A 288,358-nucleotide genomic window follows, 5' to 3' on the forward strand; every position below is an offset into this window, starting at 1 on the left:
GACTACTTTTAATGTATGATGGTATTCCTAAGGAATCTTGTAATTTCTCCTCATATTATTGTAGGTGTCAGTGTTTTGGGCTCAGCTGGGTTAATACGCTTAACCATGCATCCCAATCTTCAGGAACATTAACCTGAATTTGCTGGCTTTGTTTTCCCAGAGGTGAACCATCAATTAGATGCATACTAACCAGAATAAGAGAAGGACTGGAGGCATTAGCACTTCCTTGCTAAAATGGGAGCACCTGCTGAGTGCTCAGTGGTAAATGTGAAATGGAGGAAAATGTCAAAATATTTGCTGGGTAGATACTTTGGGTGACTATCCATCCTGGGCTGCCCATTAGGCTTAACTGCAATTAGAGGGTGAGTGGCTATCACTGCCCTTAATTCGCTAAGAAAACATGCATTCTAATTGGCTTCAGGCAAAAGTAGAACTCTCCCCAGAGGGGTTCTAGGTCCACGTGGAAGCTCCCACTGGGATACAGACTGAACAACCTTCAGCCTTGAGACTCATAGCAGGCTGGAGATGGAGCTTTATTAGAAACATCTCCTTTACCCCACTGCTGTGCCTTCAGTACCACAAATAACAGCACATGGAGTCCATTTTTTATAAATCCTGGTTTCAGCTTGTAAAAAATCCAAAGGATATTTTATGGTAATAGCAACATCATGGGCTCTGTCTTCTCAAGCTTTACTGAGGACTTACACAGGCAAAATTCCCATAGACTCAAATAGGTGATTTGCCTTTGAAAACCAAGCAAAGTAATTTCTCAAATAACTAATTAAAATTTTCATATTATCCATAAAAGCATTCTCACTGCATTACTCTAAATAGTTTTAAGGGGTGGTTATGGACTACTGATGCTTTTTTAAGCTATTCACCCTTTATTTCTTGGTTTGAATTACACAAAAGGACTATTTGAAGTTGTGTGATTGCATACCCAAAGCTAAGAGCATCTCTGTTCCTTGTTGAGTGAATCTCTACCCCACTTTCCTGAACAAAATGCCTTAACAAACAATTCTGCACTTAACACTGAGGGAATGGCATACCATTCAGATAATCAAAACACTCTCTGTTCCTCCCAGTTGTTTAACATACAAGACTGTACTGATTCAACTTTCTAGAAATTTGAATTGCTCTCAATTTCAAAGGGGATTTGCATATTTTAATTCCATGAGTACAAACATTCTGTGAAGTCTTTTCTGAGCTCTAGTTTTGAGTTTGAGTCTAGGTCTGTTCTCATAAAAAAATGCTGAGATCTGCCATTGGCTGGGATTTTAGCTGTAGTGATTAGTGATTTAATCGTCCTTTAAATTTAATGATTCGGTTAGTGTGGTATTTAACCCTAGGTTTAGAATTAAACTGCTTCCCCTTCTTCGACAAGATCCAGAACTCTTGTTTTAAATTCTTATCTTGAAGTAGAAGTATCAGAGCATTAATTCTCAGTGCTAGTGGATCCATGGTGGACTCCATGTGTGCATCCAACTCTTTGGGTGGTACAAAGGTGGCACAAAGCACTTGCACCCCTCATCCTGGGTCACTCCTGCCCTAGAAGAACAAGCAGAAAGCATGTCAAAGAGGTCACCATGTCAGCAGGACACCAGCAGCAAAATAAAGAATGAAGAAGGTGGGACAGGCAGGAAGTTGTCAGGGGAACATGTCTTCTGTAAAGTTTAATCCTTGTTCTATGACTGCTCGATATTTAATTTATCATCTCCAAAAGAAGATTTTACACAAAGCCTGCACTCTTCTAAAATGTCAGTCGTTGCAAGTTTAGCAGAGAATTGAAATCTTCCGCTACTTTTCTTAGCAATCATATTAAACTCTTTCTGTTCCTCAGTTTCCACCATAAGCTACTGTCTTTTGTGTTCCTCCCAGTTTCAGTCATGGGAGGATGTGATGGTGGCAAGGAGAAATGACCAGCTGGATTTTTACATTCCTCCCATTCTAGTTAGGTTCTGTGTTTTGACTCTCTCCAAAATTCAGAAGGGATGATTCTGTTAGTGCAATACATCTTTTAACCTAAGCAAATCACCCACAGAATGATGAAAATATTTTGCTCTTCATGTAGGACCTCAGCAGAAATCTTTCTTACTCTCCAGAGGTTCTGGATCACTGAAACTTTAATCTGACAATAGAAATTAAGAGATACTTATGAATCCTGTAGCACTTTTACATCACTATTCAGATCAGAAGGAAGGGAACCAGGAAATACAAGGAAATGGAAGGCAAAGCAAGGTAAGGGAGGGAGATTTTTTCCAACATAAAAAAGTGTCTGACATCAAACTGAACTTGCTGTTAAAGAGCAAATAAAGTCGGGAAGCTAAGAATCAATGATCTGCATATTTCCAGGACTATTGTTGGTCTGTAGCTTTTTATCCTAATTCATGTAAATTTTTTAGAAATCTTTAATCTATGAAGATTAACAGTAGTATAAAAATTAAATTTCAAAAAGCTAGAAAACAATATAAAGAATACTGCAAGAGAGGATGAATTAGATGACCTATAAAGCCCCTGCCAGATCTAGTTTGTTCTGTCTGATTTTTTCATCCGGAATACAAAAAAATGAGTTTAAAAAGCGAAAATTCAGGAAACTAGCCCATGTCTTTTTAGATAGGCCAAGTGCTCTATGAGTTGTCTGTCCAGACACATAAACAATGCTTTGCTGTTGTCCATCCCAAAACTGACCAAGAAGTTGGTATTTTGCAGGGAAAGATGTATGTTGTACCAGCTGAGAGGGAGGGTAAACTTAATTGTTTTCTTACTATTCCTTCTTTTCTTTTTGCTTTAGAGAGAGACTTTGATGCAGCTCAGTACTTGAAATGCTTAAGGTAGTCCAGGCAGAGATGGATGCATGAGGCAAGCAAAGGTGGATGATAAGTGTAATTTATTTCTTGACTACATATGTGGTACATCTTTAGGAGCAGTCTGGCAGAGTCCCAGGTCTATACTATTCATCAGTATATCACACTGTTGCATGAATGTACTTTTGTTTTCATTCTCTTGATGGCAAATTTATGGACTGGACAAATCTGTAAGCAGTATTCCAGCCTTCTGTATAATTTAGAAATAGTGCTATGTCAATTCAAAGCTTTTGCAAAGTTGTAATAAACATACAGCCAAGTAATGTTTTGACTTGTTAAATGCTTGTTTCAAAATGAATAAAGAAACACTGAAGTATGTTCTGCTGTTGCGTAGAAAGCACTGATGAAATTGTCTTGGACACAATTCAGAAAAAAGTGCATCATAGAATCATAGAATAGTTAGAGTTGGAAGGGACCTTAAAGATCATCGAGTTCCAACCCCTCTGCCATGGGCAGGGACACCTCCATTAGACCAGGTTGCTCAAAGCCCCATCCAGTCTGGCCTTGAACACTTCCAGGGATGGGGCATCCACAACTTCCCTGGGCAATCTGTTCCAGTGCTTCACCACCCTCACAGTAAAGAATTTCTTTCTGGTATCTAATCTAAATCTCCCCTCTTCTAATTTAAAACTGTTACCCTTTGTCCTGTCACTACACTTCCTGACAGAGTCCCTCAGCAGCTGATCTTTTATGTTCCAAGCCACTTGCATTCCTTCTTTACAATGCACACACTGCACAGTTTGCCTTTTGTGTAAGATGCACTTACTGTCATAGATGCAACTGGCTACAGAAGTCCCGTGTTGATTCTTTGAGGAGCTGAAGAACCCAACATAAGATGTACAGTAAGCTGTAAAGTGACCAGCATCCTTTGTATGCTGTGGGAAAACACCAGGATTATGCGCATGAACAACACCAGAAATTAGTTTTTCATGGATGGAAAATACTTTCCCAGGGGCAATAGAAACTAAATAAAATAAAACAAAATATAGTAATTTCGGAATCAGAGGGCATAACCAAATCATTTCCTTACATGTATTTTTTGTTCAAACTTTATTTCCGTTTTGAAGGACTGCCAAAATAGTCCAACTTCTCTCTCTGTAAAGTTATGTGCAATTCCCTCTGGAGTGGGTGTGGAAAGGAGAATCAAATGAAGCATGTTATCAGGCAACATAAATAGTTTACAGTGTTTTGAAATCATGGTGCCTTTATCTGACTTGGGGAATTTTGCCAAGTATTGGCATTAAAAGCAGGAGGAATTTAAATAAGATTGACTCCTAGCCTGCCAGAAGATGGTTCTTTATGATTTCACCCCAAACCTGCAGCCACACTATTTTTCTTAAAAACATATTTTGGCTTCCCTCCATCCTAAACTTTTGCTGATCCACTGTACTTGGCACATTAATTTTCTGTGATGATTTTGGCAGCCATTAGACATTGCCTATGCCTAACATGGGGAAAAAAAAGAAAGGAAACATGGATATGCTTGACATAGGGTAATTTTTCCTTTCTATTGCATTACTGATAGCAAGTACCACTTTGTTTACCAACAATAAAGTGTAAGAAAAATTAATAAAAAAGAAATTATGATTTATTTTTTTAAATAAAATCTAATTATCTACATGCTACTGGGTGCTAAGTGGGACCTGCTGTTCTATGCTATAGTACTCACAATACTAGTAGTTTAGTTAAACTTAAAAATTTCTTCTACCATTATGGATGCAACAAAACTTTCATAAGGTCTAAGTAACTTCATTATCTATCTAGGAAGTTCACTGTCCATACTAACAATTGAAGAACTCATTTATCACTCAATACAACAAATCTAGAGTTGTGATAGTTCGAAGCTTCTGCTTAGATCCTATCAGCTATCTGCTGGTCTTCCACACATTTCCATTTCTTCTTCTCTTATCTACTTCTTCCCTTTTGTCCTTGAAAATGGTGGATAAAACTATCACATAAGGTCCAAAGACTAGAGAGAGAAACAGACGTATCTTACTCATTAAAAACTTGGTCTCTATTTTAGAGCATGCCAGAAGACTATGTTGTTCATAAGTCTCACATTTTTCATATGCTGAAAAAAAACACTGAAAAATTTAGATTAAAGAAGGATTAATTAAAAGAAGGATAAATTAAAAGTGTCTCAAAAGGGACATGAAGTTTATTTGTCGTGTCTCAAAATGTAATAAATGAAATTATTAGCTCTTTAACATAATTTTCCATCAAAAGTATGAAACCCTAGCATGGGAGAACTGGGTCTGGGAGCACAGCACATGCTCATCACACTCAGTTTATGAAGAAACAGGGAAATTGATATAAGACACAAAAAGGGAAAGGAGAAATTGTAGAGGCAATTGGAGTATAGCTAAAGTTCAGCAATGGAATATCATCCTTATTTTCTGTGTTCAAATCTGTCTCAACTCTGAAACTACGGATCAGATTCTAATCAGTGTTGCAATCTGCAAACACAGATTTATTCTCAAATATGTCTGAAGTTTCACTGGCATTGGACCACGAACATGAGCCTGAAAGAGCACTTGAGAAAAGTGAGGTTGTTTAGCTCTTAGTCCTCAGGTTTGTCACACAGGAAGAGACCTCTCATGGCAGGCATAGGAATCACCATGCAGCTATAATCTTACACCTAGAAAAAAGGGATTTTGCCCAAGCCAACTACATCAGGAAAGCAGTTCCAAAAAAAATCACAATGTTTTATAATATATCTTTTTTTAACAGTGCAACCAAAATAAACCATAATTAGGTGAAAATCTGGGGGGGGGGGAGGGGAGGGGGGGGGGGAAGGAGAAAATCTGGTGAGAAATATCTAAGGTTTCAGTTGAAATGTAAGAAAATTTATCAAGGCCCCATAGCAAGATTTAACAATTTTGTGTTGCTAACCAACTCCTAATTTCCTTGTCATTGCCAGTGGTTTGTGGCTATAATGCTGCAGATAGCAAATACTAAAAGAGATTTTATGCTGGAGCTGGGCTGGTAATCCCTCCACAGCAGCCAGTCTGAATATGTATAGTATATGGCACCTCTCATGTATCCTGCTGATGATACAAGATGCATAAAAGAAGAGAAGAACAAGCAAGTAAAATGTATACTAAGTTTAAACAAAGCAATTTGTTGTTTGTGGCCTGATTTCAAACTGCTATATTCAGATTGCTTCAATTTAACAAACAAATCACCTTTTAAGCATTATCAGTGTGGGAAAAATATCCTGAAACAAGGTGAAAATTAAAATACAGCACAGCATGCACTATTATTTTTAATATTATTTTGAAACCCATAATTTTCAGCCAGTAGAAGATAGAATACTGTGTATATGTGTGTCTAAAATCAATACTCTTGCCAACAGAAGTTCTGAATAACTAGGAATTGTACAATTTAGCCAACTAAGAGTTTTTCTTAGAGAAACCATAGCTTATAATGCATTTCTCAGCAATGGAAGCCAGAAAGCATGAACAAGATCTCAGAATAGCCAGTATACTCCTACAGGTTAGAGAAATTTTCCTGAAGTGCCAGGTTTGTCCATTTTTTGAGACCTAATATTCTAGAGAAAAACACAGGCTGAGTCATGACTTTGATGTGAAGCCTTTCCCTCTTCCCTAGTATATTACTTCAACCTGGCTTATCAAGTGAATTTCTCGGGCTTTAAGGTACTCCCATTGAAACTATTTTGCTTTCATTAAATATTCATCAACAGCTGGTTTCTGGACAACTCCATGCCACAGAGCAGACAGAGTCAAGAACTTGCTCTCAACCATGTAGTGTTAGACCATGAACCTTAATGATGTCCTACGACTCAGGTGGGTGTTTACTGGCATACTTTACTTGTCTTAGAAATTCTCTTTTTTAAGATGTCTTCAGGCAGAACAAAAACAACGGTTAAAATCTCAGAATATTTCAGTCACTCTTTTCCAGCCAGCCACAGCAAATGTTAACCAGGTTCATTCTATGAGCGTGGAAGCAGCACAAGGAAGACATGCAAAAAAAAGAAAGTGTATTATTCCATCCTGTTGATGATTTTTCATAGGTTTCTGTCATTGAAATTATCCTCAGATAAAGACAATAAGATAATGGCTGACATGCATAACAGTCAGTTTCCTGCTTTTTGCATCTTTTCACTGTTTTAGGAAGCTGTAGGGGTATTTTGAAACTCTCAAAGGAGAGTGGAGGAGGATGTTGCTTTCTTAGTCTTGGTTCTAGTCAGTCCAGATTTGATAGGAGCACCCCTCTTATTTGACAAGAACTGTGTTCTACAGCAGGCCCACCAGGATGTGTAGGCAGAAGAAAGTCCATATCATCATTTCTGGTATACCTATGTATGCATTATCACCTCTGTGCTGGCAAGGCTGGGGAAGTTCTGCAAACATCCAGCAGCAGAAGTACAGGCAACCAAGGTTTACTAGGGCAACAAAATATCTGAGCTAGGCTTCAAGTACCTGAAATTTAGACTTATGGACCTAAAATGAGAAATTGTTGCCTTCGTTCTTTTATGACTATAGTTGTTGTATTACTTACCTTAGAAAATATTACCCTGAATCGGGGATCACGGCCTCCAGACATTACTGCAATATAAATAAAACCCAATTATTTTGGTGTTCAATTATTCTCAAAGAGAATAGCCAAAATGCAGTCATTTTTATTAGTTCTTTGACGCTCGTGGGGTTTTTTGGTGGTTTGGGATTTTTTTTCTCTCTCTTGTGGCTGACAAGCCTCATAAAGGCAGCAAATAGAAAAGTTATGTGACTCTGATAAGCACTTACATGCTCTGACTGTGGATTCAGCAGTGTCTCTCACCAGACTTTCATAACAAAGAGCAAAGAACTAACACTTTAAAAAAAGAGAATAGAAGTGGTGCCTTGCTCTGTGAAAATAAACATTAAACAAAGCTTTTGGGGATATTTTCCATGAAGTTATTGTGTATAATTATCAGCACCCTAAAGAGAGCCAAAATATAAAATCTTGGAAAGGTGCATATATTTCATATTACCAAATGTACTTTGATGTTTCAGTAGGAAATACAATTAACATAACTCAACTTATGAATCATCTTTCAAATTGTTTATACTTATTTCTTCCTACTCTTTTTTTTTCCCTTTAATTATTTATTCAATATTCCCACAGAGAAGTAGATGAGGGGGAAAGAATTATTTATGTAATGGAGACCACATACTGTATAACGAAACATTTCATAAGTAGCACACTCACTCTTGTCCTTCATAAGCGTTCACAAAGAATGGCTTTATCCTTCATAAGGCAGGTTTATCCAAAGTAAACAATGTCCTCCTCGAGGAGTGCATGTTGACATGTTTATGAAAAATGCACACAGTCTGCAAGAGAGACATTGCCCTGGATTACAACTAAAAGCCAATAAAGATAGACATTTTTGAAGACATGGGGAAAATGGTTGCGCTGAGGCTATAATTCACAGTAAGCTTATTAAATGGAAATCTTTATATTTAGGGACAAATGCAACATGTTGCTATTAATCTTCATTTAGAAGAGGGTACTATAATAGTATTATGATAAGTGAACTGTTTGACTTCATTGTAGAATCAGTTGGGAATTTTTCAAAGAAATATTTTTTCATCTCCCTGCTTCTTACTGAGAACTAAATCACATATTTCTACACAGTGCTGCACTGTGTCATGCAGGTGAATCTATAATGTCTCTTCATCTCATTTGTCTGATAATAATCCTTTTTTCCATACTCACTCATTTCCCAGAAGCTATGTCCAGTGTGTTTGGAAGCAAATTCTTATTCAGGAAGCAATTTTTGCTCAGGATAAAGGTTGCTCTGTGATTATAAAGTGTAAGATCTTTGAGAAAAATACTATTTCCAACTGAAAAGCTGTAAGATAAGAATGGATTTTTTAAAATCTAGACCTTTTAACATTAAAAAAATGCACCTTTTAAATGAAAACACTTCACAGAATTGTGTTAATTTTTTAGAAAATGCATATCAAAATCCAGAAAGAAATATAAAAAAAGTTTTGTTATATATTCTACATTGTTATTTCAGAATTATTTTTTTTCTGTTTGAGTGATCTGCATGTTGGACCTTTCCATGCTGTGATGGAACACACAAAACAAATTCAAATAAAACATTTTGACTGAATGAAAACAAAACTTACCTGCTCATAGCCATTTTTTTGCAGAGTATATAGAAGAGCAGAGAGTTTTTTCTTAGTCAGAACAATCTCAAAACATCATTTGCCAGATGGCATTTTCATTCTCCTGCCAGCCTTTGGTAAGGTCCCAAAAATATAATCAAATATTCGCATTCACAAAAAATGATGGAACTTTCTTCCATTTGCATTTCTGCTATACATATCTACTCATAACCATTTGATTATATTTTTTCAAAAATGTAGATTTATTGTAAATTATACAAAGAAACTAGATGAGGCTATACTGGATTTTTCTTTCATGCCTTAAAAACAAGTTCATTAAAATTACTGTGTTTTCATATTCATTTCATAAATGGAGGTAATCACATAAAAGAAATATTAAGAAATGACTGAGTTTTGGTCAACCCTTTGAAAAAAAATTCTATGGTTTCAGCGTTTTGCTTTCCATACTCTTTTCTGAAAGGGCTATCATAGAACCATAGAAGTGTTTAAGTTGGAAGGGACCTTTTAAGATCATGTAGTCCAACCATCAACCTAACTCTGATAAAAAAAAAAAATCACTAAACCACGTCACTAAGCGCTATGTCAACCCGTTTTTTGAATACCTCCAGGGATGGTGCCTCAACCACTTCCCTGGGCAGCCCATTCCCATGCTTAATAACCCTTTCAGCATAAAAATTTTTCCTAATATTCAATCTGAACCTCACCTGGCACAACTTGAGGCCATTTCCTCTTGTCCTATTGCCTGGTGACTTGAGAGAAGAGACCAACCCCCGCCTCTCTACAACCTCCTTTCAGGTAGTTGTAGAGAACGATAAGGTCCCCCCTCAGCCTCCTTTTCTCCAGGCTGAACAACCCCAGCTCCCTCAGCCTCTCCTCATAAGACTTATTCTCCAGAGCCCTCACCAGCTTTGTTGCTCTTCTCTGACCCACTCCAGCACCCTTGTGTCTTTCTTGTAGCGAGAGACCCAAAACTGGACACAATACTCAAGGTTCGGCCTCACCAGTGCTGCATACAGGGGGATGATCACTTCCCTAGTCCTGATACAGGCCAGAATGCCGTTGGCCTTCTTGGCCACCTGGGCACACTGCTGGCTCATGTTCAGCCGACAGTTTACCAACACCCCCAGGTCCTTTTCTGCCAGGCAGCTTTCCAGCCACTCTTCCCCAAGCCTGTAGCACTGCATGGGGTTGTTGTGACCCAAACGCGGGACCTGGCTCTAGGCCTTATTGAACCTCATCCCACTGGCCTCGGCCCATTGATCCTGCCTGTCCAGATCCCTCTGCAAAGCCTTTCTACCCTCAAGTAGGTTGACACTCCCACTTAACTTGGTGTCGCCTGCAAACTTACTGAGGGTGCACTCGGTCCCCTCATTCAGATCATTGATAAAGATGTTAAAGAGGACCAGCCCCAATACCAAGCCCTGGGGGACACCACCAGTAACTGGCTGCCAACTGGATTTTCACCACTTTTCTCCTTTTCACCACTTTTCAAGTTTTGAACAGATAGAATGTGACAGACTTTTTGATCAGAAACCTAGGCAGAAATAAGACATTTAAACATCTCCAGAATACAATGGGACTTCACAAATCTATATTTTATATCTAGTTTTCTGCAGTCACGTGTAGGCAGCGGAAAAGCATTTCTTGTTCCTGATACAATCCTCAGCTGACAGCAGCACTCCATGCTGGGGTAAGAGTCAGTTGTGAAGCCACTGTCCTCACTTACTCCCTAGTTCCCCTGAAATGCCCTTTCTGGACCTGCTGTCTAGTAAACAGTCACAGGGTACTCCAAAATGTGACTGAAATGGAAAATCAGGCATCCTGGGATGTGATTTGTATGCTACACTCTTTACATGTGTTTGTAGCCTAAAGTTCTGGTCAGACAGCTCAGTTCCTTAAAACTAGCATGCAAACGTTTTAGCAGTTTATTATGTCACCAGTTCTCTGTTCCTTAGAATTGATGTTTAGTCTATTATTTAAGTCCTTTATCCATCTTTAAGAAAATCTAGAAGTTTGGAAAAGTCAAGCCTTCTGTTAGATACTATTTTGTTCATATATAGAGCATCTATTTGTTCCTGGAATGATGAATATTCAGAATGCTTATGGTGGGAGATCTCTTGAGACATGTAAGAAATACACTTCATGAGATGAATTGGCATAATTCAAATGAAGAGAAACTAATGTCCTGAGGAGCAACTTTTGGGATGGGATCAGAAGCTAGCTACAGATTGTTTGGAAACAAACTCTTAACTAGGATGTGATTTATGATCAGAGTACAGATTATTATAATTTACCATCAGTGGATCTCGAGTGCAAACAAGGAAAAATATGTAACTTTAAAACTAGAAAATGATGAACACTCAAAGGGATGGATTGAAAGAGATATTTTTTTTTTAACCTAGTCTTTTTGCTGCATACAGCATCAGATTTGTTCCCTGGTGCATCTCACAACAGAAAAAGATTGTACAAAAAGACCTTCACAACAGTTTCTTCTTCTTTGTTTCATACACAACAAAGCTAAGATTTCCAAAAGGAATTAAAAACATGAGAAGCCCATCTGTTAGGCAGAAATCCTTGTGGTGCCTTCCACATGGGAATGAATTTTGCTTGATACAAATAACCATAAAGCTGTTATAATTAGCAGAATCTTTAGTCAGATAAAATAACAAATGAAAAATTTCACTTATTAGATTATATTTTTACTAGCTGCAAATTAGAATATTTTTATGTGACATGGCTAGAAGTCTATTTGACTTCAATAATGCTTCTGATTTTAACTCTTTGCATTGAAAACTAACATCACCAAAACTAACATCACTAACAACACCATCAAAGGTTTATTTCAAAAAGTAAAGACTCCAGTCACTCAGCTTAAGGTGAATTTGTTGAATTTTTTTTTAAATACCTTCTTCAAACCATTGTCTGGAAATGTATGATATAATGATAACTATCCAGCAGATGAACTCTCAAGAAATGACCATTAAGTGTACTGTGATGGATGCACCACTTCACGGCCATCAGTTTTCATATTTTGTTATTTCAAGATGTAAGGTCTTTTATAAGAACCAATTCTCACCCAAGGCAAGTGTGTCTCCTTAACACCCTTGTGTAGTTACATGGGAGAGAAGGACTCAAAATTTAGCCTAAGTACCTAAGTTCTTTTCTTTTTCTAATTGAAAATCTACCAAACCTTCAAAAAAAAAAAAAAGATTGAAGTACTGTGTTATGAAGTGTTGTCATAATGGTTTTCATTTACAGCCAAATGCCCTTTCAAAGTTTGTTTATTACTTTTAAAATCTCCCAAATTGATTGTTTGCTTGTGTGCATACGTAGGAATTTCTGTATATAGTTTGGAGGTGTTTTCTGCTGGGGAAGGTTAAATGTTTCCAACGTTTTCATGAACTACCATCAGATGTCTTCCAGATCACTACTGGTTCCCAGAGCACAGATTGAGGAATACTGCATTAAAGGATACATTTCCTTTTTCCATTGACTGCGGAGGGATTCTAAAGGGATTTGGCACCTCAGGCTAAGGTTAACCTTTGTGAACACCATCTGTAGTTTAATTTTAGACACATATTTTGAGCAAGGGTGTTATGTGATCACGAATGGTTAATGTTCATGGGTAGACAGTCCTTAAGTAAACAGAGCACATACTAAGAAAGAAATGCAGCACAGTGGGCCAGTAAAAGCTGCGATACAATACTTGCACCATTAGTAAGACCTTATTGAGGCCTTTGTGAGCCCACATATAAAAGTGGCAGAGATGATTGACTAAGGCACGGAAATTACCATGATTTCTATATGGGCACAAGAGCACAAGAAGCACCACTTGGTCTGCATTCATGAATCTCTAATATTTAGCTTTTAGGGACTACCTGGGCATCCCCAGACCTTTGGGAGGGGCCAGACCAGGGACCTTGGCTGTGAGCAGGACCACATATTATTGTCGTGCTTCTGATAAAGAACGTGGCATCATAGTCACTATGTCACAGCAGCTGTGTTTGGCATTTGCCACAGATAGGGTATTGTAAGGCCGTAATTATGGCTTTTAGGAGCTTACAATCATTGTCCAGAAAACTTCCGTATACTGTGCCAGTACTAGCTTTCAGCCCAGAAGATTAAGGAACTAAACCAAACACATCTGAATAAATAGAAGCTACTACCCCAAAGCTTCATGCTCCGTTCACAGGATGAACTATGGAAGCTATGAAAGCACAATAACAGAGCTGAAATAGTACTCAGCTCGGTATGAGTGTCACAAGCTGCCAATAACTGTATTTAAGTTCAATATCATTTGAAGAAAGAAGGAAAAAATTGAAATTAAGCCTGGGAAGAAGTAAAATTTATTATTCATAGAGGACTTTTCTCCTTGAAATCGAAGGTTATCCTCCATTTACGCATGGAGTGGCTTTATTGTCTAATCAAAAGGGAACCAAAAAGGATAACCACTTAAAAACACAGCATGATATGAATGAGTGGTCAGTAGCTGGCATGTATACCATATTTAATTTTTCTTTCAATATTTTCCCCTTCCCCCCTCCCCGGGTTTTTATGCTAAGCTCTGAAGTACTGAGACAGTTGCTCTGCTGTTTCAAATTCCCACTTCATCTAGTTAGTAGCCAGAAAGCATGACGTGAACTGCCAATATGAAAATTTCCAATAAAACAATGGTTTTGGACTGTGTTTCCAACTCTATTAGAGCACTAGAGGTTAAATGCATTTTCATGAGTATTTGTGGCAGAGAAGCTTACATTTTCCTAGGCAGAGAAGTCTGCCATGTGCAAAGATTTATAGATCATCTAGGTCACAAAGTATTTAAAAAATTAATACTTCCTATGTTTGCATAAACAAATGATACTAATCCTTCTTAACTGACTATATACATATGTGCATATGTGAGCATGTAACCCACATAGTGCATAATATAATGAATAACATAATGTATAGTACACAAATCAGACTATTTTTATACTAATGGGCTTGACATCTTCAAAGCTATTTACAAGGAAAAGAAAGAGAGAAAGCTTGTATCAGTTATAGGAAAACTCATTGTAAAGACATACCAGGAGGATAGGTACGAAGTGTTGAAGCAGTGTAACTGTGCCAGAGCTGATGAGAGTTCAAGTCCTGAGCTACAAAAATGGGAGAAGGAAGAGACAAGCCCAGATACTTGGCTGAACAAGTGGGCTCCAAGAATCTTAACCAACAACACTGCACTGATGAAGGGTAGAAAGACTGAGTCATCCTCTATAACTTACTAAGGAAATACCATGTTTGCTGTGATAATGGACATTAAAGCAGGTAAAAGAAGAAAAAAAATATGATCTCTTGGACTTTTCAACAAAATACCTGATTGCTGCTGGGCTGCTGTTTTTTCTCATATTGACTCCTGTTTTTAGAAGCTGCACCATCTCTCTCCTGACCAGCTAACATGTCAGAGGCAAGACAGATGGAACAGGTTATCAGTGGCCAATACGGTCAAGCTAACACTATAACATACTCTTTGTAGCTACGTCATCTGACACTACATTTTTGGGTTTCTCTGAAATCTGGACATGTGTGATACCATAGTTTCAAGACACATCATGTGAGAAAAGTCAATAAATAACCAGAAACCAAATCACTATTATTTAAAATATCCCAGACTGTTTAGAGTTTCTAAAAAAAAAAAAAAAAAAAAAAAGAAGAAAAAATTAGAGGTAAATTGTAAAATCTTAGCTAATGGAAATGTTTCTAATTTAAATACCAATGACACATCTGAAGGGCTCCTGGGCCATTAAAAGAATGGAAAGTTTTATTGTGAGATGATGACAAGAAGGAAAGTGCTATCGTTCTGACTCAGGTTAGAGCTGTTAGGGAGCCTGAAATCCTGAAACCAACGGGAAAAGGCAAGTCAGGCTCTAATATTACTTCCATAACTGCTTTTATATGTACCAAAGCCACATGCTGTTCCATTGACATAACATCATACACAAAGGTGTTTCATTAGAGCATAAGAGCTTCCATCTATGAGACACCGTTCTCCTAGTTTTTAACACGTGTGTAATGTTTACTTGCATGAGTAGCCTTACTAGTCTTCTTGATACAATTCATACAGGCCATGATGGGATCCTGAGCAGGGATGTTTTCTCCTGTGGTCCCCTTTAAAGTGTATTTTATGCATACTTTAACAATTCCCATTTCCACAGCCTTTTCTTCCTGCATTTACAGCAAGGGACCAAAGACATGATTGTTTTTGTTAGCTTCAGCTAGGAGAAAAGATTTTATTTGAATGATGGAAAAAAATCAGATTTCTGCCCAACATTTCCTCAGGTAATGTCACTTTGGTTCATATGTGCATGTTTAAACTCTATCAATAAATAGATGAAGAAAAGCAATGATTAAGTATTTGTGAAACATAAAGCAGACATTTAAAGGAGAGTCATTAAAGACAAAGACAATTAGTCAGACTAAAAAAACAAAACACCGAGATATGTATGTCTAGCCTAGATACACACAGTAGCTGCAGTCTGGAAGCATTTATCCTTGGATTACTTTTTATCTATTAATAACATTTGAAAAATGATTCTTACTCCAAGTTATTTTCATAAGGCAAGTATAATGTAAAAAATTCTACAGAGTCTCAAATGTAAATAAGACCTATGGATGCTGCTTGAAGAATTCTCCATATATTACAGCCTCTGGACTAAGTTCCTAAAGAATTTTATACCTTAAAATTAAGGAAAAAATCAAGATTGTCCATTCTGAACAACAGAGAAACTGTATTTATTTTATTTTATTTGCTGTGACTAGCTTTATGTAGGGATGAAGGGCACTTGAAAAGACCAATTAGATGCACAAGGAATACCCTGAAATGATATGCTCTTAAAAACTATGTTATTCATAGCCTGATCCAAAGCCTATTAAAAGCAACTAGAGTCCTCTCACTCGTCTGACTGCATTTTGAATCAGAACCCTAGCCACAAAAAAGTACAAAATCTTGCATAGTTGACTGCTAGTAACTGATTTTCTTTTTAATGAATCGTATGAAACTGCATGATCAGGTCAACAGTGAGAGTATAGTAATGAGAGTCGTGAGGGAGAAAATCCCAGAAGGGTATATAATGCAGCAAGTCACATTCATTAAAAGATCAAAACCAAGGGAGAGTGCATAAATCACGAGGCAGCCCCAGTTTGAGCTCTGGCTGTTAATGCAGGTTTTATTGCAACTCTTTTCTGTGACTTTCAATAAAAAAAGCATCTGCTGAACTATCAGCAGTATTTGATACAATCACTGCCCCCAAGATACAGAGCACCTTCTGAAAGAAATGTGATCACCCTTGAGCAATTTGAACTGTTGAATCTTTTACTACATTTTAAAAGAAAAATATGTTCTATGTAATTCAATCATTTCCCCACTTCTTGCTTTTTTCTTTTTTCTTTTTTTCTCCTTTTAACATTGGAGTTTAAGATGTTATTGCTTCCTAAATCAAAAGCATACATATTGTTCATAAGACAGGACATATAAGAGGAAGCCTGCAGATGCAGAACAGTAGCAATATGAAATACATAGCTTTTGCATTAACATCGAGATTATAGCTTCTTAACTATTGTTGCTGCAAACCTTTTCTTACTGCAATAATGGAAATGAAGTAGAGATGTGTGCCTTTTAACATCTTAGAAGGAGAGAAAGTATTCTGTTAACCCAAGTATGTTTCCCATCTACTTTTCTGTCAGGGTAAGTCTACTCTGCTTTTGTATCTGTAGCCTTCATAGGAAGATACTTTCTTATGCCTTCGTGAGCAACTTGAATAAAGCAGAATAGCATTGCTATGCAAAATGTTTGGTACTTCTTGGTAAACAGACACGGGAAACACTCATCATAAATGAAGTTAACCTCCTAGCCCTACAAGAGAAATAGAAAAGCACTATCAGTCCTCAAGTCTCCCTTCGCCTTTTTGCTTTGTGGTTAGCTGTCAACTTTTCAACAGTATGCCGATTGTGGAACAGGACCATCAGCAGCGTGAATTTGGTGGCAAGCCCAGTGAAATGAAGGGTAAAAATGAGTGTTATCTTCAAGCACCATAAGAGGTATAACATTACTAAATCCTGTGTGGATTATTTGCAAATAGGCCTGTTAAGATAATACAGGATTCTTTCTAAATACACATAACTATCTCTAGCTGTAACCAATAAACATCATCAAAACAGTTTAAGTGAAGTTTCTTTTCTGGAAATTTTGAGCTTTTTGTGTGTGGATTGGTTTGTAGAATTAAAGACAAGCCTAGGATAGGTAAGATAGAAAAGGAAAGGTTGAGGGCCAGCAAAGCTGTTTTGCTCAGTTGTTGGAAGAACCATAGCAGCTAACAACAGCCAGCAGGAAAATAAATGTACAAAACAATTCAGTAGTGAGAGCTACCTCAGATGTAACTGCTTTTCTTCAGTGAGCAGGATGGGTTTAATACAGCTTTTACAAACCAGAAGGCTAGAGTTTACAGCTGTAGTAAATGACACTTTGAAATCATATGTACTGGTGAGACAAACATGAGGTTGTCCAGTACCTCTGCTCTCACTACTACAGCCCAAATTAAACTGTGTTGTTGTTACAGGATGATTTAGTCTCCCTGAGCTGTTAAGTTTCACTGTTTTTCATTTAAAGAACTTGCTGGGAGAAAGACAAGTGGAACGCTGCTCAAGAGAAGTGAACGGTGTGAGCCAAGTGTTGAGCAGAAAGTAGTCGGTGTACACACTGTTTATGAGCTGGGTTGTGAACTCAGGTAGAAAATCATAGCTGTACCCTCTAAGACAAAGACTGAGAGAAAAATGTTGCACAGCTTAAACAACTGGTGTTTGGCTTGAAAGGGGACCTTAGCAGTCGTCTTTTTGCAATTGGAGAGCTGGCTGAAAGAGATGTGGGTAGGGAAAACACCTGATTAGATGACACCCATTTTGTTCATGAAAGTTGACATTTTATTTTGCTTGTTAATAAACAGAAAAAAAAACCCCAAAGATAATTCACTGTGTAATTTCCCTGTCTCCAGATAAAATAAAACATCCATTTGTGTAGTCTTTTAACTTAAAAGAAGGTAAAATAATATAATATGTATTATCTATAATGGTAGCAAAATGAACATCTTACAAACAAATGTTCTAGACTTACTTGCTATAAAGTGATATTAAAAATACTTACTAAGCCAACTCTATACCAGTGTGAAATCACATTTTATTCAGAATGAGAGACATTAAATAAGGCGTAGAAGAAATGTGACAATCTCAAAACAAAGAAAGAATTGGGTGCCTAAATTGTCCAAATTTACCAGTTAATTCAATAAAAGAAAATGCCTCGTCTCACATTTATGTTTCATATTTACATTACAAGTAACTACATACAGAAAAACTGACAAGATTTTTCTGACATCAAAATATTATCAGAAAAGCACTTTTAGTTATGATTTAAAAACCTGGATCATGACATCGCATCTATCTCTGTGTTGTTTTTTCCTGTTACACATGTGTTTAAATTACACATTTAAAACCTACCTCTATTCTAGAAAATGTCTGGAAAAGCCAGAAAATCCTACATACAGTTCCAGAATGCTTGTCAGACAGAAGTCTGATGGAACAAGTTTTAAGGACATTTGAGACCACTTTGAAGTCAGTGGGAGAGCGCTTTTGGCTTTGGTGACATCAAGATTTCATCTTCTATATCTCCATTCATACAGAAAACGTTTTGTTTTGTCTAAAAAACAATTATTGTGCAACTATAGCTGACACTTCTTTCATTTAAGCTATTTGGATGCCAGCATGTAGGTTGACAAACTGCAATAAATGAGGCTCAATAATTGAATAATTACAGTTGAAATTCAACAAACAAGTTAGCTCATGTAATTATCTTGTAAAGCTCCTTTAAAATACAATGATGACAAATAGCTAGAATTGCTGATGTCAGTTTAAAGTAAAAAAAAAAAAAAACATTCAAAATATAGTCTTGTCCAAATGCAAATAACTATGTACAATTTCTAAAGCAAAGGGGATTTGTTTGTGACTACAGTGAAAAAAATTTTGTACAAAATGTAGTAGCTTACATTTGCCTAGGGATTCAGTTGTACTTAAGTTCCAGTTTCATTGTTTAATCAAAAACTTGTTTTATGAGGTGATTATTTTTTCAGCACAATATAAAACCATTACCTGACATTAACAGAAAGTACTAAGAAAAACAGCATTTTAGTCCAAATATCTGAGTAATTATAGTTATTAATTTATGACCAGCTTCCTACCGTAATAAAAAAAGAAAGATACTGCACATGATTAAACTATTAATTATTTTATTTCCTCCCAATTTAGTTGCACTCTCCTGCATCATTCTTGGATACCAGCAAAACTAGATACTTGGAGCTCCCAGAGGTTATAAATGAAGCGCCTTCAGCTTTTTTTTCTCTCGTTGCGTCTAAAATAAAATAAACCTGTTTAACATGATTAAAAATATATAGTTCTGTTACTTCTCATGACATCTGAATTGCTGGAGACATTCTGCTTTCCTCCTCTAATGAGGTGCATTAGTCAAGAGCTAAAGGACCTTTGACCCTAGGATCAAGTGCTTACCCTGCAGGGACAGAGCTCAGTATATGGGATTATGGGTTGACAGGAGACAGCTGGAAGAAATACCTGAGAATTCACACTTAAAGTAATCCCTGAAAATTGAATGTAGGTATGTGGAAATAACAATTATGTTCTCTAGTGAAAAGCCTTATAAAAACTTAACTAGGGTTTTGGGACCCCATCAATAGCTGTACTATTGAATGAAGCAGTCAAGCATGTTTAACACTATACTCGACAGGGACTGAAGTTTTGTGAATGAGCTTAATCTCCAGTTGATTTTATTGCTGACTCCTTTGCTCTGCTAATGATGTCCTGTGTTGTATACTAGTATAATACCAAAGGATTTACTCGTTATCAAATAGTGAAAAACCAACTGGTTTAGTTGTAAAGGTTTTTCAGAGGAAAGTGATGACAGATACTTATAAATGCTTAAGACACAGGGACTGATGGATACGTACAAGTGGCAGAATAAACACATTGCTCAGGTTTTCTGTACAAAAGAGAGATCAACTATTAAAAACAAAATGCTTGGTGTACTGTATATTTAATAATATCATTCTTAAAATTAAAAAAACTAGCTACACTTTTTTTGAGTTGTTTCTCCCTTTTGTTCATCCATTTGTACTTTATGACAAGAAATGTACCTTTTAAAAGCATTTAGATTCCAGCAAGAATTTAGTTTCTTATTGACTGATAGGGTGAAAATATAGCAAAAAAATATTTTCAGCTCAACCTAAGAAATAGCAACGACAAACAAATTTTGAACTCTCTGAGAGTTTTATTAAAATGGGTGTGTTTTCTTCATTGAACTGTACTTGAAATCAAAATAGTAAAATTTTGAGTCTTAAATTTACTTGAGATTTATTTGGGGTCTTTCCATTAAAATATTTTCTGAAATAAAATTTTTATCGATTCTGCCAACCCTGTTCTTGATTTTTTTATAGGAAACTAATTGCATGAAAATATTTCTAAGTTTTAAGTAATTTTTTTTCTCTGGGGCAAGACAGTATTAAGATCTCTAGTCTTTACATAAGTTGAAATAAGATGCTTTTCTCTGCATCTTGAAACTATACTAGAATCTTCCATATCCAATTTTTTTTTTTCATTTCTTGGGCTTGGACAAACCATTGCCATAATATGACATCTTTGTGTGTTTCCAGTGAACTGATCTGAGGCTTTTGACCCTGTTCTGTACTTGAAAATCCTTATACTGTTTCAGATTATGTTAATTACTAAAGGTATCAGGAAGTCAAAACTGTAGCCGGGCCTGACACAAGATGGGAACATTTCTTTGCTGTCACTCTATTAAACTAGAAGGACAGAGGTGGGCAGGAGGCAGCTGTCTTTCTCACTCCTTTTCTTTCTGCGCTAAGGGACTGTCCTGCGCTGGGACAATTTTCCAGTAGTACCGTAGGATCTGCTGATTCCGTAGGATGAAACAACAAATAATTCCACCTGAGAAACTACTATCTAAAGAACTGAGCACAAAATGAGTGTAATATAACTGTTCCTTAAGTAGACTGTATGCCTGTTTACATTAATGGTACATTTATATATAGGTTAATTCAGATTTGAATCAGACTCTTAGGAAAATAAAATTACATTGTTGATATCCAAAAGCCATCAAGGGCCCTGGGAAGGTCCTTCAAGCATTATACAGCCTTAATCTTACCTCCAGTTTCTAGGGGAAGAGGTGGTGCAAAATCAGTTTGGCTGAGTCAAGGCAACCAGAAGTTCCAGCAGAAAATTTGCTTTCTTGTCAACACATTTTGGTCTTTTGTGTTTCATTGCTGTATGGCTGATATGAGCATGAGTTTATCTTGATAGCCTAAGTGTTCAGACATGATCACCATGGACTAGTGCTGTTTCTCATGGAAGAGTACATCGTTTTTCATATATTGTATATACTTTGGAGTTGCCATTTTTTAAATGCAACTGTTTTAAAAACACAATCAGGATTTTGTCTCGAATGACAAATTACAACCTAAAGCTAAGTGAACTTGTTTTGTGATAATCCTTTAAGATCAACAGCTGCCTGGCTGTCTGGCTTACATTGGCTAAAGAAACCTAAATACAAACATATATTGCCCATTATTATAATTGCAGGGAAAGGAAGCAAATCTGTCCTTCTTTCTGGAAAACAAAATACATTTGTGGCAAGGAGCACATTTATTTACAATTGCAGCAATCGCAAGTATAGTAATAAAATAAATCCTGTAAACAGTGCAATTATTCTGTTTATTGTAAACTTGACATTGCATTTGGAATGAGCTCCTGGGAGACTTCCCTTCCACAACTAGCAAGACGGATGTTTCTGCACATAAAACGAAAACTTCTGCCTTTGTGTAATATATGTGTGTTTGGGTGTGTGTGGGTGTATCTAAATTCTTGGTACAGAAACAAATGGGTTAAAGAGACAATGAATTTAAACTAAGTAAAGAAAATGTTCCACAGAAGAAACTCATTGAATAGCTGTACTTATTCTGTAAAATAAGACAATTTCAGGTGATTTTTTTACTAAAAATAAGTATCACAAATATGGCATATTTAAGGCATTGACTGTATCAGTATTGAGGCCACCCGTTTTTTTTAGGTGCACCTATACAAATACTAAAATATAGAAAAATAATCGAAGTCGGAATGATAAAAGGAGGAAAAGCGTGATCTTAGTTACAAATTGTCTTTATTGTCCTCTACATCTGCAAGGCACAGATGGACCAACTACATACAAGAAACAGAGTTCATAAATATTAACATACTGAAAAGAAAATAAAACTGACATTGCTTCCATCCTTCAAGCATTCTCTTCTGTGTATCTTAAAGTCAGTTATCACCTGTGCTGATTAACATGATTGCAAAAATACACTCAATAGCAACTCATCTACTAACTTGTCCTAAACATGTAGCATCTATTTGAGTTACAGCAGCTTTCAGGAGTGCATTCAGAATCTATCACATCCCTAAGCAAATTGTTCCAGTTGCTATTTGTCTTCCGTTAAAAACACTTTTATTTCCAGCTAGTGAAATAAAATGTGTGAATTAGTGATGGCTGCAATTACAAATGTGTTTGGAGCAATGAAATTTTATGGGTGTCAGTTAAGCAAACATGGTATTTGAAATTGTGATACTATCATCAACAGTTACATCTCTTTGCTTGTGCATTACTAGTTGCAAGATTGAGCTCTTTAAGTATAAAAGCTTTAGAACAAGAATTCTACCCTTTCACGTGTGCCAAGAAGAAAAAAAATCCTGATCCCAACTTAACCATTCCATGGAAATCCAAGTAAAAAATACATTCACAAAAGGAATAGGTCATAATGAGAAAGAGACATTGAGCCTTCAGAAATATTTCAGAACTAAAGATACGACTCCCACTAACTTGTACTTTACCTTAGCATTCTATATGTGCTTTAAAATTGTTTCCTCTGCAAATATAAATGGACCCATTTTTCTTTTTTCTTCAGTTTTTCATGATTTCTCTTCTCTTGGTTTCCCTTTTAGGACTCTGATGTAAGTGCAGCTGTGGTTTTTTAAGAGGTGTTTATGCCATTTCTTGCACACAGCTCATCCATCACTCAGATACAGCAAGAATTCAAAATGCAGCCTGAGTGGCAGAGCATTTTGACTTTCATGAAGTGGCTTAACTGGACCTGGAGCATCAGTGTGTCACCAACAACATGTTCCTGGAGTGAATGTGGCGTTTTCTCCCATGTTCCAGAATATGTCAAAGAGCAGAAATACTAATGTTTACGTATGCCATAGTGAAACTGGAGATTCATGCTGGAATAACACCACTTCGTACTCACCACGGGTCTTATAGGGGCTCTGTTTCAGGTGTCATCCTTAGTACAAGAAATTTTCCTTTGCTCCAAATTAACTGTTCCCAATGAAACAGTTTCTGTTTCAATATATTATCTGTTTTTCTGTCATGTACAAGACCATGTCTCTGGTTAAATTCTAAATTCAGATATTTCATAATAAAAACGTATTATTAGTTTCATACTCGCTCCCTTAGACAAAGTTTGACTGTCTCAAGTTAGAGCTACTTCCATCTTCTACTTGCCAGGGCCAACAAAGTCTGTCCAGAGTGATGTTTGTGATTGCTTCACTTTTATCGACTCCTGCTTTGTACTGATCAGAACCTACAGTTTTAGCTTATTTCTGAAATGGCAATTCACAAAAACATCCCCTCACTTTTGTGAACTTTTAAGTGCACATATACAGGTGATACCAAATTCCTACTATCAATGGAAGATGATAGAGCGAAATTCTGTCTACTGAAGTTATTGGATATGAAGATGAACCTGGTAGCAGCCCAAACTGAACACTGCATCTCATACCTGCATGCCTCATACCAGGAAAAAGGCAGAATTTTACCTGTGTTTCCTCCTCTCCCTTTCTAACTTAAATTTCCATCAGTACTGAGAGAAAACTAAACATTAGCTAAATAGTCTTATCAGTTCTGAGAATATAGAATTGAAAAATATTACTTTTCCACATTAATTTGAGCTTATTGCTAATTATAGCATAATTCTAAAAAACAAAATCTTTTATTATTATTGTATATTTATTATCTATAGAAAATCTTAAAATATTTATTATCTAATAACTAGTGGGAAGCTTAACGGGTATATCAGATGCAAGTCAAGGAAGTGTAAGCTCTAAACTGTTTTTCTACAGATGGAATTTCCAGTTAATTCAGGACTGGATGTGTTTTGTTTCACCTCTACTTACAAACGTGATGATTTCATAAGCACTCCATTTAGAAATTAGATTGTCAAGACATCTTGAAGTTTTAGACTTACATACTGGGTCTCAAGCACTCTCTCCAAAAGTGAAATCATGGATCACAATTTTAAATAGAAGAATATTTAAAAAATACAAACAAACACACCAGCACTCGGAGAAGGTAAATGTAAATTAGAGATAAACGCATGCTAGAAGATTGTCTAGACTCTACCAAATGACTTGAGTCTGTTATAGCTTAAGCTAAGAAGCCTGGGCTTCTAAATCTGACTCTAAGGGCTCTGACTCAATTCCAGGATACCAATAAATATGTCTGCTCTCACATAGGAAGTGTCTGAAGAAAATCTTCTACCTATATGACTAATTATAAACAATGACAATATCTATGATATATTCACCTAAATAATTTACAGAAAAAAATAGAGTGTGATTTTATAGTGTGTCATTTACCCTGTTGTGATCTTACTTCAGAATAAATTCAGGATTGTGTTTTGAGAGGAAGAGCCTGCATACAGACAAAGCTGATATGCTTTACATTGCTGGTGTGAACCGTACTTTACAAAGCAACCTTGCAGGTATTTGTAAGGAAAAAAAAATATTGTAGAAAAAAAAAAATTGAGCAATTAAATTTAAATAAATAAACTAAATTTACATCAGAGAAATATTTTTCATTGTGTAGCCATGGTGTTTTCAATCCAATACCAATAGCTAAAAAACTGGATCATCAAACTGTAGATCTTTAAAAGAGAACTGTGTGAGAAGCAGGACTACCATGGCTCTGCACAAGCTGTTAGCTCTGAACTCCAGGACTTCAAATAAGGGTAATTAGTTGTTTCACTGATGAGCAATACATGTGTGGTCATACCTTGAAAAATTATTTCAATGGAGTATCATCTGGGAATGGCAAGTGGCTTGTACATAATCTACGTTAAGTGGTGAAATGCAATCCATGTTCTGTAGATCTTAAGGAAAAGTTAGCAGGATTTGGAAAAAAACAACCAAAAAGGAGAGAGGCAGCATATATTTCATAATGTTCAAAAAAAGTCCACCCATAAAAGAAGAGGCTATTACAAAGCTGATTGAGCTATAAATTTGCAACAAATAACATCAGAATGAATTTCAGGACGTGAGAGCAAATCATCCTAAGTAGGGAAATGCAAAACCTTTTTCATTTGGCCTGTGGAAAACAATGCAAACACATTAGGATAGTAGGGGTGACACAGAACGAGAATAAATATATTAGAATTCGGGGGGAGGTTTTTCTTTGATTTCTTCTAAGTCAGAATTTAACCTTTTCTGTTTCTGTTTCTATTTTATAGTCATTTCTCCCTTAACAAGCACTGAATACTTCAAGGATACTCTATTCCATATTCTTGTATATTCCATATTCATATTCCATATTTCATATTCCATATTCTTGTATTTAAACATTTTTAATTGTTTTTACGGTTGCAGCAGAAGAATAAATCTGTGGACTACTTACTATCTGGCACTAGTCTATGTAAGTACTTCTTTTAAAAGTAAGTAACCCCAGACCAGAACATGCCTACATTTTTCTGAAGTTTACTTACAAATATGCAGTTTTAATTGCTTTTTTTCCCCACTTGCTTCATGCCAATTTCTATACAAAGTTTCAGAATATTTCTAAACTTTAGGTAATTTCTGAACTAGATCCAAACGTTGGCTACCTAGGATTTAAAATGTAACAGAAATGTCTGTGTTTGTCCTATAGTATGGAAATGGTTCAACATCATGATTTAAGTATACATGCCTCTTGAATTTATTACCCAGAGAAAACCTTCATTTAAGCCTACCCAAGACAGCCAGCTTTCAGCCAATGTACCAGCAGGATTTTTTATTTATGTTGTCAATAAATCAATGTTTTCTGCCAACATCTCTGCAACAAGCACTAGTCTATTTTCTGTTGCATATATCTGTTGCATATATATGTATGAAATTACAGGAAGATAATCACTAGAGAACAAAGCACTAGATGCCTTTCCCAGCACTGCTAGCTGGGCATGTCACTTCCAGTGGTAATGGGTCAGAGACAGAGTAGTGGAATTATCTGGGCTTCAGCTAGTTCACATTGATCCAACCAACGTGAACTCTGAAAGTAAAGATTACACTAGCATTTATTTTGATTCCATGCAACTTTGTGGACAATTAGTCTTTGAGGGAATCAGCTTGGGCAATTTTGATTTACTATCTGTCAAAGGTATTTTTCTTCATATGGATTTGATCCTATGGGGCTTTTTTTTTCCCTTTTGGTGTTGCTTTCACATTTTGTTTTTTTTTTTCTTTTTTTAAATAAGATATTTTACAAATATGGAACAAGGCAGAAGACTCTTGTTCCCTTCCCTCTTTTCTACTTACCTTTCTTTATTGAACTTTTTTCTCCTATCCAGACTTTTTCCTTTTTTCTTCTGACCCCACATAATAGTTATTAACTAGATTTTTGCTTTTGAATAAAGTGCTTATTTAAGAAGAAAAAAGTGGGCAAAAATATCTGTGTTCAATGATTTACTGTCCAAGCCACTATCATCTCCCTTATCTCTCTTCACAAAGATTGCTTATTTCACCGAATCGATTTACAAAAGTTGCATTTGGTTCCCTCTGTTCCAGCTGAGTTGTACTTAGCACATAGACTTGAGAAAAAATATTGTTTCCAAGTTATTACTGCTGCTTCTGATCATCTGAGCGCAGCTTGGGGCCTGCCTGCCTATGACATAAATTAAAATAGTCTGAAGATCTGTGTGCAGCTGACAGTAGTAACCTTAAATAACTTCCTCACTGTTGTTGCAAAGGAGACACAGCCTCCTTGATCAGCTTTGTGTTGACTAGAGAGTCACCTTACTTCAAAGGCAAGCCACCAACTTTAAGATTCTAGTAAATCACTGGAGCAGTTGAAAGGAGGTGTATGGAAAGTCATGCTTGCAGTTTCTCTCAAGCTGTACTCTCTATGATTATTGTTACACATGTATGCTACTCAATATATGTATCTGAATCACAGTTTCATGAAGGAAAACCTTACTAGTTTGGTAGTAAGGACTAGACTTGTTGGTCTGGATTCACGATTTATAATATTCTTGCAGCATATGTCATATACTATATGACTAATACTCAACTACAACAACTAGAATATTTTCTGTGTAGCCACATTTATTTTCCTTGAAGCAGACACAGATCCTCTTTCTCCCGCTTTTCGCAGTTAAACTGAGATGTCTGGGAACAGGTATCAGGGAAAAAAAAGCATCAGAAGACCTGAGAGTAGTTTTGGCATAAGGCAATATTTCTTTTTGAGAACAATGTTGTTCCTGACCCAATGCTGGAGCCCTAGCCTCTACTCTGCCATGTGTCTTCTAAATTCAGTTCTTTTAGAATCTTTTTTAACCTTTGTCTAGTTTTATCTAGCTGGGAAACTGAAGAAATATAAACAAAGATAGACTGGATAATCAAATGTATAGTTATAATGCATAATACCAAGTACTTAATCTACATATGAAAGGTTATATTTCACCTGTCCTTAGGCAAGGTGGTAGTTTTTTGAGACCCCCCTCTTTTTCTGCAAGACATTGACAAAAGAAGTGCATATTTTTGTTCATGGGAACTCTGAAAGGTAAGGAATCATAAAATGAATCTAGCAAAGTAATAGTGTCATGTTCATTATTGCAAGAGTCAAAGCACAGGATCAAAGGCTCAGGAAAAAACAAAGTTTGACAAAAAGGGATCAGTTAGGAGTAAGGGTCACAGCCAAACAGGAACAAAAGAATAAAGAGCAGAAGAAAACATCTGCAAGCCTTGCTTGTGGGGAGGGAGAAGGAAGTAGGAAGAGGGAGGAACCTTTCCACATACTTGCCCTCAGAGGTTTGCATACATTTGTGTACTCCACATTGTTTGAACCTGATTTATAAAATAGTTGCATTTCAGAGATAATGAACATCACAGATGACCTCTCTAGAGGGGTTTCCCTTCTCCTTAAGGGATAGGAGGAAGAGAACTTTCTTGCCACAGGAGAACATAATGATTTTTAGGGGCTTTAACCATATAACTCCCATAATTTTTGTGATATATGTTATATATATGCAGACCTGTGTATGTCATTTTTAAAAAATATAGTCTCCTTATTTCCTTCCTTTCTTCTCATCTCAATCTTTATATGTGGCTCCACAAAATAGAGGGGGCAGCACTACAAAAGAAAGATCCAGAGGAGGCAGATTCATGTGCAGTGAGCAGAGCCAGACTTACTCTGACCCCTGACAGAAACTAAGAGTAATGAGACCCAACCTGGGCAACAACCGAGCGCTCAGACAGAGACAGCATAGAATTCACTTTATATTCTTCCCTACTGTCCATAATAATTTTGAGATAGAACCATAGAACAGAATTGTAGAATAGTTTGGGTTGGAAGGAACCTTTAAAGGTCATCTACTCCAACCCTCCTGCAATGAGCAACGACATCTTCAACTAGATCAGGTTCCTCAAAGCCTTGTCCGACTTGACCTTGAATGTTTCCAGGGATGGCACATCTACAGCCTCTCTGGGCATCCTGTGCCAGTGTTTCACATCCTCATTGTAAAAAAAAAATTAAATTCTTCCTTATATCTAGTCTAAACCTACTCTCTTTTAGTTTAAAGGCAGTACGCCTTGTCCTATCACAACAGGCCCTTCTAAAAAGTCTGTCCCCTATCTTTCTTATAAGCCCCCTTTAAGTACTGAAAGGCCACAGCAAGGTCTCCCTGGAGCCTTCTCTTCTCCAGGCTGAACAACCCCAGCTCTTTCAGCCTGTCCTCACAGGACAGGTGCTCCAGCCCTCTGATCATTTTTCTGGCCCTCCTCTGGATCCAGTCCAACAAGTCCATGTCTTTCCTGTGCTGAGAGCTCCAGAGCTGGACACAGTACTGCAGATGGGGTCTCACCAGAGCCAAGCAGAGAGGCAGAATCACCTCCCTTGACCTGCTGGCCACGCTTCTCTTGATGCAGCGCAGGATAAAGTTGGCCTTTTGGGCTCCAAGAGCACATTGCCAGCTCACATCCAGCTTCTCATCCACCCCAAGTCCTTCTCTCTTGGCAGGGCTGCTCTCAAACCCTTCATTCTCTAGCCTGTATTGATACCAGGGGTTGCCCCAATTGAACCTCATGAGGTTTATAGGAACCCACTTCCTGAGCCTGTCCAGGACCCTCTGGATGGCATCCTGTCCCTCAAGCATGCCAACCACACTGCTCAGCTTAGTGTTGTCTGCAAAATTGCTGAGGGTGCACTCAATCCTAGTGTTTACATCATTGAAGATATTGAACAATACTGGTCCCAATATAGATCCTTGAGGGACTCCACTTGTCACCAATCTCCACCTGGACATTGAGCCATTGACCACTATCCTCTGGAGGTGACCATCCAACAAATTCTTCATCCACAGAACAGTCCACCCATCAAATCCAGATCTCTCCATTTAGAAAGAAAGATGTTGTGGGAGACAGTGTCAAAGGCCTTACAGAAGTCCAGATAGATGATATCCAGAGCTCTTCATCAGTCCACTGATGTAGTCACTCCATCATAGAAGGCAACTAGGTTGTTCAGGCAGGACTTGCCCTAAGTGAAGCCAAGGATGGGCTGCAGTAAGCCACTGCAAACCTAGGAAGTCTTTAATTTACACCAGTAGCCATCCTTGCAATGACCTTTCATTCCCATGCCTTAAAGGCAGAAAGATACATGTACCTTTTGTCTAGTGAGCCAGTGGGAAGGCTTTAGTAAAACCGTTAATTTCGCAAAGTATTCACAAAAAATAACTTCAGATGGGCAAGTGCAGCTTTCCTAGGCTTCCTGTACAGCCAATGAGGTGAAAAATATAGGTTAGGAGTTTCCTTTAGTATCTGAGGAGACCATCACTTTCCATTGATATGGAAGTTTCCTGAGCAGAAATATTTATTCTTTTATATCACTGTAGAATATTGTTGCTTCCGTATCTTATCACACTTATTTTCTGCATAAGAGGTTAGCAGCAGTATATTGATACATCTCTATGGACTACCCATCACAGGAGCTGAAAAGCATCACTTAACTCACCTTTTACCCGTTGCACTTGGGAATGCATCAGGAAAACATCCTTTACATGTGTTCTCACACGCAAGCAGTTAGGATATACAGAAAATGTTTAATAGGTAGAAGTAGGGTAGAAAATAGCATTCACAAAAGGGATAGTTCTTAGTACTCCGTCTTGCACGATTGGTATGTTTTTACAGTGCATGTTTTGCTCCTTATAATATTTACTTTGTTATTTTTTTATTCAACGGGTCCTGAGGTAATACTGTACTTCTATTTATGGCTGATGGGATGTTCAAAGTAGTGCAGTCTACTCGTCAAAGACCTGGTTCTGCAATATTCTTATCTTCCTTATCCCTGCAAATTTTTGGAGCAGTTTTATTTCTCAATGTATGAGTGCTTTGCAATGTAAGTACTCATAACTGCTGTCAATGATTTCCAATATACTGCAAACAAAGGTAAAAGAGTAAAACTGTAACATGATCTTTCCAAGATGTGGCATTAAACTCAAAATAAGACCCATTTTCCAGACTCTGACTCAGACTTTTAAAGCCCCTTTTCCATCCAATGCACCATAAATGGAAATTAGACATGGTCATCAAATTGTCCAAAATTCCCCTATCAAATAGGTGGGTATTTTTGCAAACTAGGACTGGTGAACTGTTTTGAGAAACAATGTAAAAACGTTTCACAATGGGAAGGACTGAGAAGTGGAACAAATCTTTCAAGAACAGTGACAGACTTTTAATCACTTGAAATCTTCAGCTTGATGACTGGGCATGTCTTAGCCACACCAAATTTTCTGGGATCCAGAATCAATTTGGTTGTTGTGGCAGGTTAACCTTAGCTAAGGGCCAAACTCCCACACAGCTGCTCAATCACCCCACTCCACCCCACTCCAGCAGGAGAGAGGGAGAAAAAAGCATTAGAAAGCTTGTGGAACAAGATAAAGACAGGGACATCACTTACCAATTACTGTGATGGGCAAAACTGCCTCAACTTGGGGAAAATTAATTTAATTTTTTGCCAGTTAAAATAGATTGGGGTAGTGAGAAACAAAGGCAAATATTAAAATAACTTTCCTTCTTCCTCTCCCAAGCCCAGCTTTGCCCCTTCATTCCCAAATCCTCTACCCATCCTGACAGTGGCACAGGGGGATGGGAAGGTGACGGTCAACACGTAACAGTTCCTCTCTGCCACCCCTTTACTATCACACTTCTACCCTCCTCCAGCATGGACTCTCCCTCCAGGCCTTAGTTCCTTCAGGAAACAACTGTTCCACCATTACATGGGTCCTGCACAGGCTGCAGCAGATACCTGTGATAGTGCCTGGAACACCTTCGCCCCCACACTTCTCCTTCTCCTTCTCTGATCTTTGTGTTCCCTCCACTGTTTCTTTTTGCTAACTCCTCTCTTTGTCCAGCAGTTTTGCCTTTTTCATAAATGTTTTCTCAGAGGCTCCACCAGCTGAACCCATGTCCTGCAATGGGTTCGGCACAGGACAGCCCCTGGCCTCCTCCCACAGAGGCCTCCCCTGCAGCTCCCTGCTGCCAACACCTTGATGTCTACACACAACATGGCTGTCAACAAGGGAAGGAGGTGAAATCCAGTGGCTGGTACTAGAGCTTGAGAATCACCACTATGACATTAAGAATCACCACTATGACATTAAAATTTTGTCTATGTTAATAATATGCACCTAGTGTTCTGATCTAAGTAAATGCCAACTGCTGATCTTTCAACCATCACTTGTAATTGCTTGCACCATATATCTGTAGCTTCTTCAAAATCTAAAAAATAAAAAACATATTTTTGTGGCAATTCAGAAACAAAGATTAGTTACTAAAATTGGATACAAATCCCACTTTAAGGCTTGTAAATGTTGCAGATTCAGGTGGTTTTGACTGATCAACACTTTACTATAAGTATCACCTATCTTGAAAAAGCCACGTATTTTCAATTTTGGCATTTTAATGCCTTTCACAAAACTTTCTGGAGAGAATGTGACATATTGTTTGAAATACATGTAGAGAAATTCAAACATAAACATTTTATGACAGTTAAAATATTTGCCTGTATATTTGGAATATATCAACAACATATTGTGTTATGTCTTTGAATACTGAAATATAAAAACGCAGCCTGGATATCCTTAATCATGGTAACACTGTTTTATAAATATGGTAATAAATATTAAAACCTATGTAATGCACACATGGAAAACATAGACTTTTTGAGGCACACAGGGTCATTTCTGCTTTGCAAATCATAAACCTGAAGAGAGACATCACTTAAAAGAGACAAAAGAGAGAAGAATTTGGGAGCAGAGTCAAGGATTTATGATAGATCCATACAGGAACTGTGGAAGATTTAGGCATCTAGCTGCCATTTTATATGCCTAAATCTAAAGGTTACAGCTTCAACACCCCATCTAAGATGAAGCCTAAACCAAGACGTTTCTGTGTCTTCAACTTTAAAGTATTCCAGGTGTGGAGAACTCTGTTCTGGGCATGTCCTTAAAGGCCACCTTCTCCCTAGGTTTCAGCAACACAAACCATAGCTCACAGCTAAAACTTTGGGGATTTGCAAACTTCTTTGCAGAAGGTGGATTTGAATTTTCAGAGCATGTCAAAACCTTACACTGATGGGATTATCACTGGGCTCTGCTTTTTATGAGATCAGGCTCAGCTCCTTCTACTTGAAAAAAATATAATAATTTTTACCTCAACACTATCCTTGCAAAAAGCCATCAGGTATTTTAGGGAGAGGTGTCCTTCTCTTACCTTCAGTTGAAACCAGAAGCCTAAGGAATCACCATGCAAGGGAAAAAAGAGAGAACATATAAGAATGTAGACTCCCATTTGAGAAAGTTCCCATCTTGTTCCAGCAATATTTGCCAGGTTCTTTCATTAAGTATTCATGGGAACAAAAATTAGAGTCCTATCTTGAAATACTTCCTGTAGCAGAATGCCCTTTGAAAGCCTTGAGCTGAATGATAGCTCTGTCATGTTTCCTAATGATGCTTTCAGTCTTAAAGAAAGGTTCCTCTGCTTCAGATGTTAAAGTCTTGTGCCAGGAGCTGGAAAGCCACTTATAACTTCCTATCATCCAGGCAAAGTAAAACTCACTGGGCAGATTCTCAGGGAAAAAGGAACAAAAAAGGACCAAGTATAGAGAGGATAGTTTCTAATGCTACCTTGAAAAGATTTATTTGTATTATTTATTTAGAAACGTGTGAGGACAGTACAGCTTTATGTATCTGTAGAATAAGGAAGGAGAAATGTGATGGTTTGGATCTTTACTTAAAATTCCCCCAGAAAGGAAAATGATACATTATGGCTATTAAAACTAACAGGAGAACTGTTGTGTTCTGTGACATATGCAAAATCAATCTGTTCTCTATGAACAAGATATTAAAAAACAAATAAGTCAACTAGCAGCATATAGTTCTTCCCTTTCCACTAATGTCTCCATATTCAGAATATGAACTTTTTTCATGTGTTGGTCAGTCAAAGAGAAAGCTGTGTGTAAAGGAACTCCTCATGAGATACTCCTGCAGTGGTGAAGGAACCAATTATTGTTTTCTCATTCCCCCTGAACTTTGCAGAAAGGCAGCTGATAAAGGACTAACCAGATCCAGGGAGACGCCCACTGATTCTCACTCCTCCAGAATTCACAGGGGAAATATATATGACTTGTGATTAATTCATTTCTACCATGATTTTTCCACTACCAATATATTTGCAACCAGAGTATGGTGCTAGTAAAAGCTAGAGGCTGACAGCACTTCTGTAGTAAACACTGAATGGAAGTCTTTGAGAATGAATCATGTATGAAGCAGCATCAGCAAGAGAAAATAATGCACGTGCTTATGTGGAAAAATAAGTTGGGCAGTACAGGGAAACTATACTAAGGCTGCAAGCAGAAAAAGGCACTGGACCAATGAAGAGAAGGATGGAGCTGAGAAAGAAAATGGAATCTGTATGATGTTAAAGAGGACTAGTGCACGAGAAACAGGCAGCTGAATAGATGGAAGATATTCACTGGAAAGCAAACATGGAAGCTTTGTTCAGAATGAGAACTAAAAGGGAGGAAAATGAGAGGAAGTCATAAATCTGGTGACCTACAAGAATTACTTCATGTAGTTGTTTGTGCCAATCATTCTGCATAAAATTATGGACAGTTTCTGCTTTGAGGTGTCACAAGCTGAAAATTCAAGAAAATGAATGACACTAGTTAATTTTTTGTACAAATCCATACTATCCTACAAAAAAAAAAAAGGAAGACAATTTCAAAGAACTCATTTTTGGGTCAGCTAAATCATTGCATGGGAGGACTCTAATACTTTATCAGGGCTAATTAAAAGGAACATATATGTTGCCGTACAACAGCTTTGCAAGAGCTGGTGAAGCAGAGACACTAAGTCAGCTTGCATATTAACAAAAGAAAAGCAGCAATGTGTAAAGACCTGAAGAGTTACAACAAACTTGATTTTGCTTTGACATACTATGGAAATGTAACAGAACTATTTTATATAAAATCAAAGAGCTCTAAACTCAAACTGGAAAGTAGCAGCCACACTTTATGCATATTGGATGCCAAAGAGGAATAGAGGTGGAGAAGTTAAAATAAATAAAATGTCTTCTGTAGCAAGCTATTTCAGTTTAAACAATTCTTGCCTCTGAGAAGGTCCCCTAACTGAATATTGACACGCAGAATAAATGGAAAATAGCACTTTTTATACTAGGCCATGTTTTCAAGCAGAATCAAGAAAGCTGAAGGACAATGGAAATGTGATTACCCCATTAATCCATAGGACCAAATTTAACATTGCAGAATATGATCTCTACAAATATCCTAATGAATTTTCAGGCAGAGCAAAACTGTGAGGGTTGTTTTCAGGATGAATTAGTGCTTTTAAAGAAATTTTGTGACATAGCAGAATACCTTTCACTAAGTATCACTCATCTTGGATGATTCCTGCCTGGTGAAAAAGTGGAGACATGGACAGATTTGGTTTTGTTTCATTTAAGGCAGATAATAAACCATGTTTTCTTCTTAAAAAAAAAGGAAGATACATTTCTTCCCAGGGTAATAAAAATACTCTGTGAACTCTGATCTTCCTCTTAAAGAGTGTAAACAGATGCATACTTATAAAAAATGTGAGTCAAGATAAATAAGTTACACAGTAGTACTCAATCACTTGTCCTTTGTCCTTACACAGTAGTACTCAATCACTTATACAGTTCCTTTTTCTGTAACTTGTACATTTCATTGTAAGTATGCTGGGTCCAGGGCCCAAGGTCCTGACTCTGTTCTTCCTTACACATCTAGAAATCAGAGTGGAGATGTGATTATAAAACTAGGGAAATTAACATCAGAACTGGCTCCCGCATCTCCATATTTGACACAAAAACGCCTAGCACACACTGAGTGAGGTGCATGAATAATGAATAATAGCTACAAGAAGTAGGCAAGTGGCCCTTCCTCTTTTCTCAGCCTAATAGCAGAAGACCTTGAAAACTTGACCTACTGATGAATAAGGCATAAATCTGCTAAGCAGCTATGAATATATGCAATATAGTGCCTTCTGAGGACTTGGGAAATTCTTTTCATTGTTCTGACCTCAAGAGAGTCAGTATTCTTATCTCCTGGCAATGAAACATAGTTGAGACTGTTGTCTTGTTTTTTGAACATTAAAGAGCTTCTATGATGAAGCAGACAAGACTTGGACAGCATAGATTTCTCCTGAGCTAAAATACGCATCCAGCTCTTGACTATTCACATAAGACCCATAAATGATGGAGGCTCCATGCTTTCTGAACGCTTGGGGTAATTTAATGGCTTGAATGACTCCACATATAGTCTATTAAAGCTTCTACATATTAAAAGAGTTCCTTTTCACAGTCATCAACCCTAACTATGATTTCAAAAGCGGTACCAACAAAAACTGCAATAAAGCATTATCACTGTACACGGGCTTATTACTGTAGTCTTCGAGGTAAGTAGTAACTTCACCTCTTTTATTTGGATAGATGCCATAGGAAAAGTGAGTCTAAGAGAACAGTAAATATTTTGGTCCATTCCCTTCTTCAAATGTTCCATAATTCCTTTTTTGGAGACAGAGAGGAGATTATAACACTATCGGGTCTGTTGGCTCAACTAAGGGTGGTACAGATGGGGAGTTATGTCCTTCAAATGGTAGTAAAAGCTTTCTTATCGATGATATGTAGCTTATACATCTAGTGAGTCTTTCCTCCACTTTACCATGCAGGCACCCCCTTGGGCTGGCACATACGTCTACCCTTCCCACACAACAGGACTGTCTTTGAGACACTGAATATCCATATTTTTCTGCCTCTCTTGTGATTATTGGACAGGATAAAAAGATATGGGCCATTGTGTTTTCATACCTATTGAAATACTGCTCACACTTAAAAAGCATATGTGGCACAGGCATGGGAGGAGGACAGTTAAAATTCCTACCTGCATTTTAAGAATCCTATTAAAGAATAGGATTAACTCTTCCTATAAGAAGAGTTATCAGTAGAAATGGGAGTAGCAGCTGGTCTAAACAACTTTGGAGCAAGCCATTGACTCTCCATATTCTTTTTCCAACACTGGACATAAGACAGACACACACTAAACTGCCTTTGTTTTTCTGCTAGTGTTCTGGTAGGGAGATGCCATTCAATTTCATAGTGGACGCTATCTTCCATATGGGTGTTGTTTACACAAACAACAATATAATAATGGCAAATTGATGTATAAACATGGACTTTGATACATATGCTAAACATCAAATGGAGTTTTAATTTGGGTAGTGATCTGCAACTTTTGCCAAGAATGAGATAGCAAGGTGGGTGGACATATTTCTGTACAGCCTCTAGGGAGGGAAGTAACCCTATGCTATCCCAGTGTTTCTAGGTACATCTGCGATATCTCTCAGCACTCTATATTTCAGGAAGTCAGCCTGTTTGTGAAGTTATTGTAAGGTAGCAGTGGGCATAAGTAAAACACTGCTAATATAGTACTTGGCCAAAAGTAGCCTCCCCTGTAGGAGTTTGTTTATAAATTGCTTTGGTCCGCTTGACAAGGTCAAATCCATTCTCTTAATGATGAATCTCATCTGTTCTGGTGCAGAAAGAAATGTTTTCTTTCACTTCTACGTGTGGTAAGAGCTCATTCATCTCTGTATGTTCTAAAGGGAAATCTAACTACATCAGAGAGAGAAGGAGTATTCAGAGGGCAACTGATGGCCAGGAAGATATATTGAATTCACTTTCCTGGGACAGACATTCAAATGGTAACAAGTGATAGAAAACAGCTCTATATTTCAGCATGATGTGTGTTCTCTCTCTTATGATTAAACCCCCTGTGGGCCATCTGCATTTAATGGGTTAGAACTACTTTGTAGCTGCAGTTTTTTCCTTCCATGGCTCTTATTTATTTGAGAGGAGACCAAACTACACTCTTAAAAGTGCAGCATGTAGGAAACACTGCCAAAAGAATGAGAACGAAAAGGCAAATTTATGGGCCAGTGTTGTTTTAAGCATTTAGCAGTATAAATAGGAAGTGTAGATAAATGTGGACATATAAGTGACTCTCTGTTTATCTCAGTTACATTATTTGCCTAAATTCCAGAAGAGAATCAGCCCAATTAGTTTATATAAGGGTTAATGCTCTGCCTCTGGACTACAATTTAGCATATGTGGAGAACTGTTTTCAAACTAAAACTAACACTCCTCCTTAGAACAAGTCTTCCTAAAAAGAAAAAACGTTGCTCGGCTCATTCGTGTATCTCTGATCCTTAGAAACAAAAACATAAAGAAAAAAACAAAACAGACACAAATATGGAAACTACTGTAGTGAATTAGATGTAAAACACTGATTTAATAAAGTTCAGTGTTTTAAAAATAGCAGAATGGACTACCTAACAAAAAAAACATTAAAATAAACTAAGTAATGTTGTTCCAGCACAATTAAATTTAACATAGTAAATCTATTATGTATTTATTAGGGATCATATTCTCCTCCCCAGTGAAGTCACTGGCAAGATTCCCCATAACTTCAACTAGGATTTGATCATTGGGAGATTTTTAAGTAAAGTTAAGGAAATTTCATCCTTCTGCCAACACTGAGTTTTCTGGCTCTAAATATTCAATAAGATCCCAGCCAATGAGTGTATTTTCTTCTTTCCTCATTGTATATATTACTTAAGCATTTGCTAAATAATACTAACTCAGATCTCCCTTCCAGATCTTTTTCTAAAAGGCTCCCAAAATCATTCAGTGTTTTATTTACTCTATCTGTTCAAAGGACATCTGACAGATTTTTCCATATGTAAATATGCATTTAATTATATATTAAAATGTTTATAAACACTAATGAGAAAATCATTCTTAATACACTGGAAGCTGAGTTATTCCCTTAATATCATTTTGAAAGAAAAATGTGATGAACATGTTTTATATTGTCATATTCACAGTTGAAGATCTCAGCTGGTTTTCATTTTTAATGATTAAAACAAAATCATTTGAGTAAATACACCTGAGTAAATACAGTCTTACACAAATTCAGATACTTATGTCTCTCTTTGAGGACACTGTTTAAGAAAGCTTTCATTTTAACTGTACCTTCTCTTTCTCAGAAGGACAAAAATGTTATGAAAGTGTTAACTAGGATCTTATTCCAACTACAATCAGTTTGTTAGTCATAATCAGACTGGATTTCACACACACACACAAAAATATTTTGGTTTTTAACCAGAAAAGACTTTAACCATCTTAGTTGTCCCTCTCCACATCAATATAATTGCTCATTCACAGAGCATTTTTGCAGGCAAGGATCTAGTCTTTTGCAACTACTGGATTATAGCAGAAGACTTTGCCCGACTAAAATGACATTGGGACTGTACTAAACTATGGCTGGTACATGCATATGGATATTCTCACAGGAGTACAAAGCAGGGAGGATCAAGCCTCTTCCAATTATTTTTCATGATTAAAAGATGCAGAAACCATCATTGCCTCAGCTTCTGATTTGGTGAGGAACTATGTAATTGTTATATTGTTATTTAAATAGAGTAAAAATAAATGGCGGAAACAGGCCAATATCTCAAATAATTCTTATGTGAGAGTGTTGTGATATGTTCCTTCATTTGTATGCCATTGTAACAGGTTTAACGAGTTTGTGGTGCAAAGGAGAATGTCCATGCTTCAGGAATATAGTAGACTCACTGGTCTGACCATCACTGTGTTTTAACATTCTGCCCTCCTGCTGGCTTAAAAATGCAGGGAAAGGAAAAATGAAATTCATTATTAGAGATGTTTCTCCCCAAGATTACTCTTTAATTTCCCAATATGTTTTTATTGGCAGTGACAGTCATACACCTACCAGTTGTGCCTCTTCAATACTTACTTTTTGGGTTCTTTATATCCCTCCTTAAATCCATACTGTCCTTGCAAAGAGGTAGAAGAGGTGGCAATAAAATAAAATCTTATATTCACAGGCCCTGGTGAGATTTAGGTGGGGGAATTAAGGCAAGAGAGGGCAGGGAGGGCTGCACTGGGTTTACATTTCCTTCTTACTCTAGCACTGCACCATGACTCTCCTCACAGAAGATTATTCTGTCATTCCCAGTCATCATACCCCCATATTGACTGCACCCTCCTTCTCTCATACCCACACCTCAGATTCAGTGCTTGCCCAGCCTGTTGCTTATTTTACACAATTTAAATCTAAAATATATTATTTCAACTACCACAATTTTTCATTCTGGATGTTTAATTACAATATTTCATATGAGAATTCACCAGTGTATATATATTTCAGCTTCTTCAGGCTACTCAAAAGTGGTATAAAATAAATGGGTACTGAGCTTTGGGTAACTCACAATGTCTTGCTATCATTCTGATGCCATGCAAATCCTAACAGATGACTGTAAAGGGATAAAAAAGGTGTATTCTGGAGATGAGTGGGCCACCTTTTAATTGGTTTTGAAAATGCCGGGAAAAAAAATCAGTGCCTTATCATAGGAAGAACTTCCACTGGAAACATTCTGAAGTTTAGCAGTAAAAGTGTTTTAAATGAGTTTTAACTCTGATCAGGCTGATATAACTCTGATTTCTAAGGATCTCAGATATTTAGAAATTTATCAATAAAGTATTAATTAAACTGTGTCATTTTGAACACACTGTAATACTTTATTCTTTCCAAACAAAATCATTTACTTCTATCATGCTGAAGTATCTTAGTGTTAAATGTATGATATTAGTCATATTTGTTAAATTTTATACTTCAGGGCCTTACCATAAAGTTTAGAGGCAAAATAAAACACCTTTCACATATTGAACTGGAATTTTTCAGCACTTAGTGTAAAATATTATGACAGTAAAGAAGTTAGAAATATAGTTCATTTCAGCTTATTTTCTGCAACAAAAGATGCCTTCATTGATATATTCCTCCGGTATGTAACACTGCTGATTAAACTGTAGGTAGAAACTACAGGTAGAATTCAGTTGTGTCAAACTTTTCTGACCATCTTTATGGTAAAGAGACTGGCTGTTAGGCGCAGTGTTGTCCATCACTTGTGAGTCTGTACAAATCTTAAAGAGGACTTTTAATTTTCTTAGATACATTTACATCTGTTCAGAAATTTGTTTCAAATACAGGCTTAACATTTTCAAATTGCTGATGAATCAATCATAGGAAAAAAAATCTGTCCAGCGCAATGTCATCACAAATTCTTCACAGCAATAATTACAACAATATTTCACTTTCTCTTTTAACAGGATAGGGACTCTTTGCCCAGAAGTTCTATAAATTTACTTCTCAGCATTGCATGATGATCACATATCTCAAACATTAGTTAAAGTACTTGGCAGGAAGGCTATGTAAATCACCTCCTTTTGTTTTTAGTGCATTTGCCACATGTTGAAGAAGCAGCGAAAAGACTAGTTGCTCGTGCTAAGAAATCATTAAGTGGACAAAATCAAAGCACAAGAACACAAGTCCTGTCGAATGTGGCAGTATAGTCCAGCAGAAAATAAAATAATTTACCTTGAATAAAATCTTGCTCAAATTATTTACATATACTGAAATGCCTCTTTTCTAGACTTTTCTTATAAAAAGAGAACCCTACAAAGAGCTCTGTTGGCTCTATTTGCACTATTTGTGGAATAAGGAGCTACTCATCTTGGTTAAAAAATCTGAGTCTGGCCTTAAGCCAACGTGAGCCAGATTCTGCCATCCTTACCAGAGCTGAATAGTACCTTAAGCTGGGCCTGATTATGAACCGATTACTCATGTTGTGCTGAGCAGCTCTTTGCATGAATGGGGCCATTGTGAATAAACATTTATAAGTGATTCACAATTTGGCCAATGTGAGTAGTCTCACTCACATCAATGCATCTACTCATGGAGTAAAGCACTACTAAATAAAAGTGGCAGAATGTGACCCTGTTGTAGTACTTGACATCTAACACGAAGATACTTTTTCATTAGCAAAATGAAACGCTGCAACCAACAGACTATCATTCATTCTTTGAGACGAGGCTGATGCAAGAGCATGACAAGCTTAATGCAGGCCTGCAACTTATCACACCTCAGGTTTAATGAAGGGTTGAATACCTGTTTGCTTAATGCATAAAGTTATGCTAGCAACATGTAACAAATAGTTTCCATAGCTAAAACTGAGGATGAAAATTTAATTAGCATTGTATCATTTTCACTTAATTAAAATCAGCAGGAAGATGACATAGTCTTTTATTTTCCCCTTTGATTTTGGAGGCTTCAAGCATCTAAAAAAGTTGTTATGTTTTGAAAACGGATATTTATTCTCCCCAAGCATTCTGTCGCTGCAATAAATTCCCAGGAATTGTTTAATTTTACTCTTGACATAAATAGTCTTATAAAAATGATCTTTTTTCTGGATTTCACAAGGATAGCAAATTCTGCTATCAAATAAGTGAACTGAAAGAGAGGCAAATAAAAACGTCTCTAAGTTTGCCAGCTAAGCTTTTGTTTCTTTATCCACTAATGACATTCTAATTAAAATTATCTGGAAATCAACTTGCAATGTTATAAAAGCTACACCTTAAGAAATGATTATGTTGTAATGGGAAAAAAAATATTTAAACACATTTTAGAACTGGAAACAGTTTGATCTGCTAAAAAAACCCTTGTATTTCCACCACTTTCATCCTTCTGCATGTAGCAAAGGTTTCTATATAAAACTAGTCTCTTTACCTTTACTAATAAATTATTTTTTGCTTTAAATCAAAATGCTCATTTTACTGCTGTTTAAACAGACCATAAAAAAGGGAAAAGATAAATTCTAGCCAGAATGCTCTTTCCTAGTTCTTCGGGCCAAAGTTGAAGTTAATATTTAGAAGGAGAATAAAATAGGAAACCACAAATTGGAGTATACGTATGTGTTAAACTTGGAGTTTATTACTAGTGGCAAAAAGGATAACCTTCTTTTCAATCAGCTGTGTAAGAATTTGCTATAAAATTCCCATTTTCAACTCATTCCATTAATTTCAAAGTTAAGTTTATTTATTCCACTGAACGATTACAGAATGGATCCATCTCCTATACTTGTTTTCAAATTTAGCCTCCTGAGTGGGAGTAGAGACAATTTAGGGGTTCCCATGAGTTTGTTTTTGCGAGTACTGGCAGTTCTGCAGTTGCTGTGATGAAATGTGCTTCCCTGATCTTCCCTTCTCCCCCCATCCGCCCTCCGTTCCTAACTAATGGCCAGAGAGAAAAGCAAGAAGGAACAGGGTGCCCAGAGAGTTGTATCCTGTTTTAATCACAGCCATGCAAGTCCTTCTTTATTTCAATTAATTTACTTTGCCTTTATGAACCTGAGAGACTGACTGTTGCTTTCAAAGAGGCTGACATTTCACTCATCTGAAGGAGCTTGGAATGTGACAGGGGAAAGGGAGGAGAAGTAAATCAAAGCAGATAGCAATTCTCCAGATGTAAAGTATTTTTCTTCTCCTGTATTTTTTTTTCCACCAGAAACGTCAGAAAGTCTGCTGACATTTTAATTCCTTTGTGATAGGCTGGGAGCTAAGAGCCAAATCCTGCTGCCACTGCAGTCGAAAAGATTTTTTCCTATCGACTTTAAAGGGAGCAAACCAGTCTTAAACTCTGAAAAAAACAGCAACAAACAAACAAAAAAAACACCCAACAAAGTATCAACAAACTATAACTAAAATTAAATGAGATATGTCCTCTTATAACATCCTGAGATCAGTTACAGACTGAAACTGGCAAGTCTTGTTCAACTTTTTTCTTTTCAATTTGATCATAGCATAACAAAAAACGATAAGACTGACTGGTTTGGAAGTAATATTTTGCTGCTGTTGTGGGTTTGTTCTAAATCTGTATTCTGTTGAAAATGTTGCAGTACTATTCCATTCTCTCTTATAATCACCCAAGTTTCAAAATACCCTACCTGCAACCTTGAAGATTTCATTTAAACCTAGTTGACTTAAATAATCTGTGCATGTCTTTGAAAACTCTATTAAACACTGTGATCCTGCTTTTAGTGATATGTTTGGGAAAAAAAAATCTCATTATCTTTAACAAGAATACACTCAGGTCCATAAAATAAAAAAGTAGCTTCTATTCTCAGTACATTAATTGTGCATCGATATAACTCCAATGAGCTCAACGTGCATTAAGCAAAACAACAGAGCTGGCTCAGAGCAGCAGCACAGTGCTGAGAGAGTTAGGTCTACAAATTCCACCTATAACATGAACGATCATATATTTCTTTCTCTGCGTGGTGTGCTTAGAGATTTACTTCATGGTTTTAGTATAATAAATTTATTTTCCTTTACAGAGTTGTTCCCTTATGAAGTATTCATTTGTAAAGCATTTATTTTGTATACAGTACTGCTAAAAACCAATGGAGTAGAAGTATTTTCTTAATAGTTTTATTCTTTTTTGCAGGTCTTATAATCATATTTCATCAATTGGTACAACAAAACATATTTCTATATAAAAACCAAAACAAAGAGGGCTTGTTGAGCTTGATGCATGGTAAATCTATTTGGTTTATTCTTTTTTTATTGTTAAATATTGTATTGCATTTGTTTAAGCAGACATCGTGTATATTGTGATTTCTAGCATTCCACACACAGCAGCTTATTGTTATGTCCTTTAAATATGGGAAATAAAAACGTTTTCAGTTTGCTATTTGGAAAAAAAAAAAAAAAAAGGAAATGAAGAAAGGGTACTGCTGTATTACATGGCCCAGGAAATATTGGCAGCATGCTCTTTGGCTTTCATGCGTAGAACCGCAATGCTGGAGGACCTCCTTTCAAACTCCGGCTTGGTTTCGAAAGCGTGTCCGTTGCTTGCCCCAGAAAGTAAAGAGTCAGTGAAAAAATTATTGAGGGGCACGTGGCTGAACTGATTCTGGTGGTTTGAAAAGCCTGTGTAGCCAGAATCTGTCCGGGGTGAATGGGAATAAGGTGTCATACAGGAGGACGTATCTCGTGGTAGCATGCAGGAAGTAACCACAGAGCCGCTAGCCGCATTCCCTGCCCACAGATTGTTCTGAATCTGGAACATATAAAATGAATAAGATTACATTTAGATAGTTCATCCTGCAATGCTTGGTTTGCTTTACTTAACACATCCATTATTAGTTCTCTTCTAAAATAAGTAATGAGTACTTTACTAGTTCTCTGCAATCACATTGGAAAATACCATGACGACATTACATGAGTCAAAATATTGGATCATTCACTTAAGAGCAAGGGCTGCTGAATCATATTCCTTGCTCTGTCATCTGTTTGCTCTTTGGCTCTATCCTGAGTGTTTACCATTGAACTTCAGGATGCCACCAGCCCTGCCAGTCAGTAAAATTAGTGGAAGTACACAAATGACATCAAAGAAGAGGTGTGAAAAAGTGTACAGTACCATAGCTGTTCTCACCATAAAAGGTTTTCCTCATCAGGATTCTGTCTTAGCGTAATGGTAGGAAAGAGTGTAAAAGGGTGAACAAAACAAACCAGGACTTCTTAAGTGACAAAGCCCAACAAGTATTTGCAAAATTAAATACTGAGAAGGCTTGCATAATTTCTTTAAAACAAATAGATTCATAAAATACAGGCATGGTTGATAATACATCCAAGAGCTTTTCCTAAAGTTGTTTCAAAGATGGTTTTAAGATAAAAATTCTTTTCATGATGGTTTTATATGAAAGTTATACTTGAGGGCATTTCTGTTTCAGCTCTCAGCCTCAACTGGCTGCAGTGTGCGTCCCTGGAAAACGTTGCATGACAGACTAGGAGACAAACTTTGTGGTTACCAGCAATGTCTGCTGAAGATCTGGAGTAACCATGTATTCAAGCTTTGATGTGTAATGCCTTCTATACTTGGCAGTCACTGAAAGCTTCATTCTCAGTCTCAGGGCTTCACTATGTATAGATGCTATTTATGGATAGGTATTTTTCACTTATTTGTTACTAGATGAACAGACAGAAAGATTTTCAAGGCCTAGCACAAGTCAGTTCCTGTCATTATCTCAGACTGCACATTCTTTCATTCCTTCTCTGTGTCTTCCTTGGTCACTTCTCACTTGCACTCACCATTATACAATATACAGCTTTATATTTCTTCTCTACTTTTACTTGTATCTCTTTCTTGAATGCTGATTTCTTAAAAAAAAAAAAAATGTACAAATACCATGATACAAGACATTTGTAGCCCTCATTCACAGTACAGTACTTCTTGGCCAGTAACTATATCCTTTTCTTTTTGTTTTACTTTGCTAAATTTGTCTTCATGCTAAAAATCTGTTATCTGTTCACTGTATCATTGCTCTGATGCACTGGGATTGAGCCCACATGTCTTTGTTCTCTGCTGTTGGAGAAATTGCAATTACTCTTTGGTTAGCACTGTAAAGTGAATTCCCACTTCAAACTTAATTTTGCCTTTACATTCCAAATCCACAGGCAAAGGATTTTTGGCTTTAAGATATGTAGGTTATCTCTCTAGTTGAGTGATTTTTTTTCTGCCAAATTAGAGGTCAGGGGAAGTAATGAATTATGACAGACACACACATACACATACACACAGAATGAAAACATGTTTCTAAGGCTGAGGTTTTTTTTCGCATTGTCCTATCACTTTGCAACAACACATACCCACCAAACCACCACCAAGCTAAAGAGATAAATTATGGTTCACTGAACTCATCTAGCTGAGATCTAGCGCAGATAGCAAGGAGACAGAGTCTATTTTAAAAATTAATGTTTTGAACAGTTGTAATAGCAGGGGCCATCAGGAGCTGACAAACTAATTTGGGCTCCTTGGAAATTCCAGCAGCAAAAAAAGAATGAGTAAATGCTCTATTTTGCTTTCCTGCAGAAGGCTGGGGAAAAGTCACAGTAGCAACACATCTCCCCAAACTCTTGGTCTACCCAACTCCTTTTCACACAGACATGCATACGTGCAGGCATACACACACTTCCACACCCACTCACATGAATGCAGCTTGCCTTTCCACACACACACATGCACAGCTAGTTGGGCACACCTCAGGCATCTGCTCCTGTATATCTTAGGTGGTCTGCTGAGAGGTAATGGAGTGAATAAGGTGGCTGGGGAAGAATATAAAGGATTTTTCCTCCTTCTTGTGGGCCTCCTGAGATCTACAGGAGGAAAGAGACTCTAGTGAGAGTTTCAGAACTTTCCAGTTGCCAACCTTCCCTCCCTTCAGCAGTTTTTAGAATACTCTCAAACATCAGCCCACAGGAGATCCTCTGCAGCTTGACATGATCCTCAACTGCCTTATTACTCTTTAATTAACCCACCTGAGCCAGTTTTGACTTATAGTCAGGCACACTTTTTATAAACTTCAAAGGACAGTTGGTTTATCTGTGGATTAAAGGACATAGCTTATCTGGACCTGTTTGAACCATTGTCTTGCTTACAAAAGTTTGTTGCATTCAACCACACAGAATATTCCCAAAGAAAGCAGTACATCTCTTATGGTTCAGGATTCAGGGATTCCTGAGTGTCCTGTTGCCTGGAAAGTTTCTCAGATCCTAGCACAAACTTACAGAATATTACAAGAAGGAAACAAGGGATTCCGAAAGAGCTAGAAAGTGTGGTAGTTAAGTGAACAGCAACTGAGAAGTCATCCACTAAGACTCATAATGCTTACTGCCTTCTAACACTTAATGAGTTTGAAGCCACATAGCATGTGACTAGAGAACAGAGGAGAGTAGTAAAGAAGATAGTAACTGAAAGCCTATAAGATCCAAAGAATATCTTCACTTTGCTTGAAAGCCCAAGCTGCACACATTGTATCTCAACCATGAACCGGGAAAATTGGAAACACAGTCACCCATACAAAAATCATTGGGCCGGAGGGGGGGGTGTTCAGGAATGCTAGAAACTTCTAATTGTACTTTATTGTATTTCATGGTTACGTATACATTTCCTGCAGCGGCAGTGACAGATTAAGCAACTGTTGGGGTTTTCTTTCCCTTTCTTCCTCCAAAACAAGTCACCTATTCCTATTTCCATGCAGTTCCACTTCAGCTTGTTTTGCTGGCACAACTCTACTGAACGGAAACAGGGAGATGGTAAAGTTAAAAAAGAATCCAGAAAAAAATATATATGCATTTCAAACACATGACACAAACCCCCATTCTTTTTGATGGTATTTCCAAGCCAAATGGTTAGTCTCAGGACCTTCACAACAGGATGGATCTGCACAGGAAGAGACTAGTTCATCTATACAGCTTCTAACACAGGAGCTAATTCTGAAGGAGCTCATCATCCCCAAAGCTAACTTACACACAACGAAGTCTCATTTATCTGGCTTTCTAAGATGGCTTTCTAAGAAACACTATGCTAAATGCTGCAGTCACCCGGGCTGCACAGATATAATTACGGTAAGAATTTTCAAAAAAACTCTGTTTAAATAGGAACATGCACAGTTTGCCTTTAATACAGTTGTGATGAGAAGACTTCAAAAGGTTCAGAAGCTCAGTTTGAAAGTGCCCAATAACCTATGTGGTCTGGAGATATCACAAAATCACTCTTTCCTTCCATATTTCTAGTAGTTTAGTTTGCAGCAAACTAAGTTTAGTACCACCAATTTTCCTGATATTTTTATCTTGGACAAATCTCTTTCAATTTAGCTTCAGTGAGATTACACAGGTGTAAATAAGAACAGAATTCAGCTGCAAATCCTAAAATATACCAATGTCTTGTTAAAGAAATATGTGAACAAGTTAATCATTCCTAAAACTTTCAAGGGGTGCCCTAGGTTTCTTCCTTAGAGGAAGGAATCCAAATTAGGAAACTTAACTTCAGAAATGCCACAAGATGCTAGGAAAGCTTTACACCTTCTTTCATGAGACAGTTATGCTTTTCAAAAGAATGTTTCAGTCTTATCAATTTTCTGTTCATTTTGCTTGGTTGGGTGACTTCACTTTTGATACTAGATTTTCATTTCTCAGTAAGGATTTGCAATATAAATATCTTATAGTGAAATTCAGGTGCAGAAACTATGCCTGTATTAAAAATAAATACAGTAATGTTTTACAATAAGTCAAAATGATCAGACCCTCTTCTGGTATGTTGGAAGGAAAAGGGACATTATGTACATGAATTTAAAGAAAATATTTTTCCTCTTAAACTCTTGTGTGATCCATGAGCTATATAAAAGCCAATTCAGAGACCGTGAATGAGGCTATACATACAGCACATCTCTGGTTTCTGTTAACATCACAAACAACTTGAGCTTTGCTCTTGTGGTTACCACGAAATTACCAGAACCCTTCAATATATTTACCTACTGTATGTTTTATACACACATACATACACACCCTTCCCAGTATTAAAAAAAAAAAAAAAAAAAAAAAGGCAGCAGGATTTCATAGCTGTGACAAGAACACAACTGGAGAGTTATGGCTGTTAACATGGCTATGATATCATTTCCTAAGCATATGACCTTCTGCTTGACACTGCAGAGGAAAATTAGCTGAGGTAATTGGTCATCCCCCTTGGTGTCATTGCTTTTTTTTTCTGTTAAAATTTCAAGCTCCTGGACCTTCATCCTTCTTACACAGTACCTGGAGAAATCATATAAATTCAAAGCTCCAAATTTTCTGAGTGTTGTACTATCACTTCCCCAGTTTTGGTTCTCCCATCACCAAATGTCGTGTCTCACTATTTGAGTCACCTGCCTATCGAGGCTGGAGTTTGTTTCCAACAGACACACATATAAGCACACACAGCTTCTATTTGAGTGGATGTGTGTTTTAGTGCTTCACATGGGAAACAAAATGTTAATCTCTGTTAAGATCTCTAGATATGAAGTAATAAGTTATTATCGTTGTTAGTATATTACATACTATATGTTATGTTATGTTATGTTATGTTATGTTATGTTATGTTATGTTATGTTATGAGTTATGGTTATGTTGGAAGGGACCTTAAAGATCATCAAGTTCTAACCCCCCTTCCAAGGGCAGGGACACCTCCCACTGGACCAGGTTGCTCAAAGCCCCATCCAGTCTGGCCTTGAACACTTCCAGGAATGGGGCATCCACAACTTCTCTGGGCAACCGGTTCCAGTGCCTCACCACCCTCACAGTAAAGAATTTCTTCCTAAGATCTAGTCTAAATCTACCCTCTTTCAGTTTAATACTGTTACCCCTCATCCTATCACTACATTCCCTGGTAAAGAGTTCCTCCCCATCTTTCCCGTAGGTACTGGAATTATGTTATATGTAATTATAATTACTCTAGTAATTAGAAATTACACACTGACTCTGTTTTCAAGACGTTCCTGGGCATTGCAAGGGAGACAACAGTGGTACTAACTGAACAGTTAAGAATTTACCTAATAATAGAAAACATGTGAATGTCGAAGAGACTGATTTGCTAAATTTTTGTCACTCCTCTCTTTGTGTGAAGCAACAATCCTTGCACTGCCAGAAAACATGAAACCTGTGCTTGCACAGGGAGCTGCTTTAGGCAGATTAAATGTAATAGCTGTTAAACTGCTCAGGACTGCTAGTTTACAACTCATGATCCATAGGCTGTTCCGAGTCCATCAGCACAATTAATTTGGTCTGTCACTTGCCACAGTATTTTTTTTTCTGGGGGCCTCTTAAGAACATCCAAAGTATGGGCAGAAATTTCTCTGCACTTCCCGAGTTTGCACAGTCATAGATTCTCAGCATAATTTAAACTGAAGGACCTCTGGGATTATTATTCCAAACCCTTGCTCACAGCTAACTTTGAATTTAGATCACATTATTCAGGCCCTATCCAGTCAAGTTTTGAGTAGCTCCAGCTACAGAGTCTCAATAACTTCTAAGAGCAACTTGTTCCAAGGCATTACCGCTCTCATTGTATTTTTTCCTTTATATCTAAAGAGAATACTTCTTGGTGTAATTTGTGATATTTTACCGAACAAACATGTGGAGATCATCTGTACTGTATTGGGTTCAGGTACATATGAGAGAGCTGCAGCTCACCATTTTCCGATTTGTCCATAAAATGCAAGTTGGCCCTTGGTAGTGAAAGGCTTAATGCTATGTGATAGACCCATTTAGTCCACTTTTAAGCCTTCCAAACAGTGAACAAAATAAAAATCTCTTAATTTGATTCCATGTTTAGCAAGTTTGCTAAGGTGCAAAACAATGCAGGATTTGAAAAATCATCAAGCTTTCATTCTTGTACAGGATGTTTTGTAGATAAACTGTAACTTCTCCCTACTGCAATCTCAGAGCCAGTGGCAATAAGAATTATTTATATTTCACGTCTATGATACAGTTAAAGACAAAATTTCACACTTTGAAAATACTATTAAAACTTTTTTATCTCAGAAAAAATGGATTTGCCTTATAATTAAACCCCATCTTAAGTCACTCACAAGCTTAAAGAAATACGTTTCACAAAAAAAAATAAGAAAGCAACAAACCAAATGCTGAGACTGTGAGGAGGACCACATACAGTGATGGTTTAGAACCAAGAAAGAATAAAAGCGCAGTGCACAAACTACTTTGTGTGGAACAGACACCACCCAAAAAGATTAGAAGTGTTACTCTTGTTGGAAGATCAGCCGCAGCAGTGCGACAGTCAGCACATATGCAGCAAGCAACATACCATGCAGGTGGTGGCCCAGCCTGAGCTGCGTGCTGTCACAGCTAGACAGCATGAGTATATGATAAAACTTCTTTGAAGCTAGCTCAGATATGTCTACCACATCTACTCCTACTTAATCAGTGTATCCATAGCTTTAATGAACTATTGTGATTAAGTGTCATTTATCTGTCTAATACAGTTAAAAGAATTTTTAAGTCATATAACATGTGGTGTCTAATATATGCCATATGAAAAATTTAATTGGAGCATGTAACTTTGATTATTGCTAATGAGAATTACCCATATGTACTAGGGTTAGAGCAGAACAGTAATGATGATCCAAGGACTTAGTACATAACATATGTATACTGATACCACTTCTACACTCTTTGATTGCCAAAACAAATCATGTGATGCCATGCTGTTCAACAGATTTAGTTTGATTTATCAGTCTGGTGGATGGAATGTAAACTTCAGCCTCTTCCTTCTTTTATTTTTGATATTTCAACACGCTCCCTTCTTTCTACACCTTCTATATCACTCCAGTTCCCATACCTTTGAAATGCTTTTGTCTCTTCAGGATTCCCACCTGCACTAAGCTGGGCTTTTCCACAAAAAAAAAAAAAAAAAAATTAAATTCAGTCCTATCCAAGTCTTGCCTTCATTTTCAAGTAAATAAGAGAGGCAAACAATACATTTCACACGTAAGAGAGAAAGTATAATGGTGTAACAGGATAAACCCTTTCCCATGGCAGGGGAGTTGGGACTCGATGATCTTTGAGGTCACTTCCAACTCTAACCATTCTATGAGTCGATGAAAAGACCTTAAAAGAACAATGGCAACAAATGGACTAAACTCAAAGAATAAGCAATAACAAAATATGCAAAGTGTGGAAAGAGACTAGATGGGAGAAGAACGTTGCCCCTTATATCTACTTTTCAAAAATACTATTTAATGTTTAATTACATACTGATGCACTTACATTTATAAAGATGACTTCTTTATAAATTTAACTCCTACAGGGAAAGCTAGAGATCTATGTGATAACAGGGCAGGCTTTTGATCAAATTTCACTCTCGTGTGTAAATAAGGAAGGGATAAAAATGAAAGTTTGTCTAAGGTTTTTGTTCCCTTGCTACTTCTAATGCTTAAATATTAAATCTGACAATTTTAAGCACCCTTTGTCACATTAGCTTTCTCACTAGGCATAGGAAAGCAAAATTAGGCAAGTAAAGGCCAATAAAGTAAGAGAAGAGCAAGGCTAAGCAGCCTTCTTATTTTTCCTCTCCCAACATAATACATAGATCCATCTAAGATAACTATAGGTGTCTGCAGCTGAACCAGGCATCAGAGAGAAAAACACACTTTTAGAGATTACCTTACCTATTTTATACCTTGTATTTTAGGAAGAGAGAACTTAATTCACCAGATTTTCACCAACTTTAAAGGGAACCCATCTCTGGCATAAAAATCCCTGTGATTAAGTTTTCTAAATGCAAGTGTCTAACATCTTATCTGACCACCAGCTGCCTCCTCTGAAGGGTGCATGCTTCTTTTAAGTCCTGTTCATCAGTGCTGTAACAGTGTCTCAGATATCCCAAAACATCTTAAATAGCACTGTATTTAGGTGACCAAATCAAGTAATGCTTGTACATTTACTCAGGTGAGTTGAAGTAAAGGTTGCCGTGAAGTGAATTTGCATAATTTCCTCACTCATGTTAGGATGCTGCCTCTTAGCTTTCATATCATCAGCAGAATATCTCTGGCTAACGAGACTCAAAGTGTATGGGATAAGAGTTTTAACCAGCAATTTGTTTTCTGAGTGCACTTAAAATGACAGACCACAACGTGGTGCATCTGCAAGAGAAACTTGAAGCTTAAATACTGAAACTAAAGAAACTGAAACCTTTTACTAAAACGAATGAAAAGTACTGTATGTAACATTTTCCTAGAAAAAAATCTGATTTTTTAGCATAATGTTGTCAAAAGTTAAATATTTCATCTGAGTGAAAACAACAACTCTGCGGTATTTTTAATGTTAAAGCCTAGGAAAAACATATGAATAACAGATGATTATCCTGGAATATTGTACTAACTGTCCTCCTCTGTAATCCAGGTGTTGCCAATATAATTAGTGGAAGACCTATGCATGCAGAATTTGGACAGTTTAGGAGATACTTAACTTCTTGGCAGCCAGCTGAGCAACTATTTTGCACAATAAATAACACCTGAAGTAAATATACTGTAAAAATAATTAGCATTAGACTGAATTAACAAAGCAAACAATTATGTTCTAGAAAAGAAAAAAAAAAAAACCGCAATTCTAAATTGTTTATTGCTGTTTTGAAGATAAAGATGTGTAATTTAATAGCAAAATGAGGATGAATTATAGAAATGGAGGTTGGACTAGACCTCCAAGAGGTCCCTTCCAACCTCAACCATCCTCTGATTTAGAGCCAACCTTCTATCTGAAATAAATTGAAAAGATCTTTTCCACACAGGAAAACATTTCAGGTTTATATTGTCACACAAGACATAGCAGCAGCATGTTCTTAATTTGTGCCTGATGAAGATATTTGGTGAAGAGACTAAGCAGGGGTCTCCACACCCTCTGTTGACTGCAAAAGGGACTGATGTTTCTGCTGGAATGCAAGTGGGATGTCTGTTTTGGGAACATATCCGTGGTGGGGCTCAAAACAGAAATCTTCAAACTGCAAATTCATATAATTCACACCAGAAATTCACATTTGTTCCTGTTTCTTCTGTCACACAGCAGTAAATATCTCAGCTTGATTTTATCCCTTTTCAACATCATCCTATATTTTTTTGCCAGCAACAGAGTCTGTTTTTCCCATGTTAACAAAGGCTTCATAAACAAGCTGTAGTGAACTGTGTTCCACAATCCCCAAGAAAAACTAGTTATTCAAAAGTATCGCAAAGCCTGTCTAATATTTAGTGATGTCAACATCACAATAAAAGTGCTTGTACACAGGAAAAAAAAGCTGGAAAAAAAAAAGACAGAAAAAAAAAATTAAATTTTTAAAATAAAAATTAAAAAAATAAGGATATGTCATTTCCTTTCTTGCATTAACTGTACTGAAATAATGGAATTGTTCTGAGAAATCAATCTATAACACTAAAACCAAACATGCAGATCACAATTTTAAATATATTTCTTTCTGCTTGAACTGTAGGGTAGATTAAGGAGTTTATAGCAAGTCATGTACTGTATATTTATTTTCCATAAGTGAGGCACTTATAAATGGACATCTAGTTCAAAAGATTTGAATGTAGTGATGTTAGTGGTCATTGTGTTTTTAATGCAGATTTTCATCGCCTCAAAGATTGTCACTGGAAATAGTATATATATGATACACACATGGTTTTAATGAAAATGGGGATTTAAGAATGTGAAACTATGAAGAATTACCACCAGGTTAGCTAGAACGTGAACTTGCATTGACTGCTCTGTGATAATGGCCTGGATACCTATTCATAGTCCAGTATACAGCAAAGTAGCCACCTTCTTCACTGAGGAGCAAGATACGTTGCCTTTATCATGTAGCCAAGCTATGCATGCAAACACTCAACTGAAATAACCAATATAGAACGGACTCACACCTTCATTCAGCTCTTTGTTCCTGTTCATGAAGTACCCTACAGTACAGCACAACACAACTTTCTCATGCAGGTGACCAGACTCCATTAGGTGTTTGTGACGGTCTGTTTACCAGCAGTGTGTTAGCCTGTGGTTGTAGATGAGTACTACACATTTATGTTTATGAATGAGTATACATGTTATATTTCTACATATTTTAGAGCTGCTTTATTTAAGATTATGGAATGAACATTTCCATTTCAACCTCCCGGTTTTGAGAACTTATAAATTAATGATAGAAAGTTTTGCCAGGATGAAACTTAGTTGCATCATCAGCCTAGGAAAGATGTTTTTTAACAGATTTGTTAATAAAAATGTAGTTACTTCACTCATCTTTTTAGCAATCTGAAACTACAGAATAGCTATTTCATTAGGTTTAGATTTTTATGGATGATATAATTCAAAAGTGTTTCTTTTTTAAAAACATTAATTTTAGGACAACTGTTCGAAGTGTTTACCAATGGCTTGCATTATTCCATTTTCTTATGCTAATGAAACTTCTGTCAATTGGGAAAATTTGTGATGAAGATGTGATCAAGATGAAGTTCTACTAAAACTAAAAGATGAGCTCAGAGACACTAAATTTAGTCTAGGGAACTGAGTCAGGGATACAAAGCCCAAAGCTTAAGTACTATTCCTTGTATCATCTGTTGTGATGCTACAGATGAGCCAGAAAAGCCTTCAAAAGATACTTGTACACCTTGAGTGAGGTCTGTGAGTGACCGAGCATCTATGTTTCTGTGAATCTGCCTAGGAGTGCTTAAGGTCTTTTTGCACACCTCCACCTAGGTAGGTCTCAAACACATATTGCATCCTCCCTCTTAAACACAGAGTGTATCGTGCAGTGGCTTCTGATGTAATTTGGGCTAATGCACTATTAGATTCTAAAATAAAAACCAGGAGACTGGTAAATGTCACCAGGAGTGAAATGGTTGTGTGCATGTTCTGAGCTGTTGGAACACAAACCAGCTCTGGCCCAAGCACCAAACTTAGTAACATGCAACCTCCTCAGAGCTAAAGCATTTTAAACTGGGTAGATGACACATGGGCTGAAGGCCTCTGGTTCAAATCTAACCACATCCAGCCAACGTAGAGCACGACCAAAGCAAGCCCACATAGAATATAAAAAATTTCCTGAGTCTGGCAAAGACCATGCTACCTAATGACCTAGAAGAGCACTAGGACACAAGCAGTGGAAGGACTCTACCACAAGGACCCATACAAGATTTTTGCTTTGTATGGTGCTTTCTTTTTTTTTAATTATGTGGTAAAAGTAATGGGAAGCTAGAGACATGAAAAACAATGGCTTCAGAATAAAAGTATTCAATGTACTAAAACAAGCAAGAAGAAAAACAATAGCAGAGAGTGAGGCAAGGCAATAAACCAAAGGACTGGAGAACAGAAACAGAAGATTCTGATCTTATTACTCAGTAATACCTTACTTTATACTAATGGAGAACTGAAAAAGAAAAAAAAAAAAAAACACAATTTGCTACTGTCTGAGAGAGCTCCTGCCTCTCTCTCCCAGCTATATACATTCAATTCAGATTGTATGTGGCCTTAATATTGTTTCATGTTAGTAGAAGACTTGCTGTATTCAATGATCTATTGAGGTCCGTAAAGAAATTGTGCATGTTTAATACATCAGAAGGAAGTTGCCTAGAGATCACATAGTTATGCCACACCTTACCAAAGCACACAAGACCAGAGTTGTTAAGGCAGTTGTACCTATGAATATAAATATCTTAGAAGTGACATTCTGACCTTACTGTATAAAATTACATCATTCCTGTCAATCTGAATGAGTCTACATGTCATTCAGAATTTGTGTATGGACCTAGAAGCGATTCAAATCCCCACAGAATTTTATGTGCAGAAAAGACTTCACTGCACAGCCGTTGTCAGTACATAACTTATGCAGAACTCTGCAGCTGCTAAGACTGTTCTTTAAAAAATACTTGTATTTTAAGAGTTAATTATACATATTGGAAGTCGAAAATGTTGTTCACAGTGGCAGGTCCTGGCAATGTGTCTAAAGAACACTGAAAGCTAAACACAGGAAAGTCTTCATGCACCTTCTGTGCACGTGTGCCTAAGGATGGAAGAGAAGGCAAATGTAGAACCAAAGTACTACGTGGCCTTTACTGTACCTGAGGGTAGCTGTCAGTCCTTGGAAGAACAGATATATCATAAGTGGCAGCAAAATGGCTCTTAGCTTGCTGGATTTGACCATAGCGTTCTCTTTTCCTCCATTTTGCTCTTCGATTCTGGAACCAAACCTATGGTAAATGATGAAACAGTCATCGAGGTGAACCTAATTACATAGTGTGCAAAGAGTCTTAGGAAAAAGCCAAGAGATTTTGGACAGTAGCTTTTAAAATTTCTGTTTATCTAAGAAAGGGATGTTCTCAGCCTGTGGATGAATTTCTTGCAATTTCAATATTCTCAGTGTCAGACCTGCTTAGGTTATTTCTGGCTGATTTAAAAGTATATGCTATTTCCTTTCTAGTGCCACAAAAAAAAAAAAAAAAAAAAAAAAAAAAAAGAAGGCAGAGGAAAGAAAAGATCAGTCCATCAGGCAGTGCCTATTTTGACAGAGTTCTGTTCTATAGAGGAAAATTACCAAGTAACAGCAAGTCAAATTGTAAATAAACTTTCTCTTAATTGCATATGACCAGTGACTTGATATGACTACCTATGATTTGCCTCCTAGAGGTATATGTAATCTTTGTCAAGTACAGTAATGAAAAGGCAGGAAAAGCTGCCACCAGGACAGTAGTCTGTGCTGCAGAAAAAGTTTTTACAAGGAAGGCTAATAGAGCAGGAAGATAATACAGATCAGGAGATCACAGACAGTTTTAAAACTATTGCGACATTTTTTCACATTTGTGTTAGGAAAATCTGTGTTTCTGACAATGGAAAAATAAAGAACAGCACTTTACAATTAGACTGAAATAATTTAGGTCTGAAAAAATGCCTTATCAACTAAAGGCTATTTTTTTTATGCTTCAATAACCTTTGGACTGTTCTGTAATATTTTGAGTGTCGGGTGTTATCTCAAAACCTATTATATGCACATTTCTTGCTGTGACTGATTTCTGTCATTGTCCTGTGGTCTTCAAAAAAAAAAATTCAAACAGTTTAGTTTGGACTGGCTAAGACTTATCCTGGTGAATTAAAGGGATTGCTAAGAAAAGTAATTGTTCGTTTATAAAAGTAATATTATCCAACTAAGTTATTGTTCAGCTATGAGCAAACTCATTCCAATTCTTCTTAAAGAAGTCACACTACTAACAGAACCATTATTTTTTTTATGGAAACAATGCCAATGGTTAGTCTTCCTGCTAAATAGATCGTGAATCTGTTTGGATAGATACATACATTAATACATTTTTTTTTTTAATAAAGACACTGCCTATGAATCCCATTTTGAGGGCTATTTTCAGATCCCTGATGGTGGGATATTTAAAATAACACTGTTTGCTTTAAAATTCAGGTTTTGCCTTGATCTTTGGAGAACTCAACTGTCCTTTGATGCTGCTTCAGAAACCAGAGCATAATTTTGCTCATTTTTATTCCCACAGACTTGTTGCAAATTTAGTATGTGCAATCTTTTAAAATTTACTTGGCAATCAAAACAAGGCCCATGCATGTAAGTGCTAAGTACATATTCTTAGGGACCTTGCTGGTAAATTTTTATTATTTATCATGCCTGAGGCTCAGCAAAAAGAAAAGAAAAGGAAAAAAAATATTCTCCTGTCTCCACAGGAGGCAACAAGAACACGCTAAGGGAATTTAGTAATGAGGTTCTTTCATTGAAAAAAGACCTTGACAATCTCCTTAAAATGGGTGCCAATTACTTCACTGACATGCAGCAGGAAAGAGAACAACTTAGATAAATTAGGTTCAGGTTGGCTCTCTCTGCATGTATGCAGGACAAATATTAAATTGGATCTTGATGAAATGGTGGTGAAGGGAAATGTGGGTAAGGTATCCAGCTGATCACTTTGCTAAACTAAATCAATCAATTTCCTTGAATTTATAGTAACTAAATAAAAAAAAAAAACATACATTTTTTCCCCTTTGACAATCCCCCAAAATGTTTCTGTTTACATCACTTTACTAGAAACTGTCTCTTGGCAGAGATAAAGTAACCATTTGCCTCCACAAAGCAATGTAAAAATCTGCTGCTTGTTATCCTTGCATTGCCAGATGCTTGCCTCTAATGATGTAAGGCCTTTTAAATTGCTTAATCTTGTGATGGAATACTGTTGCTACTCTGGATAAAAATGATCACCATTTCCCTTCATATTTAGTGTGTGAGAAATGCAAAGACTAGCTATCTTTTAAGAAAGGGGAGAACATGCTTAAATAAAATAGAAATAGCTATTCTGTGAAAGTCTGGTGAAGACATATATGTTTTCACATTTATTCTCTTATTTTTAGTATTTTTACCATATGAAGCTTCCAAAACTTAGACAAAAAAGTGGCAAAAAGTCAGTTGACACATTTTAGCCCAATTCTCCCCTTCCTGTTCTGAATATTAATCTGTTCCTGGAGTGGTTCTCGTTATTCCAGAATTATGAAATTGGAAGAACGGTATTTTAACATTATACAAGCTTTTTCTTTAAGTCAAGACTGAAACCTAATGAATGGAAGTCACACTTGGAAAAATGCAACAAATTCAACAGGAGAGCGATTGCACAGAGCCTGAAGAGTTAAAAGCCACTGAACTAAATTCCATCAGCATCACTGATACCGTATCGATGTAACTGAGACATGATTTTGGACTCTATTTTCTGAAGACAACAACGAATATGCTGTCTGGTTGAATAGACATGAGAAAAACACTTCTTTATAAAACTAATTAACTGAGTTCATTTCTGAAAGTGTTCCTGGTTTAATTTCAGTTGTATGCATGTGCACTGACGTCTCTTTCTTTATATGCATGTGTGAGTATGTGTTTAATTACAAGTTGTGAAGTTGTTATCATATTCAAGTCACTAAATTAAAAAAATTAATCCCAGTCTGTAAGAACCAACAGGACTGCTATTCTCTAAATTGAAATTATAGGCATTACCAGGGTGGAGAAGATCTCTAAAAATAGGATAAACTCACAAAATGTAGCTCACACCCTTTTCTAAGGGAAGACGTCTGAACGGGGGAAGGGCTGCATTTCCTGGATATTTAGCTTCTTTTCTCACCATTACACATCCAAAGCCATAAATATTGTTGAGATTACTGCATGAGCACATACTGAATGAATCAACTTTGTAGGCAGTTAAGATCTCAAATACTGCACTACGTGGTCAACAGTACGTTTCATTCCAAAAATTAGAATAACATTATCCATTGGTTATGCAAGTTTAAAAACCAGTAAATGTACTCCCCAATTTTGTGATTTTTAAGCTCATTCTGTACAGTAGAGGTGAAAGAATTATGTCCTTGCTCTAGACAGACACTAACACACACATATATACATATACTCATAAACATCTATGTACGTTCAGTTTCACTGCATACTCTTAGGATCTAAACAAGGAATTTGATTACTTTTTAGATTGTACTTTTCATGCCGTAACACACAGAGAATCCTCTGTGGCCGAGTCAGTGACATTGTCATCAGTCTGAAGTACATACAACATATCTCTTTAAAGGGATCTTTACACGTAACACTTTGTGTGTTCACTGCCTGGAATTCTGACAGTAAAACAGGACTACCAGAGATCAAGACTGCTTTACTACTGATGTTGTTTTCTCATCCTTTAAACAAGTTTCTAGAACAACACCACAAGCCATTTGAAAACATAACAAGTAATTTTAGTACTGCAGCAGAGCAGCTCATATACATAAAGAAATAAAGCAAAATGAGCTATTTATAAAGCTATTTACTTTAGCTTTATGGGCTTTTGTACAATCCCCAAGGGTGTCGTTTACCAGTTCCTACAATGCACAACTTGTCATGGAAATGCTGAAGTTTGGTTCCTACCTGGACTCTGGCCTCAGTGAGCTCTGTTCTCAGAGCTAGCTGTTCTCTTACATAGACATCAGGGTAGTGAGTTTTCTGGAATACTTTCTCCAGTTCCTCCAGCTGCAAACTGGTGAAAGTTGTTCTGTGTCTCCTCTTCTTGCTGCTGGAGACATTGCTGTCACACTTATCACCAAGTTCATCCAGTTCCCCTTTCTCCTGCATCCCTTTCACCGGGGACATCCTGAGATTGTTGCAATTGTCCATGGGCCTGCTCAGCTCTGTGTGAAGAGGCTGTCCTTCCACTTTAGTAATCCCATAGTTCACTGTACACAAGGTGGGGGAGGGAAATAACTGGTTAAATGGGGGGGACTTTAGATTCAAGGCTCCTATAAAACAGTTTCATAAGGAACCAGATTCAATGTGACTGCATATTTCTATAGGAGATCGTGGAAAAAGAATCTGTAATACTAACCACAAACAGAGTAAAAGTACTATATCACACAGAATTTTAACTAAGAATTGTATCTGAAAATATAATCTAAATGTTTTCAGTTTAAGGAGACTGCATAAGAGTACTTGAATACTTTTACTCTGCCACTAAAGTAGTTAATAATCCATGAAATCAGCTTCAACTAGAGCTGCACAGATAAGGAATCTTAGCCCAAAACAGATTTTCGTATAAGATAAGCAGTATAAAGCTATTGACAAACATGCCTTTAAACCTGGAAGCAGATGTAAAAAACCCTATTTCTAAGAAAACACAAAATAACTGTAAACTAAACTAAATAGCTGTGAACTGACAAATCAAGAAGCAAATGAGACCGAAAATTAACTTCACTTTACAAACTCAATAGATTCCATATACCTTCTCTTGGATTTGTAAAGTGGAATTGTTTCCAATTAAGTTTGTTATGGTTACAAAATACAGAGAGTTTCTGCAAAATGTTAACTTAATAAACGAGATCGTTTCATATACTTTGTATAAGGATTGCAGGAACTATTTGTCTTTAGGTAAAATCTGAGTGGTAGAGATAAGAAATATTTTTCTGTAGCTTCTTAATAACAAATGAAAACATTTCCTATTTTTTTCTATTTTTACATATCTCACATCACCAAAAAAAGTCGTGCGATATGTTACAGGATTCGCAAGGACTTTTTTATTTTATTTTATTTTATTTTGTCTCGGAAACAGGCAAAAAAAGTTTAAAACTATATTGAAACTAAAAACTACAAAGCATGTAACATACAATAAGAAACATGCTTTGGGATTTTCTCACATTCTCGGTAACTTCTTTCAGTCCCATCTTATTTTAACCAAACACAATTTTTAGATACTTACCATCAATGCATGCATATATAGGAAATGCCCCAAAGTCCCCGAGGCACACATTAAATGAGCTAATTAAGAAAAAGTTCAATGTATAAATCAATTTTCAGTAGGTTTTTTGTTTTTTTGTGGGTTTTTTTTTTTAAGTTGCACTTGCGGAAATCTATCTTTATTTCTTACAAACTGTTTCATACAAAAAGGACCTTCTCAAAAAAATACTTCAATACCTATATGAAGTCAAAAAAATGTAAAACATTGTTAGTCTCATTATTGCAGCTGATCTTAACCATATTTTCCGATTCTGCTAGGAAAAGATTTTTTTAATTGATTTTCTATACATGATTGTAAAGTCCCGGTCCGATTGGTCCGGGAGGGGTTCGGAATGGATCCGTGGGTGCGATTAAGACACATTTACATGGTGCTGGAATAACGGGGAAAATTTTAAACGTCTCAAATAATCCACATTCTCCTTACCTATCAGCTAGGGAAAAAAAAAAATATATTTAACAGGGTCGTTTGAATTACCTAAGTCTTTTTCGGTCGGTATGAAGAATCACTATTATGCATTATTCAGTAACATGGCAGAAGAAAAACCCCACTGTCCTCGCAGGGCCTTATTTGAAAGCACCGAACGCGACCAAGTGACCTTCCGTTCCCACCCTCTAACGGTACCTGGCCGGCCGAGCCCCGTCCGTCCCCGCTGCGCCGCCGCCACCTACACCCGGGGCTGCGTTTTCCGCGGAGTTCGCAGCGGGCGCGGGGGACTCCGCTCGGCGGCCCCGACCCCCGGCGTCGCGGGGAGTGGGACGGCGCGGCCAGGGGTGACCGGGGGCGGCCGGCGGCGGGGACGGGGCGGTGGCCGAGCCCTCCCGCACCCGCCGCCTCTCCGACACCGCGACCCTTCCCCGTCCCTCGTCTCCCCCGCCGGCTTGTCGGTCCCCCCGGGGCGGGCGGCCCCGGGGCCGGGCGGGCTGTAGCCGCCTGCTCGGCGCGGAGCTTGCCCGTGGTGGCGGCGGGGACAAGCCGAAGGAGCCGGCCCGGGGGCCCGCAGGCAGGGCAGCAACCGGAGGGGCAGCACGGGAGGAAGTAAGAGCAAGCGCTTTGAAGTACGTGATCGCCTTTTCCAGTTGTCGTTAATATTGTTGTTGTTGTTGCTGCTGCTACTACTATTGTTGCTGTTGTTATTATTATTGTTATTATTATTGTTGTTATTGTTGTTATTGTTGTTGTTGTTGTTATTATTATTTACTACTACCTGGCAGCCCCTCGCATGCCAGCACCCAAAGGCTGTGCCACTACCTTTGGTTTCCCCGGGCAGGAGAAGCCCTAGCCTCCCTTGTACATCTCCAAGGAGGGCAAAGCGCAGGGGCGAGAATTACTCTGGGATGGCGACTCACCGTTGTTGTCCTGGCAGGGTGATGTCCTCTCCAGCCTCACATGATGCTCAGCCCTTTGCAGAGGGTTGAAGGCCTGCACGCATTTGCTGCCTGACGTTTTGCTATAAAAGGACTCATTGTCCAAAGTTTCCATAACGTGCTCCAAAGTGCCTCCTGCTCCCATGTAAAAGTCACTGTTCTTGCTCGGCTGGCTCTTCAGGGCAAACTTCTCGCTCAGAAAATCCATAATCATCTAAGGCTGCTTGAGAGCCTCTTCCCTAGACAGAGGCTGGACTGTGAGCAGGGGAGGGAGGGAGAGTGGGTGAGTGGATGGGAGGGAAGGAAGGAGGGAGGGAAAGACGTTCAGAGCTCAGGGAGCTGTTTTGCCTCTGAGCCTTTGATTTGTCTTGTCCTGAAAGGGGGAACCCGAAGTTGCTTTTATATCTTGAAGCTCAGCAGGGCTCCTTATGCAACCTCCCATTTCTAATGAATATGAAAATAAGCAAGCAGTGTAACTCCACCCCAGGTCCCCCAAGACCTAATCCCAACACAGGAGGGAGTTCCAGGCCCATTTTCGACAGACAGATCCGTTTCAGACAGACAGACGCACACAGGCATGCGAGGAGGGTGAGGGGAGTCAGGGAGGGAGAGAGGACACATGAAAAGGACATTTCCCCTCTGCAACCTATTCGCATTTCTCCAGGGATCCTGGAAAGAGAGTAATCCCTCGCTTCCCTCCCTCTCCCCCTCAGCTCCCTGAGAGGCTTAGAGCAAGGTAATTTCAGGGGCACATACCCTCAAGTAAAGGATCTTCTTTAATCAATTTGACTGATACCTCGGTAGCTGCAGCCCTGTTCTCTGAAGCTGTAAAATTAAGAACCGGTGTTCCTTCCTTATGAAACAGCTCAGAAGTTTCGTCCTAGAGTTAAAGAGAGACAGAAATATTACAGGCGGTTGTTTGTGTAGCGGGAATGGAAAATAGAGGAACTTAAAACTAGAAATCTCTCACATCAGAAACCGGCCTAAAAGAGAATTTGGCTGCTATCAAACAGACCTCCAGTCTGCCTCTCTGTGTGTATGTGTGCAAAGCGGTTAAAATGGATCCTTTATTTTAAATCTCCTGAAATATTATCACTACCGACTTGAAAAAAAAAAATACAGTTTCTAAATGAAAGTATTAAAACAGAGTCTTAGGTAATAAAAAGAAAAAGAAATGAGCCATATATGTATGCATTCCTATGGATATTGAAAAAGAAGCTGGTTTTCACCCAAAGTGTGAGCTTTGAAGTGTTGAATTCCTTGGTCCTTTCGCACATAGTCAGGATTTAAAGCACAGGCAAGAGCGAGATAGGGAACTATTTAGAAAAGGCCCACATCACTGAAAAGAGCAGCTCCCTGCTTCCTGGTAAAAGGAATACTCATCGGAGTAAAGTAAAACCGAGTCTGCAATCACTTCAGAACTGTATTTCAGCGTCGTGGGCCCGAGCTTGTCTGTTCTATTAAGGCTATTTTAGAAATTAGTAGAACGGTCCCTTCCCCCATGTGGGGGGAGAAGTAGTGAATGAAGCTTTAATGAGGGGTTGAAGTATAGGTGCGTTAATGGCCAGCCGGGGCTGCTGAGCGTCTTAGAGACCTTTCCTGTGAACCCAGCTAAAGGTGAAGAGCAGGCCAGTTCAGGTCCAGCGTATTTCCCGGCGAGCAACTCCCCTCCTTCTTCATCTGGTCTCTAGTTTGATATTTTCTCGGAGGAAGGGATAGGTACGCGAGGGATGTTCGTTTCAGCTGCAGGCCAGGAGCTGTAGGCATCACCCGACACACGCACAACCTCCCCTTCCCTGCCATCTCGCAGAGCCGGGCGGCGACCTCTGCATCTCCACCTCGTTTTCCAGCTTTACCTGCCCCCGACACCGGCCAGCGGCTGCGGGAGACGCGGAGCCCGGGACGAGGGGACCGACGGACCCCACTACCGTCCCCGCAGGGATGCTCGGCCCCGCCGGAGGGGCGGGAGAGGAGACCTGGGGGACTTGGGGTGGCTTTATGGAGACTAGGGTGCTGCTTCGCCGGCCTGTGGGGCGAGAGAGGTGGAAGCGGTTCCTGTCAGCTCACGGGAGAAGGGGACGGGGCGCGGAGGGCGAGCGGTGCCCGCGGTGCGTGGCCGGGTGGGAGGGGGGTCAGCCCGCTGCCTCACCCGGGCGAGGGGCAGAACCAGGCCCCGGGAGACGCTCCAAGGGTTGTTCCTGTCCCTGGATCCTTCTTGAAGAAACGGCACGTCTCCTCCTTGCACCTTTTGGAGCAACGCCTGCTCCAGACCCAGGGAAACAGATCCTCTTCCTTTCCCCCCCGCATCTCCGTGTGCTGGCGTTTCGGCAGCTTGTTTATAACTATGCCTTAAAAGCACTAAATGCCTTGGGGGAGGGAAAAAAAAAGAGAAGAAGGGGAAAAAAAAGGAGCTCTCGGTGTCTTTTAAATGAAAGACACATGCAACGTTGTTGCAGGCTGCAATCCACTTTTATCCCAATAAATGTCCCTCTTTAAAGGCAGCTAGTGAACTCCAGAGGAGCTGAGGACAAGGAGCATCTCATGCGCCCGTAAAAAAACCAAGGGCTCCCAGCAGCAGCGGGGCTATTTTCTAGAGAGGCTGTAAGAAGCGCGGGTGCCCGCCCGCGGGGATACGCGTGTCCCGCGGACGGCGAAAAATCGCCTCGGCGGCGACGGCCCTCCTTCCCTGCCACCCCGGTAGCCCCGCAGCTCCCTTCCCTCCCGGCGGGACCTGGCCACCCCGGCGGCTGCGGCTAAGCCGCGGGGCAGTGGAAGCCCGCGGGGGACCGGGCTCAGGACAGACTGCGGCGTCCTCTGCGCTCTTCCCACCCCACCCCCCCAACCCCGTCTCTGCCGAGAAAAAAAGACCCCTCCCGTCGCATCTGCACCCCAGGGGGGACTCCACTCGCTTCTCGCCCTGTCTTTGCAAAGCCCTTCCCGGCCAGATTAGCACCGTGATTTATAGATGCGCTTGACAATATCTGAGTACTAGGGACAGAGAGCGACACAAATTATAACCGGATCTTAAAATCCGTCCCTCCTCCCCCGGAAAACAAATAAATAAATAAAAGTCAGAGTGGTTCCACATCATTGTTAGCTCCAGGGGCCAAATTCTGCTCTCATTTACCTCTGTGCAACCCAGCTGACTTCAAAGGGAAGGAGAGATGTAACCTAGGGGAGAATTGGCGCCACGTATGGCATTCGTTCTCCTCAAAAGCTTGAAAACAGAAAGCTGACTTCAGCGGGCGAAAACCATTTAAAAGGGGTTGGACAGATCCCTGGGGAGAAGGCGGCAAAGGAAAAAAAAAATCCTGTGCTGAGGTGAGACAGCTTTGAAAAGCATCTTTCTTCAGGGACTGATTCCCTCCGTCAGGCAGCCCGGTTATTAAGAGCTGCGTGCAGATGTGCCGCTGTGTTTCCAGAGATGGAGTATCTCCTAAACCTTCTGTGAAAGGGTGTTATGTGTGATGGAGAGACGTTTCGTGGCCAGGGGTGGTGTGAAGGAGCTCGCCCCTGCACTGCATAGGAGCTCCTCGGGGGAAGCCTGTCCCCTGAGATAAGCCGGGAGCGCACACCGCGGGAGGTTTCCCCGCCTCGGCACCGGCGGGGCTCTCCTGCGGGGAAGGCGGGTTGTCTCCCCCTCTCCGCCCTCGCATTCCTCCCCTTCCTGAGATCACACGTTACAGACCTGAGCGTAGGAACGAGAATCCCGCATAAATTGCAAGCGTTTCGCTGCCGAAAAGTGAACGGATTTAGGAAAAGAAACGTGCGAGTCCGGTGCCGGACCCGCGCGGTAGGAGACAACTCGCCCTGGACAGGGTGGTCGTTGCTGGGTCCTCAGCTGATGCTGCCGCTGCTGCTCTGGGTGGCAGCTTCCAGCCGAAACGATGCTACTACATGTTTGAGGGATCTCCTGAACGCTTCTCCTCAAATTCTTGCGTTTGTTTATAGCGGGAACGGCATCAATACGGCCGAGGATCTCTTTTCCAAATGCCCAGGAATACCCATCCCCCCCGTCCCTCCTCTCCATTTCTAATATCGATTTTTATCTATGTATGTCGCGACACAGAGCAGACTTTATTTATTTTTTAATCTATTTCACACCACCACTTCTCCTCCCTCCAGAAAAGTTACAACACGAAATTTATTTAGGGACTGAGTGGGAAGAAATCAGCACTACCTGGGACTGGGCTAAACGAATTTTGGGGTATTGTTCTCTTCCTTCCACATACACACACTCCGGTTATCCATGAAAATGGCAGGGGACGCTATGAAGATGAGAGCTGGGTGTCGCCGCGGGGGATTAGCCCCCGCAGTAAGGGGCGACTGGGTGCTGGCAGCAGGACAAGCAGGGGAGCAATGCATTTTCTTGAATGAGATCGAGTACCCCAACAACCGCAGGAAGAAGGAGGGTGCATGAAATATGAAGGGAACTGGCTATCTCGAAAAACAGGTGCTCAAATGGTTCGATATTTCCACAAGCCTTCTGTTTTCCTTGCTGAGGCTTTACCCGGTTGCTCATTTCACGTTCAGACTCAGAGATTTTATTGTATTAGGTCGGTTCAGGAGTTAGGAACCCTCAGAGAAAGGAGACCCCGGTCTCTGTCGCTCGGTCCTGGGAAGGAGCGACTTGACCTGCGGAGGCGAGAGAAGGTGTAAAAAGACACTGCGCGACTCGCTCCCCATCTCCCTCCCAGCGGAATGTGGCAAATTGCAAATTACAGATTCAAAATCTAGCTTGGCTGGGTTATAATTTTTCCAGACATCCTGTTTGTGAGAAGAATCATGTGAAGTATTCTTACTGCCAGCAAAAAAAAAAATGTGCAATACATCTCAATGAACATTGAAAGAAGTTGGGGTTTGGGGGCTGTTACATTTTTTCTTTTTCAATTATTTTTTCTTTTAAAGCATGTTAAGCATCACTATCCTAATGCCTAAAAGTGACGACTGTGCTTCGAATCTCCGTCCAAGCACCGTTTAACGAACTTTTATCTTAAAGGGCAGTTTTTATCCACCTAAGAAAACAAACAAAAATCAGTGCTGGTGTAGGTGTGTAGCCTTCAGATTTTCCGCTCGGAGGGAAGTGTTTAATTGACGTCGTTTGGAATGACTTTACTAAAAACCTGGGATCTACATTTCAGAGATAAGTGGAAGTGTAGGAGCAAATCGACTACCCTTCTACTCCGTAATTTAATGTTAATTCTGCGCCGGCACAGGACGAGACCGTTGAGCCCTGCTCATCTCCTAGAAGTGAGCACAGGGAAAGTGATGTGTCGTTTCTCGTTACGCTGGGCCCGAGCCTGGAGCCTTTCCCAGCCCAGACTTGAGGTTCAGAAGCTCCCAGATTTTGTCCACAAACCAGCCAAAACGTAATGACAGCAATCATTTCACGGTTCCTGCAGTTTGGCGCTTTGACAGCACCTCAGCTGTTTGGGAGGTTTCCTGTGTGACACCTGCACAGATAAAATGAAGATTTCATGTGCCTCAAAGTCATATTCAGGGGGAAGATGAGAAACTGGTGAATGGGAAGGTTCCCTCGTCCCTCTCCGCCCGTTAGGAAAGCGGGATTGCTGTCAGAGCTGGACGAACCTCGACAATTTTCGTCTTGCAACATGTAATGACTCTTCTTAAACCGTCTAACGTTTCTTTCAACACAAAATGGAATGAGATAATATTTAGTGTGTGCATTTAATCTTAGTCCCATAGGAAATCTCAGCAGAGATGCTCTATAAAAGCATTAATCTCTTATCTTGATCTAGTTCAAATTATAATGAATCCTACTTACATATGTGCTATAAAAACAAATCCTACAAGAATTTAATCTATGCTTTATCGGGCTGCTATTGTAGTCCTTTATCAAGTTTAGAAAGGATTTGAAAGTTGGGCCGTGGGACTGAAAGCCCCGTGCAGTTTGGCACTATCGGGAAGAAGAGATCTGCTCCTACAGATGCTTCTCGGATCCCTTTTTTTTTTTTTTTTTGCTCCGCACTTCGTGAAAAAGTAGGATCTGGCTTTCCACTGGGGATCATAGGAAAGACAGGCACAGTTTTTCTCTGCCTTCCTTGAGCCGGAGATGGCGCGGTTCCTGGAGGGGGCGTCTGTCCCACCCGCCTTTAAGGGGGGACAAACCTGCTGGCTGAATTAGCCGAGCCGGGCTTGTGCTCCAGCAACTGGATCCGCTCTTTGAAATCCAAATCCTGCCCCCGGCCGCTCCGCCGTGCTTTCCAATAAATTACAGAGACACACGCAAAGCAAAATGCCAACACCTTTCCTCGTATCAAAGAAATACACGCCTTAGGAGAAAAATCCAAACCCGAAAAAGAAGCTCACTAGTATGTTATGGAGTATGTTAGGGGTGAACACTTGCTTCTCCCCGGGAATTTATGTCCAAGGAGGGGGGGCTCCCCCAAAGGAGCTGATTAAGAAGTTTAGATGTAGAAGTCTAAATAAAGCCGAGGGTTTTTACTAATGACCCCTTCTTGCTTTCCCATGGCGACTGAGCTCTGACTGCAGAGCACCCAGCATCAGCGCACCTCTGCAAACGAGCAAACCGAAAGAAAAGTCCTCCTTTGCAAGTTACGCGGTCTTCCCTGCTGGCAGTTTGATTAATATTGGGACAATTCCGAAAATATACGGGCTACATTACCGGAGCGACCCCGAGGCTCTGAATGTATCGAGGGGCCTGGAGAGTGTGTGGGGGGCTGCCTTGTCATCTCAGATGAATTGATTTCTTCTAAGGCATGAAATATGGCTCGACATTCTGGTTTCTAAGCACGAAGCTAAAGGAAGGTGTGAGACAGAAGGGACAGGGGCTAAGAAATAGAACCCTGTTCAAGTTGGAGGCACTAACAAGCGCGATGCACTGAGCTGCTTTGACAGGGACTGCTGGTTTTCAAGGCTAGCTCGTTTGAAAGAATCGTTGCTTTTTTTTTTTTGCTTTTTTTGCCTTTTTTTTTTTTTTTTTCCAATGCGATGTGTGCTAGATCCGATTTAAAATGTGTAATTCAGCGATGCTGAAAGCCACAGAGCAATTTTATTCCCGTCTTTCAGCGACCGGCTCTGTACAGTCTCAGCCTTATTTTGTCTTCTGCTGAGAGCTGCCTGTATCTTTTGAAACGCTAGTGTCCATTAAGGAGCATCTACCCCCGAGTCTTCAGACTCTGCCCTCTTTACCAGAAACGGCTAGGTGAATACGAAAAAGGACTTAGTGGTTAACCGATATGCTGCTAATATTTCATCCACAGGCCTCCTCCTCCTCCCCTTTTAAAACTTCAGCTCTTGGAAAAACAACATATTTTAAGCTTTCCACACAAATATTGATATTGGCAAATAAAGCCAGCCCCCAGTCTGTGGTTAGAGACAGTCTTCTTTTTGTTTCTACCCTGGGCAATCAAAATTAATCCACTGTATTACAAATTGCTGCGGAGTATTTCACTTTTCCTGACAAAACCCGTACCTGGCATATGTCACGGCGAGAGACCTTTTCCCTAGCCCGTTTGCGTGGTGGCTGTTTCTAGAGGGTATCAGGCAGCAATGGGCGACGGGGAGGGTACATGAGCCAGCAGGAAAGCCACTTACTTGTGTCTGCGTTTGTGCTGGGGCCAGGGCGGGTGTTACCAAGTAATCAGGTAAAGCGAAGGTGGTGCAAGCCGGCAAGAGGTAGCCGCGAAGAGAAAGCAGGTCGCCCCCCGGACCACTTGACACCACAGCCAGAGAGCATCCCTCCAGAGTAGGGACAAGTCTTTTGTCGCACCGCCCTGGTGGAGGCTCTGAGCTTAACCCGGCACACGGCCAAGCCGCACGTTGCGTGAACCCAACAACCTCCCCGGACATTACCTGCAATTAACAGCGCATGGAAACGGCACCGACCCGGAGGGGCTGCGTAAAACGCGGCTCTTTGCTACTGGCTTTTGATTCAGGCGAAAAAGTCGCACAGAAACCGACGGGGCTGAACCCGCCATGAAGAACGAAGCCCTGGCGCGTAAAGTGGGAAACGAAGTGTATGTAACGATTTCACACACACAGGTCCCTCTGTGCTCCGCCGGAGCTGACACCGACCTCAGCGCCACGAAGCGCCCTCGCTCGCCCCGCGGTAGTTTTCACAGGAGCCGCGAATTAAGAATAAACTGCGACGGAAGAGAAAAAGCCACCAGAAATCACCACTTCTTGAGTGCTCGGTAGATTCTCCTTCTCTCCTGTCGCTCGCCGAGCAGTGACTTTTCTTTTTCCCGCAGCACGCCGCCTTTTCTCACATCAAGGGAATCCCCGTTTAAAGGAAAATTGCCGGAGAAATGAATTAAATCGCGCGAATGGCAACATACTCGGCAAATTAGAGTCAAGTTTATGGCTGACTCGTGTTGCCGCAAAGAATAACCTCTCGAACCTCCTACACGTGGTGACGGGGACAGAATACACGCAATTTTGAAGGGACAGCTCTCATCTAGTGACCGGAATGTAGCAGAAAAATAGAGTATATTAATTTATATTTTTTTACGTTCTCATTTTCAGAGCGTGGCTCACAAGCGAAGAAAATTAAGCTGACTTGAAATAAAGGCATTTAGCCTTTATTAGGATGTTAACTAAATAGCTACAGCGATCTCTCCTAAAAAGCTGATTTGTACTTTGGGATATCGGTCGGGCACGTTGGCTGTGGCTCAGCTAATTGGTGGTGCTTATTTGCGTTCAGGCTTGAAGTAATGCCTCGCAAAAAAAAAAAAAAAAAAAAAAAATAAAATTGCTAATCTTTGGTTTCCTTGTCTACGAGTAATTTAACAAATGAATGCGCTAGGAATAAAGAAAACCCGAGCCCCAGCTATTATCAAACTTTTTTTTTTTTATCACGTCTTAACTGTGTGAAATCGGCATTGGTTGTTACCAATATAAAATGCTCTTACCTGCTTACTGTTAAAGAAATATCAATTGCATTTCAGCCAGAAGTAATTTTGCCTCTACCTAGGTATTTGGGCTTCTTTAGTGTTTGATGGAGAAAAAAAAAAAAAAAAAAACCAAACCAAAAACAACCCAAAAAACTAGCTATAGAAATAGCAATCATTAAGAAACTAAGAAAGGGTTGATAACTCTAAATAAATGTCTACCATTCAGGTGAAGACCAGGAGAGGAACAAATGCTAGTCCTTGGCAGCTAGGTATGTGCTAACCCGTTGTGCCAGCACCTATGTCACCAAAATAATGGAGAAAGTCCATCTGCGCTCATGAAGAACAATCCATTTGTCCAACTGCTCTGCAAATAACAGTGTAGTTCATAACGTCATTCATTTCAACTTCCAGTCCTTGTAAGGATGGCCAGCCTGGGGCAGTTAAACACAATATTTCTACTCTTTGAAAACCCTCCGTTAGCCATCATGGAACTTCATTAACATCTCTCCGGTAGGGATTTCAGTCCTAACAAACCCTCAGCACAACTTGGCACCCAGAAAGTGCCTTGATTATGGATCCAAGGACATGTGGTCAGCACTTTCCTGTCCCCCGTCTAACTTGAAAATCAGGGAAGCAGTTCTCCACAAGACCCATCAGCTCCTTTGGACTGACCTATATTGTTACTTGCAGGCCATACTTATGTCTTTTTCTCTATTCTAGGCACAATTTTCTGCTTCTATGTGAGAATAAAGAGGTGCCCCATTCCTACTTAACCACAGCTACATCCATGACCAGTTGGCATCCCACTTTCATATATATATATACCTCACACAGGCTTTAACAAGTGCTGCAATAGTTCACTGTGGGCCAAGATTTCCATTCTCTAAGATGTTATGCAATGATGAAATCAGCAGAGACTGTGATTCATCTGCTTTTCACAGAGTACTAGTCAAAGCTCCTACGCTTTTCACAGCTCCTATAAAAATAAAATTAATTTGTTTTTCAATTATGACTGTAAAAAGAAATAAACAATACAATAAAGTTTGCTGGCTTTTTTTTTTTTTTTTTTTCCTCAGCTAGTACAGCTAAGTACAAACAGCTTGGATCTCAGATGTGATATCAGGCTACTCAATCTTTTATAATATGGTTGAGTTCCTTTCCTGCCTTTTTGGGGCCATGTGGTAATAGCTACTTTTCGTATGTGTTTTTCTCATTAAAGAAAAGCATATTAAGATAGAGCAATGTCCCAGAATATTAGCCTGGCTTCTATTAATGCTAATAGGAGTAATTTTAGTGTGTATCAAGGAAAGACTGTACCTCCATAAATATACATTGCCATTATCATGATGATATGACACTAAAATCAAAAGGATATTAATCCAGTATATTCCTCATAACGCATACAACGGTTGTAGTGGGAAACCAACTGGTAGTTTTGCACCCATGTGTCTGAGGCCAGATTTGGATGCCACTTGTGGCATGTTTTTGAAAAAAGTAAACACTACATACAGCGGACATTACTTTATTGAATGCATGTTTGAATAACGGGAATATGGATATTTAATTATAATGATTTACTAAATCAAAATGTGACACCGCCTCACCCTTCACCAAAGCAATGTCTATGCTATAGATAAATTGGCTCCCTGCTATTTGCAGATCTGTTAAAACAATAAATCTATTTAGCAATAATCTTCTGAGTCAGCATGGTTACTGTTTAAGAGTGTCTTAACACGCAAGTAGGAAAATCTGCCCGTTATTCAGCGAGAAACATTTCCGCACAGTGTTTTGTCATTCAGGTGTGGGTTATCTGACTACTATTAACACCTCATTCTCATTCAGAATATGCATTTTGGGGAGCAGTTTTTCTGTGGCAGCAGGTAATGATGCTCCTAACGCCACCGTTCAAACGACGGAGGATTTAAAGAACTACTGTGCAGACCTTCAGGTAAGTTGCACAGGAAAACACACTGCAGGGATCCGTTCAGCAGAGTTTATAGAAAGCTTTTAAATTCGATTTGGTGAATGACATCCATCAAATGATCAATGCATAAATGCACCTCAGTTGTTTCATTCTAAGTTTTGAATGGTTGCTTTTCTACGTTTCTGAGACTTGACCTTCATACATCCAAAGAAGATTTTTTAAAGAGTTTATTCACACGAATTCCCTCCTCATTCATGTTAAAGGATCTACAGAGAACAGAAAAAACTGCCGAGGAGATGATGCTAGTGAGCTGCAAAGAGGTCTGGAGCACCACAGAGGCAGCAGTGCATCTAGAAGCATGCAGTTTCAGGGATTTGTGGTGTAGGTTTTGCTGGGCTATCACTGTGACTCACAGCCGCTCCAACATCAGAACAGACTGCCAGAGAAACGTACTTTTAAGAATGTGTTTTGTCCTACATGGGAATTACAGTATCGGGGGGTAGAGGTGGAGGGGAGAAAGAAAAAAAAAATTAAAAAAAAAAAAAAAAAGAAAACGAAAAAGAAAAAAGAGCGAAGGAAAAGAAAACCCAAGAAAGACACAAAGAAAGCATGGAACAGCTTTCTGCCCTGCAGAATAAGGCTTGAAAAATTCATGTGATATATCTGTCACCATGTGTAGCATTGATGTTACTGCCCTTACATACTGTAAGATGTGACTGTGAACAGCAGGCATCTGCTCAGATTTAGGGTCGCTTCACCTTATTCCTGAAAGCAATAAAGGTCTTGCAGGTAGCTTGAACCGAAGTTGCACCTTGCACATTTATCCATATTTGACCGGACACACTGTACTTTCAACACTGCAATTCTTAAAAAAAATGTGTTGGATACAACAATAAGACATCATCCTATTACACATCACAATGTTATGTAATGAAAACGGCAACATATTTTGGCATGCTTTATAACTTGATTACTGTTTGGTATACTATTTAACTTATGGATGACAATATCAACTTATGGAATAGCAGACTAAGTATATCATGGACCTAAAAAGGCATGTCAGTGAATATTGTCACTCCAATTTATAATTTAGTAAATGTTATGTTTAAAAGCTACTATTTTCTATTTTCAAAATAAAATGCCTTTGAAAATGTTGCCAAAACAATTTTATTTAGGCTTGGAGGTATTTCCCATTCAGAAACACCTGGACAGCAAAAGAAATTCAGTATGACAACTTTTATACAGCAGATCTTTTTTAGATATAGAGGTAGATATAGATGATACAGATACAGAAAGATTTATGAAATATGAAATACGAATATCTCATCTACATCTGTGGTCACGTGCAGTATATTCTGCATACTCTAGACAAATGGAGTGAGTAAACTGCAGGAAGCATCAAACTGAACTGCTTCATTTAGCATTTTGATCTCCAGTTAACACCCGTAAGAGTGGTGTATCTGTTTACTGGCCACACTGCCACGTATTTTGAACTAACAAAGGTTTTCCTACAAAACCTGTATCCTTCAAGATAGAAAACCTGTATCCTTCAAGATACAATTGAAACCACAGAAGCTCCAGTCTTTGGAGGTGACGTTTAAAAGTCATTATATAGCAGACCTGGAAATTCAGTTTAACACTTACTACATACATTGGGAAACTAACTAGATAACTTAAGCTTCTAATGATATTTTATAACCTGCTGACAACCACAACATTTCTATAGTCAGGTGGAGCAACCTTCACTGGTCATTATTCCTCAGAAAGGTAAATGAAATCTTCTCTGACTTTTGAAAAGTAAAATGATAACAGAAACAGCACGTGGATTCAAATGAGCAAGGTTATTTACTGGAGGTTTTCCATGAGATCAGACATTTTTTAATCTGAAAATGAATGTGAGTATTGACAAAAATGGAGATAACTGCTTTCAACCCATAGTCATACATATATGTTAGCACATAAAGCACCTCACAAAAAATGTGATATGTAGTTTAAGTACATTTTAAAAACAGCCACAACATAAGAATTTATGTTCCTTACTGACTGAAGTTTCAAGCCCCATTACCCTCCCCACCTCTCTTGCAGTCTGTAGGGGGTTGAGGCTTCACAATACTGGACAAAAACAGATGAGGAAATACCAAAGACAGACTTCTCTAGATCCAATTAGTAACTTCTATCCTCAAAGTGGAAAACTTTAAAATAACGTTAGGCTTTGAAATCAAGGAACATTTTCTGTCCTGTGTGTTGATGGACAAAGCATTCACTAGAAGTAATGAGTTAGATACCCACGAATAGTTGAAATAGTGTTTTTTCTCTTTCTCTAGGTCTCTTTGCACCACAAAACTTTTACACATGGGTCTGAAGGAGGCTGGCTTACATGAACAAATAAAGCTGGGTTAGCAGTGTCATGTAGATGTAACGTTACATTACACCAGAACAAAATAAGGACTTAGTAAATTGATTATTTTCTTCAACCCTCTAGGAAAATGTCAGAAGTCCTTGAAAGTATAAAACTATAACAGATTGCTTTGTCATATTATGACCCTAATTCAGGATGAAAACTCTAGAGGACTTCTCATATTACTAAAAAAAGGTAAGTACATCTCCACTATTTGTAGGTTGCTGTGAATTTTTGCTGCTTCAGTAAAATATTCTAAACAGTCCTCTTTAAGAATGGCATTGCTGGCTGTTACAGCTCACAATATAGTTTGCAAGCACGTATTTTATTTGTGAGAAAATAAGAATTCAGTGTTTTGATATGTGACATACATCACATGAGCATGAACCATTATTACATTTGCACATCTCAACCAGTTTTTATAAGCAAGCTTAAACTTGTTCACCGTGTAACAATCCTTATAGAGTTAATCAGTTCTGCATTCTACACCACATGAACATATAAGCAATTGAAAACACAAACTATGATAACTTACTGACAGGTATAAAATACTTTGACCAAAAAAAAAAAACAACTCCAAACCACTGTAACCATGTATAATAAAATAAGTCAAATGTCGTTAACTGAGGCTGTTTATATTGGTAATAAATAAGAATCCAACAATGGATATTCACAGGCTTAAAAAGAAACAGCTTTCCATATGTTCTTCATATTTGATTAAATCAGCTAGTTAAACTATCTCCAATATTCAGTCAATATTTTTAAGCTTTTGTCTTTTTTTGCCTGCTCCCCATCCTCCGCTGAGCTGCACTGGATGGTCTCGAAATGATATCCGTCCTTTATGAGATGGACTCAAATAAGATTTCTCTGGAGTAGATATATTCTTTTCTAAACAATAAACAGACATGTGAAATGAACAAACAAATGAACAAAACTCTCTAAATTTCACAGCATCATATTTTTTTAAGACGGTAATATACATTAATGTCTCATTTGATAGCACACAACTTTTAAAATTATGCATTACTCACTGTTTTAAAAGTAATACAAGTATTTCCACAAGGTAGTACTTTTTAGAAAACAAACTCCTTATCAAAATAGACAGTAAAATCACTACACAAAATTATAATGTATTCAAAAGTATGGCTACCTGTCCATTTTGAACATACGTTAAACACATATAGACATACACAATGCATTTGACACAGAAACTAGTAATGTCACTCATCCTTCAAGTGGACAGAGAACTAGTTCAGAAGACATACCAAATTAGCAAGTTATTGTTTTACCATGGTAGGCCAAATAAAAGAGAGATTTTTTTTGTTTGTTTGTTTGGTTTTTTTTAAGCCCTGGAATACTTAAAGTTTGATGCAGAATGGTGCCACAGAAAGTTTAATCACACAAATACATGAAATAATCACTTTCATTGACATGCACACAGATGCTTGAGTAATTTAGACAATAGTTTCTACAAAATACTTAATTATTTCAATAAAATAATCAGTAGACCTGGTTTTGATCTTTATTTTACACAACCCAACACTTTACAGGTGGAAATATATTTGTTTAGACATCTATAAGGAAGAAAGCATCTGTGGAAGACAACTCAAACTTTCCAAGAGAATGATATGATGTTCACAGTACAGCAGGCTTTTTTATATATATATTTATATTTATATATATATATATATATATATAAAATTACCATGGTATCTTAGCTTATCAAATAAAAATTTTACAAATATCTTTTTGCTACCTATTGAAGATGACTACCTGTATTTAGTATTTTTTATATTTTAACTTTTTAGTACTTTTTAATAGCAAAAGTAAATTTCTCACAATAAATAGTCCCCAAAAATTAAAAAAAAAAGCCTAAATCATATGACTGAATATGTTTATCTGCTAATATACACAACGTAGCTAAAAATTTCAAACAGCAAGCACTTATTTGTTTTCTCATGGATGTTTTTCTGTAGTCTGCTAGATCTAAATGTCAGAAGCTTTTCCCAGCCCACAGTTCGCTATTTTATGAAGTTTTAAGTTATTGCAAATGTATCTTACTAAATAATTCTCTCTTTTTGCAATCAAGAACTTTCAAGCATTTTTAACATGATCTCTTTTTTTTCTTATGGCTCTACAGATGTAGTAATTTTTTTTTTTTTTCTTAAAATATACAACTTACTCTAGATCAACCTGATAAAGGTTTAAAATACTAATGTCTTGTCTTTACAGGATTCCCAGTTTCCTTGCTGCTGGATCCTTTAATTTGACGCCTCAAATGGCAGTAGATATCTCTAGTGCAGAAAGCCTTTTGTTAAAGAGCAAAGAATAAATTTATTTAAGCAAGCAGTAAACTTTCCATTAATTCTTTTGACTGGGAACCATAACATATTCACTGAAGGATGAAACTCTCAAATTAGTAAATTAAGTGGTTAATTAGTGAAACTTCAAAATAAATCTAGCATGGTAATAATTTAAAAAAAAAATTGCATCCCTTCTTTAATTTAGAGAGATGTTTTCTGAAGTTGCAAACATTCTAAACAAAAAAAAGATTTAAGACTGGAATGTGTTCTTTGTTAAAAAAAAGGAAAATAGATATTGCATGTTTAGACTGGAAAAGAAGTATGGGGGCAATTTATGCCTGAGACTGACTTTCTTGTGCACTCATCTTCAAGGTTGCATCAATGCTAACAGTAAACTAGACATACCAGTTATGTATTTCTATATTTTGTCAAAACAAATATTTTTTATTATGTTATTTTTAAAACAGAACAAATACAAATGCCAGAACAAAACCATCAATAATAAATTTGAAAACTGGTTTAGAAGTGGTAATGTAGGAAAAGAGGACGTCAACCACATCCCAATTGACTAATCTGGATTATTTCTGGACTAACAACCTCACTTGTTTATGAACCTGTCTGTACTGCTAAATATTATTTTCATGATGGACTTCAGAAATCTGTAAATGGAGGTTTTCTGGCTTTCCATTAATGAGTGTATGTAATTCATTGGAGGGGATATATTGCCCTTCCAATACTATGAAATATATATTATTATTCCATAAAAATCCCCAAAGATTTGCTGTAATTTGCTACAAGAAATTTGTGAAAAGTCTTAATAAATTACTCATATATCCTTTTATTTTGTCAGAATGACAGCTGTATCTGTCATACCATGAATCATGCTTGTCTAAACTTCAGAGTCAAAAGTTCGCAAATTTAATTTTTTTAATTTTTAATTGTAATCGATTTATGCATTGTTCAGAGGATAGTCAAGTATTTTGTGAATAAAATGTAATAACTTATTAATCTTGAGTGCATATAAGCTGTCTGACAGAACAACGTTTTAGGTGTCTGTGAGAATCACAGCTCAGGATTTGTGGACCCTCAGTAACAGAGCAGGATAACTTTCTCAGCCTGAAGGTATTTTGCAAAATCCCAAATACTCTAAAGGTGTAAACTCTCTGCTCCCTTGATGCAGGTTTAACAACTCAGAAGTTATCCCAAAGTCTGACAGTCACAGCTCTCTTTATCTAGTCTGAAGTGCTGGTTAGATTTCCTAGGGCCTGCTTTAAACTTTACGGTAGTGACCTAGATAGATAAACTGAAGCTTTCTTTCCATCCTTCACACAGTTGTCAGTACTTTCAGCCAAATGCAATAAAACCACTGTAGAGAATGATCAACTAATTTAAAATGAAATATTGACAAGAAAGGTTTGTTGTAAATCACTGCAAATCCCTCCTTTTGTATTTCCCATCTTCCCATCTTTTAAATGGGCATAATTATGCTTGCTCTTCTGATAAAGCACTTTTGATATCTACTAAATAGTACGAAAAGAAGGGTATTATTATGTTACCACCATTGCTGCTCCAGTTATCGGTCTAACTGGAGTGATGAGAAACAGAACTGGCATGGAGATCCAACAGCCCATTCCCTGAAGAAGAATTCTCAAGCACAGCGAAGCTTGCTTACTCCTATTCATATTACACCTAATTCTCAAATTCTCAGACATTATACTTACAGACTGCTAGTGGCTTAAATGTTAAATATGACTGAAAAATTGTGTCATAAAGCAGAGAAACACCTCATTTACAATGAAGGTATTAGTTAAATATGAGAATTATTATTATTGAAGTTCTTTTTCCTGGAGTTTAATGCAAGAACAAACAGAAAGAAAAAAGAAAATATAGGAATGGAATGCATTGCAAACATAGGACTCGCCGGATTTATCATATGTGTGCTCACAAATTACTATGCTTATTTTTAATCCATGTCTTTCGCTATTTCAGTGGAAATCTAGGTATGAATGCTCTTGTGGTGAAGTAAGAGCAGCTTTGCATTTAAGCGTAAAGTAAGCATCTAGGTAGTCTTGCAAGAAGTAAAAATATTACATATAAATTAAAACTAAAACTCAGTTATTTTCTTGTCAATACCCGTGTTTACAAGAGGTTTTCTGATTCTACTTTGTTCAAACAGGCAATTTGTTCCTTCAGAAATATTCAATAGAGACAGCTCCATTAGCAAATGGTTAGAATTTTGTCTAGATCAAGGGGATGAGGGAAGACAAGAGACTCTTGTAAGAGACAACAATGCCACTTTGAATTACGAGACTGAACCTAGAAATGTTTCTTAAAAATACAGCCTTATTGTTTCTAAACAAACAAACAAAAAACCAAACAATATTCATAAACACATTCAAATTAATATGTAACTGAATGCTTATTATATTTTTTTCACTTACATTTGTTGTCTTTACTTATATTTATTGTGCTTTACTTCTACTTGGACATAAATACACTTATACCTGCTCAGGGGAAGTTGTGAGATTTCATTGCTTTAAGAGATTTTTTTATTTTAAGAAAAGGGGAGAAATTAATGAAAAGTGGGATACTTAATTCAATGAACAGAAAAATAAAGCAAACATTCACCAAAAAGCAATGACTGATAGAAAATGAAAACATTTTGCATTTTTAAAATGTTCTACCAAGCATGCACCTCAAGTGCTGCAAGGTCAGATATTTAGGTATTATGAAAGTATTAGAAATCTCTGAGATCCTTTAACTGTTCTTCAGGGTCTACTTTATTTGAAACTCTTACTTTACACCTCAGTAGGTTTTTTGAGAGAGCTTACAGTTTTCTCTTACAGCATAACCAATGATGTGAACAGTTTTTACATCAAGCTTGGATTTGCAACACCTCCATTTTTCCCTAAACTGCAACATGCCTTGTAAATGAATGGTTCACATATTAGCATAAATGAGTGAATAAAATTATTATGATCCTATAACCACTCTATGATTCTATGATTATTATCAGAAATTTTTGGTTGGTAAAATAAAAGGTGACATTTAAAGTCATATTTTGCTATAAAGAGATCTGTAAGGCATACCTTTACTAGTATGTGTACATATACACATAGGTATGCACATGTGTATTTGTGACTTATGAATAATTGTAAACATGATCTTAATACTTTCTATTTGTGTTATGTTCCATGAGTGTATTTGTAGCCGGCCTTACCCAAAGGCAACAACAGAAAGATTCACATTGTTTCAAGCCCATATATAAGTATCTTTACAAATATAAATTAGAACTATTACATTGGTTTTACTCTATAAAGTACTGATGTTTTTGACAACCATAATAATAACAATAATAATTTTTACCATTACTGGTACTAGAATTAAATAGAACCTGGCAAGTGTATTAAGTATAATTTAGCATGATGTACAGTTATTCTAATACCCACTCGTATGGGAACAAAATCTTAGCCAAGAAAAGCAATTTGACTTCTCCTATCCCAAACTAGCCTTTGGAAGACAGGCTGTAACAGTTATTTACTGTACTTTCATTTAATTGTACTATTTGACTATATGAAGCTCCAGTATAGTCTGAGAGATTTTCAGGTGCCTGTATATATCAAATAACCATTTCTTTTGAGTATGTGCTGAAAGCTTGTCTTGGGTTAAGTTAACATGCTTCTATTTCTAAGCAGTCACTTTTCTGTTGTTTAATCTGTTTTCTGCTATTGATTTGTTCTGGTCTTTTTTGGTTAAAGCCTGGGTCTTTTAACAAATGTCAAGGTTTATATATCCTCTGTTTTGATAAGTAATGCAATATGTAAAATGCTTTGAATGAAATTCTTGGTGTCCAAGAAGAAAAGCTTTGTTAAACAGGTTATGATAGAAATTTTATGATGTATAGTAGACGTCATAGGGCATTTATCAATCCACCTAACATTGTGTGTCTGGAGATATAATTTATTTCAAAGTCCTTACCATATTGTATTACTTAAGAGCAAATACAGCATAAGAAGGCATGGAGAAAAACTTCAACATTTTAATGAAAGTGACCAGAACGAATCCTTAGCAGCAAAGCGTTTACATCAATTTGAGCTCTGGAAAAAAGGTAGGTTCACCAGATCTGTGAAAAAGGTAAATGCTACAATCTCAGAAAAGTTACTTTTTAATATTGTTACTTATGGCAATAGTGAAGGGGGATTAAAATATTTTTTTTAGTTGCATTGTTTACATCAAAACAAAAAATATATTTACTGTATGGCAATTTTACTTTTTTTTTTTAATTATTTCACATGTGTATTTGAATAGCATTGAGAAGTGTCAGGAGCATCTTATACAAAATCCCACATGATATGTAAAGATATATCCTCTTTCCATATGGAGATTTGAAGATAAAAAATACTCATGATTAATTAATGTTTTGTAGGCAAATAATTATTTTTTTTTCTGTAAATCTCCTTGATTTCAAGTTGATAGGACTAGAGACTAATCTTAAAATTTTATAGAAACACTGAACTTAAATATCTTTGTTTTCCAAACATTGATGCTGTTCTAACCAGATCACGTTGACAACTACATACTTGAATAATCTGAACTCTAAAATGTGACTCAGTCAAATGACAGAATTCAGGTAAATAAGCATTTACAATAATAATTTCTAAACATTTATTAATTGCCATTCTACACACTTAAAATAAACAACATAATAAACATAATGCTCCAAATAAGTTCCTGTAAAATATAACATTTTCCTAACTACAAATAGGACTTTTAGCATCATTGGTTACTAAATCCCCATATTTATTTTGTTTTTCCACTCCTTATCTATTTCCCCAGTTTTGACTATTTAGGATGAAATTTTACATACTGAGTATCTGCATTTGGCTGAAGTTTTCTGAAAGGTCAGTAACTTCTAAGAAAATATGTGAAATATTTATGCTGCCCTTTGCAGAAGGGACTGGAAATCCACCAAGTAACAGAGCCTTGCTTTTAGGATCTGTCCAAATTTGGATCAAGTGTGTACAAATTGAAGTTTCGACATGATCAGAGGAGACATTATTGATTTTTTTGGCTATATTCCCTAAAATATCAGTCAGCATGGAACTGTGCTTTACCATGATGCTACACGGAGCTAAACAAGACTATTCCTAAAAATAATGTTGAAGATCATGCTAGGTCAGGGAATTTAAGAGCCTGCTTGTTTCATGCTCTGTGTGGCAGATGGAGCCTAGCTACAGGAACCACGGAGAGGATAAGAACCAAAGCTCCCACTTGAAGGAGACTGAGAGAAGAGGCAGTGGTTGGAATTAAAACCTGAGAGACAAATGAGACTGACTTGGAGTTAAGGTGAGAGAAACTAAGGCTAACTTGGCAAACGATACCCTGACATAGCTGGCATAAGGTACTACAGTGACTTGACAAACAGACTGACACTGAGAGCAGAGAGAAAACACGGGGAAGAAGAAGACTGTGAATTGGCAAAGGGGAACTAAGTAAGAAGACAGATTAAGGGGCACTAGATTGGCCCTAACTCTCAGAATTTACCTAATTAAAAGAAATGAAAATACAGGTGATGATAAGAAAGGATACAGAGAATAAGTAGATTTAGAGTCTACACTCAAGATCTGCCTAAGTAGTACAGTAAATCAGGCCAACTTTGGAGGAGATTTAAACTAGGAGATGATGAATCTGAGGAATACTGGCAAGGAATAGCTGGATACAAAAGGGAATAGAGAGAGAGAGTAAAAAGGTAATCAGACAAGGATCTGTGGAAATAAACACAAGACTCAATGGCAACTGTAGAAAGGAAGAGTGGATGGGAGAGGAAGCTTACACTGGAAAAAGAAATTAGAGAAGCAGGAAAAAGAATTGTTCATAGTAAAGGAAAGAATTAGGAAACACAAGTGTGGAAAAGTCAACAATGAAAAAGAGACAAATTAGAAGGAAAAAAATATGGAAAGAAAGATTGTCTTCAGGAAAAAAATATCTATAGACACATCTTTGACATCCAATGCAACAACTCTGTAGTAGCCCAACATTCATTACTGGGTCTTTCTGTTCGAAGCCTCAAGAAATATTTTTGAAGCTACTTGACAAACACCTCACAGCAACAGAAACCTAAATTTGTTATTATTTACTCATATCATATGACAGAAATCCTTGTGGTATGTCTAATGGTTCCAAGGTTCCAAGTGGGCATCTAAGTTACATGTAAGATGATGTCTTAGAATGGATTTTCTTTTTTTTTTTTTTTTTTTCATTTTTTAACATGGCTTCTCTTTAAGAAAAACAAACACCACCACCCACCCACCCACCCCCAAACACCTAAACCCTACTAAAAGAATATCAGGCTGTAAAATCAAGCACTTAAAATTTAGGAAATGACTCTGTGTATCTATTATATATAGTTCTTGAATTATTTTCCTAATTCAAAACACAGATGATGAAATTACATGAAATAACGTATCTTTTTTTCCCTAGCCTGTTAAATTTAATGAAAGCAAGCTCTAAGTGCCTTTAAAAATTTGCATTTAGATAATTTTTTAAAAATGTAACCTTAAAGTGAATTAAACAGCATCTTGTAAATTATCGTTCCGTAGCCTGTTCAAAAAGATTAGGTATGTGCCATTTGAGAGTTAACTAATACATAGAAAAACATATATGCATCTCCATAATCATTTATAACGGTTAGGAAAGCAGCATCTTTCAGCTGTGTTTAACAAATAGAAAAAAGTTCTGATCCTGCAGAATAGTCAAATTTGCATGCATGAGTATTCTGATTATGCAAAATTACACACAAGTACTTTCCTGGTCCAGATTTTCTTCTCAATCACACACACCGCTAGTGAAATTTTTAAAACACTTGGGCATGGAAATCAATGGAATTACATTGATGAGCAAGGCCTACATGTGTGTTTCCTTAAATTTTCTAAAAAATACAAGTTATTAAAATTGCATACTGCAAGAACAGGGAAATACTCAGGTATTATATCTGTGAACAGAAAAAAGAAACAGTCAAAAGTTTTTTGCATTGTGTATTAGATGCATATATCATACTGAAATCTGGCTTACTGAACTTGATTAAACCAGGATTTCACCTCAGAAATTCACTTTTACCTTCATGATTTTCTGTTCATTTTTGAGAGAAGCCTTGTTCTTAAGCAGATAATATTAAGATAAATAGCTCTCTGCACACATAAACAGTGACACCTATGCTGATTTACTTCAATTCCAAACGCAGGATTTATATCTATACCGGAAAGAAATTCATGGTACATACCTGATTTTTCCTAGTTTCATAATTATAAACGTTAATAATTATAAATGAATAATAATGATTTCTATTATATTATATAAAATAGATGGTATATATAATAATTCTATATAATATATACTATAATAAATATAATAATAATTATAAATTTAAAATTTATTGAATTTTTAATAATGTTTCTTGAAGGATTACTGCATTTCTATTGTTACTCAACACAACATCTCCCCAGTTAAAAAAAAAAAAAAATAATTAGTGGATTTAAGAAACTCTGAAAGTGTAAGAGTTAGACCTAAGTTGTCACCAATTATCTTTATTTTGTGAACTAATCATTCCACCATTTGACATATCCCTTGATTTTGTCACCATACTGTAAATAGTTTGTTGTTTGCATGGCTTTACCTGTGTATATCCATCTGTAATGTTACTCTTTTGTTGACATGGCAGCTTCCAAATAGTTTATCCAGATCACAAATGAGGAGGAGGCCCCTTCCTTTTCCTAACAGTTAAACATAATGTTGCTATCATCCTTTCATCAGCAGATACATAACTATTATATAAGGATGGTATATATCATGATGATTATTTCTACAGATAGGAAAATGGGTGACAGATTCAAAATAAGATTCCTAATATCAGCTAAGAGGCTAGTGACAGAACCAGGAAGAAACAGCTAAAACTCTTGAATCTGCAGGCAAATACTTTCTCTCATGTGGATAAAATCTATCCTATCAGCACTATACATTACCATACACAGAAAAGTAGGTTTTAGTATCTAAGTCTGTACATGAACAAGTTCCATTGTGCCACACACTTTCACATATAGGACATCAAGTAAAGTTAAGTATACTGATGAATGTTTAAAATAGAATAAAGAGTATTGAACTGATTTATTAATTTTGAATACAGTGATTTTTCTCACTGATTATTTAAAAGAAAGCATCAAAGAAAAATTTAGGTGTGACACAATATTAAGATTATGAGCTTTATCTACCTGCACCATGAGTTAGCAAGATATGAATGAGCTCTTTTTTGGAAGTCATTAAAGAACTTCAAATTCATATAGATTCCTGCCACTGCTAAACCATCCCTTCTCTCTGCATGTTTTTTTGCCTAGGTACCATTTTATTCTAAGATCTCTAAGGGTTTCCAGACTGAGGCGATTTTACATTCTTTCTTCTGAGGCATATTTTGTATTCTGGTAAGATGTACAGAGGTATCTGGGTGGGAAAAAGTATGTTTAAAAAACATTCAAAACAATATTCGTGCTTTTCTACTAAGTATCAAAGCCTGGTAAATTTTAATTTCTTCATAACTGTAGAACCCTTTCTTATCCATTTTACGCCTTCATTTTCTGAGCACAAAAATATTAATAGTATGGAATCATGTCACTGTCTTTTATTGGACAAAATGCTTGTCCACTAACATTCACATGGTCATATAAACATCATATAACCAGATGTGACTTAAAGAAGAGACAGCTTTATTCCTAAAACTTTGGCAGCAGTTGTGATTTCTAAGGTAAGCTGGGTTCAGCATTTTGCTGACAATAATAAGTAATTTGTACTGTAAACATTCTCTGTAAATTTACATAATTTCTACATATTTCTAAGGAGAAAGCATAAATTTTACCATTATTTTCTAGGAAGTCTACTAAGCAGGTAAATGCTGAGAAATTGAAAGGACTACTAAATATGTACCTCTATATTTGGTCCCATGTTTCTAAGAGGTTTCTTACTCGGTTTCTATAACATGGCAAATTTCTAATTCAGACTGCACAAGCCAAAAAAAAAAAAAAAAAAAAGAGGAAAGAAAGAAAGAAAAAACCACCACCCACCACCAGAAATCCCTCAGTAAAATATGAGTAAAGGCATGAAGAGAGAGCTTAAAAATGAGATGTTTACTGCACACAGGGCGTTTACAAATCCTAAATGAAAGACAGCAGCTATGGAACTACAATGTATAGACAACAGTAATGCTAAGGAGAAAGGAGCAGGAAAGCAGAAATTTTTTTAAGAAACGAAGCTGTACCATACGCTGCTTAAAACAAAGTTGAAGACTTTCTACCGACTCTCATTATCAAAAGAAAGGAAGGCAAAAAAAATGAAGGTGGGCGTTCTGTCAAGAGGAAAACTAAGAATTGAGAGAAAGATGTAAAAAGGAAAGTGAAAAGAAAAGTTACTCTTTGGTTGGTTTTTTTTCCTTTGAGTTTGAAGTCTTTGTGAGAAAGGCATTATTAAACTTCATTAATTTAATTTCACTGACAAACAGAATGGTAAAGTTTGAATTTATCTGGGAAATGAAATTGATAATTGTTTTGTAGTGGAGATAGTATTTGTGGGCCATTTTTTGAACTTAGGGTGACTAAGGAATGACAAAATTCAGGTCCTTTTTTTTTATTACTGGAGAGCAGTATTTTGCTGGTATCAGAGGCTCCCTGAAAGACTGGAATTCAGGGAAGAGAAGAATTAAGAATTCTGGGTAGTATCTTAAACAACAATTCGAAGCACAGCTCCCATTGCATTCATCTTTCAAATTCTGGTACTTTCAAATCTCTGTCAAAAGATTGCAGTTCACAACACAAGAAGTACAATGAAAATAAGGTTTAAGATTTGCAGAGAAAAGAAAACCACAAATTGTGATGATAGGTAGGCAAAGTAAATATATAGGAGACTCATCTAAAGGTCCAGCATTGGTTGGCCAGAACCAGATTAGGACGATAGAATGGAGTTGATGATTGGCATAGCCTAATCACAAACTGGACATTAGTATAAAAAAATTCAACTTGTCTAGATAGTTATAAAAAAATTAATTACTTCCAATTCTTGCAAAAATATTTCTATGCCCATCTTGCATATTGCATCTATTGCCCATCTTGTAGTGCTGACTACACTACCAGTGTCCAGGAAAGGATTAAAAAAACTATATAAACACCAATTCACACCAATATTTATGGAGTTAATAAAAATACCAATGAGTGTGGGACTGATACTTGAATCTTGCATAACTCTGACTGTAAGCCACTAACCATCACGGCTCATGTGTGTGTAAGACAGAGAAATTATACATCAAGGAAAAAGAACTTTTTCTCCTGTCCTTTTTTACAAAAGCAATGTAAGTTTATGTGAAACTGAAAGGTAGAAAATATAATCAGTGAAAGGTCATTCTAACACACTTACTTTTGCAACTTATTGGTACAAGGTACCACGGAGATTAAGATCTGGACAGACAAGAATGGACAAAAAAACCAAAACCAACCCACCCCAAAAAAACACCTCAAAAAATAGAAAACAAAAATTAGTTATCAGGAAGCATAAAGAAATAACTACGATTTCTGGAAGGAATATAAACTAGTATGTTTGAGAACATAACATACTGCCCTTCAATAGAAGCAAGGTTCTAAATTAGATGGGTAACTCATTAGTCTAACTGAACAACTACTACTTTTTCTTTAAGTTATATATATTTTTTACCTCTCTTTTTTTTTTTTTTTTTTTTTTTTTTTAATACTGGTGAATTTAACCCACAGTCAAATTTCCCTTTGAACATATAACATGGAACAACATCAAATATTTTAAGTACACAAACGCTTTCCTTAAACTGAGATATATGATGTTCACAGCATTTCCTTTATTCCTTAATTAATTTGGTTTTGTCAAGAAACAGAATTTAGTTAGTTTAGGCTTAATTTACCCCACCCAGGTTTTTCAGAAAAAAATAGTAAATTTGTGATAAAACCCTTAAAATTCTTCCACCAGGAATTCTAAGAACCTACCCTTGGAAAATAAGATCCACAAAAAGTACATTAAAGTTGGGCAGTTCCTCAAAATATTTCTGAAAATCTTGACTTAGCCTTTCTAAAACCCCTCTGAATTAAAGTATAATAACTTTGAAGCAATGTATGTTTTGTTTCTAGAAAAACATGGTCATGTACAGTCACGTCCCTGCAGTATTTAAAATGCATTTTATTTCAGTATCATACATACTTGAGGTTTTTTTGAGTAAACATACCTAAAAATAATTTATCCTGCATTTTTAGACCTCACTTTTCAGCCCAGAGGATCTCAACAATTAATTGATACAATTAATGAATTACAAATTATATATAAGAAATATATATTATATCCCCAACTAATATCTCTGATATATACTAATATCTTCCAGTTTGCCAAAGACTTCCTACCAATAATTAAGAAGAATTCTGAGCAACAATCAGGATCATGGATGTTGCAAAATGAATTTAATAACATTTTGTTAATTAAAACTTGTCAAATCATTGAGGTTGAATTCTCCTGAAAAAATGACGCAAGAACCTGATTTAACAATTAATTCAAATCGGAGCACCTCTAAGGTCACAGATTTTTTTCTAAGCTCTTCTGTAATACATGTGCAGGCCAACTCAAAGGGAATACACCTCCTAAATCACTAAAATAGTTGCTGTACTTCTTCATTAAATATTTCAGAAAGCAAAACCAAGAGATCGAATACAACAGGATAGTATTTTATAATGAATACATTATAAATAAAGGCAAATTTCTAATGTTTTCAGATTAAGGATACCACAGGGCTAATAATTTATTTTTGATCATTAAAAAGCAGCAGTCTTTGGCAAATAGAACTATATAATAAAGGTATTTATACACTGCATATAAATTGTACAATGATAATAGTGATGTCTGGTTTCATATATAATATGCATTACAATTTAATGTATCATCACTGTTTAATTTCTCAAATCCATGATGAAAAACATTATATAGATGCATGTACAGAAATGTATATAGGAAGATGTAAGACCCGGGCCTTTTTTTCCTTAGTTCCTGGACTACTGAAAGGAGAATGAATATGTATTTGTGCTGTAGTAGGTGTGTATTTTATGAAAATACATATAGATTACCAGGCATGTAAACTGTCTCTCTGTTTCTCACACTTATGATTCTGCCAGTTGACTCTTCTTTCCTGCTCCTTTCCTAGTTTCTTCTTTTTGAAGGTATAATACAATGACACTTTTTTTCTTTACTGTTCCCAAGCTCCTGACATAGGCACGAAGGACTTGCCTATCTTTGTTGAAAGCGCTTGATCCTATTTATTTTTCTGGATTGAGGTATAGTGTAGGTTATAACAGTAGTTATTCATTAATATGAATGCAGTGTATACTATTTAACTCAATTATTCAAGATATGCATACATTCTATTCTGAATATAATGATAATTTTGCCATTGACATCAGTAGCTTACACTTGTCTCACCTAAATTCAGGATTTCATCAGTTAGAAATCTCATCTAATTTAAATGGTGGGGCTTCATCACTAGCCAATGGAGAGAAACAGGAAAACTCAGGACACAATTCATTCTTTTCTAAGATGGCAGCAGAGAGAAAGAATCATATTCTTTCTCCAAGGATGTAATTAACTTAGACTAGGATGATAAATTTTATCTAATCTAATTTTAGGAATGTAAATCCAGTAAGTTAGCATGGACAAATTGTACTCACTGTTATTTTTTGCCTGTGGTGGACTAATAGAACGTAAATAAATCTTTATTGCAAAGCCTTTAAAGAGTATGTCAGAAAAATAGAGATATCAAGTATTTTTACATGTTTCCCTTGAATTTTAATTTGTTTTTCATTGAAAATGAAAAGTCAGCACATATAAAAACATAACAAATAAGCAAATCCAGTAATTACATATAATATATGAAATAACCTGATTCTTATTTTGACATAAAGCATTTCAAGAAACTTTACGACCTAAACAATTTTAGGAGTTTCAATAATTTTGCCAGTCATTTAACACTGTTTTTATTTTCTGTAACATACAGTTTTGGGGTTTGGAGTTTTATTTATTTAGAAAAGAAATCATACACAAATGACAAAATATAGTATGTCATATTATTAGAAAGATGATAACATTTTCTTCAGTTATATTACACAAAGCATGAAACTTAAAATGCTACCATTTTATGACTTTCAAGTATTATTTTTCATTTTTTCTATATATAGATTCTTTTATTTGTGTGATATTAGAGTGGTAAAGATACAAGGCTTTAGAAGGATCCTCTGCCACTGAACTACAGTAAGTTCAGTAGGATGCATATACTACAGCGTAACTGGTAATCAACATGACAGAAATCTGTAGCTTGATAACGAAACGTGTTCTGGCATTCAGTTAACAAAACATGTATTTTACAAACCTCTTTTGGAAAAAAAAAAAAAAGAACATTAGAAAAAACACTCTGTTTTATAATTTAGAGAAAAGAAAATCTTTTAAGAACTCGATCATCATCAGACCTAGCATACGCCACAGGGAACTTCCCCGGGGTTAAAATCACAAGAGGAAAGTCTAGTAATATTAATGACACAATTTTTAACAGAACTGTAGAAAACGTAGGTTTTAGGTAAGAAAGAAACAGAAGGATAAGTAGCATGTGTTATTAGGGATTCCAAGCACGCTCAGTTCCACCTAGCATTTAAAAGTGATCTTTAAAACTGATATTGAAAAAAAACATAACTTACTTGAAGATCTGGCTGAGTGTCTGTGTGGCTGCTTATTTTTTTCTCTGTTCTCAGTCAAAGCACTTCCACTGGCCATGGAAACAAGGTCTAAATCCGTGTCTTCTCTGCTTACAGGGCTTGCCTGGAAGCAGTGGGAGAGAATGTACACAATCATGAAACAAAATATAACATTTTCTGAATGCAGCTCACATTACCCCAAATAAACAAACAGGGACTGTCAAACAACCTTCTTCAAAATGATACCACAAACCTTTATTGTTGCTTAGGCTGAACAAATGCACTATGTCAAAGCATTTTTGTAAATAAGAGCCGATCTTAAAATTGTGGTTTGTGATCTGAGTCAGTGCAACAACAAAAGAAAACATTTTAGTACAGTAATTTTGAAGAAAATCAATCTTGCAGATGGCTGATGAAACCTTAAACAGCTTAAGATCATTTACTGACCAGTCTATACTTTAAGTTATAGTTGAATGTCAGAGATGTCATATTGGATTATTTTCTGCAATATTTATGTTTTATCCAGGACATGTATCAGTTCAATCAGCTAAAGGCCCAGTAAGTAATTTAATCTTTTAGATTTTTGCTAATTACCCATAACCATCAGACAGCATTTTAATTATACTTTAGGTAAGAATATTATCTTAATTATAAACTTCTAACATTCAGCGGTAGTACATTTTGGCTAGAGGCATGTTTCCTGCACATAAATATGGCAAAATAGAAATGAAAATAATATTTCATTTTTGCAATGGGTCCTTGTTTTGGGAACACGTGGACAAAGGTTAAAAATACTGACCTGGAAGATACCACACATTGGAAATGGTCAATTGTTAATTTTGCAGAAATGACATTTACTCAACAAGAACACCCTTCCCTTGAAATGAAAAACTATTCAACCTCAAAAGCAGCCATCTAACAATACTGCTGACTAGATGCCAGTAACAATGACAGGGAAAAAACAGACACTGCAGAAGAGCAATCTACAAAATCCCCAGTGCAGAGCCCATCAGCTGGAAGCATTGAAAATATGGACACGCTTAAATTTTGAAGTCTCTGGACCTTCAGAAGTGGAGACCAGGAGGCAAATAAAATTATTCCTCTATCTGGGCTAAAAAGTCCCAAATGCTTTCAGAAGCTAGGTGTCTAACTGAGTAGTGTCCATTTTTTAAACAAACAACAACAAAAAAAATAACAAAAAGGAAAGACTATGCTAGTGGTAATGTCACCAAAATTTTGCATAATATTGTGGTAGCTAGACCAGTCAATCAGGAATCAAGAGACTGGGTCTCAATTCCCTCCTTGAGTGGCTGAAGCCTGCAGCTCCCTTTTTCTCAGGAAAATGCCATTACTCTAAAGTTGTAGGCTATTCTGGATGAGACGATCTCCAGACTTCCTGTTCAAACCAGCTCACTGTACCAAGAGCAGCATTGCACCAATGCAGACAGGCTTTGTAGTCCAGTCTAACTTAGAGAACTCAGATGAAACGGAGCCCTGTTTCATTTCTTTGTCCTTACCCAGTCACTGTTTAATGTAAAATTCATGAAAAAGTTCATGCATTTTCAAACCAAAAACTCCAAAGCTACAGAGATTTTACGCTCTTCCTTAGTGACTGTGTACCCTTTGTGTCAGCACAGAAAGTTTACCCCTTGTTTTCTGATGCTTGCCTTTTATATGTTTAATGATCATGATTTTAAAGTTTTGCTTTGCACAGGTAGCAGGCTGTATTATCAATATTTTATTTTCTCTTCCATAGCAGCATCAAGAAACTTTGAAAAGAGTTACAGTTTTATCCTGCCAACTCTTTATATTTTTTGCCTTAATATTTACAGTTGCTTTAAGCTTGTGAGAGCTCCATATGCTCAAAATCTTTAAACAGAAAGTCTTTCCTTAGTAGAAATAATGCAATCATTGTGATACTCGGAGAAATTCAGACCAATGGAATTGATCATTATTTCCATCTAACCTGTTTCAACACACAGCAGAAGTTTTCAAATGTTTCAATTCCCAAAGACCCAGAAGGACACAGTATTTTAAACAACTAACCTTTCCACAGAATTATTATCTAATCCCTATCCTCACAGAACCTGAGGCCTTATTATCTTGTAGACAATATTCAGTGTTATATGATAGATTTTAATAGGGGTGTCTGGTGCTCTGATGTAAAATATTTGTTACTTTCTTTCAAATAAAGATAAGTGTTTTCACCCAATTACAGTCAGAGTAATATTTAAGGTTGTATTAATCACTGGACCAAACTTAATTTCAGGTTTGTAAAGAACCTGATTGAAAGTTCTCTGAAGTTAATTCAAACCTTTCCTTTTACATTTATAGCTTAGAGCCAAAGATTTGGAAGAAATTTAAGATACTGGTACACTTTTACACTGAGTGCAGTATTGGACTTCCATCTGTAGTAATCACCATATTTAACTCTTCAGACTTTTTGCCCTTAGTTTTATTACTACAAACCTTTTTTTTTTTTTTTTTTCTTTTTTTCCCCCAGTTAATTGGAAATTAAATTCAATGAGGAGGAATCTTCGCCTTGAATACAGCTCTGCATCTGAGTATTTGTCTGTTCTATGTCAAATTTTCAAGATATTCTGTAACCTTCTGAAGTAAAAAGTGCTTTTAAATTCAAGTTATATCTTAGTGATTTGGAGATACTCATTAACAGTGAAGTGGTTAACCATATAAGTAACTTAAACTATATACAAAGATGAATCAGGAACTCTCTCCTGTTTGTCACTCAGCACAATCATATTAATTTCAAGTGCCCAGTTTAAACTGTAAGTCAGCATCCCTTCCTAAGCACTTACATAGTAGTAGTAAGCAAAATCATCAAAATGATCAAGATTAACATAATAAGGTCTTAGATTTACTGCAGGTTACTACATAGGGTTTATTCCCCAGTGAGAAGGGCTAAGACTTTATTGTTAATATGCAACCATTGAATTACCATTTTGTATCCATGAGAAAGAATTTCTTAAATTCTTGGAATGTGTACAAATATCAGTTAAAAATTATATTAATCCAGTACTTTTGGAATGCAGGCTTATGTAACACATACAAGTTAGGGATCCTATTACACACCAGGAAACTTTATGATCAAGCATATGGCATCTGAATAAACTACTGGAAATTCCCAGGAATGCTTTCCTCTTCTAATTATCTGGTTTTTTTAAATGTATATTTTCCTCTTTCTTTCAGCTTACCAGAACTACTATTTTTTGATAAGGATTGCAGCTAGGTGTTAACTTCATTTTGCCATGATTTCAGAGCTTTTAACTGAGTTACTGTGCAAAAGCATTAGGATTATGTTCACATTTCACATTTCAACCTTTAAATGTTAAGAGAACCCATATAAATTTTAAAACCATAATTCTCCAGCTGTCTATATGTACAAGCCACATCATTATTTCATTGCCTACATAGTAATGCTTTCTGCATTAGAGATACATTTTATTCCTTTTTCTATTTTTTGACCTCCTATTGCATTTTTCTCTGTATTTCATTCATGTGGAACAGCTATGTAATTATGTGGCACGGGCTGTGACAATCCCATAACATTTCCAGTTATGTGGGCACACCACATAATACTGTTGTGGGATTGCAGCAGTATTTTGTGGACACACTGCTTACTGTAAATAAGATACAATCTACCTATGTGCACATATGCTTACCAATAATTACATAATGTGTAATTTAGATAACATTATTAGATTATGATTTGCTCAAATTAGAGCAATTACTGTTTCAGACTTTACCTAACAAATAACTATTAGCACTGCTACAACTAAACCCCATCACAACGGTTGCCTGGTTCATGATTTCAGCCACTAAACCCCACCCCAGAGAAAAATCTTTGACAAAATATGACTTAAAGAAAATAGTAACATCTATGTCTCAAAATAATTTTTTCAACAGTGAATTTTAGAGGAGTTTATGGAAGGGTTTCCAAAGCATGCATATTGCATAATTGGTGAAGCTAAAGAAGACAGACGTTAGAAAGGGCCAAGATTGCTCAGAGTAAAGAATGAGGCATATGACACATCATCTAACTTGGAAATACTTTTTATGCAACATTTTGCATTATGTATATGAATATAAGACACTAATTCTGTAGAGTTTGTAAGTTTTTGCCCTATTTTTTAACCCCCACATAATCATATCAACAAAGTGTGTATGTGTGTGTGTAGATATATAGAGTATAAATTAGCCTGTAGGCATCATAATACTGCTCGCTATCAAAAGAACTTTTGGATTTCTCTGACACTGAGTCTTTTCATTTTTTAAATCTTCAGATTTTTAAATCGCTTATATTCCCCCTCCTGCCAGCCTAAAGAACTACCCATTTCAGAAAATACAATTTTACTTTAAATGCTGCAAAGAAAAGAATGAATAATGGAAAGAGTAGAGGGTATTTTATCATGTAAAACCTATAGAAAAGAAATTGTAGGAATAAGTCTGATTTTATATAATTTTTTTAATAATGGACTATGCTAGACCAACTTACTGTCTTTTAATAAATGACAATGTGGGCATATTAGAATGATTGAGGTATGTGATTTACAGAACTGAAGAACATTTAAGCTTGTCTGATTGACAAGAATACATGTTTTCAGTCAATAATGTAATTAGTGTTGAACCATATTTAATTTTTTTAAAAGGTTGATTTAGAAGCTTTAAAAAACACACAGTAGCATTTGATGTCTTAAAAAACAAAACCAGTATCAAATTACGAAACGAGATCCCTATGTACACGCACGGCTTCTTGTGTTCAAACACCTTCTTCTGATCTCCATCAATGGGTGACTTGATTGCCAAATAGAGACAACATTAAAGAATTATATTCAGTCAAAAAAATCTCCTGGTTCTTTTTACAACAAGTGTGCATTTGAAAACACCATCAAGGCATAGCTAAATTCTGCAAAATCCCACAAGGAAAAAGTTCTTACCACAAGTTGTACTCGTCTACTGTCACGTACCGCAGGATCTAATTCAGGCAAAAAACGACAGCTGGGAAAAATGTAGAATAGAAATTTCAATAAATCTCACTGTACTAGGTTCACTAAAATACCTGAATATCAGAATCTTTTCCTGGAAGCACTCCTGCTTAAGTAGAAATGATGCTATTTAAAATAATTCCATGGTTAAGATGTAACAGAGTAATTAATATTAATTGATAATGTTAAAGTATCAGAGTAATTAATATTAAAATATTTGTACTTAACACTAAACCCAAGACATTATTAACAAATAATATTGTTAGTTCCTATGACAGAACACTAATTTAAAAATATAAATGTCAATAAATGCAACCATGCATGAATTTTTGCGTATACTGACATAAATTATAACCAAATCAGTTGTCACATTACATAGGATTAAAATTGTTTTCAGTTACATAAATGTATCAGCTGTTCTAGTCTACCAGTTATGTTACAACAGAGATCAGTGGGACTTTTGCCACATTCGAAAATGGGATCATAGTCTTAAAAAATATCAGTACAAATACTAGTGCATAGCACACACTCGCAGATGTAACATAACATTTAAAAAAATTCTTTTATAAATTTCCATGTCTTCTTACTTTCAAACATCATTACATGTTCTTTTCCAGTGTTTTCATTCAAATTAAAAGTCATGACAGTTATCTTAAACAAACACTTTCAGAGTGTTTCACTATCATGGAACATGACTGACATAAATATTTGCTAAGGAATATGTGCTACATATACTTCCTACAGTCATTGATACAATTTAGAAATGTGGAATATTTTTCCATACAAAACATAACAATATGCACTCCATTGCATTACAAATTAAATACATTTTTAATGAAAATAAAGTTAAAATGCTTACACTAAATCAATTGCTTTCCTACTGACACCTTGTTTGGTTTTATTAGAGGTGCTTGGCATTGTGTCTACTAATGACTTCACTAAGATATCAATGGTTTATATTGAATTTATTACCAAAATATACTTACTATGTCTTCATGTTAGTTTAGGGAATGAGATTAACCTTCTCTTTACCGATATTGATATTTTACCCGTTTAATAACCAAAATTAAATATAGAAGGAACATGTTTACAACATTTTACTAAAGTATACTATGAAGATGTAAAAAGTTAGGTTTGTGTTTTGAAGACATAATATAAATACATACTACCTAGTTAAAAGTGTTTTTTTTACTTCCTTAATCAAATCTAACAATATAGGTAATGTTACAGTTAATCTAATTACGTAAAACCATATTATATACCAATAGAGTTATAAAGTATATGATGAATAAGCAGTTTTTTCCATACTCTTTACAAAAAACATTGCATTGTTGGCATAAAGGTATGTGGATATTTGCAGATATATCTGCACTGTGTATCATTTCATTATCACTGCAGAAGAAGTATCTGTACAATGACTACTAAACCAATTCTAAAGGGTATCATGCTTCAGACTCGGAAATACGGTGTACTGTCTGCGAGCTACAAAATCATGTTTGTTTTAGAACTATTAACCTAGGTTTCACTTTACAAGAAAAAATTAAAATAAAAAAAGATCTAATTTAAAGGCAATGACCTCACCACTTTATATTTTTGGAACTGGTTGCTTCATAATCCAAAAGCTGTGTATGAAGCCATTGGTATGTAAAGTCTTTTCTCCTTTGGAATTTCTCATCTAAAGTAGTATCCAGCTGAGAAAATCCTTCTTTTTTACCTGGGGAGGAAAAAAGATACTCCTGTCTTTCATTATTATTTTAAAATATCATTTTTTTTAAGCTTCCCCAGATAAACTTTGAGCATATTGCCTTTTACAAAAGAAAAAAAGCAATTACTTTCTTTTCTTGCAAAGAGTCCAACTAACTTGAATTTCTTCAGATATATTTAAGAAATAGTTTTAAATTAATTTTGAATGTTATGATTTATTTTATCTTTTGGGATTAAATATTGACCTTCTGAATAAATTTATTTTTATCAGGAAATAGCATTCTCTTTTATTCTGAAATATATATGGAAATACATATTATACATATATTCCTTGTCATAGCATCTGTGGATGTTGCTTACTGTGCTATCTCTATGCTTAAAAATACACATTCATACGTATTTATAATTCTATTCACCAATCAATGAGGTTAAAAAAAAAATCACTCTCATATGCAAGAGTGAACACATGGCAATCTTATTCCTCTGATCTATCTTTTATTGATATGATTTATTAAGACACTTTAATGGCACTTTCTGATATTGGATTTCAAAGCAATTGTATACATAAATGAAACTATTTTTCACAAATTGATACATACTTTTGGATCACAAAAGACAACCAAGACAGAATAAAATAGCAACATTATGAAAAAAAGCTTTAAAATTCTGGAGAACCTTCAGTTTTTGATACCATTCTGGTGAATACCAGATATATTTTGAAGCATAAGAAAGAGGATGACAGAATTGGAAGAGCCTGCAGAGGAAGTATCATTGTTGCATGGGGACATTAATGGATTAGAATAACTTCTCATTTTCTGTCCTTATTCATCAATTTTATAGGTTTGGATTTTTTTGGCACCTTCGACTCAGGGCTTTTATGAGACATCAGAAACCTTTTTTTTGGGACAAAAGTTTTTTGGTTTTTTTTTTTTTTTCTTTAATGTAATTTCAGATGACGTTGAGTTATCCTCCTTCTTCCTGATTATTTCTTTTTTCCTCTCAAAGATTTTTATTCCTCTTGGTGATATGTGAATTCAGCAGCCACTAGAAGTGGCTTAGTAAATTGTAAGAGCATACCTGTCCTTTTGCACTTGAACCAGCAACGAACATAGGTCATCTCACCTTGTATCAAGTCCATTTGCCCACTATGGCAATATTTAACTACCAACAACTGTAAAGGAGGGGGGATGTCAGAACTGCCACTGAGGTGAATGGTTTCCTCATACTCCTTACTTTAAGCCTTAGTTTCCATTCATGTTTTGAAAACGTAAACTGAAGTTACAGGCTATTCAGCAACTCACCTTTTCAGAGGTTTGCTACATTACCTGTAGTATTTTTTTAACTTATCCTTCTGTAAGAATTATAATTTACTTTGCGTAAACTGCAAAATGTAGTTCCTCACTTGCATTTTACCTGGCTTTGCAGTGAGCTCATTGATTTCACCTTTTAGCTTTAAGAGAACATTGTTACAGTATCATAGCTTCTTATTTCATAGTCTGAAACACAAATGTCTTTTGGTTGTGCTCTCCATTTATCTTGGTATAGAGAACTTCTATTCAGACCAAATCCATTCCTTAGGCTGAACGTGTTCAATTGCCAAATCCATAATTATCCTATTAAAAATAGGCACAGTCCTGGTAAGAATATGAGGTCATATGTGTCTTGCTAGTGACTCTCCAAGTACCACTTAGGCAGAAAAATTTATCCTCAATTGATGTAAAAAACTCTCATTTACCTCCTTAGGAAGACAGAAAATGAAAAACTTGGATGGACAGTCATTGTATTTACCCAAATGAGGTTGTGAGGACTGACTAAAAAGGTCAAGCAGTGAACTGCTTAATCAGTGCCAAATAATAAAATATAGACTCCTAATTACAGAATTCACCACTCTCCTTGATTAAAGTGAGAGATATTTCTTCTTCTATTTCTTCTGCTTCAGGAGTACAGCTTTCTGGCCTTTACATTTTGAAAATTTATAGTTTCCTAGTCTACAACTACAGTGGTACCTTCCTCACATGAAGAAGATGCTAATTTGTAACAGGAGAAAGAAACATTCTGCATGACTTTGTAAGAACCTTCTGCATATACTCTCCAGTGAGGAATAATTGCCCAAAAAATTTACTTTAATTTTTTTTCTTATCTGTATTTACAGAATTAAGTATTACCAGTCCAGTATTACCATCTTTCTCAGGATAATTACTCCTTCCTATTAAAAGGATTGGTATTATTTATGCATTTACTAAAATGTTTTTTACCTTTTCCTCCATTAAAAGGGAAATCAGTGTAGGGTTTTAAAACCAGTAGTAGTTCATGTCTGAGTTGGAGATTTTCAAGACCCGCCTGGATGCAGTCCTGAGTAACATGCTCTGACATGCTCTGGGCAATCCTGCTTCAGCAGGGGAGTTGGACTAGATGATCTCTATGGTCCCTTCCAACTCTAAAAAATTCAGTGAAATTCAGTCTGTGTGTCAGTGATAGTCAAAGGAAAATGCACGTACAATAAGCTATGATAAAACTTAGAAAAATTAATACTTTTAACTTGGCAAGTTATTTTTACAAAATGATTGTTAATAATTTGCCTTAGTTGCAGTTTGAATTTTTGACTGAATTATGTTTGAAACACAACTGGTTTTATTTAATAAAATTTTATTTAATTTATTTTTATTTATTTTGCATGTTAATTATTGAAACATTCTTGAAACAAGAAAGTGACAAAGATAAAAGTGCACACAATAGGGTTTTTTTTTTCTTAAAATTATATATGTTATTAAATGGAGTAATCTTGTTCCATATTAGCATTAATAGTGGCTTTTTTTTTCTCAAAGGGGCAGACACTGTTCAATAATTTCTGTAATAATGCTGCAGAAAACTGTATTCTATTTTCTTATTTGGAACATAACCATATTCTTACTTTTTAATAGTAACATCTCTCTTTTTAATTCTTATGAAAAAATACTATGTTACGAATTAAAACACAGCATTATCACTTTTCAATTCCACTTATGAACATCATGTGTTTGAGGATCTGGTGTATAAGTATCATTAACATGCATTTGCTTGATAGCTTTCTTAAATTAGGGCTCTGGATTTTTTAAAAACCTGGATCTGATTTTGTAGAAGTACTAACACTCACAAATTCCACAGAAGTCCCAAAAAGCTGTAAGCATTCTGCATCTTTGAAATGGATCAGACCTATAATCTTTAATTGTTAAACCCAGACAACTCTTAGAATATCAAAGAAAAAAGGAATACATCAAAGAAGGCACAACTCCGTCAAAAACCAAATTAATCTCAGAGGCATTTAAAGTATCATACCCTCATTAGATTATCACTTCTAAGCTTTCAATCTTTTTTACTTTTTTTTTTTTTTTTTTACATGATACACACGTTAAAAATTTAAGATTGAAATAGTCTTACATTTGGCATTAATACAGTAATGATTTTTAGGTGTTGCAAATTAATCATCCGCACACATATTGTGCACTTAGGCTAGATCCAATGCAGTTTTCAGGGGCATCTACTGCTATTTTCCTACAGAATCTGGGCAACTAAGTAGGGAGAACTTATTCAGAAGAGCCTGAAACGTCCTTGGAACTGAACATTACAGGAAAATAACAAATTTTTTTCTAGGTCCCCAAATCAACATGCAAACCCATAAGAACCTGAACTTTGTGACCCAGAAAAATGTCATCCTCCATCTGTCAGATTTGTTTGCTGGGCATGCTCTGAGACAGCATGACTCAACAGTTTAAAATATAAATGCTACTTATGTACTTTAAATTAGACTCTCTCTGGATGATCCATTAAGTGAGTTAAAGGAGAAGAGCTAAGAATCTGTGAACTACTTCTGGTGAAGTGTCCTAAGTTCTATCTAGAGTCGGTTTTCCTCTCATTTTTTCTTCAAGATTGATGCATCTTATGTGCTTAGCTGTTGTAGTTAGCTTTAAAAAAAGGACTGAAACCTACCCAAAGGGAATAGTTTGGCATGTGGAAGCCTGAGATTCAAATCTCACCAGGCTAAGGAGTACCTGAAACTTATGGTTCCCACTGGCTAAGGAGTACTTCATACCCACGTTCTCCAGTGCTAGGGCAAGTGTTCTTAACAGCAAGCCAGTATACAAAAATAAGGAAGATGGTTACACAATGTCTATGTTCAGGGTGATCTTTCAGATTCTGTGTTTTAGTTTTCAGATTCTATGCCCAGGAAACACTGATCCTGTTTGTTGTAAATTCTAGTCAGCTACTCAATTCTTTCTCAATTTATATGCAAGAGGATGCTGAGTTACCTGATTCAACACAGTGATATTTTTTTTTTTCAAATCTATTTGTTGATGACGGGAAGATAAAACGTCTATCTTTAATATGTCGTATGTTTCTTGAAATAGAGAAATATGTGGAGATGTCTGCACTGTATCCAACCTTTTACAGTTAAATTTTGTGTTTAGAGGGTGATTCAATTCACATCAAAACTTGCTTCATACAGAGTACAATTCAAATAAAGGAAGAGACTAAGAAAACTAAGGCCTACAATGTGAAAGGAGGACTTGGAATTTCTTCAACATTCTAAGTTTTCCTTCCTTAATATAAAAAATCTGTGACCAGAGTTAATTTTCTCAGTATGTATTCTGGAAATGTTGCTCTTAATATAGGAATTAAGTAGCTGAGCTTGGGTATAAAATTAATGCCTATGCTACTAATACATCGAAATTTTTCTTTGTCAGTATTCTGGTATACATTACTTATCAGCAATATATATTATGAGGGTGTGTGCATGTAAGTCTGTGTATGCATGTACAAACTCTATAAAAATATTATTCTGAATGAAAATTAAAATTATATATACCCTGCGAGGATTTTTATAATTTCTCCTGTCTTCTATAAAGTTACACTGTAATACAAATTAATAAATAGTTTTGAAATCCCAAACCTAAAATACAACTTTTTTTCTCCATATGTTAGTCAACAAACAAAATGCCATTATTTCTGTCACAATCTGTAGAATACATTCAGAACAGAAAGCAAGAACAACGTGAGCAATAACATAGCTACCAAGGCAAGAAACTGAAGAATTTGGAAATGGACAGGGAAAATAACAATAATAAAAACCCCATAACAATCCGCCCCACCTCCAGCCCTAAACCATCCAGAATTTTATAGCAGAATGTTAAGAGAAATTAATTTCTTCCACAAAAAGCTTGGCACATTTGTCAGAAGTCTACTTTGTCACAAGTCACTATATACACCTAAGCATTACATAGCAATCACTACACACCCCAAATACTGTTTTTCAAAAAAGAATGGTATTTAGAGTGGTCTTTAGCATGCTCACAGGTATCCAGTGAATACATTTATATTAGCAATATATATAAGACTTCCAGACAGTTGGTAGCATCACAAGGCAGTAACTGATACAGAGCTCTGTTCACTTAAAATTATAGTATCTCCACATCATGCTTGTTTATCTACAATTCAGGTCTGAAATTTTCAGATAATGAAACACATACATTTCTACCTTAAAAACACAGAAACTTGTTTGTGACATAGCTATATTGTACAGATTAGTTAATTTTAGATGTTATTTTTTCATTTGAGTAACTTTTGATTAACTCAACTTCCATCTCTAAGACTTGAATGAATGAAATAAAAATATTGATAGCAGCGTCTGAGTGAATTCACAGCCGACTAAAGGATGATATAGAAGTTTTTCAGAAGAATACCACATCAGGTTATGACATGTAGAATTTCTTGATGCTTAAAAATGCATTACCAATTACATCACAAGGAGTTTTGAATATGGAAGTGTTGATCAACCCACCAGAGCACATCTTCCAAAAAATTATAAAACAATTAGTGAAAGAAAAAAAAAAAAAGTGACCTTTTTTTCTAAAACTTGTGCCCCTTTTGTCTTTTTACTGGGTATTTAATATTTTTTTCAGGCTATAAATAAGGTCTACTATATTACTGTTCCATCTGCAAAACTTCTCTAATCTCTTCATCTGCTATTGTAATCATCTCCTTTTTACCACCTGACTGTTCTTGACCCTCACACTCATTCTTCCTGCACCGAACCCAGGTATTCAACACACTCTCATTTAAAACCATAGTCTTTATTTTGGCTGTCCTTTTTCTCCCTGTTTTCAATCGTATTTTTTGCTGTATTTTGCACTGTGCTCTGTTTCTGGGTCATTAACACCAGTAATAAACCTTCACCAACTTAGTTCATCCTGCTTCAGTGGTTACCACATTTCAGCCTGTGCTTTCTGTGTTATCGCTTTGATGTCTCATTATTAGATTATGTAAAAGCTGAACCCTTTCATTGAGATTCCTAAACCACTGAAACGGTACAAATTTCAGCTTCTGAATTCAAGGAAAACAGCATTTCATACTTGGGCCTTCCCACACATTCTTTTCTGTTTTGCTACTTGTTCCTGCCTCTGCAGAATACACCACCACTACTATTTATAAATAGTAATTAGTATTTATCCCTAGCTTACTGGTTATGCTTAATATGTTCCTTTCCCCACATTGAGGCAAATCCAAGTCTTGCTTAGTCTTTAATGGTGTACTTTTAAGACACTTCATTTAAAGTTATTTATCTCTATTCCCATCACAATAATGTCGATGAAGTTCTCCTAGTATTTCCTGATTACTAAATCTCTTTCACTGCAATCCTCTTAACACAAAAATATATTGCAAACTACTACTCCATATTAAATTGCTTATGTGTTTTACTCTTGTGAACATGGTACATTTTCCTTTGAATTGCTTCATAAATGTCCCAGTTTGAAGTAAAACCAAACCAATTTTCTGTTCTGTAACTTTACATCCTAGCTAGGCCTCCTCTAGCTCTCTGAAATTAACGGCATATTGTGGAGAAAACTGCTCGTTCTCAGAATGATAAGACCAATGTTTGTGCTCCATGCCAAGGAATGGTATGCAGAGAGGCTCTTGCTTATACTTATTGCTATAACAACCAAGGTCAGCCAATTTCGTTATTTGCCCCCTTAGAGGGTCGGAAACGGAAAAACGTAGAGGGGTCACATCGGTGGGGAGGAGTGGACAGGACAGGTGACCCAAACCTGACCAACTGGGGTATTCCATCCCATCTGCCCCATGCACAGTATAAAAGCTGAGGGATCAAAGAGTCAGCCCCTTCCTGCGATGGCCGACGTCCAGAGAGGACTCTGTCTGTTCATCTGCCTTTGATCCCGATCCGTGTGTTCCTGACTCCAGAGCTGGAATCCAGTTCCCATCCGTCACTGAGTCCAGTCTGGGACTTCCCCAGTGCCTGCCGGTGACGTGACTGTCATCCTGGGAGCTTGATACGGTTTTGTATATATTGTATCTATTTCTTTTTTTTTTTTTTTAATTTTGTTTTATTTTAATATTAATTCTTCATTAAGGTAGTTTAGTTCATTCTAAACTTCTGAATCTCCTTATCTCTTTCTCCTCCTCTCTCTCTCTTTTGTGGGGGGGAGAAGGGGGGGAAAGGGCCATCTGTCGGTCTGGTTTTGGTAAATTCGGCCAAAACCATGACAATAAGCTTAACTTTCGTGGCACTGGCTTCAAGGCAGCATTAAACACTGTTCCTTCCAATTTATCCAACTTTCACAACTTTTATGGGCTGTCACCACTTTCTGTACTCCTCCATTTATTTCTCATTGATCTTTTATAATTTCCTTCATAAAAATACAAGTTTCATATCACGATATTTCCCAAGACACACAACACCTTTCTGAGTCTATCTATAAACCTAAAGAAATTTCACCTGAGGTGTGTAAAGGAAGCTGCCACACATGCAACCACTGATTTAATTTTTTGCTAATTTATGACTGTTCTGATCTGCTTCAGGCAGTGAATCCTGGGATAAGAACTTGAAGATCTATCTGGGGAAAGATATAGGGATTGAATAGTGGAGGGCTAATAATAATAATGATGTAATAATAATAATAGTAATGTAAGAATAGGTTGCTTGTGTCAATTCAAAATAAGTCAGAGATAGGAAGAAAAATAAAAGAACAGTAGCACACTGGTTTAATATAGGTCCACGCTCTCTAATAAATTGTATGAGATTTCCTTGTCCACCAAATAAAGAATTATTTCTTTAAAAAAAAAAGCCATAAACCAAAACAATACTCTGCCATTTGAAAAAAGTTGTTAATTTTTTACCATATAAACTATTACAATTAGAATGATGTAGACTACTCCTCAAACACATACATATCAAGGAAATATTCAGCAAAATTGGTTTATTTCTTCAGAATGCTACAGCAGTCATTTAACATTGGAATTAAACATATAGTTATGGTTATTTATTTTAACCTCAATGAATGACAAATACCATGTGAATTTTTCACCAAAGAAAAGCAGAAGAAAATGCGGGAGAATAAACTGCACAAGCATTTGGAAATGTTAAGATTCTAATTTCCTTGAAACCTTCCAGGTTTGGAAATGCAAATATCAAGCTCTAGTGCCTGCGTCTATAATTTTGCATTTATTAAATGCTAGATAGTCACTGACTCCTCTCAGTTGAAATATGCGAGCTGCTCTAGGTATTTTTGTTTGTACTACACAAGTATTGACAGCATCAAAACATCAAACTCTTCAGCCCCATGTTGGACTCTAATACCGTGGCGATAGTATAATAAACAGCATTAATATTAGGATAGCCAGAAATTTTCATATTGGATTAAAGCTGTGGCAAACGTGAAGATCGATTGTATTTCACTCAGGAATAAATGTAAAACAAGTGACAACAGATAGGATGAAGAGTATATATAAAGAAAATTTTAGTATCTCAACATCTACCTACACACACAGACACACACGAACAACACGCATACACACACACGCGGCTTCCTCAGGTTCCCAAAAGTTAAATATACAGAAATTGCATTGCAACTAGAAAGAACAGACTAACATTTATCGGCCCAGCCACCCACGGGCAGACTTGTTTTATGTATATGTTGGGAAATAACATGAAACACTTTCATGTATGAAAAACTAAGTTAGTTCTTCATTATAAACAAAAAAAACCAAAAAAAAAACCAAAAAATCCAAGACCAAATCCCAACTCTGCAAAAAAGGAAAAACTACAGGGATGATATTCTACCCACATGCACAAAAAGAGATGGGCTCCTGATGTAAAGTACTCCTTCCTGCAACCAGTACTCTTCAAGACCTACTCAGGCTTTTACAAGTTCAGAAAGTACATAAAAAAACTTTATAGTACTACACTGTTTTTTCACATTATTCTTTTGTGAGTCTATGAACAGGGTGTTCTGTCGTCTATATACTACCTGCTTCAGCCACCCAGCATGGGAAATTTCATCAATAGCACTGCTGAGAAGTAAATCTGGAGTATAGCCAACAGTTATGCAGAGATCTTTGGACAGTCAAGGCCCTTGAAGAACCAAAGAAAACAAGGAGTAAAAAAAAATATTTTGAAATTATATGTTCAACGTTTCCATGCTTATTTATCCATTAGTAAATGTAAGGAATAAATAATATGGAAGTAGATTGAGCCTATTTTGTTTATTCTTATTGCCTATACTCACAGAATTTCTGTCTCATCCCCTAAATCTGCTTAGTACACACCCTATCTCTAGTTTTTCTTATAATCTTTGGGAATTAATAAACCTCCTAATTATGGACATTCTCTACTGAAAAGAAGAATGGTTTTTATATTGCTCAGGAGAAAATGAAGAGATTCATAACACAAACATTTTTTTTTACAGAATCTTTTGATAGATTTTATTTCTGTGCATTCCAGTTCTTAAGATTAACTGACAGAAACAATCAAGAACTTGAACAGAAGTGTTTAATTGATCAGTAGGGAAACTGTATTTCCAAGCAAGAAAAGATTATCACCTCATACGGAGTCCAAGCCAGAGGAATACCTTTCTCTAAATTCAATAAACCAAGCAAAATGATTTAAGACATCAGATCTTCCAAAGGAATTCTCAAAAAAACAAATACAAAGGAACATTTTGTAAGAGCGCAGGAGGTCTAACTACTATGTTGTCCCGTATCAAGAGGGCAAAAAATAAGAAATACAATAAATTTTATTGAGTGTGACAACCATTAAGGTAGGTTTTGTTTATACTGAAAGACTTAAAAGTACAAGAAAAGGACAAAAAATCCACACCTAACAAAAGATTTGTTCAAAATAACAATTGGAGGTCACTGTGTGACAAGACGACACATATGCCAAGTATTAAAAAAAAATATATAAAATTACTCAGTAACAGCATCAAGTCAGTAAAGCTGACATACTACATTAGTAATTGTCTCATAATTTTTTTGAGCAAGTAATTAAAAATGTAATTTTGTATCACAGCTTGGGAATGTGCATTAAAAAAGTCTTTATTATGTTTACTCTTGAGAATAAACATTGTTTCTAGATAGTTATCTGAATAATATATGAACTTGTTTTTAAAGAACTTATGTTCATCAACACACATGATGTACAGAAGTACCATATGTGATTGGTACTTATCAATGCAGAGTAACACTGAAAGTGAAATAATGAAATTATGCTATTAATGTCATTGCCTAGTTCAGTGATGAATACCTACAAATTGGTTATCTTATTCTATCTATTATGTACACACACCTTTTTCAATTTAGAAGTCTTTTATTTTGTGTGGGTGAAACTTTTTCTGGCTTACTTTCTGATGTTGACTTGCAATACCTGTTGGTATTTGATGAAGGTGGTGTGACAACAATTCACAGCTTTGTCAATGCGGTAATGCAGAACTACTCTACATTGTGTAGACTTTCTGTGTATATTTGACAGACTAAGTGCAAGGCTGCTGTTTGATTTACTTTATAGTAAAAACCAGAGGTACCACTGAAGATCAGGCCTGTCATTATGCCAAACATTGTATAAACAAGGCTTGATTTAATGCTCATTGAATTTAATGGAAAAAAGTCTCAGATAGACATGGTTCTTTTTCTTAAGACTCTACATCTAAAGTGAGTTAATCCCCAAGCGTGTACAAGTCTTATATATTTATATCCAGCTTAAAAATAACCATAAATACTAAACTTATGAGTGACTATAAATAAATATAGACATAAAATACTAATTCTTCTTATTAAGTTATTCTTAATTGGTTGATACATCATGGAAGAAAATAAACAACATGAAATTCCAGTGTCTTATGGCTCTGTTAAAAAAAAGGGAATTCCATTTGTAAAGAAGGAGAGGTAAAAAAAGCAAAACAAAACCACAATTTGCCTTCAAATTGCCCCAGGTTAATTCTTAATTCATATGGCTCAGAGAGCTTTGTATTTTTATAGATTTCTTGATTAATTGGACTGAAAATTTCAGCTTGTAAACACATGAAAAATGCAATAATTGAAACACAATATATAATTTTAGAGAAACCAACACATATCCAAGAGTATTCAGCCCCAGGGGAATCGAACTGACTTAATTATATTGATTTTGGATCAGTTATAGTTACAATAGCACAGGTTTTTTTCTATTCATGCAGAGAGGGTTTGAATGATTTACCTCACTGAATGAAGAAATCAGAGTGGAAAAAGGAATAAATTAGCCCTGATTCCTCCTGTTCTTTTACAGAATTTTTTTTAGACTTTATTTAAATTCTTTTTTTTAATAAGAAAATTAACAGAACAAACCCCCAAGTTCTATTACTGAACATAAATTAATCTTCTTAAAGCTTGGTTGTAAATATTTTATTCTTAGAGTAGGTGTGTTTAAATAATTAGTTTATTTTTTACTAAAGCTAAATTCACTACGAAACTCTCCAACTCACTGACTTACATATATATTTCTACATATATATATATAAAATTTGTTTGAAAAGGATGGAATAAGTTAAATACCATGATGATTCTGAATTGGTGAATTTGCCTCGTGCATTCTGTTTATATTTGCAATAGCTTTAAAGACAGCCATCACCAGTTAACTTAAAAGTACAGTTTGTTTTACTTGTTGCCTAATAACAAGTAAAACAGTTATTCATTCTTAACTTTGCTTGTTTGCAGCCAATTATCTAAGGTCCTGCAAATAGCACAGCAACTTACAGAGCATTAAGGTCTGATCCAAAAAGGAGTGAAATCCCGTAAATTCCAATTAGGTAAGGAACTAACCTAACTCCCACTTGAGATTAAGGAACTTCAATAGCTAATCTTACACTATTTACTTCAGAAGAAGGGAACAGATGATTATATTATGAATTTTACTACCTTATAGTCTAAATTAGGCTATTAAAAATTGTATTAATTTACATGGGAATTTGTATATGATTAAATATGTATGATCAAATATGATTTTTTCAAATATGATTTTATTCATGATATATGAATTAAATATGATAGAGCTGGCCAAACCAAGATTTTACTTACATTGTAACAGTCACTATCACTAAGAAGAATGAACACCATTTCACTGACAAGTTTGAATGTAACAAGAAAATACCCACTATTTGCCTTACATCAGAGAACTTGTTTCATAAGAAAGATCTAGTTTCCTTTTCATACAAGATATAAAAATTTTAACACAAAATAATCTGAGTGGAAAGGCAAACTGAATTCTTTAAGACAGTTGAAGAAATAGAGAAATATTAAATAGTAATATTTACTTTTTTTTTTTTTTTAATTTAACTACAAAAGTGAGCACAAAGCATTATTTTGTTCTGCAAGACTTTTCTGCTTTACCAAAAAGCTAAATACATTGATTAGAAGCAGTATGTTAGAGGTACTGATACAGAGGTTGGAAAAAGATGTCTGCAATGAGAATACAAAAAATGTATGTAAGTAAACACAGAAACTTGTCTGTAACTTGTACCACGGTTCTTGAAACTCTCTTTCAAATCTTTGAACTTCTTCATATTCTGGTTCAGTGAATGCATCAAAGGACACTAAAACTGGAGAAATGTCTGAATAGCATCATCATCCTCAAGGCAGCCAGGTCTCTGAACAGACTCTCCTTCAGGATTCTGGCTAGAAGAGGAGGAAAACAGGAGAAAAGAATGCAATGATGTAGCAAAATAGTCACTAAACCCAAGATAACAATTTTTCAATTATATTCAAAAAGTCTTAATTCTACTCACCTTCTCCTGGATTCCAAACAGATTCTTCAGCTTTCACCTGACTAGTCCTGAATAAATACATCGCACAATGCTCTGGGTGCTCATCAGTACTGTCTCCTTGTGCAGCTGTATTAATTATGTAATGAAGAAAGGGGATTTGCCCCTACTATTTCTATAATGAACAAACGTTGATGGGAAGTCATAGAAATATACAACACACTCATAGGGGAAATAAAACAAATTTCAAAGTAAGGAATTAATGTGATGCATGGATAACTTGCATGCTTAGTAATATAGTGAAATAATAGTAACTATTTGTACAAAGGTATAAAACCCAAAAATCCTGAGCAGCCGTAACTGTTGAAGAAGCAACTTTTAAAATTTATTCTGAGTTATCTCATAAATAAGAAATGTTTGAAATAGCATTTTGAATACAGTGCACACAACTCACATGGTACGATGACAGCCTATGCAGTGTTTTAGCATATGTAGACCAGACTACAAGTAGAGTCTGACAAAACCTAAGAAGGCAGACCTGGCTAAGAGTCAGGAGTCACGCTTATTAAATTGAACTCTCAGGGGTATCATGCAATCAGAGGTCACAATCGAGGCAACAGAAGCAATGTCACGATATCAGAGAAAGGGCCAATTCAGACCTGCTCCCTGACAGGCAGTGAGGTCACGGCTTGCGGCAAATAACTGTATTAAAAGGGAATATTCTCTGCACACTTTTAGAACTGTCATCTGAACAAACAAAGCCAGGTCATTGGTAGGTTAAATCAGAACTTTCTGCCCTAGTAGCACATACCTTCCTTTCTTTTTACATTCACTACTAATTTCTCAATTACAAAATATATATCAGCTACTAAAGCAAATGCTCAGTAAATTTAACTTTGAAATACATGGTAGTGTTTAAATTCCCCCTTTTTAAAAGGTAAATTCTATCTTTAAAAAGAGATATCCCTGATCTCTTCATAAACTGAAACTTACTAGGTTTGCTTCATATTAGAATACAATAAGCATGCAGGAGCTTTAGGGAAATTACTTTCTGCAGTCATTCTCTTAGTAAGCCTGACGCTTAATCTGCATTTAGAAACCATTAAAAAAAATGAAGTTATTAATAATCTGCTTGTTTAATGATGATTGTGAAAGTGAAATGAAGTTCTTCTTTTGTCTGGCTACTTGGATTTCTTTATCTCACTACCTGGACTGGGTTATTTACAAGATTCTACAAAAGTAGCAATTTATGAAATTATAACCATGTTGGAATAGTTAACCTGACAATAAACCTGCAAAGGAAGAACTATTTTAGAATGTCATGTAAATAAAATTTTATTGAAAAATAATATCTCTGTATGCAGACTTTCTTAGGAATATGAGAAAAAAATATATAAAAAAAATATATATATATAAATATGTATAACAGGAAAAGTCAGTATTTCTACCTTTTTTTATACACATAAGGCAGATAAAATATCTGTAGTGCATATATCAAAACAGCATAAACCCACAAATTTCAAACAACTGCTAAATGTTTCTGTATTGTATATGGTAAGAATTGAACTGTAAAGTTACGAAGTTGGAAGCTGTACATTAGAGAAATAGCACAGCAGTTACATAGCTATCACTGCATGATTGTATGTTTTTATTAAAATATTTAAGTTACTTGCAATTCCTTCTGAAATCACCTAAGTTTACCATACATACTATCTTACAGATTACATGAAACTTGTAAAAGGTATAGGACTTTGCTATAAGAGTTAGTATTGAGCAGCATATTTTTTTAACAGCTAGATTTCAATTTTAGAGTCTTGTTTTAATTTTTTGCTTTAAAAATGTTGCACTTTATCAAAATATATTATGTATCTCAACAATAGTGTTACTTATAAAAAAGAAAGACTTAAATATGTGTTTAATATTAAACACACGAAAATGGCCGGTTTTGGATTGCTGTAGATCTCTGACCTCATTAATAGTATTAATTCTCCATAACACCATAGTTCCCATTACAGAATATGAAAAAAAGAATTCTTTTACAAGCAACTTTAATCAACTACATTTTCAAATCAATGAAAAGCTCTGGGGTGAAGGTCTTTCTTTAATTCACCTCTGAAAGTACTTAAAATATGCAGAGGGATTGCTATTAAAATGTATAGCTACAGGAAACATTTATTTAATTGTGATTTAAAATGTATCATGTTGTCCCACTGAAACAAGATCTGCACTTATAAAATATTTCTAAGACTACATTATATTCCCGTTCATAGCTCCATACCAAATGGAAATTATTTTGCAAGGTGAATTTTTGTGCAATGCAACATTCATGATACTTTTATGGACACAGACTATACACTTTCTCTGGCCTATGTTAAAATATCATTTGCATACCAGTATGATTGAAATACTTGCTTTGGAAAATGCTTGGAAGATATCTGAAAATGCACTTTTAAGACCTTTATTAGCAATTGCTTTTTTGAAGTGTAAAAAGAGTATTGGGTAATGTTCAGTAAAAGCAAAATAAATAAACAAACCACCCCAATATTGACTACAGTCCCCAGGCATCCAAACAGATGGCAACAAATTCAACAATTACTTTTAACTAGACGTACTAAATCCAAGTGCTGTAACACTTTACTTTAGAGGAATTTAGCCAAACCTATTCTCCCTTAACCCCTCCAACCAAATCCATTTGGATTTAACTTGTTGCTAAAATTATCTGTCTTTTGCACCCTAAGACCTGGGTCACAACCTTACTTAGGGACAGGAAATAGTTATCAGGTCACTGAATGGTCAAATGAAAAAGGATTTGAAATGCTTTGGTACTCAGGGGTCTATTCATCCAAAATGACTGCCTTATGTAGTATTAAAAGCTGTGAACGTGGAGTCAACTTGTTTAGGTATTCATTGGCTGAGATGCAGATATCTACACTACCTAGCTTTGGGACATAAAATGTCAAGGAAAGGAGAAAAAAAGAGATGTGGAACCTCAGAAGATGCAAATAAAACTATCTGAACTATTGTGTTACCTTATTTAACAATGAGAAAAACTGGTTTTGAACCTCTCATGACATTTCAGGTGAAATCTCATTCCTGCTGAAGTCATCATTGGGTAATTATTAGCAAAAAGTTGTAAGACTTTAATCTTTCTTATGTGCAGTTCCTTCTAGGTTAAAGATTCGTAAACTAGTAGGCTATGAAAGCACAGGTGATAGCCTACACATTGTATAAAATCCAGTTTTGGAAGTTTGTTGGAACAACCAAACACTCTCTCTAGCTCAGAGACCACATTTAAGTTTGATTCACCAATAAACCACCACAAATTACAACAGTCTGCAAAACAGTGGAGACATGAACAAAGAGATAATAAACAGGCAGGAGAAATATGTGATCAGAAACCTTTACCATGTGAATACAGGTACCCTAAAGATTGAAACCATAGTGAGAATTCATAATATTAAGTTGGTATGTACCTATGGCAAATACCTCCTGTTTGGAAACCAGACAAATAGAAAATCTTTTTTTTTTTTTTTCAGTTGAATGTGAAAAGTAAGAATATTACTAAAAACGTCGTATGTCTAGATAATTTATAAATATTCAGACACTGAAGTGCACTGCATAAATGTGCATAAATGCATGTAAATTATGTTTTACATATTTATTTTTAAACATATACCAGAATTTCAGGATTGCTTCGTTCCACAAATACTGGCAAGATCCTACAGTATCATTGATGGACAGGAGGCTAGAAAATTAGGCACAGACTTTATTTTTTAATTTTATTTTATAATAAGAAACTGGGCCACTAGAACTATGTAACTGAAGCTTGAGTGCGTGCACTGTAAGGCCCCTGCAGTCTTTTACAACTTTTCAGCGTACCGCTGTTGTGAACTGGGTTTGCACTCTGCCAGCAGAGCAGCTCTGACCCATGGAGAGCACTCCTTCAGATCAACACTGCCTCAGGCTTTACTGCTTTCTCCAAGAAGTCTTACATTTCAGGCATCAAGTTGAATTTCTTCTGGAGATGATTAACCCAAACCCATGACAGATTTTTTCCAAGATATCCAACTCCTTATGTTTATTTTATCCTGGCTCTTTTTGGATGTACTGGACACAAGTAACCTACTCATTTTACATGTTAAAGGGCTGGTGGAGAGCCATTAATTCCTTAAAATGAGAAAATAGTTTTATGCGAGAGTTCTGTTGTGTGAGCTCAAACTAAATAATAAGAAACAAAGCCATAGAATTCTGATTTTAAAAGATAGATGCCCTTCCACACTACAGGTTTCTGTAATGCATTTTCATCACATTTCAGGACAGATCTCACATTCTCTGGAAATTCATTGTTCTGTCATTTTTGTCAGTTCTGTGTGGTTTAGAAACTGCTTCCCTAGTGTGGCATACAAATTCAAAGCCTGGGAGATATGTAATAATTGCATTTTACTGTAAACATGCCAATTGAGCTAGTAGAATTGGAACAAGATCATATTTAGAATGTGGTTATTGATCCTTTTCAGATCACAGCTCAATAAAAGATGACTTAATTTAGAAATGGATGTTTACAAACAATGTGCTTCCTGGGGGTTGATGCCATTTCTATTTTTCCATTGAAAATAGCTAATTTTTAAAAGACAAAAACAGCTAACACAAATTATTAGCTGTAGTTAGATGTCTTTTTAAATACTCTTAAATAATAAACAATAGAATATTTAAAGCACAGAAAAAGGTAATATTAGTATACCACTCTACCTTCTCTTAACTCTAATGCAGATATTTAAAAGCATCAGTGATTTGAATCAACATAAATTCATTTAATTACCATATATATTTTTTCTTCAATGTATTCATATTTTATCGTATAGAAAAATCTAAGAAATTAAGCTGATCATTATTTAACAATATTTTAATGTGCTGACATAATTAACTCAAAGGTAACCTTAAATTACCACATTCCAAAGTCTCAATTTCACATTTTTAATTAGCACTAGTAATAATAATCTATAAGAATGTTTTGCAATATTTTTCACTTGAGACTACAAGGAGCTTCATAATTGTGGACTATCAGAAAGCTGGAAAGCAGATGACTAAATGGATCCTTAATATTTATCTTCCAATCATATGACATAATCACAAGATCATTTTACCCCTTATTCTTGTTCCAATATGAAAAATAAATGTTATTTCTACTGACAATTTAAAAAGAAATGAATAAATATTTCCACAATTAAAAGCCACCTGAGAAAGCATAATCTGTTCATTATCAAATTTGTATTGGTGAAATCTGTCTTAACATTATACCCATTACGTTTTCTTTAGTCACCAATGAGCATAAAATGACAGGAAATACAGTACTGCCAACTAGAACTAACAGGTTCCCAAAGTACAGTAAACAGATCTTGACAATATAGTCCAATGCATTTTTAATATAGTTAAACTTCCTGGAATTGGTCATTGTGCACATTCCTGGGTGAAGTTAAGTTGTATTGTTTCCACTTCTTTGAAGTGTATGGTATAGATCTGCCACTGATGGATGTGGATATGACTGAAAATTAAAGTATTATATGTGCCAATAAATCGCCTAATCTACATAGTTTATTAGAACATAGTCTATGAAATTCTGAGAAACTAACCAAATCATATAAAAATAATACTTGGATAGTTTTTTTGGACTCTCAGCTGACCTACTGCATTCTTCTAACTTGCTCTACAGATTGGAATCCAAATTCCCATGCCACTGAACTGAAATTATTTGGATAACCCACCAAAATTGTTGAGGTAGATGGATTAAAGAGGACCCCAAAAGATACATGCCGTTCCCAAAGCTTGTAGCAAAACAATGTGCTAGGCTTCGGGGCTCCTTCTTTAGTTTTGAGCTGCTGTACTGGGACAAAGCACCCACACTGTTAGTTGGAAAAGTAGTTGTCCTTCCTCCGTGTAAACGAAAATGCAGTCCCTGTAATTACAGACCCACAGCTGGCAGAGATGCACATTCAGACAGGACTAATTGGCACTTCCCAAGAAAAGAGGAGTCAAGGATAGATTCTTCCTTCAGTCCCTGATGTACTTTATCCAAAAATAGTCAAGACTATTTTACGTTAAATCAATGACTGAAATAGCCTCCAGGCAACAAGAGGAGAAGCAGTCATAAAGTTTTCTAAAAATATGCTTTGCTGCAAAATAGGAAATAATGAAAATTATCTGCGTTCCTTGTAATGTTTCCAAAATTTTGAGATCTTTGAATTGTCACCATTTACAAAATGCAAAAACCCCTCCAAGAACGTTCAATACAACATTAAGCAGGCATATTTTGTTTATCAGCTAACTGGCACTAACTGAAACTCAACAACCGTGCTGAAAGCATAACCCTATCACACCAAAAAAAGCAGTGTAATATACATAATCCCAGGAAATGTCCAGTAAATCATCAGAAGTGAAAGTACATCAAGTCAGGCTTTCATCTGTCTTCAGGTTTTTGATCAGGCTATGGTATCTTAAGAGAAGCAGTAAACACATATTTACACTTGCATATTCTGTGGTTTACTTTATAAACTAATGAAGTTAATGTCACAACATATAATTACAACTCAAAACTATTATATTTTTAAATAATAGTTTTAATGAACCTGTATTATACAGTGACCATGTTAAATTAATTTTAAAGAAACTGAAACAGCATCTAGACAGAAAGCATTAGGATTACAAAATGCATGTTGATACCACAAATTACACCAGAGAGCAAGTGTTCATAATTTACTTTCTTTTCAAAATATACAAGTAAAAAAAGCATAAGTGCTATGCTTATTGAATTCATGTACCTACTTGTACTCATAGTATATGCATATATATTTGTATGCGTATACACACGTATTGTATGTATATGTATTGACACATACACATATATAGACACACAAATATACACTAACATTTAATTACATTCCCATGGTTGGTGCCTTCACATGTTGCTTGTATTTTTAGATGGTAAATTCTTGTCTGACAGAACAACGTTTCCTATGCTGTTGATGAAGCGTGTAATACAAAGGGGTTTGTCTCTGACTAACTTCTGTATGCTTTTGTGATACACACGTGAAATGATGGTGCCCTGTGGGGATTTTTATAACATCAGTGAGTAAAGAATGACGACTCTTCTAAAATTTTATAAAAAATCAGGATGTCACTCAAGTTTTTGAAGGTGTATTTTCCTACAATATGTATGTCAAATTAGAGATATGGGATTAAAGGTTATGCACGACAACTTTGTTGCGTGATGCAAAACTGTCAATATGATGCAGTAACTTACATAAGGAGGCAAACTATGACAGAATACAATCTTTATCTCAGAAACACACAAGCATCAGATATCAAGCTCATACCTCTTCACCATTTATTTTTATACCTCTAATTTTTTATTCCTTTTTGTCTTTGCATTTTTAAACAGAAACTAAAGACACAATGAAGATGAAAGACATCCATCGTACAGTTTAACTAGATTACCTTTTAAATATTCGCTACCATGATGTGTTCCAGTTTGAAAATCTAAAACTGTTCTAATTGTTTCACTTCCGAGGGCATCCCCTTTCAAAAGTAGTGATTCTGTTATTTAACAGATAACACATGTGTACTTGCTGTTGATGCTATGGCTTCTCTCCCCATTTCCCAATTTAAAGAAATAAAGCAGGAATATTTAGAATGTACTTTTTTTGTTTTGTTTTGTTTTAAGATTTATTTAGTGGTTTATGAAGGAGATGGATTGGAGTTTTCTACCAGAGCACTGACTACCACTCTGTGAAAGTAAAAGGGCTTGAATGGAGGAAGTTTATTTCCACCATGCAATGGACTGTGTTCTCTCTTGACTTAAAATACGATGTCCACAAGATTTATGGATACAGAGTGAAAACATTCCACCTTCTTGTTACAGAAAGAACTCCGATCGCAGAACAGACCCAAAGAAATCCATTCCAGGCAAAAGAGGAAGAAATGGTCAAAAGGTGAGAGAGGGGAAATGGGAAACAAGCTTTTCTGTGAGTGAGGGAAGAAATGACTGATAACACAACTCTGTGAAATTATCATGCAGGTGCTTCACTTTGCAGTAAATAACATGCAAGGTGTCACCAAATTCTAAATTTAGAAACTCTTAGTTCTGTCTGATGGTATCTCACATACACATAAATAAATGCGCTGTGCTGCATTCTGGGTTCTAATTCACAACCGAGTGTTTTCTGGCCATATCATCTGAAGTAGCAAAGCCTTAGGTAGAAGAAAAATTTTATATTCTGGTCAATCAGAAGAGTATTGCTTGTCTTCTTGAAGGCTCAGCAGATTGCATGTAAGCACCCAGTAAGATTGCTGAAAAAAAATCTGTTTATTAGCTGGCCAAAGGAGTACAATCGTCCTTGAAATGAAAGGCAAACAAGAGTGCCACGACAGCGCCTGTCTTTTGATAGCTAATCAGCTACGGTGCCTTCCCTCCGTGTATTCAAAAAGTAATTTCAGTAATATTTAGAACGCTTATATTGGCTTTCCAAAATGAAAAGAAACATCTCCAGGCAGGAACAGATAAAGCAGTGGAAGGAAAGTTAAGCTAAACCTACACTGACTTTAGGGTACTGAGGCTGGTATCAAGCTTATCTCTTTGACATAGCTTTGAACATTCACACTACTGCTTGTAGGCTTTGGGCATCCAGTGTTTTGCAGGCAGTTTGCATGTCCTATTTCTTCAGCATATGATGCATTCTGACACATAAGCATATGCCACAGGAACAGACATAAGACATTGGGAATGCCAAGTCAGGCACATCATATACAAGCTCTCTGTATTCTAGGTAAATGCACGCTTGGATCCAAAACAAACACTTTTCCTCTTCAGAATTCACCAAGAACTGTTTCCCACCAAATTTGAGCACCGGCTTATGAATGTGAGGCAAATTTGGACTTTTAATTTAAGCTAAGTTAATTGACTGAATTGCAGTTCAGGTATACTCAGATTGATTGCACACCTGTCTCAGAAGGGTCCTAATTTCTATCTTCACTCAGTGAATTTTAATATAGTATTATTATTTTTAATTTTACTTTGTGGGATTGGGACCAAATCAGATAGCATAAAAAGACAGAGGTGACAACTTTCTGAGCACACTATTGAGTTGCAAAAGGAATCAAAACAGTCTAAAAACAATGCCTCTGGAGATGCTCAGCTTCTTCCAACAAGGTTATTTTAAATAGAGTTGGCCTTATTCTAATTGTACTGAAACTAAGGAGAGTTTTAACATGAATTTCAACAGTAAAAGAGCTACATCAGTATTTAAAGGCTTTTGTAAGCCAATCATATGCTGAAGATTCTTTTCTTGTCTTCTGTTGAATGATCATTTTTTAGAGAATATTTATGAAATTAACTTCCTAAAAACATGTTAACAAACATCAGGAATTAATGGCTAGCTTGATAAAAGGTGACAAGTGAAGAATTTGAGTGATTTTTAATTTATAAATTTTTATTCTAGTGTTTTGTGTTTCATGCCTCTGTGACATGCTTTTATGTTTTTATGATGATTATTTTTGTGATGAAGACTTAATAATAATAATAACAAATAAATAAATTAGGCACCAGTTCACTATGAATTAATCTCTTGGAACCCCCCTGCCTCCCCAATTAATTGAAACTGAAATGTTTCACTGCTGTAACTTGAGATACCTAGAAACAGATAAGAACTTTAAACTCCTGCCGCCTTCTATTTGTGCATATTGTTTTACATTTCAAGGAATCTTTCTTAAAAGACATTAGAAGACATATATGCTTATATGCATAGAGATAAAGTGAAATGCTTGTTCATACCTTCAAAGTAACCAGCATTTATAGGCTGTGTCTTCCTTGGTGGTTTCAAATGGAGATGTTTATTTTCATTGTTTTTGAACAACGCCAGGCGCACAGCTGGGTCTAGACGAAAAGAACAAGTTAAAATCAAAGGTCAGACCTGGCTCATTTATTCCTTCAAGCAGTTTTTCACCTTTTAGCCACTTAATAAATGAAAATACTTTTAAAAGTAGGTTTTATATTCACAAAGGATTACACTTTCTAAAATAAAGCAACATAAATACATGTGCAACTGAGAGCCAAGGTCACTATTTTGCAGGATTTTAACACTGTTGATCTTTTAGTTAGCTCATCTCCAAATTAAAAATAAATTCTAAAGCATATACTTGCAGAAAATATTAAAAAATCTGATTTTAAAGCTTGAAATTAAAGCAGAAATATTAACAGCATATGCCAAGCATTGTTTCTAAAAGGTTTGGTTCAGAATTATTCAGCAGTCTAAATCCAGTCATTTACGCCTAGAAGTTTTACAGGAGGCAGTTTATTTTTTGAGGCTAAACTTGCAGAAAATTAACTAACCTTCTTCCATGTCCCATCCCTATTGAAATAAAAAATACTCCAAAAATCTATAGACTCATCTATATGCCACGGTATGAAAACTTGATTAGTTTCATAACTATTATTTTGAAAACTTGAAAGATGAACACAGAACTGTCTATAAATATTGGTAATATATGTTCCTAGGTGGGAAAGAACGTTTAATTAACTAATGAATTAAAATAAATTACATATATTAAAAAATAATTAATTAAGCTGAACTAATGGAAAACCACACAGCTAAGGAAAGGTGATTTTCATGCATTATTTCTTATGTGGAGGAAGAATTGTTTGCTTGACATAAGAGGAAAGTAGGAATTTAAGGGAAACAGTGGGTTAGAAAGAATGTGAAAATTCTATGCACAGTGCCGAATAAACCAGTCACTTATTAAAAAAAAAAAGGACCGAGAAGAATGTAGAAACAAAAGCAACGATATAATGATGAGCAAAAGTATATAGGGTTTTTCAGGTATGACACTGAGTATAATAAGATAAGTTACAGCAAGACAAAGGAAAAATCAAAGAAATACGTTTTACATGGTTAAAAGAAGAAAATAGCACAAGCAGACAGTCTCTCAGGAACATCTGAGAAACAATGAGGCAGAAAAGGTTTGTCTACAAAGGTGACTACAAACTGTCTGAAAAGAGTAGAAATTAATAAAGAGGGAAAGCAGAAATAGAACTTAGTAAGAAAGAAGATATGGCAAGGAAAGGATCTAAGTTTTCACAAAGAATGCAAGTGCAGCAAAAATGAGTACGTGAGACACTGCCAGAACAGATAGAGCAGGAAAACAGAGAAGATGGAAAGACTCAAATAGAATTCAGACAGAATAAATTTACATTACTAGATACGTCTGATGCTTTATTTTGAGCTTGTTACATGACCTTGTTGATGTTTATTGAGAGAGCCTGTAAGAGCTTAAAGAGCATCTATAATACTGCAGCAAAGTAAGAAGTTTTTTATTTGTTTTCCTTATTTATGGAAATAAAGGATCAGAATGCCCTGTTAAGTCAGTGGGCAATTTCTTACAAAATTTAACAGCAATTTATAAATTTGGTTTTAACTAGACCTCCATATTTGCAGTAGATGCTTCAGTTACTAACTGATGGAACATAAAGGGATCCCAAGAGCTCCACTTTTCCCCAGCGAATGCTTTCTTGACACAAGCAAGATGACACAGACATACTGTATCTTTGCCTTACAAGCCCAGAGAAGATCTCTAATGGGCTGTGGATACTTTAAGAGATAACACATTGACAAAACGGGTCAAAATGTTATGGTATGCTTGGTCAGCTCACACTGCAGCAGCATTTGGTTGACAGAATGTTCTTAATGGTGCAAACCTCTCACAAAGCAGCAAACTTGAGTAACAAAGGAATCATGGAAAATATGGATGGAAGCAATTTAGGCCATGCCGCCTTCTCAAGGCAGTATCAGCATTACCTTATACTTTGTTATCCGTCTCAAATTGTCTAGAAGAAGCTCTCATCTTGTATGATGATTATACCTTCCAGATTAACCCAGAGGATGTCAGATTTAAAGTCATTTTAACCCACTCTTTCTAACTAGAGTATAAATTCAATGAAACAACACAAGAAGCACAATTAAGAATGATTAACTGCATTTGTTTTAAAGGTACATTATTAGAATGATTCTTATAATGGGATCTTTTTTCACAAACAGGATTACCACACTTTTAGATATTTTCAATGTGTATAGATGGACAAAGTAGGCCTATTTTGGCATGCCTCCCAACTCAAAAATAAATTTGTGGCAACCTAGTGTTCTTCAGGGTAGCAAATTTTTGGGGCAATATATCACAGTAAGATTTGTGATAAAAGTATCTTGGAATAGTAATACATTGTATTTTAAAAGTTCTCTCTGAAATTTTAAGTAACAAAAGTTATAAAAAATATTTTAAGTGAAGTATGACAGTAAGTAAAGTATAAAGTTGTATTTTCTACATTTGTGAGATACATAGCCATATGAGTACTATACATAGATAAAAATATGTAGAATAAATTTTTTGTAATTACAATTTTTCCAACATCCAGCGTACAGTGTTGATATGATAGAGGGTTGATAAAAAGACTTCTAACTTCTACTAGCTTTATGCTAGTTACAAAAAGAGCTTCTTTCTTCAATAGAAGGCCAAAGACAAAGTGACAGAATTGATTTGAAAACTCTCAAGACAAAATGTGATCGAGGATTTCCAAACTATTTTTGATTAACTTAAAATAATTCCTGAAATAACACACTTTTTTCCTATGTGAGTCTATTGAAATTGTTCCAAAATGTTTTTTAAATGTCATCTTGCCTTAATCCAGCCTCCCATGCAATTCTATGACAACTCCAAGCAGTCCAAAGTTAAACTATACCAAGGACTTTTGGGTGAAGTCACATGAACTTATAAGTGCCAACCTAGATTTTTCAAACATTTATTTGTGCACAAGGATATCAGCAGTAAAGAAGGTCCATGAACTGGGAAGCGAGGGAAATGATGGAAATTGTTCTTCTAAGAGATTTCTATCAGAAGATTTATCTTTGAGTCTTTGCAAAATAACTTAAGTAATCTACAGGGATTTAACACAGTGCCAGACTACTTGAATTTGTACCTACCTGGATCACCTCAACCATTGCCTACAGCAATTTTATTATTAAAAATGAGTTCTTTTCTTTATCTAGTCCCAAATGTAGGCAATATTACATAGATTACTTTATAATAGTAGTACTTTTCAGTCTCTGAGTGAGCTAGGGAAATGAACTGCATGTATGCTTTGATGACAAGCAATCAAATATCTTAGATTTCACACAGAGAACTGTGAAAGAGTCCAATAGTTCAAAATCATACAAGTATCTTCCTGGATTCTGGCATACTCTTTTAAATGTGTCTTATTAGACGATGATCTGTGCTGGCAATCTAGGAACCAGGGAGGTAATTTAATGCACATTGCTTGGCTGACTCCAAATATAGAAGATAAGTTGGACAAACACAAGAAATGTTATAGAAACAATATGGAAGGAATAGTTACTGCCTGATCTGGCACCACATTTGCTAAACAACTTCTTGATAATATGTGAAACTGAAAAAATTAAATGACTGTCATTCATTTTTGTTTTGCAATATCTGTAGTTAGAAAAACATAAACATATCTGTGCCAACTTTAAAGAGTTGATAAATCAAAGTAGCACAGTGACAGATGCTTATCTATAAGACAATTCAATTTGTAAATTAATTTGGAAGAAAGACCACATTTTGTTCCGTAATTGAACAGCAATTAGAACTCCAACTCATCCATGGTTGGAGTTTCCAGATGATATTGCTACGTGGAATACGCAACAACAACAAAAGTATCTTTCTTTCTGCTACTACGAAAAAATAGATTAGTGGTCATTTATGTAATGTGTAACAAGGAATAATAATATCCCTCAGATTTTTATTCCAACTGTTGTTAATTCAACAAATGAATGTTGTATAGTCAGATATCTGGTTTGGGGTTGTGGGTTTTGAGGGGGGTGGACTGGGTATTTTTTTCTTTTATTTTTCTTTTTTTTTTTTTTAACTAGTATTGCATTGCTGTCTTAATTTCTAAACTAGAAAATATTTGCTTACCTCTCTGAAATATATTTATTATTGTGTTCTGGTTCTACAAGCCAAGGCCTGCTCTGGCTGCTTTCACAAGCTTATGCTGGCAGTCACTGCCAAGAGAGCTTTCCTTTGGAGAGGAAATGGTTAAACAAGAAGTAATACAGCAGTGTAGGAGAGACAAGCTGAAAGCAAGATGAGGCTTCCAGCCATCTTAAAAGAAAAAGAAGTTAGCTTTTAGAGGCTAATATAAAATCCACAGAAGCAAGAAAATTCAAAGTTAAGCAAGAAATTCTGTACTGCTGTGCCAAGACATCTTTAGGAAGCCAGGATTATTATGAGTCATAATTTTTAAGCACAGTGAGGTGCATTAATGTCTGCTGTATTTAGATTTTTAATTAGAATTTCTATAGCATTTTATGCAACCATGATAAACAGGAATATTTCTGACTTTATGCCAGTTCTACTTGGCTGCAAAATTTCTGGTTTCTTGCCCACAATTTTTGTATTATCTTACTGTAGAGTAAAAATAGTTGAAGCAGACACAGTCTACATTTGGTATCGTTAAAATACAGGCCACAACTTTATTTAACTACATAAACAAGCATACATAACTGTAGTGGATTAGGGCAAAACAGGCCTTAAGGCCATTAGTTGGTGGGACTGGTCTACTGCAATATAAGCATTGCCTGAATCACTCCCTATTATAAGGTTATGCTACTTTAAGCTCTTCTTTGTAACATAAACCACAGGATTCAGTGCACTTGCTAGTATTTTCCATATTTTTCTCACTACTGAGAAGGTATGTGGCCAGACACATGAGGTAAGATACTTCTCAGTTACTTCTACATATCTTCACTTTAACTATACCTCATCCAGTCACTCTAGCTTTTGTGTCTGGGCAATGAAGAACTATAAGTGCTTTTACAGTGAGATTCAAGTAGCCTGTTTTTGAATTATATTTTAGGAGGAAATTAATAGCATTTAAGGTGGCTATTTCTTTCCATAAAGGAATGCAGATGACTAGCTCAGATGTGGACTTCTATAATTAACCAAATGAATCCCATCACTGTTTCACTAGGAGAAGACAAATGCTTTAGATGGAAACTGAAAAAGAATAAATGCCCACACATGAGGATGTTAAGAATTGAAGCTGTTCAAGACTGTCCAGTCCAAGTTCCAATCCAGCAGATGTCTTGACTATATTAAAGAGCAATTCCAAAACTGTCTGAATGAAGGCTGATTTAAAACCTTGTATTTGTGAACCTCAGGCCTAAGGCAAAGGAGTTTGATAGCCTATGGAAGCAGAGAGCATACTCTGACAGGCCATTTGTTCCTACAAAACCCATCAGTAGCTTAGCATTACTGGCAACTGATAAGAGCATTACCATGGAAGAGCTCAATAGCACACAAAATATGTTTGGGATGATGCTGAAACCTTAGCATAAAAACTATCAGCTTATTTGTTAACAGCTTATAATTTATTTATATCTAGAACCTTTAGATGTTGTTGTTGCTTTGCTTTTTGTCAGAACTTAAAAGTTTTGCTTTAAATTCAGACATATAGTAGAAAATGGATGTAACATGGAAAACTGCTTTTTTACACCTTATAATTCACACTTTAAGTGGATGCAGGCTACTTATTTTCTAGTGGATAGGAATCTGTACCACTAACAGAATTATTTTATTGTAGTTAGCATACCTTCGACTATTTTAAATCAGAAAGCTAAAAAGGAAACAGTTGTAGTTACAACACTGAGGATCCAGAAATTCAAATGAAAGAACAGAAATAATACTACTAAAAATAAATCCTACAAGATTTCATACACAGCTTCAGTAAGTACAAGACAGATGAAGCTCATTTCAGAGGAGATGAAGGTGACAGAATGTTAATTTCTATGGAACCATTAAAAGACAATGTTGACATAGAATCATAGAACCATAGAATGGTTAGAGTTGGAAGGGACCTTAAAGAATCAAGTTCCAACCTCCCTGCCATGGGCAGGGACACCTCCCACTAGACCAGGTTGCTCAAAGCCCCATCCAGTCTGGCCTTAAACACTTCCAGAGATGGGGCATCCATCTACTTATTCAGATGAATTTCAATCAGCTTTTAAATATTAGACGGGAAAAAGTCTCTTATGGAATTCCTGCTTAGGTAGGGTTAAACTTAAAGCAATGGCCTAAGATTGTGACCTTTCTCTCTCTCTCTCTAGTTATACTGGAATTGTAAGTATTCTAGCATGAGCTGTACCACATAGAGATCCAAGAAAGATACTGGCAGCCTAATGGATCTGGTTACAGTTTCCTGATCTGGAGCTGGCTGGCCTCAGGATAAGGTATATCTATACTCTAATTTAAATGCTGAAAGACACTCTGTTCAACCAGACTCTCAACAACACCCTGACTTGCTCTCACCACTTCAGAGGAAGTAGCTGATGTAAAACACTATTATATACATGGAGATTCTTCTCACATGGGGAATATTCCATCAGGATTATTTTTTAGTGCAACAGCTGACTTTTAGTCTATTTGGTCCTTACTGACCAAGAAGAAATGACTTTGTCAGTATGCTGTATAAGAAAGAATAGTTGGGTTGATAATCTTTATACTGAAAAAGGATTGCATGTCCAAAATTTTCAGTCATATTTTTTGGTTCTGGAAATTATGCTTTCTGCTTATCTGAAAAAAAGACTATGATTTTAATGACTGCCAGAGAACTCTATACCAGAAAATTATATATACAGGTTATTTTTTGCTTGCTGTAGTAGAAAGACAAAAAATTCCTATATGAGGTAGTGTCAAGAAGAGAAAATCTGAACCTATAAAAACAATGTGCAAATGTTTTGTTAATTTTTTCAACACGAGTCATGTACTTGGAGGATATTCCAAGTGATACATTAAAAAGCTCAACACACATATGCCATACTGAATAACCTGAACAAAGGGAATAGAAACATATTTAAAAAAATGTATTAGAAATACAACAAAAATAGGATAGCAAATCTGATATTCTCAATCAGACATTTATGACTGGATCAATTACTACTAACATAAACCAGAAAGCATATGGAGAAAAGATGACATAAACTAGTAAATTCTATTCATTAAAAAATGATACACAGGCCACCAAATGGAACATATGTAAAAAACTCAGCTGCACACCAGATATTTCCTTAAGTGGTTTTTTTTTGGTTTTTTGTTTGTTTGGGTTTTTTTTAGGTAACATAGTAGGGCATCATGGGAAGCTATCAAGACCTAAATAGAATCACTTTAACCACCATAATCCATTTTTTCTCCTTTCCATACCAAAAAAGCACAGTTTGTTGATTACATGCTGCTCTCTCCTTTTTTTCTTTTTTTTTCTACCAAGAGATCTTTTTTGTCATGATATTTAAAGTAGAGAAATTACACAGAAAAGCATTTTTCTTAACTTTATCTGTAGGCTACATTTTTTCCTTTCCAAGAGCAAAATGTCTTTCAGTATTTTCAACACTTAATACAGAAGAGATTTGCAAAGTTATACAAATTAACTGTAGCTTGGGATACAATTTAAAAAAATTAAATGTAAATAAAAGTACACTCTCCAAAGACCATTTAAAGTTAGGTCCTATCGTGAACCAGGTTCTTACACATGTGAAAGTTTCTTATACTAGCAGTATTTTACTAATATATTAATATTTTTCTTAATGTATTGTCATGGTTTATGCACCCCTCTCAAACCAGGACACGTATTCCATTAACATTTGTATTAGCATACTGTACTAACAGTTGATGATTCTAAGAAAGGTTCATTGACATAGGAAGTATCTGTGAAGAACCAGAAGAAAATTACAGAGAAGCTGGATAAGTGTTATCTATTTCTACAGTGAATATTTACTATAAAAATATTATTTCATTTCATATTTATCAAACTGTCATTTTCATAAACAGTTCTTGTACAAGTCAATAATTTTGACCTGAGATTCCCCCAAGAGAAAAATATAAGCACAAAATGCAGAAATATAAACTTCACATCTAGAAAAAGATACATGAACAAAAACAAATTTCTGTTTAACATAGCTGTCAAATATTCAACTTAAAAATCCAGTAGAATGCTTTTTAGAATCTGAATATTTTATCACTGGAAATAATTTATTTCTTTACAGAGATTTAAACTGAGTTATTTTTCCTGAGTCACACAACACCTTTATTCAAATCAATGTTTAATGTTGTGTGTAAGCAAACTTTTTAAAAGAGAAACACTATTTTGAGATTTAAGAATAGAAACATTCCATCAATAGAACCATTTTTAAACTTTTAACTTACCTAATTTTTTATTACTGTATTTTTTGGGCTTCATTTTATGGGCCCTCTTCAGCATTAGCTGTGCAGTAGAAATATCCTTAAAACCCCTAGGGGAAGAGAATACCTTACTAAACATTTCACATATATTATGTTACACCAACTGCATATTATTGTATAACGCACTTTTCAAAAAGAATACAAGTGCATAGAACTCCTTAGGCATCATATGAAACTTTCTGAATTGCGCAGATAGCTGCAATGCTTAACATCACATTATTGTAAATTCTTAAGATGGTTGCACAGACACTTGTAAAGGTAATTACAATAATTTTCACTTTGGTAGAAAACAGAGATTCTTGAAAGGTGGAACTTAAAAAAAGCAAGCAACAACAGCCAACCTATACCTATTCCTGGAAGTTGCTACGTAAGCAAAATAGTTTAACATACCATTCTTCTGAAATTTTCTCTTCTTTTTCAGACATGAATGAAAATGGCTTTTTTTCTTTCCAGTCAGAGAGCTGTGACAGTGTTCCGTTTCTTGATCTGAAAACAAAGTATAAGAGTGATACTGAAAGGTGGGTAAATAAGAAAGGTTCTCAGTGACTATTTTGCAGCCTTTGTTATTCTGCAAATTGTTTGTGCTTTTTAAAGGCACTTTTGAAGCTTGGAAACAATACAAAAAAATCTATTTTAATGCTCCAGGAAGGCTTTATCTTGGAGAGTAATAAAAGTCTGCCATCAATTTGAAATGTTTATGTTTCAATTACTTGAAGCATATTTCTGTCCTTTCTCTCCAAAAGAATGCAGCTGTGTAAGAAATCCCTTTTAATCTTTATCTAGTCTTACAAATCTCTATTTCAACATCTATGTTATGATATACATTAAAAATACAAGTTTTATGATTTACAGACAAACCTAGATAAATAAAAAACTGCATATATATTTTTATATTCTTAATTCCAGTAGTCAATGAAAAATAACCACTGAATTTTATATATTTAGTTTTAACAAGTAAATACATTTTAACTCTAGTAATATTATATTAACCAAAAGTAGCAAAAGCATCAGAAAAGAGTCTCAAGTTCTTCTGATTTCTGTCAAGTCCAAATGAACTAAATATAACAGAGAAAATATATTGTTTAGCTTACCTGCTATGAAAGTGGATATTTTCTGCTGAATATAAATATGGTCTGTTAACACACTGCCAAACATCTTGTGGTGACAATGGCAAACTATTTGAATGTTCACTGGAATTTGAAGGCCTAGAATACTTTTAAGTAAGAGAAAGAAAAAGAATGCAGTTGATGATTCCTGCAAGTTTGAGTTTAAAATGTAAAACTGTACGAGGGTTTGCAGAGTGTGTTAATATAACAGAAAATGTTCTTAATGGTGATATGCCCATTACAGACCTTACCTTCAACTAACCAAATAGGGCAAAAAGGTGACTTTAATAATACTTAACATCCCCAAATATAATGAATTAAACATATATAAGACTCCCTTCTTTTAATTGTAGGAAATAAAACATTAGTAATACTACGCTTACAACAAGAAGAGAAAACCCTACCAAAACAAAAAGCTAAAACTTCAAAGTTTATCAAATAACTAGCAGACATTACAGTTCAATGACCTTTAGCTGTTCTGAAAACATTCAGCTGTTGTCATATAATGCAGATCATAGTATTTTTAAAATAGTGTGTCAACTAGCAATTTTTAATCCATTGCCAAATGTACAGATGAAGCACATCATCTTTTTTTCTGCTACTGTGAAGCAAAGTGTTGAAATAAATCCAAAATAAAGAAAAAACTAAGCAAATGAAAGAAAATCTAAAAGAAAAATTGCATCTGGAGATGAGGAGGAAGTCTGAGACTTCTAAAAGTAATTATGTTTTTCAAGTCAATAGATTGTCTTATTAATCACCCCGGAATAGCATATCCTTAAGGAATGAAAAAAGACTGAAGAGTAAGAAGTTTCTGTGACATGTTACCTTTGGCCAGTGCAGCTGGTTTGAGAGCAGGAGTGTTTTTGAAGGGAAACGGGTGGAATCTAGAGCTAGCCATTCCTTCTCTAACGCAGCCTGCATGAATGGGTAAAGTCAAATAGTGCACTGATATAATCAGTTTAGTTTTGATAACTTTTGCAAAGTCTCTTTCAAATTGTCTTGCATACTGTTTCAAGTGTTTTCAAGTCGTATATCAGAACTGCCACCTGCAGAGCAATTGCACTTAAAACACCTTTGGAGATGCTGTGTTGTACTGTTTTATTTTAAATAAACCAGATTAATAGTATTTGTGGGCTGTGGGTTTTTTCTGGGTTTTTAGGTTTGTTACGTTTTGTTTTTTTAAATAAGATGCACCCTCTCCTTCTCTGATTCTTGTAATATTACCCCAACATTGTTAGTAAACACAAGTTATTTAAAAAGACTGCCAAACTGAAAAAATACAAACCTAAGCTACTTAAAGGCCTAAAGAACATGAACAGCTTTGTTTGCTGTCTTTGACTAATTGAATATTTTATATCCAGATGTAGGTGCCCGATTCTGTCAGACTTGCTTTTGTTGAGTTGAACTGAATTGGTGAATAGTTTTCATTGAAATTTGGGGCTAAAAATGTGAATGTTATATGTACTTATTCCTTCAATTAATCAATTTTATTTTTGATATAATGGAATAATTTGCAAACTAACATAGCAGCTTGGAATGAAGAGGGGTGACAGAATTAGGTGCTAACTGGTGTCTCTAGCACTTCAAGGCAGAATTCAGTTTTCTTGCATAAAAACGAAATTTAGATTTTGTTTCAAACTCAACCTGTATATGACTTATTTTTCTTATACGTCCTTGAGTTGTTTGACCACATGTTCTTTCAATATATTCTGATAAGTGAGAGAAATAAATTACTCCCACACAGTAAGTAAATACCTCTGAAGAATTTGGCTTCACTTACACAGGGCTCAGTCATTCAGGCTGTCCTTATTTCAGCAGCAAAGAGCCTGGGGTTCATTCTTTTGAAAATGTCTCATTTATAAAACTGGACTACCTTTCTCCCATTCATAGAATATTTCAGATTGCACTGATTTCTGACCCTGGGAAATTATTCTAACTCTGGATACCTTACTACGTAGTTTGTGCAAACAGGACTTTGCACAGCCTTTGCACATTGGTGAACAAGAAGGTCTTCTAAGCCCTTTGAAATCTTAGAGACTAAAGGGTCATATTCCAGCTATTTTGAAAAAGTTCCTTCAGGTACTGGTCGCATCATTTGGTGACTCTAAGACCAGTTCTTTTATTTATTAGGTAACTGTGAACCAGTATTCTTTTACCACTCTGACCTAGCTTTTTAAAATCAATTTTAAATAAATTTTGACTTTATTTTCATGTCTTAAAAAGAATGCATTCTTACATCTTTGATTCCCTGTCTGAAATTCCCTAATCTTTGATTACAGTATGCTTTGTTTTTCATTCTTTTATTTAATGAATCCAGATAGATTCTATGCCCTCATTTTTAACAGATAATGTCCCTTTACCACTCTTCCCCTTCTTACCATTTCAATTCATGATAAATATATAACACTACCCTTTTTACCACACCTCCTCTCTCAGGTGGTTGTATATGTTAAGAAATCTATGTAAATAAACTCTATGGCATGTGATACAAGTATGTATCACAAATCGCATAAAAAATGTATCACATTTTTTAACTGTTACATTTACCTACAACCCACTAACCTATCTCTCCTCAGTGATTACTCTTACACTGATAACCACTGAGTGGTTGATTAAAACAATTTTCATTGAAAAAAAAAAAAAAGTCATAGCTAAAATCTATTTCAGAAGCAGATTGTAGTAAATCAAATCCCAAAAGTGATCATTTAAAGATGTGAAATTGGTACAATTCAGACATAGAAGACTGATGAGTTCGTATCTCAGCCGAGAAAAAGCTATGACATATTCACATTTTGCAATTGCCTGGGGTCTGTGGGTGGAATGGTCAAAATGAATAACTACGAAAAAGGCAGGAAATCTGACCAAAAACTGACTGAAATCAGATATTATTCCTCCTTGTCCTCCTTGAATTTACTCTTCAATTGCACTATGCAAATCATATTTCTAGCTTTTCAGATGAGAGTTTTTAACCTATTTTCTAAGTGTGGGCATGCAATCCAGTCACAGGTAAACTCAATGTCTGTAAAAGATGTGTCTTCAACTTTGCTGGTAAATAAAAGTATGTGAAAATGTCAAATTTCTGAAGTATTTTTTCCTCCTCCATTTGCAAAAGAATCAATACAGCTGGGAGAGGGGTAGATTTCCACTTCTTGTGCAATTTAAATGTCAATTGACCTAATGTGTCCAATGACGTGTCCATTAGTTACCTGGGTACTTAAATGTCTTAGTAGTGAATATGATCCAAGGTCTACTGTCAGATTTCAGGTCAAGGCTGCATCCTAGCTATTTGAATTTTTACCTCTCTGATGAAATGGTTTACTCAGAATTCAATAAAATCATGAAAAATGAAAACTAGCACTCCAAAGCTGTAGTCAATTTTTTGGAACATGAATCACTTAAACAGTACACTGATTAAATCCTTTTGCTTAACAGTTGTACCATAACCCAAATAAAGGTATTTGCTCTCAATATTTAGGTTGAAACTTTTCTTACAAATATTTTCTTTGCCCAGTGTTTGCCATTTATTAGTTTAATATTCTCCACAGGGTTTTTATTTCTTTCATAGCCTATAAAATATCTTTCAGTGTTCTTAAGTGTTGAAAAGAAACATCAATGAAAATACAAAAGTGTGATTCAAAGTTATAAATACGCAAGACAAAAAATATATGTTATTTATCATTAAGCACATTTGGCACTCTGAATGCCTAGCATATTATAAAAATATACAACACTGTCATTTGCTTTGGCCAATAAAAATAAACACATAATTGATTTGATTTTCAAATATATGGTCTTCCACTATGTTTATCCCTTGAGATTTTGACAGTACTAAGTTCAGGAAACTTCTGTCCGTATCTTTCCCATAACACAGTCCTAAACTATAATTAACACAAAGTTTATGACAGATTTAACAATACCTAAGGCTAAAAACTAGATCCATTTCTACTGACATTGTCTACTAAGAGAAAAAAAAAAAAAGATGATGAATTACAAAGCAAATAAAATCATAATGTTTGATTGTCTACATAAACAGTTATAGGCATGCTATATTTATGTTTATTTCGAAAGTCAAATTAAGGAATTGATTTCATAAATACTAAGGTATATAATATAGCTTTACACGTGTGTGTAAATCAAATAGAGTTGATTTAACACACATCACTTCATCTGAAGATATATTTTATGCTTCTGTATCTTCCACACTTTATTTCCAGTGTTTGTTTCAAATCAAAGAATGTATTGATTATTTTAAAAAAGTTTCAATTTTCACAAGCATTTTAGTGCAAATGTTATTCATACAATCTAATTCTAGGCATCTTTTATATGTTCTGGATTACCTTCTGGAGCTACATAATCTTTTATAATAACTATACATTTTATTTGGGCTGTCCTGAGTCATATTTAAACCATGAACAAAAAATGGCTCCCAGGACACAGTGTCAAACCTACACTCAGCTTTGAAGCACTTCTACAAGTAACTGCCCAAACTGTGAATAATGCTGTCACATATTGCCTTTCATCTCTCTTAGATCAAGGAGGATCACAAGAGTATAATAAAAACCAAACCAATCCCCAAAACTGTCCTATGGTTAAAAGCAGAGAATGCAAGAAGGCATTAACAACACAGGCTGAAAAGAAAGGCCAGCATTTGATAAGTAACAACTCTCTTCTGGGTCAGATCACACATCTATCTGCATCAGTACTCTGTTTCCAGAAGAGTTCAATAGCAGATGCTTATGGAAAGTTGGACACGTTGAGGACAATCCTTCCCTTTGTATATTCTTTCAGACCTTGGAAATTGGTGGTTTAAGGTCTTTCTGCTAACATCTAGGAAACGAATCCTCACCTTAAAACTGTAATCTAACTTCTTATGACAAATATAGCCATCTAGTCAGTGTGTTGCTGAGGTCATCTCTATGTCAATCCAGAAAAAATGCACACAATTTACATCGCTCAGAGCATATAACTGCTGAAGTGGTGCAGATTAACTCCAAAAGGCCAACATGTTTGCTGTCATGGGAGCTGAAGCTACCCCAGGTTTCCAAACAAGGTGAAAATCAGAATCACAAGATGAATCACAATCTGATAGAACCATGAAACTATTTTTGAAAACTGGGGAGAACTAACTCTTTACACCTCTTTCCCTTCTACTTTCCTTTCCTCATTGACTCATTCGCTGTTTGCAGGACAACAACGGTTTAGCCTGAAAAATTGTTTTATTGATATATATGTAGTGCTTTAATTCATATGGTATCTTAAGATAAAACCAGGAAAATTACCCAACAGAATATAAACAAGCAGAAGACAATTAGTATCCAAAACTCACTCTGAACTCAGTCATGACTGGCTCCTGAACATTACAACAGGAGAACTGTGAGGGGGAAAAAAAGCATCTCTATTAAAAAAAATATTTCCACACGACAATTTCACAAAAATAGTGTGTGGAATTCTTTGCTTTTAAAAAAAGATTCACACTCCGGATCATCTGCCTGGTTTTGTCTAACCCATTTTTCTGGACTTTTGCTCCCCTCAGTGAGGCACGCCGTTAGTGTCATTCTTAGCCAGAATAGCCCCTTTTCAATCAGATTTTACAAAGTATCTACCCTCTCTATATTCAAATTTGGTTTTAATAAGAATAATATATAATAGGAGTAAATAAATAAATAAACTAGAATGAATCTTTCCACTAGTTTTCTCTATAGAATACAAGTTTAAATAAAGTTCTTCAGGGTGATGATGTCCTTGATTTCTACTTTCCTAGTTTTTACTGAGTATATTTGAATAGTGAGTGCAGTTAAAGTCTAGTTCTCGCCAAGAAAATAAAACAAAAGGTTTAAAAAAAGACAAGTGAAAGACATTACCTTAATCCAAGGCAGAACGTTCACGAGCATTCTATGACTATTCCAAATAAGCTGACAAAATTTCTTTTTTGGCAATACATGCCACATGAAGAACCACTTTTCCTAGTGCTAGACATCCTGCAGGTTAAATAATGGCTCAGACTGGGAGGAACGGTCAGGCAGAAGGATCATATGGTGAAGGTTAACGCTGTGGATACTCACAACAGAAAAGGACATACCACAGCCAGCCATACTGTACTGTCTTTCATCTGGCAGAAAGCTGTAACTTTCTCTCTTGGTTCCTGACAAACATATTTCACTCTGTGGGGCATTTCATTCAAATATAATGCTACTCCAGGACAACATCTTTCATTTCTTAAACTAAACATCTCTGCCAAGGTCTCAGTATTCTTGCTAGAAATTTCTTCTCTAAAAGCATAAGTAAGTTTTGACAAACTTCTTAAGAAATCACAAATTTTTAGCTCTTATAGCTGATACAGAAGGACCAGATCACTTTTCTATGCTCATCTATATATTGTTGATAGACTGTGATTGAAAACTTCCTTTGAAATAGAAGATCTGAATATTTTTGTGTATTTAGCCTTTTCTTTCATCCAGTCTCTTTAGGAATCAGATTACTCTATGGGCTAACTTTTCTGAGAAACTCAAGTTCACATGTAAAGCTTCATTCAATGTTAGGAGGTTGAATATCAATTCAGACCTAGACTTTCTAAAAAACTTCCAAAGCTAAGATAGTATCAAATATGAACATCCTTCACTGGATCATCTATTAGTTGCATTATTATACCATTTCCAATGCCACAAAAATTAAGTTCTGCCATTTTAAAACTATATGTAAATGTATTGATTTGAACAATTTTATAAAAAACTGCATACAGATTTCTATTTAATTAGACAGTTTAGTGTATATACATTTTATAGAAAAATTTTATGGAGTTTCAGATCCCTGAACTGGAAGTAGTAGGAAAAATAGTCTTTTTTTCTGGGTTTGTCTTTCATGCTTTTTCACATATTTTATGTGGTGAAGATAAATAGGTTAGCACCCTAATAAAGGTTATTTTAACCTTTGGCAATGCTTCTTTTTCAACCCTGTCTTTATATAAGACAAGAGAATTAGGAAAGAAAGCTGGGCATGGCTTCATTCTTATGACTGCTAAAACCAAACAATGTTTCCAGCCAAAAAAAAAGTAGTGAGCATCATATGGATTCCAAAGAACCATTGCAATGATTAATTGACCCCAAGAGATGTTTATAGATTTACAAAAGCTGGTTAATTATTAGAGTACATTCTTGTAGGAAAATTAGAAGACAAGCTTAGTTGTGTAGTTGTCCGTTTATAAGAAGGACATACTGACAATTACTGGAAAAATCAGAAGGTTCTGTTAAGAAAAACATTCAAGAAAATTTTACTGAGGAATGTCTTCTCCAATTGTCATTTTTCCAAGTTGGTTAGTAAGCTCAGAAAAATAACTGTTCTCTCAAATTCTAATATATATATATATATATATTTAATATATGTACCTATGTAATTTCTCTAAATACATATGACCAAAATTATGGAAATAACTTATTTCAGAATATACAAAAGTAAATGAATAATGAAAATTTCAGGGACCCTAAAAGTTTTCGTTGACAAAAAAGGTGAATGCATAGATACACAATTAACTCTACAAAAGTCTGAATCTTATTGTAGTTCATGTCAGTCATTCATGACCTACATGACCCAAACTTTTCTAGAAATGCATTTTTAACTTAAGCCTGTCAATGTTCAAAGGAAGCTCTGGGTCCTACATCTTTTTTTGAATACAGGAATAAAAAAATACAGATGCGTAGACCTCAGCTTCAGAGGTTAGACATGGTTCAAGTAAGCATCAGAAATGTATGCTTCAAAAATCTACATAAACTTTAGCTGTCCCTAAAAGCCTTTTTCCAGCTTCTTCTACCTCTACAAAACGAAACAAACAAAACTCTCAAGGGGCAATGAATTACAAAATCCAACAAACAAAACCCCTTAAATACTGTACATTCAAATAATACACAATTTCAAAGGAAGATAACCCAAAACGTTCAGTCAAGTTTGGAGAATGATCACTAAAAACACAATAGAAAAGAAAGCTGTACTTCAGCTTGCAGTTTGTCAAAGGAAGGGAAGTCAGGCAGAAGCATAGGGTAACAAAAATAGAATAGTCACAAATTTACAGTCATCTAATCTTTAATATTTTTCAAAGTCCATATCACATGAGAAAATTGATTCAATTTCAAGACAAGTTTTCTTTTTTTTAAAAAAGTCCCTACTTCAGAAATCAGAGAGAAAAAGTATCTGGAAGATAAAGAGCAAAGGACTAAGTTGCAAGCACCGATGAAAACAAATCTCTAATTACACTACAAATGCTTAATTCTAAAGAAGATATGTCTTAATCATCTCTTGACTTCACTTATAATGTACTCCTTTTAAGTCCCTAGCACTAACTCTTCTATTTGAAATAGATTATGCACAAATGAATCTGCAAGTTTAAATTTGTTGATGCACAACTGTAGTCTCAATATTTAAATCTTTTGGGACCTGCACCATGACTCTCTGGTAAATTCAAGAGCTTCAGGAGCTGATTCTTTCGGATGTTTTCCTGTTGTAAACTCAGACTTGTGAAATGATCAATAGCCACTGCTATTTCCATATCGACATAAATTTTTAAAGTATTTTCCATACAAACAAAACTACTAGATTGAGTATCAGGAGATGGTTTCAAAAATATTAAGCATTTAGGATTCCTTAGCCCCCTCCATTCAAGGACAAACTAGACATAAAGTTATATATTTTTTAGCTAAATTAAGATTGTGTTATAGGGTATGGTTTTGTTTTTTTCCCTTTCTCTATTTCCGCTATTAGAAACTCAAGAATTGCATGGTGAAGAAAGTTCATTGGAACCCTAGATCCTTTTCTGCAGTGCTGCTTCCTAGACAGTCAGACCCTAGCCAACAGTGTCACATGGGGTGACTCTAGCCAATATATTTATTGGACTTTGCACTTGCTCTTGTTGAGCATCACGAGACTCAGATCAGCCTGTTTATCTTGCCTGTGCAGGCTGCTCTAAAGAACACCCTCCAGCATACCGATTGCTGCCCCCAATTTGGTATAATTTGCACAATTGCTGACATTGCACTCTGTTCCATCATACAGGTTGTTAATTAAAATATTAATTATTTTGGTCTCCATACCATCCATGATGGGCTCTATTAATTACTATCCACAAGTTGGATTTTGCACCACAGAACAAAAGTATTTGAGCCTGGCAGTCCAGTCAATTTGCCTTACAGTCTACTTGTCCAGCCCATACCGTAACAAATTTTGAGAATAAGTCTGTGGGAGACTGTTGACAGCCTTACTAAAGGCATGCAATATGCACTGCACTCTCCTTATTCATGGTGCCAGTCACCTTGTGACAGAAAGTAATGAAGTAGATCAGCTCAGTAGAGCAGCATGCTGGCTACTCCCAATCACCTTCTTTGGTGGGTTTAGAAATGGCTTCTGAGAGGATTTGCTTCACAATCTTCCCAGGAACTGAGATAAGGTTGATTGGCCTCTACTTTCCTGGATCTTTCTTCTTGCCCTTCTTGAAGATGAGTGTGATGTCTGTCAGCAGTAACTTCCCCCAGTTGTCATGACCTTTCAAAGATGATAGGGAGTGACCTCAAACTGACATCAGGCATCTTTTTCAGCCCCCCTGGATGCATTACATGTGTTCTCTGGGACTTTTATATGTTCAGGTGAGTTAAGCTGTGCTGTGGTTGAATAACATCTGCTATGTTCTAAACTAAAAGGACTTCAAGCTCCAGGCAATGAGACATGTATGGATTTAAGTGTGGAGGACAACAGAAGCTGGCATGTCACTTTCCTCTTTAGTTTCTCCAAAAGTACTGCTGTTTAACTGAATTACAATATTAGCTGCATCAATGGCCTCTTGTCACAGAGAACAGACAAGTCAGTTAGGAAAGCTCCTGAAATTTTTAAATGGGCATTACTAAAAAAATCTTTTTCAATGGAAAGCAATCTATGTGGACATGCTAAATATCATACATTTAACTAGATCCTTTAAACACCATCTATACACAACTATACACATCTATACCCCCTACCACAAGAGGGACATTGAGGTGCTGGAGCGGGTCCAGAGAAGGGCAACGAAGCTGGTGAGGGGTCTGGAGCACAGGTCTTACGAAGAGAGGCTGAGGGAGCTGGGGTTGTTCAGTCTGGGGAAGAGGAGACTGAGGGGAGACCTTATTGTTCTGTACAAGTACCTGAAAGGAGGCTGTAGAGAGACGGGGGTCGGTCTCTTCTCCCAAGTCACAGATGATAGGACAAGGGGTAATGGCTTCAAGTTGCGCCAGGGGAAGTTCAGGTTGGATATTAGGAAACATTTCTTTACTGAAAGGGTTATCAGGCATTGGAATGGGCTGCCCAGGGAGGTGGTGGAGTCACCATCCCTGGAGGTATTTAAGAAATGTGTAGACATGGTTCTTCAGGGCATGCTCTAGTGTCCAAGATTACTGGTTTGTGGTGGGGTGCTGTGTGGGTGGGTGATGGTTTTTGGTTTGGTTGTTGTTGTTGTGTGTTCAGGTGGTGGGTGGTGGTTTTGTTTGTGGTGTTTTGGTGGTTTTTTTTTTTTTTTTTTGTTTTTTTTTTTTTACTGTTGGTTGGACTCGATGATCTCTGAGGTCCCTTCCAACCACTACGATTCTGATTCTGATTCTGATACGTACACTAGAACTTAGGGAAGTTATATTCAATGATTTGGGATCTTTAGCTCAGCTTTCAAGAGACTCCAAATGCAAATGTACTCACTGAGAACTGATGGCTCTGTTATTACTTCCATTTACAATTATGCATTTGGTTTAGAATTATTTTCCTTTCAAGCTACAGTAATGAGTCTAAAACTCCACAGAACTGAGACATTTTTCACTTTTATATATTTTTCCATTGCTTGTTCTGTTTATTCAATTCATTGTATTTAGAGAAATAAGAATAGGAAGCATAATTAATGACATCACTATACTTTGATATGTCATACAAACTAAATATCATTTAGAAAAATACTATACCATTTGGCTAAATACAAGGTCCAAATGATATCTTTAGTGTCATGCATCATTAGTGGGCTTTCCTTTGGAAAGTATTCATTTGAGTCTGGCTATTTAACCAAGAATTAGAGATAAGCCATGAATATAGTTTCTGTTTAAAAATTAAAAGAATTTCAGGTGGCATTAAGAACTGAGATCTCATGGTGTAAGGCCAGAAAGCAATCAGAGCGCATTCTGCATGAGCTGTGAAATCGGAGTGTTAATGACAGCCACAAGTCTTAATAGCTGTGTTTGTGTTTATTTTATCAGATACTGATGCAACAACCTAATTCCAAGGCCAGGATATCTATCGGATAACTAGAAAAACAGATTTCAGCATTTTTAGATAAGCATTATTGGTAAAGGAGGTAGAAAAGAGAATTTATGTATCTGATGATGCCACAGACTGAGAATGGCATGCAATTCATTAACAAAGGGGCTGAAGAAGAAGGATCATATCAAGAGATTGTTGATACACATTCATTGAAAAGATAGATCCTCCAATATGTTACTTAGGAGATAATTTTTTCCCTCCTTTTTAAAAGAGGAGGATGGATCTAATGAAATTTTCATTATACACTTTTTTGCTTTTCTGTAACACTGTATAAGAAGTTTGATATAAAAAAGATCATATTCTTTGCAGTATACAATACTGAAAGGCTGGATTCTGATCTGACATTTATAAGCAATTACAAGAGCTAGACATGCGTAAGAGTGTCAAGATACAAGAAATGTTATGGGGACCTTCTAATCCATAGGATACATTTATTTCCTGGCACTAGCCAGAAAACAGCAATCACTGGCACAAGCCCACAATCAGAAGCTCACAGCCTGAGACAAACCACATCATGAAGGATTATCTGAAAAGAAAACAAAACACAGTGTATGTGTCTAATTTGGACATGTGATAAGAATAGTAAAAGATGGGAGATGTAAAGGATTTGTTGTTTTTAATGGTGTTTACTTCTCAAGAGTTAGCACAAATGAGGTAGTTTTTATTTTTCTCCCCCCCTTTCCTCCTTCGAAAGAGAAAGAGAAAGAGAAAGAGAAAGAGAAAAACTGCTACCTAGTTGCCATGGAAGGCAAGCAAAAAAATAGGAATGGCTATATGTCTGAGTGTGGATATGTAAAAAAAATGTGAAGGAAACTCCTGGTCAATAATTTCAAATGCTGTCAAAAAGACTGGGATTTTAAAATTCTATATAATCAAGCTCAGAAGCAGAACAACACTTTGTCTCAGGGCAACAGATTTATTCCGTTTGATGAAGGAAGCAGTGATGGATTTCTCTTTAGCTTGGCTGCAACTTACAAAGTTACTTTCTTTTTGAAAAATCATGACTAAATAGCCCGAATTTAAACTAAATTAAAAAAAAAAAAAAAAGAAGTTTTGAAAAACACAGTACTTACTTTCTGTGCCATGTAACCATCAATATTGGTACTTTCCTTCTTGAGAATAAGACATAGCTCCATATGCTGAGTCAGTGTAGGAAAACAGTAATTTATTCAATGGCCACTCTTCTAAGTAAAGAATTGTCTTAAAACTAGGATCATATTCGATTGGTTCAGCTTTCTGACACACTGGCCAATTCAGCCATTTTGCATTTGGCTCACATCATACTCTCATCAAGAATACAACAATCCTGATAGTTACATGGTACAGAACCTTCAGAGCTGTGTAAAGCAAATATGTTGTCAGATTTTGTCCACCAGAGGTAAAGTGAGCTCTGCCTTGTAGATCATTTTCTACATGGATGGACTGCTGATGAAAGGTTGCCTTAAGATCAGCCTTCTGGAGCATATAGGCTGGAATTCTCCAAAGTCCACATGAAAGACATGAAAATATCACTAAATACCAGGCTCATACTTTCTGAGACATCTGTTGGCCAGATCTTCCTTCTCATCTGGGATAGCCTGCTTGACATTGCACAATACAACAGACAAAAAACACTACTGCCATCAATTGCCTTTGAATGTCTTCGGCATCATAGGGGAGCTGATCTGAATACAAAAAGATCCTGGTAATTGTTCAGGTGAAATGATTACTATTCATGGTATTGTGAGCAAGATAAAGACCCTTCCTCCAGCTCATTCACATGCAATCCATTTTTCACATGATATGGTGCCAAACTTGTACTAAAAATACTACTGCTCAATATGCATAAATGAGGAAAACATAAGGACTTTGGCAAAGACTAGAGTTTTCCCCATGCTGTTTCCCAACCTCACCTTCCACAGAGCACTGGATACACTGAGTTTATAATGAAGATATTAAACAGTAATTTAATGAAGACTGGTGCCTAATGACTTATTGCATTGTGATATTTGCAAATGGTTTAAATAGGTGATTGCACACTAGCGATTTTGTAGAATGATAGATAATACTGAATAAAATCATGACTGAAATCTACATAATACTGGTAAAAAAAAAAAAAAACAACCAACAAATAATGACTACACCACAAAATAGTGGACTATTCCAAAAACCTTTGGACAAGATTCAGTACATTTGTATTGGTTTGCAATAAGGAAAGGTTTTTCTGCCCTTCTCTCTCATTTCACTCACCCTATCCAACAGTGAAATCTGCAGTACAAAATGGTGTCCAGATATTTTTCTCTTCCTTCACACCCTAGCATATGGGATCTCTTAGCCCAGCAATATGTACTCCTCCCTACACACTTGTTTGAGGCCCAACAGATAGCCACCGGTATCATGTGTCATTATTTGGCTCTGCTTCAGCACTTTGCTATAAAACACTGAGGCCAGAAAGGAGGGAATAGGAAATATAGACTGTTCCAAGCTTCTGCTGCTTGTTTCTGCAGAAGCAGAAAGTCCGTGTGATTTGGTATCACCCAGCTGCAGAGAATGGAACAGCTAAAGACACATGGAACCAGGCAACCTAGTACTGAGGATGGCTAGTGTGGGCTAGGCAGAGCAGAGTGTAGGTCCATTATAGTTCAGCCACACATTTCTCACAATCAAACTCTTCAGCACAGACAAGACATATGCTTGAAAAAAAAAAGAAAAAAAGAAAAAAAGAAAAAAAGAAAAAAGAAAAAAGAGAAAAGAGAAAAAAAGAAAAAAGAAAAAAGAAAAAAGAAAAAAGAAAAAAGAAAAAAGAAAAAAGAAAAAAGAAAAAAGAAAAAAGAAAAAAGAAAAAAGAAAAAAGAAAAAAGAAAAAAGAAAAAAGAAAAAAGAAAAAAGAAAAAAGAAGGAAAAATATGACAAATAATGCAGGGTATAACTCTAGTTGCAGCCATCAGTCTTGAACACAGAAATGCTCACTCACTGAAAAAAGTATATCCTTCATGGGTGTATATATTGCGAATTTATCCCATACACTGCTCTGTAGAAAACATATGTTCTTGTATTTTTCATCACAAGAAGCCAAGGGCTTGAGTAACTTATTTGACATCAGTCCCCAGTTCAGCCTTTGAGCCTGCTGTGCAAATTAAAATGTCATCTCATGATTCTTCTGTCATGATCTGAAACTAAACACTTACTCTGAGAATTGGTCCCTAAACCCATGTTCTATTTCTTTCCTAATAAACTCAATAACAATTTGAAAAAAAAAAAAAAAAGAAGAAAAGTGTGGCAATGTCAGAGGGTGATACAGTGCAAATCTCTCTGAGATGAGCTGGCTTTTTTCCCCTGCCTTCTGCACTCCTTCCTTTTCTCCCTGGCCTTAGGAGCACCTGCCCAAGTGCGATTGCTGACAGACAGATGGAACAGACTGCCTTGCTGACAGACAGATGGAACAAAAATGCCCATGTAGTTTTCGGTTTAGCAATTAAAAATAAATAAATAAATAAAAAATAGATCATGGGATTATTTGGGCCGAACAGAGTGAAACAAGAACAGCTCAATTGAATTACAATATATAAGACTCCAGCCTACTGGCTGAATAATTCAAAACAGGATATTTTCCTTCTTTAATATACGAACAGATACTTCCTTCCTGTGTGAAGAAATAAATCCTTCAACTTTCTGCTTTTTATTATTTTAGAAAGAAGCCAGGGATCAGAGAACATCAACTAATGAGACTGTTCTTTTTTGTATATATATTTCAAATTAAAATGAAAAAAAATCCTAAAATTTAAGCCAGATCTCTATGTTTACACACACACATTTCCTGTCTACCAAATGATTCCTGGGACTCCTGCCTCAAACATTTTGCATGCTCTTACAATAAGACAGTAATTCTGAAAATGCATCTTAAAATAGCTGCTGAAAGAGAGAAGAAAAAAGTAAAATTACTCCAAGTCATCAAGTCATTGGTAATATCATACAAAGCCCAAATATTTTCTAAGGGGAGGGGAGTGACAAAAGAAGGCTGACACACAGATGACTGAAGACTGATCAACTGTAAACTGCACTGCTCCGACTCACAACATATTTGGTTTCATAACTCTCTATGAGCCATACAAACATATGATCCTAAATAGGATCTAATCCTGCCAGTAGCAGAGCTATCTCATCAATTCCCTTTGCAAAATTACAGTGGAATATTGACAAATGGCTCTTGCAAAGATGCAGCAGCTGAATAAGCACATTCAGAGACAAGGGTTGATGAAAAAACCCTCAGTCATATCCTTTTAGGTCTCAAATGGCCACATTGCTATCAGTTTTCTTTGCTTTACCTGAAACCACTACAACAAAACAAAAAAAGAAGCCAACGACTTGTTCAATTAGAGAAAGCAGTGCTCCAGACAAATACATAGGTAAGTAATTAACAGTTGCCTTACTGTGCATACCGAGCCTAAAACTTCCCATGTAGATTGTGTCTTTTAAGGCTATAAAAGATAAAATTGGTTGAAAGATTCTTTTCCTTGCTTACTGAATGACAATATTGATCCCACAGACATTTTTATTTTTTACTTAATTGTCACTAAGTTCAGTTTTGTATGTGATGTTATTCCTCAAATTCCTTTGGAGCCTGGTGTATATTTTCAGTATATTATTGTTCTCAGTCTATCATGAAAATGAATAAAATACATACTCAAATATTGTTGCCATTATAATCTGTTATTAAAATACTAAAAAGCTAAAAATTTTAGAATAAAAGTAGCTGTTTCTTTATTCTCATTTGATTGTCCTTTAATTATAGAAATATATCGGGTTCTATGGTCAGTGTGACGTTAATAGCACAGTAACTACCAGAGCATTTCAAAGAGCAGGAATCAATTAATCCATGACAAATACATTTAAATAACCTACATATAACAAACATTTCTTTATTTCTGGACATCCAACATGTTAATTCTAGCCCTGTAGCCCTTTCATTTTCTTTTCTTTCCAACAGGTACACGATTGCTTAAGAAGAACAATATTTATTTTTTACATGAAGTTTTTATGCTAATGACTGTGCTTACTTCAGAAAAAATGAAATCATCCACATTTATTTCTTCATAGTCATCCTCCACTTCATCACTTTTAACAGCTGCAAGAGCACTGGCCAGTTTCTTTCGCAAAAGAAAACCCTTCCAAAATGCCTAAACAAAAAATTTAAAGCATGTTATACAAAGCCATAGATCAAACCCAAATTCAGATTCTCTACGTTATCCCATTAGGAAGATAAAACATCTTGGGCCTTGGTTTAATAGCTCAATGATCTGTTTTTTGAACTTTATGTGACATTTAAAACTACAAGACAAATTAAATGCCAGCATATGTCTAAAGCTTAGAGTACTCAAGAGGCTCTCCACCACTAAGCAGAAAGGAATCCTGCAACTCCCTCAACTACAAACCTGGGTCAACTAATTAATTATTTGACAATTCCTTCAGGGACTATTATAAACTGAAAGGAAAGGCTACATAAGAAAAAGTTGAGTGTCAACTTTCAAATTACTGAGAATAAAAATACACTTGTACTAAATGTCTTATAGTTTACAAGTAGCAATTCTTGGAGACATCTCACACAATTGACCTAGGTCAGTTACTCTTTCTTAACTGTCTAAGATCTTTATTTTAAAAAAATATTACCAGTAGGCATAATCATATCTAAGAAAAAGGAGAACATTAGCAATTAAGTGCTAGAAAAAGAGGAACAGTGTTAGGAACACGTGCCAAGCTGTAGAATCAGATCCAGGAAAACACTTCAGAGATCAAAATTACATAGATGGAATTAAGAAAACTAAATTCAGGACCTCAGTTTTCCCCCAAAGCAGTGTTTGACATCATTAGAGTTCAAGATGCCCTAAGGATTTAAACACCATGCCAAAAATTTCCACTGTCCTGAATGATGTAGTGTTGTCCACAATTAATGGCTTTGCAACGAAGGCACTAAATAGGAAGGGTAAGTCTCATACTCTGGCTTAATGTTTAGTTTATTGATTTTTAGGAAATTATTGTCTAAGTGCATAAATTATTGAAAATATTACTGGTTTTTCACACAATTCCTGATTATTATAAAAATGATTAAATGTATCAGAAATGCTTTCTTATAATTCAATTGTTGTTATTTTCCTATAGATCTTCATAACCATCCAGATGAAATATCGTGATATTATTGAGTGACCAAATGACAAATATATTTCGTTCAACAAATACAATTCGTTTTTACAAAAGCAAAGGAGAATAACAATCCTAATGGTATATGCAGAAAGATAAACTGTAAGACAGCTGTTAACACAGATCTATGAAAGCACCAGGTCAGCACTCAGTCATGATCAAGAAGAAAAATTGTGTGTTAGTAGTTTTTAAGAAACAAGATGAAAACCATCTTACTGCATAAACTTGTGATATATCTGCCTACGGAATTCAGTTCTAGTCACTTCCTTAAAAAACGGTTATAATAGAACGAGCTAAAGGTTGAGAGGTGGACAAAAAGATAAAAGTACAGAGTAATGTGAAAAGAGACTAAATGGATTAAACTCTTATTTACAAAAGAGTGAATATGAGGATAGATACAAGAGACATCTAAAAATCCATAAAATGCACAGAAGATAAATAGTGAAAGACTTCCTTTTCATAGTAACTTTAGGCATTATCAGGTCTGAAACAAATGAAAGGAAGCACATTTTAATCACTATATAAATTTGTGAAACTCATCACTTTAATATATAGCAGAGGTCAAATATGGATAAGTGGTAAGAAATACAGTTAGTTCAAAAATGGATTAAATAAGTTTATGGAGATCAACTGTCATTATACTATCTACACACTATACTCCAGAAACAGATTTTAGCTCAAGTTCCCAGATAACTGACTGCTGTCATATAATTCTTACTTGTCCTGTTTCTTAGTATGCACATTTACTCAACATTTTGCTACTGCCCATTTGTTGAATAGACACTAATAAATTACTTGGACTTTCAGTCTGAAAATGGAACTTAGGCTCCTAAATCACTTTGGCACTGTTGACACTTTTAAAGAAGACTTACCACATCGAATGTTTTTAAGTTAACTTGAAATCTGAAATCAATATAGGGTCCATTTGCTTAAAAATGCAGAAAAACCCACGAACCTTGTCAGCTTGGCAGGTAAATACTATCTCTGGTTAGCAAACTAAACAGAGCCCAGGCATGGACTTCAATTCTTGTACACATTAATGCATTCTGTTTAACTGTTAGCTCAGTATCTACTATAGGACAGCCTAGGCCATGATCCGTTTCCAATGACAGTATGGATGAGGCAATCGTGGTTTTGGGAGATGGGGAGACAAGGAAAGAGACAGATAGGTAGGAAAGAAGAGATGGAAAGAGTAGTTAGTTTTACAGATGTCAGACATGATGTACCAGTTACTTGGCATCTGTCAGTTTAATAGCATAGAAAGACATATCGTAGTAAGAATACAATATGGACAAAATATGTCTTAAACATAATATTAGAATTAACTCAAGCAAAATTAATTCAGATAAATACTTGGTGAAAAAAAGGAAAATATTTTTATGCTTCTATAAAACTTTTTTGTAAAGAAGGCTCTCTTCTAGAAACATCAAGCTTATGCTGGTTAAATAATACAAAAAATGTTAAATTATGAAAGAATTAATAAAATTGTAAACAAAAGAGAGATGACAAGTACAAAAAACTAGTAAGGTTTTTTTCTTATTAAATTTGCAATATAAGTAAAGACAATACCATAAACCAACCTGGATTCGTGTGGCAGCTTCATGCTTCTGTTTCCAAGCTTCTGTAAACTGATGATTCCCTGTTTTGGCGCAGTAAGTTTTCCTCCTGGCATGGTGCCGCCGCCAAAGGTACTGGATCACTGATGCTGCCGTATGTAGTCTCACAGAGAAATAAATACCTTTAAGAATGACATACCCTCACCAGTACAAATGAATTATCATAGCTGCCAAAATATGAGAGTTTGGAACCACAGGAATATGCATTGAGACAAATTGAAAGCTCTGCCATTAAACTGTTAAGAAATTACAATCCAGATGCGACATATATGTTCAGAAACACTGAAGGACATTCACATCACATAATTTTGGAAATCCAATTACCCAAGAGGACTAATGTCTGGGCTCTGTTCCCTGTATATTCACTGGAGAGGAAGTGTCCTCAAAGGAGAAATTAGCAGCAGAAGTGGTTTAAAAATGACTGAATAAACTATTGGAGGGGTCCACTTATCTCCACTGTTCATATTAAAAAACCACACAAGAGCACTAAATGCTGAAAACTGCTTGAGACAAATATCGCCAATGGCGCAGACAGGAAAAACTGACAAAGTGCAATTTTATCTTTTGCCTACTTTTACCGTTCCGTTTAACACTACTGACTCACTGGTTATATGTGTGCATTCTCTAATTTGATCAATGTTTAACAAGCACTGATTACAGACTATTTAGATTTGTTCAGTGACTGAGCTTTCTAAATACCTGTTCAATTATTTCTCAATTATTCAATTGGGCCACAACAACCCCGTGTATTGCTACAGGCTTGGGGAAGTGTGGCTGGAAAGCTGCCTGGAAGAAAGAGACCTGGGGGTTCTAATTGACAAGCAGCTGAATATGAGCCGGCAGTGTGCCCAGGTGGCCAAGAAAGCCAACGGCATCCTGGCTTGTATTAGAAATAGCGTGACCAGCAGAAGTAGGGAGGTGATTGTGCCCCTGTACTCAGCACTGGTGAGGCCACACCTCGAGTATTGTGTCCAGTTTTGGGCACCTCAATACAAGAGAGATATCGAGGTGCTGGAGCGAGTGCAGAGGAGGGCAACGAAGCTGGTGAAGGGCCTGGAAGACAAATCATATGAAGAGCGGTTGAAGGAGCTGGGACTGTTTAGTATGAGGAAGAGGAGGCTGAGGGGAGACCTCATCACAGAATCACAGAATCACAGAATCACCTAGGTTGGAAGGGACCTTTTAAGATCATCTAGTCCAACCGATGAAAAAAAAACAACAAAAAAAAAAACAAAACACCTCAAAAAAACAAAAAACACACAACACCCACAAACAAACCACACACACCACCACACCACCCAACACTAATCCATATTCCCAAGCACCATGTCAACTCCTCTCTTGAATACCTCCAGGGATGGTGCCTCAACCACCTCCCTGGGCAGCCCATTCCAACGCCTGACAACCCTTTCAGTAAAGAAATATTTCCTAATATCTAACCTGAACTTCCCCTGGCGTAACTTGAAGCCATTGCCTCTTGTCCTATCATCTGTAACTTGGGAGAAGAGACCGACCCCCGCCTCTCTACAGCCTCCTTTCAGGTAGTTGTAGAGAGCGATAAGGTCTCCCCTCAGTCTCCTCTTCCCCAGACTAAACAACCCCAGCTCCCTCAGCCTCTCTTTGTAAGACTTGTGCTCCAGACCCCTCACCAGCTTCGTTGCCCTTCTCTGGACCTGCTCCAGCACCTCAATGTCTTTCCTGTGGTAGGGGGCCCAAAGCTGGACGCAGTACTCGAGGTGGGGTCTCACCAGTGCCGAGTACAGGGGGACGATCACCTCTCGGGTCCTACTCACTACACTGTTCTTGATACAGGCCAGGATGCTGTTGGCCTTTTTGGCCACCTGGGCACACTGCTGGCTCATGTTCAGCCGACAGTCGACCAACACCCCCAGGTCCTTTTCTGCCAGGCAGCTCTCCAGCCATTCTTCCCCAAGCCTGTAGCGCTGCCTGGGGTTGTTGTGACCCAAGTGCAGGACCCGGCACTTGGCCTTATTGAACCTCATTCCGTTGGTCTCAGCCCATCCAGCCAGCCTGTCTAGGTCCCTCTGCAAAGCCTCTCTACCCTCCAGCAGATCAACAGTCTCTACAACTACTTGAAAGGACACTGTAGAGAGGTTGGTGCTGGTCTCTTCGCACAGGTAATTAATGACAGAACAAGAGGGAATGGCTTCAAGCTCCAGCAGGGTAGGTTTAGACTGAACATTAGGAAAGAATTTTTCACAGAAAGAGTGCTCGGGCATTGGAATAGGCTGCCCAGGGAGGTGGTTGAGTCACCATCCCTGGATGTGTTTAAGAGACGTTTAGATGTGGTGTTGGGGGATATGATATAGGGGAGAACTTTGTAGTGTAGGGTAGATGGTTGGGCTCGATGATCCCAAGGGTCTCTTCCAACCTGGATGATTCTATGATTCTATGAATTAATTTATACTGAAAAGTTTAATGGCAGCTCTGCATTATGACTTTACTATCTTGGGATCCTTTTCTCCACAAAATTCTCATTTCAATTGCCAGACACCTAAATTTCCCTTAATCTTTGCATATTTTCTTTCCTTGTGCAGTGCATCTATTTAAAGAGAGTACTTCTCAGCAAAAAAGCACAATCCAGAGGTTGTCAGATTTTTTTTCCCTAAAATGTGTTTTTTAAGCTTATCAACCCCAAAACATTTTTATTTATAAACTTAGCATCTATAAAAGGCAGTAGCTGAATTAAAAAACCAAACAAAACCCCCCACCCTGTTATGACTTGCATTCTGCATTGAAGAGAACTGACCAACAACAGACTTACAGAATTCATTTAAAACATTAACTAAAAACTCTAAATTAACTATTTCAAAAAGAGTTTTCTGAAACATTCAGCTTCCATAATAGACTACTGTACTCTTAGTTCAACTTCCTGATAGGCAATGATGAATTCTATGGTCTTCCTGAATAATAAATTTTATGACATTACTAGTGTCTTAACTACCTACTAAGCACATTTACCATAAGTCTAAACAGCATGAAGAAGCACACCTTCCATGCTTGCTCTTCATAGTGTTCTCAAGACGTGTATTTTTGAAACTGAATTTTTATGAAATCATAAATAAATTTTTGCACCTTTAGGGCAAAAATTTCAGCTTCTATTTTCCCTGATCGTACATCCAGAACCATGCAAAGCAGCAGCAAATGCATTCCAAAGAGGTAATAAACCAGTCTGTTTCATGGGGAAGAATATTTGGGGGCACAGAACAAGCTGAACTGGCCCCTCACCCCCGCATCTACTTTTAAGAAGCAGGTTAAGGCATGTTGGAGGAGTACCAAGGGCAGGGCAGGCTGTTAGCTCTTCAGTCATCACAACAGCAGGAAAGTGGCCTAAGGTCAAGGGAGTAGGATGGTAGATTTAAGCAACTTTTCCCTCTTGCCTTCTAAATGATGCTGACTGTAAACTCTACACAGATGAATATAGAATGTCTAATGAACAGTGTAGCAAAAAAGCCTTACGCTAGTTTGCAGTTTAAAGTGCCACAAAATTCCTGCAAATTCCTGCAAACCATCCAGCATTTTCATCCCTAACATTGTATGTGTCATTGAATCGGTGTCATAAATTTATTGCAAAGAAAGAAGGAAAAAGTAGGAGACCAAGAGAAAGTTTTCAAATTCTCTTACTATACAGTAATTTCAAATGATTTTAAGTACATATGTATCTATATTCTAATATATCAACTGACAGAATAACACAAAGGATTGTTGTTAATATGGAAGTCTAGCGTGCATCACCATAAAATAACTGTGTAATAAGCTTAAAAATACCGCTTTCTTACTATAAGTTCTGTGCCTCTGTTTTAAACAAGAAATCCTCACTCTTATTGCCTATCTGTATACTCTGTTTGAAAGCAATTGACATCTATCTTACCTTTCTGTATCATTCTCAAAATGTTGAAGATCTCTTCCCACATTACTTTCTACTATCACTGATTGTTGCAACGTGAGTTGGGCTGACATGTTATTGTTGCCTTTCCTCTCCTCACTGTAATTAATACAAGATTCAGTGCTCTTCTGCTTCACTCTCTGATCTTCTTTATTTTCCTTTTGATGCACAGGTATGGAGGAGTTAATGAATGTGGCCTGAATATGGTCAGTAGTAATCCATCTTTCGGAAGGATCCAACAAGACCTGTTTATTTTCTGTCGCACCCATGATAAAGAGGTTATTTTCCTGTAGGCAGCCAGTGGATGTTTGCTTTAAATGATTTTGCAGTGCTTCTGGTCCATCTCTGTCAGTAGCATTTAGTTCACCGTACTCATGTACGTATCGATGTTTAATACTAAGTTTCATCAACTGATTAAAATACCAGCATTGTCCCTGTGCAGAATCAATAGAAGAGGCAATTCTGAAAAAAAGCCAAAAATTATTTTACGTGTGTTTCAGACTGTAAGAATCCTTTTTTAAAAAAAAAATTTGTTCCATTATTTTCTAAACTACCTTGTTTTTCAAGTGTCTTTACATGTTTCCATATTCTTATGGTGAATAGCAATTACTCGGATTGAAAGCCAGTTGCACTGTTTATAAATCTTAATTGCATTCTTCTTTTTTTGGCAGTATTTAAAATATATATGTCAGAGTCCTTATTTTACTCTTTTTTTTTTTTTTTTAATATTTCAGTCTGTTTGAAATAGGCACTAGGGCATACATTTCACTATTAATTTTCTGTGTGGTTAGGGGCATATGAAGTCAAAAATTTTGGGGGGGTTGAGTCAATTTTGTCACAAATCCTGTAATAGCCTTAATAATCCAATTTTATCTGGAAACTATGAAAGCTAATATAAAAATAACAGTAATTTTAAAATTTAGATTAGAACTACAACAACAAACCCCAAACAGATTCAAACCAACAAACCACAATGTCTAGAGAGAATTTAGGAAACCAGAAACGTTTAAGTATAGGTATTTTTATCAATATAAGGGCAGCTGCTAGACTGAAGAAACATTAATCTACAAAGTCTGGCTCTCATTAGTACTTTGTGTTACACCATCTAAATGATGAGGACGAGTAAGAGCAAATATAGACTAATTGTTACACATTCAGAAGACTGGCTGTATTTCAACAGTGTTTGTCCATTCTATTATGTAGCACGTACTTTTGGAATCACAAAAACATTTTCCTTTGATAGCATAGATAGATGCAGAGACCTGTAATCTGGAGTTATTTTCAGAGGAGCACAAAGTCAATTCTAGGTCAGCAATCCAAGAGCAAATGTAGAAATAAGTTCAATTCTCTTGGAAGTCTGGAAAAATCAGGTCCTCAGATTATAGTTTGAATAACAGAATTTTCCTTCCTGTTCATCGTTCTTGAAAGGTGAAACTTTTGTAACATTTTATTGTGAAAAGACTCTTTACCTATGCAACTTTTCCTCTAATGAAGTTCAACTAAGAACTTTTTAGATTTTTAAGAACATACAGAATCAGATCTTACAAGAGTAAAAAAAGATTCCAACTCTTCCTCTGCTAGTGCAACTTCAGTGCTATTGGACAAAATATGAATGGCTAATTTGGAAGCCAAATCTATGCAGCCTAATTGCACAACTCACTGTGCGTTAGCTGTATATTCGATTGCCCATTACACAATATTACTCCTACCCCTGTTAATTCCACAAATATGACAATTCCTAAAAATATTTAAACCAATGGATATGTTTGTTCAAGTATCTAACACATTCTAGCTGTCTCCTACTACACAGTAAGAATAGCAATTTCTTCAACATGAAATACCTAAAGCATTAGTTAAATAATTTAGTTAAATACTTTAAATTAGTTAAAGTATTTAAGAAGACAAATTTGGTATAAGATCATTATCAAAGATCTACAAAACATACTATGGTGTTTAGTTTTAGTTTTGTTTGTTTGTTTATTTGAGGATTAAAATATTGCGGAAAAATACCCAGAAGATTTTATATATATTGAGTGAAATAAAATTCTGTATGAAATGTATATCCTGAGTATACTTGTCCATTCTCAAAAAAAAGTAACAAAGCAAAGCAAACCACCAGAACAGAGTAGGATACTTGTGCATCCTCTCCTTTGACAGGTGCAGGGGCATCTCAAGCAGCTGTTTCACCCTTCCAGTGGCTATGAATGTGGCAACTGGAAATGGGAGGGGAGGTTGAAGGCAACTGAAAATTCAGGCAGGGAGTAACTGTGTGGTCACCAGGGATCATGTTTTACATTTTGCACAGAAGCTACTTTCGGGCAGCTTTTCCAAGCAGTGTATGAAAAGTATGGTCTTGTTGCTGTGGGTATGCACCCTGTTTCCCAGCTGACACATTCCCTGGCAATCCACAACTATACTCTGATTTTGTAGGATTTTTAGGCTGCCCTCTGTGTTTCCTCTCTAGGCAGATCAGCCTAAGTTTCAAAAAAATACAAAGGAAGATGTAGTGACATCTCAGAGAACTAAGAAGTGGCTTGGTATCTGTATTTGGGGTTGTCCTGCAAAGGTGAAACTCCAAACCACAGACAACAAATATTAAGGTGGGGCCTGAGTGCTAAGTGGCAGTCAGCTTGGTGGTTCCCTTTGGTGAACAGGGATTTCAGGCAGCTCTGGAGGAAAAAAGAGCCACTCAATAGGCTTGGGGTAGAGATATCCTGTCAATGCACTGAAGCTTTCTCAGTGTCTCAAAAGCACTGCATTCTTGACACCAGAGACATGTTCCTGAAGACCACTTGTTCAAACCACAGAAAGGAAGCTGCTATAATGGAAAATATGCAGGACTGATTTACCACTTTAACAGAAAAAAACCACACATATGAGGAAAGAGAGAAGACAAAGTAAGAAATATGACAGTATTAAGATTTTTCATGCCACAGTATTTCCTTTTCAGTTAACATAATTGGTTCTTTGCCTTTCAGACCTTTTTTGGCATTATAGGTCAAGGGGTCTGGTCACACTAACTCTTCTGGAATTGCTTCTTGGTTAAGGTAAAATCAAGGTTTTAAGCATAAATTGGCATCTGGACAAAGCAAGATATGGGATCATCCTGATGGCGGCACCTTATGCCTGGCCACTTAGTATGTAATGAAATGTAGGTGAATATGGCAGTCTTGCTACAGCAAAACATTTATGGCTTCCAGCATGTTCCCTTATGTTCAATGGCTACCTACAGCTTTATTTTGATCTTAACAAGTGAATGTAATTTATACCATATGCAAATTTTAGCATAGCCACAAAGGATGCCCTTCTTTTGCAGTGGGAGAAAGGGATGACAAGGCAGAAGAGGAAGGATCTTTCATAGCAACAGGCAAATGTGCTAGAATAGTAGCCCTGATAGTACCTAAAGGCCAAGATAGTACTTTCACAGACAAATGCTAAGAGCAGAAAGCTATCTGTAGCTTTCTTACCAAAAAGATATCTCTCAACTTGTGCTAAGATTTTCCAGGGACTTTGAGGAAAGATAAAAGCATTAGAATCAGATTTCAATCTATCTGGAGATTCAAGTCAGGCATTTATTAATGACTCCTACAACTTCAGTTCTAACATCAATCCACCAAGAGTATCCATCATTGTCTTATTGATAAATTTAGACCAAACCATGCTCAGTTTCACCTGTAGTGTTTGGGGAGGGAAGAGTAGCGGTGGGAAGGAGTAAACCTCCACTGACACCACCTAGGAAGTGTAAGGACCCCTGCACAGGACGACATAACAGATACGGGAAAGGACATGTTATTAATCCTTAAAGGCCTTTCAGTGGAGTTTAAATCAGTTTAAATCAAACCAACTTTAAAAAGTTTAAGGTGAAAGTGGAAGCTTGCTTACAGAGCTGACACATTTTGTATAGAATTTCTTTCTGTAGTTGCATCTGCAATAACTGGCAGGTTATTCAGAGAGCATCATTTTGTCAGAATGAGACAGAAAATATTAAATGGAAAGGTCAGCAGAACAAACCTCTCGGATGCAAAACCGAGAGTGGACAAACAAGCCAGTTCTAAGCAGCAATGGCAGTTTTCTCCTGGCCATTGCAGCTAAATCACAAATAATATTCTACCCCTTTGTCTGCTAGTTAAAATTTTGCTTAATGTCATACTTTTCCCTTTGTGGCTCTACTGTGATTTTCATAATTTTGATACATGGAATATTCAAATTGTACATTCCAATTTATGAGCTTTTGTTCATTTATGTTCATTTTGTTCATTTATGAGCTTTTGTTTGTAATAGTAGTGTCTTCGGGGAAACTTCTATAAGCATCATTACTGATGTGCAACTGCAGGTTACAAAAGTCCCTGACAAATACATGAAAGAGGTCACTGTTTACATATTCTCTCCTATGATACCATTTATGAAATTCCTGTCATTTTCACTGTTTTATACACACAGTATTTATAAAGTTCAAGTTCCATGAGCATTTGCATATCTGATGACTGAAAGCAAATTACTGCAGCCAAGATGTCATATTATTTTTTTATATGATTATTCACTACAAGATATCTGAAGATTATATGACAGAAAGCATTTATTAGAATAGAAAAATTTAGCTTTAAAACATGTTTCATTCTTAAGCATGGCAAGAACAGTGAAGTTTCAGGCAGAAACAGCACAGACAATTTAACTGGGCCGCAGTGGTGTGTGAAACATGGATTAGGGAAGCAAGCAGTGATTACTTTTGGCAGCTTACATACTTGAGGTCACACCTACAGGGGCTCATAACTTCCCAAGATGTGAAACAGACAGAAGTTTGCTCCATTGTTGGCCTGTTCTTTAGCAACGTCACATTAATTCAGTCAAAGTATTGCAGCATGTACATATAACAGCTATGCCGTTAAGGGCTATATACAAGCAAATTGCTTAAAGTTCCTTTTATGAACTGCAGTTTTCAATGGTTTTCAAATCATCCATAAATTCTACTTTTAGTCAAAACAAAACATAAAGGGCTTTAACACGCAAGAAACTCATTTTAAGAATAAATTTTATATAAGATGCTTCAACCATGTAAAAGTTATTAATGTAAAAGATTGTGAATGAATTCTCAAAACCTTAAAAAACCCACAACCCTCCCTCCCTGGACCTCCCTTCCTCCCCCAGACGATACATTCAGGAAAGAAGAGACTTCTACGTAATTTCTCTTCCCACTATTGTTCTCCTCAAGCATCTGCAAGCTCTTTCAAATAAAACTCACACAGAATCATAGAAAAATTCTCAAGTGAAGGAACTTCAGGAGGTCTCCAGTCGAACCTCCTGCTTCAAAGCTGAGTTAGCTCTGAGATCAGATCAGGTTGCTCAGAACTTGATGCAGTCAGGTCATGAAAACCTCCAAGAATAGAGACTGCACAACCTCTCTGGGCAACCCGTTGCATTTCATCACTGTCCTAGCAGTGAAAAAAGGTTTTTCCTTATGCCCAGTTGTACTGGGTCTGGCTAGGATGGAGTTAATTCTCATTAGAGCTGCCCGTATGGTGCTGTGCTCTAGATTTGTGACTGAAACTGTATTGATAAAACTCTAATGTTTTGCTGAAATGTGCTTGGACAGAGTCAAGGACTTCTCTGTCCTACTCAGTAAGCAGGCTGGGAGTGGGCAGGAGGCCGGGAGGAACACAGCCGAGACAGCTGACCTGAACTAACCAAAACTATATTCCACGCCATATAACATCACAGTCAGCAATAAAAACTTGGGGGGAGTCTTTCCAAAGTAGCCTTTGCTCAGAGAATGTTTGGGCATCAGTATGCTGATGGGAGGTGGTGAGTGATTGCTTTGCATCACATGGTTGCTTAATTTTTTTATTCTTTCTTTTATTCTTCTTCCCCTCTTTCACTTGTTAAACTGCCTTTATATTGATCCACAGGTTTTTCTTGCTTCTGGTCTTCTGATTTCTCTCTTATCCTGCTGGTGGCAGAATAGTGACCAAGCAGATGGTGGGTGCCTAGTTACTGGCTAGAATCAACTCACCACATCAGTCTGAACCTCTCTTGTTTCAGCTTACGTCCTTGTTGCTCATCTTCCTGTCATGCAGCACTGGAAACTGCCTGGCTCTGTCTTCTTGAGCACGTGCTTGAACCCCCTGACCTTCTTAGGGGCCATGCACCAGACTTTTTACAGTTTATCAATATCTTCTATGTATTGGTGACACAAGATAGGGGGCACAGTATTCTAGATGTGAGCTAATAAAGGGTGAAGAGAGGAAAACAATAACTTCTATCAGTCTTCTGGCTACATTCCTCTAGATACAGCCCAGGATATTCTTAACGTTCTTTGGTACCAGGTCACACTGCTGGCTCACATTCAGTTTCTTATCCACCCAGATCCAAACGTCTTTTTCAGTCAAGACATTTCTCAGCCAGCCCCAGCCTGTATTGTAGCAAGGGCCACTCCTTCCAAGGTAATGAACTTTGTACTTGTCCTTGTTGAATTCACAAGATTCCTGCTGACCTGTCTCCCCAGCTTGACTACGTCCTTCTAAATGATAGCCCTGCCCTCAAGCATGTAAAGTTTCCTCCAAATTGTTTTCATCTGCAAGCACAGTTAGCATGGACTCCATCTCCTGCTCCAGGTCTTTGATAAAGATGTTAGGGCAAGTCAGCCACCAGAAAGTAGCATGAGCCATTAACTATTAATAGTTAATGGATGGTCTGAGCCTGACTACTGAACAAATTTCTTACCTCTCCGCTGTCTATTCATGCAGACCAAGGTTAAATAAACCATTAAATTTTGTGAATACCATCTTTCTCTCCCATTTTTAACCACCTTGCAGAAATGTATGTGAAAGTTAAGTCCTTAGATTCTACTACAGCTCTCTCACAAGTCATATCCTAGTTACAGATTGGCATTTTTTTCTGCAAAGGTTACTGATGAAACTGGTACTAAACCTCAGACATAAGAAAATTTTCTCTACCATAAAGGAGGAGGAATACTTTTTTTTGCCTCTCCTTTTCTTCTTCTAAGAAAAAGAAAGAACGCTATTTCAAAATGGTAAATAGATTAGAAAATATCAGTTTCCCACCTGCAAACCAGAAGCCAAAAAATCACAGAAGTGGACAAGACATATCATGAGGGTTTAATGGAGAAACACATGAGTTCTAGGAGCCATCTAGACGTTACAACCATCATACAAAACTGCACTATGCAATTTCTCCCAGACTACTTTCAGTCTAATTCTTAATATGAATCTCTTTTCAAATAAATCTGTTTTGTGAGCTATGAAGATTTTATTGCAGCTTAGTAACAGCCAATAATACATTAATGTAATAACCTGTTAGGTAGTAACAAGACACCATGGATATACAGGCTTACATGTAAATGGAATACAGCTAGATTCTGAAAAAAATGTGGGTAATTTTCCTGAACCAACAGAGTACCCAAGGAGAAGTTCAGCCTAAAGCACTGACAAATGTCACATGCTTCACTTGCTCTGGGATAATGTTCAGTACCTGGCAGGATCAAGGAAACTAACTCTCCAAACATCAGCACAGAAGTTCGATATTAAAAGGACTGCAAGGATATTGTGAACCTGCTAGGAAATGAAAAGGAAATAGGAAAAAGGAAGAAAACATGCAATATTACGAAGTGCAAAAACATGAAAGTCTGAGCTATTTAGGTATTGAAAAGTGAAAAAAGATAGCAGGTGTAAATGATAAATTACAGATTTCAATGTCTAAGCAGAAGACACTGGATAACTAACCACAGTAATAATGATAAAGTTAGTAAGTATGACAAACTGAAAGACCTGTAAACAGAGCCATCTGATCCACTACTTTAAGAGAAAACAGGTCAAATCTTTTGCGATCATTTAGAATGTGAATAATACAGACATGGAAAACAAATGCAGGAAAAAAAATAGAGCATATTGCACCAGTAGCCAAACTAGGTTTGAACGAGTCAAAGCTGGAAATCACGTTAATACGATGACACCACTTTCAGGACTTAAGCTACTATTCCTGTGTGCCACTGTACTATGTTGTGTCTATGAATTCATACACACACTACTACTAACTGAAGGTTTTGAACTACCTGGTTTCTCAAACTTAAACAAACAAAAGTCAAGGCCCACATATTTTAATATCTGTCTGAAATACTCTTTGCACTGAAGTCAATGATTCTAATCTCTGTCTTAACAAAATACATTTCCAGGCAAAAATACAAGTAAAATTCATAAAACACCAAGAACAACACTAACAATAACAATACATGAAAACATATTTCTGAACGCAAGTTATAATCACATAAATACATACCCCAGTTCAGCAGCTTTTTTTTTCAGTAGAACATTTTCTTCAATTTGAACCTGACAAAGTTCCAGAAAAGTTCTTGATTCTGACCCTTTGATTCTTTCAGTTGTGGGTAAAGTTTGATAGTTTAAGATTTCACCATCAAGAAACTGTAAACGAGGAAGGATCATACACAAGGAAGGCCTTGGAAAAGAAAAAGTCATAACTAGTTTTACAAAAAAATCCTAATGCAGAAACTCCCATTTTATTGATACAATCACATAACAAGACATAACATGATGATAGTTCTCTAAGTATTTGTATATATTTGTCCTTACTTCATATGTTAATTTATTAACTAAAACTTAACTCTTAATAAACCACAGAACTTACCAAGATCTCTTAATACTTTGTATAAAGACCACTGCCTAAACACTGACCACAGGGAGGTCAATGGCAACATACTCAATTCACTAGAGCTAGAATTTTACCTATTTAAACAATAACAGGAAAATTTGACACACTTGTGCATAGGCACCCGTAATACATTTGATTAGTAGGCAACACAGCAAACTAAATCATAGGATTAAGATACAGCACTGATTTTAGTGACACGTTGAAATGTTTAGATTTAAAAATGGCACAAAATACTAACCATTGTCAGTCTTATTCACTTAACCATTTGTATATATCACATAACATGATAATCAGTATGCCTGACAGGGAAAAATAAAAAAATACTATTATCAATACTCTTTCTTTTAGGTTATAGTGAAATACAATCTAGTACTGCAGCCTTGTTTCACATATTTCTTATACCCGACCAAATTGGTTGAAAGTTTCAAAACTGTAAAATAATTTAAATCAATACATCAATATTTTAATTAAGTTAGTTTTAAGTACCACTTAGTAAGTTCTGAAAGAATACCTTAGTAGGCTGTAAGTCCCCTTACAATTAAAAAAGATAATACTGTTGTCAAAATTTTAGAACTCCCTTACTATTCCCTGTGAAGGCAAAAGACTATCACTCAGCTCAGACAATATACACTAAGTTTAAAATCAGAGGAAGTTTCTATGACTGAGTTAGAATATTCCAAAATGTAGGTCAATAGAACAAAATATTGCTTTTTGAAAATATAAAACTTTCCTTCTCTAGAGCCCACTAATGTAAGAATAACACTGTCTGAAATACTTTGGAATAAAACAACGGGTTTAGGTAGACAATCCATGAACACATATAGAGAAATTACCAAAGCTGATGTTGAATAGTGATACATCAAAAAACTGCCATATCAAAAGTTGATTGATGCTGGAAGTATTGTGTCTTAGAGCTATGGGATCTCAACACTAGTTTTTCCAGCTGGGCTTCTCCTGGTGAAGGGCTGAGTCAATATTTCATTTAGTGAAAACTTCCTGGTGAATATTCTGTCACTTAAGAGGCTCTATTAATCATTACAGCATTGAAACACATTCCCCTAGGAGTGCTCAAACTGATCCCAGGGTTTAATTTTTAAAAAGCAATTTCTTACTACTTCACTTTTGTTGGTGTTATCGCTGGCTGGACATGAAAGTACAAAACCGATCGGGAAATTTTACAACTAATTCCTTTGTTGGTATCAAGGGGTTATGTAAAGTTCACTGGAACATATTGCCTGAAGTTACGGTCAATGCTGTATTCAGCAAATCCATATTTTATAGTGTCCCATACTTTAAATCCTTTAGACAAATGAATCTCTTGTCTAATCATAAAAACTCTATTGGGCCAAACAATCTAAAGTGTCAGTTCTTATAGTTAAATTGGAATTCAGAAAGTTTTTCCCCTCTAGGTTACAAGTGAAATAAAAGTTCTATAAAATAATGAGAATTAAAACAATACAAATGGTAATTTAAAATATTGTCACAGTCACAGAATTTTATTCAAAAAATTACCTACAGGAACCATGGGAGTGCAAATAAGTTGGTTTATTAAAAAACAAACAAAATAACTTAGAATGTATTTATACAGCTATCTTTTAAACTACTCAAACATTACCAACTAAAAGCTTCAAATAGGGTTTTTTTCCCCACTGGAATACTAATCAGAAATTTATACAAAAATCTTCTAATGGAAGATATACATGTAAGGGTGGTTTTGTTTTTGTTTTTTTTCCTTAATAAACCCATACTCTAAAACACACATACCCTAAACTTTGTTATTGTTATACAAGGCAATCTAATATAGCAAACATGAACACAATTTATCTAAACACACTCCTGTGTAACATTGCCGTGTAAAGCCTCACCTGTAACTCACTTGAAATTATACAAAGAACAATTTTGGTTATACTTGAAAATCGCTAAGCTTAAAAAAAAAAATCATATTTTTCTAATAAAAAAAAATCTCAGTCACCTGTTTTAATTACATCCAAAATTAAAGTCCAACTGTTGTGTCTCATTTCATTTCCTCAGACATTTTATTATGTCAACACTTTCCTAGGTAAATACTTGATTTCCTTAGCTGAAAGAATTGGTAATGATTTAAATTCTTACTGATTAAATGTTTCTTTGTACATTTAATGGAATTACAGTAAGAGTTCACTAACAGACACTCTACCATTTCAACACATGTATTCTGGAACATCATCTAAAAATTGCGTTTCCAACTTGTCATTCTGCTCTTGAAGGCCTGTAGACTAGAAAGTATTAATTCTAAGGAAGATGAAAGAACACTTCACATTAAATTAACAGCACTACTGTACTTTTGCTGAGCAATTCTCTCAGACTGCTTTAAGTTTTGATGGCATTGACCCATGTAGAGGGTTTCAGACCACAGAATTCTCAAGAAACCATGAGACTACTACCAAAATACAAAAAAACCCACCCAGCCTATCCATGTACAATTTTATTCATATGGTTTACAAATACAATCCTATCCCAACTACTCATTTCAGGGATTACAGTGACTGCATCTCATTTCATGTGACAAGTTCCCTTTCTATCTCATCTAGTTTTTATACATACACATATGATAGTTTCTAGGATAAGCCATTTAATTTTTTTTCCAGATTAGTATTTCCATATTATACATCACTGGAGGGCAAAAAACAGCATTATTTTTACATCTGTGTCTCTTTCATAATCATGAAAGCTATTAATTTTTGGTGTAAGATAAAGAATTCTCAGAACAATAAAAAAACAATAAAAAAAGTCTAAGCTGAATGGTCTAAATCAATCATTCATTCCAACTTTTTCTTCTAAATTTTTTCCTTGAAATATGGTAAGCCAAGGATTCCTTGATACATTTATTATAAATACCACCCTTTCTCTAGCTACATGCAGTGTGAAACTGTTACAGCAGCAAGACTGTTAAGCAGTGAATGGATGAAGTGATGGAAAGGAGTAAATAAGAAAAAAACACACAAAACAGCAAATCTGAAAAAAAAAAAAACCCCACACTAAGAAGTATGTGATACTCAGAAACTGATGCTTCTGAGAAGGGCAATTAAGCAGTGTAAGAACATTAATAATAAAAGAAAAAATAAAGGTTTTAAACTGTACAGATTAAAGAGAAGGAGGAAAAAAGTTGAGCGGATGGTCATGTCTTCGTGCAAAAGTTTTAAGGAAATGTAAAATAGGGTAATAAAGGTCAGACAAAACCTCAGTCAGAAAGTTGAAGCTACCAAAGGTGGTAAACTTGTCAGTAAAGAGGAACAACCAGAATTCATGCTGAAAAAGAAGATACTGTGATCAATGGACAAAGAAGCAGCTCCAAATTAACAGCAAAAAGGAGGCATATATCAACTTTATTATTTCTGCATTTGCCTAAAGAAATTATCATAAAGAAAAATACTCATTAGGATAACAGTTAAACAGCATAGAGACCACTGTTGAGTTTTAGCACAAACTGCCTCTTATCAAGGTTCCAAGTGCTAGGTCAAACATCAAGATTTTTGTTTAAACAAAACTACAAACTGGAATTCTTAGAAAATAAAGATCACATAATGGAATTTTATTTGTTATTTTCTTATAATTCTCTTCCAATTTGTTGCAATGTTTATACCTCTCTTCTACTATTTAACTAACATATGTACACCAAGTTTTTGGCTGATTTTGATTCATGAGCAAGATATATATACACCTAGTTTTTGTCTGATTTTAATTTAGGAAATTAATTTATTTTCTTACCTCCAATTCATTTCTTGGAGAAGAGGATTTCCACTAAGTGACAACTCCCTTAGTTTATGACAGCCACTTAACCATGTAATGATACCTTTAAGGTCTGTAGTGTAGTAGGAAAGAAAATTAAATAAAAGTTTTAATGCAAAACCATGTTATTTCTTATACAACCTTAAATAAAAGTAAAATGTACCCAAATCAAGAAGTACTACAAGCAATTCTACTACCTATACAGTATAGTTATAATCAATAACATTTATGTTTGGAAAATATTTAAATATTTTCTGTATAAATGTCTCATAAATAAATGGGAACAATCAAATTCAAAAAAGTTTACAATTTAATTAAGAAGTTCTTGTTTGGATCAGGTTTTATGTTTTTTAAACAACTCACCTGACAAGCAGTTATTTTTGATATCCAGCTTTTCCAAAGATACAAATGAATTTAAAGGCACAAGCTCAGTTAATCTAAGAACAAAACAGAAGAGGGGTGGGTTTTTTCCAATTAAATAAAAAAGCAGTTCATAAACAGAAAGGCACCAGAACCTTTTAGTTATGACAATTTACTTATTTACATAAGAAAATACTCATTTAGCTATCCAAGGTGCTAGAACTAATTACTGACTTTTTAACTTGAAAGCATTTTGTAGTCTTCTCAGTAGATCAGTTTTTTAATATTTACTCATTAATGTTTTGTTTTATCTCATAAATATTTCATTCAGTTTCTTGTATTTAATGCTGAGGATCTTAAGTCTTTTTGCTCTACTCAATCAGCTTTTCTTTAGGGACAATAACTAGAATGAAACTAACAGAAGGCCCTGATTCTGGAGAAGAAATAAAATCTGCTTTTCCTCTTCCTTCATTTCTCATTGCTCAAACTTGTTGTCAATTTGTTTCTCTTCTCCACTCAGCATATTACTTCCTAGATCCTAAAACTAGCATAATCGTTGTCACAGTTGTATTTCTTAACAGTTCAAGGCTGCACTGTTCTGTAACATATTTTTAGTGCTTCCTCTACAATACTGCTTCTGGAAGACAGTGTCAAATAGGTGCCTATTATACAGACTGTTTTGGAATTGCTCTTCTTGCATATCAGAGCTTTTCTGGTGCAATAAAGCAGCAAAGCAGTAGTTAAAGCCATGACAAAATTCTTATTTGTAGTATTGAATAGTAAATGTAAGGAAACTGAGCTGACATTCATCTATACAAATAATTTTGGACTGTAAGATGTGTATTATCACTACTATTAAAACATTAGCATCCAGTGTTATTCAAGTTTCTTTGTAAGAACAATCAGGAATTGATGCAACTAAGAAAGAATATTGAATGGTTTGGTCAGTTGCCAGGTGATTTCCAAATATTACCTTTCAGATTAAAACGTTTATTTTGTTTTATCTTAAATATGAAAGAAGAAGGAAAAATTAAAATCAAGATGCAAAAAAACCCAGTCTGCAACTAAAATGAGAATGTTTATGTATAAGTACATACTAAATCAAGTATATCTTTTTAAAAAAAAAAATAAAATATATGTTTAGGTACCTTGTTTCATCCCTGTAAGGACAAGGCTTAAGCATAATGAGAGAACATGCCACGGTAACACCAATGGCAACTGGTGTGTGGTCACTTTGTCACTGTTAATTTTCATGGAAAGAAGTATTTTCTAAGGGTTATAGTGCCTTTGAAAGCTATAAATCAAAATTCTTATGGTCAGAAACATGACTCACTCCATGAAACTTACAAATGGTCTGAGCCAAAAATTCTTATTTGTTGCTGATATGTGCGATTATGGTGTGTTTCCAGCTCCTGCATTCCAGCTGAAAGACAGAACTAGATTTAACTCTGATGCAGAAATTCTGGACTAAATGCTGGTTGTAGATTCTTTAATCTTACTGAAAATTTTTTGATATGCAAAACAGAAAAAAAATAATCCTTTCCATGTTCAGTTGACAAGTATTTCTACATGACAACATAACATTTTAATAGTAAATTCAGAGAAACAGCTATAAAACCAATTGAGCATATGTCACGATACTTCCATTTCTTTCTCAGACCATATTGTGAAGTTGTCCTGTTTCTAGTCCTATTTAGTTCTATTACTTCCCTGGCAGTTTTCCATGGAACAATATAAATATGAAGAAGTATTAACTCTAAAAAGTATTGGGCCTTATATGTAGATCTGTACATAGTACTACAAATACTAGCATTTTAGGTTCTCATGACCAGTCAACAGTACGTAAATATATTTAATATTTGTAACAAATATCATCATAGATACTAGTGGCTAACAGTATGGCTGCAAAGACTGAAAATACATGATTCAGATTATAGATTTACATATTCAGAAATATCCAGGAAAATAAACGTTGTACTTTGCACAAGGGATGACAGATAATGCAGTATTTTTTTATTTATAGTGAGTGAGTTCTCTGAATCTTTATCAGAATACGCTGTGGTGAATTAGAAATTGCCTACTGGACTATCCTTGCCTGCCATTGGCATTATGAGAGTTAAAATGTTTCCCCGTCATTCTATAGCTTTCCCTTTACTCACATTCTTTGTTAATTTTTTTCCTAAGAAAATTCAAACCAGAAAGACAAAGGACATTACTGAAAACTTAATACTACTTGACCTTGTCACATTAGCCCTGGGCATAAGAGAGATATAAATTACAAAGAAGACACAAGAGTAAAAGATATTCACAAAAAAGCATGCTATAACTTCCTCTTTCTGCTCCCATTTAAGGCTGTAGCAAGACAGGACACAGATAGCCACAGAAACTCTATGTCAGAAAACAAGCTTTAAGAGACTAGAATAGTTGCAAGTATGCATCAGAGAAAATAAAGATTGCTTTTCTGAACACGAATAGCAATTAGCGCTCAGGATGGTCCAAATCCTGCTGTGCATCTGCTTTTCCTCAGAAAAAATATCATTGATGTTAACAAGTCATTAGCTGGAAGGAGGACAAAATAATTAAAAATTACATTATATTAATCTAGATCTTCAAGTAAAGCCCACATTTCTTCTTCATTCTTTAAAAATAAAAATATTTTAGTTTGCAATATTCACCATATTTAACAGTAATAATCAAATATAATGTAGGAAAATTGTCACTTAGCCACTTGTTTATTGAATACTCGGCTAAGCAGTACTTCAACTGTATTGCTCATGGTGCCAGATACTTAGAGATAAACTTATCAACAGCAAAGAATTACTGAAAGTGATCAAAAAAATCTAGACTGGTAAGGATGGGGTGGGGAAAACCACTGTACATAAGTATAGCTTTTTCATGACTGAGTTCAACATCCAATGACATTTAGATTTATTATAACAACTCTGGAAAAAGTGGTTAAATTCTCAAAACATGATGGCTTGCAGTGACAGAGAGTTCAAGTCTTACATCTGAGAAGTTAGATTAAGAACATAGATACCATATATATTTAAGTAGGGAGAACTAAGAAAGAATTAAGCTGACTTTTTAGCATTTCTATTATAAGACTTTTAGCAATAGCATGCATCTAGTAACAAAAACATGGGAGCAACATGTTCACAAAGAATTTGATTCTGGCCAAACTAGTTTCCCAAAAAACCTGAATTTTTGCAGATGACTGCATTTTTTAAAATATTTTTTTATCTATCACACTTAGATTAACGAAAAACAAGAGGTAGTAAAAACCAAAAAGGAACTTTGCCATATTAACGCTGTATTAAAAAAGAAATTTAAGAGGCATAAATTTGTCTATTTTGAAGTTGCAAAAAAAGTCTACCTGAGCAACAGATTGATTTACTGTCTCACTGTAAAACTTTTAAATGAAAAAGACATTAACGAGTAAACTACATAATTAAGTGGGATTACATGTAAATATAAATACCACATGAACTCTTAACACATATTAAATATGTATTCATTTTAGTCCCAGGGGTAAGGTTTTTCCCCTCTTAGACCTAAATCTTTATCTACAACAGAAGAAAAAAAAGAAAATAAGCCTTTTTTAAACAGTTGTGTTCTCCAGCTGCTATAAAACAGAGCACAGATCTTCATAGTCCCAGTTCTGCAGTAACCAAGTCAAGAGAATATTAATCATTGGCTTTGGTCAATTGCACATTGACCAAGTATATGCTTTGTATGTGAAAGCCACAATAAAACACTTAATAAAAGCAGCAGTGGTGAAATAGCTGCCATTTTTATATTTGAAGGAGTTAATCACTACCTGTTATGTTATAATTCCTTGTTGCTAGGTTTTAGGTTTGAAAAAATTAATTTTTGGAGGGTTTGGTTTTTTTTTTTTAATCTTTGGCAAATTCTGGTATATGGTACAGACAAAGCATCACAGGAATAAAATAAAAAAAAAAAATCTAAAAATTACCATAAGAATTTTCTTTTCACAGTACCTCACTTTTAGAAAGAATACAGATTCACAGCATTACCATTATATGGGCTTCCTGCAATCAGTAAAAAGGAAATGGCACTCAGTGCACACTTGAAAAAAATTCACAAAATAGCACTAGCTGTAGGATGAAAGTAAAGAAACAGCTTTTCTTTCAACAACTTACTCCATTACATTCACCATTTCTATAGAAAATTGAGTTACTTATGCTATAGCACACACATATGGAGCTGCTTATAAGTGTACATAAAGTGAGTGTAACAGAGCAGGCTACTGAAATGACATGAATTTTGAGGCTTTTAATATGCATTTAAGGCTATCTTGTCCTGTTTGTCACAAAGATTTGAGATAAGCTATAGATACATAAAGGAAAGAAAGGGAACTGTTTGGGGAGGAGACGTGTTTATTTTCAGCACATCCAGTGCTGAAAATATGCAAAAATATGTGCTTTCTCCCAGTCCAGCAGAAGAAACTCAGTGGACCAAACACTGCATCATCTCATCTTAGCCACCAGAAAACCAGAATAAGCACTACAATGGACATCAAAATCTGAAAGATCACAGGATAGGCAAGTGACACAAGGTACGTCTACATGGCCAGTCCAGCATAAGCTCGATCCAGAGGCTGCATTCAAACTATGCCTGAGACCATGCTCCTAAGTCTGTTCTTTCCCTAGCAGGCACATGAGGTCTTCAAGGAGTTTTGCAAACTTTTTATTACAGAAGGCATAGCTATGTCTTAATGTTAACAAAAAAACAAAGCAGAGGAGAGGTGGAAACTACAAGAAGATAGAGCCATATTACCGCACAAAAAGCTGAACAGGACAAGGGAAAATAAAAGTGAAGAACACGAATTACATCAATACGTGTGGTTCAGAATCTAACACTTAACAAATAATGCTTTTGTTAATCACAGGCAGGAAGCACTTTCTCCGCACTCCAGAATAATTAATAGAACAAAAAAACCCACAAAACCCCAGCAACTTGAAGATTAGATTCTGTAAATATAGCTAGGTGTTATATTTACATCCAAGAATTTACACGCATACTTCTTCATAAGAGGTGATATGAAACCAATCTGAAAAGTTATATAAAAATATAAGTTGCATATAAGCAAATAACATTAATTTTCCATGAAGGACACTCCTTGTAATAACAGGAATCAGTCTTACAAATCTTTTCTCCCTCGGGCTCCCAGCTACAGTTGACTTTGCTGAACTGAATGTCACATAGGATGGGATTCATCTGTTCAAATGTAGACACCTACATATGAGCTGGTCATTTGGACTCTGCTAATAGTCAATGAAGATGAACAGGCACTTATATTATATGATTAGTCTCAAAGTAAATGTCTAAAAATGTCAGATGAATCACACTCTAAAAGAATCTTCACTAACAGGAAAGTAGAGTGATTAGTTCAGAGTGTATATTCTGAATAGTGTGTGTAAAAGAGTGTATTCGATTTGTTTAGATGAGATCAATCTCATTCAGAGCCAAATGAACAGTATAGAAAAATAATTAATTTATAGCAATTTAAAATTCATTTTACTACTAAAATATTGTAAGTTATAATAATTGTCCCATATTTTTTTGGCAGAATTTAAATTGAGAAAAAGGGGGTGGGAGTGGGGAAATTAAAATTATGATTCCTGAATATCTGATCATTCTAACTCTACAGACGTACACATTAGCTTAGAAAATCAACAGAAATGTAATTACAGAGTACTTGAGTGCATGATCTAGTTTTACGCTGCTTGTCTTGATCCTTCTTTTTAATTTTATACCTTTCAAATTGAACCATAAGAGTGAAAAATTAAAGTGAATGCGCTTGTTTTGGAGGGCATTAATACATGTATGTAAAGTAAAACCCAACATTCTCATTTGTCCTTTTTAACGCTAGTAGTTGCACTTAACATAGCCTTCAAAGTCTGTTTTGAATAAGCTAGCTGTGAAATATGAAGTTTGACAGACATATTCTAGAGACAATTGCTAAAGAAAAGAAAAGAAAAAAACCACCACAGTTTTAATAATGCCACAATGGTAAAAAATTATTTTCATATAACATCTAATAGAAAAAATTACACTTCATAGTTAATGCTGTTTCAAATTTTGTTAGCCAAAGGTAGCCAATGTCATTATTTGTCAACCATATATTTTCAAAGAATATCTGGAAAAGATAGTGATATTTTAACCATAATGAGAATTATACTTTTCAGATAAGTATTATGTTGGTAAATTCCTCTGCATCAGCTTTGTAAGCTGAAGAATGTTTTTTGCTTACCTATTTTGAGACAGCAAAAGAGTCTGCAATAGAGGCAACCAATACAAAGAAAGCATTCTCACAGCAGAAATGCTATTGTCATCCAAATATAGTTCTCTTAGAAGAACATGATTTTCCAGCCTTGGAAGCTAAATAGAAAAGAAATGGTTATTTAAAATTAATATAAATTAGAGAAACAACAATGGAATGCTTACCAGACGCTTTTCATAAATCATTATTAAATAGAAGCAAAAAACACATTTTGGATGTATGTATAATGTCCTTATTATGTATGTACTTGTTGTCACGCATATCAGTTGTCACCTACATATCAGGTGATAAGTATTTTTTAATATTTTAAATTATATTTTAATATTCCTAGTCTGAATAGTTAATACAAATCAAAAAGAAAAAAAAGTCAAGAGTCCAAGAGCCACAGTCTTACTATTTTATTCATGCAGTTATTTGCTGCTTATTGACAATGGTTTTCCTCTCTTGGCTTCATAAGAGAATCATTGTCAGTAAATATAAGTAAGTGTACAGTTAGCAAACTACTTTCCTATTTTAAGTGCTGCATCATGAACTTCAACTTTTGGAAGATCAGCATACATCAAATCAGCCTGAACTATTACTTATATGTAGTGATAATAAAATTTTATTACATTTTAAACAAAGAATCAGCATCATATAATACACACTGAAGATTAAATGCTATAAACAAAGGAGGGAAATATAATTATTGAGGAGCCAATTTTTCAAAGACTCAGGAGCAAGCAAATATTTAACTGCCAGCTGTTTGTATCTTTGAAAAATCTCCCTCTAATGGGGGAAAAAAAAAGCCTACCTAAGAGCATGAAACATCCCACAGTAAGCACAGAGCACATGATCAGCATTCTGAAAAATATGATTATTACCAAAGACGTATGCATAACAGCCTCTGAATTCAAAGCTTTTACCTCCTGGAGGTTATTGCCTTGCAACTTCAGAATTTGAAGTAGGCCACAATTCTCAATGCCTTCAACTTGTGTGAGATGATTAAAAGAACAGTCTAGGTGAATAAGGCTAGGTGCCTCACAAAGACCTTTTGTGCTGATTAATTGATTATGGTCCACAATTAATTGCTGAAGATTTTTCAGTGACTCCAGACCACCTGTAAATTAAAGATTTTAGCTGAATTAAGCCATAACAAAATAAAAACCTATTGGCTTTCAAGTACTAAGAAAACTCTGAACTTTCAATATATTACCTACAGTAGCAATTACTATCAGTCCCGTATAAAGTTTTTTAAAAATTGCTGTATTTTGACTCTATCAAATATACAATGTGTACAGTTCACAAATTTCTGGTCCTGTTAACCAAGCAATAATAACAGTTCATAACCCCTTTAGCACTTTGTTTGGTACAGAACATTCTATTAGTGATAAACTATACTTACTATGCTTTAAGCACTTTGTAACTGCTACGCAGAACCTATAGGCTCTATGAAATGCTAACAACCCTCTTAAAATCACCCCTCAGAATGAAAACAGTACTTATGTTTGAAAGTTAAAAAAAAAAAAAATCAAAAATGAAGTAATGAAAATTAAGTTATCAGCAAATTAAGAAAAAATTGTGCTAAAACTTATGTCAGCACCCCTCTATTATCCAAGTGCACCTTGTTTAAGGAATTGTTATATTTTTAATGAATAAATTTATAAAGAGAATTTAGTGTCTTTAATTATGAAGCTATACCTCTGCAGCCATTACACTCTCATCAAACTTACTCCTGCCAGCTAGTGTAAAGAGCAAGAATGTGTGCGATCTCTACCCCAAAACGATGCAAAGGAAAAAGCTCCTGTTAGCGCCTGCTTCTTTCACACAATTTTTCCCAAATCATCCTCTTACAACAGCAAAAATCACACTCTCTTTCCATGATCTTACACATGCTAGATGTTCTGCAATGACACTGTTTAGTCTGACTTGCTACAGGTCCAAGAAGCTTTCCTGTATCTCTGTAGTAAAACTCCTTTAAAAGGTCAGCCTTTACAAAACATGTCAAATAAGGAATTTCTGAATTTACTTTTCTTTCATGTACTCTTCGCAGGATTGTTTGAGGTAATACTTTGTCTCATCTTTATCTCACCCAAAACTTCCCAAGTTCCCAAAAGGAAGTTGGGCAAGCTTTACAAAGGTGAATGTCTTTGTGATTATCCTCCAAGAATAACATGGATTATGAGACCAGAAACCAGTTTGCACCACAGATTATTAAGAATACGGAAGAGGAGTTTAAAAAGAAAGTTAATTAGAAGAAGATAACAGAAGTAAGAAATTAAATACCAAAATTAGCAGTACATTTAAAAAAACCTAAACAAATATAGGCCTTTGAATCATAGTAATTTAAAAATGGAAAGCACCTACTGGAAATAACACAATTGCCTGATATTAAAGAGATATCATCCTAAATCTAAAACAAATGTCCCATACTGTAACTTCAAAACTGTGCTTTAGGAAATAAATATACAAACCTTTGATTATTGTGAAAGAATTTCAAACATGTCTATGACATACTATCCTGACTGCAAGATCCTCACCTGTATATTTTTTTTTTATGCTTCGCTAAAAATAAAAAAGGAATCAGCACCATCTAGTGGTCTCAAAACAATTTCTTTTCAATGTTAAATTTAACAGCTCCCAGAGTAGTCCTTAAATCTCTACTTTTAAGTTTTCAGCATAGCAGTACTGGAAACTAAAAGCACTGAATTAGTCTGGAGTAGGACAGAGAGGAGAGACAGCACACACACTAAGGCAAGGAGTTGATGCAGGATCTGGAAATTTCCTATTCTGCATGCTGCACAAAGCACTTTTTTTACATCTCCTTCTCATCTGTCTTGTTTAATTAGACCAAATGACATTCGGAACAGACATGCCGAGGCTACATACAATGGGTTCACAATCTATTCTGGAAATTTCATAGTACAAACAGATGGTATTTTAATGTTTCTTCTGCACACATGCACAATTGAAAATAAGCATGAAAGTCTTCTGCACATTTCCAGAAGCTATTCTCTGTTTTACATAAGATGCAACCAACAACAGCCATAGCAGTATAAAGGAAAATGCATTCGGCTGAAAAACATGGTTTCCGCAAGATTTGTGGAGAACCTTTATGTAAGGAGCTCTCAGCAATTTGCAAAGTGTAGCTGGAAATCCTTAGCCCTCTCTTGGACTCTCTCTTAGCTATCAATGCAGTTCTGCAGTAACTTCTGTGTGACAAAGGTGAATTACAAGAGAAGAGTGAAAGCTGACAGTGCACATGGAGATGAAAAAACACACAAAAATACCCCAAAACTGAAAGGTGTCTGATAAAAAAACAACCCTATGTGCTTTCTTAAAAAGAGTAGGTCCGAAGAAGCATTTACCCCTATCCATGGATATGTATTGCTATTAGCACTGCCAGGATTCTAGCCACCATACTATGGCAATATAGACACCCCGACACCCTACAAAAGCGTATTCTATGACTCAAGTCAAAATACTACTTTTCGTGTAAGAAAACTTCAGCAAAGCATTCATCTTCCAAATACAAACATATGCACTGAACTTCAGTGTATTACTGACACAATTACTTAATTTATGATCATGCATTCTTAAGTGGAAAAGCATAATTGAGACACATTTCTCATACTTTTACTGTTATTTTTAAGGTTTTTCTGGTAACTCTATTTTTCCCCCTAATGATGCTATATTTCAATGAGAGGAGAAAAAAAAAGGAAAAAAGAAATCATAGTACACTTGAAGTTGCCTACCATAAGTTATTAAAACAGAAGTATTACAAACATAAATAAGCCTTACTTAGGAAAAAGCCCACAGCCTTTCTTAAAGCTGAATGAACAGGACATCGCAGCGCATTGCAGCTTGCAAAATTGTTAATGGATGTCCTGCAAGATTTACAGATGGAGAGGATACAATAACTTCTTAAAACCCATAAATCCATTTTTGTGTATTCTATGTGACTACTTACAACTAATATGTTATTATATGAAATAAATCCTGTATTATGCATCTGTTTTAACCAGATATCCTCAAAGCAACTCTGGAGAGGAGGAAGACAGATTCCAAGATGATTTTTGTGAACGTTTATTTACCTGCTCAAATTCATTAGAAACTCAGTAAACATAGCAGCACACTGCATAAAACAGAAAGGATTTTACTCGGCCTGTACAAAGATGTCACATTCCACACAGATGCCACATTCCTAAATGTCACCCACTAATACTATGTTGTTCTTGCAGTAGTCTTACAGATATTTTTATCAAATGAGATAAATCTGAATAAGAATCTTATCCAGCATTGTTGGCCACAAGGATATACATGAAACTTCTTTAATTAGTTTATTCTATTTTTTCTCATTAGGGTACTGATATGCTTTTTCAGTAAACACTGATATTCCAGTACCTTTATTCTCAGGAATTATAAACTCTGTTTACAAACACTAACATTCCAAATTTGCACATATTAGCAAAAAACATTGAAAATATCAACATTAAACCCTCTAAATCTACAGATTTTTATTTTAAGCTTCTCCATATCCTGTTTGCTATGCCTTGTTATTTATCACAGAATTGCATTATCCAATTATCCATGTTCATATTGTTTCAATCTCCTTTTTTTTTTTTTTAAGAGTGGAAACCATTTACTTACATAAGTGTCTTATGTGAACATGTTTTATCTATGAGCTTAATAATTGTTTATATTATTTTCCTGCTAGTCATCAAGAAAATAAAGCACGTCCATAAACTTTAAATAAAATTAAAAATCTAAATCAAGACAAATAAAATAAAAATAAAAACGTCCTTATCCATTTCCAGCTCTGCAGTCTTTCCAAGTAACATCTTATAGCTATATAGTTATCCGTATTTTGGGGGCTTTTACAAATTTCACAGTATGTCATACACCAAAACCCAAGTCCCTAGAATATAGGGAAGCTGTTAAATCTAGTTCTGTTCCATCTGCTGTGCTGCCTTCTTGAAAGAAATTTGCTACTTTCAAGCCCTGAGAGCTCCCTTTCAGGTAATGATCTGGCAATTTACTACTACGTTTTCTCAACTGTTAATGTTGCTTTTGATGGACCACTAATGGTCTTCCCTCCACACATCATTCTAAAAACAAAAATTGGTTTCTCCACTTACATACAGCAAAACTCTTGGTTATTTACACTGCATTACACTTTCCTGATCCTTTGCCAGTAGAAAAGGCTCTGGATCCTGATTACATCTATACCAAATCTACGTAAGACAAGGTTTACAATGCAATATTTTTGGCTTGCCAGAAGCTGAGACACAGTATCTACCCCTTAGGCATTTTACAGTCCGAGCAGCAGTACAAGCAGAGAGGCAGCACAGGCAGAGAGGCAAACACTTGTTCACTACATGAACAATTCCTGGCTGGCCAACAGAAAACATCTATCTCCTGGCAGAAAGGTTTCATGTATTGATGTATCTGCTGAGTGGTCTGGGTGTATGTAAATTCTAACTGGTTGACTGCATGCTAAAGGTACACCTGTTGCCTGCCAACTGTTGGACCTAACAAATATAATAATCTGCCTTTGTAAATATAGTAGGGGTTGGCACACCTGCTCTGCCTAAATGCTTTGTGAGATTTTACCTTAGACTCATTCTTTTTTCCAGCTTTGGGTCAATGAGCAGCAGTGAAGAGCCAGAACGGGAGGAAAATAAAGAACAATAGTTTGGAGTCAGAACAGGCAGCATTTTATTCAAAAGAGAGGCCGTGGTCCAGTGTTAGTATGGTTCACAAACTCAGACAGATAATATGATTTACATGTAACTACTTACTGTGCCAGTCAGGAACACACTGGAATTCTCTGCAGCTGCAAGGCTAGGCCTTATATTAATTGCTTCTGTGGATAAACTAAACTCAGGCTAATCACGTATTCCAGCTGAGTTAGTGCAGGTAGTATTAGGGGCCCTTCTAGAAAGATTTTTAGTTCTCTTTGACTAACAATAGTTATATGACTGGGCAGATGGAATACATGGCAGTAGCTAAGCCATAGTACAAATAAATGTGAAGCTGAGTATGCTTTGAAATGCAGGTCTGTTCTGTTTCCACATTCTCCTTGGGCTTAGCAGCTGGCTGGTCCTGGATCCAAGCAAAGTATAATTCTGAATATAAACAGCACAAATATTGTTATACAAATAGGAATGGTTTTTTATTAACTTTCTTACCAATTCGAGTGATTCTATTGTAGGAAAGTTCAAGATTTTGGAGATTTACACAGCCATCTAAGCCACAAACTGATGAAAGATGGTTCTTATTCAGAATCAGAACACAGAGATTTTCTAGATTTTCACAGTCAATTATCTGAATGTTGTTTTCCTGCAATATAGGAAAATGAGACTATTAAATAGCACCCGAAGTGAAATAGCAGAATTAAGTGTAAAAAAAAATGATAGATTGTCATAATTCCTTATTTTTATCCTGAACTTCTAGCTAGGAGTAAGAGCATATCTATTTTTTTTCCATTAGGAAAATAAATTGATGAGTCATAGAAACTGCCTTTTGTGTCCTGCTGAGACTGAGCAAAAATACATCTCAAACTTCATTCTGGCTCTGAAAATGTCCAGAAGTTGAAATAAAAAGTGTAATGAGAAGTTAAGGACAGAGTGATCTCCATTTACGCTTTCCTAGCTTTTCCAATCCTGGGAAAGTGAACTAAAAAACTGCATAGAAACAATCATATTTACTAGAAACTAATGAAGACAGTGATGACTTTGCGGGAATCCTATTTATCAATTGTGAAAATCTGCATTTAGATGTATTTTGGTCAAACATTAACACTGTTCTCAGCTAATGTTCTTCCCCCAAGAGATCTTGCTCTTAAGATCCCTCTACCCAGGCCATTTTAATAATGCTTCCTCAGATTTTTATTTCACTATTTGCTGCCCTTGCTTTTTAAATCTGGTTTTCACCTGCTCAACAGGTGCTCAGACAAACAAAACTTAAATTCCTTGCCTTTGTAACAAACCAATTGAGCCAAGGAATCTAATTCCTGTTCCAGGATTAACATGCTGACTAGATTTAGGTGCTATGTTCAGCTGCAGGCAGAGATGCATACAGATTTCCTTTGGAAGCCGGAACACTGATTCCTGCCCTTGGAGAGCCCTTTCAGTTGCACCAGTAAGCTAAAGCAGAGAACTGACACAGCTTAAATGTTAGCTTTTGTATCAACAAGATGAAGGGCAATATCAAGTAGGAATGAATGTCCAAGGGAAATAGAGGTACTTTAGCTGTGTTAGAAATACCCATGAAACAATCTTGGACTGTTTCAACTGTCAATAAAGTGGCTGTTTCTTCATTAAGGTTGAATGGAAGACAACTGCCACATTAGCTGGCACAGTGAAAGTATAAAGAATTATTATTAACAAAATATATAATTATTAAATTATTAATAAAGCATATGTAAAAGTCTATCTAAGAGTCTTCTCTTTAAATAAATTATCTTGACATATCCCAGTAAGGTGATGCTGTATATTATTTAAAGCATAACATTTTAAAATTAAAAAAACAAACAAACATAAACCACAAAACCAAAACTGCTAAGAGACAATATTTGAGCTAAAAAATTCACATATAAATAACATGTTTAGTAAAACTTGCAGCTTATATATATATTACACCCTAATACTAATACTCTTGTATTTTGAGGTACTTAAAATTAACAAATCCCAGATACTACATTCTGAATAGATAAAAAAGAACAGAAGAGGACACAAGTATTTCAACCTGTCCTATCACAAATCTACTTAACTGTAATTAACTCCTTTAACTATAATTATTATCAGCTCTCTTCTCTGAATTTAATTAAAAAAAAAAAAAAGAAAACCAGAATAAGTCCCGTACTTTGGAAAGAACACCTATTACTGGGTAAGCAGAAACATTCAAGATTTCTACAAATAATAAGGGCATGTTAACTTTCTTGTGAATTGGTATGTTGAAACACGTGAAACAAAACATGAACAGAGTTGTTTCATGTAAATTGTCGAGTTCTGGTACTGCATAACAGAGTAAAACATTTTCTTTAGTTATTAAATTTACAAGACCATGTAAGACACGGTGCAGTAGCAAGTACCTAGACATTATACCTCTAGTGTAACTCACTATACCGTTCCTTGAGTATATATGTGAGTAATTTTAACTAATATTCAAGGTATGTATTGCAAAAGACTCTTCCTTCTGCTTATTCCTGCTTAAGCTGTGCATCTGCTGTGGTGAACAGCATCTGCCGACTCATGAATCAGAGGGACTGAAGTAACAAAGATCTATCACTGTGCCATACTAACACTAATCCTAAACTGATACTATCACACACTTCTTTCAGTATAACTTGATTCATTTGCAGGATGTTGCTTTAGTACAATGCAAATTGCTACATACAATGCAAATCTGCTGGTATAATTCTGTTAACATGTGGGAGTATTTTCTTGATATTCCTGCACTCTTGAGACACTAAAAGTTGAACGTGACACAACCGTGTAAGCACCTTAGCGGCAAAACTGCTAGTTCTCCCTGGGTTACAACGAAGAATTAAATATGTTTGGTACCTCAACATTGATATACTTTAGGTCTTTGCAGCTACTTAGTCCTTCCAGCGCAGATAGTCCACAGCGCCTCAGAGTCAAAACTTGAAGATTTGTACACTCGGATAATGTTGAGAGGCTACAAGCTGGCAAATCTTCAAGTGTAAGTGTTGTGACCTACATGTATTTATTGATAAATAAAGTTAATTGCTTGTATATTGAACATTCATTGCACAACGTCACATTATGGTTATTTTCTTTTTAAAGAGACCAAAACTACTTTCTACTAACTCTTTAGAAAATGCAAGCAGCTAATGTTAATCCTTTCATATAGAAAAGGATGGCAATGGTGCATTTGACCTGTTAAATGGGAGAAGTTATTATGAAAACTATCTTTTTGATTTAAACATCCACCAATGCTTTACTAATGACATTGAATTTGAATGGATGGAAGATTGACACTAAACAAAGCAATTAAAATGTGAATTCCTTCCCATTACACTATCATAAATAAAGAGTGAGTAAATGCACAAGAATAGACGAAAACAGTTCAGACTAAAAGTGTGTGTAGTCTAGTATGTCATCTCAGAGTGGATACCAAGATGAGAGCACAGAGCAAGCATACAATGGTGTTAGTAAGTGATAAGTTAGTAAGTGCTGGGAACCAAGAGATGTTCTTTATGGCAAAACACCATTTACAAGCTGATCGGCAATATCTTGCTTCTGGAAGAGACTAGTCTTCTCAAAACTTTGAAGCAGCTAGATGAGCAGCACCCTCATACGAAGGCAAAACCACGTTAATTTAGCAGAAAATAGGACCTAGGAGCTCCTGTCTTTTACAGACTTAAGATACTATCAGTCATCTGAATCATACTGCTTAATGATAATCTCCTTATCTTCCAAAACATTCTGCTGACACACCAAATTTTAAAAAAATTTAAAAAAAAATAAAATATGTTATGGCTTCCCATTTCATTCTAAATCTTCTGAATAGTTAGTTACCTGCTGCAGAGTACTCCAAGGGCCACTATTAATTATCTTCTGTGTACTTAATGGAGGCATCTTGCTAACTGAACTTTTCCTTGGTCGTTTTTTTACAGTTGCTTGTTTTCTTTGGTGTTCTTCATATATTTTAGACCAAAGTTTACATGTGTTCATCCAGTTTATCCTCTTCTTTTCAATATCAACAGGAAGCATTAGTCTACTGGAACACTCAGCTACATCTTGAATTCTGTCCCAGGACTCTCTGACTTCCTCATTAGCACTTTCCATTAGAAACACAGTTTTCTCCATTGTTTCAGACTGAGAAAATTGATCTTTGACTTCTCTGTTACTAGCATTTGGCTGGATATTTGGTGAACAGCTGCATATGTTGTTTGTCTTATTTTCTACCATGTCATTAGCTCCAAAATTAACAGATTCACCCTTTGATGTGTGACTATTTTGAGCTTTATTAAGATCTCTAGTTTGTGAGTAATTTTCTTCTACATATGTTACTGAATTCATGTATATGTTCTTATTATTTACTTGAGAAGAGTGCTCCTTCTTCTCAGAGCCTAGCATATTTGGTGGTGTCAAATTTCTTTCAGCTGGAATCATCCAATTATTTGTTTCATGCATCGTTTCAGTCTGTTTTTCTTTTTGTTCCTTTACTTGTTTATTTAGTTCCTTCTGCTCTCTCATTACTTTTGTATTTTCTGTCTGCTTATCCTTTTTTATATCTTCTTTGTTGTTTTCTCCACTTTCACTCATCACAGCTTTTGCTCTTTTTTCTCCTAGTTTTCTCTGTTCTTCTCTTATTTGCAGCTGTTTTTCAAGTTTCAGGCTTTCTTTCTTTTTCTCATATTCCTCACGCCTCTTCACCTGTTCCAAATATTCCTGTCTTTGAAGTTGTTCTTGTGTCTTTTTCTCCTCTTCTTTCTTTTGCCTCTTTTCTTCCATTCGCCTATTCCTTTTTTCCTCTTTTTCTTTTATTTCTCTCTCTATTTCTTCTAGTATTTTCTGCTTCTTTTTTATTTCATCCTTCCATTCCTTTAACATGGGAGCATATTTTTTATGGACTAAAAATGATCTAAATCTAGCTTGGATTTTCACAGCTGCTGTATTCTGGTGTTCTGCCAGATGTTGCCTTTCTTTTGCTTTCTGCTCTTCCAATGCCTTTTTTTCCTCTTCCATTTGCAACTGTAGCTTCACGATCAATTCCTAGGCCAAAACAAGTAAGATGGACTTAAATTACTTTTAAAATAGAACATGTGTTGTCACAGATTTATCATTAATAAACACAATCTGATGTATTAACTGTTCCAGAATAACATCTATTCTCAAATATATGCCAGTAACGTCACAGTCATTTGACAAAAGCTCATCGTACAACCTTACCTTACGTTGCATTATTTTGTCTCTCCAAGCTTTCTTTTCTTTCTGTAACTCATCTTCCATCACAGTTTGCTGTTTCTGCACAACAAATTAACTTAGGTGAATATTGTACAAAACATGGAACATCAAAAAAATCCCTCTCTCCAATCTCCCCCATCTTCATGACTATCCAATAATCCACACTTGGAAGTGCCTGAATTAAAATGAGCACCTCAGCTCTGTGAAGATCAAGATAAACTGGACACTCGGGTCAGTAAAGCAGACTTGGTCATGTATTGACAGACACATATCTTCAAAGAGTCAGCATCTCAGTACTGACCAATACAACTGACACCTTCATCTCCAAATTCTGTACTACTATAAGATGAAAACTACACTTATGAAACCAACATTTAAACTACAGGTAGATAATAGCAACATAACAAAAATAAAAACTCAGAAAATATTATATCATCTTTCAAACTGGAATTTTCTTCAAGAAAGTTAAAGACTTTTTTCACTGAAATTGTTTCTCAACAGAAAAATGAAAGTTCAAGTCTATTTTCTCACTATTTGCAAATAAATAGCATTTCCCTTCCTCCTCCAACGTATTCTCAATCAGCAAAAAAAAACACCCCAGAACATTAGCAGACAGTTACTACCTAAAAAATAGAGGATGATCCAGAACCACCTAAGTCCTAGTGGAACCAAGATAAATCAGTATCAGCCAACTTAAATACGCAGCAGTATTTGAAGGAAACAGTATAAATAAACTAGCACTTCCAACTTGGACAAAGTCTCCCAGGTGCCTAAGTACAACTTTTAATTCATGTTCAGATGCATGCTGCTCAGACAATAGGAGACTAAAAGTCTAGATCTTTCTGTAATGGGGGAAATCGGTTTCCACCTTTTGCCTTCACAAAGAGTGGGCTAGCAACAGCACTACCGAAGTGTCAAAATGGGAACATGCCCCACATTTTCTATAGAAAGCTAGCCATTCTACATCCAAAAATTATTTACGACATCAAAGAGCAGAGGAAGCCTAATCAATCTTGTGGCTGTTGAAAAGGGAGCTATCTCAGATGCTGAACTGGCCTTAAGAGATCGAAGGTCTTTTCAATTACTAAGAACTTCCTTAATTTTGGTGACTTGAATTACCTTGCTGGGACTACAATGCTCACCTTTTCAGAAAGGTACAAATTAGTTTACTGAATATGTAGTGTTAATGCATCTCCCAAAACAGAAATATTTAGGCTAAATAATAAAATATTGTGACCCCACAAGTATAACGTGAGAGTTACATTTTTTCACATTCTTATGCTCCTATGTGGACTTACCAAATTTTATCCTTCTGGATGCACTATGCACTATAGCAAAACACAGCTAGACACACTGAGAATGCAACCAGTCAGAATATGGAGTTGTTTTGTTGTGGCAGAACTCAGTAGATTAAGCCTGACTCAGTCTCCCGGATGCAGTCAAGAAAAATGAGCATGGCAACTTTTACCCAGATGAAGTACAGCACCAGCATTTCTATTTCATATTAGATCTTGAATTCAGATAGTCTAGACAGGAGCAGATTGGCTTTGATATCATTAATTACCTTATGAAGGAGCTCTAATTTTATTCTTTCAGCCTCAAATTCCTCCAGACGCTGCACCCTTCTTGCATGTTCCTCTTCATTCTGCTTTTCCTGTGCTTCCCTCTCAGCTTTCCACTTTTCCCTCTTTTCATCTTCAAGATCCTTTTGTCTTTTCTCCCAGTGCTCAAATTCTCGTCTACACTTTTCTTCTACTTCACAATGAGTAAGGCTTATGCTCATTTCAGCATCAGCTACAAATTTGTAATCAACCAAGCAAACCTTTTATTAATTTTTTTTTAATAAACATTGGGGGACACTAAACAGTCTTAAAGTATTGACAAGAAAAGGATTCTGTGCTGATACGGCCAGCAATATATATCGCCAAGGAAATCAGAACTAGAACACAAGTCTTTTCTATCAGAGATGTCTTATTATCATGATGCACGCTTACTGACTCTGCTACAGTCATGGTCATTTTACCAATGTATATTTCAGGATTACACTTTGGCTTCAGGATGAATGTCTTCTGGGGCTATCTGCAGGGGTTTTACAACTGATGTACTCCCTCCCAAAACATGCAAAGGCCATGGTGAAGGGAAACATTCCCAGACAATGTGAGTATAAAAAAAACATAAAAGAAGTTGGAGGCACTAAGCAGATTGTGCTTTGGCCACAATCTGGCTCCATTTGTATTCATAATTATTTAAATAATTTTTGGGTAGCATTTATTTAAACAAATTTCTATCAAGACATTAAAGCCTAGGATAATTTTGTGATCCTGAAATGAGAGAAAAGTACAGGCATTTGCTCATGTTTAATTAATGAAGTATCAAAATCTATTGCATACTGTAATGTGTAATTCTTTACAAAGAATATTATGATACTCATGGAAACAGAAAAGCAGGAAATAGTGATGTGATGCTAAAGATAACTAATGACTAATGCGTTTGCTCACCTGTAACAAAATGGTCATCAGCGACCACTGCATCATTGGTGGACTGAATATTATAACTAGGTGCCGTAGCAATCTGCAAGTCTTCATTTTCAATTTCAAATAGTACCTAATATAATTTAATATTGTCATGAGGAAATAGGAAACAAAATTTAAAAGCAGAACATTATAAAAATCTTCCAGGACAAGGATAAGCCTCTCATCATATGATATGTACAATAATATGAAACCTACTACTGACTGGAATCCTTAGAAATTGAATAATGCAAATGTATCAGTCAAAATATTGTTTTCTAGAGTAATAAATATAGGAATATTTACCAAAACACATAATATTTCTATATGTTTTTGATATATATTTTGCATTTTTACTTGGAAAATGAATGTTTTGCATTTGGGATTTGTTTTATTTCTGTGCAACTAAGCACTATAATTATGCATTAATATTGTTATTCACATAGGGGAAGAACTAGTTATAGAGTACATTTTTTAAGAAGTCTATTTGAAAATAATGTTACAGGCATGAAGAGTGCTGTATTTCTTTCATTGTTCTTTATTGGCAAGAAGTAATCTATTCCTGCTCATTTATCATCTGTTCATCACATGCTTGGGGCATATATTAATAAAGTAATTGTGCCGTTCTAAACAATGGTCTTCCAAGAAGAAAAATTCATGTTTGCAAAAGTGCTCACTAATAAAAGCCAGGCAACAAAATAAAAGTGATTAAATTAAATACAGGTTTATGTTTTTCTAAGAACTTCAGCAAGTTATTCAGCCAAATTCTATGAAAATTAAAAAAAAAAAAAACAGGTTCATAACTCTTGATTTGTCTTTGAAAGTTACAGACATTATTCTGTTTACATTTTCTATAAAAAATGAAGTATACTAGGAGCAAAATTAATAGTAGCACATCCTCCTGATCATCATAAAAAAGAATAAGATTAGAGAAGTTTAAAAGTGTCACCATACTATTGAGGTAATATTCTGTAAATAATTAACAATAAAGGATTACTCAGTTTTGTTTATTTTGTTGATTTTTTGCTCAGCATCTCAACTACTGGTAGAGAATTTATTCCAAATTTTAAAATTTATAGACTTGGTGTATTAGAGATGATGTCCCAGCTCTAAAGAATGGCATACAGAAATTCATTTTAATACCTTATGCGTAGTCTGACAGAAACAAAACTGAACACATCTATGGGTCTCCTTAGGAGGCCAATGAAGCACATGTAAGCTATCTAGATTACTTAATAGAATTTTGTTCACTATCTTGTTTAAATAGAGAATACCCTTTTTTTAAATTGTTCTGGATCTTCATTATATTCAGAAGCCAATTCTGCCAAGTAATCTGAAGTATGGCAAGAAACTACTCCATAAAAGTTACCTAAAGAAGAAATAAATATGTAATTTAGTACACAGAAAGAAAATCCCTTACCAGTACTCAGTTCTGCTCTATACTGGTTAGAAACTGTATTTCTTTAAACTAAAATAAAGCATTTTTTCCTTTAAAACTCTTAACCACTCCCCCACCCTGCCTCAAATTTTACTGAAATACATATGGGAGTCATTTATTAAAGGCAGCAAATATGTGTAACTGGAACACACACAATGATATTGTAAGAATCCAGTGATAGGAAATATGAAAGAAAATTCCACAGCATAAACACAGCAGAACATTTCCTGTGTAGAAAAATACAATAGAACTTGTATCAGATAGGTCAAAAACTGACAAAGAACTACAAAAATAAGTGCCCATTCAAAAAAAAAAAAGAAACCTTCCTCAAATATCCAAATTTATAGACAACATTGAATTTTTGTTCACAAAGAGCGTAACATTAAATGAGTGCGAAACTCAAGATGACATGAAAAACTAGAACGGAACAGACAGTGCCAGCTCTCGGGCATATAAACTATGAGCTTGGCTTCAGTCACACAGCTGACACAGCAATATTGTTCCCAGTTACAAGGTCATTTCATTTAATGCTAGTGTGGATCTCTCTAAAAGACCCTATGGGGTTCAACTGTTACACGGGTTAGTGGTGGTTTTGTCAGGGTTAGGTTGACGGTTGGACTCGATGATCTGAAAGGTCCCTTCCAACCCAGACCATTCCATGATTCCATGATATCTATACTCTTAAGTTCAGCTCCTACTGACTTCATTTTAGTTTCTCATAAAGAGTCTGGCCTAGATCCTGTTTCAGTGAATGATCCTGCAACTTGCTTTGATCTGTGGTTTAGCATTAGATGATTTTTTAGAAAAATTCGATTCATACTCAGATATTAATCCTAGAAGACAGGATTGCATGGTTTTATTCTGAGATTTTCACCATGCATTCAGAAGCTGATGCAATAGTTTTCACTGCTGGCTCTACTTAAAATTTTGCATTGCTTTACTGATGATTGTTAGTCTAACTTCCATTGGCAATATGAGGTGCATAAATATTTTAACTGAGATCCCTGCTTACTTGTAGTTTCTTCATCTTCTAAGTCTTGCAGTATAAGCTTTTCAGCATCTTGATTTCTGCTCTTTATAAAGTTTAAATAGGAGAGAACTGATTCTGGCAAGTCATCTGAAATCTAGAAAAACACAATGTTTGAAATAAATTCTACATTTTCATCTCACAGGCACGACCAGAGGTAAATACTTGATATGCAAGAGTAAAGACTAATTTTTAGCTTCACCTATAAAGCACTGATGGAGATTTAGTAGAAATTGGTACAAAAATCATTCCTAGTTCCTACACTGTTCCCATTGTTTTATCACCCATGGAACAATTAATAATTCTCATTTTTAATTACATTCTAATTAAATTGTGATTGGAACACATTTTAGTAACTTATCTTTCACTATCTTCAGAAACATGTTTCAATTAACGTTTTCTTTATAATTGTGTTGGACCAAAAAATTAAGAGAAAGGTTGAGGCAAACGTTAATGAATACCTATGATTCACAGGATCTTTTTCTTAAAAATGTTCATAGTCTTTAAAAAATAAATTGATTTTAAATTTACTAGAGTTTTAAGTATGTATGGAAATCAGATGCTTCAAGTTTCTTTACTACATAGATACTTTCTATTCAAAAAACTGTTTCAGATGTGTTAATTTAGTTAAACATTGCTGGCATTTAGCATGTAAGTGCATAAATAATTATCACTGATGCCTTTGCTTACCTTTATGTCATATCAAACATATGATTTATGGTCACATATGACCAATATCATCTACCCTAACATCCTATAGAGGAATCCTTTTGCTACAAGTCTGAAAGACTAAAATAACTGAAAAGGACCCAAATAACTGATTGGATTTCAGAACGTCTTTCCCAAAAATAAGAAGTCATGCAAAAAAAGAGGACTTGAAGCACAATTTATATGAAATATCAGGAAGAGTTCAAACCGTCTTATGACGGTCTCTTGTAAGATTTAAATACAGATTTAAGTGAAGAATCTCTCACTTATTCATTCAGATTTAATCTTTCTCATTAGCCTTAATAAAATCTTCCAGCTTCAGAGGATTCTAAAACAAATCATTATCTACAAGTCTGATTTTCTCACTTAAGCAGAATGCTGATATTCATCTTTTCTATTGTCTTGTCACCAGTGGAGGTGACATTTTTCATGAAGCAACACTACTGAGACCACTTTTCAGAAGAAATCCTCAGGTTAGGTACATCAGGAAGAGTTCATCAGATAGACTTTCCAATGCCTGTACTACTTTCAAGCAGAAATAGAAGCTGTGTTAGCTCATTGAATACTTACTGTCTCACTGTCACTCAAAGCTTCGTCTGATACCTCTGTGTCAGGATCATCTGCTTCAAGGGAAGAAACACTGATTCTGCTTAATTCAATTTCTATTTCTTTTTCAATTCCTTCAAAATCTTCTGCCATTCTACTTCCCACAGTGTCTTATCTGCTTTCAAAACTACACAAAGAAAATATAAACTTTCAGTACTGCATGAACCAAAACAAAGAGGCTGCCCATTTACAAAAGTTTATTCAGATGTATTTATTGAATAGTTGGCTTAAAACATGAAAAGGAACATCAGAAGTTTGTTCTGAACATCTCACTCCATACCAGCCAGCAAAAAATAAGAAAAATGTTAGTTTGTGATAAGAGAATCCCCCCTCAGTCTACCCCTCTAAATTTCGCAAGTGTTACCAGATTTGAATATTAGAAAAGTCTGCCTGATCTCTGCTCCTTGTGGGCAGTATCACTGCTATGACCTGAGCCTCAGAAGAGTTTTTTTCCCAGCCCAAATAGCTGCAAATTTAAAAAAAAAAGAAAGCTTCAAACAATAAATATGTACTAACAATTACAAAATAAGAATAAGAATCCAGAAAGCACCCATTGAAGTTGTAATGATACAAAGAAAGCAGTGAGAAATGGCCTATCCCACAGAAGTACAAGACTCTCAGAAGAATCCAGGAGGGGAAAGTATCCCTCACTGTACCCTCTGCAACCTGCAACCCTCTCCCCACACCTAGCCCAAATTAGTGGACACGGGAAGCAGCCTAGACCCGCTCTATGAGAGGCAGCGAGCAGCTCCTCATCCCCTGCTGGCTCCTGGAGCGGGAGTAGAGAAACGTTGAGGGCATCTCAGACGTAAAGGCGCGAAGCAGCTCCACGCTGACAGAAACTACATCTCCCAGAAGGCCTCGCGGCGGAGAGCTTCAGCACTAAGATCCACGTAACCCCCTTTGCATGCTGGGAAATGTAGTCCTGCCCCTCAGGACGCCCATAGCCCTCCGGTCTCCGTGATATACTCCGTGTAGTTACTCACTTCTCCTCCAGCCGAGCTCCTACCGGAGCCCCCGCCTTCCTGGCCGCCTCCGGAGACCGACCGCCCCTCCGTCCTGATATTCCGCAGCCCTTCACAACCTCCGTTCAGGTGCTCCGCGAGGACGACGAGAACCCCACCGGCGCCGCGCTGTTAAACCGGGAGCGTCACCACGGTAACGGGAAACAGCGGCTCGGAAGGCGAGCGGGAGGGTCCAAACTTGGCCAGCGGTCGGCCGTTCCGTGCCAAGGTAGGCAGCGTGGGGTGAAACACCTGGAACCCCGTTTTTTTCTAATTTTATTTTATTTTATTTTATTTTATTTAAGTAATGGACCGGACTTTGGATATTAAGAAAAATTTGTTCACTGAAAGTGTTGTCAAACATTGGTACAGGCTGCTCAGGGAAGTGGTGGAGGCACCATCCCTAGAGATGCTTAAAAGACCAGTACACGTGGTGCTGAGGGGCATGGTTTAGTGGTGGTTTTGGCAGAGTTAGGTTGATGGTTGAACTCGATGATATTAAAGGTCTCTTCCAACCTGGACAATCCTATGATGAGGGGATGGGGGGGAAATAATAAAAGCAGGCCATAGACAAAGTCTATATAGATGGGTTAAAATACCGTGGGTTTTGCTTCCTGTTTGCCAGGAGAACTCCAGGGGCTTGAAAAATGAAAACACACCAGATATCCCTTCGGGCCCTGTCGTGGCGTGGAAAGGCCAGTGGCTCACTGGTGTCCGGTGGCAGAGGCCAGTGGCCAGTCCCAGGGCAGGGGGAGGCTGGGCCTGGAGTGATGAGACAGGACAGGCCTGAGAGACACAGGGGAATTGGCTGCTGGGCAAAGCAGGGAACAGAAAATAATAGTTCAAAAAAACCCAGCAACATTCACATCCAAATTATCTGAGAGCTGGAGAAAATGTCCAGTTGGAGAATTAAAGGTTCCACACAATCCAGTCTAGAAAAGTGATGTGGGGCAAGGAAGGTGCAGGCAATATTATTTTAGTGAGTAACAGTATTTATAGGGAATGCATCTGTCCCTAAAGTCTGATTAGGAGTATGGAGATGCAAAGACAGGAGTAATAGAAAAATAAGAATTGAAAGTTTAAGACAGGTTTTACATAGAAAACGAGCACTTTTGTGCGCAATGGGAAGGATCTGCCAAGGATAGTAGGGTTTTTTTCCCCATCTCCCACCATCTTTAAAATAAACTCAGTATTTTAAACTGAGTCTTTAAAATAAATTGAAACACTTAACGGCAGTTAACATCAGGATACTGGATTCAAGGGCAACCATTTAACATTTTCTCACTGGTGTTAAGATGAGTAAGACACTGAAATCTCAAAACAATGAAAACTCATTCATTTGAAATCCACCCTGTGATGTCTCATACTTTACAGAATCATGTAACCAGTGAACTTTTCAATGTGGTCAGTTTAAGAAAAAAATCTTCAAGCACCAAGTTGAATGTGCGCTTGATACTTGTTTTGTAATGTGAGTTACCCTGTGATCATGGTGACTGAGGACCACGGGCACAGTGTCATGCATTTAGCAAACAACTTTGCCAATAAAATCCCCCATGTTTCTGTAGGCCTGTAACCAGGAAGTTAGGACTGATCAACAGAAGAAAACTTCTCGCTGTAAGGATGTGGTTAAGTTGGACTTCAGGAAGAAATGCATCATTATGAGACTGTGCTCTTTAAGGTAGGATGGAAATATTCAGAGCTGATAAGGATTTTCTTGTGAAGTAACAGTGTAATGTAAAACATACATCATTTCATAAAGATGATATTTCTATTTTTCAGATAATTAAGATAAACTGTATTATTATTATTAAAATTGCTCAAAATAAAGCATTACAACCACATGTTTATTACAACAGAAGTGTTGCAGGTGCCAGCTTTCCAGTGAAATATGTAATCGTTCAGGGTCTTTTACTAGAACAATGCATCACACCAATGTTTAATGCATTCTGATTTTGAAAATTCTGATGAAGTTTAATTACTCTACTTCAGGGAAAGTGCAAAACCAGTTATCTAATACAGTCCATGAGTTTACACGGTGCTTTATAGACCCAAATCCATTGCGGAGCTAGTTTAAAAAGCTTATAGCTTTCTTCATTCTGCAATTCAGCACCTAAAGTTTTATAATCCAGGCAATGAGGATCTTGACAGGGCAGACAGAGCTTGTGTTTGCTGAATCTTTTTTTCTAATCAACAAATTTGATACATATGTAACATATGTTTTGTATGTAAAATAAGTTGTTAACGCATGATATTTTTTGACCGCAGAAGCTTCAACTTTGTCATTTTTTTTCTGTTTTACAAATAACAAAAGACATAGCTTCTTATTGTAATCAGTCTGTAGTAATCCTGACACAAGACAAGAACAATTCTGTTCAAACATGTCTCTTTGTCTTAAAAAATACTTTTTTTAAGAGTATGCCCATGCTGGTTATGTTCACGCATCTGTGCATATTTTTGTGCCTGCCTGCTTTACACATGAGAAGTGTAGGACAACTGCCAACAGCTGCCGTTGCAGTATCCATCTTCTGACGTTGCTCTTGGACTTCTTTCAGCTTGTACCACAAAGCTAGGCAGACCAAAGTGCCAGAGCATGTTTACATAAGAGGCAAGAAAGGTGAAAGGGAACATGAGGTGGGAGACAAATGGATGAGTTTCACTGTGCAAAAATCTTGATAGGCCCGTAAGACGTGAGACCAAATAATGAAAATAATAATAGTGATATATAAAAAATAAGTCTTACATCAGAGAATTTACAGTACTAGAGGTTTTCCCTGCTGAAATATGCTAAACTACACTCAAAATTTGAACGCTCATGTGACTTCACTGTGGTGCTATCAAGATTTGCAAGCGTTTTCAAGGGTGATACAGTTGGTACTCAGGTTCTAATGCACACTTTGTGTGTGTTTCATGGGCCGTTGCTATGGGCAGGCTCTCTGCTTGCCCTTCATTGACTAAGCACCCACTTACTATTGATGACTGATGAAATGCACGTCTTGATTTAGTTTCATATGAAAGGAATTCAACTTTTCACATCCTGTTACATTCTGCAACAAAAAACGGAGGAGAAAAGTAAGTGGGTGTGACTGGGAGTTTCACTTTAAAAGGGTAAAGCATACTCTGGAGTTCAGGACAAGAACTGGTAGCAGTATTTGACAGCTCTCATGGCTCTGCTAGAACTGTGTGCTGGATGACACTGAAATCATTAGGCTGTATCTGCTATTTTCAACAAAAATTGATTCAGTTCATGTAGACGAAGGAGGGCTCATATCTTTACTATGGTTCTCCCTCTTTACTTCAGCTGGTATCCTTAATAATTAGTAAACTAAGTGTATTGAAGAATATAAGGATAAGTGAAAGCCAGGCTATGTAACTTGTGCCATCTCTGCAATATAAATCTTCCTGCATACATGCTGCTTCCAAATGTCTTTAGTAGGTAAGAAAAAAAAAATCTAAAACCAGAAATGCACGTATATAATATAACATTAGAGGTAATTGAGACCAGACACCATCCTGATGCTTCTGCTGTTGCTACTATTTTTTGTTCAATGTATCAAGAGACTGTCTAAAATTATGAAACATTATCTGAAGAATATAAATCCTATTGTAATTGATAGGCTTAGTTATATCTGTTTCATATTGAACTGAATATATGATTATATTTTCAGCTGTGTTTCAAAACTAAAAACAGAAGAATGAAAATACGACATAAAATACTAACACAGAAGTACTTCTTAAGTGTCTTCAATGGCATTTTCTTGGTAAAAAATTTATGTCCTTTTTCTTATTTGGCAGCTTCAAATTAATTTTTTAAAAATGTTTTGAATTAAAACAATAATCCTCTTTGTTTTCCAGGCTCTGGGTCTTATGCTTTTGACATTTGGCCTGTGGCTTTTATTTGACAGAAACAATTTTTTCAGTGTGTTATGTGAGTATAAACAGAATTTTTCTTTTGTTTCAAATGGTTGCAAGATAAATCAACAGAAACAGCTATAGATTTTTTTTTTTCACAAGGTGGCAGTATTGGATTGAAATGCATAGGTTATTCTTTTCTGTTGTGTGTATTTTCCATCATTAGCATGATTATCAAAATAGGGGAATATATATATCAGTATATCTAAAGTTTATATATGAATATAATGTATACAATTTTTTTATTTCTCTTGGTGGACAGCCTATACATGAATCACTGAAATATAAATCAGCTCTACTGATCTTTTCTTTATATAATTTACCAGACTGCATTTGGCCTGCATTTGACAAGATTATAGATCCTTTAGGTGGATATTTGGGTGGAATGAACACAAGTTGGAATTTGGGGGCTCTCCGTATAGATATTCCTTTTTCCCAGAGTGTATATCAAATTGTTTCACAGAGAAGTAAGTTTTGGGTCACATTACAACAGCTGTGCTCTTCAAGAGTTGTCTGCCTTACCTGTGCCAAAGAGCATCAGTTCCCAACTGGTGGGACGGGAACCATCCAATACAGTAATTCTGAGATGGAGATGAAAGTAATGAAAACCCCTGCTACTTTCCGTATCTATGCAAAAATGGCTAAAGTGGAAAGGGGAAAGTGGCCAGTCACAAAGAGGGAGGATAGCATTGAATCTGAGCCCGAATTTAATGAGAAATTTATCTATGTCCACATAGGACTTGTGCATGTGCTACTAATTTCTGGCAAACAGAAAAATTCTTTAAACTTGTAATTGTTTTTTGATTTCATTGTGTGTGGTTCACATTGTTCAACTGTTCTGTTCTGTTCATGTTCTGTTCATGTTCTGTTTACGTCTTACATGTTGTTACCATCCTCTGAATTTACGAAATGATATCTTTTTCTTTCTCTGACTGTAGATAGCATAAGTAATAATAATGCCCTTTTATCATTCTACTATTTCCATCCTTTCACTAATGGCGTTGCACAGGTTTAATTGTTTTTCTGGAATAAGTTTTTTAAGTGGAAGTCTCAAAACAAAAAAATAATAAGGAGAAATGATGGTATGAATGCACTGTGTTACAGTTTCTTCAGGTGAAAACCAGCTAGTGGCATATATTTCTGGTATGTTACTTAGTGTTGGATCTGTTATTACTTTTACATCAGTCGTGGGATTCCTTGGAATTGTTAAGGAAACCAAACGTCTACTAGTCATGGTAAGTGTAAATCAGACTCCAACTTTCTCATAAAATGGAAAGGAGTTTTGTGTGCATGAAAACTGCAATCCTGTCTTGATGTTATGATTTCCACATACAGGGATTAACAAATCTGCTGTTAGAAAGCTATTTTTAGATAAATTCCTGGCTCAAATGAAATCTGAACACAACTGAAGACCCTTCCATTTCACTGCATGAATGTTTTCAATGACAAAACACTTGCGGTTTGATGCAGCAAAGATTTATACACTGTATTTATTAACTTAGAGGTTTTTCAATTAATTTAGTTTTGAAATTTTGCGGAGTAACTATTACTCAGTATGTGCTTACATGCTTAGTATGTGCTGAAGAAATAAGGAAAAGCCTGCCCCAAAATGTTGCAGGTTGAAGGCACCAGTAGCTGCAGTATGGCTACAGTATCAAAACAGCGCGATTAAAAAACTCTTAGCTACGTAGACCTACCTGGATACTCCATACCTATATGCAAGTCCTGCTTTTTAAGAGAAGAACACTTTGGTTTCTGAAAAATTACACTGTAACGATACATTCTTATGATAGCTTTGATTACATTCTTTCCTTTATCTTTTGTTTATTGTCATCTTTTTTGAGCAATCTGTTTTAGACTCTGTGAAGGCTGAAGCAGAGAACTGTTCTACTGATTCATTTGTTAAGCACTGCAAATATCAATAGGCACAGCAGTGAGAGGAACCCAGGTGCTATAACCAGGGATCTTGTTCCTTCTTCCTTCCTGCTACTGCCCTAGGCATGTAGCTTTTGCCTCACAATTTATTAGACAATGAAAGAAAAAGAAGTGTCACATTTCCAACTTCCATGGAAAGACTAGTATCACAATATCTAGACACTGAAGGTGAAATTTGGTCTTCCTGAAAATGAAAAAAAATCACCTTTTTGTTTTGTTTGTGCATCTCATAACTCAAAGGAGACCTTGACTACGTGTGAGGCTTAGGCACCATGATAATTCAAACAGTCAGTGGAACACAGCTGCCTAACAACAGTTTTTGTTTTTATCTTTCAAGAAAGTTATGGCTTTGTCTTTAAGAACAAAACAATGAGTTGTGCTTTGCCTAAAGCCTGCCTCTTAGACTATGATGTCACTTTCTGAGGGTTTCCAGCAAAAAATATTTCTTATTTTTGTTGGAATGACTCTAAATAATAGTCATAAAGGGTTATACATGAGTTTCTGGATTTTTTTATTGCATTACTCACTCATTCGATATTATGTTTATACCTGATTTTGAGTGTTTTTTCAGTATGTGAGTTTTCAGATCCTGGTGTTTGCTACCCAGATGGCAATATTGATACTGATATTCACAACAAAAGAAGAGGTATGTAAATCATGTCAGACTGCTGATAGTTTCAAAATAGTTTCTCGCAATTACAAAAAAAAAAAATATCTAATAGTCAGTTCTCACTGTGTGCTGTATCACCATTTATTTGAACCTGAGTATTCTACGTATTGACAAGGCATAGCAGATGTGGAAAACTTAATTTGAGGAATTCAGCATGGTTCGATAGTTCTAAAGGAAAGTAAATGGAAATATATTTCCAGTTTCTCCTGTGCAACAAAACATACTCTTCTTGTTCAAGAATGTGAAATCAACAGTGTACAGGACAGTTTCATTCATTTCTGAGGGGTAACCTGGAAATTCCTTCTTTCCTGGACATCAGAAGAGGTAGGAGAAAGCATTAAATGCTAACCTGTGTCTGCTACCAGGTGATACCAGTAGTCTGCTATACAATTGGTAGTAGTAGGCATTGGTATCATGGCATGCAAAGTATGCTAATGAATTAGTAATTTAATTGCTTTGAGACTGTATTTTAGGTTCAAGTAGAGATCTAATGTAAGGAATATGTATCTTTGCCTTTAACAACAGGAAGCAACAGTAAATACCAACGTAGCTGTTGTCACCAGTAACTGTACTGCTTTGAAACTTCATTCAGTCATTTATTTTTCTACATATAGCAACTCCAATAGCTTGAGTATTCCTCATAGTATTATGTGGAAGGTAATCTGTACTGAATCCATACTGGCCTGGCCACTTCCATATTCCATAATTCCAAAATCTGTGGTTTGGGAAAACCTCCCATGACACTGATCTCATAAGGTTCATACAGTTCTTCAAATCCTGCTGCTATTCAGGCAGGGTACAGCACAAATAAATTAGTTTTATGCTATCAAAGTGAATCTGTATCATCAAGATTTCTTCATTAAATGTTAATTTATAATTATGGAGCCCTCTCTGGTTTATATGATGATTTTACATATTGAAAGATTTGAACTGTCAAGGAATGATGCATTCTGGAGTCAGTTATTTGGGCTAGGAAAATTGGTTGAAAGATTTCAGTTAATTTTATTTTTTTTATCAACTTGATCTCAACCTTAATTAAGTGTTGCTGAAGTATAATAAATGATGGTAACGTCATCTTTCACTACGCAAGCTTTTGAATTTTGTTTTTAGGATGGCTGTAGCAAGGGGAATGAGTTGGAGAAACCTAATTTTTTTCTTGTTTTGTAATGAAACCTTTCAGTGGACTGGTTCTCCTCTGCATGTATTCCCTACTACACTCTCTATAATCACACTCTTTGCTATCAGCTTGTCTACTTCAATTACTGTTAAAGGTATATTTTAACAGTCTCTGCCAAGATGCCTAATGTAGGGCCAACATGAGCTGCTAACTTCCCTAGCCCAAAGCAATATGTGTCCTAGCCACATTGCATGATGCTCGCACAAGTTTGTATCACATTACAAGTTGAATCAATTTTGGTTTTATGCTTATTATTATATGGTGGTGTACTTATTAGAAATAAATACGAGAGGAAGAATTTTTTATTTCACGACAGATCAGATGCGTCTATACTATGTTCCCTGGCTCTTCTGGCTCCATTTGGGCTAATCACCTTGTGTCTGCCTGTGCTATGTATGTGATTTGGGTCACTTAATTTATCTTTCCCTTTTGCTTTTAACTTTCACGTTAGTGCAATGGCTATGGCATGTCTTAGATCGTATTTGGCAAACTGATTAGAATGCTGCTGCTTGCAAGTAACCCTTGAAGAAACCTGACTATCAATAAAAGATCAAGGATTGTACTATCCATCCACACTCTTACCAATATGCATATACCAAATGCTATAAATATTTATGAACAGGTCCGCAATCAATGGAACAACAGAATTGATGAAGTTATTTCTGAATATGGGAATGAGAGTCTGGCTGAGCAGGAACCTGTTTGGAACATTCTGAATGCTGTGCAGCAAAATGTAAGGAAAAAAATCATCACAAAATATTACCTTAAAAAACACTGCATCAAACAAAAATGTGTATACCAAAAAACAACTTTTTTTTGTAAGGGATTAATTTTTCAAGATCTGCTGCTAGTATCTGATGTGGGTGGGAAGATTGACTTGTCGTCAGCAAGTTTGCCGACGACACCAAGTTCGGTGGCTTGGTTGACACGCTGGAGGGAAGGGATGCCATCCAGAGGGACCTGGACAGGCTTGAGAGATGGGCTCATGCAAATTGCATGAAGTTCAACCAGGCCAATTGCAGGGTCCTGCACCTGGGACATGGCAATCCCAGGCACAAATACAGGTTGGGCGGAGAATGGCTGGAGAGCAGCCCTGAGGAGAAGGACTTGGGGGTGTTGGTGGATGACAAGCTCAACATGAGCCAGCAGTGCACACTGGCAGCCCAGAAAGCCAACCGCATCCTGGGCTGCATCAAGAGAAGTGTGGCCAGCAGGTCACGGGAGGTGATTCTACCCCTCTACTCTGCGCTCGTGAGACCCCACCTGGAGCACTGTGTCCAGCTTTGGAGTCCTCAACACAGGAAGGACATGGACCAGTTGGAACAAGTCCAGCGGAGGGCCACAAAGAAGATCAGAGGGATGGAGCACCTCCCCTATGAAGACTGGATGAGAGAGCTGGGGTTGTTCAGCCTGGAGAAGAGAAGGCTCCGGGGAGACCTCATAGCAGCCTTCCAATATCTGAAGGGAGCCTGCAGGAGAACCGGAGAGGGACTCTTTGTCAGGAGATGTAGTGACAGGACAAGGGGTAATGGTTTCAAATTGGAAGAGGGGAGATTTAGATTAGATATTAGGAGGAAGTTCTTTACCGTGAGAGTGGTGAAGCACTGGAACAGGTTGCCCAGGGAAGTTGTGGATGCCCCATCCCTGGAAGTGTTTAAGGCCAGGCTGGATGGGGCTTTGAGCAACCTGGTCTAGTGGAGGTGTCCCTGCCCATGGCACGGGGGTTGGAACTCGATGATCTTTAAGGTCCCTTCCAACTCTAACCATTCTATGATTCTATGATTCCTTGCTGTTATATGGATTATTATGGATTAGGTTAGTCTTTTGAAGGACTGAGTTGAGAGTTCTGGTCACTGAAGTTTACTGCAGCTGAAAAAAATGATGGGTTTCCTAATATTTTTGACATAAACACTTGGTCTGCTTAGGTCTCAAGACTGACCTGAACCATGGACAAGCAGAGATGCTGTGAGGTCAAAGCAGAGCTCCTACTTTGAGAGCATTTGAATACGTATTGCACTGAGACTCTCTCAGAAATAGTGCTTAAAGCCTCAGATAAGCTTGCAAATCAATACTTTGAGCACACATACTTAATTATTAATTTTTTTTTTTTTGTGGCCTGGCAACATGTAATTTGTTTCCTTTCTCAGAAAAGTCCTTTAAAGCATTTTTATGAGATCAATCATTTTTGAAGTTATTCGCAATGTTTTTGACCAGTGGCCTGATATCCACCTTTCAAATTAATTCTGCATCATGAGCTTTTAATTACAAACACTACAGCTAAGCAGTTTAATATGGTTTAATAAGCTTCTATAGGCCAGCTGAGAGTCCCTTTATATGACTTCTTGCAGAGGTGAGTTATAGTTCTTCACAAATGTTGAAGATAATTTATAATTTTGGATAACTCACAAAGCATATATGTCTAGACTCAAGATTACTCTTGCATTAGTAATGTATATTTAAAATCTGTTCTTTGAAAATCCAGTCTTCTCTCATTGCATTCCTGATTTCTCTAGTGATTAATGGTGACCTCATTATGTCAATGGTGCAGCTAGACTATGTGCTGGTATACTTGAGCTCAGTTTTATTGAACTGTTGTGGGAGCACAGATTTCAGCAAAGTTACCTACCGACCACCCACCCTGGTGGGCATGTTTAGATTGTGGCAGATCTCAAAATCCTATAGGTATTTTACTGCTGATATCTAAATCAGATAAAATGATATTAAATCTGCCAAGGTGAACTATAATCTCTCTTTTGGATGAAATACTGCCATCCCCAAGTCTTTTGTTTCACAATTCCAGCTCTTCACAGTATCATTGGCCTCTGCTATGAAAAAAATAAAAAGATCACAAATCATATTAAAGAATAACTATATATTTTTATATATTCTTGGTGATATTTAACATACCACTTAAAGCTGGTGATTTTTTTAACTGAAGTTACAGAGTTGTTGAAAGTGAGTGTTTTTACAGAGAAAGAACAGTTTTGGCTAAGTCGTCAAAATTTAGAAGCAATATACTTTAATTAACTATTCAAAACATCAAAATGAGGTGCTTGTGTTTAACATCTCCATGCTAAAATATGGCAGACTTTTCATTCCACAAAAGAATTCCAGACATTTCTGAAGTTTCATCCTCATCTTCATGGAAAACTCCTGGAATTTCTTACATGACAAGAATTCCATTCTTCAAGCTGTTTGATTGTTTGGTTTGGTGTTACTGGTATTGAATTAGATTATTAGGAAGAATAGCTGAAAATCCAGTTGAACAGGGCACAGTATTTGCTTTGTGCTTCAAGTTTGAGGTATGTGTTCACAAGAGATCAATTGCTGCTAAAAAACAAGTTAGAATAGGGAGACTTTCTAAAGATCTCTTGCTAAAACAGAAGAATTTTTGCAAATACGACATTAGAAGTGACAAGTTTTTAAAAAATGGTCCTTATTTAAGTTTCTAGATCAGAGTAAAAAACAGAGTGTCTGTGTTTTTATTTTTATTTATTATAATGTTTTATAAAATCTGTCCCTGTTTACTACATTCATTATGAAACAACATTCATTATGTTGTTTCAAATAGCGTCTAGTTTTCTTTCTTCTTTTTGTTGTTCTTCACAGTGAATACACCCTTAATATAGCTTCCTGCTTACACACAATTTCTGCACTGAAATTACTTTGGAAGGGTGATTGCCAAAATGTTTTGCTTTAATCTGGGTTGGTATTTTTTTTCTTTTTTCTATTTACGTGTGTTCTAGAATAATGTGCAGTCTAAAAGAAAGTTCCTTTCAAAAGGTATTTTACAATCATATTATTCTTAAATCTGTACTATTGAGTACATATCATGGGAAATGATACATAAGGGTGAATCATCCCCTGCAGAAACCTCTCTCTACTGAATACAGAGAGAAACTGTCTAGCTAATTTAATCAACTAATAGCTAGCACTAATAATTGGGGTGGAAATTCCTCTGTGTGACAGTCTTTATAGACGTTGGAGTTACCAAGTTACAGGATTTCTATTCTAGATGGAATGTTGTGGAAGATACAGTGTTACACAGTGGGAAAGGAATAAAAACAAGGAAAATAGTACTCAGGTCCCATGTTCGTGCACAACATCCAGTCTGAAGAAATGGTTTTGTGATGTCCCAAAGAATTCAACATACAGTATGGTAAGAAATAAAAAACTTGTCTTCAGGAATGTAACTTTTGCTACTAAATGGACTTTGGAAAAAGTTTACAAAACCTGTTTTCCACCAAGACTTGGCTTACAGATGCCAAAGTATTAATAATATTCATTGCTTTATGTTTCATCACTCTGAAGCCTTGGTTTTTACTCATTAAGTGTCAGTCATGTAGGCAGTTCTAAATTAAGGATAATTCAAGAAACAGGAGTTGTGCCTACCTCAGATCAATATCCCAGGGACGTTTAGTAGTGGTTTAAGAAATAGTAAGCATCTTGACATTCAGAAGCTCATGCTGGGCAAATCAATGATGACAATGGAAAGTGACAGTATATAAAAAGTATACAGTACATTTTCTACTTGTAATTACTATTTGTCACTTACAGAATGTCAGCAATGTCTCCGCCTTTTTGTATTATCTGCTTTCCAGAGCATCTCCATTACTTTACAGGATAAGAGGAATGAGCAAGGCATTGAAATGAGATGTGTTTTCCGAGACTAGTTCATGCTTGTATTTACATGTCTTAATATTAAGGGACCAGTCTGCATGGGACCAATCTGCATAGGACCATCAGATACCATCAGTTGATAATAGAAAACTGGAGCAAAGTGATAAAAACTGTTCTTTTCTATAAACCCTCCAGTGTTAATAGGAATATCCAATGAGAAGAAAAATTCAGCGGGCAAAGGTTGTTTCTTGACAATTCAGGACAGTAAATAATAGAAAGGATGCTGTCAAATGACATCTGGTATTGTCTTCCTTCAGTTCATCAGCTCATCAGTTTGGAATTGTTCCCTGTTTCTACAAAGCCTTGTCATTCTTAAAAGATCACTTCAAAGTATATGTTTTATTATATTTATAGCTATTTTAAGCTATGTAATAATTTATAATTTATTTAAAAAAACAATATAATAAGCATAGGCTATAATCTGGAAAATATGCACATCCATTCTGGGATGCATAATGCATGAGAATCAGTGAGAACTTGAAAATATTCTTTCAAGCATTTACTTGTAATCTCTCGGTTATAGTCACACAAAAGCAAATTCTCTTTTGATTAAGTCACAAGCTCTGGAACATCTCCATACAAAAATATCAGATTTACTTAAGAACAATCTGTTTAGTTCAGATAATTTAAAAAATGTTATAGCTAACTCTCCACAGTACATATAACTGATGTATTTGCTTTCTGGAAAGTAAATATCAGAACCCATCATAACATGCAGAAAATTCTATTCTATATGTCTTAAAAGTATAGTCTCACAAAGATGCAGCATGAATTCAGAAGTTTAAAGGATTTTTCTTGAAATCTGTTCATCTTGTTTAGGGATGTGAAGAATATTTAAATACATGGTTCGAAAACAATGTTTTGATCTTAGCTGCAATTGCTATCAGCCTGCTAATTACACAGGTAAGAGTATTTTTAAGCAAAAAACTACAAAATATTGACATTCTGCTGTGGGTAAAAATCAATGCAGTGTCATTTGGCTTTGGCATGCTCTCAGAAATTTTGTGAAGTGTTCCATCAATTTTAATTAGAAGTAATATCAAGCACTGTTTACCAACAAACTCACATCATATATTCAAGCACCATCACAGATGTTGGTGTCCGAAGTTTGTTGAATAAAATGTTTGACCTGACTTGTGAAAGCAAACAGCATTGCAAGGACAGGAAGCAGTTAGAGAGAATGTAAAATCCGTGGAGCAAAAGACCTCTTTTGTCCTCTATTTGTGCAGAACCTGATCCATGAATATGCTAAATCAAACAATACAAAATCATGAAACCTCTCCCCAACATATATCTATGAGAAAATTTTATTGGGTAAAGAGGAATAAAGCTTTCAACATCAAAACAAAACTATATGAATAATGGCAACAAGAATTGATTGTCCACTCCACAGACAGCCTGAAGGTTGAGTACCATCAAGCAGGCAGAAGGATTTTTGATACTATCTAAAATCACGAAGTTGAAAATTAAATTGGTTCATTTTTACATTCATTTAGAATTCAATGTATGACCTATTTTACCTCTTCCATACGTAGTATCTTCCCATAGATGTGCGTAGTAAAAACATTCCTGCTATGGAATAGATCTGTTCAGTAATAAAAATATTTTTTATTCATATTCACCTAATCCTCACTAGCATATTACATGAGTGTCTCATGAATTTCAATGTACAATCATTGACACCTTGCCAGGTGGGAAAGAGCTGTTATCCCCATTCAAGAGGTAAAGAGCAAGATTCATAGGGCACTGAAACACTTAACACTTAACTGAATTATGTGCCACTTGAAATAGATTTCAAGACACTTCTGTGGATGTGGGCCTAAGTGACTTGCTTAAGGTCACACAGCAAGCCTGTGGCAGAACAGAGTATTTAGCTTGTATCTTCAGGTACATGTCCTCATCATTCTCCTTTATATCCTGCTTAGAAGCCAGGTAAACAGTCAGATTGGCTCAGTCATGATTGAGTATCAACACTTTCTTTGGTGTTTTTAATTCACTCTTTTTCCTTTCTCAGGTATTTTTGGTCACACTAACTGGTCAGCTATTCAGAAACACCAAAAAGAATAATATTTGGCCAAATGAATCATAAACTCTTCTGAGCATTGCTGTGGTACAAGAATCATCAGATCCGTGCCTGTGACAGTCAACAAAATTACTTCCAGTAAAATTTGGATTGAGCTCTACATATTGTAATCACTAGGATATTAACATTTGGGCTTTAATAAGTTTGTTTATTGTTCATGGCTATGAATATGCCAATGTGCTACAAAAGGATGTGTGTTAAAGCCATTTACTAGCTGGTTAATAAAACTTCCTGACAAGCTGAATATTAGTTTCCTGAGTCTTCGGAACAACTTGTTCAGAGTGTTACAAATAGTATTGTATAGTATCCCACACTTTGAAACAGAAGGAACCCTTTGTCAGATTCAGTGAAGAAACATATTTACTAAACCTTGCTGACACTTCTTTAGACTTTTACCTTTCCTTCCAATCCTTCTCTGTTTTGTCCTTGTCTGTTTTGCAATTTTATCTCCAAAATCATTGTCTTATATATATTGGGCTCTTTCCCAAGAAGTGTAGTAGATATCTTTCATTCTTGCTGAATGGATCTTACCATTCATTTAATCAAATGGCTTCAGTGTTATAGGTGGAGTTAGCTTGAAACCCTAAAACATTCTTTATCCTCTGAGCAGTGAGGTGACCTGACATATCTCGAGGAAAACTGAAGAAGCCATAGTATTACAAGTGCAGGGGGTAGCATTATTAATTATTTTTTGCCTAAAACTTCCCATTTCAGTAATCCATCTTCTGATGCTTATAAGTTTAGTAAGTTTTATTTATTTAATCTAAAAAATTTCTATTCAAAGTGCCTGCCATAGGCTGGATTTCTTATTTACAGAGAACTTCAAATACAAGAAATGTGTCAATTCAGAGGTGAATGGCAGGCTTGGAACAAAATCTGAATTCCATTCTCGTATTTTTTGTTCTGCTACCAGCAAAGATCTAAGGAACACAGCAATGAAGTCTCTCATCCCACTCAAAGGTTTATCTGCATTAAGAATGGCAAATACCTGTTACCTTGATGTCTGTGATAGATTAAGAGGTTTTAAGCCTGTTGTTGATGTAATTCAGTCTGAGAATACAATCTGAGGAGGATACTAAATAATAACAATAAATAAATAAACAATAGTTTTTTTCAGTAATCTTCATTTCCCTTACATTTCTTGCCCTTTTTGAAGATGAGCGAGGTGTTTGTTTCTCTGCAGCTACCAGGGATCTCCCCTAAACACCATAACCTTTTGAATACGATAGAAGGTATCTACTCAGTGATAGATATTTTCAACTCTAGCTGAGCACTGGCTTTTCTGCATCCATCCCTGCATGCTTGGGCAGTGACTCTCTCTTTCTCCTGGGTGGCCTGTTGCCATTTCCACCTTCTGTATACTTCCTTTTTCTGTTTGAGACCAGTACCCAGTTATCCTAGTTTTATGTTTGAGACTAGTTGACCATTATCCATACTAGCCTTCTGCCATGCTTGCTCAAATTCCTGTACATCAGCATGGATAGTTCTTGTGCTCTGAGGAGGTCGTCCTTGCAAATTAGCCAGCTCTTTGGGGCCCCTTTGCTCTTCATGGTAGTCTCACATAGATTCTGCCAAGTAGATACCTGAGCAATCAATTGCTCCTGAGCAATACCTGAACAATCCTACTTATTTTAGGATTTCAAAGTCCACAGTTTCATGGTCATTGCAGATAAGAACCTTGATCTTTGCGTTTCCAACGAGTTCCTCCTTGTTTGTGAGGAACAGAACCAACAGATCGTCTTCTCTGACTGGACTGTTGGTCACCTGCATCGACCCAGTATCGTCATCACACCCCAGAAATCTCCTGGGTTGTTTGTGCCAAGCCATATTGCCCTTCTAGCAGATGTCAGGTGGTTCCCCTGAAGTGCAGGGTCCAGCAATCATGATGTTTACTCCTCCATCTGCCTAAAGAAGACTTTGTGGACCTCACCTTCTTGATCAGGCAGTCTCTGGTAGATACTTACAATGGTTTGTCCTCTGATCCTTGCCCATAAACTTTCAACTGGCTTGTCAGCCCTTCGAAGGCAAAACTCTGTGCATTCTTCTTGAGATATCAAGTCAAGTTGGCAGGGGAGTGCTTCCTTCCCTCGAAGAACTATGCTTTCAGAAATACTGAATACTTCAGTCAGTGTGAAGTAGCTTCTGTAGATATACAAATACTTCTATTCAGTCCACATGGGATGGTTCTTCACTAGCCTAGTGCAGTAAATTGCATCCAAATCTAATAAACAGTTATTCATGTTTGACTGGTTTGTTACACTTAAAATAATTACTTAAGCACTTCCCCTCTTTTAGAAGGATATTAAGGATGAGATTACTGGTAAAATGCAGCCATGTAAAAGCTGGACAAGTATCCTAGCGCATCTGGAGAGTAAGGTACTCCTGTAGAGTAATTCATCCTCTTTTCCTAGGTAGGTATTACAGAATGACATCTTCTAGAACTGCCTTTATTTTTCAGGTTTGATTGGGAGCCTAGTTGCACTAGCTTATAGTTTGTACAACTTGAAATGGCTAACACTAGATTAATTAGATCCCACTTTAATATTATATAATCAAGAATTCAGAAGGCCCTAAATAACATCACATATGAAATCTGAATTTGTTCCTAATGTATCTTTATTATAAAATGGTTGTCAATTATGTGCTCACATAATGGCTTTCCACTGTAGGCTAGAATCCAAATTCTGTAAAAATGTACTGTGCTCTGTACCCAAATATTATTTTAGGATGAATAGAAGCAGTTCCTATTGTCCTCAGTGACATTTTTGCATGCCCAAGTGAGAGGAGAACGTGCTCTGGTATGTAAGAAAATGCTCCACAATACCCACCAAGACCTGTCATCAACATTCACAATAAAATGTACATACTGGCTGCTAAAATCTCTGGCGAGCACACAGATAATTAGATAACAGACATATGTGTGTGTGCAAGAAGATTATATATAAAGTCAGTAATACTGCCACACGTGCTGCTGGTGCTTAACATGAATAACTATAACAATTTCACTATTAATAAGATATTTAGTAAAAAAGGCCTAAGAAAGAGGAGAAAATTTATCGCATGGAAAGTTGAAACTTTTTGGTTTTTTTAATGTTTTGAGATAAGAAAATAGAAAAAAGTATTTGTTTGGCTATTTGTGCAATGCTGGTAGGTAGACACTAGAGGACACAAGGAGCTCAAGAATTATACAGGACACAGAAGAATAAACACAAGAATTACAGAATGCCATATCGTACACACCTTATATATACCCCACACTTTATTGTGTGGGTATTCAAACCCACACATATATTTTATGTATTCAAAACATATTGAATAAGTCTGAAGGTGATAGACATGTAGCACTGCACTGTCAGAGAAAGGGATGTCGTCGTGGAGTCCCCTTCTCTGGAGATTTTCAAGACACGCCTTGGTGCAGTCCTGAGTAATGTGCTATAGGAAATCCTGCTTTAGCAGGACTAGATGATCTCTAGAGGTCCCTTCCAACTCTGACAATTCCATGATTCTGTGATTCCGTGAGACAGTGTGCTTCCAAGGGCTGCCATGGGAAACAACCCACGGCAGCTGTTGCTGTGTTAAAGCTCAGTAAGGTAATGAGTCAATCCAGTTCAGCTAATTTAGAAGCTGTATCACCAAAATTAGGAGATGTCTCTAAAGGGATTATTGGTGTGAGAGTGTAGGCTGAAATCATAACTGCATAAATTCCCTATACAAATTAGTACAGAGAGGAAACAGAGACTGCAGTTACACAGTTGCTTTCATGCACTTATCTTTAAAATCCCTTATCTTTAAGGTCCCTTCCAACTCCAACTATTCTATGATTCTATGATTCGTGGCCTAAAAGCACTCTGCTGCTGAAGAGATGGTCTGTCTTCATTTTCTTAGCCTTGCTCCCACCCCTGACAGGACACTGGCCTGGTACCCAAGCAGCTTTGTGGGGAACTGGTCCAAAGCCCTGACTGATCTAAAAAATAATCCTACATTAAAAGTTAGGTGTTTAGGGTTTTTTTGTTTGTTTGTTTTGCTTTGTTTTGGTTTTGGTGTTTATCTTTTCATTTGTTTGTTGGGGTTTTTTGGCCAATACTAGTCCAGTGTGAAATATATGTATATTTCAGGAGTTTGAATTTTAGTTCTGCCCCTCTGTACATGGAGTCTCCTAACCCCTATGCTAAAATAAGGCTCACTCTTGCTTTCTTAGTATCTGCCCCACCATGTTAAGTGCCTGGATGCCCAATGGTTAAGCTTCAGTAAAAGGACACTGAATGCTCTCACTCACAGTGTCTCATGATTTGAGGACCAGGATTCTGTCTTGAAATTTCAAGGTAGGTTCAACCCTTTGAGGAGAATGAGACTGAAAACTCATGTTTCCTACATCTGTAATGGGTGCTCCAATTATTATAACGCTGGATAATATAAGGGGGTGGAATCACTGAAAATTACATCAAACAAATAGTCGTGGTGCTCACTGGCAGTAATGTTTAGGGAATTCTCCAGGGTCTAAAGGTGGCCTTGAATAAATCCAACACTGCTCAGTTTAAACTTGATTTTTCATAGAGCTACAGATAGAGACTAGATGCCAGGTACCAAGGAAGCAAGCACCTTGAAACTGCATAGTGACTGAAGTTCCCAGAAAATTTTGGACAAGGTAGGGAGGCAGAAGTGAACTATATGCCTGCCTACATGGCAGGGAGTCCTGGAAAAAACAGTGGTGTGAATGCCTCATGGCTATTTTGTTTTCATATTCTGAAAGGAATACAAATTATAGTCACTTGGTTTTGCACTATACTGCTCATCTCCTGAGGGAATAGAATCTGCAGTTCCCACAGGACATTTGTAATTTGTGTTTGGTACTTATCCAAAGCTAATTTAATCAATGTCAGTTCTTCTGTGAATGTCAAGTGTATGTTCTAAATGGGAAACTCCTGTAACACTATACATAAAGCTACTCCACTACAACAGTCACGGGGAACAAGTTCAGAGATTTTAGTCTGGGCTTGAACAGATGGGATAATTTCAGGTATGACCACCAAGAATTTGAGGATCCAAACTCAAAAGAACAGGGCAGATCAAAGAGATAATTTGTCTAGGATGAAAAGCTTTCTGTAGTGAAAAATGGAAACCACTTTTTAACGGAAGGATGCTAGCAGTTAGGACGCTATCCTCCATCAACAAACAAAAAAGGAATACCTAGCATGAAAATGTAAAAGAGAAAAGTAAGGTGTGAACCGCTTTTTTATTACAGTGAGTCAGAGTTGCTAGCTCTTTGAATAATCACTAGCCAGGCTCCTGTTCTCCATTCTTATAAAAATATTTAGAATTCCAAAAAGAGTACAGTAAATAATACTCTTTTTACTTTTACAGATGTAGTGACATTAACATATGAGCCCAGTGATCTAATGATATTTCAAAATCAAAGGTGACCTTTATCTCTTTAAAGAACATTCTTAAGCCTCAATTATGCTATATACACATTCAGGCAGTCCTGCACAATGCTTTGATCACAGAACTTATGGAATTTATCCCTTATGACAATAAGGTGATTAGAACAATCTGTATATTTCATATTTTGTAAAACAAAGGTTCCCAGCTAGATTCCTATCATGTATTTTCACTTGGAAATAATACACATTTATATTTTAATTTTCCCCAGTCTGCACAATTTTTAAGTAAGTCATATTTATTTGGTATTGACTTAAATAGTTTTCAAGACACAGGATCAATGTTTTATTCCAGATCAACTGGATAAAGCATTTCAATATCTTTCAAAGACACAAAAATTCTTTTTCCATGCAAATTACTAGAATTTGGGGCTCAGTAAATGATATTATAAAATACTTTTGTCTGTAAATAAAAATAAAATTTCACATGCATTGGCAGTTTCAAAATCTTGAACTACTGGAAAGTAACTATAAAATTAGCTTACAGTAAGCATTCTCTTTTATATAAACACATTTTACACTTTGCTTTTATTTTATTTGAATATTCTTAGAGTGTGCTAATTCTTAGGGTTTGTTAAATATGAGATAATACTTGATTGTTTCGTAAAGTTCTAGATTCTCATGTGAGAACAGTGGCTTTCATCACAAGTTCATTTGTAGTGCTCCTGGCTGAAAAGAGCTTACAATAAAACATACAGGCTTAAAAAAAGGCTGGGAGGGGGAAGTGGAGGGGAGTCACAGACTGAATATTTTTAAAAAGCTTGTAAAAATTAGTAAAATCTCATATTTTGTGGACACTTGGCTTGGCTGGAGTTGGCAATACCCCATCTCCTGGGGTTTTGGTCTAGCTGCAGCTGGTTGAAACTTGTATTACTCTTTGGGTTCCCGTTCCCAGCTGTGTATGAATATTTTGCAGGCACAACCCAACTCATTATTGCAACACTCAACAAGGCACCTACTGTCTATGAACTGTAAGTTCAAATCCAGAGAATGGAAATGAAAGCTGCAACAGAGATCAGTGGTAATGCATGCTCCTTTGTCTTTAAACGCTATATTTTAATTATTACACAGAACGTATAATTCTACCCAAATTCAATTCCATTCTAGTGTGCCCAGAGAGATCACGAAGTGCCGGGGAACTTAAAGGGCCTCTCAGGGTAGGCGAAGGGCATGATGGCTTTGGAGGAACAGACTACTAACATTTATGGTGCCCTTGGGAAGTGCAGGGAGCATGAGTCCATTCCCACCTCTCCCCTTTCTGTTGAATGTAGGATAAAGAGTAAAATAACGTCCCAAATGGCTGGGTGGTGCAACCCTTGTCCTCTCCATTGTATGAAATAAATGCAGCTGGTTTACTGTTTCTTGAGACTGAGTCCTACCTAGATCTCTGCCTGTAGTTCCACACTTTCCCAGCACTGGGGAAGCCACAGGTTTACTACCTGGATATCTCTCCTATTTTAATATATGTTGCAGATGTCAAGCTGAAGTTTTGAAGTCTAGTACAGCACATGATTCTTAGATAGTATATTATTTGTAAACACCATGAATTGACAGTGAGTGTAGGACATTGAACAACATCATTCTAATTTGACTGTGGATGGCAACATCCATATTTTTGAATGGCTACAATGAAACTGCGGCTCTTGAAAGTCTGCAGCACAGCTTAGCAAAGCACTGTTTCATTTAATAGCTATTGTTTCAGAAAAAAAAAAAAAAAGAAAGTTGTTGCAGAATGTAAATGAAGCATTTCCCAGCGGCTCTTGGAATCAGAACCAGAATTCAGTGCTGAATTATTTGATGAACATGACTGTTACAACTTTCATTACCTTGACCTCCAGTATTCCTGGGCTGATACTTCTTCCCATATCACATCCCTCATGCTCTTATTTATAAGTAACTCCATTCATCAATCCTTATCAGAGTCACAGAATCACAGAATATTTTTGGTTGGATGGGACCTTTGAGATCAAGTCCAACCAACAAAAAAAACCCAAACAAACAACAACAACAACAACAACAAAAACCAAAACCAAAAACCAAAACCCAAAAACAAACAAACAAACACACCCAGCAAAAAAAAAAAAAAAAAACAACAAAAAAAACCCCAGATGGAGATCTTAGGTTTTCTTATTTTTTTTCCTCCTTATTTTCTGTCTTATTTTGTATAATGTTTCATATGCTTAGGTGGATTAGACACACTTTTAATATTTCCATGAAACCGTCATGCTTCCTGTGCTAATTCAGGCACAGATACATGTTCACTGAGCAGCTGCAAGGAATGGAATAAAACCTTTTGGTAACATCCCTACATTCACCACAGAAAGTAAAGCAACAATTTAAGAAAGTAAAGTACAATTTAAGTGTCCCTACCCTCAATCTCACTTGCATTTTGCTACTCCTAAGCAAGCCCTAGTTGAACTTTTTCTCATGTTTAGGCATTCTGGCCATTACTTTTCTCTATGATGTCTTAAGTTATTAATCAAGGGTACAGGCTTTCTCCTGTCATGAGTCATCTGTTTTCATTACTATAGTCAGAACCTGAGGATTTTCAAACCTTTCAAACCTTCCTGTTGCAAATCTGATTGAGAGTGGCAACAGATGAAAAAGATATGGAGAAGGAATGACAGATGGACGCTCAGGCAAGGATGTGTCTGCATATCCCTGGATGCACCCTTGCACCCATGTGCACTCACCCAGCCATACCGTTACAGCATGGCTGTGCAATCAGGTCTCATCTTCCTAAGAAATGCTGCTGGACACACTTCCTGAATCTGCTGCCCTACAGCTCTGCATGACACAATCTTCACACTCATTACACTGGGGTATGACTGTATATAAATAGCTTGAAATATTAATAAAATTTTCTTTTACTGGAAAAGAAAGTGTTCTTTCTCATCACCTCTGACAGATAGCTGTGTGCACTGATAATTTTCAAACCCTCAACATAACCCCAATAAATTCAATCATCTGTGGGAGTTCACACCAGCCTAAGCGTCTGATCCATATGTTAGAAAGTAGTTATGTTTTAGAGAAACTAAACCAAAAGTAACAGAGGCAGTCCAATATTTTAAAAGCAAATAGCGGAGTCACTGGTATGCTTTTTCTGAAGTACAGTGTCATGTCACTGCTAAAGATGATAGATTTCTTTGTGATTCTTGCTTTTATGCACTAGCTCAAAACCTCCAGGCACTAATTTTTTATTTTCCTACACAGACTGAATAAGTTTTGCAGAAATAATAAATATACACGAAAAATCTAAGAGTAAACACATTTAGAATATTGGCATGGCTCTGCAAGCATGAAGGTGAAAAGGCCAGTAGAATATTTCTCCATATTTATTTTTAGCCTTTTCAATTTCCTCCCCCTCAAAGACATACTTCTTCTATGTACGTTATGAAAATATATATGTATCTTTCAAATAATGCTTAATTTGTCTTCTTTGCAGGACACATATTTCGTCATGTCCTGCACAGCTGTAAAAGCCAAACAGGAATTCTTCAGGAAGAGAGAGACCAGGTTCTTCTTTACCTCACACTGGTTCACATGAGTCTAACTCCACCATGTTTAGTGGTGTTCCTCAAGATGAATAACACTGCGAGCAAGAACACAGCCTGAATCACAATGCTTTCCCCAGCTTTTTTGGAGAAGAAATGTCTAAAGAAATGAAATTATGTATTCCCTTTGCTGCCTTCATCACAACACATGAATATTTGTTTGTGTGTCAAAATGGGATTAGAACTCCTTCAGACTGTATTTTCTATAAAATATATCATGTAATATACTGAATGGGTTATGTATAGGTAGGTTAAACTGTTGTGAGGATTATTAGAAACATAAATAGAAAGGAGAGGTTTAAACAAAAAAGTTATTTGAAACCACCCTTAGCTGCATCTTGATTTAGAAATAAAGTGTTGAAATCAGTTTTGGAGTGCTGTACTTAGGACAATAGGCAAAGACTCAGAAATTCTTGATTCATTTTTCTTCTCTGCCATTAACATATTGGGTCATTGTAGACAAATCTTTTCATCTCTTATTGTTCCAAATCTCCCTCTGTAAAAAGGAATAAGGACACTTCCTTTTTGTCTTCATTCATCTGACTTATTTGTTTTAAATATTATGCCTTTTGGATATAAGGCCTGCTCTTCAACTCTGTATATTTGTTTAGTGGTCTTTGTTGGGAGCCACTGAGTACTACTGTAATAAATAATAGTTCCACTGTTACTGGTAAGGTTATTTGAATAGGGTTCTCCAATGGTAAAAGTCAAAATTCACATGCTAGGGTCACAATAAACTAATTTATAAAATTCAAGTGAAGCTGCTTAAAATCCAGCTATCAGCAAGCTATGTCTGCTCCTATTAGCAACAATCAGTGCTTCTGCTCTCTATCAGTGAAAAAGGTGTTCAGCTCTTTTGTTGAAGGCAGTTAAATCCAGACAAGGGCCAGACAGTTTCATCCACAGATTTGCTCAAAGCTTATACCATCAATAGTAAATCCAGTTTAAAAAGACACAAGTTTGGATGGCATTTCTGTTTATATTGCCAAGGTATTTTTACCAAATGCAGTTTAGTACTGTATTGTTAGGGGAAGTGTCTGTGGACGTTGTCATTAGTATCTGGCAGAGAAAAGCAAGGAGTCTATATGAAAGTATAGAAGATAAAATTATTCTAAAGTATGTACTGTCAGTGATAGTACAGTGGAGTAAATTTTGAGATTAATTTATGTTTCCTAGTTGGAATCTCTAGTATTTGTAATGGCTTGCTTTTGCTTTGTTATGCAAAATCGCTTTTAAATAATTTCTGAAATAAAGACATTATTGATTGCAGTATCCCCATGCTGACAGAAGATTCTGGTGGACAAGATCATTTTAATGTTAAGCTAACTTACTCATGGAGAGTAAAATCCAGATTGGTTTCTTATTGAATTTAACCCTAAAACAAGCCCCACTCAACAAGACACATTTTCATAGGCCATTATTCAAAAAGAGTTTCTCTACAAGATATCAAATGACAAATAACCACTCAGTCTTGTTACGAGTTCTGACATCCAGTAAGGGCAAGGGAGAGGGAGTTTCAAGATTAAATATGAATCCTTGCCTTTTCATATTTTAAGTCAAACTTCTGACCATATGTTTCATAGAAATTATGAATATTCTTGACAAGTTCACCTCAAAGGCTGGAGAATTGGGCCAGCTAAGCTGTCCAAAACACAAATTTTTAAGATCATCATAACTAATTAGATTTACAGAATTTTTCTAGACACCTCTTGAGTCACGAGTACTCCTCTGGAAGTGTGAACACTTTCTTTTATATATCAGCTAACCCTATTACAATGATTCCATCGATAGTGGCCAGATTTATTTCAAACCAGAAAAGCTTTGGCCCCATCTTTCAAGTTTGCTGGACTTTTTGCTTAGTTCTTAAACAGATATTTTTCTCCACTGCCAGAGAATGTGGCATGTACATGTTCTCATAAAGACCCTCGCATCAACAGTTACTTTTCGGTTTTCCTCCTCTTCTCCTCCTGTTTCATGAAGGAAATGGAAACCTGCAGCTCAGCTCTGCCAGTTTAGAGGCAGAAATCACCAATATTTCTTTTTTGATTCCTACTTATCTGATCCAGTATTAAGGTAAAGCAAGCACTTAAAATGTAACTTAAAATGTAAGAGACATAGGAACTGTAATCTTGTTGAAATTTTACTGTTAGAACCTGCTTATTGCTATAATCTCAGATCTAAGACTTGCATAGCTAATGGAGTGCTATAAGCTTACATACTTTTTGCCTCCCTTACTTGAGGGTGCCAAGTGGCACGTCAGGAAAAATATTTCCCAAATCAAAGGTGTGTTAGTATTCTATTTCCTAGCTCTGTGGTTTCAAGTTCTTTACTGTAATTCATAGCATGACTGTTTTTAAATTTTTTTCTAATTCTAGTACTTAAGAAATAGCTTGTTAATTTTTACACCTAAAACCTTTTTTTCTTTTGACATTTAAATGCACTTGTGTGCTGTTTCATAGAATAAATAAATGTATTTAATCCCCAAACTTTTACTTCATGCAAAACAGAAGAAAACATCTGTGAAATCTGTATAAACAGAGCTTCTAAAGGTGAGAAAAGTCATCAGTCAGCAGCTAACTCAACGGGATAGCTTATTGAGCTGTGGTGGAAGGTCAGCCCAGCTAAGCACTGAATAGTCATCTTTGAAAACCAACCCTGCAGACAAATTGTAAACACACATAATAACAAAAGTTTCCCTGCACTCCTTGATGACTATGAATTGGTGTTCAGAGCGTGTAAATGATTTTTGTAAGGTCACATGCAGACTTGGGCCATGGATACACATTATGCAAGAGCCTGTGCAGCTCGGCAGAGCACAGCTAACAACGTGGCGGCAAGAGCAAGCAGGTTTGAACACGGTGTGAAGAAGCAAAAGAGATTCAGTCCATCGCTACGAAAAGGTTGTTTCCTAACCTACACCTTAATGGCAGTGAAAGGAATTATAACCTAAATCTAATGATTTTGAATTTCTACTTAATCCACTTGGCTGTTATTGTAGGCCAGTATAGTACGAGAGGGAGTATTTGTAACATGAGAGAAATTTGCTTATGACACAAAAATGAGGTACTCGGCTGTTTCATGGCACTAATGAAAAAAGTTTTTATGTGGTTTCTAATGAGTTTTAACCTGTTCAAATAACATCACTTAACAGTTTAACATATCTTGTAATTGTCTTCAATAATTATAAACTAAGCCTTAAGGGCAGCTGACTAACAGCAGCTCCCAACGATTTTCTTACATCAGCAGCTATAGAAACAAATTCAAGCCCCAGGATGAGAAGGTCAACTCCGCTGAAATAAACGAGGCCACATTCAGCCCAGGCTTCATGTTTAACAGAGAAACATCTATATGTTTCCTTTCTAGCTTGAAGTCATTTTCCAACACAGGAAACAGTCTTTCTTCTGCTCTCAGTAATGTAGAGGTATAGAATTCGTGCCTGGCTTTTATTCACATGGCAGACTTGCCACAGTGCTGTTGGATTCTTTGCCATTAAAGAAACCATTAATAATTTTAAGGTTTGCTAGAAATTACTTTGAAAGGAATTTGCACTATACCTGTCCTATGCATTAAAATAAGATTGGATCTCTGCTACATTTTGTTGAACCTTAGTATTTGACTTACCCGTCCTGTGGTGCAGTGAGGGCCTTGGATCCTGACATTTTTAAATGACTGACAGAAAGATCTGTTGACATTAAACAAGATTTTTCTCCCAGAAGCTGCTTAGCTATTAAACCAGCAAGTTTCAGTTACCTCTGGATATCTACTGAAAATTTTCTAATCCTCAGGATCCCTGAAATATGGAATCATAAGTTACATTTCTCCCAGTGAGTCCAAGAAGTTCTAATAAATGCCCAGCTGTTTGTAAAACACATCTGAAATCAGGTATGCATGGACATTACTCTCAATCCTTCTGCCACAGTCCTGGGCTCTGTTCACCATCAGGGGTCAACAACCAACTTCCTTGTCTTTTAGGAGTTAAAGTTTATACTTACCTAAAAACATAAAAGGTAAGGCCATAAATAGCTGAAGGGGCAGTCACAGCCCTTATTTAGTTGGGGGAGAGTTCTGCTTCTGGTTTTGGTAAAGTCACATATTTTAAATGGAGTTGAAACAAGTCAAAATCCAGAAACCAGAAACTATGCTCTCTCATGGAGAAAAATCCTGGGAAGTAAAACTAAAAACCAAATCATAAAAACATCTGCCATCAATTTGTGCTCCTTAAACTACTTTTCTAAATTCCTCCACAAATTTATTTCCAAATGATTTAGGAGTTCAAAACAAATATCAGGTTGATTTCTGAATGTCAAAGAGGGAGCTCATAGATTTAGTAGCCCATTTTATGTTCTTCAAAGAATGAATGACAGCATACATCTTGTATTCTTAGGGCATTTTCTATCCTTTTATAAAGAGTGTTGTGCGAGCCTCTTCATATCTGTACTTGTAGTAGCTTGATGAGGCTTAATTATGATTCAAATAGTTTCAGTTATAAAGAACTAGGACTAGGAAATGCAATTTATTTGTAAAAAAATACAAACCCCAAACCAGTTAAAAACATTTATTACAATATGCCCACTGACAGATGTGTCATGAGACACATTGTTTCACAATGGTTCAGCATATTGTTTAATATTTGACAATGATAACACTTGTAAGTTCAGGAAAAGTCTTGTTTTTTGGACAGATCAGTCAATAACCAGGCTTACAGGATCAGCTGTGTGCCCTCAGGTTAACAAATACATGATAATCCAAATTTTAAACAAATAAAAGAATCTACATTTAACTAAAGTTAATATCAGAAAAAAAGAAACAAGCATAGACACTTTAGAAAACCAAAGCCGTGGGTCTGAAAATCCATTAGAATTTTTCGGCTTTCTTTTGTTTAACTCTGTCTTGTGAGGTGCATCCACCTCCATAACCAAAGCTCAGATCCTTGCTTGTCTCAGCCTGATCAGAATTCACCAGCTGGGTCTTGAGGGACTCAACCCAGCCGGTGTCCTCAGAGCTCACCAACCATGTGGGGCTCCAGCCAAGTTGCAAGTGAGTGCAACTGCACACTCACCCAGCACGTGGAGGACTCGTGGGGGCTTGCAAACTGGGTACGGTGAAGCCAGGATGAGGGAGTGGAGCCCTGCAGAATGGGAGGAGCAGAAGTAGTGGGGTCATGGGTCTGTTTTGTGCCAAATAAGCAACTTTCTCCTTTCTCCACTTTGCCTCTGCCCTTACCATGACAGAATGGCATCCAAAAAAGGAAGGGAAGGAATAATCCCAGACTGAACTCAGAGGTAGGGACACGCAGGCCAAGAGCAACAGAGTTCAAATAGGGGAAGGGAAGGATAAAAAGGATAATCAATCTAATTTTCAGCTGAAAGAGTTTGAATACCTCAATGGCTAATTTTGTATTTCCTCACTATGAGAGAGAGAAGAACAGCAGAAGTTTCCTATGCAACTGAGTACACAGAGGTGGTTAGCACTTCTGGAATAAGATGCAGCACTATGTAGAAGTAAATATGTCCGTTTAACAGCCCAATGAAGAACTATCTCACTCCTGGGAGAGTGTCTCAGTCACTGGATGAGACAGTTGAGCTTTCACTTGTCGCCTGTTTGTGCCCACTGAATCTGGCTTTATTTTCTTTCAGAGCGTTGCTATTCCAAAAGCAGAGGTGAAGTCTGCCCTCTTGCACAGTCTCCTGGAAAACTTAATGAGAGGTGGGCAGGGTCCCAGACACAGCTGAAGGATTGGTAGGTTATAAGACAGCCCTCAGGCAAGTGAGTGTAAGTGCTCTGATCACTGAATTATCACCATCTACAGCTGGGTTTTCAGAGGAAGGAACAATCTCTGTTGCATCTTTGAAAGAAGGACATAGGTAACTACCTTTAGGAAAGGATTCAGGAGCTCTCTCTCCCAAGAGGAAGAACATGCATTCGGGTAGTGTTAAACAAGACAAAAACATAGCCACTCAGCCTCCTGGCTTTGGCCATTTCACTTTCCTACGCGGTGCTTTTGAGACTTAACTGTGAGGGGCTCTGAAATATATCCTGGCACTGGGCCAAGAAGCTGGACCCATATCTGGATCTGGGCTGACTCATTCTTCACTCATGTCAGACAAGCTTGATAATAGCACACATTATAAAAACTAGCCTCGGACACGGTGTCTCTACCACAGAAAGACCACGTAAGTATTGTAAGACACGAAAATAAATTCTCTATAGATGCTGCAATATAATGTTGCAGACTGCTTTTCACATGCAGACTGCAGTTTTAATTTTGCTTCAAGTCATCTTCATGTGCTTGACAATAAAATCTTTTTCACACTTACCACAGAGATAAGAGAAAATTCAGAAAGCCTGAGTAGAGGTCTCACATGTTTAAAGTTAAGCAAATAGGTAAAAGTTTTCTAAGTAAGAAAATAAGCAATTTGCCCATGATGATAACAGGAGGTTGTGGCAGAGCATGGACATTCTGGAGTGAAAACTTGAACCCTAGAAACCAGTAGTAAAGCTTTCTTTGACTTCAGCATACTTCAGTTTTCGTTGCACATCTTTTAATGCCCAATAGTTTGCCTTAATCACATCATCCCTCCCTGCCTGTGTGAGAATGAAGGACGTATTTATGCCCAAGAACTTGGTTTAAAATTTGTTCTTATTTTAAATATATAGAAAAGACTTAACATGTACAAAATTATCCAGGTCAAAAACTAGCTAGCATTAGGTGTTCTTTTTTTCTGTAATCGCAGATCTCTCATCTCTCCAAGCAGTAAATGTTCACAAGACAGTGGTTCTCTTTATGGAAGTGATCATGTTGCCATGATGTAAATTTCCTGTGAGGATGATCTAAAGCTTATAATGACTTCCAATCCCAAGGAAAACCTTACAGCAGAATTAGTGAGAAAGTTATTTGTCCTGGGCTGCAGAACCTGACAATGGACTAAGCAATAAAACAACACCCATGTAGTCCTTATTGGTCATCTATCATATGTATGCATGCATTTTATTTTTTTGACAAATAACATGAAGCCAGAGCTTGTCAGATCTCTTCATACAGTGTTTTTCAAGGGCCTCTCTCCTTTTTTCAGAAATAAATGCAATGATTTAGCCATTCAGTCCCTCCTGACATTGATGGGATTTCTGTATTTTAGCTTCATGTATCACCTGAGTTTCAGGAACAAATTTTAGCTTTGTCCCAAATTTTTATCTGTAGAGTGTGTCTGAGGAAAAGCTATTATTCACTAAGAAAGTGTAGTATATACTTGTGTAGTTTATGAGGCAGGAGATGTTTCTGTAAAGATAAGAAGGCAGTAATGTTTAATAGTTTAAAGCAGAATCTCCTATTAAACTGTTTTCCCTGTCTGTCCTCAGGTTTTAAAGGTAGTTTCCATTTTAGGAAATCTGTACCCACTTGGGATCAGGAAAAGAAGTTCAACCTCATGTCGGCCCTGCAAGGCAACATGTATAATGCTGGGTGCTGGAGGTAATGGTACCAGTGTACTTGCTTCTCCCTTGCTCTGCTGATGCAACTGGTCAGGAAGTGGGTGGGTGGCAAGAGAGGTTAATTTTACCATCTCCAAGCACATGAGAATCATGAGTAAGGCCCGAAAATACCATTTGTCTGACTTGATGCTCACAGGATTTAAAAAAAAAAAAAAGGAAAAGGAAAGAAACAGTTTTAATTTCATTTTGATCTGAGTCTCCAAACTACACACAAGTTACATATTCAAGCTTTTTTCTGTGTGTGTTGGATTAAAGCAGTATACTGTTAGAAAGCAAAGCTTAAATTCTCACCTAATATGTAATTTTGGAGAAAGAACTTAAAAAGTAGCAAATACCATGAAGATTGCAATAAGGCAATGGGAACCAACAACACGGAGAGGAGGGAGCAACAGGCTGCTATCCAAGGTAAAATGTCAAGCAAAGGGGACAATTTGTCACCATTACAGTACGTTACTCACTCTCAGAAAAAGGGAAAAGTGAAAAGCTATGCTCGTCAGTCTCAGAGGAAATTCTGCAAGATCAGGAGAAAAATCTCTGCTTTTGTAACAGTCTCTTTCAGCAGCTAGCTCCCAGATGCTCACCCCTGTCCTCTGCCATGAACTCTTTCTCCCATAGCTGCAGCAGCAGAAAACAGGTCAGACATCATCACCTCCGTGCTGCAGTTACTGAAGCACAGGCAGCTGTCCCATGGTCTGCTGCACCTGCCTGTCCTCATAGCAGACACAGCAGAGAACGGGATGTAGAATCCGGGGCCTGCACACTTCCTGCTCCCCTTCAGAGGCTTTCCCATCCACTTCAGCTGAAGCAGTGAACAGAGAATCAGATCTGCACCTCTAACACAGTAGAGAAGATGAAGATGTATGCCTTATTCTCTGCTACCCTAATTAGTGGAGTAATTACTTTCAGCAGCACAGCTGAACAGATTACATTTTAAATCAGTGAATTCAACTGGGGTAGAATTTGCATGTTCTTTTTGTGATGTGTTCTTCCCCATATTTACAGGAAAAATGTATGAGAAAACATTATTCTTTATCTTGATTTGAAAACTTCTTTAATTGATCACTTACTAGAAAGAAATATAGTGGCAAAAGTTCCTTTTCCTAATAGAAGCTTTCGTAAACTGGCACTATCAGAATGGCTAGGGATTTATTTTAAATTAACCCATTATATCTTCTTTTCTGTCATAAGAACTTTTTTACTGAACAAGGCAAAGTTTTCTTTGAGTGTGTTCAAAATAAAGTAAAAGTCATGTTTACAAAATGACTTATTTGCATACACAAATGTAGAAAAATATTATGTAAATGCAGATATTCTCCTGCAAGGACTGGAGGTGTATTCAACAACATATATTATCAAGTGTTTTGCCATCCCTAGCAGAATTCTGGATCTGACTGTGTTGTGAGTTTGTATGATGAAAACACAGGAAGATGTCGTTCTTAGTCCAAAGGATACATAATGTGATGGTGGGTTGAATATTTAGCTCCAGCCCTTAATGAGAGAGAACATATAATAATTGGCTCTGAAATATTAATGTTTGGATTAAATTGTAATTTTTATCCTTGTCTCTCTTTCCTTCAGGAGGAATTATTGTGCACAAGTATATATGTTTGGTGATGCTTATTTACCCTCTTGACTGAGCTATAGTGGCTGGTGCATTAGATTGGAGAAGAATCAAATTTCTCTTACATCTTGCCTTTACCTGCAAATAGAAGTCTCTGTGTGAGGCGGTCAGTAGTCTTCATGTGGTCAGAACAGGAGAAGGACTCATTAGGGCTGAAAAATAAAATTAGGGATTTCATTCCAGGAAAAATAAATAAAAATGGTAGTTATACCCAGGGGATGGCATAAATGGCTCAAAAAGTCCATTACAGGACTATATTCTATATATTTGCAAATCAACACTACAAAGATGGAAAGCACAGAATATATAAGAAATAAAAAGAAATGTAGAAAAGCAGCAATATTCAAAGCTAGAAATACTGTTCTCAGAAAAGGTTCATATTAGGTTTCTGCAGTAAGCCACTAATAACTTATAAGTGGCTTTGCCTGAGGCGTTTCTGAAACACTTCTATAAAAAGAAAATAGGAAATATTTATCTGAAACTGAAGATTATCTCAAATTAATCCTTAACTTGAAATAAATTCTGACTTAGGAGGGGTTTAGACTTGCAATTTGCATCTGAATTAGAGATTGGTGGAATTTGTGTTATGAATCTAAACCCACAGTTCTAAAAACACTTCAAGTTTTGGAGAGGCCAAATAGATTGTTCTAAAACAATATTACACTTATATTACAATTATCTTCTTAATTTCATGTAATAATGGCTGTAATAATGACTGGAAAAACACCATCTGTTGTCTTACAGAGAAGCTTAAAATTAAAAGAAGAAACATCAGACTTAATAGATATCTTCTCCATTTTTTGTCATAATAATAATATGAATCACAAAGGATTGTGTTACAAAAACACATTATCTCACTGACGAAGAAAGAATAAAATCTTGAACCTGTAGCTGCTTAAAGATTCAGCAAACATAAGGTTCCTAATAAGCAAATAGTGGTGGGACCATGACCTTTTTTGTTTTATCTGTAATGCAGCTAGATAAGTTAGGTACTGCTTTGGACTGAGTGAGTGCCTTCATGTACTATTTCCCAGACTGCTTCATCCTCCCCACAGCTCCAAAGAGGTTTTGTCATTTAACCCCTTCCCAGCCACTACTAATTTGTGCTAATATTGTGGATGGAAACCTCTTCACGCCCGATTTTTTCTCACGCTGTCCCAAGAATATTCCCGGCATAGGTCATGAGTTTCTCTCTTCATTAGAGCACTTCTCTCTTCTTTAGAGCACTTCATGAGCTATCATATTTTGTACCATGATATGTTTTTCCATTGAAGTGTCTTAGCACAGTATTCTAAGACAAGAGGTGCCTCTGGAGAACTAGAGGAATGGAGTGGAGCAATGGGGCAGGGAAAGAAAATTTAACAGTATTTTCTCAGGTATTCATCACTAGTTGTCTTCATCAAATACACAAATCACTAAATGGACTAAGCAGGGTGTCCCCATGTTTTGTCAATATACTGTGATCTCATTATGTTCTGTATATCTGCAGTGTTTTTTATACAAAAGTATTTAATTTTCAGTGAGATTCATGGAATTTCAGTCAATTTTAGCTATTGACCCTCAGTAAAGACATATTTTTATTAATCCTGGGAATTGTGTGAGGGATTACTGAGTCCAGCTCTGGAGCCCTCAACACGAGAAAGACATGGATCTGTTGGAGCAGGTCCAGAGGAGGGATGGACCTCTCCTATGAGGACAGGCTGAGAGAGTTGGGGTTGTTCATCCTGGAGAAGAGAAGGCTCTGGGAAGACTTCACTGCAGCCTTTCAGTGTTTAAAGGGGATCTACAGGAAAGATGGGGACAAACTTTTTAGCAGGGCTTTTTGTGATAGGATAAGGGGTAATGGCTTTAAACTAAAAGAGAGTAGATTCGGACTAGATATAAGGAAGACATTTTTTGCAATGAGGGTAGTGTAACTCTGGAACAGGTTGCCCAGAGAGGTGGTAGATGCCCCATCCCTGGAAGCATTGAAGATCAGGTTGGATGGGGCTCTGAGCAACATGATCTAGCTAAAGATGTCCTTGCTCATTGCAGGGAAGGTTGGACTAGATGACCTTTAAAGGTCCCTTCCAATCCAAACCATTCTATGATTCTATGACTTCAACCCTTAATACTTGCATTGAGGTAATTTAAAATTTTACATAGTTTGCATTTATGTCGTGAGCCACTATGGCTCAGATTATGAACCAGTTAAGACTTCTCAAGTCTTAAACCTGCATGAAATGTAATAGTCACTTTCTATAAAGCAGTCTTTTTGCCAGTCGTCTGGGTTTTTTTCCCAAGTTGTTCATATTCCTCTAATAGGATTATAATTTACAAAACATATCTGAATTTTGAACTACTATGCCCCTTGAAAACGTCTGGGTTCATCAGCATTGTCAGATCTACTTTGTATCAATTACTGAGTAGGATGAGGGGGTTTGACTAGTTAGTTGTGTCATCACTGATACAAACATTCAAACTTGGGGTAAGTGTATGTGTCTATGGGTTACAAGAACACAATATGCTTTTTGGGTTCTTAAGGATGCTGAGTATCTTTAGTCATTACTATTTTTAGTGAGATTTGAGAGTACGGAGGAGTCTTGGAGAAGTTGCTGCTTGTGCTTCAAGGTCAGACCTTTCAGTTTCTAAATTACTAACTTCTTAGTTTAGTTGATCTAATACAGTTATTTAAATTTACACAGTGACTGTCAACAATCTTTACAAGGATCTTCACAGACTTTGTCAAAACTTCATCTCTTTATTCATGGGGATAGATCATTCTTAGAATCATAGAATTCTATGATTCTTAAACATAAGTCTTTACATGGATAACAAATAAATCTGCAACTCTATACATCTTACCTACAAAAATATTATAAAAGAAACATGAACTGCGTAGGCACTAGTTGGTTACCCCAACTGTACCATTTGATTTCATGTTGTCATTCATTGTATTGGCACAACAGTCTTTCTCCAATATTTAGGTTTACTGGAAGTTTATCAATTTAAATTCTTTTAAATGAGGACAAATTTCAATACCTCTTCTGTTCATTGGTAACAGAAAACAAAAGAAGTTTTTTTAAAGAATTTTAAAGAAGAATTTTAAGATTGTGAAATATTTTTAGGAGGTATGTTTTAAAAATAGTAGAAGGATTTTTACAGTGTGTTACATTGTATAAAATTTTTCCTGGTCAAACAAGAGGGTTAAGAGTCATCCTTTGGATACCTTTTCTATAGGATTTTGACCTATATGGCTTTAAAGCAATAAATACACATACACATGTGTATATACACATATTTATACACATAAACAGCTTTTATTTTCTGGACTAGCCATGTTATGTCTATTCTGTCATTCGTGAATCAGCTATAGCATATTTCTAAGAGCAAACAAACGCTAATAAGGCACATACTGTATCAGCATATCTACTGCTATTGAAGGAAGCCATAGATCTTCTTTTGGTGTATATTAAAACTAGATACATTCTTTGTTTCTACTGCTGTATTTGGAGAATTAAATGCAGAAACTTCTGTCTAATCTACATTCAAAATTTATTCCTGACTGTTGGTCTTATGCCAACATGCTTTAAATAACCAAAAAGACCACTAGGCTCTCACTGCACTGAAGACAATTAAACAGGTAAGTATAATGGACCTAGAAATATTTTTTTTCCTTGTATTTTTTTTTCCTTTTCTGAACTGCTTCTTTTTTGCCTAAAAATAAAAAAAACATTGCTGAAAAAACAACTTGACTAGGGAATGCCAGGTGTTTGTTGTATGAAGAGATGTTTCAAATGAGATCCATTTCATAAAGAAAACATAACTACCCCTTTTTCAGGTCCTTGCACAAATGGTCAGAGAAATTCTTCTTTCAGTCTTTTCTGCTCACCATTGTATCAAAAGAAGCACGTTTATAGTTTAATATTTCACTGTACATAGACTTAGAGGAAGAAAACATTGTGCAAGGTGCACCGATAATCCAATAAACAATCCGTTTATCATTAAGTAACTATTCTTCAGGAATTCAGCTTGCCAGTCATCTAGAAAATACCAGTATTGTGATTCCCTGCCCAGCCCCAGCCATGTTAGGGATACAATCCCAGGGTAAGGCAGCTGTGAAGGCCAGTGAACCAGCAGAGTCCAGCCCCTGTTCATCTCACTCTTACAGCATTTTATGTCTACATTTCCCTTGTGCCCTGAAGACCGAATGGGGGATGTTAGTAACCAGCTTTGCCTCTTTTGGAGATTTCACTTTGGTGAGGGAATTCACACCTACAGTGAGTCCCTCACTCCTGATGTCCTTGGGTGACTTTTTGGGAAAAAGAACAACTCTTGGTCCTCCTGACAGCCATGTATGTATACTGTAAATCTCCTAGTATCAAACTCTCACAGAGTACATGGGATAACATGGAGCTACTTTATCTCTGAAAAATTATCTTTAGCTATTTCTATCTTCTTAAATAAGGTCAAGATAATAAAGTTAACCTCTGAACTTCCTATTGATGTAAAGTAATATTGTGACTTATGGAAAACCCAAGTACTGTGAAAAACACGTATTTCTTCCATATTAAATTAACCTCTGACGGTTAAGTGCCAAGTAAGCACTGACCTGAAAGAACTGATATTAAAATAAATAGCTACCAGTATTCCATAAAACCAGGCAGAACCCAGCTGTGACTGTTTCTTGAAGACCTGTGTCAAAGGTGGTATTTGAATTAAGAACAGTTTGACAGTTGCTCAAATGTTTCTCAATTATCCTAAAATGTAATTATCTTACTACAACATAAGTTAGTTGGTAATGAAATTACTATGGATATTTTTTTTTCTTAAGATGACAATAATTCAAGCAATAAGGATAATTTTACAGTTCATTTATACTTCTTAGCCTTGCAATATGTTTCTAAAGCTCTATCTCAGTCAGTGCAGACTATGTTTTCCCTTTCTGTCTCCATACTTCTCTCAAAGATACAGGTGAGAATGAAAGGCATTTTAGGTAGTATTTTTATTTAGCAAAGAAATTTTGAGACTCTACTCCAGAACAACAGGAGCTTCATACACAACTTAATCTATTTTCCAGCAACAATCAGAAGTACTTTGTATTTATCCCACTTGCATAGCACTATTCACACTCTTGGAAATCAGAAGTGTTAAATGGGGTGGACCAGTTCAACATGACTAATATGCTGTGCCTTCCTCTCTGTCCTTGTGAACAAAACAACTGAAAAATAAACACCCAGCTTTGCTCTTATAATTGTACCTTCCCTATGAGTTTTTGCTCACTATGAGTTTTTGCTCACTCATTTCTGTCCATCAGATTCTCCTGTGCCCACTGAATTCTTTGGTGTTGACACAGTCTAAGGGTGCCAGCCAGGAGTAGAAGGTGACAACACTTTTTCAGAGATACAGTTCATGCCACCCCTTTCCTGGTGCCTGCTTGGGAGCAATGGGTGTAACCCCGTTGCAGCCACTGAGGACAATCTCAGTAGCTGGTTCTATGCCAGCATTTAGGGCTACTCTGCTTCCCAGGAAACAGTATAAGGCAAAGGGCCAGATCTAGACTGCAACATTCCATTTCCAAGGAAATTTATCACTCTAAGCATTTAAAATCTTCAAGTTTAACTGCCACTTGTCTAGATGTCTCATTCTAGACAACTACACAACAAAAAACAACATACTATTGTAGGGGTGTGGACATTATCTCCCAGCTAATAATCTCTGTGATACATGTTAAATCCCACAGTTGCTGGTATTCTACTTTCTTCTGTGGGAAAACCTCAACAGTTAGTTGTAGTTTGTGTGAAGAATATTAATCTGATCGGTTATGCTTATTCATTTGAAAACATGGCTAGGGGAGATGACCACCTTTGCGTGATATCAGAGCAATTAGACCACAAAATAATGACTTCTGCTGTGAAGGAGTGGGTGCTTTTTGGGGGGCAGCTTTGCACTGTTCTGGCTGAAACATACAGAAGAATAAAAGACATCATTTATTCCACTTACTGCCTACTGTTTGTGATGCCAGGCAATTCAAATGTTCTGAGGTCACACTTGAGAGGAAGCTCCCTGAATAAATCTTTAGTTCACACCACCAGGGCTTGGCATAGTTCCCTTTTTTAAGCAAGCTAATTATTATCTGAGTTTCTACAGTTAGCTGTAGCTTACTACTATTGCGTTTTAGGAAAATGGTTGTGGAAATGAGTTTCATGAAGCCACTTAATTGCACCTCTGTGCTAAAGTAGTAGAAGCAACCACTGAATAGGTGGTGTCCTTTTGTCCTGCTGAAGTACCATGTTGTAGCCAAGCTCTGTTTTCTTGGAGAATAAATAATGTTATCCATCGCTAAATCACTTAGTAAGCTTTTAGCAGTATTATTTCTCTCCTTTTCCAGACAATCCCAAAAATATTGATTAAAAGACAGTGTTGCTTTAGAATCACAATGAAAATTCTGGTGCTGCATCAGGTTAGAAAATGATAACGCTAGAAGCATTTCTGAGAACATATTATGAAGATGCAATGGCTCAAGGTCAGCTACAGTTCTCAAGGTGAAATAAAACATATTAAAGATTTAAAAAAAAATGGAACAGGGAAACTTCAAAAACACATTCTTTGCCAAATTTTTTACATTCTTCACTTTGGAGGAGTGATTACATCTACTTAGAAAAGGAAGAAATGTTGACTGTTTTATTTTCTGGAGGCATGCAAAGCACTTTGCAAAGGAATATTTCAACATTTTCAAAAGTAAAAATGTGAATTTTCCCAGTCAAAAAGATCATAATTTAGAAGCTGAAGGCAGATGTAGTACAAACTTAAAAAAAATAAAAATAAAACTGTCTAAATAACTGATTACAAACTGATTTTTTTTCCCTTTTGTTTTTTCTTTTCATTTTGAGTATTAGTCCTGGTTTTGTATAGAAACGTATTTACATTCAGAGAATGAGAAGTATGGCACTGAGGTCTCTGCCTGGCTGCTGCCGTAGCTTAGAACACATCTAGGAAAATGTAGAAGTGTATCAGAATGATGTCACAATATAAAATAGTAGGGCTGGCACTGGGAAGTCCAGATGGTCAGTGATCACAAGACAGTGGTAGAACAGCAGGTGATGAGAAGAGTCATAAGAGATACCAACTGAGAGGAAAGCAGAAATTTTCAGCTATTACTCTGCCTACTATTTCAGCACAGCAGTTGCAAAAATGTCAAGGAAAATACTCAAAGCACATCCATAGCCTGGTGGGTATGTCTGGGATAAGTGTTTGAGATTTGTCCTGCAAAAATAGAGCAAAGTGGAGTAGGCAACTGAAAGTGCCTGGGCTGAAGGCATTCTCAGCTGAAATGAGGTTACTGCTTAAGAAAACTGGGGTTCGTCAACAGGAGGTTCAGAAGTGTCAATTTTAATCAGAAATATTCATTTCAAATACAATTTGCAGCTCTTACATGGTGAGAAGTGATTCTCACTAGGTGAACTCTCCAGGTTATCCATAAAGTTAAATAAATCAGCTTCTTATGTAGTACACATTTCTAATCAGACTTAACATCTTTCTGAAGACTCGAGTTTGAGTTCTGGCAACATTTAGGGATGAACTATATTTTACAAAGTTATAATCTGCTTTATAACAGAACATATATTTAATAATGAAAATGATAATAATAAAAAGTGTTTCTTTCTTCTATTTTCACTACAAACAATGAGAGAATAGGATTTCAGTTTCCTCAAGAAAAACATTCACTACAGTCATACCTAATGCGTGAGTGCTTGTGGAGGCATATTCCCTCCTTTTGAATCCATTTGTAGATATCAAATGTGAAAGAGAAACAGAAGCCTCAAAACTATTATGTTCATAGAAATCCCAGTTTTCTGAAAATAAGCAACTTGCACAGAGGAAAGTTCCTTCAAACTCTGCTCTCACTCCTAATTAAAAACCAAAGAATCCAACCCTTATACACAAATATGTAAGAAAACTGGCTCCAGAGTTTCTAAATCAGATAAAATATTAAGCTCTAGTATAAAGCCATCAGAAAATACCTGAGAAAAAATCCAGCAGTGCTGCTCTCCTTGTTCCTCCCTTTCTCTACCACTGCCGTGCAGAGTGCATACAGTATCAAAATCAGAAAGTTAATGCAGGCTAAATGTGGGTGGCATCTCTACTATTTAGGAGTGATGGACTAATGATATCAAAAGACGTGGCTGGACAGCAAAAAAGTACTCTGTAGAATGCTTACATTAAGAAATTGAACTTCCTTAAGCAATGAAGACACCACCCATGTTAGTGTCATCAGCAAACTTGTTGATGGTGCTTCAATCCCATTGTCCAGATCATTTATGAAGATGTTAAACAGTGTAGGGGCGAGTATTGATCCCCGGGGGACCCTGCATGTGACAGGCTGCCAGTCTGAGTAAAAACCATTGATCACCACCCTCTGAGTGCAGCTTCCCAGCCAATTTCCTACCCATCTCACCGACTACCCACCCAGTCTGTATCTTGCCATATTGTCTAGGAGGAGGCTGTGGGAAACTGTCAAATGCTTTGCTAAAGACCAGGTACTTAAAACTGCTTTAACTACTCTTCTCAGCCTGTGAATTCTGCTGCATCTCCAAGAAACTTTAGAGGATTTTAGAGGTCACTGAAATTTTAAGGAAAATAAAATTTTTTTCCATTTTGGCAATTTCTAAAATTACCCCCATTTGGGAATAATTTCCAGAACTAGGAACAAAATCAAGTTTCTCGCTACCTAATCTTGTATATCCTTTTTCGAAATTATTTTTATTTTTTATTATACCATGCTTTACTGTAGCTCTAGTCCCTCCGAACATTTGGCATGGACTACTCCTAAATAGCAACTATTATGATTATAGTCTTCAAATCTACTAGCTTGCAATTCGCCTATATAAATACAAATCACAATTATGTTATATTGCTTGGCCAGGATCCCCTACAGTTTAAAATTCCTAAGCTATGAGAAATAGATTCAGAATGCATGTCAGGGAATGTTCAGGTTCTTTCCTTGTGAATTATTTCATCTGTAGGTTTCCCAGTAAAATAGGTTAAACAATAGATGATTTAACGATATCATTGTGCCTAGCAGTAGACTCTACAAATACCTTTGGTTATTGTTCACTCATTTTAAATGTTATTTTTCAGTGAAACAACTATCTAAAGGTACATAATGACACTTATACTAGGTAAGTCAAAAGTCAAGGTTCAATATAAATTTGGGGGCTGACCAAAACATTGACTATATGAAACTAATTAAGTCCCTGTTCAGACTTTATTTAAGGAAATGATGGTACAGAAACAAGAAGTGTGTGAAGCAAAAAGAAAACTGCCTGTAATGTAAATGCAAGTGTATTTGTCACCATCCTTTTGTTATATTTCTCTTTATGGAATATGTACGTATATGTTCCTATACCTGTATATTTATTCATGTACCTATATACATGTATGCACATGTTGCTGTGCATTGTAATATTGTACCGATTAAATTAATTCAACCTCCCACTGCTAAACTATGTAGAACTTTTATAACTATTGGACTTAATACATTCACACATTTTTTCCCTCCTTTGATGACTTTCCCAATTATGTGATACCATAAAGCAGGGAAATGTTAGCAAAAGTGGTGATGGTATATTTAAATCAAAGCACTCCTTCAGACTCCCTCTTTGCTGCTCTGAAGTCTCTGATCTGCAAACAATCAAGAGAGTAATCTCAATATGAGATATACTAAGATTCACAGAATTAAACTGCTTAAGAGTACTGTGATTGAGTGGACGTGGAGGGAAAAAGCTATAATCATTCAATTTCAAACCGGCATTTCAATTTCACTGTAACCAGCCATTTGAGTGTAACTAGCTGGATGTACAGCATCCAAATTTCTCTTATAAATGATTTCCAGTAATGAATTTCACATCATAAATATTTAGCTTAGATATAAAATAATACTAGGGCTTTTTTTTTTTTTCTAATTACTTACTTTGCACACTTTGAGCATTCAGCCAGGTTCTTTCCATTTCTTGAATCTCTGCATTTAATGAAGAATAACGTCTAATAAAGTAGCTCATTTTTAGGCATTTTTTCTTAGTGGAAACTAAGTTTTCAATGAGGCACTTAGGCTTCCTATGACGGGGAGAATTAGCTGTTTCAGAATGGGATCCAGAAAGGGGAAGGCACTGGGAGAGGACCAGTCTGCACAGCACACTGAGGAACACTACATTTGAAACAGTGGTTTGCAAATGGGGGGCAAGGGCTGCAGGAGGACACTTTATATTCAAAAGGTCCAGGTGAGTACATTCAAACTACGGTAGACACTTCAGTCATTTAAATGGCTGTGGGGCTTAATCTTCTTTAAAAAGAGAGAGAGAAAGACAAAGAGAAACAGAGATGTAGTAGTAACTTGTCTTTTACACCTCTATTAGAAAGTGTCCCCCACTTGGGTTCAAAATTCTCCTTAGTAAGAAAGGTTCAAAGCCATAAAGCTTCATTATATGGCAGCAAGGCCACAGCTTCACTGAACGATTATTATTGTGCATGGTTAGATCCCATTTCGCTGTCCCTTTCCCTGTCAGCACTGAAATTCCTGAGGCATGTGAAAGAGGGTTTTGGTGCTATAAACTGATGGCCAGGACTTGAACAGTGCTGGAGGATTTTCTGGGTCCCTTCTCCAAAGACTGTTTCTGTACTTTAAATCAAATATGACACAGGCTCTCCATGCTCAGGTGGATGCCCAACTGAGAACCTATAAACCCACCTGACCCCCGTTTTAAACCCACAGAGATAAAATGCAGGCAGAGGATGCAAAGAGCACCCCTTCACATGCTTGTTTTACTTCTGTTCCCCCAAATGACCTCCAGCTTCGTTCCTACATGACTCTCCTGGGAGGTAGGTGATGTGGGTTTAGATCCCTCAGGGGAAGGAGAGAACTTGATCCAGATCGCCTGTTTCCTGGTTGAATGCTTGAATCTCTGTGGCCACTACCTTCCCCCATCAGTTGGAAAGAAAGCAGCCGCAACATTTTTGTGAGGTCCTGTCAGCCCGTGTCAGACCCTGGAGGTGCCTGGCAGAGAAATGCCTCATTTCTGGATCTTCATCAGGCTTAGACAGGAGATAAGCATCTCCTGAGGCTGGGGAAGCCCTGGGCATGCACTGAAACAAAATTTTAAGAGTTTAGAGAACTTGAAAATCAAACAGGGAGGAACCAACTGATCTTAACAGCCTTCAGGTTTAGACACCATTGAATATATGAGGGGACTTTTTATTTGTCACCTAAGATCTGCCCAAGTCCTGCTTAGGTCCTCTGCTGCATCTAATGGAAAGATCCTGTTGTGGACTGAACTAGGCTGTTGAGTCCTTGCGCAATGTGATGGTCAGAGGGCACAGGTTTCTATGATTTGCATGTAGTTCTGTTGTTGCAAAAAGAAATTTCTGGAAAAAAAAAACCAACAACATTTCCTCAGAAAATATTTCTAGTTTAAAAGAAAATAATTAAAATATGGCAAATGAATTGTTACTATTAGAAATATGACTCAGATGAATGCAAAAAACTAAAATTGCTCCAATCCAGCGCTTTGGAGAATTGTACTTGAAGTGCCTTATCCAGAAGACACTTTAGTGATTTTTGCTGCTGTTGCTGTTTGGACACAGCCTATAATTAATTATTGTAATATATACTCACAAGAATATACTCATAACAACTGCAAAGGTGTAGGGATTAGGTATTTCTGTCAAATATATACATTTGCAAAAAGAGTAAGTCAAAAAGGCAACATAATATTCTGTTTTATAACTTAATGAGTAAATTTTTGCTGCAAATGTAAGGTTATGTGCAGAAGAGGATTTGAGCTTCTGCAAACTTTTGGCAACTTTAATTTTTTTCTGTTAATTTTTTTCTGTTTAGAAAAATAAAAAGGAAAAAATAATTTATATGAAATGAAATTTTAAAATTATTTTTGAGTTACTCAAACATCTAAAAAGTGTTTTGAATCAGCACTGAAGGGATATACTGTCCAAAATATAACTTAAAAAAATGAAAAAAAATTCATATACGAGGAAAAAAAATTGAAACACTGAAACATGCAACACAGAAAAATTTCCAGCTTGTGGGACTACCTTGAGTGGTTAGACTGCAAATAATATCTCATAAAAATACATTGTGTAACATTTTCTGGTATAACAATATTCCATTTGGAGATTTTTAACTTTCTGTACACATAAGTTCTTCTATATATCTACTGGAATTAAGATGAACAAAAAATGAAATTAATGGGTTGAGTTTGTGGGATATGCGAGGAGCAAGTCATTCTGTCAAGCTGCAGATGTATGTCATGTATATAGTGGGCTAATGCAAATTTCATATCTGGATATATTGACTTGAAGCCTCTGAGCACTATTTCTCAGCTTTGTTCTTTGTTTTATCATTATTTCAATTCCTAGGGATAAAAGGACTCTGAAAAAATGAATATATCTAACCTTTTTCTCTTAAAGTTTATGCATTCTACTTCATTCTTTATTTTCATTACTCAATATACGATAGTTCCTTGGTCAGTCTTTTTTCTTACATTATGATATAGTAGACATCGGAAAAAAAAAAACACCTAAGCCAGTGTTTTTAATGCTAAGATAAGTGCACCTGCTTCATTTGATATAAATAACTCTTGGAAATATATCCTATAAAATCAATTGACACTTCTGCCCACAGGTTTTTTTTTGTACCTGTCCCCTTTTCCACCAGAATCACCAATCTGCATTATCACTGCAATGCACTGGAAACTCCAGCTGTCCGAATCAATATTTCCACCCTTCTGATTTAAATCCGAGCTCTCACTGTTGCTGGGTGGCTGTAACACACCAGAGCCATCACATGCCTCCCTGTTGCTATGGGCAACAGCGCAGTGGATGAGAGCCGGTCCCTCTACACCACATGGCGAGCCCCGACATACTATGGTTTTAGATGGCCTCTCCTTGAATTGCTTAAGCTGATGTTAAGATCACATGATCTTCCAAGAACTGTTCTAGTGCCAGTCAAAAATAAAATTCTATTTTCTTTGTTACTGTAATGGTCTTCCGTAGCAACTGCATTAAATCATGTCTGACTTTTCTTCTAAAAGGAAGGGGTAACCAGCTAATCAAAATTCATTGTCCTATTTTGACTCTATTTATTTATGCTGTTAAGGTATCTCAGATTTAGTTTTATCAGCAAATTATATTTTCGGAGCATTCACTTCAAAATTACAGCCAGCTGAACACCAGTTATTAAGCAATGGTATTATAGGTTGGGAAACACTGGGGTACATCTCCAAGCTATCTTATCCAGAGAATTGCTTCAGGTCACAAGTAGAAATTAATTTCTTGATGTTACTTTCCTGTTAACTGGCTACAGATCCACATTGCCACAGTTTGCATGACTGTCAGAGTTTGCTCAGGGGAGGCTTAGGACTGGAACAGCAAGGGCATTGCAGGTCAAGCATGCTGTGCATTGGCAGGAATACAAGACCCAGTTCTAAAATGAACTTCTGTCACTACCATGAAAATTACAGTGAAAATCATTGGAAAGAATCTGTTTTTCAGATGTAAGTTCTTATTTTCCACACCAAAGCATAAGTGCGTAAGTAAACACCAGCAACCAGATATATCAGCAAATATATTTTTACTGTTTGAGACGGTTAAAATTTTGCTAACAAAATCGTGTTTCCTTTGTTAATGACAGATAACTTGGCATGTTTTATTCAAAATATCTTCATATCTTCAACTTTCAGCAAAACCAGTGCCACTCAGAGAGTTTCCAATAGGTTACTTCTGGTATGGGGGTGCCAGGAGATCCGACTCCCCTTCCCTAGGGCAAAAAGAACTGGGTCTACCCCACACTGGGGATAATGACACGGGTAACTGGGTTTGTGTGGTTTCAATGAGACTCAACATAGATTTGGTGGAAATCTGCAGAACAATGCAGGAACCAAAAATACTTCATCTTTTTTGGGGGGAGAATAGTGAATATTTTTTTAAGTTCTACTTTGATTTCAAGAAATGTAAGCATCATTTGAATGGGAAATCCTGCTTATCAAGAAACAGTGCTTATCAAATCAGCTGAACCACTCATTGCAATTTATCAAACCTAGTAGTCTTCACTAGTAGTCAGCCCCTTACACTCTAGATTATTAACCCCTCTCTTTTCAAAATGCCTGGGTTGAAATGTCAGTATGGAATTGAGTCTGTACGTGGCTAGAGGTAAGAATGGTTATGCCCATGGCAGGAAGACTGGAGGACTCATTATCCACACTGAAATGTTACACTCATCTCATTTTACACATTTTAAAAACGTCTCATCTATTCTTTCTCCAGTTGAACTCCAGGATATATACATACAGGATATGTATACTTATCCAGGGGCAAGAAATGTAGAAAGAGGACTTTTGTTTCTTTGACTTCAAGACAAATTTGGGAAAACGTTAAATAGTTGCAGAGTCTCTGAATTAGGCCATAACCCCAGATCTGGAAAACAAACAAACAAACAAACAAACAAAAAGCACCGATTAAAATCATTGCTCTCTTCAAAACTCAGAAACTCTGTGGGTTAAATTTGCGTCTTTTTAATCATTCCTGCTGCATGTCAGGGCAAATGAAAGCTATTTCTCTCTATTATATTTACAATTCATTCAGCAAGCTTCCACACAATGTAGAAAGAAAATCCACTGTCCGTAATTAACCACCCACAATGAACTTCGCATTATCAGAAGTCCAGCTTTTTTTTAGAGATCTTTCATGTTTCTTATCAAGATGCTCTGTTGATAAGGAAGTGAATTCAATCTTTTCCAAAGCCCTTGGAATGCAGCTTTTATAGCCCAGTTAAAGAAATTACTTAGGCTCCAGGTGAGGCAGGAGACATGGCAGGTTCTAAATTGTATTTGTTTCACTAGGATATTCAATTCTCATTCTACATAACTTTACTTATATTGCCAATATCAATTGTAGGGAAATGAGCAGTAAAAATTGTGTGAGTAAGATGTATGGTGAAAGACAAAATACTATAGGAGCTGAGACTTATCCTCTGACACTGTTGAATGTCCCTCACAGAAACAAATCTCTAGGATTTTTGCTTAGGGAATTTACTTATCTTTTCCTCATGAGGTTTTCTGTAGATCCTGTTATGGTGAAATGTAAGTAGTCATAGATAAATACAGCTAGCATAGCAAATATTAGGAGCTGAACTTTCTGAAGGAACCTGGATTTTGGCTCCCCAAGATTGCAAAAAAGCTGGAATATGCAGTTAGCATTTTAAGGTAGAACTCTTTCAAGCACAATAGAAAACCATAGCAGAGAAGACTTATTAAAGAATTTAGTTATTTGAATATGGTATGGAACTTCCAAGTCTTATGAGCAGTTATGGAAGAAGAATTTGTCTGAGTGACAAGTGTTTTGGGTTTACTATAGCTAACTATACTTCCCTCTTGCCTTGATGGATCATAGGAGAAGGTACAGCCATTCATGTACCTTCTACTGTCTAAATTTGACTGAGAAATACTGGTTAAATGCTCATAACCTACAGCTCATAGCCATGTAGTAAAGATATTTAACTAAGAAACAGGAGTCCCAAGTTTAATGATTTCAAACAAGGACACAAACCTGTATTTCTTACATCTCAGTGTCCTATGATCAATGTCCCTCTCAGAACAAATTATATACATAGCCTGAGAGACTGGGAACTAACTTTATAATCTGAATCAGAAAGAACAGGATTTTAAGCCCTGTCCCCAATAGGCAACACAAGTGTGATAATTGTAAAACTGTTGGTTGTTAAATGAAGGAAAGTATTCTTTTATTCATTATAACACACAACCCCTCCCCAGTCCCCAGAGCCCCCCAAAAATCCCCACTCCGAAGTAGGTCTTATTCCATTCTGGAATCCTGACGTGCTGCAGATCTGGAAATACTATTGCTGGAGGCAAAGTGTTGATATAGTCTTGAAATCACCAGGAAGCTGAGCAATGCAGCTTCTTGAACAGGGAATGGGAAGTGATTAGTAGCTAGATGGATGAATGAGAGCTACAAGGAAAAGGCAGTGACTCACTTAACTGAGGAACTGGCTGTCCCATTCCACCCCGCTGGAGCTCTGCCCTGGTCCCAACTAGAGACAGAGACACAATGGTTTATAGTAGCACAGCTTGGAGATGACAAACATGCAGAAGTGATGAAAATTTTCAAATGAATGTGTTATCTCCTTAATAAAAGTCCATGGGAAAAGTCAATTAAGAATTTTCTGCTCAGATTACGTAACATCCTAATTTTGAGATCTGTGTTGGACACTTACTCTATTCCAGAGTAATGAATTCACCATAGATATAAGAGTTTTGATCTTCAAGGTTGAAGCAATAAATATATATACCATCTTACAGTATAAGGATAAAATAAGACTATAAAAATACTTTTTTTTTTTGGCAAAACCATGTCCAAGAAAATAAACTACTAACAGTGGCAGACTGATAGCACTCAGGGAGACTGAACACAGACAAAACATTAGTCATAATTAAATTTAAACTAACACTCTACCCTATCAGTACTACAAATCATAGAATCATAGAATGGTTAGAGTTGGAAGGGACCTTAAAGATCATCGAGTTCCAACCCCCGTGCCATGGGCAGGGACACCTCCACTAGACCAGGTTGCTCAAAGCCCCATCCAGCCTGGCCTTAAACACTTCCAGGGATGGGGCATCCACAACTTCCCTGGGCAACCTGTTCCAGTGCTTCACCACCCTCACAGTAAAGAACTTCCTCCTAATATCTAATCTAAATCTCCCTTCTTCCAACTAAAACCATTACCCCTTGTCCTGTCACTACATCTCCTGACAAAGAGTCCCTCTCCGGTTCTCCTGCAGGCTCCCTTCAGATATTGGAAGGCTGCTATGAGGTCTCCCCGGAGCCTTCTCTTCTCCAGGCTGAATAACCCCAGCTCTCTCAGCCTGTCTTCATAGGGGAGGTGCTCCATCCCTCTGATCTTCTTCGTGGCCCTCCGCTGGACTCGTTCCAACTGGTCCATGTCCTTCCTGTGTTGAGGACTCCAAAGCTGGACACAGTGCTCCAGGTGGGGTCTCACGAGCGCAGAGTAGAGGGGTAGAATCACCTCCCGTGACCTGCTGGCCACACTTCTCTTGATGCAGCCCAGGATGCGGTTGGCTTTCTGGGCTGCCAGTGTGCACTGCAGTGCGCACTGCCATGTTGAGCTTGTCATCCACCAACACCCCCAAGTCCTTCTCCTCAGGGCCGCTCTCCAGCCATTCTCCGCCCAACCTGTATTTGTGCCTGGGATTGCCATGTCCCAGGTGCAGGACCCTGCACTTGGCCTGGTTGAACTTCATGCAGTTTGCACAAGCCCATCTCTCAAGCCTGCCCAGGTCCCTCTGGATGGCATCCCTTCCCTCCAGCATGTCGACCGCGCCACCGAGCTTAGTGCCGTCGGCAAACTTACTGAGGGTGCCTCTATCCCACTGTCCATGTCTCCGACAAAGATGTTGAACAGCACTGGTCCCAGTACCGACCCCTGAGGAACTCCACTCGTCACTAGCCACCAATTGGACATTGAACCATTGACCACAACCCTTTGAGTGCGGCCATTCAGCCAGTTCCTGATCCACCGAGTGGTCCATCCATCGAACCCATGACTTTCCAATTTTGAGACCAGGATGTCATGCGGGACAGTGTCAAACACTTTGCATAAGTCCAGGTAGATGACGTCTGTTGCTCTGCCCTTGTCCACCAAGCCTGTGGCAGTATTGTAAAAGGCCACCAGATTCGTCAGGCACGATTTGCCCTTGGTGAAGCCATGCTGGCTGTCTCCAATCACCTCCTTATTTTCCATGTGCCTTAGCAGAGATTCCAGGAGGATCTGCTCCATGATCTTGCCAGTCACAGAGGTGAGGCTGACTGGCCTATAGTTCCCTGGGTCTTCTTTTTTTCCTTTTTTGAATATTGGGGTTTTGTTCCCCTTTTTCCAGTCAGTGGGAACTTCGCCAGATTGCCACGATTTCTCAAATATGATGGAAAGTGGCTTAGGAACTTCGCCCGCCAGCTCCCAACAAATATTTCTTGTTTCTTTCCAAGCAACAAAGCTTGTGAGCTGGTAGAACATTGTGTACAAGAAAAAAGAAAAGAAGAGAGAGAGAGAGAAAAGGCTGAGAAAACTATGGTCCTTGATAAAGATAAATATGGTTATGTATGGCATGCCCTGCTACTTGAGATGGTCACTTCATGGAGCAAAAAATTATAGCAGAAAATAGCAATTGATTGCTGAGGTTATAGTCACCTACTGGAATTAATAAAATCTTTTCTTTTGTTCAGCTGTTCATTTCAAGGAAAATTATCTCAAACATCTGCAATAAAATACAAAAGATAATTTACAAAGGTACAGATTTACAAAATGTATTTTCACTCATACTGTTCTTATCAAAATGAGCTCAGTTTTGAAATATCTAGATGTTTTGCTTTTAACTCTAGTGGAACTAAGATTTTACCCTAATTTTCTGCATATTCCTTTCATTTGTTGCTGTTGTATTAATTTTTATTGTCTGCTATATTCTGTTTCATTTTATTGTGAATCTCAGATTATGTATAAGCAAGAGAAAGGTAAATCCTTGAGACTCCTAATTTCAAATTGATGTCAATATATAAATGGACCAGAAGCCAGAAAAGTTTCATCCTGCCCTACAGCCTAAAAAAATCTCTTACGACTGTTGATAGAGACAGATTTAATTATGGCACAGTTTCACAGAAGCCTGAGCATATGAACACAGAGTGGACACGAAGTGTTGTCAAGGTCCATTTGGCAATGTTTCAACTGCCAAGGGCAAGACTGGAGATCAAAGGAAAGAGTCAAAACTCCTAATCTCTGTATGAAAGGCTCATGCAGTCCAGGCTTGCTGGCAGACCCTGATCAGATTATTATTCATTATTACTTTTGCTATTTCTACTTATAGAAGAAAAATGAGGCTTGCCTATGAATGTTTTAACAGGAAAGTCAAAGAGATTCTCAAGAAAATCCTATAGCCAGGGGATGAAATAACATTTTTTCCCTAAATTCTAACTCATTTGAACTTTGAAAGTTTCAATTTTAGAGTAAAACTTAAGTCCCTTGTGAACATAAGATTCCATCATATTTTGCTTGTTTACTCCAAGTCCTGACAGCTCCAATGGAAAAATTCCTTATTATCTCAAGTGGATTCACTTGATAGTTGAGTTTTGGGATAGAAAAACAGGTGTTTCCTTCAATGGCTGCTTTCAGCATAAACCAGCAGCAACCTACAGTTATCAGTCTGCTGAGCTATTTTTGTGTAAGCCTGTGCACTTTATTAGAAGGCATGCATTTCTTTAGCTAGGCAAAAGAACTGCTTGCTTCAAAAGAATGGGGAGAAAAAGAGCTGTCTCCTTCCCTCCCCGTTCTCCTCTCCTCTCCTTCCCATAAGGAAAGGAGGAGGAAGAGGAATACACATGTACTTAAGCCCTACACTCCTCTCTCGCGGGGGTCAAAAAGCCTTCAGAATAAGAAGATGAGTAATTTAATCTTCCTTTTCTCTGAATCAGAGGATGTTCATCTTTGCTTGGCTGACATAAACACAAGTTTCTGGGCCCCCCAGTCTCCTTTTAGAAAGAATTTGATTTCACAAAATTCAAAATTAGTTCTGAAAACTAAACCACACTCATATTTTGGAACATAACTACTCAGACACAGTTTTTGGTAGGGAGGTGCAAGATAAGATAAGCTTCAGCATTGGTGTTCTCATTTGTTGTATAAAACTTTTGGCATTTGAAGGCCAAGGTCAGCAGCTTGGCTAAGGCTGGGCAAAGGCAGCTATTTTATCAGAAAATTTTTTCACAGCGAACCTGTGTATGTGAAGGTGATTTTTTTACCAGGTTCTGGAAAAAAATAAATACCAGTGAGGCTCTGGTCTGTCCATATTTTATAAAGTTCAAATGACCTTGCACTATTGCTAGAAAGGTCTCTGAAGGCATTCTTTGTTTGATATTAACTAATCCTGTTACTGAGAAAAGAAAGAATAAGATTGTACTATACACTGGCTATTCTAACAAGATATATCTGATACTTCCTGTGTCTTTTAATAATTGCAACACCAATGTGTCTGTTTTCTCCTGAGCATATGAGTGAAATTACAAGGTCATTAAATTATCTTATTCTCCATATCCAAATGTTTTCAATAACCCCTTGTTATCAACTTTCAGAGTGTTTATATAACCTTAAAATCTGAAATAGCAGAACTAATTTGTGTTACATTTGAAAATGAATCATGAAATTTCAATACAACACACTTAACTGGTCTCATAAAATAGGCTCTGGTTCTGTTTCCCATGAAGGTGGTGGGAATTTTGTCATTGAAGTTCACTGGGAGTGAGGCAGGACCAAAAGATATTCTGTTTCCCTGGGAATACTTCAGAATGTATATTTCCTAACTTACTTTCTTATATAACCTTTGGGATTTGACTTTTTTTATTCACATGACCAACATTTACTGTAATTGGCACAAACCCATCTTTACTTTTACTTTACTGATTCTCTCAGCGACAAAAGGAGGAGGTGGGGTGGGAAATTGCTGAGGAAACCCGGTAGAGCTGAGAAGGGAGATTCCCTGTAGCCATCAAGTCCAACTTTCCCATGCTTCCAAGGGCAGTATATCCATGCCTGCTCCTATTCCTGCCCTTCCACGTTTCCTTTGCCTCTCTTTACCATAGCAACATCATCCTCATCTTGGTCCCTCATTTCTGAAGTGGTGAAATTCTATTTTGCCCACACTGTCAAGAAGCCTTGAGACAACTTAGTTTCATAAAATGCTATGTGACTGTTTACTTAGAGGATCCGTTACTGTTGCCAAAGTAGTAATCACTCAATCTTTGATTGTCTTGCCTTTAAATGTTAAAACAACATTTATGCCTTCCTTGTTGTTTTTTTTTCTTTACTTCATAATTTAACAAAGTTTCTACCAAAATAATGTTGACATATAAAAATGTCTGGAGCTCTCAGGACAGAACTGAAAATCTGACTTTTAGTCTGTAGTTGAAACCTGGTAATCAGGTGACAAATATCCTTTGACAGATGCATATGCACACACCAGACCAGATTATAAATTAGTCTCCAAAAGGGATTTTTTGTGGTTATGTCTGAGCTGCTCAGGCTGTACAAGGAGACCTGACAGAAATAGTTTATATTAGCTAAGTATTAAGAATAAATCTTGTGATACAATTGGATTGCATTTTCACTAACTGAAAATCTCTTCTTAAAAGAGGCAGTTTAAAATATCCTAGAAGGTGTGAAATTTTATTAAAAAAAAAAAAAAAGACTGCCTGCATATGTTTATCATGAGTTCTTATTTTACTGTTCAGGGTATGTCTTCACTATGTTTTTTCATATGGCAGCTGGTCACCAGTTGCAGAAACAGGCTGTCTCCCATGTATACTATGAAGCCTCTCCTTTGTCCAGTATACAGCCCCACTGACTTTTCCTAGGCTGAGCAATTGTGTCCTGCTGTTGGGTCCTCCCCATGGGCCTCATCACTGGATGATGAGTGCATCAGCAGAACTTAGATAGAAGAATGGTGTTCAGCTATGAAGATTAGCAAGAATATATAAATACAAATAGTTGCATTGCCATAGATTAAACAGTAAGACACTGATTGAAAAGTTTTAGTTCTGTGTCTTCCAAATGCGGTTCTGCAGAGTAATGAATTTTATGTCATTCGTTCTCCTGAGATCACTAAAATATCACATATGTTCAACCTTCCTGTATGACTATACAAGATAAATATTTCAAAAGGGCACAGAGGAACAAATGAGAGAGTTTAAATTGTGGTCTCTCAGAGGAATGTTGAACATCATGTGAATGTCCACACTGCAGAAGAAGAATTATTAAGATGACCTTAGGAGAACACTTAAAAAAATCTGCTAAAAGAATTATATTTTTCTGTGGACATACTGTCTGAGAATGATTAACTCATTGTGTTGTAGGGGAAATGAAGGAAAAAATATGAGGAGAGACCATGTGACAGAAATACTTAGCTCAAAATATTCAGAAGGGAACAAACGTTTTCTGTTTATCTTATGACCCCAAATGATGGAAAAAGGTAAGAAGCACCTTTGAATTGCAGATGTCCCGTAAAAAGAGCAAGTTACTGCGAACATATTTTTGTAGCATAATTCACAGCATATGCTGTAAAAACATGCTCAGTTCATCATATTATTTAAAGATGCACACACTTTTGGCATTAAATTACAGTATTAATACTAAAGATAGGAGTCTTCTAATGACATTAAGTGTACTTACTAAATCAAAACCATAGACAGAACCACCAAATTTGGGGAAGCCATCTCTAAAACAAAAGCTCTATAATTGCTACTGCAAAGTGCTAGACGGGCCTGGTTTTATATAACTGCACCATCGGCTGAGGTATTTCAATGTAACCTTGAATAAAACAGCATAGAGGACCACTCTAAGTGTGGCTTGTCTTTGGAGGAAACTAGTTGGCTGAGGCACTATTGGCAGTGCACCCGTGCTGCAGCTGAGCACAGTGTGGGCGGGATATTCATTCTGCTTCTCGGGAGATTTTCAACATATGACAGGTTTTTATTTCCCCAGTTAGTCAGCTAGCCCTTCACTAGTGACTGAACAACTTGGTATGACAAGAGAGAACAATTAGAGATATCTTGCCCTTTCTTTTTATTGTATAGACGATAACCGAAAGACCTGGGAATTATGATGGCAATTCAGTACTGAGAAACTTGCTTGCGTTGTTGGTTCAGTTGGAGAGCATCGCCCTCAACTCCCCAGCTGTGCAGTGCATCAACCTCAGGATGAGTGCCCCAGAGCATCAATACTGAAGATACCTCATGGGCTATTGATAAGAATAATTGTCTGCCAGGTGGAAGATGTAGCTTGACTCACTTTTAGGTTGTGTGGGGTCTATAAGCCAGGTCTCTCACTTCCCAAGAAAGTGGTCTAGCTTCTTGACTACTGAGCCACAAGATAGATATAGTTACAATATGCCTTCCGTTATGCTTCTTTCTTGGCAAATGTGACCCCAAGTGGCTAAAGGTTCCTGCCACCAACACTGGTGTCTTCAGGTTAAAAAGGGAGCATCCAGCTTAGCAAGACTTCTGCCTCCCGTGAACTTCACAAGGTTCATGCTTCTTCATCTAGTGTATATGAGTTGTTTAGGCTACTAGTTCAATACTAGGCCAGCCACTGAAACTGTGAGGGAAACAGTGCTTCACTGAAGTGACCTAACTGGGACAGTACTCTAGGTATATTCTTAAATTTATCATTCTATACCTGCATAATGCATTACAACACAGTGATGTATGGAACCGACATCAGACCTATACTGTAACAGCAAAGATCTGCATACACTAGAGCAAAAAACCCATGTTTTTTCTGCTATTGTTATAACAGTTCCCTAATGAAATAAACTGTGTGATTGAAAACCTGTTTAAACCATGACTGCTCATGGATCTATTCTAAGATTTTTGTAAACGACATACCCTCCCTGAAAAAAAGTTATAGCAACTAACTTTTCTTTCCTACCACAGCTTGTGTCATAAACACAGCTTGAGACAATACAAGCCACTTGTATCATGTTTCTGAGCAGAGGAAGAAAGAAAGTGTGTGACAGAATGGGCATTGATGATGGATTGTCAATGTAACACAGAACTTTTCTGTCCTTGACTGTTGGGTATTCTTCTTAGCAAGCTCAACACAATGAAGATTATTTTTTTAAGTTTGCAATGAGAGGATTAGGTTAGCTCCTGCATTTAATTGTTTTGTGTTTGGGTAGATTTTTTAAAATTTTTTAAAAGAGGAAGCTTGATGAGAAAGATTTATCTGTAAGATTTTTTTTAAGATACTCAGAGTATTTACAAATTAATAAAGCTCAACTTCTTGCCACCTTGACCTCAAGGAATCAAACAATGGAATAACATTTTTGCCATAATGTTGAACTAGGTTTAAAGTAGTATATTTATCTATGTTATAAGTACAAGTACAGCTGCAACTTGTCAAGAGCTGTAGACATGTTAAGATGCTGAAAATTACATTAAATTAGAAATGCATAACAGTAGAAGTATTTAATTATTTTGGCAGGCAAATTTTCCTGAACATGTAGCTTCATGCACCAGTAATGTATTGTAATTTATCCCAATTTTCTTTTGTAACTTTAATCCACACTTTAGGCCACAGATCTGTGTAAATGTTTTGGAGAAGTCACTTCTTCATTTGCTATAGAAAGTGAGTGACATGAATATTACATTGTGTTTAGGGCATTTCCTGAAAGGAAAGAGTAACCAAGTCAGAGAAAATGCAGCTACAGTGACAAACGCTGGCACTGAACAACTGTTCTTGCCGTAGAGTCAGCAATTAAACAATTCAACAAGTCCAGGATTATGAGGAAGAATTCAGGCAGGTTAAGTTAAACCAAATTCTGAAATCACCAAACTGCCTGTTGCAACCTGCCTCTAGCATGCCATACAGCGTGCTGCTATTCCTCACTATTCTGGAAAGTGAACTTTGTGGAGTACTGCTCCATGCCAGGACAGCATTGCCCTGGCCTGGACTTTTTAGTTTCCATACCTGAGTGAGCTAGAAAAACCTAATTCCTATTATCTTGGTTCATACTCTTGCACCAAAAGACAAAACAGTAAGAAACGAAAACCCTTGAAAAACTGGTGCTGAGAAAAAAAAAAAAGGCAAAGTGAAATATGATAGATATTTATCTTGAAGCAAAACAGATACCTCTGCTGTACAACTTAGCCAGCTGTGCCTGCATATGCCATTTTCTTGTAGATATGAAAATAGTTTGCTCTCAGAACTGCTTCACGATATAAATACTGCCCCCAGCAATATTAAAAAGGACTACAAATCTGCAAAGGAAAATGAAAACAAAACCCAAAAAACTAAATCAACAGCCATCAGCATACCTTTTCCAAACTTTAACTAAAACTGAATAAAACGCCTATAGCAATTCAGTGGTGTTATCCGTAATTACAGGTTTACTGAGTAGGCTCACGTGTGTCAAGAATTCGTTACAAATCTTGGTCCACCTACAAGGAAAGTTTCCTGGTGGTTCTAAGAACTTCTGCAAGAAATATCTAGATGAAGTCTCATGAATCTCTGTTTAAAGGATCTCTTGAAAAAGTAATTAGATTTTCTGATTCTTCAATGCAAACCAAACTGAAGTGCATGTGAATTAATTCCAACTTGCTGAGTAGAGAAAAACCCAGGTGATCCTTAAACATATAGAGGGAAAACAGAACAGCCTGGTAGTTTTAAAAATTATATGTACCTACTTGCATACATAACAAGCATGAGCAAAGTGCTGGAAACACTAGAAGACCTAATAACAAAGCTGACTAAGAGGGAATCCTGGCCTATTCCTTGCCAGGCACTCCACAGTTTGTAAACGACATCCATTTTGGTACAAACTTTAAGAAAATCAGAACTGCAGATATTTCAAAACATTTTATGTATCTTTAAATTGCTTCTTTCTACAAGTTGCCAAAGGGCTGCCATAGAATTCACTGAGGGGTAATATACAATTCAACTTGAGTCATGGAGACATAACAAAGGAATAAACATTTCACGGATGAATGATCACAATGTTTATCCTGTTCTCATTCAAAATACTCATATGCACTTTTATTTATGTAAGATGAAATTAAAATGGCATCTATGTATGAATATTGACAATAGTTAGCATATATATGAGTGTAAGGTAACTAAAATCTTATGGGTAAAACTGCCTGGGATTATGAATTCATGTGTCCTAGTCAAGCTAAGGCACCCTTAAATTAGAAACAAATGTTGTATTGGTACATAAGCACCTCTGTCTCAGAAGAACTGCAGCAAATGTGTGATACACAGCTCACAAGCAAATAACTTGTATGAACTTATATACCAGTAAAGTCTGCTAGAACTGGAGTAGGGTGAGGAATAGAGAAGTCATTTTTGTAACAGACAAAGGAGAAGTTAAAAGTCTAAAGAATTGTGCTGAGACAGCTAAGATGATCAGGAAAAGATCCTAACCATGTCCCTGTTTAGCGTCTGTATGTTGATCATTAAGCCTATTTCATTCCTTGAAAATGAACATTCTCATGCAAGCTTTTAAAGATGAAATTACAGAATTTTTTCCCCTGAAGATACCAATTTCATATCATCAGCTGCTTCCTCCCCCTTCAATATTTCAATTTACTTGTTTTAAGTATTTTTTATTTTATGTTTATATGGGGCTCAGTGAATGTCATTCTTGGCCTCTTTTTGGCAAAGCAGCCATACAAAAAAAGCTTATGCAAATCCTGACATTTCTTAATTCTTTTTTGGTGATAGAAGGTGCCCTAAAGCCACCGTGTACAGGAAGTTGAAGTTTGGATGTTGGAAGCAAAATTAAGGAAAATATAACTGATATATGCAATTTTTCCTCACTTATATGTCAGTGTAGCATAGAGTGACAGTGCTCAGGGCAGATGTCTGAAGAAGTCTCCAGCTAATACACTGATCCTTGTGGTCTGTTACCAGTGCTGTAGCAGAGCAGTAGCACAGCAATCCTAGGATGGCCCTGTGGTTTTTGAGGAATCAGGATGAGTTAAAGACACTTGCTAATGTACACCACTTCTGTTGGTGGTTTGCTTCAGTGACCCATGCAGTAACCACTGCTCATTGAGCAGTGACTGACAAATACTGTGTTGTAATAGGTCTCATCGACAAATAGCTAAATGAATAGACACCAGGGGTAGGAATCACACCTGATGTACACAATACATCTCCTCTAGTCATCCATACCTGCCTTGTAATCAATGGAGAGAAACTGGAGCATCACAGGAACAGCTGACCTTGTCCTGAGGTCAAGGGACTTGCACTGCAAAATGGACTATGTCTCTCATTTGGTTACAAAGGAACAAATCAGCTGTCAGTGTCTGTGCTACTGCCAACTAAATTCAGCTGTGAAGCACCCCAACAATGGTGTTTGCCTTTTGGGTCCATAGCTGTCACTAAGCTCCATCATTATCTGTTTTCAGGCATAAAAGCTCTATTTTGAGCTCATATGTTATTTTAGCAGAAGGATGCACAAAAGGAGCTGCTTAGTTTTACAATGGAGGAACATGCTCCTGAAAGCTCTGTTAGGGTCAAGTTTTTTACAACAGGAAGGTGGTAGAAACAAGTCACATCTTGACATGTGCTTGTGTGAAAACTAAAAACAAATTTGAAATTAAATACAACACAATATTTATGTTAATGTTAAGTTAAATAAGTTAAAAACATATGAAAGCATAATGTGCCTTGCATATATATGTAATTTTTCTGCATATCAATCCAAATAGTTATGAACCAGGACTGTTTATACTCCCATATACAAAATTATTTTCATTACAAAAAAGATAAAAATGACAAATGTTTGAAAGTCTATACCCAGCCAAAAAAAAATGCAATGAATTTTAAAGTATGTCTTCCATTTTGTACTTTAATATCTTTGTTTCAGCTTTTTTGGTCCTTCCAGCACACACAGGTAATCTTTTCAAGCTTTTCCATAGCAGAAAAGCTGTAAAAATTATACGGGATTTTGAGCATAACTTAAATTTTCTATAAACCCTAGTCATTTATGTGTAAAACTGGGATAAAAAATGTTATTTGTTTGTAATTTATCTATTTATAATATATGGTGCTTATGCCTGGGACTATCTCTTCCTATAGCATAAATATTGACAGAGCCTAATGGAAGACAGCTTGAATTTCAGCTGCAATTGTTAAGAATGTTTATAATGCAAACACAAAATTAGAGTAATTTGAAAATTTAAAATATAACCTAAATTCTCGAAAAATATGCAAAGAAAATCTTTGTTGGATTACTCAATTAACTACATGTGTGTGCACACATCACAACTCTTGAACAAAAATAATATTCAAATATTTTTTCTGACATTTCATTTCTTTCAAAAAAAAATCCGTATTATATTATAGTAGTTCATACCTGAAATGCTTTATATGATTTACCTCCATCTAATAACTACAGGAAGAGAATGAAAGGGAGATCAAAGACCATATTCACTACTACATGCCATCTCCTTCCCATCATTTCCTGTATTAGCAAGCAGTTGGTGCATTGTGATGAATCTGGGCCTCAAATCCTTTTCTGTATATAACTTCAAGTGATGTCTCCTACGTAATACAGAAAACTTAATGTCCACTTCAATATTTTAATGTCATGAACTGCCACAATTAGAAAACATTGTAAAACCATATTTAATATGCATGTGATTATTCTGGATTTTACAGACAAGGGACTTGGCTTATTAAAGGACTGACAGACCATTAATTGACAGAAGAGAGAAATAAAATACTTAGAAGATTTCTACAGGAAATGGCAGCATGTCAATATAGATATAGAAAATTGAGATTTGAATTTGTATATTGCCAATTTTTCTACAGGTGGGAACCACTTCTGATTCAATAAAAGGGTTTTGTTTTGTTTTTTAAAAATGAGGATGGTTTTAAAACACCTTATCTTCAGTTTTCATTATAAAGTGAGGTATTCCAAAATCAAATCACATGTGTGCTAGGAATTCAGTATGGCTGAAGTGTTGGCTTCTCTGTGGAGGAGAGACATATCCATACCAATTCATATAAATCTATAGTCATGGACAATTTTCTTAGTAGTTAGTTCAAGTTAAGAGCAAAGTCACATGCACTTGGCATCATATTTAGGTTGTCAAGGGACATATCCTCTGCTTAACACTTAATGATTAATTAGAGAAATGAGCTAGAAAAGAAGGGTAGCTGTGCCAGAATTAGTGCTTTTACAATAATCAAATGTCAGGTACACCTCTGCCAAAAACCCTATAGGGTCAAACTGTTTATTATAAAATAAGCAAGTGTAGCCTTTAAAAGGATCTATCCAGCTATCTGCAACATAGTGATCTCTACAGTTATTCTGGGACTAAATGTGAAAAAAGGCACATGTAACAGATAGGAAGTAGATAAATTACGCATGCCTAAACTTCTCTTTGCCAAAAGGATGGTTACTTCACACAACGCTTGCCACGGAATGTTTATTTTTCCCATGACTTCTCAAGATGTGAAGCTATTAAAGAAAATAATACAGATGGATTTAAATTTTCAAAGGGACCTGATTTTCACAAGAAAATTGCTCAATGCTTTTTAATAATCAGAATCCTTTAAAATAAACTACTAAAAATACCAGGACTGAGAAGCCTGGTCACTTTTAGAACATGAGACCGTTATAAGAATAATTCAAAAAACCCAGCAATATACCACCTTAATCTGAAAGATATTTCATGATGGACAAGGAGGTTAAAGGTTCTTCAAAGATTCGGTTGTACTTTAATATATTTTCAGAGACCACCATGTGCACCATCTGCGTGGTTCTCTGAACACAGCAGTCTTTCTTTGTCTTGGGCGGGTTGCAGGCTTGAGTAAAGTGAAAGATAACAGGATAAAATGATGTCTCCACTCAATAACTAATTCGGTTAATCAGTGGATGAAAATCACTGACACCACATAAGTTAGCATGCAGAAATGGCAGCATGCAGAGAAGAATAACAGAGTTAGCAGTGGCTGAATATCAAATCTGAAAGAAACAGTGAAGGATCAGGGACGCATGTGACCCATGCTATGGTCAGGAGGAGACCAGTAATTAGAAGGACTGTAATTAAAACATCAAGGTCTTCAGGTCATACTTCCTACATTTTTCATTTCAAAAGAACCAAGCTTAATGTTAACTCTGCATCTGCAGTAATTAGTGGGAATAGATGTACTGTTGCAGTGCCCAAGCTTTGCGGCTGCATTTGAATTCAGCCCCAGAGAAAGACAATCCCAAAATCTCAAATGCAAAGACACTCCTAAAATAATAAAAACAAACAAGCAAAGAAAAAGATGAAGAGTAAACACACACAAACTATCATTAGGTAGAAAAGTGTTCTGCAAACAAAAGGTATTTCTATACCACAGAGTAAGTCAGGGTGCACAGCAGTCCAGGATAGCTGAGATACCTTCCGAGAATCTGCAGGTTTCATTGTGTCAGCCTGATGGTGCTAACCAACTTGGACTTTTAGTATGGGTAATTCCACTGTGGTCCTTATCTTTTCAAAGAACTTTGAACATTCCCGAACTGTGATCGCTAGGCAGATTTGAAAGAATGGGTAACAGAAACTTAAGAAGAGCCATACAGACCAGAGGGCCATCTACTTAAGTACCCTCCCTCCAACAGTAGCCAAAAGCAGGTATCTAGTGAAGGGTGAAAGGACCCAGGAAACATGTATTTTCCCAGAAGACCAAGGCAGTCCCAGTATTCCTCCCAGCTTCTTGTCTTCATCTCCTGCATCAAAGGCTTTTGGCTTGACCTCTGTTAGGTCTGTGCTACATGTCTCTCCCTGCTCCTGTCGGTTCCCAGCCAGCTGCTGGGGCTGCTCAGCTGCTTCTGAAATAATGAACCACAGCAGTTTACAGTCTGTATTACTAAGGTAAACCACCATCAATTTCAATTTTCTGTAATATCTTAGATTGTCTTTTGTGGCAATCCAAAAGCAGCTGCCCGAGCAGCTTAATGGACTCTGCCCCACTGATCCCTGCAACGTACCCACACCCATGGCTTAGGGTTAACTGGCAATGTGCTCTGGGTTGCACATGTCCCATTGTGGAACTTCTTGGCTTCTTTAGGAGAAGCAAGTGTGCTGCTAGCTAAGGGCAGTATTGACATGTAGATATGTGATGACTAAAAAAAAACCCCACACCACCACATAATAGCACATTTGCTACATCATTTTTGATGAAATATTTAGTAGTTGATAATGCCTGGTAAGTGTGGTAGCTCAGCAATTGCAATTCTCTGTGACAGACATAAGAATTAATATTTTATCACCTATAAGCTGGCAAAAGGCTGAAATATTGCTGCCAGTTACAGCTATTAACTTTGCTTCACAATAAGGTATTGTTGTTATTGGCTTTCATATACATTGCAGTGAAAGGGACATTATTTACTGTATGCAATGGTGCCATATAATTTAAAAAGGATTATGATTACTAGCAGGAACAAAGAGTCCATTAAGGTTTTATAAAACAATTTAATATCAAATAAAATTTCACATTCCTTTGGCTTGAAAGAAAATGTAAAATATTTGAAACAACCCATCAGACTTCCCTTTACTTACATTTTGGATAAACTTTATAACTTCTTTTTCTCCTTTTATTGTCTCTAAAGTATGATGTGTTTTATAGACAGAAATGACTTCTGAACTAGTACAGTAAGCATGTTCCATGTAAGAACATAGCACAAAAGATACAGAAGTATAAAAGCAAATGTTGACCATTTCTCAACAAAGTGTACAATAAAATATAGTTTCCTTTATTCCTTATTGAAATGTACGTATGGAAAACTAATATATGGGTAGTTATATATTTTACCAAAGAATAAAATATATTTAGTAGCAGAATGAAATCTACTAAAAAAAAAAAAAAAGAGGAGAGAATAATAACACATGTAAAAGAAAACAGGAACTGGAATTTAAATGTATGCTTAAATGTGAGCACCTACTTTAGGATTAGTGAACCATTCAAAACTTTAAGTTCTATAATCAATTGCAAATACGTGTTTGATGTGAGAAATGGTATATGACAATGTTATTTTCTGTTGAGACCGTTATCTGAGATGTATAAATGATTATATTTTGAACGGTATATAAAACCAGTCTCTGTCTGCCTCAAAAATGTAAGCCAAGAGTGAGAAGAAATTACAGGCAAGTTTATTCTTGTATCGTTATTTTCTTCTCTTAGTGTTTGAGCTCACTTTTATAGTTCCTATTTTTCCTTTCCTTGTATTCATTTTACATCTATTGTTATGTCTTTTCTCATAAAATACTAAAAAATTTTTGTTTTAGCTGTACTTTAGTAGAAAACCAGAAATTTTTCTCTTTGAATTTCTATAGATTTTAAGTCTTAGAATGGTCTTGTGACACTTAAGCATAACTCAAAAAGGAAGTGCTAGTTTAAAGTATATCAGACATAATATGAATACCTAGGTAATATATTTAAGAGGTATAATGTTATAGTGTCATAATATAGACAACAGACTTTCTGATATTTATTTACCCTATAAATTGTGTCCAGTTTTTCTGGTAGTAGGAGCGAATTCTTGAAAAAAAATTAGTCCCGAAGACTGTGATTATTTATGAACTACATGTAATATCACAAATCTTTATGTCTTCTCTATGCCTATATAAACTATGCAAAAATATACTAGATGAAGCAAAGAGCATAATTTCTTCATATCTCTCCTGTCAGTGTAGCTTATGCTATTCAGTATGTCATTGGGTAAGCTAAGTCTCTAGGTTAAGGAATACTAAGGAAATATAAGACTTCAAAGTAATCTTTCAAATTTACTTTGTCTCAAAAGCTTGAGTCTTAATCAGTTTTGGGGATTCCAGAAAGAAAAAAAAAAAGGCAGAAAAGAACCTCCCAAAAAAACAGCAAAAAGAAAGAAAGAAGGTCAAAGTACTGCAGCCCACTTCCATTCTTTGAAAATAATTTTGAAAATAGCTCAAAATTTTCTTTTTTCTTGTGATGAGAAAGAAACTATCTTAAATGTTACCTGAGAAGTCAGGCTTGGAATGTGTTAAATAGAAAATGGAAGGTGAAAAAATTCTATTTCAGGAAGTTTCTAAATTAACAGCTAAGTAGGAGATGACCTGACCGGCAAATAGAAGACTATTGATCATATCAGATAAAAGAAAGAAAAGTGAAAGAAAAGAAAGAAAACTTCAAAATGGAGACAGAAAGCTTATGTTAGATTTTAAATTAATTACTAGAGGGGATTAAATTTTTCCTATGTTCATGTTTCATGTTATCTGTGAAAGGACAACAGAAGCAGCCTAGTCCTCTGAGGCGTAGATAAATTGGTGTAATACACTAAATATATTGCAATATATATTGCAATACATTATAGCTGTTATGTTATGGATCACAGTGTAAGATGGAGGAGCTCAAGCTACCTTTACATGACCTGGTTGAGGGAAAGAAAGAAGTTCAGCTGCAGCAACCTGGGTCATAGTGCAACTGGCCACGGACACAGGCTCACCCAGCAAATAGCAGCTGCCTCAGATGTGTGTGACTGTCTCTACCAGAAGTTCTCACATCCATAACCCAGCATAAGGTGCTTGCTCCCTAATTATGTTTTTGAAGTCAGCTGGTCAAACTGAACAGCTGACAGACGATTTTCAGTAGAACAAATGGATCAATAAGATACATGGCAGAAGCAAAAATCAATGAAGAATCAGTTTGATAAATACAGCTGACCCCTTAAGCATTGTTTATGAAGCTAAACAAGACACCAATAAAGTCTCCACACCCCATCCTTTATACTGGGGTATAAACCTAAAATTATAAGATTCATCTTGGATTGAAAATTGTCTAGACTACCAAATTTTATCCTTACTTAAACTGAGTTAACTAAAATGATGTTAGATGGAAAGATTTTAAGGCAAAATAAATCCTGACAAATATCAGACGTAATATGCTTTGTCTACACCTTGAACCAAGGTGGACTATGTCCAGAAAAAAAATATTTTAGAATACTTTTCTGTACATCAAATATTAAAAGGTGTTTTAATGTATGTTAATAACAATTTATGAGTGACTATATTAAAATTCAACTTTTTTCTAGGGTGAATAAATACAGAAATTATGCCTTTAATTCTTCTATTAGCTTGGTAACCTTTGAAAATTTTGTCAAAATTCTTTAAGAAAACACAATTGTCATGAATCATAATTACAATGGGCATAAGCCACTAGCTTCCACCAATGAAAATATTACGGGAGTACATAAAAAGATTGGTAAAAATGTTGTGAATATAATATGTATTTAGCTATTTTAAGCAAAATTGCTTAGATTTACTTTTGCTGGGTAGTACCTTTTAATAGAAGACTTTTCTCTCCCTCTGAAAAGTTAAGTGAAAGAGAAACCTCTCTCTTCTCTGTACCTTGGTTTGGTTTATTTACATTTCCCGAAATGAAACTTTAATTTGCAACATCTTATGGCTAAACCCAAGCCTGTACACCTCTTGACGTTGGTGGGATTATACACAGAAATGTTGAAGGACTGAGATGTACTTGGTTTCTTTGACTTGCCTGTTATTAGAACTACCAGTTTTATTGACAGTATAAGACGGCGAACAATCACTTTGATGCTCACAGCATTTATCTTCCTTTGGAAGTAATTGGAAGGTGAAAACCTCTAAAGAGTTGTATTCACTCATAATCATTCCACTAATGCCCCACAGAGGGGCAACATTTTTTTTAACATAACGTTTTACTGAATAAAGCAGTTACAGGAAAAGTGGTACCTCTCAGGCTGTTATCAGTCAGAAACAGATGGAAAAATCGTGACTGTGATGCAGAACATATTAAACTGTGGATTTAATTTCTTAAGCATGTTTTCCCCCAAGTTCATCCAGTTGATTCAATTGTTTCATCTAGTATTTATGTCTTATCCTTCAGACTAAAAGCTTTTAGGCACACAGACTTTCTCATCAATTACGTTCATGCAGTGTCTAGCACAATGAGACCCAGACTTGTTTTCAAGTGGTAACAAAATAAAAATGAATGGTAAATACAGACAATAATAATTTAGCAGTGGTGACTACAGGCTGTCCTAACATGCATGCAGGTATACAAGTGAAACTTGAGTGAGCTCTAAATTAGCCCTGTGTTCATTTTTGATATGTCTGCTGAGATGCCTGGTGTTTGTTTTTGAGTGTATCTCCATGATCTTTTGCAAACCGACATGACTGAGCATTGCCTGACTCCAACCGAGCCAAGTGCAAGCCTGCACTGACATGGAAGCCACGTAGCTGGGGATCTGGCTCACAACCGGCCTGTTTGGACAGAGACCACTGTCATCTGCCTCCAAAAGAAGTAAGGGAAACTCTTGACCTGCTTTGAGGCAAAGTCATTGCTGCTTTCTTGGTTTTGAGAGGGCTTACCTGTACTTGATGAGATCAGGTGGGCTGTCTGGAGGGACGTTGCATCTTTCCTATGGGAACTCCGGAGGGAAAAAGGCAACAGCGAGAGCTGCTTAATCTCACACAGAGACTAAAGAGGCTGCAGTGGGCAACAAGGAACAGATAGACCTCAACCTTGCCAGAAAGTGCATCCTAGGGACCAGAGCAGAGGTTGCGTTCCTCAGAAAGTTACTGAGGGATCAAGAGCGAGGATTGACCTTCAAGCACACAGCTGGCAGAAGGAAAGGAGGGTATAAAACTTGTAGCTTTTGTTTTCTTCCCTAATTTCGATTTTTTTCTGTTTCAAACCTGCTCATCTAGTTTCAGAATGGAATTTTCATTCTCACTTCAGCGAAATAAAACTTTGATTTTAAAAGTTTTTAGATCCTTGTGGAGAAATCTAAGCACCTCTAAATCAAGCTTTATTACCCTGCTGGAAAATGTATAGAAGAACATGAATCTGTTACTTGGACTATATGAAATGCATGAACAACAAGACGTCAAATGCTGTAGGACAAATTGCTGACAGAGAAAGCCAGAGCCTTCAAAAACACATAGAACTGGTCAAATCTGCACTCTGTCTTGCACCTTAAATATTGTCAAGACTGTGGCTTGCACTTGCTTGGCTAAAGAAACACAAGTTTGCTCATGTGCACTCTGGCAGTGTGAAATGGTCTAAGAATGAACAGAGAAACCATTGGTTTCCCCTTGACTTAGAGCAGAAGTAATCAGTGATAATATTTTAAAAGGACAAGAATCTGCATGAGACTGTTAGTAAAATAACCCATCTTCTCTTTGTTTGAATGCACATTTTAAAAGACAGTGCATTTTCTTCATCTCTGTGTAGAAAGTCCTACTAATTTGTACTGTTTGATGTCACTTTCTGATGATTAATATTAATTTTACACGGCTAGGGGAAAAAAGAAAGCCTTATGTCTGTGTAGTCAAGATAAACATCTGCTGCCATTTTATAAAACATTCTACAGTTTGTGCTCGTGCTGTTTTGTGGAAGAGCACACTGCCTTACCACAGTCCTTTCATCACCACGCGTCTCTGCATTTCCATTCTCACTTTCTGCACAGGCCACCTTTGCAGCACGTTTGAGAGGAAGCTGTGAAATGAAAAGCACCTTACTAAAACGATAGCAGGTTTACTGAGCAAAGGCATGGATTGTGTTGTTTGCTCTTCAGAGTGATGGCTATGAACGAAGACGGGGAAATAGAGCTTGGCCTTCCTCAGATGCTGGTATGGATTGCCTGGAATTTGCAAGATTCACTGCTTTTGACCCAGGAGGTCACCAGGTGAAAACAGAGCCAGACAGAGTGGGAGGAGCTCGAGAAACACAGAGCTAAGTGGTAAGGATGGGTAAATAGATTATGCACATGAAATAAATACTGCCATTCTCTCCTCTTCTTGCAGTGCAGCTTTAGCAATACAAATTTCATCTATGCCTTTTCTTTCTCAGCTATATAAGGTGAGAAATCAAGGTGTTCTCAGAATTTCAGAATGAACTTGATATAGTTATCTGATACAGGCATCAGGCTTGGTTTTCCTGCACATGGAAAGGAGAAAAACTAAATGGACAGAAAAAGGCTGTGTGATCCTCTGAACAGTGTATGCAAATTACTGTTAAAAAGAGGGGCATTCCATAAATCAGGAAACCCTGAATTCAGATTTGAAGATTATGTAGCTAGTGAACTCCTACTGGATTTCTGTGAACTAAAATCTAATTTTGGAGGGTTAGGAGGCACAGAAGCTTCCAGAGTCACTATACTTCTTGCACATCTCTTTTTGCTCTAGCTTCCTCTACATAAAAGTTTGTTTCTCAGACAGTCATAGCTCAGTTCCCCTGTAGGCATGCACTATACGCCACGCTTCAGTCACATGATCAACAAAAATTTAAAGATAGCATTTTTTTTTCTTATCTGCATTATTTTAGCTACTATAAATTTGGTTTGGAGAATTTGGTGAATATTACAATAAGAAACTGTTTGTTTGGGTTTTTTTCCCTGAGGTCTTTCGATTTAAATAATCAGAACTTGCAAATGATGGAAAGGGTGTCAGTGAAAAATGGGTATTTTGATGAAGCCCATGCAGTAGGACAGTGTGAGTCAAGAGCAGAACCAGATCTCTTTAAACCTTGTGCCTTCTTACAGGGAATCAGACTTCCTCTCAATATATTGAGAACTATTTAAAACAAAGCTTATTTTTATCCAAATCTAGGGTCTTGCACCCTGCTATTTATCAAGTATATGACCACCATGAGCTCTGCTGTTTTACTTCCCACTCTCCCGCAATTTTTTTCCTAATCAACAATTTCCTATTTTTTTTTTTTGCTAATCAACACCTAGTGTTGGAAAATTGATTTGCAATAATAGGCAAAGTAGCAATTTTTCTGAGGCCTTTTAAAAATTAGGTATCTCTAAGATTACTTAAAGATTACTTACATAAACTGCTTTGAGCGGTAGAGAAATGAAGTTTTGTATCTTACATACATGTATTTTCTTCCAGCATTTGCACTTACAAAGAAGTCAAAAAGAAAAGGAATCTGTTGTGTATCAGGCAATTTTCAAACATATGGCTGCGTTGCTACTTATTCCATAGACTCCATCAGTTTTAAAACTTCCGTTATTTCTATTCAATAGAATTTCACAGCATTTTCTACAAGATGGCAAGTAATAAAAAATGCATTATAATTACATTATTTATGGTTCCTTTTACCATAAGAAATGTGACTCAGAAACGGCTTAGCATTTCTTTACTTTACATCTTCCAGATGATCATAGAAGATCATAGACCAGATCAGAAATGGTCACTATAGCAAATGAATCACAGGAGAGAGACACTAGCAAACATGCCTGAATAAAATGAAGGTAAACATGATGAAATACTAGCAACAGCACTGCAAAGAAATCTATAAATTATGCTAAATTCAATATGAGAAAAGACCTCCTGGGTGACAACCTTTATAGGTCTGTTTCCCACCAGGACTTCCGAAATCTCCAAATAGGAATGTTTCCTGTAGTTACAGCTGAGCTTAGTTAGAGTCAGGTTCCAATAAAGGATTCGGCTACTCCCATGTGAGATAAGATTTTCTAGCCAAGACTTCAGGCCTCTAAAGTGTCAAGCTCCACAGTCAAACAAATGTATTCCCTCCTCACATACAGCCTTTCTCCTGTTACAACTAGGTTTTGCACTCCTGTGGTGCACTAGCCAGATGGACCTGATCAGTAGCATCCTGAAGGAGGGCAAGTAGGTGTTTGGAGCTATGTTGGTGGCTTCCCAGCTGCACATGGTCCCCTCACCAAGCAAAACTGCATATAGCAGAGTGTATAGTGCCTCAAGACTTAGTAAAGAGGAAAGTCAAGGGGTATGGGCTACGATAAAGGAATCTGCTTTAAAAAGTGCCGATTTGCATCCTGATGTTTGCTTGGGATTTAAATGTTGACATAATGTGGTGAGAGATGTTGCTGCCTTATTTGGAATGGAAATTACCTTATAAAAAAGATGTGTTAACCAGGGTTTTAGTCATACGGATGAAGAGTGGATTATTTTTCCCTTAGTCTAAGTCATCTGCAAATTGTAATTAGAAGGCAAATATCGCCAAAGTCTGAAAACTGTGGATTCTAATTTTTTTTTAAAAAGGAAAATACTCAAATAACAAAATAGAAACTGAGGAAAAATAAATAATAGCGTCATTGTCTTGTATTGATTAAAACAATACTCTTCCCTGACTTAAAATGTGGCATATTCTAGGCTTGTTCAAATGTTCAGGTCAGAGCGAGTTTTGACAGTCACATAAGGAAGCTGAACGAGAAGAGTGAATGAAGATAAGGATGACTCTAACTGTTAAACAGAGATAGCACCAGCATAATTATTGAACTTCACAGAGGAAGTATCTGATAGCTGAATATTCAGCTGAATTCAACTATAGAATAGTTTTAACAATTCAAAAAATAGCCTATAGTCATATATACATATTAAAATAGGCCTCTTTAACCTGTCAGCAAGATTCGGAAATCTCTATCTAGTTGATCAGATAAAACACTGATTTCTTGAGGGATTCCTCAGTTCCTGTGAACTTGCCATATTTTTCCAACTACTTATGTTGTTTCACAAGCTCTGGTCTAAATTAAAAAGTTATTTTAAGATAGTGTGGCAATACCTTTCTCTTAAACAGGAAGCTGTTGCAAGCCACTGCACTGAAAGAGAAATTTGCATGGTAGGGGATGAAGGCAAGTTCATGAGCAACAGACCGCAAGGGCATGAAGTTAAGTTAGTGTTATTGTTTCTGACAAAATTGCTGTCTCAGACCTAGGTTTTTCAACATGAAATCAAAATGATATTCAAGTGGTAATACTGTCTATATATAAACATAAGTTGGGGTTGTGTACATTCCTTTCTCTTATCAATCTTTACCCTTAAGAGCACAGTTGCAAAAATGAGTTGATCTCAAATTAATATTTCCCTTTGCCTTTCTTACTGAAGTTACTAGGGCATATGGTGTAAGCCTCAGCTGCGGAAATGAAAAATAGATTCTTTGGAATGTGTCAGGCAATTCTCTGAAATCAGTGTTGACTTACGTATTTCTGCACCCCTTCAAGTAACTATTTAGTAGTTTGGCTTTGTATTTTTTGGCACGCTTGGTATCTGTTCATGTTTCTTTGTTTTAGTAATAGGATGCTACTGGGACATTAAATGTTCTAGAAATTACATGGCAAAGCCGTCTGTAATACCCAGAATACGGAAACTATAAAATCAGTTTGAGTTTCTGACCATGTACAGTGAAATATTCCTTTCTTTACATTTTCAGCAGAGGTATATAGAGTAGATTATGCTTTGGACAATGAAACCTTTCGCTCCGATTCTCATACCCGGACTGAACTGCTCTGTGATTGTTGGCAACGCACACTTTCTTTGTGGGAACAATGAAATCAGAAGTTCTGAATATTGTTTTGACTCAAAAACATAAAACGGTGTAGAAATGCTTAACCATATATTTCATAATTACCTAAATTTTCTTTAAAATGCTTGACAGGCACATATATAGCATAAATGAGAATGATTTGCTGTTTAATATGCAAGAAAGTGTGTCCCTTATTACTTATTTTACCTGCTCTTTGATCTTTCAGAGCTGTAACTGCTTCTACATTTGACTGACTTCTTGTTTCTACTGCATCTCTGGCACAGAGGTGTATAATGAGCAACAGGCTTTGTTATCCTACCTTGAAAGGAAAGATTGGAAATTATAGTGCTTGTATCAGAGATATAGAAATGAATTTGAAGACAGCATATTTCAGTGCAAAAGGATGTTTTATTTTATCTGGAATTTTATTCATCTTATTCAGTGTATGTTAGTCTCCCCAAACCTACAGTTCATATTAATTTAAACTATTAAAGCAGGTGAAGCTTTCTGGGCCTAGTCCTTAATCACTTTGCAACATCTTGCTAGTCTGAAGAGCTCTTAAATTGAGCATGAGTTACATTTGCTCACTTAAGGCTCCTCTAACACTAAATATCAATGGAATAAGGCCTTATAAATTTGATATTTCACATGTATGTGAAACTCATAAAAAGGTAATGAATTCAAAGATTTCTTTTTTAGCCAGTATAAAACTCATAATCCTTTCACTCTATGATCCGCTGATTATAGCTCTATGACTTCTTTTCTGTTTTTTCTTTTTTTTAATCTGCAAGGTAAATTTTGTAGTACGAGGAGAAAAAAAATCCACTGTTCCAATTTCAGGAGCTCAAAGTAAAACTTAATTAAAGTTGAATGGAGACTTGTAAAGAAAATATGTCAATGAAAACTAAAGAAAAAGCCTATGTTATTTCTTAATTATGCTTTGAGGTTTCTCTTCAATTGTTCCCCTTCACTGCTAAACAAAACTACTCAGAGTGAGTACTGGCATGTTGTAAATGGGCTAGAAGGGGCACACATTAGGTTGTATATTGATGTTTGTTTTTCATATTTACTATCATCATCCTGGTAGGGAAATCTCTCCGAGTAAGAAAAGGGGTGCAGGCCTGTGTGTGTGTGTATGAACCTGTGTGCAAACAGAGGAACAGACCACAACCACAGACTCACTGCTGGAGGCAGGTGAGTCACAGAAATTGCTCCACTCCTGCTCGGTACAATTGCCTGCAGGTTTCATGCCGTGGGTGACTGTGGGCACGCTGATCTTCACACAGACTGCTGCGCTGCCGTGAATCATGGGGCAATATGCAAATCAGCGTAAAATCACGAGGAAGAAAAGTGTGCTGCTTCTCTGATCCAAGGGTGCATGCTTTGTAATTAGGTTATAAGTTCTCTACTGCAAGATTTACTTTATCTGTATTTTTACATGATGCATCCTTCTCCCTTCAATGAAGACCTTTACAATTCATGAAATTCTGCTAAGTAACAGCAATAATAACAAGAAGGAGGAGGAGAGCATATTCATAATTTGCTTTTGATTGCTCTTCAGTACTTGAAATAGTTTGAAGTAGATGTCTAAAGAATACGTTTCTTGATCCTGAAATTCTGTTACTAATGGAAAACTTTGTAGTACCCTATACCTGTGTGTATGTAGTAGCTCTATAGCTGGTTAGCACCTTTAGTATCTAAATGTGTTTCTTAAATGGGAAAGTTATAAAGCAGAATTTCTATAATGTTAAAACAGTGTCAAAACTTCAGGATATCATGGTGGTTTTTTTTTTTTCTAGGCCCCAGATTTAAGGCCCTCCCTTTAACCTCCTTAAACCTGCAAATTTAATTCTAGTAACATTTTGGGCATTGTTTCTCAACCTGCTTTTAGTATCCTGCAGTTAGCAGATTTGAACTTTTACTAAATTTCACGGACCAAGTTAGAGAAGGCGTTGAACATCAAGATAGGTCTTTGAAAAAGAAATTGTGTAATAAGCAGAGAAAAGAGAATGAAAGAGAGGAGGATGAGACAGGAGGAACAGGCAGCCATCTGGTTTTCTGCTGGTACTAATGGAGCTCTATTAGAAACCAGTTTACTCTAGCTACCAAAATGCACAGCACCAGCCAAATATAAACAAACCTTCAGTTACGGAAAGGAGGAGCAAATGGCTAAACTGAATTAATCAGTTGGCAGGGGAAAAAAATGTAAAGACAAAAAGCTCTTTCAGCCAGGCTAAGACATGCAGAGGAACATGTGATGTTGGCCTGAACTTTGAACATAATGAAATATTCCTAACAAGATGTTAAAGCAGGAAAAAGATAATAATCCAAAGCAAAATGAAATATTAATTTAGATGCATTCTGAGATTTTTCACAAAAGTTTAAAATTGACGGACTTGAGGCGAAGTATTCCACTAAAATACAGCTTTAATGAAATATATGTTTTAGCTGAAAAATTTCAGTGAGTAAATATTGAGTCCACATTACTGCTTTTATCTTTTGCTGATGGTTCTTCTCCTCCCTCTTTAAAAGACACTCTTTCTCTCCATGCTCATTAATATCTGAAAATGTCTTGTATTTTGCCACCTCCATTATAGCAGTGATCGTCTGGTAATGGATTAAATTATCTCCACTTCTCATTGTTATCTACATGCACAGCCATAGCATAGGGGCTTTTCTCTGCCTCTGCATGCGTTTGAGTATCAGTGAGTTTTGGAGGGAAAGAATATACATCTCTGATTTAAATTTTCGGCCAATAAACACTTCCTGATTAATGTTTTTTATTCTGTTTTCAGGCTTAATTAGGCCTGATGCAAAACAATTTGTAATTGCTAATGAAGTCTAAGCTTCCCGTATCTTACAATACACTTTGAAATTGACGGATTTCAATTTTCTGCTTGTGGATTGATATTATTTAAATAAACATTGTTTTGTGAACATTTCTGAGTAGGTAGAACTTTCAAACCAATTTTTTAGCGTATATCTTCTCCCTGCAGGTGTCCTTGTCGTGAGGAAATGCAGCTGTATGTTTGAAATCACCTAAGCCAAGAATCAGTTCCTTTCTGGAGTGCACAGGAGAGAAATTCTTTTTCGCAGTAACTTTCAAGGTTTCAAACTGGTTTTGTTCTGTATTAATACAGCCCAAATTTTCTGAACTTTTCGTATGGAAAAAGTTCCAGCATTCAAATTTATTTCCCATATATTACAATGCAAGATCATAAATTTAAAGCTAGGTTCTATTTTAAGTCATTGTGTCATGTTTAGATGAGTTTGGAGTATAGAAGGTCCATTGTGTTCCACAGGAAATAAGTGGCCTTGTCCCAAATGATTTGCAGTCTGAAAAACTGAATGAGGGATGAGTGTCAGAGTTTTAGACTCAGTACTTAAATATATGACAACATTCACACATACATGTTGGCTTACGATTTAAAGCAACAAAAAAAATACTCAGAATTCAAAGTTTGTTAAATGGAAAGTTGATTTTCATTAAAGACTAATTTTTTAATTATTTTTTTTTAAACCATTTTACCTTGTTTGCTTTTGAGCGAGTTTATAGCCATATCCAGAGCAGAAATACCAGATTATTTGGAAAAGGAGGCAAATTAAAGGAAGATCTTGAATAGCTGTCACTCTGGTAATAACTTTGGGGTGCCAAGATGGGAAATATACAGAAACACAGGAATTGCTTACTTATCTATGCTACAACCGAAGCACTCCTGAATTTACCTACCCTAAACTGATCACTGAACAACTGCTATGAGATTTAGGTGAAGAAGGTGACCTTTCTTGGTACCAGGAAGAGGACCTTGTACTTGTTACTGTGGCTGTACCCTGCCAGAGCCTTTGTCCAGGATCTTGAACCTGGCAGCTGAAAATGAAATTCTGGACCTCCTGCCTAGTTACCTGAAGACTGATGTATCCAATTTGTTGGCACTTTTCTACTCCTCCAATATTGTCACTCAAAAAAGAGAATAAGACTGGGCTTTTAGCAGTATCTAGTTCATTGGAGAGTACCAAGGAGACAACCTCCTTTGCCCAGTGTCCATTCTTCCAAGGTCTGCCCATCCTGTTGTGGATTGACTTGCTCCATCCCACAGAGTCGCAGCCCTGAAATACTCCCTTATTGTCCGTATTTTCAGCATAGACAGTAGTGGCAGTAGGTCTTTCTACTTCATAACTCAATGGTCATCTTACAAACAAGAGAGAAGAAAGAAATGACTGAATTAGGTACTAGGAAAATGTCATATATTTAAGTTGACATGTAAAATGTGTCCTACTCCCCACATCCTGAATACTGAATTTTCATTAAAATTAATTTTCATAATAAAAGCAAGTTCGGAAATTACTGTGGTCAGAAATCTGTGCTTGCTTTAAATAATATATGTATCTGCTTTTATCTTCTTGGACAATTCAGTCATTTAATCAAGTGGTTGAGTAATATTTTCATTTTACTGTCATCACGGTTTTATCTGAGATGTCACAAAAAGTATATTTTCCCCAATGGGATAAGAGTAGGAGTTGTCTCTATGCTATCATCCTAAAATGATATATCAGCCAAAAAATTTGTTTCTCAGATAATAAAGCAAAGAATTTGTAGTATCAAGAAAAGGATATATTTTCTCTTACCCAGAAATGGTTCAAAGATGAAAAGTAATCTGTGTTCATATATTACAGAATCTGAGTGCATTTTACTAAAGTGAAAGAAAAGCAATTTTAAAGTATCTTCATAATTCAGAGGCGTGGCTCCATTTCAAACTGATAAAAATCATGCTTTGAAGTAACTTACATGCTTTTGAAAATCATAGCCAGAAGCAAATACCTATTGTCAGGAGAATAGGATTATATCCTAAGGGAAATGATTATAATCTATATACCAAAACATGCCAGAGGAATGTATAATGCTGCTTGTTTTGGACAATTTTATTTCAAATTTCATTTGGCACTGATCCTCATCCCAATAGCTTTCAGGAAGACTTTCTTCTACTCCACAGGAAAAGAACTGAATAATAAAACAATAAATGGTAAAATTTATACCTAGTCTCACAAGATGCAGAAAGTAAATAATTTCTGCATATTTGCAAGTTATGACAACATTTTAAATTTGATTTTTGTGTAGCCAGAGGACAACATTTATGGCTTATAACTGGGAAGCTGGCAGGATATCATTCTCCTGATTATATACAACAGATATAATGTCATCCAATATATATACCCTAGAAACTGGCATTAGCTGCTCAATTAAGCCAGGAAAATAAAAGATGCAAATCATAGAATCATAGAATGGTTAGAGTTGGAAGGGACCTTAAAGATCATCTGGTTCCAACCCCCCTGCCATGGGCAGGGACACCTCCACTAGACCAGGTTGCTCAAAGCCCCATCCAGCCTGGTCTTTTACACTTCCAGGGATGGGGCATCCACAACTTCCCTGGGCAACCTGTTCCAGTGCTTCACCACCCTCACAATAAGAATTTCCTCCTAATATCTAATCTAAATCTCCCCTCTTCCTATTTAAAACCATTACCCCTTGTCCTGTCACTACACTTCCTGACAAAGAGTCCCTCTCCGGCTCTCCTGGAGGCTCCCTTCAGATATTGGAAGGCTGCTATGAGGTCTCCCCAGAGCCTTCTCTTCTCCAGGCTGAACAACCCCAGCTCTCTCAGCCTGTCTTCATAGGGGAGGTGCTCCATCCCTCTGATCAGTAGATTTTCCTCATGCTGTTTTACCATCACTCTATTTTGACCTGTTTTTAAGTTGTACAAGAATGCACTCACAGATGCTGAAAGCGTACAGCATTTCTACCATGCAGAATGAGCAAGGCGCTACTTTACTCTGATGCCCTTTTTAGGCATCTCTCCAGAATCCCTGCAGATAGAAAGATGCTCGTTCAGAGGAAGACACCAAATTTCAAATTTGATGCCACCCATGAGACTAAGTCTCTCCACTGTCCACGCTATTAGCCCTGACTGATCTCCTGACCATCGTATGTCTCCACGTGATTTCTGCATCAAATCCATATTGAGCTTAGCAACAGCACCTTGTCAGTCCTAGTCCTAGCAATTCAAAGAGCTGTGAGTGTTGGTGCACCTGACAGATATGAATCTGCCTCTCCCTGTCTCTGCCCGTGATATATGGTTTATCTATAGGTGAGTGTATGTATGTATACACACACACACACATAGATATCCATGTAGATATATGCAAATGTATATATTCAGATGTACATATATGTGAATAGTTTATGTATGTATTATTTTATATATATATGCGAGCTCCAATATAAATATTATCTGATAAGAACACCCGCCAGCCAGCAAGAGTTAACTTTTGAAGCTGTTTTCACTTTAGTCCATCTTTTGTAGGATAACAGATCTCATCACTGCCAGATTTGCAATGAGGAGTAAAAAGCAAGTAGTATGATGATGAGCAATATAATCACTATCCATTTAAGTATCCCAAATGTACAGTCATACTCTTTCTTTTACCAATCATAAAACAAACTAAGGCTGTTTGCTAAATTAAAACACAACATGCTAGATTACTAACCCATTTCTTTTCAATGAACTTGAATTTGAGCCACAGGTGGTTTATTTTATACATAAGCATTTCATAGCAATATTAATGTATTCAAAGGCTTAATTTCATCACATATAGTTCATAATTTTCAAAGATATTAAATTTCTAAATGCATTTGTAGAATGATAACCTTTTCTTTATATGTACTCTCAGGATTTTTTTACCAGCCTCGCACATTATGAATTCACATCTACTAAGTTTCCTTTTTATTTTTCCCTTTACCTGCTAATCTGTGTAAAAACTATAGCTAAATCTTCCACATCAGGCACTTTGCACATAATAGCTATCATCCTTTGGCTGGTGTGAGGTAGTAAGAACTCTCTCTTTTTTCTTCTTAGAACACAAGCTGTTTTAGTTTGGGTTTCACAGTGGTGCATCCAAATTCATTTACACATATTTTCCAAGGGATTTAATAGACTCTGTTTGCAGGAATTCTCTGATTTATAATCCTTCTATTTCTCACATCAAAGGAGATGACATAGAAAAGAGTCCAGTGTTTTAGCTCAGATACAAGACAGAAAATTCTAAAGAAGAAACCAAACATAAAATCTTCTAAACCACTGTAAAGAGAAAATAAGAACATCTGGTTGGGGTTTTTTTCATAAAATTTCTAAATAAACAAAGCCAAAATGGCTGAAATCACCTTTTCCTCGTCTAACCTCCTTTTATTTTTTAACTGAATAGGCCAAGCCCTCAAGTCTGTACTGCACTGGAACTCAAGCCAAATTCAAACTGTATGAACTAAGGAGCTGGCCTAGTGAATTTATACAACTGACAATTTGCTCTTTTAAATACAAGACTAAATTCTCAAAGACATAAATATTCTACCGGTACAGACAGTAATTAGGCTAAAATAATGAGAGAGATTCAAATTATCCAAGATTTTTAAAGCTTTGTCTTCAAATTTTTGTTTTCAACAATAGTCTTTTTGACATATTAAATGTCTGTAATCTTATCACGTAAAGCAGTGTTATCATTATCAAAGTAGCTTGAGATAAGGAAAATAATTAGAGAAATGCCAGTGACTGGAGGATTCTCTCAGTTTGTGAAAGTCCCCAAATAAGGACATAATTTCTACTGATGAATGAAAACTGAAATATAAGACATTATGCTTTTACAGGAGTGTGAATACATGTACATATATATTTGAAGAACTAGACTTGCTCAACTAAATCTCTTTCCTCAGTGTAGTCCGTTCTTGGCTCTTCCACTAAATGCTGAACTGAGGCCTAGTTGCTGCTGCTGCATCATTTGGGCGGACCCACTAATGAACACTATACTCATTATGCACACATGAATCTGGCTGCCAAAATGACACAACACTCAAGTTGCCATCACAAAGTATGGAGCAATCCCCATCCTCCCACCCCGCAGCCTATTAATGAGCTTATTTGTTTAGCAAGAAGCTCTGTTATCTATTCACCTTTTTTCCAGCTTTTGACAAATTTATGAAAAGCTTGTGGAAATACATAATCCTCTGTAAAACAACTGGAAAAATATTCAGTTTAATTTAGTAGCATTTATCTGTTCTGTTGGATAAACATGGCTGTTACTCTCTGCCCCCAATAGAAATAAGCGTTTCCCGTAATTAAAGACTAAAGTTTGATTGTGTGTAATCTGTTTACTTTCACAGCTAAAAGAGAATAATATTATTTGCATGCTTTTTCACTGAGATCCCTTAAGAAATCAATAATATATTTTCATTTTTTTATGGCAAAATCAATCCTTTTCATTGATTAAACAATGGTATCAGCACTATGAAGTAGACAAGGCTTGTTTTGAAGGGTCTTGTGGTCCCCATTTGTCATGTCCACGTAAGACCATTGCATTTTAAAGATAAGAGACCAGGAAAATCAGCTTTCTAACTGGTGCTTTCATGTGAATCTTGCATTATTTGTCTCTTTGTATATATTGACAACAGAGTCATTACTTCGGACACGCTATTTTTGTGAGCAAAACGTGCATTTGTAAAGAAGCTTTCTGTTTGTTTAATCGTATACTTCACCTGAACAAGGATATTGAGCTTGCCAAGCTTTCTCAACCTGTGGGTGAGTTGCTGGATCCTGCAGCTTGAAATGTTGATTCTGCCTCCTGGCTTCCTTAGAGATTTCAGCTCGAAGGGAGTCTGATGCACCAAGCGGCAGCTCTCACAGGTACCATGACTGTCTGCCCCGAGGCACACACCACTGCCGCACACATTCCTGCCGCTTTCTCTTACTCTGGGGAGTTATTTCTTGCTAGTTGATACCTGCAGCAAAGGGAAGCTTTTGTTCGCATGTACTTACATATTGTCAAGGACGGGGAGACTCTGATTGTTACCTACCATGGAAATTTTGCCGTTGACTTCACTAAGTCCAGGATCAGTCCCCACTGTCATAGCCCTGAGCTGTGAAAGACAGGCAATATCGTAAGAAAAGCACATTTACAGAGAATTAAACTCATGGTCTACTCGCTAGTTAATAATTTCAGTTCCACAGTATAACACCCCATACTGCTCTCAGGTACACAGTAGCAACCAGGCTAAATCAACAACCCTAGGGAAAAAACAACCAAACAAGACTTCCCCAAACTCCAAACCCTGGTCTTGCATATCAGCACCTACAAAGTGCACTAGAACCTCTGCAAACTGCATTTAAGGTTTGCTTTTGAGTCACAAGCCTGGTATAGCCAAATGCGTCTCATTTTGAAACTCCAAACTGCATTGTTAGAATGACTCTTCAAAGTCTAGGTATACTTTCATAGAAAAGTCTTGCCAAAGTAATATAAATTCCTTGATATACCATTTGTCTAGCAGTAAAGGGGAACCTAATTAGAGTGCTCTACAAAGAAATCATCCTACAAGAATATTAGTGTAAATATTGCATATTTTGCTTTCTGTACACAGAAAATAGTGCTTACTATATTTTCAAGCAAATACTAGTTAATGATTTCTAGCATTTGTAAACACATAGGCAGAAAAATTTAATTTGAGGAAGTTTTATGACCAAGCTGAATCATCATAGTCTTTATGTAATATCCATATTAATGGCTATCCATATTAATTCAATACATAGAATGCAAAATAACACGTAAATGCAAGTAGTCTACACAGCCAATTTTTCTACTTCCTGTTATTTTTATGTAAGCATTTTTACATAGTCTATCAGTAAATGATGTCATTCCAACCTCACCATTTTTTTAATCCTTGCTCTTTATAAATTCTCATAATACGGATATAGTCAAAGTGTACAACTAGTGAGCTTGAATCTCAAGCTTGCGTCAAAATATTTGTCATAATGACAATAATTTAAGGACTTGGGATCTCAAACCTGTACCTACAGAAGGTGCGTGGGTGATGAATGGAATTTTTTCAGCTGCCTCAAAGTCAGGTGTCTGGATTAAGCTAAGCTTTTGTCTTCTTTTCAGCTGCTGGACAGAACAGGTATCCACAGGGCAATTTACTCCATCCCACCAGAGGAATGTAAGTAACAATAATGTTGGGATGGCTGACACTGTGTTAGACAAATCCTGCCTTTGAAGTAATTGTGATACACCCACATATGATGTATTTCCTATAACAAAATACCCACAACACTGAAGAAAGTATCTGGTTTTCAGGAGTGAGCTAGTGTTTGACGTTTGAAGGAATTATGGATTTTTCTAGTTCAAACTAGATCTTAAAGGCACCATTGCAAACTAGAAATTGATTTAAAATTCACAAATGATAATAAGCCGTATGGAAGATATATAATTTTAAAAAACCCACAATAGATATGACTCATTATAATTCAAAAACTGAAAAAATAACTACTAACATCAGTAGTTTTAAAAAATACAACTTATCTTCCAATATTACAACTTGTACTCACGTTAGAAGGTAAAAAAATTCATCTATTTACTGTGAAAAATAATTGTCGAATAAGTTACCAATTCTGTTTTCCCTTGTGATGGCATTATGTTAACCTTTTTGTTAAAGAAATAAAGTACTATCCCTTAAAGGAATACAATACTAAAGCATAAAATAGGCCTTTAAAACTACATACAAGCAGCCTTAGTTTGTGTGTAGCTGTAGCAACTACCTTTCTTCATGAAAAAATGAGTGATTGAGTAGTTTTATGGTTTTCCTCACTAAAAAACACTTCTAAATTACTCAGTGTTACTACTTAGTAGTCTTTAGAGAGTAACTTCTTGCTAACAAAATAGCTGAAACAAACAGATAAAAGGTAAAATCCAAATCCTTCATGTGTGTATTTAACTATACTTGAAGTTTTCCAGTAGTTTAGAGGAAAAAAGTGGTGTCTGAATCAAAACTTTATTTTCGGTATTGTTCTTGTAGACCGATGGAAATAATGAAATAAAAGTAAAATGACTAAAACCAACTTTTGGATAAGTAAACTGGTTTTGACATTATTTACCGCCAAAACCTTTGATTAATTAGTATAATGTAAATCATTACTTTATTAATTGTGGTTTCACAACAGCCAGTGTGTTTAACATTATATGAAACACAGGGAAACTGAAAGACAAAAAAGATAAAATGCCTGTTCAAAAGATACACAGAAAAGTGATTAAGCCAATAGTAATACAGAAGGGGTAAAAGATTTTTTTTTTTTTAAAGTAGCAGCATTCAGGAGGTTAGAAGGACTGGGAATTCACTGGAAACTGCAAAGTAGCTTTGCAGATCAGTAGCAGTAGTGTATCCTCATTTCTACCAAAATAGGAGAGGGTGGCATAGACAGGAGGGAAGCTCGTCTCAGTAGTAAAATTTAAGGAAAAGGAGAGACAATCAGGAACCAGATGAAAAGCAAAGACAGGATGATACATAGGAAACATGAGAGCATCTACAAGGCAGAATGATCCTTAGACAGGAGTGGAACAGATTGGGGAGAGTCCCATATTCACTGCATCAAAAGAGTTGGGTCTTTGTGGTCAGAAATGAAGAATCAAGAGGCCTGCCCATTGAGCAGATTCAGACACAATAAAGATTTAAGATACTGATTATAGACTGAAAAGGATTCAAACGCAGAAAAAAACATTGACAGCTCTTCATGTTTGGCCAAAAAACTTCCTGATTTCCACTGAACACCATGAATAAATAGCAGACATGGGCAAAATTCATAAAAGTGTCAGTGAGCACAAGAGTGCTGCTAGTCCAGCAGTTCTCATAGCAGGAATCTGACCACAAATGGAGTTTTAGGACTTTTGAGCAAGAGAGCAAGGACTCACTTTGATTATTTAAATTGGTATTTGGGGTTATAAGCCCTTCAGAAGCGGAGCCCGCAGGCAGCAGTTTTTTGGAAATCCAGATCTATATAATGAGGCTGAACAGAAGACTTAAGGGAGATGTCCAACTTCTGGGAGGTATTTGCGGGAAAAGAACTCTTCTCAGCAGATGGAGTCGATTCTAAACATGCAAGTAAGCCCAGGTATCTCAGATCAAAGCTGGTCCCTCAGATTTTTTTTTTTAAATCTGAGTGTCTCAGATAATCAATCTACTTATACTTAGTAAAGAAGAAGAGAAAAAATTGATAAATGGAGTGGTAAAAGACAGAGAAAATGAAGAACAGTATTCTAAGAGAAACTAAATATGAACAGTGACGACAGTGACAAGAGCACAAGTCAGGGATATAAAACAGAGGAAGATTACCTAATTCAGCTAGGAAATTGGATGAACTCAAGGGAAAATAACTAACATATCTTTACATTAATGCAAAGACCTCTGAAATTTAAATGAAAGACTTCGAACTGCTGGTGTAAGATATGGAAAAGAGACAAAGTTAAAAATGATGTGTAGTATCCTGGAAGCTGCTGAAAGCTTAAATTAAATCAGAATTGAGCATGAATAAAATATGTTTTAGCTAAAATAATTTTTTGGGGTGGTGGTGGAAGGATTTTTTGTTGTTGTTGTTTTGTAATAATGACATATGTCTACTATAAACCTTCAGAGCAGGACACTAATATGAAGGAAATAATGTTACTGGCAAGATAAATACTACTGAAGTCTGTGCCATACTAGGTAGAAATTATAGATGGTTTGGAGAGAAAATATTACCATCAACAGCAACTATTCCTAAGCAGGACATATGATACACTTTTTTTTTTTTCAAATAATTAATGAAGAAAAAAAGTTAATATTAACTTGTTTTGGGGAACAGCGAAGTCATAAGGGAAAAAACAGTTAAAGGAAGAGTTGAGCTAGTTCAACTACATAAATAGAATGGTTAAGTAATTCTGTGACTGAGATTTTTGGTTTTAGAGCAGCCAATAATAAGAAGTTAGGAAACCTACTAGGGAAGTTTGTGGACTTACACAATGAGGAAGTAAAGAATATCCTGAAGTAAAATATGCAAAAAGTATGAGAGCTTGCTTAAGTTCTTCAGCAAAATTGGTGGTGTAATTCTTGGTGGTAAAGGTAGCTTTACTAATAATGATTAAAATAGAGCAAACCTCAACAATAAAACTTCAATTTCTGTGTAGCTGGAGACACTTGAGGAGGAAATAGCCACATTATTTCCATCCCAGAATACCAGAATTACTACGCCTGATATGTTTTAATACATGTTTTTAAGAATTTTCTTAGCAATTTTTGAAAATTAATAAATTAAAGTCAAGGATTACAAACGTGTCTGGAAATAAATATATTTAAGGATAAACAGTGAGACTACTCATTTGACTTCAGTCATATACAGATTTTTCAGTCAAATTTGAAAGAAAAGGTAGTCAAAGAAATAAAAATCAGTGAGTTCTGTATGAGTTTACTAAGGATAATTCTTACATATTGGCTTCATATTTTTATTTGATAAACTGGTACTTTATTGGAAATTTTACCTGAAATGTATTAAGCATTTGATATAATACGGAGAATCATACCTGCACTGTTCTTAATGCTCTTCTGTAAACATCTACAATTTAGCACTGCTGGCGACAGATACTGTTCAGATGGACCTTTGTTCTGGTCCTATACATAACCGGAAACAACATGTGCTACATCGGCATTGTATTGTGCATGAGATACTTAGTTTTTCACAGCGATGTAATAAATTACCTCAGGGATAACACTTCACTATTACAATATTGTAGTAAACTATCCCATACCTGCTGCTTTTAAGACTCAAGCTAAAATCTCTTCATGATGTGCATGACTAATACGCATGAGGATAGCTTTATATTATCTTTCATTGCCCTAAAAGACCTCAGTTTTATACACTCTGCCAAAACAAAGGAAGGAAGGGATAGCATTACTCTCCATAAATACATGATGATACATAAAATAAAAAGACAGAAGTTTTAAGAACTTTTTGGCACAAGAGCAAATGATGATAAATAGGCTGTGACTGGATGTTCAAAGAAAATCTCTGACCATCGCAGGAGAGATGTTCTGGAGAAACTTTTGAACAAGATGCAGTGGTGAAATGTAAGCAGTTTTAAGACTGAATATGATAAATTTAGGCATGAGTTTATACTGCTAGGCTGACCAGAATATCACGGAACTGGATTTGCTAATTCAAGTTGTCCTGTCCAGTCTCTTACTCCTGTGAATGAAACACACATCTTGGTCCTCACTCCCGGACCTTAATTGAAGGCCAACAACTAAATTCTAATTCTATGAATATCCTGTAAGTTTGCATTTCCTCAGATTTGCCTTATGATTGTAATGTATTAAAATGAAATTATTTCAAACGAATTACTTGTGTCTTTTCACAGGAGGATCAAGTGGTGGTTGATTTATAAGGTATTCAGCTTGAGGCATATGGAATATATGAGTCCCTTATACCACAGATTTTTAAGAAAATTCCGTGCAGGAGTAAAAAAGTAATTTCCACCCTTGTCTATCAATAACTAAGTATGAAACAGCATGTATAAGACATGGGCAAAATCTAATGTGGATTTCATACTATTATGAAATAACCCAGTAATTACACTGCAAGCAGAGAATTGCTGCTTCTGTGGGCAGCAATGACCAACAGGATTACAGACATGAGTGGAGCCTTATGTTTGCCCTTGCCAGTTCTGAGATTAAGAAATGTATTAAGAAACTTAGAAATGTGATTTTCTCAGCCCAGAAGCTTGTGATCTGAAGTCATACATTAAAATATATAGTCCAACCGCTTTGCTTTGAAATCTCACTGAGACAACCAACGTAGTCACAGACATTTTGCAACTTTTCTTTAAACCACAGTTTTCTTTGTGCAATGTACAGAATAACATAGACTTAGCCTATGTTATCCTAGACCCATGAATTTTGGAATACATTTTAGTGAGGTTAGGATTTCATTCTGGCTCACCTCATTACAAGATGACAAAACCCACTAAAGCAGAGAAAAAGTATAGATCTAAAATAGTCTACCTAGCTCAAATGTAAGAAACAATTCTGAGTATCATGTGCAGTTTCAGGCAAGAGTTGAACAAAACTAACATTCAGAGCTGAGTCCTCAGTATAATACTCAAAATGTGGTATATAGTTTAGTTCTACAAGCAAAAATAACTTTCTTTAGAGGGCCTTAAAAAAAAAGGAAAAAACTTCCTGCCATTTTGTCATTTCATTTAAGACATATAGTCTTAGATCACTATGCTTGACTGTGCTCAACTGTATATTGGACAATTATGTGATGCTTATGTGAGTATGGCTTAAAAGATAATAATAATAGTTTATATTAACTTAATTTTAAATTTGCTAAAGCTGAATATATGACAAGGTGAAAGCATTAGACTTTTATTTAAACATTTAATTTTTTGAATGCTGTGTTACAACACAAATCTACACAGATTTCTGGTGTAAAGAAAATAACTCAATAAACCACTCGTCTCTTCATTTTCAAAGTAATTATTGTCTTAGCCCATCCCTAGGAATGACACCAATGACTGTGCTATCCTTCTTCTTCTCTTTGCCCGAGCAGAGGATTTGTTTTTTTCCCCATGTCCTGGATGGACATGTAGAACACTCTGTACAAATGCACATTTACTTGCCCAAATGCATTTAAAAATCTCTCGTGGATGGTTTGCAATTGAACATCCTATGCTATTTATTCCTTGCTGTCACAAAAATTAATTTATCATTGATTTAATTTGTAAAAGAGACTTCTGGGGATTTCTGAAAATACGCCCCTTCTTCTGTCTGAATATTACATTCCATTACTTACGTGGTATTCTGAATTACAGTAATTGAAATAATAGTCCCTACCTGTTGCATTTTGTCATAAAAGTCATAAAAGTATAAATTTATTTAAAAAATACATCCCCAAGAATTTTCTGGAAAATGTGTCATCTCAGATACAACATATCATGAGAGGAAACTATTTTTAACTCATGCACAGTTTTGAGCTGCTACAACCTTTTTCTTCTTGTCTCAGTGAGTTTTGGGAATAAGAAAGTACTTCCTCTGGGTATAATTTTATTGGTATGATTTTAGGATTTTATGGCAAGTATATCGGTCTTCTGAATTTAAATGGAGAATATAATTTCTCAGATTCTCAAAATGTCTTATACAGATGAACATAACTGATGGAATCATTCCTTAATAAGCAGTACATTATGTATTATTTTCAAAAACAAAATTCATACACCTACACTTTATATGATACTTTATCTGAACAATATTTTGAATGCTATTTCTTTCTTTTCTGAATAAAATAAGGTACTTATTTAATTTATTCTGCTGAAGAAATGACGGTCAATGCATTTTTCCATTACTTATACCTCAACCTTCAATTTAGTGAAATTTAAATTTTAGATAAGCATTTCAAAACCTAACTAGCCAAATCCTCAATTTACAATGTTCCTGGAACTGAATACTCCAATCTCTGGACACATCTAAGTTTTGCAATGCACTTTGATTTGCCCCAAACTGGGGAGAATAAGGTACCTGCCTAAATGTCTCTGGAACACAAAACCAGGTGTGCAGTCAGCGAACCCATACTCACTATGTCCAAAGGGATAATTCATGTCCAAGGGATAAGGGAAAATCTGCTTCAGAATCCTGACCAGACACCGGCTTCTGCAGCTGGCACGATGTTGCAATAAGAAGTCATGGTGACTTGTCAGTGGTTCTGTCCCATTCAGCTGAAGTTCCTCAACACGTTCATTTTCACAAAATCATTGAAAATTGCCAACTTATATAAAACATTTTTACTCTTTTTTTTTTTTTTTTTTTTGGTAATCCTTCTGCTACTGTTGGAGACAAAGCATATTTTTAATTCCATGAATAGACTGCTAAAGTTGCTAACCAAACAGGCTACATTTAAATAAAAGTTTTAAGTTGAAAATGGTCATAAGTGATTTAGAACTACTTGATCATGAGGTTTTTTGAAAAATATGGAAAAAATAGGAATGACATCTTCTTGAATACTGTAGTTGAGACTCCAATGCATAACATGTTAAAGAGTTCACATTTTAGTTTTGTCCAGGCTTTCTTCCAGTGTTTTGCAGTTATGGGTAATGTTGCATAGCCTATTTTATTTTTCTAATTGCTGTGCATTTGCTGCGGGCTTTCTTAGCTCCTCAGCCTTAATCTCATTCTCAGCCCACTCAATCATATTATTTTTAAAATTTTGGTGTCTTGAAATTTGATTTGTACAGACATAAATTCTGGTAGTTATTATATCTGTTGTTTTATATTCAAGAAAATAAGATGCAGCTGGGTGGCTGCTAGCTTTCTATATTGCTGTCATCAACATAATTTTGGTGATTGTCAAAGATACAGAGAATGGCTCCGTTAACAGAATTGTATCTTCATTTTCCACATTTTCACAAGTAGTATAATTACCTATTTTAGATATTAACTGCTAAAATATGACTTTATATATGCGTATTCTGCTTGGTTTGGATGCTAACTTAATATATGTTTTACCTGTAATGAACCTTGTGGTGCTCTGGATATCTGTAATTTGCATATTCTTCCAACATTCTGTTTTATCATTCAATAAGATGCCACTGTTTCACATTTGGAAGTATCTATGATAATTTTTTTCTTCAATAGGTGACAGCAGGGCACATTTATTCTGGACGGATTTCTACAATAGCTCACAACTTCCAGGATTTCATTTCTCATTCCCTTCCAGAATGAAGTACACTGCAAACTCCTAAATTAGCTGCCACAGTTACCTAAACATATATATTTAAGAGACAAAGCCTGAAGGCAAGATTTCACTTTGAAAACATTCCTTTCTCAGCACGATACACACAGCAATGATGGCAAGAATAACATCAGCCACTGAGTTGCTCTCTTATACTCATGTGGCAAGGTCACACAAGACCACGGCTGAGAGATTATTAGCACACTGCAATTCTATGCAACAGTCAACTGCTATGACCACTTCTTCCTGCAGTGCCCTTGTAGAGCTACAGAAATCCTATGCACTCAAATCTTCATGCACTTTCCATCCAAAAACATTGAAAGTGAAGGTGAGAATGAGTTTAGTAGCTAATCCCAGATACCTCCTTGCCCTACCACTATGGTTGAATGGTTGAATCACAGGATTTTTCAACTGATTTTTCATCTTATGTCACCTAGTTGTTAGTAATGTCTGTGTGAAATTGTAAAAATGTTTCAGTGATCTTCTCAACAGACTCTTAAATATTGCAATGAAGTTATACACAGAGTAACAGACAATCCACATTTTTGAAAACATGGCAACAGAAGTGTCCTTCGATAAAGCCAAATCTCCTATATCTTGTTAATATTTTAGAAAATATTTAGAGATGACAATGTAAAATACTGAAGAAGTATAGCCAGGACTCCGTCATTACTGCAACACGCAGGAGCAACTACTGTGGCTTACAACTGCTCACAGTAGTTGGCAGTATCTATCTCACTTGCTATATAACCATTGCATGGTATTTCTTAAATCACAGTGGCTTCTCACCTGATCCAAGACATGCTAATGTGGCGTTCGTAGCTCATCATTCATGAAAGAATCACATTGAAGTCTACAATATTTTTTGTAGATTTGGTAAGAATGCTTAGGAATAAAAATATTATGCTCGTTTGCTTGTCCAAGGAAGTCTGCTTGTGTCATCAGGTTGTTCTACATTGAGAAGAATTGTAGGCTAAGACTCAAATGTCATCCTGCCTGAAATTTTCTCATTTTTGAAAGATCAGTTAAGTTAGATAAAAGATTGTTCACTCTCTTCCACCCAGCAGGTCCCATTAATGCACTAGGAAACGTGATCACAATCACTTGATTTTAAGAAGCTGAAAAGCTATCCAATTGTCCAGAACTGGAGTTTCAAAACTAGTTGAGGATTTCTGTCTGGTGATAATTGCAAACCTGCCACACACATACAGACAGACAAAATTATGAGCAGGTTTGAAGAGTCACTGGAGGGGTGCTAAAAACTTAGGCTGGGGGTTAATTTGCACTAAGTTAAATGCTGAACCAAAAAATATAAATGGCAACCCAAGGTGGAAAACCTAAGTCTATTTTGACAGCACACTATCAAGTGATGCTGTCTAAAACTGAGGTTGTCATTGACAATAGGCATTGACAAATTTTATTAAAAGTCAAGAGTACTTTCTTCAACTTTAGCAGAGTTTGAAACTAACACAGGATCAAAATTCAAGCTGAGCATGATCCTTAGAACAATCATCTTGCTGTGTAAGCACAAAACTAGACTTGCTATTGACAACATACCTGACTTTTTGAGGTTTTTTGTGTGTAGCATCTGCATGCTTACTGTGCCTCAAATCATAGTTTAAAATCTGTAAAAAATAAAGTATTTGTGTAAAGCAGTTTTCCAGAGACAGGTCATCATGATACAGCTGTAGCAGATTGGTCAAACAGCTATAGTTGATAATTACTGATGCAACTCAGCTTAAAATCCACAGTATTTTGAATTGCAATAGCTTAAACTAAAATTCAGTGCAGAGCTAATACCGAGACAAAGAGGGAACATGAACAATAGTGGCAGATTCAAAAGGTGCAAGATGCAATATTATCTAATTTGACATTTAACCAGCATATGAAGAAGTGTCATTTATATGCACTGAGAATATTAACAATACTTGCATACATGAGGCCCATTTAACAAGAAACTGTCGTTTTTTTGTTGAAGAACTACGCAACAGATTTTATGGAGAATTCCAAATACTAAATGGTTCTGTCCTGAAAGTTCAAGCACTGGACTATGAACCTGAGACATAATTTTTAACCAGTAATAATGACAACCACTTACCACGGTTCACATTCAAATTTACTGGTGTATACTGACTCCTATTTATTCCTATTTTGGTATGTGCTTGGCTACTTCATTCTAGTTACAAGAATGTTATTCCTAAATTTCACCTATTACTGAATGGCACACCATCAATCTAAAGAATACAAATAGTTCAGGGCAGAAGATAGTTTTAAAGAACTCGACACATCATTAACTCAGATTGTAGTTATTCAATAGTTAGAAGAGGTGTAAAAATATTTTTTATTCACTATTCCATATATTCCATTTTATTCATTATTCCATACATGTTCACTTCCAACAAAACTGTAGAAAGAGGTGTTGTATTTAAAATCTCCATGCAAGTGACAAGATGATAAAACCTAGCAGAAAAATAAAATTGGCATAACTGCTACCTAAAACATTCTCTTCCAAATAGCGTACACTCATTTTTCTCAGCTTGTGTACTTTTTTTTATCTAAAGTTTTGACAAGACAGAGGTTTTCTACATCAGCATCTCAGCTTTGCTTTAGGGTAATGTTTTTTCTCATGCCGGCATTTTTTGCTTTCCACTTAGCTTGTTTCTCTCTGTCCTCAAACCTCCTGAGTCACAAGCACAGATATGCTGAGAGTCTCACCAGCAAATGAGGCTTTCTCTGCCTGTGTGTAGGCCCATAACTCTGCTTAGAGAATGATAAGCTCCTGTCCAACATAGCTCAATATTACAATGGCTAAACTGCAAACCTTGTGTCCGCCAGCGGTTTCTTCTGTTTAAAAAAAAATAGCTAAAATTAGTAAGCCTTTCTTGTATCATATTTTTGTCATTTGCACCCAGAAGCAAAAGTCAAAATCCTTCAACACTGGAAATGGAATTGCTTCTACAGTTTTGAAACTGGAAACATCTCCACTTTGAAGATTAAACCAATGTGGAATTTAAAGATGGTTAAGTTCCAATAAACTTAATAAAAAAGATTTCAGGGGTGATTACAAGCACTCGAGTAAAATATACCCTGTTTACAAGAGCTGCAGTAAAAATATCCTAGGCCATCTATTCTGAATGTAGATTGCTAGTTTGCAGAAAGTCTGAAGAAGAGGAAAATATTGCTACTGAATGGTTACCAATGTAGGATTTTACATGGTATTTGAGGAACTGCAAACTCCTCAAGGAATTACAAAAAGATGTAAATATCTGATGATATCTCTGGTGGACGTTGAAAGCTGGATGATACCTTTCCTATGGTAAAATTAGAGGCATCAAATGATTGAGAACATGATTACAGATCTAAGCTCACCATTAACTGTACGCAGAATTCAAAGGGGTCCAGGAATGACCTTTTCCTGTTTCAATTAAGTATTCAGTCATGCGGTAACATTATTAGTTAATTTACTAAATAAAAGCATTGCTCATGATCCAGCAGTAGAAAGTGTAAATTCTTCCTCTTGTTAGTACTTAGTATAAAAGAAGTTTAGTTCCCAACTAGGGAAGGTAAGTTCATTTTACTGAGTTCCAAATAGTATTCAATCACTAGATGCAAAATCTATTGTTTACAGGATTGTTTTTACACATAATTGAAATACATTGTGGAAATTATTAGTTAAGCATACTACCAACAATAATGAGAAATTCTCAATACAAATTGCTTTTGATAATGAAGTAGAAATACCAAAGTAAGTTTGCATCACAGCTTTCTCGGTGAAATATGAGGGAAATGCAAATCAGCTAGGCAGGCTAACTTCGTAACTCTTTGAAGAAAAATCTCTCCTTGATTCATGCGGTGTAAGAAAGATATTTTTATTCAGCATGTGTTAAGATTGAAGTTGTTGCAATAATTATGCACGGAGTGAACATTCAACCAGTTCACTCTCCATTCCATGGTGCCTACCTCCACCAAGGCCGCTGTGCCTTCCCCGCCTGACTGCCGTGCCTTTGTACAGCTCACTTCCTCATCTTTACCTCAAGCCTTCCTTCCTACCCAGAATCGATCTGCTTTCTTTTTTCTAAAGAAAAATGCAAGCAAAGAAAAAAAACACTGGTAGAAGGGCAGTGGACAGAATGAAAGGAAGTTTAGGGTGGGGTGTTAAAGTGAAACATCATTTTCATGCTGCTGCAGCAATAAAAGTCTGGGCTACAAGACCTGTCCACCATCACCACGAGCACTGGTTGGTGCCTTCCAACCTCCTCCAGGTGCCTCCCTTCATCCCTTCAGCCTTCAGGCTGGTCCCTGCCAGGTCTCCATCCCTCGTCCCCTCCCGCCCTCCAGCACGCAGGTGTCCACGCTGCGGCTGCCCTCCTGCTCCTGACCGACCCCTCACTCCCGCTCACCCCCTTCTTTTAGAAAACCTCCATGTTCTCCAAGGACGCTCACACTCGTGCTCCCCGCCTCTCGGCACCCCAGGAGGCCACCTCCCCGCCTGCGCCCCGATAGCCCGCCAACACGGAGCCAAGGGCGGCGGCAAACGGGACCCGGTGACCGTCACGCAGCCATGCGGGAGGCGGCACGGGACGGGGCACCCGCGATGCCGAAGCGCGACCGCAGGGCTTTTGGCGCGGCGGCGGATCTCTCCCTCCTCCTCCTCCTCCTCCTCCTCCCGCTGCCGCCTCTACCTCCTCCCCGCCTGGGAGGATGCTGCTGCAGGCGGGGCGGTGGGGAAGGGGGGAGCGGGGGGGGGGGGGGGCTCCTCCCTGCGTCAGGAGGTGCGGCTCCCCCGGCCCGGCGCTGCCCTCCCCCTTCCTCTCCCCCCCGCCGCTTTTATGTCTGTCTTTAAACGCCGCCGCAGCGAGGGCTGGGCACACGTGCCTGCCGCCGCCTGCCAGCCGCTGAGACCCGCGCCCGCACGGCCGCGCTCGCCACTCCGCGCCCGCGGGGGCACCAGGCCCTTCCCGCCCCCCCTTTGCCGCAGCTGGAGCCCGGCGAGCCCCGCGGGCGGAGGTAAGGGGAGGCGAGGCAAGGCAGCGGAGCGCTACGCGGGGCTGCGGAGGGAGGACGGACGGGCGGGAGGGCTTGGCGCCACCGCGACCAGCCCTACCGTGCGTGGGGGGCGCGGGGGGAGCAGGGCCCGGCCCGCCGCTTCCCTCGTGTCGCCGGGCGGGAAGGGGCAGGATGCGCGGTTCCCCTTTCCGCCCGGTGTCCGCTTTCCTGCGGGGCGCAGGGGGGTTTCCCCCAGCTCCCCTCCCTCACCCCCCTCACACAGCCCCCCCGGGGGAGGCTGCCTCTTCGCCCCGGCGGCAGCCCCTCGCTCGCAGGGAGGGCGCCGGCCCCTCGGGAGACAATAGCGAGCGCCCGCGGAAGCCGCCCATGTGTTTTAACTCAGCGGTAGGTTATAAGGATGTAGGATGTACGGGGCTGTTTTTGTTGTTGTGATTATTATTAATAATAATAATTTTATTTTTATTATTATTATTATCATCATTAATGGGGGCGGCGGGGAATTTGCATCCTTTCCCTACCATAAGTGACAGACATTTCATTCATCTCCCGCGTGTTG

The 288,358-nt window shown here is 36.5% G+C and overlaps 3 protein-coding genes across 3 annotated transcripts; 1 reads left to right on the plus strand and 2 right to left on the minus strand.

Annotated features, from left to right (window-relative positions):
- Positions 1 to 44,329: 44,329 nt before the first annotated feature.
- Positions 44,330 to 64,250, minus strand: ALX1 (ALX homeobox 1). Its single transcript, XM_074169041.1, has 4 exons — positions 63,858 to 64,250; positions 61,152 to 61,456; positions 57,313 to 57,441; positions 44,330 to 44,948 (listed from the first exon to the last, which is right to left on the minus strand). The coding sequence occupies exons 1-4, from the start codon at positions 64,087 to 64,089 to the stop codon at positions 44,628 to 44,630; spliced, it is 987 nt and encodes a 328-aa protein (XP_074025142.1). The 5' UTR covers positions 64,090 to 64,250; the 3' UTR covers positions 44,330 to 44,627.
- A 13,571-nt stretch (positions 64,251 to 77,821) lies between these two features.
- Positions 77,822 to 191,777, minus strand: LRRIQ1 (leucine rich repeats and IQ motif containing 1). The gene is made up of 26 exons (XM_074168290.1): positions 191,649 to 191,777; positions 190,356 to 190,467; positions 189,180 to 189,274; positions 187,894 to 187,999; positions 186,960 to 187,189; positions 185,381 to 185,455; positions 184,004 to 185,203; positions 183,026 to 183,178; positions 180,650 to 180,800; positions 175,385 to 175,578; positions 174,450 to 174,577; positions 168,179 to 168,252; positions 167,795 to 167,888; positions 163,658 to 163,834; positions 155,354 to 155,830; positions 151,426 to 151,564; positions 148,708 to 148,827; positions 147,320 to 147,322; positions 132,347 to 132,468; positions 131,646 to 131,741; positions 131,220 to 131,305; positions 122,749 to 122,850; positions 99,742 to 99,874; positions 98,113 to 98,173; positions 93,161 to 93,281; positions 77,822 to 77,961 (listed from the first exon to the last, which is right to left on the minus strand). The coding sequence occupies exons 1-26, from the start codon at positions 191,775 to 191,777 to the stop codon at positions 77,822 to 77,824; spliced, it is 4,518 nt and encodes a 1,505-aa protein (XP_074024391.1).
- A 3,501-nt stretch (positions 191,778 to 195,278) lies between these two features.
- On the plus strand, positions 195,279 to 207,148 carry TSPAN19 (tetraspanin 19). The gene is given in 9 exon segments (XM_074144461.1): positions 195,279 to 195,302; positions 196,354 to 196,446; positions 196,541 to 196,613; positions 197,702 to 197,832; positions 199,104 to 199,178; positions 201,002 to 201,112; positions 204,395 to 204,538; positions 205,879 to 205,962; positions 207,074 to 207,148. Coding segments are annotated over 9 exon segments (810 nt in total).
- The last annotated feature ends 81,210 nt before the right edge of the window (positions 207,149 to 288,358 follow it).

The sequence above is a fragment of the Numenius arquata genome, chromosome 2 (genome assembly GCF_964106895.1).
Source record: "Numenius arquata chromosome 2, bNumArq3.hap1.1, whole genome shotgun sequence".
Lineage (NCBI taxonomy): Eukaryota > Metazoa > Chordata > Aves > Charadriiformes > Scolopacidae > Numenius > Numenius arquata.

Coding starts and splice junctions, on each gene's coding strand:
- ALX1 (XM_074169041.1), bottom strand. CDS start 64,089: ATGATTATGGATTTTCTGAGCGAGAAGTTTGCCCTGAAGAGCCAGCCG. Junction 61,457..63,857: donor ACCCTGCCAGGACAACAACG/GTGAGTCGCCAT, acceptor CCTTGTGTACAG/TGAACTATGGGATTACTAAA. Junction 57,442..61,151: donor TCACTGAGGCCAGAGTCCAG/GTAGGAACCAAA, acceptor CATTTACCATAG/GTTTGGTTCCAGAATCGAAG.
- LRRIQ1 (XM_074168290.1), bottom strand. CDS start 191,777: ATGGCAGAAGATTTTGAAGGAATTGAAAAAGAAATAGAAATTGAATTA. Junction 155,831..163,657: donor AAAAAAGCTGCTGAACTGGG/GTATGTATTTAT, acceptor GCTTTTTTTCAG/AATTGCCTCTTCTATTGATT. Junction 151,565..155,353: donor TTTGAGAATGATACAGAAAG/GTAAGATAGATG, acceptor TTTCTCTGTGAG/ACTACATACGGCAGCATCAG.